Raw genomic sequence first — 226,796 nt, forward strand, 5'->3', positions numbered from 1 at the left:
CGTCACCCATTCCTTCTCCCCAGCGATGCTGCCTGTCCCGCTGAGATACTCCAGCATTTTGAGTCTATCTTCGCGGTAATTCATCAAATTGCATTCGGCAATTGTATCAGCTACTTGCTGAATTACTGCGTTCAGTAATTGTACCAGTTGTGCAATCGACGGTGGTGAAAAGTGAGCAAACAATGAAAAGGGGGCGTGGAAATAACACCAAAAAACGTAGAATTGGTTGATTTTTGTAGAGGAAGGAAGAAGCTGGCTGGACTAGTTAAACTCAGGTGAGTTGCTGTGGGTCTGATGGTTCTCATTTAAATTCTCCAGCAGTGGCCCCGGGATAATCTATGTATTTGACGCGTGATCTGTCAATCACCCAAGCGTCACTGCATTTGCAGGCGCCGGTGGTTCAACAACTCCTGCCTCCTAGGGCTTTGATAAAAGGGATCGCTGCCCCCAAACTACAGAACAGTTCATCGAAGGCCAAAAATAGTGGATCGTCTGTATGCCGTCTGTCAGTCGGAACAGAGGGTGGGAGAAAACGAGCTAACAATACCTTTTGCATTGCAATTCCACCGCACATGAAGTAGGATCAGGAGTTTGTGTGGAGCTTATTTTTTCCAGATTTGTTTGCTTCCAAGCTAGAAAGACGCTATGGGATATATTTATTTATTGATTTCTTTCATTCCGATCATATTAAAAAGCAAACTCCATGCATCCCGAACCGAAGGTAAATATTTACAAAAATATAGCTTTTTTTTTGTGAACAACGTGTATTAGGTTTAAACATGTAAACCAAAACACTTCCAGTAAATAATGTTTTATCCAGAAGACAATGGCAATCCTCTGACTAACTTAATGGTATAAATTCGGAGCAAATGCATGGAAATGCGATTTTGCAATAAAAGATACTCAGAAACTCGATACAGGTTCGGAAGTAACAACTGTTTTTTTCTTCCCCACAGATGTGCTTTTCGAGAGGTTTACGGATTATGGGCTGATAGTACCGTTTAGCACCGATGACCGGGGTCAGTACATTTCGCACATTGTATCGACGGTGTACGGCAAGCTTCGGTCTGGGCGACGCGTTACACGGAGCAGCCCACGGCAGAGCGGAGACCGGGAACTGTACTATAACGTCACCATTTTCGGGAAAGAATTGCATTTACGCTTGAAACACAACAGCAAGCTGGTTGCTCCCGGTGCAACGGTGGAATGGCAGGAGGATTTTGGGAACGTACTTACCGAACCAATCCATGGAGACTGCGTGTTTTCCGGGGATATTACTGACATGCCAGGAGCAACCGTGGCTCTAAGCAATTGCGATGGACTGGTGAGTGCGGAAAATAGCTGTACTAACTACTGTAATTAACACAATGTTGACGAGGGGAGTGTGATGATTATTAATGAGATGACCAATTGCACCCATTTGGGAAGTTCCAGCAAACATCACAGTAACAGAAGTGTACATTTGCAGAATGTAACAGAAGTGTTGTACATTGTGTCTGCAAGCAAATAATCTCACTGTGCCTGGTCACATGTGACAATAAAGTATTCCTATCCTCCACTCGCCTTCCCATTCTTGAATATTTCAGCCAATCGCGTACAAAAGGAACGTGAAAGTTTTCAATCGAGAGCTGGGATCATTTATTTTGCAAGTTACATATATAAGCGGGTTGTTGCATTTCTGTTTAGTTCACTGTTTAGTAATACTGACTAATTAATTTATTGCATCGTATGGGAGGCGCATTCCCAATCTCGTTGTACCCCTGTACAATGACAATAAAGATATATTGTATTGTACACATTCGCTTAATTTTGCAATGATAAAGTAAATTGGCTCACTTTCAATGGATTCTCAAACTGGTATGTTTAAACGATGTTAATTAATTTGTTACTTTGTGTTGTAAATTGTATGTCGGGCTACAGTAACACAATTCACCGAATATCGGCACCCTACGCCGGTACTAATACCAGCGTTCTTCCATGTTGAAGGTTTCAGTTTTTCCGCCCTTCCCTGTGTTGTTCTGATTGGTGAGATGTTAGGGTGATTTGAGATATTGACCTTTATCTCCTTTCCGGATTGGCTTCTACTTTATATGCAATTAGACCGAGGGAGAGCTCAAGAGGGCGTCGTTTCTGTTTTGGGGGTAAACAAATCATGGGGATAATGACTCTTTGGAAAATATTTATTTGTCAACGACGTTTATTCTCAATGTTTTGGATCCATTATTGCGGTGTCATGGATATTCCATTAACCAAATGCAGTAATAGACACCAAGTACTGGAGTAACTCAGCGGGTCAGTATTTCAGGAGAAAAAAAGATAGGTGACGTTTCGGGCAGGGGGCCCTTCTTCAGGCTGAAGTATAAATCAGCATTGGTATAAATCAGCATTTGTAGTTCTTTGTTTCTACCAAATGCAGTGAATTCGTGATTGGGCAGTGCGGTGTTATTCGTCGTTCTCCTCGTCATGGTTTTGTAGTGCCTAAGCCGTCGTTAATTTTGTTGAGTCGCGAGTCCTATTGGAACCATACAACTGGGGTGACGGCCTTGAAGGTTAGATTTTCAGTCCGTAAATTCACTGGAAAACGACAAGAATGAAGCACAAATCTACGTTGAGCGTTTAGTTTAATAGGATAATCTTGGGAACCTGTCAACATTTTGTCTGCAGCCTTCTGTGCTTTGGCAGATTAATTTGTACTCTATGTGCTTGAATGTTGTCCAACAATTACTCTGGTACCATGTTCCTGATTCCAACTACCCTGTGGATATAAATGTCCTTCCTTTCGATCTCTAAACCTCTCTCTCACAACCCACGTCCACTAGTTTTGAAAAACAACTGGTATGGCGAGTACAATGTACTCTGTGTATGTCTGTCGTAATTTTGTATTTGGGACTTAAATCAAAACTACACTGCGTTTTAACCACAGCATGCAGGAAATCGTAAATTATGGTAATGGCAGGGTAGTGAAGGAAGCAGAAGCCTGGGAAAATGTCTGTTCTGAATAGCATAATCTCCTGTGTATCTTCAACCAAATGAGTTATTGTAAGGGCAACTAAATACTATGCATGGTTACTCTGTATTACCTCTACTATGGAAATACAAGTTAAATTTGTTTTGTGTAATTAAAAACTGACTCCCAGCAAGATCTGTATATTCCATTCAACTTAATTTTTGTGTATATTCCATTCAACTTAATTTTCATGCCTTATTTTTCATATTCTGTCTTTAATTTTGGATGAATGTTTCCTAAAACAGATGTCAATACAGACTTGTGAGCTGGAAACAATCCCAAAATTAACATCAATATTTGAGTATACCTCTGGGCTAGATAATTCTGAAGACTTCCTCAGACTGAAGAAGAGTCTCAACCTGAAATGTCACTCATTCCTTCTCTCCAGAGATGCTGCCTGACCCGCTGAGTTACTCCAGCATTTTGTGTCTACCTTCGATTTAAGCCAGAATCTGCTGTTCTTTCATATTCATTTTACTTGAAATTGGTTTGTATGATAATCATAACATCCAGAAAAACAACCTAGCTCTTAAAACATATATAATGGTAAAGGTAGAGGAATCTTCCACTTTTTTTGCAAAGGCTAGTGTGCAGCAACACAGATAACTAGGAAAACTAACAGTACATTTTATTGCTTGAGGAAATCTATATGAAAGTAAGGTCATAGTTCAGCTCAATAGGGCATTGTTGAGCCCACATCTTGGATTCTTTGCCCTACAAGTGATAGGCAGTATTAGGCCGTTCGGTCCATCAAGTCTGCTCCGCCATTCAATTATGACCGATCTAACTTTCCCTCTCAACCCCATTCTCCTGCCTTTGCCCCATAACCCCTGACATCCAACATTATTGGCCATCTTATTTAAGAGAGGATATTAATGGATTGGAAATGGTTCAAAGAAAATTTGGAATGGATCGGTTGTCATGCTGAGAGCATACGGATACAGGCACTTCAATCCACAGCCCACATTGAGAATCAAGTGCCCATTTTTACACTAATCCCACCAAAGCTCATTCTCCACAAATTCCCATGATCTTCCCCTTCTTGACTTAGCAAAAACTATTTTCGGGCAGGGATGCATTTATTGAGACCTCGAGTGACTTGATTGAAAGATGCATGGACCTGATGTTTCCTTGTGGGAGATTCTAAAACCCGAGGTCACTATTTAAAAATAAGTGTAATCAGTTTAATACGTGGATGAAGCAGTTTTTTTCTGGAGTTGAATCTTTGGAAGTATTTCTCCTTAGCATAGTGGAAGCAGAGTTCTGAAGAAGGGTCTCGACCCGAAACATCACCCATTCCTTCTCTCCCGAGATGCTGCCTGACCTGCTGAGTTACTCCAGCATTTTGTGAATAAATACCTTCGATTTGTACCAGCATCTGCAGTTATTTTCTTATAGATAAATACTTGATATGAATGGAGGTGAATGGTTAACTGGAATGTGGAATTGTGGTACAATTGCCTTGTACAGGAACCAAATGACTGACTTCCTCTGGGCCTTCTTGCAATAAAGGTCAACATGCTCATTGACTTTCTAATTACTTGCTGCATCTCATTTTAACTTTCAGTCTTTTCCCGGAATGGCGGGACTGTCCTGTGTTGAAAGACTGGAGCGACTAGGCTTGTATACACTGGAATTTAGAAGGATGAGAGGAGATTTTATCGAAACGTAAAAGATTATTAAGGGGTTGGACACGTTAGAGGCAGGAAACATGTTCCCAATGTTGGGGGAGTCCAGAACAAGGGGCCACAGTTTAAGAATAAGGGGTAGGCCATTTGGAACTGAGATGAGGAAAAACTTTTCAGTCAGGGAGTTGTGAATCTGGAATTCTCTGCCTCAGAAGGCAGTGGAGGCCAATTCTCTGAATGCATTCAAGAGAGAGCTAGATAGAGCTCTTAAGGATAGCGGAGTCAGCGGGTATGGGGAGAAGGCAGGAACGGGGTACTGATTGAGAATGATCAGCCATGATCACATTGAATGGTGGTGCTGGCTCGAAGGGCCGAATGGCCTCCTCCTGCACCTATTGTCTATTTTCTTTTATATAATAGCTTCTTGGTCACATTAATGTTTATTTCTTGTGTAGGAAGGAACTGCAGATGCTGGTTTACACTGAAGATAGACACAAAATGCTGGAGTAACTCAGCGGGACAGGCAGCATCTCTGGAGAGAAGGAATGGGTGATATTTCTGGTTGAGACCCTTCTTCAGACTGAGTCGGGGAGAGGGAGTCTAGAGATATGGAGGGGTGAGCTGTGAAAACGACAGATCAAAGCAGACAATGCTAAAGAAATGTAGAATGGTTCATTGTTAGTTGAGGGGAAGGTCATGAGGAATATGAGTAGAATTAGGCCATTTGGCCCATCAAGTCTACTTTGTCATTCAATCATGGATGATCTATCTCTCCCAACCCCATTCTCCTGTCTTCTCCCCATAATCTCTGACACCCGTACTAATCAAGAATCTATTTATCTCTGCCTTAAAAATATCCATTGACTTAGCCTCCACCGCCTTCTGTGGCAAAGAATTCCACAGATTCACTGCCCTCTAACTAAATAAATTTCTCCTCATCTCCTTCCTGAAAGAACGTTCTTTAATTCTGAGGCTATGACCTCTAGTCCTAGATTCTCCAACTAGTGGAAACATCCACTCTATCCAAGCCTTTCACTATTCTGTATGTTTTAATGAGGTCCCCCCTCATTCTTCTAAACTCCAGTGAGTACAGGCCTGGTGCCGACAAACGCTCATCATAGGTTAACCTACACATTCCCGGGATCATTCATGTAAACCTTCTCTGGGCCCTCTCCAGAGCCAGCACATCCTTCCTCAGACATGGTGCCCAAAATTGCTCTCAATATTCCAAATGTGGCCTTACCAACGCTTTATAGAGCCTCAACATTATATCTCTGTTTTTGTATACAAGCCCTCTTGAAATAAATGTTAGCATTGCGTTTGCTTTCTTTAAGGTGACAAGGAGGTGTACAATCAGCAAAATTAATTAGAAAGACAGTGAAACTTGTTGGAGAACTTGGGTGGGGGAGGGACGGAGAGAAAGGGCAAGCAAGGGTTACTTGAAGTTAGAAAAATTAAAATTCATACTGTTGGGTTGAAAGCTGTCCAGGCAAAATATAAGGTGCTGTTCCTCCAATTTGTGTTGGGCCTCGCTCTGACAATGGAGGATGCCCAGGATAGAAAGGTCAGTATTGGAATGGGACAGGGAGTTAGTGTTCAGCCACCAGGAGATTATGTAGGCCTGGGCAGACTGAGCGGATGTGCTCAGCGAAACAATCGCTGAGCCTGCACTTGGTCTTGCTGATATATATAGGAGTCCACCCCCAGAGCAGCAGATGCAGCAGATTTCTTTCCTCAAAAATATATATTGTTTTTCTAGGCCTTCCACCTGAGTGAACTACGTCATTTTCCCATTTTTCTGCTCCATTTGTCAGTTTTGTTCTTGCTCACAGCCAGTTTATATCCCTTTGCAGAGATTCATTGCTTACTCTTGCACAACTTACTTTTCCATTTGGGTTTATATCGTCAGCCCACAAACTTTCTCCTTCCCTTTTCTGTGTAATTGCAATGCCACAATGCTATGTTCTTGGCTCTGGCAGCTGCATTCCCCAGGGAAATCATTTTCCTCCATTAATATTCAGAACTGAATACAGATTAGAAAGGATGAAGAGAGAAAAATTGCAGATTTTGGAAATCGGAAATATAAACAAGTAGTATAAGAAAATAACTACAAATCGAAGGTGTTTATTCACAAAATGCTGGAGTAACTCACCAGGTCAGGCAGCATCTCAGGAGAGAAGGAATGGGTGATGTTTCGGGTCGAGACCCTTCTTCAGACTGATGTCAGGGGGGCGGGACAAAGGAAGGATATAGGTGGAGACAGGAAGATAGAGGGAGATCTGGGAAGGGGGAGGGGAAGAGAGGGACAGAGGAACTATCTAAAGTTGGAGAAGTCGATGTTCATACCACTGGGCTGCAAGCTGCCCAGGCGAAATATGAGGTGCTGTTCCTCCAATTTCCGGTGGGCCTCACTATGGCACTGGAGGAGGCCCATGACAGAAACATCCCAGGTGAGGCAGCATCTATAGAAAGACCAAAAATATAATGTTTTAGATCAAGAATCCTGTCTACTTGCATTTGCCTGTCTCCCAGTCACACCATTATCTGCTTGCAATGTTTGAACTGAGGATGAAACCTGCTGAAATTCACTATCCATAAAACAGTCAACTGCACTGGTGGATAGCAGTGACATCAGCTATTGTTCACATTCCAGACCTCTTGTTTTGAGGTTTTCCGGTTCATGGACAATGTCCTTAAATTCTCATGCAACAGAGTATGTTCATTCAATGGATCTGAGGTCCCCGATTGCCTCTAATTACTATATTAAGTTGCTTAGCAAATTAGTGGAGCACAGATAAATTGAAGACTTTGAATAATACATGTAATTTATGTTTTTCTTATCAGGATTGAAGGTTTTTCATTTCTAAGTTCTTCTTTTAATTCAACCACTGTTTCCTGTATTTCCATAAACTCTTTGTCTATTTCCCACATTGCCTTTTAGATGCATTGTCAAGTCAAGTCAAGTCAAGTCAATTTTATTTGTATAGCACATTTAAAAACAACCCACGTTGACCAAAGTGCTGTACATTTGATTAGGTTCCAATAGAAAAAAAAATGAAAACATACAGTAGCACGCAAACAGTTCACAGCGCCTCCTCAATGAGCCTCAAACGCTAGGGAGTAGAAATATGTTTTGAGCCTGGACTTAAAGGAGTCGATGGAGGGGGCAGTTCTGATCGGGAGAGGGATGCTGTTCCACAGTCTAGGAGCTGCAACCGCAAAAGCGCGGTCACCCCTGAGTTTAAGCCTAGACCGCGGGATAGTGAATAGCCCCAAGTCGGCCGATCTGAGGGACCTGGAGTTAGAGAGGGGGGTTAGAAGATTTTTGATGTAGGGGGGGGAGTGTCCATTTAGGGCTTTATACGTGAATAGTTTATTGTGTCATTGTTTACTATGTTCCTTCTGTTTCCAGTCTCCTTTTACATTTATTTCACTCTAGCTTGTACTCCCAATCAAAATGATCAGAACTTTTATTTCTCTCACTGTATTACTAGATGGACATAGGTTTGGTTCCCTTCAATTACAAACAAGATACCCTATTTTCACAACCTTTTCACACAGAGGAAGATATGTTTATGGAATGAGCTGCCTGTTGACGTGGTAAAGGCAGATGCAATAACAATGTTTAAAAGCCATTTGGACAGGTTCATGTATAGGAAGGATTTAGAGAGGCATGGGTCAAAAGTGAGCAAATAGGACTAGCTTAGATGGGCATCTTGTTCAGTATAGACAAATTAGGCTGTAGGGCCTGTTTCTGCACTGTGTGTGACACTATGACCATTTTAAATGAATTATAAACTGCTCCAGGAGATGAATGGGTCATCCACATCTGCTTCTGTACCTTTTTTTTCTCTCTTGAATTGCATACATTTGAGATGAAATTCCATGAACTTAAAAGGTTGTTTTCCCTAGTAAGATTTAAAAAATGTAAATTAAAATCAGGAATAAGTGGTTTGTGGTTGGAATGGGAATGAGAAGTGAAAACTGGAATGGGAATGAGAAGTACATTGTTCAGAATACAAGGGAAGCAGTGTACATTCTGACAAGAAGAGATGAAAATATATAGAACTGTTGTTCATTGCTTTTCTACTAGATTGAAGTTGTTTCCACATTAATTTAGATTCCAAAGAGATTTGATCCTGAAATTGATTATGAATCCCAACTTTCTCCAACTAAGTTGCATGTAGATTCTAGGAATCTTTATCTTGCAAAGGAAACATCGCCATCATCCTGGAAGATAGAAGATAACTTGGGATACCTCTTGGAATTTGTTTTTTCCCAAACTGTTTGCTGACATGTGACTGCATAATCTGGTTTAAGCATTTATAACCTCCTATTTAAATTGTACATTGCCCCTTTAAATGGGTTTTGGGTTGGCTTTGGTTTGGCGTGTAGAAGTACGTCGGGAGAGTGAGGAAAGGGCTCATTTCTTGCATGGTCATGTGGCATGTCGTCAATCAAATTTAACTGCGATTTGAAAGATATAATAACAGGATCTTAAATTGATGTTGGGTTCATTTAGCTTTGGCTTTCCACCCATTTGAAAAAAGATCCCAGTTAAATATCTCCTTCCAAGTAATTTTTCAGCTCAGAGTAAACCGTCCTGCACCTTTTTGATAGTTCTGTTTCTTCATGCATTGTAATTTATACACAATAAAATATTTGCTATGACTGTCCTTTGCATATCTTTTTCTCTGCTAAAAGAAATTAGCAGAGAATTTTATTTTGATTTTAACTCCAATATTCTTGTGTGCTTATACTTCTAAACTAAAGTGTATACTCAATCTCTCCTATGTTTAACCCCACTTTTCCAACAACAGATCAAGTTAAACTTGCTGCCCTTTCGTGGTTGGAGGTATTTCCTTGTATAGTTAGAGATCAGGCAAGTGGCAATCTTTTCAGAAGCTTATGTAATTGGAGCAAGGCATTTCCATATAAATCGTTAGCCTCCATTGTGCTGCAATGAAACCAGCTGACCCTTGAGCTTGGAAATTAAGTTTGAGCTTGAGGGCTGAAAGCATCTTTGATGTACACGCTTCCCCAAGCCACATGAAGTGTTCTGATGTTTCACAAGACCGATTATTGTAGACAATAGTCTTGGCCACCCATCAATGATCTGAGAAACCTTGTAATTTTCTTTCCTCTGCTCTGTTTTATTGTACCTGATCATTCTGGACCTTGGTTCATTGCCTAAAGTCGATTCCACGCCACTCCTCTGGACATAACTTCAGAAGTTGGGGGGGGGGGGGCAACAAATTGACACTTGTGAGGTGCTTTGTGAGGTAGCCTCTAGTTTTACATCCTGCGTTTTCTTCCATGAGAACTCCTATAGATGAACCATTTAAGAATGTCAGATAGACTAATAAAGTAATTTCAAGCTTTTATTTCAGAAAAGGTGAAACCATGTGGCAGTATAGCGTACAGAAAACAAGTGAGGCTCTTCAGAAACATAACCTGCTCTTCTTTTACAGAAAAATAGAGAAAATATTTTTTGTTGTCTAAATATTTATCTTGTAATGTTCTTGTGGACATACAGTTGAGGTTGAATTTAGTTTGCAAAGGGAAGTTTTCATTCTCTACAATATTTGGAGGCTGCCTTTGAAACACGGACATGAAAGCTAGTAGATTCAGTCTGGGGAGGAGTCTGAAATCAACAGGCCATCTGGCAACAATGGCAATTGAATGAATAACTTGTATGTTTCAGCTTGTAGGTTAAAACTTATCAAAACAAACCAGTTTTCTTTATATTTCCTGTTCTTACTGGGAGGTGATTGATTAACTTCTTGCTATTCTCAGTAACGGGTATCCACTGCAAAAGTTGAGGGCTGTGTGAATTTTCAAATAATGGAGACTTCTTTAAGAATCTAATCTCTTAATTAACTGGATTGTTGGAAAAATAGTGAAAATTTACCACTGCTGATTCAAAATATCAGAAGTGACAAATTGGGTAATGTTATCTTGTGATTCATAAAAAGTTGCTAACAATGTTTAAATGTTATATTCACTAGGCTGGATTGATTCATGCAGATATTGGCGAGTTTTTCATTGAGCCACTGGAGAAAGGCCAGAGGGCACAGGAGGAGAAAGGTCGTGTTCATGTTGTGTATCGTAGATCATCTATCAAACAAACGGTATCAAAAGACCTCGATACTGAAGGTATTTAAAGGTGTAATGATTGAAAAAATTGTCATGTCTTAAAGTCATGATTAAAAGTAAATATCTTATTTCATAAATCCTTGGAATTTGAATGCTAACTTAACGCAATATAAATGTATGTTTTATAAGACGAATTTTATTAAATATTTGTATTCTGCATTATTTGCCTGTTTTATCCATCTGTACAGTGTTGTTATTATTGTGATAATCTGCTTTTTAAAATATTTTGTTTGAAGACCCTGTAATTTCTCTTCTAATTTAAAGAGGGTTTTGTGTTTTGTCAGATGGTAAATGACCAGGAAATCAACCATTTAAGCATTATGTGACTTGTTAAGCTAAAATAACTTGCTGATTTAATCTGTGTTAATCTATATTTCAATACAACATTTGTGGTATGTTGAGTTCTTGGAGAGAACGTCTGCTTTATTCGTATTTGAATGAGGAAAGAAAATTATAAGATGAGCTTTCTAGACTCTCACAAAGTCTCCTTTGCCTCCGAACCCATTCTCATCTAATTGCGCTTTAAATAGGATATTTGTGTATTTTAGAACCAAGTTGTATATAATAAGCTCGGAGGGAATAGTTGAGGCTGTTGTTCAGTGGAATTATAAGACTCTAAATAGTGTGTATTGCTAAACCAGGTGTTTCTATAAACTACACATTAAAGTCATGTAGCACTTCATTACTCAAGCTTAAAGCTATTTTCTTCAGATTAAACTCTGTCTGAGTCACCATTGTTTTCTTGTAGCCCATGAAAGTAAGATTGATTACACTAAGGACAATGTAGTTCTTGAGACTGTATGAGAAAAAATTGTCTTCTGCATGATTATTTATTGTCATGTACCCCAGGGTGTGACAAAATTCCTAGTTCACATGAAGCTCACAGTGCAAACAGTGTACATACAGTTGGTATAAATACAATGACCAATGCAAAACAGCAGAATGCTGCAAGGATGTAGTGCAAAATCAGAGGAGGGCAGAAGTACAAAACTGAATAACCGAATGAGGTTAAGTTAAGAATGGCAGCACCCCTGGGAATGGGGTGCGAAAGAAGTGATTGGTTCAAAAGCATGGTAGCAGTGGGGAAGAAGCTGTTCCTCGGTCTGGATGTCCTGGCTCTTCTCCCAAATAGTCGAAGAGAGAAACGGGAAAAGCTAAGGTGCAATGATCCTTGACGATACTTCTAGCATTTCTGATGCAACACACTGTGAAGATAAACTGGATGGAAGGAAGTGATGAGCATGTGATGCACTGCGCTGTGTTCAGCACACTCTATAGGTTCAGGCTGTCAAATTGAATTACTATTGGAAGCTCAGTGGTAGAGTTGCTGCCTTGTAGCACCAGAGACCCTTTTTCCATCCTGACTATTGGTGCTATCTGTATGGAGTTTGCCATTGTTATCCCTGTTATCCATGTGGGATTTTTCCAGGCACTCCGGTTTCCTCCCACACTCCAAAGGCGTGCAGGTTTGTAGGTGAATTAGCTTCTGTAAACTGGCCCTAGTGTGCAGGGTAGTGCCAGTGTACGAGGTGATTACTGGTGGGTATGGACTTGGTGGGCCGAAAGGCCTGTTTCCATGCTGTATCTCTAAAATCTAAAAAAAATATTTGGGGATACAAAATAATGACTATGACATTTACTCGCATAAGGAGAGAATGGCTGTTGTGGATAGGTGAGGCGATGAACTGTTGCAGATTAACACTTTTCGATGGAAACATAAAGACAAAGAAATGCAGTCGCTGGTTTATTAAAAAAAAAGACAGTGCTGGAGTGACTCGGTGCGTCTCTTAACAACATCCTTCCAGTAACTGCTGTACTATTTCAGTAACCCAGAGAGTTGTGAATTTGTGGAATTCCCTGCCTCAGAAGGCAGTGGAGGCTGATTCACTGGATGCATTCAAAAGAGAGTTAGATCGTGCTCTTAGGGCTGGAGGAATCAAGGGATATGGGGAGAAGGCAGGAACAGGATGATAAGCCATGATCGCATTGAATGGCGGTGCTGGCTCGAAGGGCCGAATGGCCTACTCCTGCACTTATTTTCTATGTTTCTACGTTTCTAACATTGTGCCCAGAACTAAACACAATACTCTAAATATGGCCTCATCAACGTCTTGTATAACTGCAATATGACCTCCCAACATCAACACTTGTAAGAAGACCTAGTATTAAAAGCTATTATAGGGCCAGAAATGGAAGTAGTGTGGATAGTAGTTTATTGGGCATAGAGCCAAGGCAGCAGAAAGTGGGCATGTGAGAAAGCTTGTTGGTAAGGATTCCAAGGGAAAGCGAAAGATGCTTGAGAAAGATGTACCCCAGAAACCTCACTTTCTTAAAAAAAACTATAGAGCACAAAGGATAGAATGGTTTAAGTCACCACAGATTGTGTGAATATTAAATCCATTATTGTACATTTGTACTCCCTGCTATCGTCTTGTTTGTGAATTTAATAGCGTTCCTCTAAGCACTGCTAAGAAGCAGTGAATCATAACATTATCCATTTGCTATTTAAATTATAGAAAATTATATCAAGCTGTATTCCACTCAACTGCCAAAATAGTCCATCAATCTACTCTGCTGTAGTGAAAGATGAATGCCAACTTTTTGAAATTATTTTGACGTATCTAATTTCTGACATTTGGTGCATCAAGAGACTTGATCACTAAAATGTTGGTTGACGCCTTTGAAGAGGATACAATTTGGGCTAAACCTTTAAACTGATGGTGTTACCCTGAAGGATTACTTATCTCTCAATGAACATTGCCAAATAATTGTCTCATTGTTATTGCCTTGCTATTCATGGCAGGCTCTGCATATCCTATATTACAATATCTATATCTCTATATATCTTATTACTTTAGATCAATGGTTTTGGAGGTCTTAAGATTGTAGAACGCAATGTCATTGCATGTCTCATTTTTGTATTTACTTATTAGAATTCTGTTCCAATTAACTGAGTAAAATTATGCAATAATCTGACATGTTCTTGAAGGGAACTTTAAATTATCTTAACCGATTATTAATAGATGCATTGTGAATTGTGTATATGAGTGTATAGATTCATAGAGTTACACAGCATTAAAAGTGACCCTCTGACCAATTTCTCCATGCCAACCAAGATGTCAATCTCCGGTAATCCAATTTCCCCATGTTTGACTTGTATCTCTTTAAACCTTTCCTATCCACACCTGAGTTGAGATACTTTCCATTGTCTATGTTGCACCTATACCCAAGGGCAACGGTATTTTCTGATCAATTAAATAATTAAAAATAGGTTTATTGCATCTACTGTAATTCATCTGAATCTTTCCACAGCCCCACTCCCTCATTTATATTGTAACGGTACACTCATTTTAAATAGTAGTTTCTGGAGGAAAAATTCCCAGCATTGAAATCCCGAGTGCTAACAGATTGGGGTTTAGTCCAATTCTGACCTTTGGTTCTAGGTCATGGTATCTCACAAAAATAATCTACTTTATTCATTCAAAACATTCAAAATTAATTTGGGCCATTGAGTATAAGAGTCAGCAAGCCATGGTGCAACTCGAAGACTTTGGTTAACAACTATAACAGCACTTTCTCCACTAACCTCAAGGCTGCGTGCTCACCCCACCCCCCTGTTCTACTTGCTCTATACCAATAATTGTGTAGCCAGGCACAGTTTCAATTCCATCTTTAAATTCACAAATGACACTACCACTGGACAAATTACAGATAACGATGGAGGGAGGTTGATCGTCTGACTGAATGGCTCCAGAACAACAACTTGCTTTCGACGTCAGTCAAACCAAGGATCTGCTTGTCGACATTAGAAATGGAAGTCCGAGGATCCTCAAACCGGCCTTTGCCGACAAGCCGGTGGTGGAGAGAGTCAACAACTTCAAGTTCCTGGGCGTGTACATCTCTACAGGAGACATTGCCTCAAAAAGTCAGCCAGCATCATCAAGGACCCATGCCACCCTGGCCATACTCTCATTTCACTCCTGCCATTGAGAAGGTACTGTAACATCCAGATTCATGAAAAAGTCCTTCCCAACAATCGTCAGGCTATTGAATGCTACGAATACCAACAAAACTCCGACCTACAAAATGCCTTGATTACACAAGAGACTCTGGGTTTTGTTTTTACACTTTTTTAATTTATTGAACTTTTTGTTATTTATTATTGTATCTACTGAGTACTATGTTTACAGACCTGTTGTCCTGCTGCAAGTAAAAATTGACTTATTGATATGCAGGGATTGGAGTTTGATCATGTCCAGGTAATTAGTTTATCTTAGTGTAGCTTTAAGGTGAGAGGGGCAACATTTGGGGGAAATTTGCAATCATTGTGGGCTGAAGGACCTGTTTCTGCGCCGTACTTTTCTATGCTCTCAGACCGCACCGGCTCCCCAGCTTCCAGACCACACCTGCCGCCGCCAACACCGGCAGGCGCAGCTTCCTCGGCCTCTTCCAGACCGCACCACTGCTGCTGCTGCCCCTGCCCCTCACCTGCTGCCCGTGGGACACAACCGTAACACTGTCGGTTCTTGCCTCTTCCCCGGCTGAGAGCAGGCCAGGGCCCTTAACTCGCCTGGATTCCAGGCTTAGTTCCAGACTGAGACTGAAGAAGGATTTTGATTCAAAAGGTCACCTATCCATGTTTTCCAGAGCTTTAGCCTGAGTCGCTGAATTACTCCAGTGCTTTGTGCCCATTTGTATATCAACCAGCATCTGCAGTTCTTTGATTCTACTAATACAATGATAATCCCTTACTCGGTTAGAGTGGACAATCGGCAATAATGGACGCCATTTCCACCCACTCCATCATCTGTTATAATGAGGGTTTACCATAGTTTACAAATTGAAAAGATGCCTGCAAACTAAACATATATTTGTATCAATGCAGTCAGATATCAAGAATGGAGTTGCTGTATGTAATTTTGTTGAGTTTGATTATTAAAGAAAAATTGATTCATAGTCTTATTCCATACTGAAACGCTTAGTTCATGAGAATTATGAGTTATAGCCTACATACAATAATATTGCTGACTTTCAATGAATGTCATGGGTATGTGCAAAGGACAAACAATTTGTTTGATTAACTGTGCCATTATTGATCGTGCAAGACGAAAAACTGAGTGCATTAAAGTTTAAAAAATCTATTATTAGGTAAAGCAATCATTCAGTATTCAAGAAACAGCTTAAATCAATGGTGCACAGTTGTTATCCACAGACAGGGCAAGATTAACATTTCATATCATGAGGCATTATCTTGTTGTATTTTCAAAAATATCATCTGTTCAAATAACCTGGCCCAAAAATTAATCCCAAAATCAGAGATGGTGTAGAATTGTACATAAAGGATGAAAAAAATAATGGTGAGAGCAAAAGTTGGCTCAGAAAATCTGGGTGAAGTCGCGGTCTGGATAGCTATGATGCACTAATGGGTGGAAACTTTCGTGGGAGCTGTCTTTCGCCTTTCAAATAATAGGAGTAATTTGATGTAGGAAGCATATAAAGTTGCCAGGAAAAAGGTAGTTTAGAATTTGCCAAAAATCAGCAGCAGCTTAATTTGAAAAGAAAGATGCTCTATTTTGCATGGATCATAAAAGCAAACTGTAAAAGCTTCCATGTGTTTGTAAATCAAGAGACTAATATTGGTCCCATACAATCAGTAAATGGAAAATTTGTAATTGAAATTAACGGGAATGGATATTAGTAGTAAAATAAAATCTGGAGAAAGTAATAAGACTGAAAGCTCATATATCCCTCTAGTGATAACGTGCATTCTGAGCAATTATGAGATGAACAAGTCTTCGAGCTTTCAGGAGAAGTTGATCAGACTAGGACTCTATTCCTTGGAGACCAAGAGGCTGAGAGATCACAAAGGATGGTGGGTGTATGGAACTAGCTGCCAGAGGAGGTAGTATGACACTAAGGCCTGAGTGTAATGGCAGTTTCTTTACCATCTGACAGTAATTGAATTAAGCATAAATGGCTCCTACACTGAGGATTTCAAAGTTCCTAAAGATTGGAGAGATGAATAATGGGGGATGATAAACCACTTGGCCTAACATCACAAGTAGGGAAATTGCTAGAATTTGTCATGAAGAATGTTATCAAAATGTAAGTAGACACAAAATGCTGGAGTAACTCAGCGGGTCAGAAGGTGAGAAGGAATGGGTGACGTTTCGGGTCGAGACCCTTTGTCAGACTGAATGAAAATGAAATCAAAATGGAACGTGCTCGAGGAGCTCCGAGTCAAGCAGTTTTTTAGAAGCAAAAGGATGGTTGACCTTTCAAGTTGACACTCTGCATTAGGACATTTTTTCTGCCCTCTGCCAGCTTAATGATGTATATTCTATTGGAAACCGCACAATATTCCAAGTGCAGCATCACCAACATCTTTTATAATTATGACATCATGGCCCACTCCTGAATGGAGCCTGACTGATGAAGGCAGTGTGCCAAAAAAAGCCTCCTTCGGCACCCTGTCTAGCTTTGACTCCAATTTCAGGGAAGTATGTACGCGCTCCTAGGCTTATCTGTTCTATGACACTACCCAGGGGCCTTTCGTTCACTGTGATAGTCCTACCCTGGTTTGAGAATCCAAAATACAACACCTCAATTATGTGAATTGAACGCTGCTCTGTCATTCCTTGGCACACTTGCAGAACTCGGGAAGATCACGTAATTTTTGACAACCACCTTCAGTGTCTACAATACCTCCTATTTGCAAATTTACTAAATATTCCATATATATTCCCATCTAAATAATTAACTTAAATGCTGAATAACATTGGTCTCAGCCCCATTTCCTGTGGCACAGCATTAGTCACAGGTCTCCAGTCTTTATCACCTTCTATCATCAAGCTATATATCTAATATCTAATTATTAATGTGTTATTATCTGTATATCTAATTATTAATATTGATTATTGTATATTTATTTGTTTTATTACATTAATGAACTTGAACCTGTGAAACTGCAGCAAGCAAGAATTTCATTGTTTCATTCCTGATGAATAGAACAATTACACACTCTTGACTCTTGGACGACTTGATTTGCTCCAACGTTCAGTATGATTGCGGCTGATTTCCCCTTTCCAATGCACCTTAATGCTCTTCGTGTCAAGAAATCTATCTGTTTCCTTTGTAAATGTATTCACCGCATTCGTCTCCACATGTGGCAGAAATCTTCAATAAATTGCTCAACTAGAGCATCTTCCTGTTTGATTTATACAGATTATATCCAGTATGTACTCAATTACCTAATTCTTCGTGGATCCTATGCAATCTAACCTTTTCGACTAGGCTACCAAACAAGACCTACTTGAAGTTGGTCATGATTACAGCATCAGTGAGGTCCTCTGGTAGATCCTCATGTTCTCCAAAGTAGGAAAAAAGTGCGGGTTTGTGAGTGAAGCTCTTCTCCCCCAACTGTTAGATGTTTTTTCAAGGATACCATTTGCTGTTGAGACCTTGTTCATTTTTGTGATGGCACATGGCTACTTTTGGTCACTTGCAGTTGTTGCAAAGCTGAGCCAGAGGGTTTGCTCTAGGCAAGAGCCAGAATGAGATTTGATTAAAATCAGGGCTGTAGTTCCAAGTGTTTTATCAATGGGCACAACAAATCTTTCTCTCTTGTCCTATCATCTCAATGATCAGGAGTTTTTGTTGAACCTCTCTGCCTTTAGCAGTCTAAAGAGCTGTTTTTTCCCCCCCTTGAGGCATGGAAATATATGCAATACATGCATATTGCATGTATTGCATATATGATAAATTAGTTACTGCATCTCAAGGACATTCTTATAAAGCTAACCTTTTGTTTTCTGGTAAAGAAGACTGTTTCACAGTTGTTTTCACAGTATTGTTTTCAAGAGAAAAAGATTAGTTAAGGCAAATGTTGCAGTCGGAAACAGGTGAATTGATCATAGGGAACAAGGAGATGGCAGACCAATTGAACAAATACTTTGGTTCTGTCTTCACTAAGGAAGACATAAACCGTCTGCCGGAAATAGCGGGGGACCGGGGGTCTAAAGAGATGGAGGAACTGAGGGAAATCCAGGTTAGTCGGGAAGTGGTGTTAGGTAAATTAAATGGATTAAAGACAGATAAATCCCCAGGACCAGATAGGCTGCATCCCAGAGTGCTTAAGGAAGTAGCCTCAGAAATAGTGGATGCATTAGTGATAATTTTTCAAAACTCTTTAGATTCTGGAGTAGTTCCTGAGGACTGGAGGGTAGCTAATGTAACCCCACTTTTTAAAAAGGGAGGGAGAGAGAAAACGGGGAATTATAGACCAGTTAGCCTAACATCGGTAGTGGGGAAAATGCTAGAGTCAGTTATTAAAAATGTGATAGCATTACATTTGGAAAGTGGTGAAATCATCGGACAAAGTCAGCATGGATTTACCAAAGGCAAATCATGTCTGACGAATCTTATAGAATTTTTTGAGGATGTAACTAGTAGAGTGGATAAGGGAGAACCAGTCGATGTGTTATATCTGGACTTTCAGAAGGCCTTCGACAAGGTCCCACATAGGAGATTGGTGTATAAACTTAAAGCACACGGTATTGAGGGTTCAGTGTTGAGGTGGATAGAAAATTGGTTGGCGGACAGGAAGCAAAGAGTAGGAATAAACGGGTCCTTTTCGGAATGGCAGGCAGTGACTCGTGGGGTACCGCAAGGCTCAGTGCTGGGACCCCAGTTATTTACAGTGTATATTAATGATTTGGACGAGGGAATTGAATGCAACATCTCTAAGTTTGCGGATGACACGAAGCTGGGTGGCAGTGTTAGCTGCGAGGAGGATGCTAGGAGGCTGCAGAGTGACTTGGATAGATTAGGCGAGTGGGCAAATGCATGGCAGATGCAATATAATGTGGATAAATGTGAGGTTATCCACTTTGGCGGCAAGAACAGGAAAGCAGAGTATTACCTGAATGGTGAACGATTAGGAGAAGGGGAGATGCAACGTGACCTGGGTGTCATGGTGCACCAGTCATTGAAAGCAAGCATGCAGGTGCAGCAGGCAGTGAAGAAAGCGAATGGTATGTTGGCATTCATAGCAAGAGGATTTGAGTTTAGGAGCAGGAAGGTTCTGCTGCAGTTGTACAGGGCCTTGGTGAGACCGCACCTGGAGCACTGTGTGCAGTTTTGGTCTCCTAACCTGAGGAAAGACGTTCTTGCCTTAGAGGGAGTACAGAGAAGGTTCACCAGATTGATCCCTGGGATGGCGGGACTTACATATGAGGAAAGACTAGATAGACTGGGCTTATACTCGCTGGAATTTAGAAGACTGAGGGGGGATCTTATAGAAACATATAAAATTCTTAAGGGGTTGGAGAGGCTAGATGCGGGAAGATTGTTCCCGATGTTGGGGGAGTCCAGAAACAGGGGTCACAGCTTAAGGATAAGGGGGAAGTCTTTTAGGACCGAGATGAGAAAACATTTCTTCACACAGAGAGTGGTGAGTCTGTGGAATTCTCTGCCACAGAAGGTAGTTGAGGCCAGTTCATTGGCTATATTTAAGAGGGAGTTAGATGTGGCCCTTTTTGCTAAAGGGGGTATGGAGAGAAGGCAGGTACAGGCAGGTACAGGCTACTGAGCTGAATGATCAGCCATGATCATATTGAATGGCGGTGCAGGCTCGAAGGGCCGAATGGCCTACTCCTGCGCCTATTTTCTATGTTTCTATGTGACTGTGGATATGTTTTTGCTACTGTGTTAAAGCCGTGCAGATGGGGGATAAGAGTGGATTAGATGGTCGTTGAACAGTCATTAATGCAGTCTTTGCCAGGGAATGTGGACATTCTTTCTGTCTTTAGATCTTAAAATGATGCAATCTAACGGATGCCAATTATAGGATCAGGATGTTTCCATGACATCTTGTGTTTGTCTCTTTCTGGCAAAGCAGGGAATTTGTTATGACAAGCCTTTTGTTTGCAAGAGGACTCCATTAGAGTTTGTTTTCCCTGCTGTTCCTTGTCAATCAAATACTGGCAGAGTATTGTGAAGTTTCCAACCCCAAAGAATCGGTTTATCTTCTTGGAACGCAGGCTAAGTTTGGGGCACGTATGCTTATGACCACATCATGTTGGTTCTCTGTCGGAGTGAACCATAAAAAAAAAAGGAACCGTATCAGTCATTTGGCTCTTAGCATCTGCAATCCCAAAGGAAGTTTATCAACTTTTTTGCTTCCACAGAATATTGAGGAAATTTGGTAGGTCGCTGAAAACTCTATTGGTCTTCAACAGGTGAACAGCAGAGAGAATACTGGCTGGTTGCATCGCGGCCTGGTTTGGTAACTCAACCACCTAAGAACGAAGGAGGCTGCAGAAAATAGAGGACATTACCCAGTCTAACACAGGTATTGACCTGCTCACTATCAAAAGGAAGTACAGGAAGCTCTGACTCAAAAAGACAGTTAACATCATCAAAGGCCCACACCACCCTGGCCATGCTCTCATCTCTGCTAGCATCGGGAAGACAGTACAGGAACCGAGAAACATGATCTCCAAGATCATGATCTTCTGTGAAGAAGATGACCACAGCTTCTTCCCTATGATCATCAGGATCTTGAACCACACTGCACAATCCAAAACCGGTTTAGGTTTATTATTGTCGCATGTACTGAGGTACAGTGAAAAGCTTTGTTTTGCAATCTATCCAATCAGATCAGATACTATATGTAAGTGCAATCAAGACAAACTCAAGTACAATAGAGTAGAGAAGAGACAGAGTGCAGAATATAGTTCTCAGCATTGTAGCGCATCAGTTCCCGAGACAAAGTGCAATGTCCACAGATGGGATAGAGGTGAATCGGGCAGTATCCTAGCTTATGGATAGTAACAGAAGGAAATAAGCTGTTCTTGAGAAACCACCTTCAGCAACAATCTACTACGGACTTGGTTACTCTACATACCTCGCCTATTAAACTGCAGCAATCAAGAATTTCATTGTTCTGTCCTGATTCAAATAACAATTAAACTCCTTTCACTCTTGGCCTTAACATGATTTGTTCCAGCATTCAACATCATTGTGGCTGTTTCTTAATCCTGATGCCATATTTCCCCGTTGTTCCCAATATCTGCCTATGTAAAAGTATCCAGAGAACTTCATAAACTCCTCAGTTTGAAAATAGATTAAAATCTCCTACTATTAACACTGTACTCCCAAGCAGAACTGTGTTATTCTTCTCAGGTGGACAAGGGGAAAGGTCCAAAGATCTGCTCAAAGCTTCTGTGAAATGTTTGCAGCAGCTTCCCATGGCCACTCATAATGGAAGACAAGAATTCCAAATGGTGTTGAGGACCTCAAATTCATTCATTGACGGCACCTAAGCCCAAGAATCACACTAGCCCCTTTCTGCCTCATCATGCACTTCTTGCTCGACTAGAATATGGTCGAATCTGTGGGTCCAGCATTGGCCCAGCGGCCAGCTCAGCGTCATGGAAATGAAATGGATTAGGTTATCCTTGAGTATAAGAAAATAACTGCAGATGCTGGTACTAATCGAAGGTATTTATTCACAAAATGCTGGAGTAACTCGGCAGGTTAGGCAGCATCTCGGGAGAGAAGGAATGGGTGAAGTTTCGGGTCGAGACCCTTCTTCAGACTGAAGTTATCCTTGAGCCTCGGACTGAGAATATAGCCCACATTTAACTGATGTCTTTGTATCGTCTGGCTGTTACCATCATTTAATTTTAATAAAATAACCAATTTATAGCATTCAAAACAAAATCAAGTCTGGTATAAGCCATATGTTTTTCATTTATTCCATGTTCTTTACTCACCCCCCTACCCTCCAAATCATTCCTTAAATTTAACTTGACACTGCCTCTCTAGGGGTGCTTTTCTAAGACCACTTTATTTCAGCATAACAAGTGAAATCTCCGACTCCCAACCAAGCAAATACTGTAATAGCTGGTCAAGCTGAATTGAAGTTCACCATGAACACATTATTAATGCGCTGTGAACCTTGGTTACTTGGATACTTGTACCCTAGCTGCAAAAGAAAAACAAAGTCGTATTTATCTTTAGTTTTTTTGCACTAAATGCATTTACTTTCGAGTATTTAAAAAAAAAACTGCGAACAATCATTGTTTGTTTTAGGACCGTGAATCCATCAGTTTAGGGTGTCTGGTGAAGAAATTCATGGTAATTATTTCACAGGAGGGGAGTTTCACTATAAATCCTACAGAAAACAACAGTGAGAATCAATCTACTTTCTGCATGTATTCTGTCTTAGTGAACCCATCAAAGGTTTCAAAGGTCTTTTATTGTCACATGTGCCAATTAAGGTACAGTGATAGGTGAATTACCATACAGCCATACGAAGAAAAAGCAACAGGACACACAACTACATAAAAGTTAACATAAACATCCACCACAGCGGATTCCCCACAATCCTAACTGATGGAAGACAAAAAGTCTCATCTTCCTCCTCTATTTCAAGGTAATGAAAAACAAAATCTAGCTATTCAAAGAGAATAATCATAAGATGCTCTTAAACTTTGTAGTTTACAGTGAATTTGGGCATTGAACAAGGTTAATTTACAAAGCTTTGCTTTTAATTCAATGGCACTTACCACAGTCGATTGCCATTTAATATGACATTGATTTGCAAATACTTTGATCGCTTGATATTAGAATTAGTAGCCTCCAAACAAAACATTTGTTAAATGCTGATTCCTAAAACAAACCACAATACCAATCTGGGAACCTATCAATGAATGTTTTAATATCAATAACCCACTTGCGTTTACTGGAGATTTACGTAATTTAACAGGACCTTGCATAAAATGATTAGAATTTAATAAAGAGTGCTTTTGTAAAATCCACTCTCAATTATTCTCCAAATTGAGCGTGTTTTTGCATTGCTTTTTGTGGTGGAGGGCTATTAAAATAATTTGTTATTATATGGGAAATTTAAATTGTTATCCACCTTCTCTTAAATGTAATTATTTGATGTCCAAATCATTATTACATGTCCATTTATTTTAACATATCACTTCAATGATGTATTCCACCCTTCCTTCATGCGACTTGCAGATTGTGACATGTGAACATATAACATAGAACAGTATAGTGTAGAAACAGGCCCTTCTGCTAACAATGTCTGTGCCGAACGTACTTCCAAGTTAAATTGCTGAGTGTGATATGTGGATGTTGCAGCGACATCAACCACATCTGATAAATGGAGGAGGATATTGTTCAGTCAAGCTCATGGTTGTGTCAGAGGTTCTGGGATAGATTCATGGAATAATGTAATTATATTAAGAGTGTATTAAGGAATTTAGAGAACAAGAATGAGTATATGGATTTATGTCATAGATAAACCATAATCTTATTGAAATGAGGGAGCACCCATCTGATGCTAAATAACCTCCTCTACCTATGTGGGCTGAAATACAGAAGCATACTTGAGAGGTGGTGTGGCTGATTTTTCTCTGTCTGTTTAATAGTTTTTGGGCTTTATGTAGTGAATCGTTTTAGTGAATCAGCCGGGTGCTGCCAAATCTACAGTAGCTTGGGCATGATTCATACTCTAATTAAATATGTCCATAGCTTAATACAGACCTCCCTAAGACAGTGATAAATGTGCCATTAAAGAATGCCTTGCACCTTTGTCTTCAGTTCTCCAATGGTGTTTCCAAGAAATTATCCAATGGGAGTAGCCTGGTTCTTCCCTCCACACAATCTTTCAGTGTGAATAGTACATGAAACTAACATTTATTTTCTTTTTGGGTAGTTTGGTACTTCTTTACTCTTTTGCTATCCTTGAGAAGTGATTTTGGTCTTGAAGGGAACATTGGAAACCGTTTTAGAGAATTTGTCAGGGAAGGCAGGTACCGAGCCATTTAAACCTGGGGATAGAGGACAAATTTTGCAGAGAACAATTTATGTGCTGTAAATAAATACAGCACTTCTCATGGATCATTTAAGTACACATATTAAAGACATTGCAATAAATCTGTCCTATTGAAACTTGATACCTTTTAATAGTATGAAATTATATTGCACAGGGCGGCACGGTAGCGCAGCGGTAGAGTTGCTGCTTTACAGCGAATGCAGCGCCGGAGACTCAGGTTCGATCCTGACTACGGGTGCTGCACTGTAAGGAGTTTGTACGTTCTCCCCGTGACCTGCGTGGGTTTTCTCCGAGATCTTCGGTTTCCTCCCACACTCCAAAGACGTACAGGTATGTAGGTTAATTGGCTGGGTAAATGTAAATGTAAAAATTGTCCCTAGTGGGTGTAGGATAGTGTTAATGTGTGGGGATCACTGGGCGGCACGGACTTGGAGGGCCGAAAAGGCCTGTTTCCGGCTGTATATATATGATATGATATGATATGATTAATTAGATTCTAAATAAAGTGTATTTTCCTCCAAGAGTATGTAGAATTCACATGGTGATGGACAATCACAATCACAATCACAATCAAACTTTATTAGCCAAGTATGTTTTGCAACATACGAGGAACTTCATTTGCCATACAGTCATAACAGTAAAAATCAACAGGACACACAAAGTACATTTTAACATGAACATCCACCACAATGACTTCTCCACATTCCTCACTGTGATGGAAGATGTAAAACAGTTCAATCTCTCCCTTCTTTGTCCTCCAGTGGTCGGGGGCTCTAACCTTCCGTTGATGGGATGATCTTGACTCCCTTAGCCGGCGGCGAGCCTTCCTCTTCGGGGCGATCAAGCTTCTTCATTGGGGAGCGGGGGGGAGGGGGATCTCAGCTCCCCCGCGCCGGCGATCTACCCCGGGTCGGGACCAGTCAAACCTTGTGCAGCGTTTGGAGCTCCCGACCGGTCTCAACCCGAGACTGTGAGCTCTGACGTTAAAGTCCGCAGGCTGCATTGGAGCCTCGATCCCAGGCAAGGGATCGCAGGCTCAGATGATAAGTCCACGCCCCCGCGGGGACTCAAGGTCAGTCCCAGGCAAGACCTCCAGCACCGTGATGTTAGGCCGCAGAGCGACCAGAGATACGATCCGGAAAACAATCGCATCTCCGGCAAGGGAAGAGATTGAAAAAAAGTTTCTCCCGACCCCCTCTCCCACCCCCCACATAAAACAAACCAGAGAACATTTACACAAACTTTTAAATCTTACCAAAAATAACAAAAAGAGTTTGAAAAGGACAGGCAGACTGTAGGCGAGGCAGCCATCGTGCGGTGCCCCCTGGTGTTTGTGATTTTGAGATACTTGGAATTCAGGAACTTTGGTGCACTAGTTATGTTACATTCACTTCTTACCATCTTATGGTAATTAATTCACTGGGAATGTAGTTACTATATGCAGTGCCCACAAACGTGCCTCAATTTATGTCAGGTCTGTTTTGACCCTTATTATATTTAAACTTCATAAATCTGGAGGAAAAAGAACAGTCAATAATGAAAAATATTGTGGCATTTTTGAACTACAAATTTTTAATAGACTGGGATCAATAGCATTGATATTGCATTAAATACATCAGTGCTAACATTTTTATGTATCAAAGTGCTCAGCATTGCTCCCTTCAGCAGAAAATGAGTGCATTTGATATTGACCAGAGTTAGGAATTCTGCTTTAGAAGTAAGTTGACTAATAGTTAAACAGTCAAAATTCATAGTTTATGGACACATGTGATGAGATTGGATCTAAAATATATTGCTTAACCTCCTTCTGATCGCACAACAACCACCGACAGCTGTTCTGATCTTCACAGAGCATCTGTTGTAAATGCAGAATGAAAGGTTCCTACGGTTGTGCTGAAAAGTACGGAAGTCATTATAGAACAGTGAGACAATGCCAAAAATGTGGTGAATTATGTAATGTTCGTTCCATTTGGTCATGCAACTCTCGAGATAGTTAACTGTTTGATCCATCAGCAGTATTTTTAGATTTTGCTTTAAATCTTTTCCTTTATACCAAATGAATCCGTCAATGGGCCTTATGAACTAGAAACATCAAGAGATATTGCGTCTTATTGTGGGGTTCCGTTTTTCTAGAAAACAGGGTGTATCGCGAGTTTCCGTAATACAAAGCTGCATCATCTGTGTATGCTGATTCTGAGGAAGGGTCACTTGACAATAGACAATAGGTGCAGGAGGAGGCCATTCGGCCCTTCGAGTCAGCACCGCCATTCAATGTGATCATGGCTGATCATTCTCAATCAGTACCCGGTTCCTGCCTTCTCCCCATACCCCCTGACTCCGCTATCCTTAAGAGCTCTATCTAGCTCTCTCTAGAATGCATCCAGAGAATTGGCCTCCACTGCCTTCTGAGGCAGAGAATTCCACAGATTCACAACTCTCTGACTGAAAAAGTTTTTCCTCATCTCAGTTCTAAATGGCCTACCCCTTATTCTTAAACTGTGGCCCCTTGTTCTGAACCCCCCCAACATTGGGAACATGTTTCCTGCCTCTAACGTGTCCAACCCCTTAATAATCTTATACGTTTCGATAAGATCTCCTCTCATCCTTCTAAATTCCAGTGTATACAAGCCTAGTCGCTCCAGTCTTTCTAGTCCTGACTAGAAATGTTGTCTATCCATTTCCCCCCACAAATGATGCTCCTCCCACTGAGCTCCTCCAGTAGTTTGCATCACAGCTGCAGATCCCGTTCTTCATGTATGAGTTTAGTTAGTTAACAAGAAGAAAACAAAGTGCCCGGTTTTGCCCCATTCTTGCCACTTTTTACCAGCTTTTGTCACTCTACTCCATCAGTCTGAAGAAGGGTTCTGACCTAAAAAGCTGTGAGTCCATTGGCCTGCACGCGTTGCATGACCCGCGAAGTTCCTCCAGCATTTTGTTTTCTACTCAAGATTTCAGCTTCTCTAGTCTCTTGCGTCGCATCCATAATAGTCCGTTGCTTTTGCCTAATATTTGAGCAGAGGGACAAATTTTAAATTTCTGAAGTACACAGGAGATCACATGAAAAATGGTGCTTATGTTGATAGCGAGAAGGTCAGATGAGGCTACAGAACGATATTGATCAACTGGTAAGCTGAGTTGTTAGATGGATCAAATAGCAGAGAAATATACATTTACATTAACTTTGCATAAAAAGTACAGCACAGAAACAGGACTTCAGCCTACATGACCTATACCAGACTTCAATAGACAATAGGTGCAGGAGGAGGCCATTCGGCCCTTCGAGCAAGCACCGCCATTCAATGTGATCATGGCTGATCATTTACACTCAGTAACCCGTTCCTGCCTTCTCCCCGTACCCCCTAACTTCGCTATCCTTAAGAGCTCTATCTCTTTTGAATGTATTCGGAGAATTGGCCTCCACTGCCTTCTCAGGCAGAGAATTCCACAGATTTACAACTCTCTGACTGAAAAAGTTTTTCCTCGCCTCCGTTCTAAATGGCCTACCCCTTATTCTTAAACTGTGGCCCCTGGTTCTGGACTCCCCCAACATTGGGAACATGTTCCCTGCCTCTAGCGTGTCCAATCCCTTAATAATCTTATATGTTTCAATAAGATCCCCTCTCATCCTTTTAAATTCCAGTGTATACAAGCCTAGTCGCTCCAGTCTTTCAACATATGACAGTCCCGCCATTCCGGGAATTAACCTAGTAAACCTACGCTGCACTCCCTCAATAGCAAGAATGTCCTTTCTCAAATTTGGAGACCAAACTGCACACAGTACTCCAGGTGCGGTCTCACTAGGGCCCTGTTCAACTGCAGAAGGACCTCTATGCTCCTATACTCAACTCCCCTTGTCATAAAGGCCAACATGTCATTAGCTTTCTTCACAGCCTGCTGTACATGAATGCTAACTTTAAGTGACTGATGAACAAGGACACCCAGATCTCTTTGTACTTCGCCATTTGCTAACTTGACACCATTCAGATAATACTCTGCCTTCCTGTTCTTACCATCAAAGTGGATAACCTCACATTTATCCACATTAAACTGCATCTGCCATGCATCTGCCCACTTACACAACCTGTCCAAGTCACCCTGCATCCTCATAGCATCCTCCTCACAGTTCACACTGCCACCCAGCTTTGTGTCATCCGCAAATTCGCTAATGTTATTTTTAATCCCTTCATCTAAGTCATTAATGTATATTGTAAATAGCTGCGGTCCCAACACCGAGCCTTGCGGTACCCCACTAGTCACTGCCTGCCATTCTGAAAAGGACCCATTTATCCCGACTCTTTGTTTCCTGTCTGCCAACCAATTTTCTATCCATGTCAGCACCCTACCTCCAATACCATGTGCTCTAATCTTGCCCACTAATCTCCTATGTGGGACCTTATCAAAGACTCTCTGAAAGTTCAGGTACACTACAACCATTGACTCTCCCTTGTCCATTTTCCTAGTTATATCCTCAAAGAATTCCAGGAGATTAGTCAAGCATGATATCCCCTTCGTAAATCCATGCTGACTCGGAACGAACCTGTTACTACTATCCAAATGCTCTGCAATTTCTTCTTTTATAATTGACTCCAGCATCTTCCCCACCTCTGATGTCAGGCTAACTGGTCTATAATTTCCCGTTTTCTCTCCCTCCTTTCTTAAAAAGTGGGATAACATTAGCTACCCTCCAATCTACAGGATCTGATCCTGAATCTATAGAACATTGGAAAATGATCACCAATGCGTCCACGATTTCTAGAGCCACTTCCTTAAGTACCCTGGGATGCAGACCATCAGGCCCTGGTGATTTATGAGCCTTCAGTCCCATCAGTCTACCCAACACCATTTCCTGGCTAATGTGAATGTCCTTCAGTTCCTCCATTACCTTAGGACCTCTGTCCACTAGTACATCTGGGAGATTGTTTGTGTCTTCCTTAGTGAAGACAGATCCAAAGTACTGGTTCAACTCGTCTGCCATTTCCTTGTTTCCCATAATAAATTCACCTGCTTCTGTCTTCAAGGGACCCACATTCATCTTAACTATTTTTCCTCTTCACATACCTAAAGAAGCTTTTACTATCCTCCTTTATATTCTTGGCTAGCTTACCTTCGTACCTCATCTTTTCTCCCCGTATTGCCTTTTTAGTTATCTTCTGTTGCTCTTTAAAAGAGTCCCAATCCTCTGGCTTCCCGTTCATCTTTGCTATGTTATACTTCTTCTCTTTTATTTTTATACTGTCCTTGACTTCCCTTGTCAGCCACTGTCGCCTCTTACTCCCCTTAGAATCTTTCTTCCTCTGTGAAATGAACTGATCCTGCACCTTCTGTATTATTCCCAGAAATACCTACCATTGTTGTTCCACCGTCTTCCCTGCTAGGGTCTCTTTCCAGTCAACTCTCGCCAGCTCCTCTCTCATGCCTCCATATTCCCCCGTGCTCAACTGCAATACTGAGACTTCCGATTTTCCCTTCTCCCTCTCAAATTATAGATTTAAACTTATCATATTATGATCACTACCTCCTAATGGCTCTTTAACCTTCAGTTCTCTTATCAAATCCGGTTCGTTACACAACACTAAATCCAGAATTGCCTTCTACCTGGTAGGTTCCAGTACAAGCTGCTCTAAGAATCCATCTCGGAGGCACTCCACAAACTCCCTTTCTTGGGGTCCATTGCCAAGCTGATTTTCCCAGTCTACCTGCATGTTGAAATCTCCCATAACCACTGTAGCATTACCTTTGCGACATGCCAATTTTAACTCTTGATTCAACGTGCTCCCTATATCCAGGCTACTGTTTGGGGGCCTGTAGATAACTCCCACTAGGGTCTTTTAACCCTTACAATTCCTCAGTTCTATCCACACTGACTCAACATCTCCTGATTCTATGTCTCCCCTTGCAAGGGACTGAATATCATTCCTTACCAACAGAGCGACTCCACCCCCTCTGCCCACCTGTCTGTCTTTTCGATAGGTCGTATACTCCTGAATATTCAGTTCCCAGCCCTGGTCCTCTTGCAGCCACGTCTCTGTAATTCCCATCACAACATCATACTTGCCAATATCTAACTGAGCCTCAAGCTCATCCACTTTATTTTTTATACACCACATAAGCCGCAGTATAATCCCCAAATCATGTTTATATTTATTTAGTAACCTCGGTGCAGTAGTTTGCAGTTGACATGAAAATTGCTGATATGGTTGATAATGAGGCGAAAAATCTTAGGTTTTGGAATGATATTGATCAGTTGCTACATTGGGTGCAGCAATGGCAGGTGGAATTGAATCTTGATAAGTGTGCTGTACTGTATTGTGGGAAATCTAATAAAGATTGGGCATACACTATGAATAACAGTCCCGAGGAAATATTGAAGAACAGAGGGACCTTTGTGTACAAGTTCATAGATCCGTAAAGGCCGCAGCACAGGTTGATACGTTAGTGAAAAAGACATATGGGATGATAGCCTTCATTAGCCAGGGCATAGAATATAAAAGCATGGAGGTCATGCTATAATTTCATAAAACCTTAGGCTAAGCTGAAGCATTATATGCATTTTTGACCACCATTCTATGGAAAGGATGCAAATGCTCTGGAGAAAATGCAGGGGACATTTACAGGATGTTGCCTGAGATGGAATGAGAGGAGACCAGGCTGGGTTTCTTTTTAATTGGAGTGGAGGAGGTTGAAGGGGAACCTAATAAAGGTGTACAAAATCTGGGGGTGTAGATAGGTGGATGGTCTGAAACGTTTCCTCAATACAGAGCAGCCTAAAACCAGAAGGTATGGGTTTAAGGCGAGCAGTAAGAGAATTTGAGGGAATCGTGAACATTATTTTTGCATAATGAATGGTTTCAATCTGGAGCCCACTGCCTGAGAAGTAGGAGTGGCAGGTATTCTTGCAATTTAAAAAAAAAGTATCTAGGTGAATATTTGAATTATAATGGCATAGAAGGCCACGGATCATTTACTGGTAAATGGAATAAGTGTAGATGGTTAATTGATGGTCAGCATGAATGTAGTTGTCGACTCCCGTGACTTTTCACAAGCACAATCAAAACTAAGTCTAGTCCATAGCTACTCTGTGTCGGGGCAGGTGAAATTGCAAATTAATTCTGTATTGATATTTTGCATATTTGTATCATTTCCACTGTATGTATTAATGATACATCTAAATTTATCAAGTTGTAATTACACCTACTTCCTAGCGTGATTTTATAGTACTCGCCTGAGCAGTAATGCGGAATTGTTCTGCGTCATTTTTAACTGTGCGTTTCATTACAGTGTGGATTTAAGAATGCATCTTGCATTATTAGAGATGATTAAAAGCTACCGTTTGTGTGCTATAAACATGACTTGCCATTTATCAATGACAGAATGTGAAACATGCCTTGCTGCAAGTTTAGATGGAGTGCTTAATTATCTGATGAGTTGGGAATGGATTGAGCACTTGGCAATCATCTGTCAATACAAATTCCTGATATAATAGAGGCTCGGTCATAGCCGAATCTGCAGAACATGGTATTTATAGCAGTCATTTATAGCAGTAATTCCCTGAGGTGGTGTTTGTTATTTCTAAAAACAACACCATTTGTGCTTGGTGTGACCCTAACCAGCGGTCTTTTCCACTTGATTCCCAATATTTTTTATTGATCCGATAATTTTGTTCCGAAAATGCTGCATTTAGATCAAGGGCAGGAACTCTCCAATTGTCTCAACAATTAAGTTGTTTTGTCCGTGTCAACATTTTTGACCGAGGCAACAATGAGAACAAGGTGACTGGTCATTTTGAAACCCAAATTGAGCGACCTTGCTGGAACAAGGCATCCTCACTGGAGTGCCGGAAGTTGGTCGTGGCCGAAGTTCGCCGACAGGAGACGTCTAGTAGGGGTGCCAAGGCTGTGTCGCAAGCTAAACAGGCCCAGTGGATGAGATGGGAGAGTGTGGAAAAGTGGAAGATCAGCTGGAAGGACATGTGGGAGATGGAGGCGAGCAGAATAAGTTGCACCATTCGGGCAACCTATGATGTCCTTCCCAGCCCCAAAAAATCTCAACCAATGGCTGGGCGAAGATCCATCATGCCCCCTGTGTTCAACACCAGCCACACTTGAGCACATCCTCACTGTGTGTAAAGTGAGCCTCTCCCAAGGACGAGACACCTCGGGACATAATCAAGTGCTCAAATGCCTGACAGCGACTCTGGAAAGCAGGAGAACAACCAACAAACCTCTGCCACCCAGAACAAACAAACCCAGTTATGCTAATTGCCTTTGTTCGGGAGGGGGAACAAAGGCAACGGAAAATTCCACCAAGGACCAGGTTTGGACAGCTGGAGGCAGCCCGGGATTGGCAGATGCTGGTGGATGTGGACCTACGGCTTACAGTTCCATCACCACTTGAGGCCTGATCTTGTCCTCTGGTCCAACTCTCAGCGCATGGTGTATTTTGTGGAGCTCACAGTCCCTTGGGAGGATGCTGTGCAGGAAGCCTTCGAAAGAAAGAAACTGCGATATACAGAGCTTGCAGCGGAGGCAGAACAGCGGGGCTGGAGAGCATAGATCTGCCCGGTAGAAGTTGGATGTCGGGGATTCGTGGCAACACCAACTGTAAGGCTGATGAAGGACCTGGGGATCAGCGGACAAGCCCTACGCCAGGCCATCAACGAAACATCACGGGTGGCAGAGCGGAGTAGCCTGTGGCTCTGGCTGAAGAGGAAGCCGGCTAGGCAGATGCAGAGGGGGGTGGTTCTGGGATGCCAGAACACACCGCTGAGCCTACTGGAGACGTCGTAGGGCCCAGTCAGCGAAACGTCGATGAAAGTAGGTGCCCACTTGATAACCCCAATGACGTGTCTGCCTAGCCTTTCTCAACATCTGAGGAGCATAGGTGAGTGCATAAGCCTCCCATCACCACTGGGAGCAAGTTGACATTTGGCACTTTAGATTTTAACATCACGTCCCATGTATTTGAAAACATTACTGAACAAGCTATTTTGACAAGTTAATGAAGAAGCTCACCATCGTTTTGTTTGACTTTTATCAAATACTAAACCGTGGACCCATTGGGCCCAAACCTGCATTGGTGCAGCACCTTGTCCTCTCCCCTCTCTCCTCAAACCCCCCCTCTCCCTTCTCCCCCACTCCCCCACTCCCTCCCTCCTCCCCTCCCCCTCCCCTCCTTTTAAACTTTAAAATGTGAATAGTTTTAAAAATATAATACCGATTTCAATGAAACTACTTGCATTATCACTAAAGTGACAATGGTGAGTAAGGTGGGCCTAAAATTGTCGCGCTATCGTGTACCGTTTTAGCCGAAGTTCAGTCACAAACAAGATAACAAACGAGAGTTTTAGTATGTTGCTGAGGTTGAAGAGAACACACCTATCCAATTTCATTCTAATTGTACATTTTAGTGGTGGCCTCATACAACTGAGTGGCTTACCAAGCTTTTCGATCAGTAGTCAAGATTGGTTAGTAGGACTAGATGTTACAATCCCTAAGGTTTGCACTACAATTGACTGGTGTTGTTCTTGGGGGTGACCACTAGGTAATGTTGTTACCATTCAGACACATCTTCAGTTGTGTACCTCAACGTCACTGGGTGTTTCGGCCTTTTGTCACAAGGCACCCTCAGTCGAGGCAGGCCCACCGCAGGGTGATCAGACCTGGGTGTGTGTCTTATGGTTAGCCTCAAGATGGTCACGTGGCAGCCCAGCCAGTATCTTTTCTTTTCAGCCACAGCCAGTGACTGCTCCGTTCGGCGGCATTTGCAAGTTCTTTGATTGCCCTCCTTTGGGCCTGCCCTCTGACTCCAACTTCCCTCAGGAGCCTTGCAGTGGAACTGGCTACATAGCCCCTGCACCCCACCTCCACTGGACGCACTCTTACACTCCAACCTCGCTCCTCTGCCTCTACTGCAAGGTTGGAATATCTCAGCCTTTTCCTTTCAAATGCTTCGTCCACAGCCTCCTCCCAGATTAGATGACTTCATGCCAGACTTGGGAGAATGGGAGATTTCATTCTCTGTAAAAGACATAAGTGAATTAGTGCATTTGTGTCATTTGAGAGAGTGCTGACCAGGCTCATTTCACCTTCCAAAAATAGGCCTGTAGCACTATAAATCATGACTAAATCAATTACTTTTGAAATGCGATGAGTATTTATTTCATGCTGTGGATTTCAAGATCCTCTTGGTGGAAAAAATGCTTGCAAATCTCCCCTCTGATCCTACTAGATATTTTAAATGTCTGTCCAATGGCTTTTGACCATAGGTGAAAAAGTCCTTCCCTTTTACTTTGTTTAGGCCTCTCATTCATTCATCCAAGCAAGTCGCCCTCAACTTTTTTTTTCCAAACAAAACAACTCTGACTTATTCAGTCTTTCCCAATCTTGGCATCATTCCCATAAATCTATTCTGCATCCTCACTGTTGTAATTGTATCTTTCCTCTATTGGAACCAGAATTATACACTATTTTAACTATGAATTTACTCTTGTGAAAGTATCCTTTCTTTTACGTAAAGGTAAGGCTCACTGATCAGATGATTTCTTCTCCATTAGGACATTGCAAGGTTAACTGCTTTTAATGCTTCTATAGGAAAAAATGTGCTAGTCATCTTATGGGCTAACCTATGCAGTATGGATGATTGAATGTGATTCTGCATTTAGTGAAATTAAAATCATCTGTCCTGCGGGTTTGTCTGACCATATTAATATTTTAAATAAGCAGCTGGGGCCATTTAATTGGTCTCTGGAGAAAGGTTTTGGCTGGATTCCCAGTACTGCAATGCCCCTGACTCACCATCAAATTTGAGGCAGGGAATGTGACTTCCTATTAAATAACAAAAAGAAAGAAAACACTGGAATTGCTCAACAAGTCAAACAGCATCTGTGAAGATGATTAACAATTTAGGTCATGAGGTTTCATCAGAACCAGGCAAATTAGGACACAAGCACATTTTAAATTACAGAGAAGGTTGAGGGGTGCAGGTAAGAAAGGGAATGCAATGGTGGACACCAACAGAGACTTATACAAATGGTGGTACACTCTGCAGAGAGAAGGCAACGAAAGCTTATTGATAGCATTTAACTTATGTGGAGGAAATGAATGAGGATAGAAGGAGAAAAAATGAACAATGCTGGAATTGTGAAAAACAGTGCATGACAGTTGCTGGAAATTTGGAATAGAAATATCCAGCAGGACAGGCAGCAACGGTGGAGAGGGAAAAAGTGTTATAGACCATTCATCAGATGTAGCAATATGCTTGTCAGAGGAAGAATCCAAACATGTATGAGAAGAGATTTATTCACAAAATGCTGGAGTAACTCAGCAGGTCAGGCAGCATCTCGGGAGAGAAGGAATGGGTGACGTTTCGGGTCGAGACCCTTCTTCAGACTGATGTCAGGGGGGCGGGACAAAGGAAGGGTATAGGTGGAGACAGGAAGATAGAGGGAGATCGGGGAAGGAGGAGGGGAAGGGAGGGACAGAGGAACTATCTAAAGTTGGAGAAGTCGATGTTCATGCCACTGGGCTGCAAACTGCCCAGGCGAAATATGAGGTGCTGTTCCTCCAATTTCCGGTGGGCCTCACTATGGCACTGGAGGAGGCCCATGACAGAAAGGTAAGACTGGGAATGGGAGGGGGAGTTGAAGAGATTGGGTCAACCAGGTCTATATCCACAAAAAGGATTCATATTTAGGATTGTGATAAAATATTTCTTCACTTAGAGATTGGTGAATATGAAATCCTCCCACGGAAGATGTTGTACACAAAGTCATTGAATTTGTCATTGACAGTGGTCATTGGCAAATCCACACCTGGCTCCTGAAGAGTGTTTCTGATCTGTCGGACAAGTGTTTGGGGATTTTTCTTTATTATAGAGAGAATTCTGCTGTCATTAGCTGTGGAGGCCTTCCTTGGCCTGCCAGTCCCTTTGCGATTAGTAAGCTCACCACTGCTCTCTTTCTTCTTAATGATGTTCCAAACAGTTGATTTTGGTAAGCCTAAGGTGTGGCTGATGTCTCTAACAGTTTCATTCTTGTTTCTCAGTCTCATAATGGCTTCTTTGACTTTCATTGGCACAACTTTGGTCCTCATGTTGATAAACAGCATAAAAGTTTTCAAAGGTGATGGAAAGACTGGAGGAAAGACGAGGTGCTGAGAGCTCTCTTGTACCTGCATGAAGGAGGCAATTAAACACACCTGAGCAATTACAAACACATGTGAAGCTATGTGTTCCAAACATTATGGTGTCCTGAAATGGGGGGACTGTATAAACACAGCTGTAATTTCTACATGGTGAAACCAAAATGTATAAAAATACCCTTTAATAAAATCTGACAATGTGCACTTTAACCACATGTGATTTTTTTTCTATTACAAATCTCAAATTGTGGAGTACAGAGGCAAATAAATAAATGATGGGTATTTCTCCCAAACATTATGGAGGGCACTGTACATGGTGCAAAAAATCACATAATTTTAAACTAGCACTACCAAATGAAGTGTCTTACTAACTTGACTGCGTTTTTTGAGGATGCATGTTTTTTGAGGAGGTTATGAAGGAGGTTGTTGAATACAGGCCAGTGGATATTGTACCCCTCATAGTAAGATAATCCAGAAGATTAAGATGTATGGGATTCATGATGGATTGAATTCAGAACTGGCTTATTTATAGAAGACAGAGAGTTGTGATGGAAGGAAGATATTCTAGCTGTAGGTCTGTGACCAACGGAGTTTTGCAGGGATCTGTGCTGGAACCTCTGCTGTTTGTTATATACAGTGCCCTCCATAATGTTTGGGACAAAGACCCATCATTTATATATTGCCTCTGTACTCCACAATTTTAGATTTGTAATAGAAAAAATCACATTGTCAGATTTTAATAAAGGCCATTTTTATACATTTTGGTTTTCACCACGTAGAAATTACAGCAGGAAGACCTCCACAGCTGATGACAGAAGAACTTTCTCTATAATAAAGAAAAATCCCCAAACACCTGTCCTGATCAGAAAAACTCTTCAGGAGTCAGGTGTAGACTTGTCAATGACCACTGTCCGCAGAAGACTTCATGAACAGAAATACAGAGGCTACACTGCAGGATGCAAGCCGCAAAAATGGCCAGGTTATAGTTTGCCAGGAAGTACTTAAAAGAGCAACCACAGTTCTGGAGCCTGGACATTCTACATAATTTACTCGCAATTAGTGTGGTAGTTTATTGCAAAAAGTACGTTTGGTTCTGTATTCTTGGCGGATATCAGCCTCGTGTTTTACTAACTTACCATATGAATGGTTCACATTTCTATCTGTGCAAGTCAAAGGCTGAGGTCGAATGGAGTTAACATTTTAAAAGGGCATGCTAGTGAATGATTGGATTTCCAGTTGATATTGGTTCTACTAAATATCATCCTGATCTCAAGCACTGTTTATGGGCCCTGCTGTTCAGCATGGGTAACTATCATGGAGAAAATGGAAAGATTGCATGCAAGGAAAATTGAAAAAAAAGCAGCATTAGAATGAGCGCAGAGAAGTTCACATATGTTCCTGATAAACACAAAATCGGTGATCACTGTTATAGGATGGGGGGAAAGTGCTGGTAGTATGCTATTAGTTATTGGGTAAAGAAAGTATATGACTGCTAACACTGGCACATGTTCTGGTGCTTGCACAACTGAATTGTTTGGTGTCATGTGAGCACATTGTTTCAAGTGGAAATTTAGAATAAACAGCTGCTGCAACGGTTGTCTGAAACAATTTATTCTGAACTTATTGGAAATGCCATTTTTATGAAGACAACGGTGAAGTCAATGGTATAAGGAATGCATTTTCACAACACTAAAGGTGTCCTATCACTGTGAATATCCATTCAATTTCCAGTCATCTCTGGCTGCTTTGTATGAAATATTCATTCTCCTAAAATCAGCTCAGTAAAATTTTCAGTGCATTGATTGAAGCCAAATCCTTTTGGATAGAGTGCTAGATTAAATTTGTCAGTCATTGATATGCACAGCTCACAGACAAGATGTGACGCAATTCATTCTGAAAACCATCCAGCTATTACAGCATGTGAAATTCACAGATTTACTTGCAGTGGCAAGCATTCAGTATTTTTTCAACAGAATTGTAAAATCTGCACTGTGAAAAGTAGCAGTATATAATTTTAAAGTTTTTTAATAAAAAACAAATCAGATATTTATCTGACCGCATTCATTAAGATTTTTAAAACGCCATCTTTCATTTTTTAGTACTGAGCTTTACGTTCATTACAAAGTTTCCAGATGTTTATGTTATTGATATATTTCCTTGGATGTCCATTAAATGCTTATAACTTACAGTGAGTATCAGAATATGAATTTTTTTCATGATCAAGCCTGTTATTGATTTAATGGACTGTTATAATCTGATTTATTTTTTTGTGTGAGACCATAGCATTTACCAAACCTATTTTAGGAGAATGAATGGTGATTGCATTGAATCATTGAAAATTCTTATTGGGCTTCACATTGTAGATAGATCGTATATTTTCCTTGGCTGGCATGTCTAGAACCAGTGCTCACAGCCTTAAATTAAGTGGTGATTTAAGATCAAGTATAAATGTCTTTAGTCAGATTAGCTGGTTTTTCAAATTCTCTACCCATGGAAAATGTCTCTGAGTATTTAGTTTAGTTTAGAGATACAGCGCAGAAACAGGCCCTTCGGCCCAACGAGTCCTCGCCGACCAGCGATCTCCGCACTCTTACACTATCCTACACACACTAGGGACAATTATACCAAGCCAATTAACCTACAAACCTGTATGTCTTTAAAGTGTGGGAGGAAACCGGAGAAAACCCACGCAGGTCACATAGAAACATAGAAAATAGATGCAGGAGTAGGCCATTCGGCCCTTCGAGCCTGCACCGACCGCCATTCAATATGATCATGGCTGATCATCCAACTCAGTATCCCATACCTGCCTTCTCTCCATACCCCCTGATCCCTTTAGCCACAAGGGCCACATCTAACTCCCTCTTAAATATAGCCAATGAACTGGCCTCAACTACCTTCTGTGGCAGAGAATTCCACAGATTCACCACTCTCTGTGTGAAAAAAAACGTTCTCATCTCGGTCCTAAAAGACTTCCCCCTTATCCTTAAACTGTGACCCCTTGTTCTGGACTTCCCCAACATCGGGAACAATCTTCCTGCATCTAGCCTGTCCAACCCCTTAAGAATTTTGTAAGTTTCTATAAGATCCCCCCTCAATCTTCTAAATTCCAGCGAGTACAAGCCAAGTCTATCCAGTCTTTCTTCATATGAAAGTCCTGCCATCCCAGGCGAGAATGAACAAACTCCGTACAGACAAGCAGCCGTAGTCAGGATCGAACCTGGGTCTCTGACACCTAAAGGCAGCAAATCTACCGCTGCACCTCCATGCCGCCCAAATATATTTAATTCAGATTTGTGATGAAACTGGTACTGAGGAAAAGGATCTTGTTGAATAACGGCACAAGAACAAGATGCTGAATGGCCCTCTACTTCCATTTCTTTCGTTCTGAAATAACATTTTAACATCCCTGAACCTAATAGGTAAAGGTTTCCCCAGATAAATAGGATATCATTTTATAAATTGTATTATCAGGGTGTTGGAGGGAATTTTGTGTTATACTTGTACCCTGAATCTGGCTTTACTTGGGGCCTAGCTCAGATACGAACAAACACAAAATAAAACGTCTCAGAGATCAATGGTGAATTTCTCGAACAAGTCGGTTTATTGAAGGCCTAAACAGTGCGCAATGGAAAATACTCCGAGAAAACCCAAAGTGTGGATGGTGAGTGGGGGAACCTGGGCCCTGACAATTATTTGGTGAGTACAACAAATGGGACCCCATCAAGTGGTCACTAAGCACTGCTCCCGATCTTCGGGGGCAAGGGAACTAGGTACCTGGAGAACAGGAAGGGAGCATGGGGGACCTAGACCCTGGAAGTGGACAGGGAGCATGGTGGCCTAACGAGAAGGAAGGCAGCATAGGTACTGGGGGTCCCAGAAAATGTTGAGTAGAAATTGCCAACATCATCTAGTGAGTCAGATGCCAAACCATCAGGATATCCAAGGGTTGGATGTTCAGATTTTATTCTTTCTCGGGTGGAAATAGCATTTAGCTTTCTCAGGGAAAAAATGACAGCTTTCTCAGGATTCATGTGCAATGTTACACTGCTTCTGGGATACCACTTTAGTAATGTCAAGTTTTATTTTTAATATTGCAGAATACATTTAAGAAGTCTCAAGGTTACCATCTATGATGCAGTTATGCTTTTCCTTCAAGCCACAGTAGGGAAAAGGCAAGTTTTACAGTTAACTTTGTGTTTCAATTTAGAATTACTGATGCAAAACTTCAGCTTTTTCTGCAGTATTTTTGGCAAAGCAAGTCAGAGCACTGATGGGTGAAAGGTTCAATGCTAAATTCTGTTGATTCTGGGAAAGCAGAAAATTCGCCTGAGGGATTTCCCCTTTTGTGGTTCTGAAATTCTGGAAATGATCAAGAATCGCTGCTTCTCCAGAGCTTTAGAAGACCCAGATTCATGATTGTTCAAAAGATACCTCTGGGCAGAATGAAAATGAAAGGCAATCTTGCAGCATTTGTGTATAAACCAGTTTGTTTAGCCTGAAAGTTTGTGAATCGATTGAATCGAGAGATAAGGCAAGTTACTCCATGAAGATTATTAAGATAGACTGTTAAGTCAGGAGGAAAGACGGATCTTTCCCTTCCCCAGTTATCCTTTCTCAGAGGAATCTTTTGCCATTAACATTTTTTGGATCTGTGTCAATGAATTACAGACTTTATCTCTGTTGCATGGTAAATCATATCTGCTTATTCAGCATCAATTTATTTGAAAATACTTCTGCAAGTTAAAGTATTTGAATCCATGAGATTTCATCTCTGTCGAGATGATGATATTTATTGCAAGTATAAATCAAAACTTTGGAAAAAAGATTTTGCTAGTGAATAAGACTGTAATAGTAGATGAGCTGCTCCTCTCAAACACCCAGAGAATGCTCAGGATATGTGAACATTGCAACGTTCCATTGTGTTCCATTGTCACTGACAGCACACCATCTGTCTAAACACAAATCAGTTTTTCCATTTCAAACTCAAAACCTCAATTTTATTCCGGTAATTGTTAAAACAAATGAGAATGAACCCGGAGATGACTGGATTAACATATGATGAACGGTTGACGGTTCTGGGCCTGTACTCGCTGGAGTTTAGGAAGGTGAGGGGGGGGGGGGGGGGATCTCATTGAAACCTACCGAATAATGAAATGACTGGATAGAGTGGATGTGGAGAGGATGTTTCCACCAGTGGGAGAGTCTCAGAGCAGAGGACACAGCCTTAGAATTAAAGGGCATACCTTTAGAAAGAAGATGAGCAGGAATTTCTTTAGCCAGAAGGTGGTGAATCTGTGGAATTCATTGCCACCAACTGTGGAGGAACTCAAGTCTTTGGGTATTTTAAAATCAGAAATTGATAGGTTCTTGATTCTTGATTGGCAGGAACGGGGTACTGATTCAGAATGATCAGCCATGATCACATTGAATGGCGGTGCTGGCTCGAAGGGCCGAATGGCCCTATTGTCTATTGATTCGTAAGGGGTCAACGGTTATGGGGAGAAGGCAGAGAAAAGGTTCAGAGGGAAAGGTAGATCATTCATGATTGAATAGTGGAACAGATTAATTCCGCTCCCATATCTTTGAACTTATGAACAAATCCTTGCGTATTCTTCCATGAGGTGAAGCCATTCTGTTGATTCTTTGTAAGCTGTGACAATCTTTTTGTTTAATGTTTGAAGCTTCAATTGAACACAGTGTTTTGCATGCAGCTAATGAGCAGTTTTACTTTAATCTATTTTGACAAAAAGTGAGCTACATATTTAATGGAAGCAACGTGTACCCCACCTCTGAGAGTTTCGGATTCTTTCTGCACATTTAGCAAGATGAAAAGACGGCACTGTAGCGCAGCGGTAGAGTTGCTGCTTTACAGCGAATGCAGCGCCGGAGACTCAGGTTCGATCCTGACTATGGGTGCTGCACTGTAAGGAGTTTGTACGTTCTCCCCGTGACCTGCGTGGGTTTTCTCCGAGATCTTCGGTTTCCTCCCACACTCCAAAGACGTACAGGTTTGTAGGTTAATTGGCTGGGTAAATGTAAAAATTGTCCCTAGTGGGTGTAGGATAGTGTTAATGTGCGGGGATCGCTGGGCGGCACGGACTTGGTGGGCCAAAAAGGCCTATTTCCGGCTGTATATATATGATATGATATGATATGTTGTTCTCGCAGGCAACTGTTGTCTAAGATGTGTACAGTTTATGTTTGGTGTTGCAACCTTTGTTAAAGTTGAATTATTTTTGGCACTGCAATTTTTCCATTATATATCAAACATTAATTCAACCCTCTTTCTCCAACAAAGCAGCATTTTTCTGTGCAAGTCTCTTGGAATTTCTTTTTTTTTTTTTTATATTTTTTATTTTTGAAAAGCATATGTACAAATAGAAATAAAAAAACACATTTGTTACAAAGTTCTTACATAGCTTCAATTTTTAAATTTTTGGAGAGAGAAAGTAAAAATAAAATTAAAAAAACTATAAACTTGGGGAGAGAGAGTAAAAGGGTTAAAAAAACCGGATCTAACAATAAAAATTAAAGGGAGTAGATCCGGGAGACAATAACCACAGTTGTACATCCAACCCCTAACTCAATTTTCAACTTTTAATTTAATTTTTTTATTTTAGTCCTGTGCCAAACACATTTACTTTTCTAAAAATTCAATAAATGGAGACCATATTTTTAAAAATAGCTCAGGTTTGTCGATTAAGGCAAACCTTATTTTTTCCAAATGCAGGGTCTCTGTAATTTCCGTAGTCCACATTTTAATTGTGGGGGTTATTGGTTTTTTCCAAAATTTAAGTATTAATTTTTTCGCAGTTATTAGACTGTAATCAAGAAAATGTACCTGACTTACTGTAAAATTTGTAGTATGTTCTGATAATCCTAATATAATTAATTTTGGGCCCATATCTAACTTTTTATTAATAACTTTAGAAACTATTTTAAAAATCTCCAACCAGAAGTTTTGCATTTTTATACAAGTTACGAAAATATGAGTTAAATTAGCTTCTTGAAATTGACATTTATCACAAATAGGAGAGATACTAGGAAAAATCCTATTTAATTTCGTCTTCGAATAATGTAATCTATGTATTATTTTAAATTGTATTAAGGAGTGTCTAGTATTCAATGAACATTGATGTATATGTTGTAAACTTTCATCCCATATATCTTGCATTATAAGTTGATTCAATTCGTCCTCCCATGCTCGTCTATAAGATTCTGATGACGGAATGTCAGTGTCAAGGAGAGTATTGTAAATAAAGGATATTAATTTATTTGAATTATAATGTCGATTCAGGCATACATCAAGTGTTTCTGGACCTCTAAACTTATATTCTTGCATGTGTGATTTTACATAATCTCTAAGTTGTAAATATCTAAAATAATTATTAACATGTAATCCGTACTTCTGCTGTAAATCCTGAAAAGAAAGAAAAGTTCCCTTATGATAAAGATCTCCCACCCTTTTAATTCCATAACTTTTCCATTGAGCAAAGCCTCTATCTAAGACAGACGGTTTAAAAGAAGGATTATTCGCAATAGGAAGGAAAACAGATAATTTACTCAATTTTAACGTAAGCTTTAATTGTTTCCAGGTACGGATAACACTGTGTATAATGGGATTACCTCCATATGTTTTTTTATTTAAATTTATTGGAGCTAAGAGGATCGCACCAATATCGAATGGTAAACAATCCTCTTTCTCCATCTTTAACCAATCCGGTTGTTGATCAGAATCATCCAACCAGCAGGTTATATTTTTAATATTAACCGCCCAATAATAAAATAAAAAGTTAGGTAAAGCAATTCCTCCATTAATTTTAGACTTACATAGATGTCTTTTATTTATTCTATGAGTCTTGTAGTCCCAAATAAAATTAGTAACAATTGAATCAATTTTAAAAAAAAACTTTTTTGGAAGATAGATCGGAATTGCTTGAAATAAGTATAGTAGTTGTGGAAGAAAGATCATCTTTATAGCATTACTACGACCAACTAATGATAGTTAGCTGCTTTATCACCACCATGAGTTTTTTGCTTTATTTATTTCACCGGCCCTTGAACTTTGATCCTGCTGCCTTCTGTTGCTCTCGTGTTTCTCTCGAGTTTGGAGTGTGCTCCTCAACCTTCGCTGGCTTTGGTGCTTGTGGTACCACTTTGTCATTTCTGGCACACCATCCAACATTGCCAACAACATTGTTGTCTCCTGTAAACTTTTTAAAGCACTCCTTTGATTGAATAATGGCGCTCACATGCTTGGAACACATACTGGCACTGTGGTGGGATGGATGTAACCATTGGTGTCTATGCTCAGTACATGGGTCATAAAATCAACAAGTTTACTGAAGTGATAAACTATCATGTGGCCAATTTGAGATATAATAATCTGAAGCAGATTACCGATATTCATAGATACGGGCTTCATCTTTGATACCTATTAATGTAATTAAACAACCACTTTACTAAGCAGGTAAATTTTAGCCTCTTAAATTTTGCCATCTAAATTAAATTATGAGAATGAGTAAGAATGTATAAAAGAGAGAAATCTTCCTTCCACAGTATATTTATGAAACAGCTGCGTGTGTCAAATCATTCGGTCTCAATTGACAACTATTTACAAAGATTACGAGCTGGCTAATTAATTTCAGTCAAAATATTATTGTGAATTTCAAACCTTTTCAATACTCCTAGTAAATTTATTTCAGAAATGTAGATTTAAAAAATCTCCCATTTATACTGGCATTTTGATTTAATGGATACTTGCAATCTTTTCATGTAAACGCTTCTTAGTTTATTAGATTCCTTCACTTGCAGAATTACCCTGTTAGTCCTTTTGTACCATTTTGTTATGATGCACGTGTTCTTGTTATTCTGCCATTCAACTGGAGATCAGCAACAATTTCTATTATGTTTTTATCAGAATTTATGAATGATTGAATTTTATTCCAAATACTCATCTGCAGGATATATTGTAGTTTTGAATGGAAATTTCCTTTTTTTTTTTCCTATTTATTACAAGTACTTATTTGCTAACTTTTGATTTGTTTCTAAGTCATTTCTATATTTAGATTTTTTTTAGATTTAGAGATACAGCGCAGAAACAGGCCCTTCGGCCCACCGAGTCCGCGCTGCCCAGTGACCCCTGCACACTAACACTATCCTACACCCACTAGGGACAATTTTTACATTTGCCCAGCCAATTAACCTACATACCTGAACGTCTTTGGAGTGTGGGAGGAAACCGAAGATCTCGGAGAAAACCCACGCAGGCCACAGGGAGAACGTACAAACTCCGTACAGACGGCGCCCATAGTCAGGATCGAACCTGAGTCTCCGGCGCTGCATTCGCTGTAAGGCAGCAACTCTACCACTGCGCCACCGTGCCGCACTAAGTACAGTCTACCCGGACAACTTTATAACTGATTTTGGTTATAGCAGACAGGGTACAGTAATCAGGCACCAGTGTCTCTTTAAGAGCAAAGACTGCACGTTACACTGTGGGAGGCCATTAAAATTGCCATGCAATGATAATTAAACAATGTAACAAACAGCCTTTAGCATTTTTAGCCTGCAGTAACAAAAGTACATTTAGCTGTTAAAAGGAACTTTGTATTTGAGAACAACTCATTGTTTCATCGAGTAACCGCTAAGTGCTTGGAGCGAATCCCTCACTCTGTTACCGACAATAATGGATACCATTTCCCCCCCTCCGCCCTTCCCCATCATGGTCCGTTATGACAAGGGTTATCTGTAATGAAAATTATTGCGTTATTTTGTATATTTTGAGCATATTACGCTTCACTATACGATGGTGCCCAATATGTGATCTTTCAGATATCTTACTTTCACCTGTACCATTCTTGGAGTGAAGCAAATAATATTTGTTTGTCTTTTAATTTGTTAGCTTCACTTATCAGGCTAGTAAATAGGAAAATAAAATCTATTTCTAATGTTACTGGAAGGAAGTTCTATCTATTCTAAAATTTAAGAGTTAAAATCCTTGCTCGATATCTCTGAATGCTGCAGACTGACTGAGGCAGTGAACATTGTATTGGAAACAATTATGCTAAAGCTAAAAATGCTCAGCAAATCAGGTACTATCTGTCAAGAGATAAATAGCTTCCAGATGCAGGGAAATGGAGGTAGGTCAGTGATGGAGTGAGAGATTGGGGATTTTAAATGAAGAAAAGCAAGCCAACAGAAGTCTCAAAGATATACAAGTAAAGAATGATAATCTGAAATTACCAAAGGAAATGGAATGGAAATTGTGCTAGGAATTAAAACTTCTGGAAATGTTTTTTTATCTAAAGTCTGTTCAACTCAATGATTAGTCACAAATCTCATTTACAATGGAGACCAAATATAAATTGAGAAAACAGAAAAAATAGCTGTTAACGTGTTCTGCCTGAATATTTCCAGCAATTATTCTTCATTTCAAATATGTGCCTTCTTAGTATTTTGCTTTCGTATCACATTGCCCCATGGTATCCACATGTGTGAGATTATCTTAAAGGTGTATAATCAATCAATTTATCAAAATTTGCAAGCATCAGTGTTACGTTTACTGTCCTTCCCAGTCTTACAAATAAAGTTATGCTTGCTTTATTTATCTATTCTTATCAACAAAACTGCTTCTGGCCCTTCACTTACATAGTTCGTGATGTATGTTTAGTTGCTTGGGTAAGAGTAATTTTAGGGCTGCATGTTACTGATTATAAATGATGTCATAAGCATTATAATCCTAAACAGCATAATCCAATCAATTTACTATTAATAATTATTAAGTTTGGTTTTGAATGTAAAGTAACTGTCTTTAGAATTCTGAAGTTTGGATTTAAATGAAATTCTGCTATATATTGCTGAGATGTGAGCAAACTGGGTACTATTTTTTAATACTGCTTATAAGATGTATTTTAGTATTTAAATATATCAATTAATTATTACAAAAGCAATGTTGATTTATTTTTCTTTTGTCTTGCTAAATTTATTTCCCCAAAGCCTTGAAATTTGGTATTGGTGATCTTGCAAACTCTTTAGACATCATTGAGGAGAACCTAACTCATCCAGCACGAAAACGAAGGCATGCAAAGAAAGATGACTACAACATTGAAGCTCTGATGGCAGTAGATGATTCAGTTGTTCGCTTCCATGGAAAACAGCATGTTCAGAACTATGTTCTGACGCTAATGAATATTGTAAGTGGCCTTATATACTATTTATTGTTTTTTATTCTTCCTTCATTAGTAACAGTTGAATTTCGTGTCACCCGTAAATCTGTAATTTGAAGAGTATACGTAACATTTATCATTTTCTGTATTCTCATTGAATCTGGAACTGTATAGTGGGATGATATCATGAACCTGTGTGGGTTTTCCACTCCAGGCTATTCTAGCACAGTCATTGATTAATGTAAATGGCATCGCACCTCCATAGTAATCAGCTGAACAGATTATGTGCATGTCTGTCCATTTCATTGAGTAATATTGAGAACGATGTGTTCAATAATATATATTTATTTAAAAATACCAAGATATTCATCAAATCTGCAAAGCACCAACAACCATTTTCATTGCAGTCCTGCTGATTGTAAATTCTGCAGCCCACAAGACATTAGCACTAGTGAATCAGGTTTGCACTTAAATAGGGTTTTCCTTCATACTTTGTGCCAATGTACCTTGCACAAAAGAAAACTGGTAACTCAGTGTGTTACTGGTAATTCAAGAAAGGCCAGGCATCTTGATGAACCAAATAGAATGTTAGCAGGATTGGGGCAAGGTTTGGATGCCAGCAAGTGCTGTGAATCTGAGGCCTGCATTCACTACGTGGCTAGGATTGTAAAGACTGCAAGCTTGGTGAGGATTGTAAAGACTGCAAGCTTGGTGATATGGCCGATAAGTGTGACATAATTGGTAAAGGAGAGATACAGGACATCCCCGGGTAACGAACAAGTTCTGTTTTTCCATACAATTTTGTCCCCATGTTAGAAAATACACGACTATCACTTGATATAATGACCATACCTCCATAGTATTGCAATGAATGTCATCAAAAGCACAGTAGACTGATGTGAATTAATCTTCTGGCCCAGCCTGTCATGAGGAAATTTGTTAAATGATTTACTGAAGTCCATTTAGAACGTTTTCCATTTAGAAAACATCCACATCATTTTCATTACATCTTCAAGTACATATTTCAAATTTGTGAGAGAGTACCTCCTCCACGGAAAGTCGCATTGACTATACTTCGTAAATTCATGCTTTTCCAAAAGCAAGTAAATCCGGTCCTTAAGAACGTTCTCCAATAATTTCTCTACCACTGATGTGAGCCTATAATTTTCTGCTTTGTTCCAGCTTTGTTCCAGCTGCCATTCTTAACTAAAGGATCAAGATTGGCTAATGTCCAGTCTTTTAGTGATTTTGGAATATTCCCAAAATAAGGTTTAGTATGGTCCAATTTGAGGGTTTATTTACATATTATTTTAAAAACCCTCCTGGACGCAGTTAATAAATTCTGCCCCATCTAAGCCCCTGACACTAAATTTCGAATCAGCAGCAGGTCTGGATACATTACACAAGATCCCCTTATTCAAACCATTATTAAAATGTAAGGTTGGCATCCCAAGTATTGTTTCTATCTAGAAATATTCAGCACTATAGTATTGCACTTTTTAACTGATTAGAAATATTGGATTTGTTATAGCTAATTACCAGTTGGAATCTGGGAAATTTGTGAAGTAAAATTAAGATTTGTACGTGCTCAAGCGAAAAGCAGTTTACACCTAATTACCTTCTGTTACCCTGTTAGAGATAACTTGGATTACCTCTTGGGTTACTTTTCATAGAATTATGTTTGACTTTAGTTCATTTTTTGTTATTGCATTCATTTTTTTAGAAAAAATGGTCTGTCGACAATAACCAGTTAATGTACACAATGGTTGAATCTTGAACTGTAAGAAGTTTTGTCTCACCTTTTTTCTAATTATTCATAGTCTTTGCAAAATTACCAGTATCTCCTAAAAATTGTCCCTCTGGCCTTTTCCTCTGTATTGCTCATTTTGCCATAATGATCAATAAACCTGTGTATGTGCCAATAATATTTAGTTTTATTGTTCCACTATCATCAACAGGTAACAGGATACAACTGGGTGATTGCTTGTCTAGTATTGTTAAGAATGGGCCAGATTGTTGTTTTGCCACTTCAGGTTCAAGACTGAAGGCATGCTATCCAGTCACTACTTATAAACACTGCAGCTTTCCTCTGAGTGCCACAATGTCTTTGTAATGTATGTTACTTTGGTGACCTGCTAAATTCTCAGCTTAGCTTCAAATCCTAAATTCTGTCCCATTTCCAGCTCTACAATATTTTCCTGCTGTTTCTGTTCCAATTCTAACCTGTGCCTATGGAAAATTTGAAGTGTTAACGATTCCAAATATAGAATAATTTTACTATTGGTTATTTTATGTGCCTTTCTTTACTCTGTTACATCAAATTTTCCAGTGAATGAGTCTCATGGTACACTAAATTTTGTATGTTTACTCATCCGTGAAGCACCTTGGAACTATTTACTGAAAATTGCTTCTATGTGCTGAGATTGATGGGGAGTGGAGCCGTTTGAGAATAATGCTGGATGGTGAAGTAAGCTGGCCTGTGTGAATGTAAAATGCCTTACAAATACTAAATTAATCTCCTGATCTTTCAGTTTAGTGTTTTTGTTCATTAGGCCCTGAAAAGTTTGTTCTTTAAAGTTAAAAGCTATTCAGTGCACAAGAATGCTCAAGAATATACAATTGTTGCAGTAATTTACGTTTTTAAAACTCCATAGAAAGATGGTAAACATGGATGGAATCTCCTGAAAAACACTACTACATCAAATTGGAGGGACCCAATTCAAGCATCTGATTTTTCAGTGGCAGCAATTAGCATAGAAAGATTAATGGTTAAAAAATGCCCAGAATTTGACATGGTGAAACATCCATAATGCTCTTGCATTATCTTATTAAATCTTTTCTGTGCAGTTTTCTAAAAGTGTGATCTAATGTAGGTTAGCAAAGGAAATTGGGTCTGAAAATTGCATTTTTAACCTCTTGGGTACAGCGTGTGTGGTGTGCTTTAAGATTGTAAAATAACATAATTAGGTTGCCCAATGCAACAGTGCCCTGTTTACATTCCAGCATACTAAGTCATTAATGTGTTTAAAATTGCACAGCTGCTCTCATTTAAGCTCACAGCTATGGACTTCACATCTAGCCCTTAGAGGGCCACTTGCAGAAATAAACCAGTGTTGTTCCAACTAAAGTGTGTTGCTTTCTCAAACATGGCTGCTGGAATAATGGGGGAAATAATAAGAAAAGGTTTCAAAGGTGGCCTGTATTAGAGCAGTGGAGAACAGTGTCCATTGAAGGGATTGCATCTGTATCAGACATCCACAGAGAACCTACAATGCTATATTCAAGTGTCCCTGGTATTTGATGCCTCTGTCAGCACTGTGTCAGCAGTGAGGCTGCAGAGTACTGAGGAGCAGCCTGACAAAGAATTCAACTCAAGTGTGATTGGCTTTTTAAAGAATGTCAGTAAAAGCTGGCTAGACCGAGTCAGCGAGGTGAGTTAGAAAATCATGCGGAAAAGCAAAATGTGGTAATGGCACTGTTGGTGGAATCATTGGGGCATATCTTGGGCTGAAAATACATTTCCAGAACTAACCAAAGTTCTGATGCAAAATGCTGCAGGAACTGGCCTGTTCTCAAGAAGTACCCATAACAAGAGGAGTTGAGTATAGGAGCAAAGAGGTTCTTCTGCAGTTGTACAGGGCCCTAATGAGGCCGCACCTGGAGTACTGTGTGCAGTTTTGGTCTCCAAATTTGAGGAAGGATATTCTTGCTATTGAGGGCGTGCAGCATAGGTTTACTAGGTTAATTCCCAGAATGGCGGGACTGTCGTATGTTGAAAGACTGGAACGACTAGGCTTGTATACACTGGAATTTAGAAGGATGAGAGGGGATCTTATTGAAACATATAAGATTATTAAGAGGTTGGACACGATAGAGGCAGGAAACATGTTCCCAATGTTGGGGGAGTCCAGAACCAGGGGCCACAGTTTAAGAATAAGGGGTAGGCCATTTAGAACGGAGATGAGGAAAAACTTTCAGTCAGAGAATTGTTAATCTGTGGAATTCTCTGCCTCAGAAGGCAGTGGAGGCCAATTCTCTGAAGGCATTCAAGAGAGAGCGAGATAGAGCTCTTAAGGATAGCGGAGTCAGGGGGTATGGGGAGAAGGCAGGAACGGGGTACTGATTGGGAATGATCAGCCATGATCACATTGAATGGCGGTGCTGGCTCGAAGGGCCGAATGGCCTACTCCTGCACCTATTGTCTATTGTCTACCCTGGATTCCACTATCAAAGGCTTTTGGACTTTTTTTACATCTCTGTTAGTTAGATATTTAAAATGTGTTTTATAAAAAAAACACAGAAAATGATAATAGAACTAGAAACTCAAGAAACTAAAATAATTCAAATTCTTATCTTGCGCTTCAGAAATTAATGTGGTTGCCATCTACATGCCAGGCTTCTCTTGCGTAAAATTGAGAGGCCAGATTCAAAGTGCATCCAACTTACTCACATTTTAAATCTTGCACACCGAGACTTGACCATCAAAGTTATTTAAACTTCAATTTTTGGCTGAGTGTGAAATAAACAGGGGTATTGACAACTAATGGCTAGGGTGTAATAAAAATGAACTGCAGATGCTGTTTATACCAAAGATAGACACAAAATGCTGGAGTAACTCAGTTGGTCAGGCAGCATCTCTGGAGAAAATGGGTAGGTGACGTTTCAAGTCTGGACCCTTCTTCGGACTGGACGGCACGGTGGCGCAGCGGTAGAGTTGCTGCCTTACAGCGAATGCAGCGCCGGAGACTCAGGTTCGATCCTGACTACGGGCGCCGTCTGTACGGAGTTTGTATGTTCTCCCGTGATCTGCGTGGGTTTTCTCCGAGATCTTCGGTTTCCTCCCACACTCCAGACGTACAGGTATGTAGGTTAATTGGCTGGTCAAATGTAAAAATTGTCCCTAGTGGGTGTAGGATAGTGTTAGTGTGCGGGGATCGCTGGGCGGCGCGGACCCGGTGGGCCGAAGGGCCTGTTTCTGCGCTGTATCTCTGAATCTGATTGTAGGGGGGAGTAACTGGAAGTAATGGTTTCGAAGTTCTCTATGAAACTCTGTGCAGTTAGTCAGCTCAATTTAGCACGTTAAAAAATTGGTATAATGTATCAATAATTGAACCCAAAGATTTTTCATGAACACCTAGATTGATTGGAAGTATTTAGAACTTTATTCTATTATCAGTTATCCGTTTTGCTGTGAGGGGTATATTATGGTGGAGAACTTTGAGATATAGAAAACAGTTCTTTGTTGCTAATGCTATCATCAGAAGCTGCATTCTAAAGAATAGCTAACTGTGTAAGTAGAATGGCCTGAATTTAGTTGTAAAAGCATTGATTTTGTCAGTCAGATGGCGATTGGGATAATGGTGCATTCTGTTTGCTTGTCTTTGGTCTCACTTTTATTGCAACAGTTAGAGAATACCATTTTAGATACTTAGCAAAAGAATTTGAAATGGAAAGAGAATAATTTGAAGATGTCAGATAATAGCATAGAAAACAGAAGGCAGGTGAATATTAAAATAAATGCCATATTCATTTTGTGTCACCAAAGAAATAAATCGATTAATTCAAGATTATTAAAGCATTTTAGGATTTTTGGAATCCATTCCAAAATTGTATTTTAACAAGAAGCCCCATTTAAATTAAAGGATTTAATGAAATGGCAAAATGTAAACTTATAGTGTGTTTTATTACTTTGGGGGATCAGGGAAAATATTACTAATAAGGTAAACTCTATACACGGCAGCTGTGTGAATGAGAATTAATGATGTAATAAACTATGAAAATGAAGTTGTGTGATTCATAAAATAAAAATCTCAGAGATTATGTTACAGTCTGAAATACATTTGTAGACCACTGAGTAATTTTACCACTTGAGTTAATTTTCATTTATACTGCCACTGTTATACTTGGAGGCTTGGATCAACAGTGAATGTGTTTTATTTTAAATTTTAATTATGAAAACAGCAGAATGCAGGTATGGAATGTGTTTCTGAATAAATAAACATGTTCAATGCACAGAACTTAGTTAAAATCATACCTTTGAGCCCTAGATTATTGAACATGCAGGGACGAGAGGGATGGATTTGAGATTTTTTTAAACACTGTTCACAAGGTATGGACATGCTGACAATGATGCCCACATTTATTGGCCATCCCTAAATGATGGGGCTGTTAAAAGTCTCACTACCCATAACACTGCCAATTTCCAAGTCATTAGTATACTAAGTTTAGGGGTAGCTAAGTAAACACAAGAAGGATAGAGGGCTATGCTGAAGCTTATGTGAGACACAAACTCTGATATGGGTCATTTTGGGCAAATGGCTTGTTTCTGTGCTGTACATTATTTCCAATTCTTTAGATTTTTTTTTGATTTAGAGATACAGCGCGGAAACAGGCCCGTCGGCCCACCGGGTCCGCGCCGCCCAGCGATCCCCGCACGCTAACACTATCCTACACCCACTAGGGACACTTTTTACATTTACCAAGCCAATTAACCTACATACCTGTACGTCTTTGGAGTGTGGGAGGAAACCGAAGATCTCGGAGAAAACCCACGCAGGTCACGGGGAGAACGTACAAACTCCGTACAGACGGCGCCCGTAGTCAGGATCGAACCTGAGTCTCTGGCGCTGCATTCGCTGTAAGGCAGCAACTCTACCACTGCGCCACCGCGGTAATGATTGTTAATGATTCTACTAAAATGGTGAAGAACAGAGTAACCTCTGAACAAAATCACTCCATTCTCCTCACCCGACTTGAAACCTCCTTTGACATCACCGGCACAGCCCTATCCTGGATCAAATCTTACCTCTCCGACAGGCACCAGTTCATCTCCATTAACAACTGTAAATCCCCCACCGCTCCCCTCCCCCAAGGTGTCCCCCAAGGCTCAGTCCTTGGCCCCCTCCTCTTCATCCTCTACCTGTTCCCCCTTGGTCAATTAATCCGCCGTCATGGTTTCAACTTCCACTGCTTCGCCGATGATATCCAGCTCCTCATCTCCACCAAGTCAATCTCCACCACCACACACTCTACACTGACAAACTGCATCATTGAAATAAAATCTTGGCTTCAATCAAATTTCCTCAAACTCAACTGCAACAAATCCGAAATCATCATCATTGGTCCAAAAATGCTCACCAAATCCACCCAAAACTTCATCCTCAATATTGATGGTCTCCCAGTATCCACCTCCCCTCACATCCAGAATCTTGGAATCATCTTTGATCAAACCCTCTCCTTCGACAAACACATCAAACACATCACCAAGACAGCCTTCTTCCACCTCAAAAACATCGCCCGTCTCCGTCCATCCCTCTCCTCCACAGCTGCAGAAACCCTCATCCACGCCTTCATCACCTCCCGTCTGGACTACTGCAACAGCCTCCTCTATGGCTCACCCTCAAAAATCATCAGTAAACTTCAATACATTCAAAACTCCGCTGCCCGTCTACTCACCCACTCCCCAATCCGTGACCATATCACCCCTGTCCTTTACAAGCTCCACTGGCTCCCCATCCCCCAGAAAATCCAGTACAAAATCCTCCTCATGACCTACAAAGCCCTCCATAACCTGGCCCCATCCTACCTGACTGACCTCCTCCACAGATACACTCCCATCTCCACCCTCCGTTCTGCTGCTGCCAACCTCCTGTCCCCCCCCATCCGGACCAAACTCAGATCCTGGGGGGACAGGGCTTTCTCCATCGCTGCTCCCACCCTATGGAACTCACTACCCCAAACCGTCAGAGACTGCTCCTCAATCACCACATTCAAAACATCACTGAAGTCTCACCTGTTCAGCACTGCCTTCAACCACTGACCGTCACCTCACCTTCTGTCTCCTTTTTCTGTTCGTTTACTTATTTATCTATTTATTTTCTTTATGTTCTAGTAATCCCTGTAAAGCGTATTTGAGTGTTTGAAAAGCGCTATATAAATGTAATGCATTATTATTATTATTATTATTATTGGTTTACCAAAATTATCAATTGTCCATTTTTAGGTGTACTGTTTGATAAGAGATTTCATTGATATTCATTATTTATAAATCTAATAACCAGTTGCCAGTGCCAGTTGCATGTCTTATTTTACATGCAGAGTTTACTTTTCCCATTTCATTACCTTTGGTGAAATCAAAAAGTATTGCTGTGGGATTAGAAACATTTTAAAGGTATAATTCATTTAAGTTTGGTATTTTATCAAACAAGGTGTTTTTTTGCTTATTTCCTTTAGTTATGGTCAAGGTTTCTTCACATTTACGCAGAATTTAAAAAAAAAAGTATTTTAAATCAATTTTAATTAAAATTGTACAAAAAAAATCCACATTACAGCTCCAAAATGTAGCATGTGAAGTGAAGGGATATAATTTATTGTAATTTCACCTATCTGTTCTGATAAATGATTAGGATTAAATTAATATAGGAAAATAACTGCAGATGCTGGTACAAATCGAAGGTATCACAAAATGCTGGAGTAACTCAGCAGGTCAGACTGAAGAAGGGTCTCGACCCGAAGGGTTTCGACCCGAAACGTCACCCATTCCTTCTCTCCAAGATGCTGCCTGACCTGCTGAGTTACTCCAGCATTTTGTGATACCTTCGATTTGTACCAGCATCTGCAGTTATTTTCCTATATTAATTGTCGGGATTAGATTATTTTTGTGGTGCCAACGCATCAATTAAATGACAGTTATTTCACATGAGATAAAAATAAGTAAAGAAATATTGCTATCTGACCTCTAGATCAATTTGCTGATAAATTCAACTTTTGCTACCCTTAATCTTAAAAATAGACACTGATGCAGAGGTGAATCGATCTCTTTTGAATTCATTCATTAATTAATTCATTCTCTTTACCCTCTTTAGTTCTTAAAAGTGCATTTGTTTAATATAAGGAATATACCTATTTAGGTTGGCAGTTTTGATTAACATGGTGTATTAGGTTTGTGCAGGGTAAATAATTAGGTACAATTGTTAAAAAAAATGTGTTGGGTTTCTAGTAAAGGTTTAGAACAGTTTGTGTTGTATTCAGCCAAATTCAATGCTTGGATGATTATTGCGTGCAGAGAGATCAAGATGTGCCTCATTTACAGTGGAGAATTACAATAGTCTATTTGCATTAAGTGGAAGTGCTTTGGTGTGGGATTTGCTCTGATTACTTTGGAGACCAAATTTGAATGTAAATGCTGACACAAAATTAATTGATCCAGTAAGCTCGTACTGTGGTGCCCAGAAGTCTCAATTACAGCTGATGAAAGGCTTCAAATCTGAACAATGGGGGTAATCAACTTTTTTAAAAATCTAAACGTTGAATAGTTATATTATATATTTAGTTACATATATTGTAGGAATAAACAATGCAATATGAGGAATTCTCTGTCACTCTTTCTTTAATACTTATCTATGAGAATAAGATCACCTCAGTAACAAGAAAAGTAATCTTATTTGATATTAGTCCTGAAAAACATATTCTACTTTGGCAAGGAGTAATTTGTAACAAAATGAAGGTGTATTAAACAAAAAAAATAATTAAAAAATGATAACAGCATAAATTTATCTTTGAGTGTTAAACTTTGTACCTGCAAAGGATAATGTTGATATGATGATTTAAGAACAGATTTGCAATATTTTGCATCACCCATTTCTCTTATAATCCTCTCTTTGGTCAAAGGAATGTATTTATTCCAATAAGAAATGTCCATGCTGTTGCCATTGATGAGATATTATAAATAGCATTTTTTTTTCCAGATATGTTTGAATTATGGAAAAAGCTCATTCAGTAACTGGTTGCAAGCTGTCTTAATTCTTCTTTCGTTAAAGGCTCCACCAGTTCCTGACACCTTAATCAGATTATTACATAAATCCTTCAAGTCAGATTTTGTAGCAAATGGTTTCAGCCTGTAACAGTTACCATTTGGCCCCAAAGATGGTTTGATTGTTGGTTAACTCGGTTAACCATTGCCTGGGATGGTAGAACCTGCTGCAGATAGATGTCTGATTAAGTCATGAAGAAAAATGCATAAGTAAACTTAAATCTCGATTGATTAAAATGACGTAAAATATTTTCTCAATTGAAAACTATTTATAACATATGCATCTTTCAACACCATTTTTCTGCAGTACATTCTCTAATCCACATTTGAATGGATTCATTCGATCGTTAAAGACGTGGCCTATTGGGTTATGGTGCTCATCATTCCAACCAAAGTGGAATACATGGACACCCCAGGTTCTGAATGACCTGATTTATGTAAATCTGACTAAATGCAAATTCTACCATACATTTTTTAACCATTTTTCAAGATTGTAATAATAATAAAATGTTTTGTGGTATTCATTAATAACTGATGCATTTGATGTATTTGATTATTTTAATTATGGATAATGTTAGGGTGATATTTGATTAAATGAAAGAATGACAGAAAATGTATGTAAAGTAATACCACATGGGTACCAATGGAAAATGGTGTTTCTAACATGGAGAAATTGGCCTATAAATAGTTCTCAAACCTGTATTTGTTTCGGGGGACTGTGCTTTAAGACTGCATTATGTACATCCCCACCAAAATCATTGCTGAGAATTACCCCCAAAAAGTGGTGGTTTCCACTAAGCTTCATTGTACCAATCTCAAAACTTGCCGTAGTTGGTATCTGCCACTAGTTTGAGCAAACTCTTGCTGAGGCCTGCATTTACATTACTCAGGAACAAATGGAAACACAGCTCTTTGACAAGCCATCTTCAAGAGAGAAAAAGATGTCCGTTACACTCAGAATATCCAAACTTTTAAAACCAGAAAAAAATTGCTGTTTGCTGGAGGGTCATGTAACTAGCTCCAGTTTAAAGTTAAATGGCATGCGTGTTCCAAAAAATCAATTTGGCTATGAGAATTGCCACCATCGTTTAAGTTTCTGTATGCTTTATACCATTCTTGAATGTCATCAATGTCATAAAGTTTGAATTATCCGTAGTGTATCTCAAACTCATCATGCAAAGATTTATTCAGCATTTTGCCATCAATAATGTAAGCCAACTCTTTTACTTAAGCAAACTTACATATATGCCAGCTGAAAATTCAAATTTCTGATGCAGAACACAATTCTCCAAAAACTAACCATTAGGAACCGTCGATGAGCCATTCGCTGCAATTGAACAATAGGCACTTGAACGTCCTGGAGGAGCAGAGAGAAAATTACGGTAGGTGTAGTAGGATAATCCTTTCTGAATATCCATAGCGAGAAAGCTTTTCATTGTGGAAAAACTAACTGCATCAGTTGTGGATTGAGTCAACTTTGTAGTCACTGGTGTATGGCCTGTTTAAGTGGCGTGGTGCGTACCAGACAGGAAGCTCAGTCTGGAATAGTCATCATCACAAATATAAATACCTACCTGCTGCCGAATGTCATGAATTTCAGTTATGCTTGTAGACAGAAACACAGGCTTTGGCTCCCAGCTACACATCAATCTCTAAATGGAGTAGCTGTTCCTGATATTTGTTTCTATTTAAAATAAGAAATGTATCTCCATCCTTAAAACAAATGTACTTGAAACAGTGAAAAGTAAAACTGGAGCTTTATATTGGTAAGAAAACTAAATGCTGAAAAATTGTAACAGAAAGGCAGGAAATGTGCATGGATCTGAATTTTATTTAAACTAATTCCCCTACTTCATTGTGCTACAAAACTTCATCAGTGCCTATTGTTCTGGCCCACAACTAACAACAACTAACATCACTGGAAAAGATTGCAGTAAAACTCGGATAATGTGGTATCCAGTTGTTCAGAACGCTCAACGGTTCAGCATATGGCTTGCTCATTAGTACACAGAGTCCTTGTTATCCTTAGACCTCCTCTCCACAGATTCACATAATCTCATCTTCCTGAAAGTGTGAAACAGATGTGTAGCCATCGTTTGGATTGGAAAAACTCTGGTTCTAGAACATGGGTAGGTGTGTGGATGGAGCTGTGATCCAGTGAGCAATCTGGTATCTGGAGTGCACATATATTTACCCTTCAGTAAACACAAGGTGCTGGAAAAACCCAACGGGACAGGCAGCATCTGTGGAGGAAATGTATTCACAAAATGCTGGAGTAACTCAGCAGGTCAGGAAATTGGAGGAACCGGAAATTGGAGGAACAGCACCTCATATTTCGCCTGGGCAGCTTGCAGCCCAATGGTATGAACATTGACTTCTCCAACTTATGATAATTCCTCTGTCCCTCTCTTCCCCTCCTCCTTCCCAGATCTCCCTCTATCTTCCTGTCTCCACCTATATCCTTCCTTTGTCCCGCCCCCCTGACATCAGTCTGAAGAAGGGTCTCGACCCAAAACGTCACCCATTCCTTCTCTCCTGAGATGCTGCCTGACCCTCCTCTCTGTGGAGGAAATGGACAGGCAATGATTCAGATCGGAACTCTTCTTCAGACCCTCCTTGAGTCTAATGAAGGTTCCCAACCCAAAATATTGCATGTGCTTTCCCTCCAGGGTGCTGCCTAACTTCCTGAGTTCCTTTGTGCTTTGTGTTTGAGCAAAGATTTGCAGTTGCTTGTGCCTGCATTTTCAGCTTGTTTGACAAACTAAAATTTGCGAGCTGAAACTCACCTGGTTCTGTTACCCATGCTCCTTTTTAAACTCACTAGTGCTCATTTTTCCACTCCCTTCAAACTCACTAGGTTCACTGGAAAATTTGCAATAGCTCTATTTACAAAAAAAGAAATAAAAGTGCTTTGGGGTGCATGAGTAACATCCAATAGTATGGGCACTCTGCTAGTCTGGCACCATCAAAATTCTGAAGGTGCTTGATCAGTTTAGGTTCAAGATACATTGTAGAAAGGGGCCCTTTGGCCCAACGAGTCTGTGCCGACCAGCGATCACCCGTGCACTAGTTCTATCCTATACACTAGGGACAATTTACAGAAGCCAATTAACCTACAAACCTGCACATCTTTGGAATGCGCTGGGAAACCGGAGCACCCGGAGAAAACCCACGCAATCACAGGGAGAACGTACAAACTACAGACAGCACCCGTAGTCAGTATCGAACCCAGGTCTCTGGCGCAGTAAGGCGGCAACTCTACCACTGTGCAGCCTTATCAACAAATTATGAACAAATGATATGATAGGATAGAACTTGATTTATCCCAGGAGGGAAATTGATCAACTTAGACTTTGCTAAGTGTAATCCTGCTGAATTTCCGCCATTTAAACTGTTTCAACAGTATTTAATTAGCTTTAAAACGTTTTGATCATATTAGGGGCTGTGAAAGGTAGTATACCAAAGCAAGTTTTATTTACTGTAGCAGAATGTAAACAATGGGAAAATTGGTAAAGAGCAAACTAAAAAATATCTTAATCCAATAACGGCAAAATGCACATGGGCATGTCAATTGTTGATCCTTTGAGGTTCACGAATGGCTTTTTCCCAGCACAATTCTGAAATTGCTCACAGATGACTGAGAGTTGTATTGCCTTCTCCATATAAGAAGCTGTTTATTTTTAAGTTCAAGGTTTTATTGGAAGGGATATTGCACTCTGGAGCATTGAGGATGGTTAGACTTGGAGGTAAGATCACAGCTGCAAAACGCAATCTAAACAATCTGGTGAAAAACAATTGCCGCTACATCAGGATGTATTGAAAATAAAGGAGATATACAAAATGAGGGCCAGAAAAATAATGTTGCATAGCATTTTCAAATTTAATTCTAAACTTAACCCTTCAGGTTAGAACGGGAGGTTATCTTTAATATTTGTCACATCCCATCACAATGTGCTGACTTTGAACATTAATAACTATGAAGGTATTTATTTCACAAAATGCTGGAGTAACTCAGCAGGTCAGGCAGCATCTAAGGAGAGAAGGAATGGGTGACGTTTCGGGTCGAGACCCTTCTTCAGACTGAAGAAGGATCTCAACTCGAAACGTCACCCATTCTTTCTCTCCTGAGATGCTGCCTGACCTGCTGAGTTACTCCAGCATTTTGTGAAATAAATACCTTCGATTTGTACCAGCATCTGCAGTTATTTTCTTACACTTAATAACTATGATGTCCTCTTTATAAATGTTAATTATATTTCAGTATGCCCATTTGAAATGCCTAAATTTGCTTAGGTTCTCAGTTTTTGTATTAGTGCATTCCACCACCACTAATTCAAAAGCGGAGCGATGGAATGCAGGCCCATTGGTTAAAAAGAAAAGCATTAGGGTTGTAAAAAGACTACATTGACATACAAACATCAATCCAGTTGTGGCACATGCAAAGCTCAGGTGACCTAGCCAATGATGATTTTACAGAAATACACAGTGCTGGTTGATGCACTTGACTGAAATGATGTATGATGTCCTGTCCTGTCCTGACCCCTGCTGGCAGCTCACCGACTCAAAACTGACGAACCAACTGCTCACAATGTACATATTTGTAAAACTGTGGAATTCCACAGTTTGAGAGGAGGCCATTTGGCTCATCATGCCAATGCCAGATCTTTGAAAGATTAGTTGATAGTCATATACACCAGGGTGCAATGAAATTTAATCTTCACATCAAGCTCACAGAGTAAACATTATATATGCAGTAATGATAAATACAAGAAAAATACAAACAGCAGAATGGTGCAAGATTGCAATGCAAAATTTGAGTAATGCAAAGGAGTATTGAAGTACAATGATAACTAAATAAGGTAATGCTAAGAGTAAGAGTACATGGCAGCATTTCTAGGAAAGGGGTTTTGAAAGAGATGATTAGTTCAGCTGCTGGATAGCAATGGGAGAAAAGTTATTCTTAAGCATGGACGCCCAAGCTGTCAAGCTCATATTTTCTCCAGATGGGAGAAAAGGAAATGGCCAAAGTGACAGGCATCCTTGATAATACTTCCAGCCTTCCCAATGCAAAGCACCGCAAAGAAGGACTGGATGGATGGAAAGAGCAAACCATGACAGACTTGACAGTGTTCACCACTCTCTGCAGGTTCATGCAATCAGGAGCTAAGCAGTTGCCACACCAGGCTGAAATGCAATCTGTCAGAATACTTTCCATTGTGCATCTGTAGAGGTTCAAGACAATCCGCATGGACATGCTGAATTATCTTGGATGCCTAAGAAAGTAAATGCGCTGACGCATTTTCTTGATTATCACGTCAGTGTGGAGGGACCAGGTTAGCTTCCTGGTGATATGGCTGCCTAAGAACTTGAAGCTATCGACCAACAGCTGTTGATGAAGCCAGGATCATGTTCACCCCCTCACTTTTTTTGGACAACAACCAGTGGTATTATTATCCAGACATCATGACATTACATTCTCGATCACTTACCTGCACTTTGTCATATTGTAGATCCGGCTGACAGCAGTGGTATCATCGGTGAATTTAAAAATTGAGTTGGCATTGCAATTGGCCACATATTCATCAGTGTACAACAGAACAAGGTACTGAGCACACAACCCTGGGGGCACCGATGTTGAAGGTCAGCGTAGCAGAAATGTTATGACCAATTGTAACTGACTAAGGTCTGCCGGTCAAGAAAGCCAATTGCAGATGGAGGCCCCAAAGACAAGATCCAGAAGTTTAAGGATGACCTTATTTGGAATTCTGGTGTTGATGACTATGCTGTAGTCAATGAACAGCATCCTGACATAAGCATTCTTATTGTCAAGGTGATCCTGGACTGAATATAATGCAAGAGTGATGGTATCCTCCATAGACCTATGTTTCTTGTATGTGAATTGCTGGGGTGTTGAGATTGCCTGGAAGATAGGTGCAAATGTGGGCCATTACCAATCTTTCAAAGCGTGTTCACGTGTTCAATGTTAGAACTTATTGGGTGGTACTTATTGAGAGGTCACTATTTTTGTTGAGCTCTCCATTTATACTACGTATGATCTAAGACATTTAAAATCTGAGTATGATCTAAGACATTTAAAATCTGAAAATCTCAATGAAGCGACTGCGTTTTATTTTCCTATTCCTTTGTTTCGGTATAGGTTTTCTAATTTTCAGGTCACATGCATTCTTTGTTTGAAGTCGATGATTCTATAACTGGAATTAAGTCCAAAAAAAAAAATTTGAATCATTAAATTCAATGAAACTATAATATTCTAGCTTTTGCACTTGATTTTTGTTATTTATTGCACAAACGTACTTGGACTGGACCCTGAGGGCATATGACAAGTCATTCTTAATTCTTGCGAGGTTTTGGCAATTAACATTTTCCCCACAGTATTGAACTTATTAATTATTTTGCAAGTTTTTTGGCAATGAAAATTGGTATAATTTTGAATTTGTTTTATGCTAATCCTTTTTTTTCTGGGAAGTTATTGGTAAAATCAAAAATTTAATAGATCATGATTGTTTGCTAAGTCACGAGAAAGCCAACTGTGAAAACATTTGATCATTAGCATTCAGAACCAGAACACATAAATAGCTCTTCAAATGTCAACTTTCACAGGGACCTAGAAAACTGGAGGAGCTTTTGGCTTGAATATCAAGTCTGAATTTCTTGCTGGCCAATGAAGTGCTTTGAAGTAACAGTTACAGGAAATAAGGAAATCATTACAAATCTGTGCATACACTTTTTTCATAATTTTCCTTGTTGTGGACTCACTTCCATATGTTTATTGCAATAATTAATTGTGAGCATGTTGAAAAATCAAATTGAATAAGACATCATGGAACAGCAATTGCTGCAAAGATGGCTTTTGGTGTGATTAAAATGAAATTACTCACTATTATTTGAGCTACCACTTCTTAGAAAATTTGGTGGCCATGGAACCTTGTATCTTCTAGTTATTTGTAACCGTGTGAAATAAAATTTAGAAAAGTTTTTAAAAAAGCATGGATGAAAAGAGAAGGAATTAAGGCAAAGTAAGAATTTAAAAAAAAAGAAAAAGTAGAGAACTTTGTAATTTAGTTGTTTGGTTTATGGTGCACTAACTCTGGAGAGTTTAATGGCAGGATTGAAATGTGAAACGTACATTTACATGTATATTTATTGATCAAAAACAAAATGGCCACTTGTCAAAGGATTAGGAAAGGTGGACCACCCAGTCATGGAACAGCTGGACAATGTCATTTTCGTGAACCATTTCTGCTAATGGTACTGTTAAGAAGGGTGTTACAGGATTTTGGTCCAAAAACAATACAATACAATACAATACAATATACCTTTATTGTCATTGTACAGGGGTACAACGAGATTGGGCATGTGCCTCCCATACGATGCAATAAATTAATTAGCTAGGAATTAAGGCAAAGGCAAAGTAAAGCAAAGAAGGCAAACTATGAAGCAATATACTTTATAATTCAGCATTGTGTGATTTGGAATGTAATAGCAGATGATACTGTTCCCATGTGCCTGTTCTGTGTGTTTTTCTAGATGATAAAGCTTGTGGATTGGAGAGGTCCTGTCGAAAAGGCCATGGCAATTGGCTGCTGTTCAGGATTAGAAAAGGGAATCAGTATTTAAGTTGTTGATCAAGCAGACTTTCTATTGGTCTGGATGATATTCAGTTCCTTGAATGTTGTAAGAACTTCTTATCCTAATTTCTAATTCCCTGATCCCACTGGTTCATTTTTACCTTGGGCATACAATCCCCCTAATACCTCCACTCCAGGTCAGGAGGAGGTTTGTCTTTTTGGATTACCTTTATTACTTGTCCATGGTTTGATTGTACTCATGGTTTGAGCGATTTGCCTGGATTGCGCACGAAGCAAAGTTTTTCAATGTACCTTAGCACACATGACAATAATAAACCAATAACAAACATTGGTTCAGTATGTTTAAGAATCTGCAACCAGAAGTATTTCAAATGCTAATAACTTGCATCATTGCAGTGATAGAAAGGATTGAAAACAATAGATAGGACTGGAATTAAACACAAAAAGTTGGAGTAACTCAGCGGGTCAGACAGCATCACTGGAGAAATGGAATAGGTGACGTTTCGGGTCGAGACCCTTCTTCAGACTGGAATGGTCTCTTGAGAATTAAAACAAAGTCTTAAAAATCCAATTAATTTCCTGCTGTATCTAAGCTTCTGGTCATTTTAACATCACTTTGGAACAAGTATAATGTGTAGAACTTTGATTTTGGTTTATGACTATTCTTTGGAACTATTATTAAGGTAATCTATGACCAGGTGCCCAACCAGGCCAAAAACCAGGTGGCACTCCAACTAGCGATGAAAGCATTGTCATAAATGTCAAATTTTTAATGAAAAATTATACCAAACCACACCTTCTTTTGGATGGGCACAAGATATTCCTTAGTACTGTATCAAGTAGTGAGTATTCAATCTAGTGTTATCCCTCAATCTAATGCTAGGAGATGGAGATGAGTCGGAAGCCTTTCCAGTGACAAACGGCGTGAAGCAAGGTTGCGTTCTTGCTCCTACACTCTTCAGCATGGTCTTCTCTGCCATGCTGACTGATGCCTACCGTGACTGCCAGGATGGAATACACATCAGGTACAGGACTGACAGCAGGCTGTTCAACCTCAGGCGCCTGCAAGCTGTTACAAAGGTGAAGGAGACCATCATCAGAGATTTCTTGTTTGCTTATGACTGCGCCCTCAATGCCAGCACAGAGCAGAAGATGCAGCATGAAATGGACTGCTTCTCACAGGCCTGTGACAACTTTGGTCTCTCCATTAGCACCAAAAAGTCTGAAGTTTTGTACCAGCCCGTGCCTGGAAAGCCCTACCAGGAACCACACCGTCACGGTGAAGGGGCAGAATCTACAGGCAGTCGACAGCTTTACCTATTTGGGTAGTACACTCTCGCGAGTGGTGAACATTGAGCTGAGGTCAACAACAGGATTGCCAAGGCCAGCGCTGCCTTTGGGTGACTCCGTGAGAATGTTTGGGAGCGGAGAGGACTCAGCCTTACCACCAAGCTGAAGGTCTACCGTGCAGTGGTACTCACCACTCTTCTCTATGCCAGTGAGACCTGGACTGTCTACAGCAGACATGCCAAACAGCTCAACCACTTTCACTTGAGCTGCCTACGCAGACTCCTTCACATCAGGTGGCAGGACAAAATTCCCGACACAGAGGTCTTGGAACGGGCCGGAATCCCCAGCGTCCACACCCTCCTACGGAAAGCCCAAGCCAGATGGGCAGGCCATGTCGTCAGAATGCCCGAGAGTCGACTGCCAAAACAGCTTCTGTATGGAGAACTGTGTCAGGGCAAGCGCTCAGTAGAAGGACAGAAGAAACGGTTTAAGGACTGTCTCAAAGTGTCCCTCAAAGACTTGGACATCAACCTCAGCACTTGGGAGTCTCTTGCTCTGGACCGTCCAACCTGGCGTAGCAAACTCACCACAGGAGCCCGTGCAGCAGAGAACAGACGCACTGCAGAGGCCCAGAGGAAACGCACCGCGCGCAAGGCCCGGGCTACCTCCACTTCCACTGCAGCAGCCATCCACTTGTGTCCTACGTGTGGGCGTGCCTTCCGAGCCCGGATTGGCCTCACCAGTCACTTCCGGACCCACAGTCACCAATCCTCCAACTGAAAGTGAAGTAATGGTCATCTTCGAACCCGAAGGACGAACAACAACAACATCCCTCAAGCAACATCTATTGTGCATCTGGGCATTATTACTTTTTCCAGGATCTCGCTGTCCAAATTACAAATGTGTTTTCTACTTTGTAACAGATGCTGGTTTGCAGAGATCCATTAAGATGATAGATGAAAGTAACAAGATTTAGTAGTACAAGTGTAACTTATTTAAGTGACATGAATTATTTGCTTGATCTTTTACACCAGTAAATTGCCATACTATCAACTCATGTGTTTCTGTGGATGTATCTGCACTGTTATATGCACTGTTATATGCAGCAGTAAATATCCACTCTGCTTAGATGGAGGGAAACGTTTAGAGAAAAATGGAAGTTGATGGATTTTGTTTTTGTGCATTTGAGAAGCGGCAATTTGGGAAAATACAATTCAGTAACCCAGAAACGTTCCTATTCACATGCAAAGTGAGGTAAATGAGTATTCCTGCTGTCTTGACTGGTCTAATTTGTTTCAAATAGTTAAAGTTTGCACATCTTTATCATTTATTGGGAACTGTTGCCAGCACAACAGGCTTCCTAGGGGACTGTTCACACAGAGCACAATAGATTCACCACGTGCATTCCTATTTTTATTTGAGTTGGAAGATTGCCCTATAATGGAGGGGTCTTGACCCCACACCACTACATTCAACTTCCTGCCATATTATTCAAAGTGGTGCCTGAAGCAGACAGCTGACAGTGCGTGAGTGTACCAGAACCCCAAGATCCTGCCTCCGAAAGTGAAGAAAGATGACCGATCTGAAAACTGCTGCCAAGGTATAGTTCCAGACTATTTTCTAAACAAGCTAGTAGCCAAATATATTTGCCACGAAGCAATTCCTCGCATTTAAAAAAAAACATGCTGTTTGAGTTTAGAGTTTAGAGACACAACGCGGAAACAGGCCCTTTCGACCCACCGGGTCTGCACTGACCATTGATCCCCTCACATTAACACCATCCTATATACACTAGGGACAATTTTTTTTACATTTACCAAGCCAATTAACCTACATACCTGTTCGTCTTTGGAGTGTGGGAGGAAACCGAAGATCTCGGAGAAAACCCACGCAGGTCACGGGGAGAACATACAAACTCCGTACAGACAGCACCTGCAGTCGGGATCAAACCCGGGTCTCCTGTGCTGCATTCGCTGTAAGGTAGCAACTCTACCGCTGCGCCACCGTGCCGCACCTTTGCATACATAAACCCCTTTGCATGCATACATACACCATGCCCACCGATTGCATACATAAATAACCAACATCAGCGTTTCAGATAGATGATAGTTACAGTGCTTCTATTACAACATTTATGATAAATTGAATCGACTCAGCGGTTTAAACCGTTGGCATTGGTATAAGTCTAATGAACAGCAACCCTAATCCCAAGTGCCATTCAATCTAATATCTCTTTATTCTCCTATTCAGTTTTAAATTCAGATAAGGACCTTGATAATACCCCCGGGAGGAGATGTATTACTACCCTCTTGCAACATGAGGAGATGGGGGTTTAGGATAAGGCAGGTGGTGTAGCTGCGCCAAACAGAGAATGTCCCCTCAATTAGTCATAGTGACAAGATGTGCATGGATTGCCTCATGGAGTGATAGAAAATTCATTGCCGTATATAAATTCACTTCAAAACAGACTCGCAAATTTGTTGTCTGCAAAGACTTGCTTTTGATAGTGCCGGGTGGAGCAGTGTGTTCCTATTGTTGCCTTGTATGCATCTTTGATCTCCACCCTAATGATCATGTGCTGCCAATTAACAGACTCATCACCACCTGTTGGTTAATCGCCAAGGATCCCCGACCATGTCTTTGTTTCTGTGCTTTTTCACCTGGGAACCCAGCCATTCCATCTTTTGGCTGGCAAGCAGGTGGAAACAGGAACAAAGAATCACAATTGCAGCCTCTTTTTTCAATTGAAAAGGATCTAAGTATCTCTGCGACCTTCCTGCCTCCTGCACACATGGAAAATGCTTTAACCTTATTCCCTTACATGAACATGATAATTTCTGGGGAAAAGGAGTTTAATTGGTGTCTTTTAATTTGTCCAACAAAAAAGACATTGTTGCCTGAGTAATCAATTGTTGATCCTTTAAAACTGATTTAGAACTACTTTGTTACTCAAAGTGTAAGAAAATAACTGCAGATGCTGGTACAAACCGAAGGTATTTATTTCACAAAATGCTGGAGTAACTCAGCAGGTCAGGCAGCATCTCAGGAGAGAAGGAATGGGTGACGTTTTGGGTTGAGACCCTTCTTTCAGACTGATGTCAGGGGGGCGGGACAAAGGAAGGATATAGGTGGAGACAGGAAGATAGAGGGAGAACTGGGAAGGGGGAGGGGAAGAGAGGGACAGAGGAACTATCTAAAGTTGGAGAAGTCAATGTTCATACTGCTGGGCTGCAAGCTGCCCTAGCGAAATATGAGGTGCTGTTCCTCCAAATTCCGGTGGGCCTCACTATGGCACTGGAGGAGGCCCATGACAGAAAGGTCAGAATGGGAGCGGGAGGGGGATTTGAAGTGCTCAGCCGCCGGGAGATCAGGTTGGTTAAGGCGGACTGAGCGAAGGTGTTGAGCGAAACGATCCCCGAGCTTGCGTTTGGTTTCGCCGATGTAAAGAAGTTGACATCTAGACCAGCGGATACAATAGATGAGGTTGGAGGAGGTGCAGGTGAACCTCTGTCTCACATGGAAAGACTGTTTGGGTCCTTAGATGGAGTTGAGGGGGGAGGTAAAGGGACAGGTGTTGCATCTCCTGCGGTTGCAGAGGAAAGTTCCCCGGGGATGGGGTGGTTTGGGTAGGAAGGGACGAGTGGACCAGGGAGTTACGGATGGAACGGTCTCTGCGGAACGCAGAAAGGGGAGGGGATGGGAAGATGTGGCAAGTAGTGGGGTCCCGTTGGCTGCCTGACCCGCTGAATTACTCCAGCATTTTGTATCTATGCAGTTCTTTGTTTCTACTACTCATAATCCCTCACTCAGTTATAGTGGACAATAGGCAATAATGGACACCCTTCCCTCTCCTGCGTGGTCCATTGTAACGAGGGTTTAGCAATCTTTCAGCCACTTTTCCACATGCCTGTAGCCAAAGGAGATTGGAAAATAGTCAAATCTTCATCTATTTCTCCCTTTTATAATAGGTCACCAACCTAAAGTACTCGCCCTCTTTTTCTCTCAGTTGATGTATGAATTCTGTACATATGTTTCATTTCTGTCTGTGGTACAATTTGCTCCAAGCGAATTGACTGACAATATAACTAAATAACACCATTGACAAAAGGAGTTATAAGTATGTGAACTAGCTCTTTATAATGCCACTTGCGAACACCTATTTATAAAATAGTCTATCTTTGCAATGCGTCCTGTAATTTCTGGAAGGTTCCTTGTATTATACCAAAAAAGCCTATGTACTGAGATGTATGACTGTTCCTGTATAAATAACTAGTTGACTGCAATTGAGACAAATGGCATGTTTCTATGTAAGGGGGGGCAAGATGATCACATGGGGTTTAGATAATGGATGGGGGAAGCTTTTTGCTGGTTTATAAATGCAGTCTACAAAAGGACCAATTAGTTTGTTTATATGCTAAAGACTCTATGTAACCTGGTGCTAAGCATCTATTAGAAATAAAAAGGGAGCATAAAAAGTCATTACTTTTGGGCCATTCTTAGTCACGTGTGTGACCAAAAATGTGAAAAATTGTGGAATACATCTCTTCTAAATCTGAAAGCATTACAGGTATATTGTTTTGTACTGTATATATGACTTATGTATGTCAAAGTTTATCAAGTGAAAATTTTATATGTTATGTTGACAATGTTTGTTTAGGGTCAGAGGTCAAATATGACAGGTCACGTGTGTGGCCTCACATGGACACCCATGACCAGTCATATTTGACCTCTGACTCTAAACAAAGATTGTCAGCGTAACATATAAAAATGTCACTTGATGAACTTCGACATATGTAAGTCATATATACAGTACAAAACAATATACCTGTAATGCTTTCAGAATCAGAAGAGATGTATTCCACAATTTTTCCCATTTTTGGTCACACACGTGACTAAGAATGGGCCTTTTACATTCGTAGATTTAACATAAATAATCTCCACTGGTCATTTAAAATTGGCGCTTTCCTCTTGAACTGTTCAGCTTTCTTGGTCCTTTGGCAAGAAATATATGGCATCATGTATCACAGCATGCGTGAAGAAAGATTTTACTCCCAGCTGGGACATCGGTCTATGAACTTGAAATTTTTATTGTTATAACTAAAATACTATCAAAAACAGCAGTTTATACAAGAAAAATAGAACATTTCGTCTTCTTGTCCTGTGACCTGCTCAACTAAAAGCAGAAAACTCAAATAACATGCAGGGAATTTTTTAAATTTTGTTTTCATCTGTTACCAAGCAACTGAATCATCCTATCACAACGAGAAAGCAGTGCTAAACTACTATCTACCTGTTTGGTGACCCTCGGACTTTCTTTGATCAGACTTTGCTGGCTTTACCTTCCATCGAACGTTTTTCCCTGTATCATACACTGTAAATGGCTTAATTGTAACGATGTATTTATTTCTGCTGACTGGAAAACACGCAACAAAAGCTCTTCACTGACAATAAACTAAACTAAAGAGTTACCAAAATTAATTCACAAAGTTGAAGATGGACACACTTAAATCATTTTTTTTTTCCAAAAGCTGAAAATATTTAAATATTTGAGGATGTAGCGACATTATTTGTGCTCATCTTACTAATGCCGATTATTTAAAAAGAATGTGGCATCTATAATTGATAACAACATCTGATTTGTTGAACTTGAGTATTTGTCCCCAACAGCTCTCACCAACTTCTACAGATGCGCCGTAGAAAGCATTTTATCAGGATTCATCACAGCATGATTTGGGAACAGCTCCATCCAAGACCACAAGAGATTGCAGAGAATTCTGGATGCAGCCCAGACCATCACACACACATCTCACAAAAAGTATACTTGCCTACTAAAGGATAAGTTACACACTGTCCCTAATTTTTTTGCTCCACACCTCAACTTCAGTCCTGTGGATATGAGAACAATTTAAAAGCATTCCTTGTTGGTATTGGTCAAGAGTACAGCCAGAATATTTGGCTATGGAAGATATCATACAAGCCTGACTCTATTCTTACCCAATGTTTATATGTATGCACTGAATAGTACCAGTTTGTGAAACGTAAGGACACAGAAATAAATGTCAACACCACACTGCTGGTCCAGTGTAGATTGGAAGAGGCTGTGGATTGAAGCTGGGAGAATGCCCCTCAGCAAAACCTATTCAGCAACCAAAATGTTAATGCATTTTCGGATTAATTTTAGAAATTCCATTTGCTGGGATTTGTGGCAGAGAATATCCCTAACTCCATCCTTTTCTTTCCAACGGTGCCTTAATTGAGGACACTTGTACAATTATTGGAATAAGCATTACAATAATGCTTTAATTAATTATGTAAATACAAATCCAGAAATAATGGATCTTTTTGGATAATTATTGAAATTTTGTTTTCTATCAAAAGTCACCTTGACGCGTTGTTAGTTGGGAAATTAGCGCTATGGCAATTATGTCTGAGGCTAAATGAGAACACATTCAAGAAATTGACATTTTAATTTTTACTGGTAAGAATCTTAATATGTAGATCTTTCTTCATTACAATATTAAATATCAATAACAATAGCAATCTAAGTGTGAACATTGAAAAAGGAAACTAACAATGGCAGGCTTTTTTTTTTTGTTGCCAATGGGCCCTATGGTACAGTGAAGAATCTTCTCCTTTACCAGAAATAAACTTTGATCAGAAGAGTGTTAAATTTCACCAGTGAGTTTGCACACAGTTTGGTGAAAGATTCTCAATCCAATATGAACATGTTTTTACATTTGGGGAAACTGGAATATTATTCTTAACTACAAGGTAAAAGCTGCCTTGGCAGATAATTCAATACTATTGAGTGCAGATTAGTAATGATTGAGTGCAGATTATCAAGTAATGAGAAATTGTAAAAAGCCTTCTCTTTTGATAGATGCAGTACAACTAAACGTGATTCATTTCTGGAGACTCCTCATTGCCAAGCGATTGATCCGTGCCTTGGTACCAGTCTGTGAATAAGACTTCTCAATGTTAGCTTTGTCCTTTGCTGATGTCAGAACTGGAATATTTATCTTTTCACAACAAGTCAGTTTGTTGTTCTATATCAGCAGCCTCTCACGTCTTTCTTCAGCTATTGAACCCCATCCAGTGTCAACACATTCATTCTGTGTGAAGCTGTTAAAGCACAAGAAGTGTTTTCACAGATTAAGGCAATATTTCTTTTGATTAAACAAGGTTACTATATGCATTGCGAAGGGAGAAAGGTTTCGCCATTCAGAGTTGAGGAAAGATTTGCTTTTTTTAATCTGACTGCTCAAGATGTTTGCTTAGCCAGTGGCTTAAACAAAATAGACTTTAAATTTAAGCTCTGAGGTCTGTCACCTTGAAGTGCAATAAAATTATCGCATTGCTTTTCATGTGAGGACAAGTAGTAAATGTATATCTATCATCTCTATCTCACAAAATGAAAGCCAAGCTAATATCTCAGAGCAATTTGCAATTTTCATGTTAATTGTGCACAGTTGTCATGTAACTGTTGAAGCACATGTTCCCACCCCATGGGTCGCATGGGGCTGCAGTAAATAGAATTGCTGCCTCAGAAATCCAGTAACCCTTACTCAATTCTGACCTTTGAGTTGTCGCTGGAATTTATATGTTCTCTCGGCATGGTGGCTCCGCGGTAGAGTTGCTTCCTTATAGTGCTTGCAGAGCCGGAGACCAGCATTCGATCCCGACTGCGGGTTCTGTCTGTACGGAGTTTGTACGTTCCCGAATGCGAACTCGACACCGGTGACTGGGTTTTCTCCAACACCTTCAGTTTCATCCCACACTCCAAAGACGTACCGGTTTGTAGGTTAATTGGCTTTGTATAAGTGTAAAAAATGGTCCCTTGTGTGTGTAGGATAGTGTTAATGTGCGGGGATCGCTGGTCAGTGTGGACTCGGTCGGCCGAAGGGCATGTTTCTGCATTCTATCTCTAAACTAAACTCTGACCATGTGCGTTTATGAGTATTCTGGTTTCTTCCCACATCCCAAAGGTGTGTGGATTCGTCAGTTAATTGACCATTTAAAATTATCCATTGTATGTAGATGAGTGATAGCGGAGTCAGGGGGTATGGGGAGAAGGCATGAACGGGGTACTGATTGAGAATGATCAGCCATGATCACATTGAATGGCGGTGCTGGTTTGAAGGGCCGAATGGCCTCCTCCTGCACCTATTGTCTATAATCTGGTTTGATTCACAAAAAGTTGGAGTAACTCAGCAGGTCAGGCAGCATCTCAGGAGAGAAGGAATGGGTGACGTTTCGGGTCGGGACCCTTCTTAAGAATCTGGTTTGAGATACATGTGGAAAATAAAACAGGTTTACTCTAGCAAATGAGTGCCAGATAGGTGTCATGGACAATGTGTCAAAGGGCCTGCATCACATTAATCTCTCACAATTGCTAATGCAAGCTATCAAATAAAACTGACTTTTAGTATCTATTTTATTACTGAATATCAAGTCCTTATTATGCCAAAATATAACATATTTGTTGCTGTAATGCCATCTACAAACTTACATATCAAATTGGCTTTAAATATCACCAGCAACCTGTCCTGGGCCAGCCATATTGAAGAAATTGCCAAGAAAACACACCAAAGCTTTTACTTTCTTAGAGGCTTAGGATGTTTGGCACATCCCCAACAACTCTCACCAACATCTACTGATGCGCTGTAGAAAGCATTTTATCGGGATGCATCACATCATGGTTTGGGAACAGCTCCATCCAAGACCACAAGTAATGCAGAGAATTGTGGATACAGCTCACAAACCAACCTCCCTTCCATTGACTATCTGCACTTCACGCTGCCTCGGCAAGGCAACCAGTATAATCAAGGATGAGTCTTGCCCCGGACATTCCCTCTTCTCCCCTCTACCATCAGGCAAGAGGTACAGAACTGTGAAAGTGCATACCTCCAGATTCAGGGACAATTTCTTCCCAGCTGTTATCAGGCAACTGAATCATCCCATCGCCAACTGGAGCGCAGTCCTGAACTACAATCTACCTCATTGAAGACCCTCAGACTATCGTTAATCGGACATTACTGGATTTATCTTGCACCAAACGTAATTCCCTTTATCATGTATCTGTACACTGAGGCTGGCTTGATTGTAATCATGTATAGTCTTTCCACTGACTGGATAAAATGCAGCAAAAAAAGGTCCTCACTGTATCTCGGCGATAATAAACTATGTTAGATGAGTGGGGCAGCAGGGCTGCTATGTTTATTTGATTGTGGTCTCATCCTTGAAAACTGTAATGCAGGGCTTTCATGTCCTGCAGAAGCTAGAGGAGAGGTGCCTAGGCAAGGCAGACATGAAGAACAATTCCAATGTTGGAGGGACCGAAGCCCTTGAATAAAATGTGTGTTAAGTTTGTACCACCAACAGTCTCAATGAAGCACATATGCTGGCACTAAGGAAACAGCTCTGTAACCCGAATTCAACATTCAGAGCAGGTACATGCATTTGAAACATAGAAAAGCAGGACATTCAAAACAATCTTGGCTGGTCCTTCAGCTTCTCATTCTTTTCCCATACTCCTTGTCATTTGTGTCCAGAAATCCATGTAACTCCTTGACGACTTGACCTGCACAGCTTTATAGACAATAGATGCAGGAGGAGGCCATTTGGCCCTTCGAGCCAGCACAGCCATTCAATGTGATCATGGCTGATCATTCTCAATCAGTACCCCGTTCCTGCCTTCTCCCCATACCCCCTGACTCCGCTATCTTTAAGAGCTCTATCTAGCTCTCTCTTGAATGCATTCAGAGAATTGGCCTCCACTGCCTTCTGAGGCAGAGAATTCCACAGATTCACAACTCTCTGACTGAAAACGTTTTTCCTCATCTCCGTTCTAAATGGCCTACCCCTTATTCTTAAACTGTGGCCCCTTGTTCTGGACTCCCCCAACATTGGGAACATGTTTCCTGCCTCTAACGTGTCCAACCCCTTAATAATCTTATATGTTTCGATAAGATCCCCTCTCATCCTTCTAAGTTCCAGTGTATACAAGCTTTCTATGGCAGATATTCTGAGTGAAGAAGTTTCCTCTGATCTCAGAGCTAAATGCCCTACTCTATATACTGAGACACCTCTGTTCCTCTGTCTGACGTGAAACATCACCTATCCTGGTTCTCCAGAGATGCTGCCTGACCTGTTGAGTTACTCCCACACTTTGTCCTTTTTTTTTGTAACCCAGCATCTGCAGTTCCTTGTTTCTCCAGAAGCACCTTTTTAATCTAGTTTTTCAGAATTGTGTCTGTTTGAATAAGATCTCCGCTCTTTGTTCTAGAACTAGTGAATACAGGCTAGTTGATCTAATCGAAGGTAGACACAAAATGCTGGAGTATCTCAGCGGGTCAGGCAGCATCTCTGGAAATAAGGAACGGATGACGTTTCGGGTCGAGACCCTTCTAATCTTGATCTAATCTTAATGACAATTACAACATCTAAATCGAGGAATGTCCGAGCAATTAATCTTGTGAGTCTTTAGCGCACCCCTTCTATGCAAATATATATATTTTTGTGGGTAAGGAGACCTAAGCTACAGCAGTACTGTACATTACGAATGTAGTAAGGCAACCTTTCCTTTGCACTCAAAACGTCTTGCAATGAAAAGCAAGCCATTTTCCTCCTTTACAGCCTGCTTGACCTGCGCCTTTGATTCTGACTGGTGCACAAGGATTTCGATATCCCCAGTCTGTCTCATGATTAACATTCTGCCTTTCTGTCTTACAAAAATTAATAAGGAGTTTATGATTTCTGACATTTCTTTCAAGCTCTAAGTCTGACTGGATGAGATGTCTAGCATTTCAATGTGCAGCACGTCTAAATTCTCATCTATGAACAGCTATCTTTGTCTGTATTAATCATCCAGCAGCTAATTTGTGTCGTTGCTGTTTGAGGAGCTGGCAAGCAAACATCCTTGGTCCTCTGCTATGATTTTAGCCTGACAGAACCAAAGAAACATTTGGTTTTAGCCATTACAATATGTGCACTTCCTGTATGTAGCCACGTCTATTTATCATTGTGGTCTTTCTTTCTGGCTAGATGAAGGAGAGTAATGTTGAGGAGGGACACTGTGTGGGAGGCATTTCCTCTGTGTTTGAAATGGTAAAGGAATTAACATGGTAATAGTGAAGCCACAATTATGTTAGCAGCCAGAGGAAGGCCAGTTTAATTTATATTACTTATTCTGAATCTCTTCCATTTAGCATTGTTATCATATTGCACAGTACAATGGAGCCTTGTCTTCCACAAAATCCTGTCTCAGCCGATGATGGAAATGGACTGATGCCATCTCAAAAGATAGATTGGTGGGGGAAATGCCAAGACTTTTGCACACAAAATGTTGGAGTAACTCAGCGGGACAGGCAGCAAACCTGCTTAGAAGGAATGGGTGATGTTTTGGGTCAAGACTCGAGACCCGAGTGTCTCGACCCGAAACATCACCTGTTCCTTCTATCCAGAGATGCTGCCTGCCCCGCTGAGTTATTCCAACATTTTGTGTCTGTCTTCGGTTTAAGCCAGCATCTGCAGTTCCTTCCTGCAGACTCTTACACATACAGGCTCTTTGCTCTGCAGGTTGGCAAGCAGTATCCTTCTGAAGTTGGCCAGTTTATTCAATACTAATGCTAGCAAAACTGTCATTTGCTTTGAAGGATGCTACCCGCAGTATATGTGTGCATCCTTCCTTCTCAGCCCTTCCAAATGGTGTTTACCATGAAGAAATACCAATTAATCAGCTGATGGAAAGCAAGAAGTAGTAATTTGCTCCAGTGCCTGGAATCTCCATGGAGTCTGGAGTCAATGTTACAGATAACCAGACCACTTCTTCCTGTCTATTCTTGCATGTCTTGTGGATCTGTCCAATGAATGGGATAAGATGTTTTCTATGATTATGATAGAGGAGCCTAGAATGATGGCATGAAAGTTATTATTTCATAGATATGATTATAAATCTGTTTGTTACTGAGTTTTGGGGAAACATTCCCAACCGCGGCATGTCCCCAGATATTTGTGTGCATGGTTGAATTGGCTGAATATATTGGCAAATGCTTTGTTCACATCAGTGATGGATGGCTTTAAATGAACTTGGTTTTGCAGGGTACATCAGAAGGCAGTTTAGTATCAACCACATTTTTGGGGATTGAATCATTTATAGAAGAGACCAAGAATGAGCAGCTTATTTTTTTGTCCTGAAGATGGGCTTTTGCAACAGTCCAGTGCTTTAATCGTGATCGTTTTTACAGCTGCTAGACTAGTTACATGGGTCTAGGTCATTGCAGTCCAAGGAGTTCACCATCGTTCATGGTGATTAGTTTCTCGCCCTCTTTAAGTTCATGTACTACAATTTTAATTTATTTGCCTCCAATAGTGACTGGGCAGTGTCTGTTAAAAGCAATCTGATTTTAACACTACAATGAATGTTTTAATTGCAAGTTCCAAGAACATAAATCAAGAAAACAATATAGGGACTGAAGATGGACATTGTTTCACCCGAAGGCATATTTCCAGTTCTCCGTAATTTCACTTATGAAGAGAATTGTATAAAATACTGTGTTAGAAAATGCAAAAACGTTTTTTTTTCGTGTATCCCCAAAACTCTTAAAGCCTAGAAATTGGATCCATTGGATCTCCTCTGTATGCACCTTCAATCATCGCCAAATAAAATCATTGTGAAACGGGTCTGGACAAAGATGTGGTAGTTGGAAACATTTGATGCAGCTTTCATTGGAAACTGCAGACATTCCTTTATAGTGCATAATTCCCGGTGTAAATCTACATTTTTTAATATGATTTATGATTTTTAATTGGTTAAAGAGAAAAATAATCAATTGGGAGCTGTAAGACAAAAGATGAAATGCATTCCTGACTCACCCAGCAGAAGTTTGTTTATATCTAATTTAATACCGTTTGTTTTTATTGTTTCAGGTTGATGAAATCTACCATGATGAATCGTTAGGTACCCACATCAACATAGTTTTGGTCAGGATGATTATGGTAGGCTACAGACAGGTGAGTCAGCGACATCTCAAAATATTAATCATTTATTTTTCTCAAGCAGTTACACAATGTTAATTGGATCCTAATGAGTTATAGAAGATTTAGCGCATCTCGTGGGAGCTGTGACTATAATGCGATTACCTATAATTCTAATTAGTGAATGACAAGAATTTTCTTCGTCAAAAGAATAGTAATGACTTACAATGTTCTATGACAATATAGAGACCTTGAATGTGATCGACATTTTCAGGGATGACTCTATGACCAATGTGGTGATCATCAAGTAACATGCTTATGATGGTGTAGACAGATTAGTTCCACTTGGCATCTTGTTCAGCATAGACATTGAGGCCTGTTGCTGCTCTGTACTGTTCTATATTAATTTGTCGCTTACTCCACCCATCTGACAATCACCATGCCCACACCTGTATCCACCTATCACTTGCCATACTTCACTCCACATCCACCTCTCTTTTGCTCCCTACTCCAGCAGTCCGGCCCAAAGCATCATGTGTCCATTCCCTTCTCAGATGCTGCCTAACCTGCTGAGTTCCTCCAGCAGTTTGTTCTTTTTATCTGGAACTCTGCGTTACAAGGGTGGTGGAGGCAGAAAGCCCCATCACATTGAGCAGGTACTTGGATGAGCACTTAAAAACTCATAACCTGTAGAGATGCAGTCCAAGAACTAGGTTATGAAAATGACCTAAATAATTCTGTATTGGCTGGTGTGGGTTTTAGACTGAATGACTGAATGACCATAAGTTGCCGTGACTCTGTGAAAAAGACAGATGAAGAGCCACCAAGTTTGAGATCTCTGCCTTTGAGCAAGCACATGTCAGAATCTCGTGAGTCGTGAATCCTGTGGAGAATTGATGGCAATCCCCTGCAATATCTGGGCTGCCTTCTCAAAGTAGTGGAGAGAGCTCCTCCATGTACTACAATTGAGCAAAGTCAGCACCTCTATTCATGCGCACCAATCTGGTGAGTATGCATGCCAACAGGTCCACATTAATCTTACAAATATTTTTTTGATCATTCCTAATTGCTAACATTTGAATTATCCTGTTTGCTGATCTGGGCAGAAGAAATTGACATGGTATATGCATTGGCATCAGTTAACTTTTTGCTTTTTGAATGATGAACTTTTGTCTGTGCCTGGTACAGCTCTTTTACGCCTGTACATGAATCAGCTGCCAAGACAAGCAAACAATTGTTACCATCTCCACATCAAAAATGCAAGAACTTCTGTGTCTCTTGTGTGTGAAGTAACAAACGGCGTTTGGTACTGTGCTGGAGAAAGAGGCCTTACGCTTTTTAACATTGTGTAAAATGTGCAATAGTAAAATCCTCCATTTTGTTCATGGTGTTTGTTGTAGTCTTGGTGCCAGTTCTATGGGGTCAATTGTTCACTCTTACAATTAATGTACAGTACTAAATGTTTGAGCTTAGCTATATATTTGGGAGATGCTATAAATCATTTGATCTGTATGGTGACAATCAAAGAAAATCAACATACTTGATAGTTAAGTGAAGGCACCTAATGGATCATGCACCAACTGATCATTGTGCTTGTCGGATAAGGGCTTAAACAGTCTCATTTAAGTAGCTCTATCACTTTGAAGACTAACCATTTTGGATTCAGGGAAGTTGGTGTCCATTTTTAGCTTGGGCAAGACAAAAAATGAACTGGGTCTTATCTTTATATAGTACATAAATTAATGCAGAAGACGACCAATATTTCTTTCCAGGTATCACAAATGCTGGAGTAACTCAACAGGTCAGGCAGCATCTAGGAGAGAGGGAATGGGTGACATTTTGGGTCGAGACCCTTCAAAATATATATATTTTCCAAAAACAATATTTTTTTCCAAGCAAGTTCTCAAGTTCAGGTGGCTTCTGACATTTGGAGAGCTTTCATAGATGAATATAAATTAATGTTCCCCATATTCTAATATCTGGTAATTCAGTGGAGGTAAATCAGATAAGTAGCATTAAAAATAATGTCGTATAAGATGCATTAAATAATCGATTAACAGCTCAATCTATAAATGTACTTGTGATTGTGATTGAGTCAATGTTCCAGGAATGTGCTGAATTGTCTGATCTTGGGCATTTCAGCCTTTAGAGGTATTTGTCTCTGTGTTCCTGAATTAGAGAGAGAATAGTCATTCAAATGTTTATACTCTTGATTTTCAACCACCACTTCTGAGAAAGTACACTTTGAGCAATGACAGCTGGCCATGGGCAAAAAAAGCGAATTAAATGAACCAAATTTTTCTTTTGATTTCAAAGGTTCAAAGATCTGTTTATTGTCATGTGTACCAATTATGGTACAGTGATATTCGATTTACCATGCAGCCATACTAAAAAAAAAGCAACAAGACACACAACTACATAAAAGTTAACATAAACATCCACCACAGCGGATTCCCCACATTCCTCACTGTGATGGAAGGCAATAAAGTCTAAACTTTTTCCTCTTTATTCTTCTGCGGTTGGGGCAGCCGAACCATTCGCAGTCAGGGCGATCGAAGTCCCGCGTCGCGGCAATCGAAGCCCCCGCGTCGGGGCAATCGAAGCTCCTGCGGTTGAAGCTCCTGCGGCTTGCAGCTCCCGAAGTCAGTCTCTAACCACGGACCGCGAGCTCCACGATGATAAAGTCCGCAGGCTCCCACGGTTGGAGCTCTGAGGTCGATCCCCGACAGGGATCGGCAGCTCCATGATGTTAAGTCCTGCAGGCTCCCGCGGTTGGAGCTCCCGAAGTCGGTCTCCAGCAGAGGCCGCCAGCTCCACGATGTTTGGCCGCAGTGCGAACGGAGATACGATATGGAAATAAAATCGCATCTCCATCGAGCTAATAGATTAAAAAAATCCCCCCCCACCCCCCCCCCCCCCCCCCCCCCCCCCACCCCCACATAAAACAAGCTAAAGAACACTAAAACATACATTTAACACATACTAAAAAACACCAAAGTAGGAAGGGACGAGACAGACTGTTGGCGAGGCGGTCATTGCCTCCGTTGGTTCAGTCTCTACAGGTGACCGCACGCCATAAGAAATTGCCCAAACTGGAATTCATTTTAAGATGTGAAGACATAAAAACGAAACAAGAGTTTACATCATACCAGTACTTCACCATACTTGTGCGTATGGCAATAGACTCAGACTTGACGCGAATCGTGTTTTTTACGAGCTTCCTTTTTAATAAGTTTGTTTTGTGCTGTTAGCTATACGTCATTTTTATTTTACAGTCGATCAGTTTAATAGAGCGTGGGAATCCATCTCGAAGTTTAGAACAAGTCTGTCGGTGGGCCCACACTCAACAGCGCTCTGACCCAGATCACACTGAGCATCATGATCATGCTATATTCCTTACCAGGCAAGATTTTGGTCCCGCAGGTATGCAAGGTACTGTATTGTTCTCGATCAGGTTTTGTGCAGTCCGAATTCTATAGCTGTAAGAGGTAACTTCTCTGGAATACAATTATTGATACAATTTAATATAAATAAAATGTGTTTATTACTTGCCAATTAACCACCTGTAGACATCTGTAGTGCTGGTGTGTCCTTAACCATACATGTTATTTTTGAATGATCCATTTTTAAAGAGCATAGTTATTTTTCCTTCTCGAAGGCTTGTTTCTTTCCACAGCATGTTCTTTGAAAATCCTGTGTGTTCCCCGACTGCCTGTTCACTCTTGACATTACATAAAGTTTCTTAGTGAATGAAATATAACTGCCAGAATGTCCAGACTGCTTATTTTCAGCTGGGCAATTGCCTGCATTTTTGTCTCTTTCCATGACAATTAGTAGAACTTGTCGCGTTTTGGTTTAGTATCTCAGTTTTCACATTTGCTTAATCAATTGTTAATGAATACAAGTAGTTCCTCGTTGTGTTTAATTGAATGCGAAAACTGGTGCATGATTTTCCTAGCTCCATGCTTATAGTTCTTAGCTTCTAAAACCGTAACATTCAAACCATGATTATTCCATCAAAGATATTTAAATGATATGCTGCTCCTGCATCTTATTGCACTATTGATCATGGCAATAAGCGCTGTTAATATGTAGTATAAGAAAATAACTGCAGATGCTGGTACAAATCGAAGGTATTTATTCACAAAATGCTGGAGTAACTCAGCAGGTCAGGCTGAAGAAGGGTCTCGACCCGAAATGTCACCCATTCCTTCTCTCCCGAGATGCTGCCTGACCTGCTGAGTTACTCCAGCATTTTGTGAATAAATACCTTCTGTTAATATGTACCTTGATTTGTCTATTTACCATTGGCTTGAACTTTCTGCAAAATCGCTTGTCTGTCGCTCAACTACTGAACCTTTTCTTCCCATTAGCATGTCCCCATACAGAAATTCAGGTCTTTGCTCCATGGTCTAAAATGCTTCTTGCAACCTCGATTAATGCTCTAAAGTGAACTGTAGTTTTCACCATTTAAGTGACAAATGCACTGCACCATTTTGCTATAACTGTTTAAATAAAAACTTAATACAGTTTTGCACAGAGCATTGGATATCACCAGACTATTGTGCAATATCCTGATTTTATCTTCTGTGATGGGAGAATTCATCAAAATAGAGATAATGTATTCAATGCAAATAGCTAAATATTAAGTTTTCCTGTGAGCAGTTATTTAAAACATCTTTGCTAACAATTCTTTCAGCATGCTATATTTTCAGAAAGGACAGATTTGCATGAGATTCACAAAACTAAATAAACTAAGATCCACACTTTCTAATAAAACAATTTCTTGCCTTCACATTGCATAGCTGGATAACTGCACACGACTTGATCGAGGAGAGTATATAAAATGTTGCTTTTCATTTTTAATGTAAACATATGTGCTGAAATGCTGTCTGTCTTGGTATCGCTGTTATCATTGTTATGCATTTGCTGGTGCTTGCAATCTCTGAAGGAAGGTGTGTATTTGCAGTTGGCCTTACAATACATTGTTTAAATAAGATGAGTCTAATGAGTTTGCCTGAATGGTGGTCTTCAAGAGATTGTTTGAAAATGCTTCTGAATGCCTCCATGACAAAAATTGAAAGTCATGCGAAGACCCTTGCTACTTGTACAAGAAAATGAGTTGTGAATCTGTGGAATTATCTGCCACAGAAGGCAGTGGAGGCCAATTTACTGAATATATTAGTTAGATATAGGTATTAAGGCTAACGGAATCAAGAGATATGGGGAGAAAGCAGGAACAGGGTACTGAGTTTGGATGATCAGCCATGATCATATTGAATGCTCGAAGGGCCAAATGGCCTACTCCTGCACCTATTTTTTCTATATTTCTATATATATTATGAAACATATCTTCACGTGACTTGTTTTTGCAGTAGCGTGATTTCCTGAGGAGGTCTTATGATAGTATTGGAATATTTTACAAAATTAACAAAGACAGTACTTGAGATGACCTTCAAGCATGTTATAATTTTAACAACGGCAGACGAGATAATTATTTGTGCCTTGGGGTAGCAATAGCATTAATGGTGGTCTGAACTTCACAGTCTATGTGCATTTTTTAAGTGCATTTCCTTAACTGAAGAAAGGTTTAAATAATATTAAAAGGTTGTTTAAATATAATTGTAACATTGTACTGATAACTTCATGCTGATATTTTATTATGGTAAACCTTTCAAATCTTTAGGAAATCTGAACATGTAGCTTCTGATTTCTTTTCACCCCAGTCCCTTTCATCAATCATTTTATTTTCATATCCTTCCGTGTATTCAAACTGGAATTATTAATAATGGTATTGAAACTGCTGGGGTAAATTTGCTCCAATTCTTCAACAAAGCTACAATTTTGTCCCTCTGTATTATTAAATATGGACATGAATATTTTTGAAATTCTTCACTTTAAAGCTGATGGTAGTTTTTAACTTACGGTGTTGGTGATCTTGAGCCTTGTTGCTGTATTTTGATTTAAATTCTCTGCATTAAGTTGCCAGTAAGCACCATATTCACTGTCAATGGCACAAGTATTTTAATCACTAAAGTTGTGTTGATTATATGAGTTTAGCAGTTTTGAGGAACAAATTGAAACAGTATGAATGAACCTGATTGAAATGTCCAAATTTAAAGGCACCTGCAAATCATTTTCTAATTCTGACCAATTAGAACGAGAAGAAGCATGAAAACCAAAGAATTAAACATACAAACAATTTTCCAATAAAACAAAGTACTGGAAAAGCTCAGCAGGTTAGGAAGCATTCTGTGGAAAGATAAACCAAGTTAACGGTTTAGGTCAATGACTAATTATCAAAAGACCACCTGACCTGCTGTTTGTTCCCAACACTTCCTGTTTTTATTTCAGATTTTCAACATCTGCATTTTTTAAAATTAAACATTTCCCCAAGCAGATCACTGGGTTAGGGCCCCAGTCATATAGTTAATGGCCAAATTGCTATGGATCCTGAAAAAATGGGGTTTTAATGATCAAATTGCCAAAAGCAAGTGTCCCATTGTCATCTTAATCTAAAATTTGAAAATCATGCATTATTATGCCATGAATACAACATTTAGAGAGATAATTTGTTCTAGATTTGAAATGTGAAGTAAACTGTTGGTCAGCACCTTCACTAGAATCAGATAAAGGAATTTGTTTTGAATGCTAAGTATTTGAATGATAACTTCATTAAGTTACTTCCAGGCTAGTTTCCATTTGTATGAAGAATAATTTAAAAATTGATCGGAGTTTATTCATGCTATGTGAATCTTTAATATTTCAGAACCTTGAATCTGGGACTGACAGTATTATCCAAACCTTTGCTCACCATTATTTTATTCAAACAACATTTATAACCTAAGCCTATTATTGTTCCTCGTGATATAAGCATGGAATAAAATTATTTCTTGAGTGTATAAACTATGGAAAAAAGATATTACTTCTGTGATATGTTGGCCTACATTTTATCTTTCTGAGCACTTACATGGCTACGGTATTTATAGGGTGTCGAGCGAGCATCAGTTTTAAGTATCTGTGAGATTAATTTCTGCAGTTTCAGTTTTCTCATAAGTTCTGTGCTCTGTGTTATGTTCAGGTTATGCTCCAGTGACAGGCATGTGCCATTCACTCCGAAGCTGTACCCTCAACCATGAAGATGGATTCTCTTCTGCATTTGTTGTCGCCCATGAAACTGGTCACGTGTAAGTATGCATTGCAGAAATACACCGGCACAGCCACCAGAGGGGCAAAACTCCACTAAACCTTTGAGTTGCAGAGCAGTCACTTATATAGGGGTGGTGGTTGAGGCAAATACAATAGTTCCATTTAAGAGACTTTTGGACAGGCGTATGGATATGGAGGGGTATGGATTTTGTGCAGGCAGATAAGAGTTGATCTCGGCATCATGTAGTATAAGAAAATAACTGCAGATGCTGGTACAAATCGAAGGTATTTATTCACAAAATGCTGGAGTAACTCAGCAGGTCGGGCAGCATCTCGGGAGAGAAGGAATGGGTGACGTTTCGGGTCTGAAGAAGGGTCTCGACCCGAAACGTCACCCATTCCTTCTCTCCCGAGATGCTGCCCGACCTGCTGAGTTACTCCAGCACTTTGTGAATAAATACCTTCGATCTCGGCATCATGTTCAGCACAGATACTGTGGGCCAAACAGCCTATTGCTGTGCTAAACTGTTCTATGTTCTAAACTGGGGTGTGGCAATTTAGTACATAGAATATGTTTAAATTGAACTAAATATATCTGCTTTATTACCACATTTTTCTTATAATGTACAACTATGTTGCAAACAGTGGGTTGGAACATTAAAATGGGACCGTATTGATACTAGCTAGAATAATTAAAACAAAAAACAATTTTTTTAAAATGCCTTTTATTAGCCAAAGTCAAATCTGCTTTCTCATCATCTTTTCTTTACCAGTAATAGTAGCAATCAAATCAATATGAGAACAAGTGCAGTTGGTTACTATATCAATACTTTTTTCCATAACTGACAAGCAGAAAGTCAGGATACATATAGCAATGCCATTATGATAAACATAAGCGCCAGAACACACACTTTTAGCTGGTGTTAGTCTTCCATCTTGTATGACTTGGCTTGAGGACACTTGATTTTCTTACTCTTGCCTCCCTCCCTCTCCCCCTAAGTCTCTTGCAAGTCTCTGCCTTTCAACTACTGATATGGCCAATGTGCCATTTTGTACCCTTCATAGACTTGAGTTTATCAATAACTAGGCTGTGTGTATTATAAATTGTAAAATACACTGTCCAAATTACTCTTATTTTAGTAATCCCTGCAATCATATTCATTCTTACAACTCACAGATGTTCTGCAATAATTAGTTTTTCTGAGGAGTTTTGTTTTATTTTAATTTAGGCGCACCAGGTTATTATTGATGGACATAACTAGAGAAATGACAGTGCAGTTTTACCTCATTGCCATAGTTTACGCACAAATATATCGGGATGTGAATCTAATGTTGAAAAAAACACTATGCTGCATCAAATAATTTCTGACCTTTGTATTTTGTAGGAGTTTGTAGGATTTTTATAATGAATCATTATGAAACAGTTGTTAATGACTGTTTTAAAGCAGGGCTGTGGAGTCGATACCCAAAACACCCGACTCCGACTCCGACTCCTTGATTTCTTGTGCATCCAACTCCGACTCCAGCAGCACCAAAATTGCTCCGACTCCGACTCCGATTCCACAGCCCTGTTTTAAAGTCTTCTAGTGCAAACGTAGTCTCGCTATCATGAGCACCAAATGCCGTAGACCATGTTGAAGGAGATGCCTCAGCCCGTCCATGTGACCATTTTGCAGAGCCCTTGCATTTTGTCTGCAAAGGCTATCTTGAGCTTCAAGTTGCACGTCACTTCAATTCACCAACTTGTCTGTCCTCTGCCTTCTCCACTGCAAAGTGAGACCAAATGCAAATCAGAAGAACAGACCTCTAATTCCACTTGGGTGGCTTATATCCTTTCATATAAATGTTGAATTTTCCCATTCCACTCCTGTGCCAATTTCCCACTTTCACCGTGAAAAAAGAGTGTCTCCCTTTTTTTTCTGGATGTATCACCCTCCCCCATCTGCCCATCCCCCGCATAGCTACCTATTTTGGATATTTTGTCTCTTTGTTCACCTTTTGTATACCCTCCCACCTACTGCCATATGTCCATAATCCCTCCCTTTTCTAGTTCTACCTGTCAGCCTTGTCCCTGTCCTTCCCTCTTCCACACTAAGCTCCATTTGTTTATCATTATCCTCCCATTATCCTGCCTCATCTGGTTCCACCTACCAGTCTCAGTCTCACCCCTCCCTCTCACTTCTATGATGGCTATCTTCCGTTTACACTCTGTTCTGACGCACGGTTTTGACCCAAAATGCCGACCAAGCCCTTTTCTGCACAGATGTTGCTTGACCCACTGCTGTTTTATTTTGCTCAATTTCCAACATCTGCAGTCCAGTTTAATGGGCAGTGACCACAATGATAGCAGTGAAAGAGCACCATCTATTGGAGCTAATCATAAAAGCTTCTGTTTATTGCTGTTAAATACCCAAGGACCACAATAGTTGACCATCCTCAAAGTTGTTCACTGTTCAATAGGCAATAGACAATAGACAATAGGTGCAGAAGTAGGCCATTCGACCCTTTAAGCCAGCACCGCCATTCAATGTGATCATGGCTGATCATTCTCAATCAGTACCCCGTTCCTGCCTTCTCCCCATACCCCCTGACTCCGCTATCCTTAAGAGCTCTATCTAGCTCTCTCTTTAATGCATTCAGGGAATTGGCCTCCACTGCCTTCTGAGGCAGAGAATTCCACAGGCTCACAACTCTCTGACTGAAAAAGTTTTTCCTCATCTCTGTTCTAAATGGCCTACCCCTTATTCTTAAACTGTGGCCCCTTGTTCTGGACTCCCCCAACATTGGGAACATGTTTCCTGCCTCTAACGTGTCCAACCCCTTAATAATCTTATACGTTTCGATAAGATCTCCTCTCATCCTTCTAAATTCCAGTGTATACAAGCCTAGTCGCTTGGTTAGGTCATGTCAGATCTACTATCTCGATTTAATTTATCTATGTTGATCCAGATCCTTGAATTCACTACTGTAAGATCATAATGATATGGTTGAAGTGTGGAGCATATTCAAAGGGCCACATGGCCTGCTCCTGCTTGTCTTTTCTCTTTTCTTCAATTCCTTGATCCACACTCAACAAAAAGCAGCTTATTTGTTTTGAAAATAAATCACAATACTGCGGTTATATATCAAGATTGAAGATGTTATGTAAGGAGGGATGTGGCCGTTGAGAGTCTGTTGATTGGAGTCGCGTTTCAAGTCCCAGCTGAGCAATTGTGCTCTTTAAATTCTGTTAAGAATCTGAAATTTTAAACAGAATTAAAATATAGTTCCAGTAATGGTGACAATTATGCTGCTGGATTGCAGTTTAAAATCCCTTCAGGTTCCCTCAGTCAGGGATAAAAATCATCTGCCCATAACAATTCTGATCTGTATATTGCTCTTAACCGCTCATGAAATAGCTGAGTAAGCAAGGACTGAATCGTTAATGTGTACCGATTAGTTCAAATCCAAACAAAAGCAGTTGAAGAATGTGATTTAAATTCATACAGTTGAAATTAAAAGACTGGGGATTATTGGATTGTTGTTAGAAAAATCACAGGTTTGCCTATGAGTCAGAGAACCTAACAACATGGAAACCTGCCCTTTGGTCACTAACCATTAACACTGAGCATCAAGCACTCAACTTCACATCTACCTTGTTAAACCCCTTAAGAATTTTGCTTGCTCAATAGAATGTCTCGTTCAAGAGCATGCTAGTCTGTTTAATCTCATCCAGCAAAGGTTCAGTCCGATGAACCTGAGCTTTACTCCTTCAAGCCCGAGTCATCCAGCATGGAAACAGGACATCTGATCCATCACGACCACACTGACCACTAGACACCCATCGGTATTAATTCCATATACCAACATTTGGCCTAAACTTTCTATGCCCAGGTAATTTAAGTGCTTGTCTAGACACCTCTTAGCATTCTGCTTGCCTTACCCTCTCAAGCGGTGTATTCCAGGTATTTGCCAATCTCTGGGCGAAAAAGATCCCTCTCAGATCCCTTCTAAATATTTTACCCCTACCAAAAATATATGTCCTGGTTTGCTCTACCTCTGATGTGAGTAATAGGTTCCTGCAGAGCAAGTATATCCTCCTTTGTGTTTGGAGATCAGATCGTTGCTTAACATCACAAATGGTGTCTTACAAGGGTGCTTTATAATTGGAGCAATTCAACGTTTACCTCAGGCATGCCACAGAGAGCCAAAGTTACTCAATTCAGTCCGTGCTTACTCAACTTTTTAATGAGCAGTTCAGAGTAATGTATAGATGAAAATTGGTATGGGCAGATGATTTTTCTCCCTTACTGAAGGACCCTAAGGGAGTTTGAAACTGCAATGGATGTGAATTTGCCGTGAAATCGTGAGGCTCTGGAAAATAATATTTAAATGGGGAGTGATGATTTTTCTATGAACATCAGCTTAAAATGGAAGAGAATTAGAAAGGCACATCAGCACAGGGCCAGGTAAAGTGTGTTGATTCAATAAGAAGGCTTGAAGGATGGGACAGGACGGACATTAGTGGTGAGATTGTCAGATTTTGCTCTTTTGTTTTCTGCAAGGGGAGCACTAAAATTGGCAGGCCGGACGTCTGAAAATTGCGTTTGTGTCTCAAAGTAATGAAATGTTTTAAACTTCAAACAGAATGTTGTAACAATGCTCGAGTGCATGTCCATTGCATTAAACAATTTGATTGTGTCTTTTTGATTAAGTGGATTTCTGAAATGACTAGCGCATGCTTGCAAACAGTTTAGGAATGGAACATGACGGCCAAGGTAATCGCTGTGCTGATGAGACAAGTATGGGCAGCATCATGGCACCTCTGGTACAGGCTGCGTTCCATCGCTATCACTGGTCTCGTTGCAGCAAACAAGAGCTCAACCGCTATATAACGTAGGTGATCAAATTGCTCAATCATCTGTCCGATTCCAAACATTTTAATGGAAATTTGCCAATTAAGCATAGTAATTAAAATGTTGAAAAATTCTGGATCAATGTTATATGTGGCAAGTAATGCCTATGAAAAATAATATAGTGGTTATGGCTGAGAATAGTTCCCCCCCCCGCACAGTCCGTTGAGTACTCAGATCTAGACCAGAGATATATCACTAATTCCTGGGTCACCCATTGTTCAGAAATGATAGAGTTGGATGCCAAACATATCTCTGTTTGGTAGCTTGCGAACTCCATGCTGAGCCAACAGCAGTGTTTGTCATTGTATACGGACTGTTCCAGCTGCTACGGTCAGGCAAACGCCCCCGCTGTCACGCTGTGAAAACGGAGAGGATGAGACGGGGTTTCTTCCCACAGGCCATCAGGACTGTTAACTATTATAACTCCAGGGACTAAATTTTCTTTTCTGTATTTATTTTAATTTATATGCTGTTATTGTAATTTTTTTTGCACAATCCGCAGGCATTGCCACTTTTATTTCACTGCACATCGTGTATGTGTATGTGACAAATAAACTTGACTTAACTTGATTTATACAGGGCATATCACGTTTCAATGAAATTCTGGTAATAAACATCTGTAAAAATGCTATTTGGACAGTATAGTCTTCCCAGTGCAGATTGGGACATGTACCAGATATGTGAACTAGTTTTCATCATTCTGTGGCAGCCCCTTACCTGCACTGCCTTGCCACCCCTTTCACCAACTTGCCCATCTCCACCCAGGCTCCTTACTCTGAAACTGCCGTACCACAGGTCCCAGTCACATAATCCCCCCCACTGAAATTCCATCAGTGACAGCACATGACATAAGAATTGGGCTCGGATTGGTAGAACAATGCAGCAGCACTAACTCTGCCACCACCATCTAACCACCCCAATGGTTAGGTTTTAGATTGTTTTAGCTCGGAGCAAGTACACACCTGATGGAATGAGTGACATCCTACAGTGTTAAATATTATTCTGTGTTTTACTAGAAATGTCCAAGTATAGATTAGTTCCTTGTTTGTAACATTTTCCTCGTGATTGTTGTCAGTTCCTATGATTGCCTACTGGATGATCCATTTGAACATAACTGGCCAACATTGCCAGAACTTCCAGGAATCAGTTACTCAATGGATGAGCAGTGCCGCTTTGATTTTGGAGTGGGCTACCAAATGTGTACAGCAGTAAGTGTCCCTTTGTTTCTTAGCTTAATTACACACCTCTCTGCCTTTCTTTCAAACCCATGTAAAACAAATAATAAAGGATTCAGAATCTTTTTCCTTGATGTTTTTTGACAATTTTTGATTTTTGTACCATACTGGTTTATTAAATCTGGTTTGATTTTTGTACCATACGGTTGTATTTACATCTGGTTTATTAAATCTTGTTTGGGTCTCAGTGGTCTACCTAATTTTTAATCCCGTCACAGGCTAGGTGGTATGAAGGCCTGAGAAAGGATCTGGACAGGAGTAACTAAACTGATCGCGGTTTTAAAATAACTTACTTGGCTCAATATCATTCGCAAAGTGGGTCTTCCTACTTCGGAAGAAAAGACTGGAGATTTGATTGGGATTTTAAATAATGTACGTGTCAGTCTGTGTCAACTTTGATTTGCATTAGTTAGAACAAAGGATGTGAGTTTAATTTATATAAGTTTGGTTAGGTTAGGTGAGCTAGGTTAGAGGTCAGGATGTTCTTCCTCTCACAGAGGATTATTGGCATCTAGAGTAAGTAGCTCAAACAATTGGTGCGGGTTCACTGCATGTGTTTAAAAAAGAGCTGAGCTGTCTGGGCTGAGGTGGTGTATACACGTATACAATATTTGGGGCTATGCTTTAAGGTAATGGTGACCTTATTGAACTTGTTTAGAATTAATTTTCAGAATTAGTTAAATATTTCCCAGATTCTCCCCCTAAACCTCCACCAAAAACATTGGCCCCAAATTGAATTTTGTTTTGTTATCTTTCCCAGGAGATTATATTGTTGGCGCTGTATAGAAGCTTTTTTTTTTGTTTCCGACACTTGCTTATAACGGCACTGTTTATTTGTGACTGGTGAACCAATCTGCCTTTTTCCTTCCATTATTTTCATGTTCATAAGTGATAGGAGCAGGATTAGGCCATTCGGCCCATCAAGTCTACGCCATTCAATCATGGCTGATCTATCTCTCCCTCCTAACCCCATTCTCCTGCCTTCTCCCCATAACCCCAGACACCTGAACTAATCAAGATTCTATCTATCTCTGCCTTAAAAATATCCATTGATTTGGCCTCCAAAGCCTTCTGCGGCAATGAAAGACATGGCAGATGCAGTTTAATGTGGATAAGTGTGAGGTTATCCACTTTGGTGGTAAGAATAGGAAGGCAGATTATTATCTGAATGATGTCAAGTTAGGAAAAGGGGACGTACAACTGGATCTGGGTGTCCTAGTGCATCAGTCACTGAAAGGAAGCATGCAGGTACAGCAGGCAGTGAAGAAAGCAAATGGAATGTTGGCCTTCATAACAAGAGGAGTTGAGTATAGGAGCAAAGAGGTCCTTCTGCAGTTGTACAGGGCCCTGGTGAGACCGCACCTGGAGTACTGTGTGCAGTTTTGGTCTCCAAATTTGAGGAAGGATATTCTTGCTATTGAGGGCGTGCAGCATAGATTTACTAGGTTAATTCCCGGAATGGCAGGACTGTCATATGTTGAAAGACTGGAGCGACTAGGCTTGTATACACTGGAATTTAGAAGGATGAGAGGGGATCTTATAGAAACATATAAGATTATTAAGGGGTTGGACACGTTAGAGGCAGGAAACATGTTCCCAATGTTGGGGGAGTCCAGATGCAGGAGCCACAGTTTAAGAATAAGGGTAGGCCATTTAGAACGGAGATGAGGAAAAACTTTTTCAGTCAGAGAGTTGTGAATCTGTGGAATTCTCTGCCTCAAAAGGCAGTGGAGGCCAATTCTCTGAATGCATTCAAGAGACAGCTAGATAGAGCTCTTAAAGATAGCGGAGTCAGGGGGTATGGGGAGAAGGCAGGAAAGGGGTACTGATTGAGAATGATCAGCCATGATCACATTGAATGGTGGTGCTGGCTCGAAGGGCCGAATGGCCTACTCCTGCACCTATTGTCTATTGTCTATAAGACCACAGATTCACCACCCTCTGTTGTCTGCACTATGATTAGCATCATTGAAGATATCACAGGCTTACATGTGCCATTTGTTTGACCTGATTGCAGTTTCGAAGCTTCGATCCCTGCAAGCAGTTGTGGTGCAGCCATCCTGATAATCCTTACTTCTGCAAAACTAAAAAAGGCCCTCCACTAGATGGGACAGAATGTTCTCCAGGAAAGGTAAGCCACCAATCTACTATCAACAAGAAATGGTGTGCTCTAAGATTGCTGTAAGTGCCGTTTGATAAGTTATCATGTTATTATATTCAACAATCAAATTATTTGGCAATCTTCCTATGCTTGAGGTGGTTAGTACTTATTAGCCCGTGTTTCTGTGTGAAAGAAGCATGGAGATGAAGAGAAAGTTGGATTTTTAATAAAGAAAAATGAAAATGTAAACTAGGTATTCACTTTGACATCAATTGAAATATGAAAGTTTATTGTCTTTTGTTTTGCTCAGGGCATGCTCGGAAGATATTTCTATGTGTAATAGATTAGGACAGGAACTGGGGTAGATTCCAGTAGCCCAAGGTCTTTGTGTCAAAGATAATTACAAGTAAAGTTTTTGAGGTTAAGAATAAGCATTCTGAAAGTATTTTCCACTAAACTTATGCCTGTCCTATCCAAAAGATACTGTTTGCCAGCCAAATGCAGGCTTCCAGTAAAGAGTTACAGCATAATGAGACTCAGGGGAATAGCAAGACCTGGATACCACTGAAGAAGAAAATATTCTATTCAACAAAGCCCTCTATAAAAGCTCCAATATTTAGCTTTAAACAAATGCTGTACCAAATTCTTAACTGTAGCTAACCTACGCTGCATCCTGTTCCCTGAATCCACTCTGTGATGTTCACCAGGCACAAGTACCGTGAGGTACAAGTACAATGAAAACTTTACTTGCAGCAGCATCACAGGCATACAGACACAACAAAACACAAACATATAAATCATACAAGACAATGAAAAGGAAAAAGGCTGCAAAAACAAAACATTGCTGCAAAAACACAATTAGAAAACAAGTCAATGGTAGTGCAAGAGGTGGTCCACAATGTTCCAACATTGAGATAGGATTAGGTTGTGGAGGTTGCTTCAAGATCCTGATGGTTGCAGGATAGTATCCATCCCTGAACCTGGTGGTGCAGGACCTCGTCCTTCTGTATCTCCTGCCAAATGGTACCAACAAAACGAGGGCGTGATCCAGATGGTGAGGATCCTTGCTGATGCATGTACCACCTGTAGGCAACACCTCGTTGATGTTTTCAATGGTGGCGATGGCTGTGCCTTTGATGGATTGGGCTGAGTCCACTGCTCTCTTCATCCTCCAATATGCCTGTGTTTTGGAATTGCCATAGCAGGCAATGATGCAACCAGTGAATTTGCCCAAGATATGATAAATTAGCAATGACATCCCACCCCTCTATCCGACAACTAATTTTAAGACAATTGTCTGAACTATGTGATACTCCACCAGGGTTACTGATTGGGTTTGATTTCCTCTCTGCCATATGATATCAGTAAAATCTAAGATGGCGTCCAACCCGGGTGACTCTTTGTGTTCTAGTCACGCAATCATTCATTGCAATCTTTCCACTCTTTTAAATTTTCTTACTTTAACAATGCTTACGTTATCCCCTTTATCATGTATCTGTACACCATGGATTGTAATCATGTATTGTCTTTCCTCTGACTGGTTAGCACGCAACAAAAGCTTTTCACTGTACCTCGGTACATGTGACAATAAACTAAACTCTAAAGTGATTTTGGATGCTTAGTTCCAGAGTTTCTGTCTGAAATTCAACAGTTCTCTTCACATGGTTCATTTATTCATTTAGTTCTTACATTTCCAGCATTTTAATTATTACCCTTCATTAACATATGAAAAAGAAGCATATTTTCAGTTTAAGAAAATAACTGCAGATGCTGGTACAAATCGAAGGTATTTATTCACAAAATGCTCGAGTAACTCAGCAGGTCAGGCAGCATCTCAGGAGAGAGGGAATGGGTGACGTTTCGGGTCGAGACCCTTCTTCAGACTGATGTCAGGGGGGCGGGACAAAGGAAGGGGGGCGGGACAAAGGGAGGTAGTTTGGTCCCCTGCACCTACTTGACCATTCGATAAGATGATGGCAGATCTTTTAAATTAGGTAGTTTTAAGATTTCTAATGATGAAAGGTATCAGCGATTCAGTTTTCTGAGTTACCAAGTATTTGATGAATCAAAGGTCATTTTATTAGATGCAAATAATAGTTTTACTTTGTATTCTCTTCTCCGTTGGCTCCATATGAAGAGGGTTAATAAGTCCAAACGCAGTTAATCCAAATCATGGAGAACTATTTTCAATCTGATATAAATGGATGGAAAATTATTAATACTACAATTTGGGAGTAATTTATAATCTACACCTATTTTAGTGACGGTAATATGTAGCCAGACAAAATAGGAACGATGAGGTAACTCCACTGGTGTGGTTTAAGGCTGTTTTCTGAGTAAATTTGTTTTCTATAGTTAGGAGTCATATCATCTCCTTCATCTCCATCTACTTGCCAATAAATATTCAATTTCTTAAATTGCATCCTGTTGCATTGCAATAGGGTTAATCCAAAATACTTATCAGCAAATTGTGAAGGTGATTAACCATTTCTACTTTCCAGTGGTGTTTCAAAGGTCACTGTATTTGGAAGAGTTCAGATCAGTTGTACAGTCAGGATGGAAACTGGAGTCCCTGGACAAAGTTTGGAACGTGCTCAAGGACTTGTGGTGGTGGAGTGCGCTTCCATAGTAGACAGTGCAGCAATCCTTTGTAAGTTTGTGACAGCTGTCACACTTGATTGCACGTTCAGCTCTTTCGCAGGCATGATTTACAATGTGGAACTATCTTAGCAGCGGTAGAGTTGCTGCCTTACAGCTCTTACAGCACCAGAGACACCGGCTCGATCCCGACTGTAGGTGCTGTCTGTACGGAGTTTGTACGTTCTCCCCGTGACCGTGTAGGTTTTCTCTGAGATCTTCAGTTTCCTCCAAAACTCCAAAGACGTACAGGTTTGTAGGTTAATTGGCTTGGTATAAATGTAAATTGTTCCTGGTGTGAGCAGGATATGGTTAATGTGTGAGAATCGCTGGTCGGTGTGGACTCGGTGGGCTGAAAGGCCTGTTTCCACACTGTATCTCTAAACTAAACTATACTAAAGCATGCGTTTTGACACGCTGTTAAGTGATGTCCATTCCACCCTGCAAATTTATATTCGAGACATTTATTAAGATCATCTTCCTCCACACTGTCAGCAAAATGATATTATTTTACCACATTTCTCAGAGCTGTCTCCGATTCATCTTATGCCTTAATGGACTTTGAAATTTAGTGACTGCACTCACCAAGATCCCACAAATCATCTCCGATGAAGCTGATTCAGAGAGCTACAGTATGTTGGGGATCTAACATATCTCTGAATCTGCTCCCCATTCTTCTTACAATGGTGAATCTCAATATCAATAATTTATTTGTCATTCAAACATATAAGTATACATTTGACCGAAATGTCATTCCTCACGGGGCTGAGGTACAAAGTGCATAGTGGTTGATATTGATGTAAGGTTCCAGTGCAGTACGTGTGTGTGTTTTAGGTGAGGTGGGTGTGTGCGTTGGGGGGCAGCAGGGTGTAATAATCTAAATACACATAAGGCAATACGATGGCCTCCATCTTGTACTGGGGCCATAGGACAAATATATTATTTTACATGTGTGTTCACAGGCGTCTTTGCATACCAATGTACTGAAAAGATTCTTGAATTCATTGTTTTCTGAATAAGGAAGGAGTGCTTTCGACTGAGATAATTTGATTAGGCGTTATGGCTGGTAAACGATAGGATATACTCCAATTGATAAGGGAGTTGTTTTTGAAAATAATAATACTTTTTCACCATAATTATCATAAGAACCATAATAAATACATTGAATTCCAGATTCACTACATTTTCTACCAATATACATTAAATTGTACATCTTTTCCCAACAAGAATAAGGAGTTCATTTTTAGTTATTAATTTTTAAAGTTAAAAAAAAATTAAATGCAGCGCAGTCAACATGCCTAGTCATATGTTCTTTACCCCTTCCCTCTAGCGTTGAAATCAACAGTTCTTACCACCATCGGTCTTCCCCAACTGATGGCAGGTTCTGGTCCAAAGAACTGTTTGTAATTTGAACAGTTTGCAAGGTGGAAATGTTTCTATGAAAGGAGTCACTACACTGCAAAAGATGTCTGTAGCCCGGCAGCAGCCAACAAATCAACCCCGCTGGTCTCCCAAAAGCTCGTTCATACGTGTGGGTTGTACATAAACCGGTCCTCCACACACTGGGGAGGGCACTGTCACTGAGGTACTGCCACATTTAATGCATTAGATAAAATGACTGGGTATGCGTATTTGGTCGGCACACCCGACATGGCATCTCAATAGACAATAGACAATAGGTGCAGGAGGAGGCCATTCGGCCCTTCGAGCCAGCACCGCCATTCAATGTGATCATGGCTGATCATTCTCAATCAGTACCCCGTTCCTGCCTTCTCCCCATACCCCCTGACTCCGCTATCCTTAAGAGCTCTATCTAGCTCTCTCTTGAGTGCGTTCAGAGAATTGGCCTCCACTGCCTTCTGAGGCAGAGAATTCCACAGATTCACAACTCTCTGACTGAAAAAGTTTTTCCTCATCTCAGTTCTAAATGGCCTACCCCTTATTCTTAAACTGTGGCTCCTTGTTCTGGACTCCCCCAACATTGGGAACATGTTTCCTGCCTCGAACGTGTCCAACCCCTTAATAATCTTATACGTTTCGATAAGATCTCCTCTCATCCTTCTAAATTCCAGTGTATACAAGCCTAGTCGCTCCAGTCTTTCAACATATGATAGCCCCGCCATCTCTCCTCCATGGATCCCTCCAATCCATCATACATCTTCTTTGCCATACTAAGTAGCTAGGTTGTTAATAAACATAGCACAAAAAGTAAGGAAATTTGTGTTTGGTAGATTATTTCTTTGTTGTAACAATGCTTCTTGGCAATAAATCTTATACTGTTGGAAAGCCTGTTTATTTCCCTTTTAAATGGTGCCACATTTGTAAGGAACATGCATTTGTGGGATGAGCAGCAGAGCTGAGTATGTGGGTTGCGCCCATGAAAAATCTGCCAAATCTTCTCTGCCAATGCCAAACAACTTATTCTGCCATTGACTCTTGTTCGATGTTGTTTGGTGGATTGGATGATTGAAGTCTGAAGAAACAAGACATATTGGCAATTTAACAATTTATTCATTTAATAAACAGGAGCCTCAGTAGCGTGTGGAAGAACCATACACAGCCACAACAGCCTGGCACCTCCTCCTCATGCTGGTCACCAGCCTGGTCACACACTGTTGTGGGATGGCATCCCATTCTACAACCAGCATTTGTCGCAAGTCAGCCAACGTGGTTGTGTTGGTCACTCTGGCACGAACAGCATGCCCAAGCTGATCCCACAAGTGTTCAATGGGGTTGAGGTCAGGACGGCTGGCAGGCCATTCCATCCTCTCCACTCCCAAATTCTGGAGGTAGTCTCTGAGAAACCCTGCTCTGTGGGGGCGAGCATTGTCATCTTGGAGGATAGAGTTCGGTCCCAGACTGTGGAGATATGGGATTGCCACTGGGTGCAGAATCTCATCTCGATATCTCTCTGCATTGAGATTGCCTCCAATGATGACAAGCCTCGTTTTTCCAGTGAGGGAGATGCCGCCCCACACCATCACACTGCCTCCACCAAAAGATGTTACTCTATCGGTGCAGCAATCAGCATAGCGTTCTCCGCGTCTTCTCCACACTTTGACCCTATGATCCAACTGCCGTAGGCAGAATCTGGACTCATCGCTGAACATAACGTTCCTCCACATGTTCAGGTTCCAGTGCACGTGTTGCCGACACCAGCGCAAACGGGCCTGACGGTGAAGGGCAGTCATGGCAGGCCTCCTGGCAGCCCTATGAGACCGGAGATCGGCTGCGTGCAGTCTGTTCCGAATTGTCTGGGCAGAGAGCCGTCGGCCATATTGTCCTGCAAACCTTGACTGCAAATCTGTAGAAGACAGCCTACGGTTCCTAAGTGCTGACAGGGTGAGGAAACGGTCTTCTTCGGGTGTCGTCTTCTTGGGACGCCCACTTCGCGGCCTGTCTCTGACATTCCCCGTTATATGGAACTTGGCCTTCACTTTGGAGATGGTACTAGGGCTCACTCCAAATAATGCCGCAACTTGGTTTTGCGGAACACCAGCTTGAAGTTGCCCTATCGCATGGGCCCTATCCAGATCAGTCAAACGTGGCATGCCGATTCTTGGAGCAGACGCCTACTGTAGCAGGGCCCATACTCACAGATGCTGCCAATCAGGTGCCAATCAGGCACCTGATTGTCAGCACCTGGGGGTACCAGAAGTTCAAAACAAGAGTCAATAGCAACAGCAGAATAAGCTGTTTGGCATTGGCAGAGAAGATTTGGCAGATTTTTCATGGGCGCAACCCACATACTCAGCTCTGCTGCTCATCCCACAAATGCATGTTCCTTACAAATGTGGCACCATTTAAAAGGGAAATAAACAGGCTTTCCAACGGTATAAGATTTATTGCCAAGAAGCATTGTTACAACAAAGAAATAATCTACCAAACACAAATGTCCTTACTTTTTGTGCTATGTTTAGTACAGCTTCAATTGTCAGTAATTGGAATATTACTGTGTTCTAAACTACTGAACTTTCAACATAGCTATCAAGAAAGCTTCACGAACTATCAAGGCTTATACCCTTTGTTCTAACGATTGCGAGATAAAATAATAAACTGTGGATGGCTCGATTGTAATCATGTATTGTCTTTCTGCTGATTGATTAGCACGCCGCAAAAGCTTATCGCTGTACCCATTGGTACATGCGACAATAAACTGAACTAAAAATCTTAAACTGAAGAATATGTATCCTGTCGCTGACTGCCGTTTACCATTCTGCAGCCCTGCCTATGGTGGCCGAGACTGCATTGGCCCTGCTTATGAGTATAAGATCTGCAATTCTGAAGATTGCTCCGGGGATTTTAAAGATTTTCGGGCTCAGCAGTGTCAACAAAGAAACTCATATTATCTTCACCAAAACGTTAAACATACCTGGCTCCCTTATGAGCATGAAAATGGTGAGTTGGTCCTTGATACTCTACTTAGTTACTGCTTTCACAAATATTGAACACTGGTATATTGATTTTTGTGGATGAACTATGACTTCATGGTGCTACTGATGAGCTAACGACTGCAATCATATCTAGCAAGTTCAAGGGCACCTTGTACACTCTGGCCACAGTAAAGTAAGTGGACAGAGAATCGACTAGCTCACACATCAACAACCAAAATTGCTGCTTTGATATAAGCTATACAGCAAGTATCTTGGTAAAACAGATTTCCGTGAATCATACTGTAAAATGTTAATGGTGTTGGAAAGGGTTATGAGATCATTGTTAGTTATATGGTCTCAGGACAAATGGCCTCCACTTTAATTTTTTTTTGGTCTACAGTTGTAAACAATTTGGACAAGTTATCCATCATGACTCTTCCATTTCTCCTGTCCTATTAAATAAAAGATAATTTCTCAGATACTGAGCAAGCAGCCCTTTCTCAAGGCTTTTCCTGCTGCAGGTTGACGCATATGTTTCTGGCTGACCAACATTTTAACTTCCCAGGCTTCATTCTGTCCAGTGCATCATCTGTAATGGTGATAACGTTGAGGATTTTAATGTGTGGCATCAACATTATTTTAATGTGTGTCGCCCCCTCAGATCACCATTCTATACTCTCTGACCAGTATTGCTGCCATTATAGCTTCAAATTGTGTTCTTCCAAAATGATAAAAGGAAATATACTTTTATTTCACAAAATGCTGGAGTAACTCAGCAGGTCAGGCAGCATCTCAGGAGAGAAGGAATGGGTGACGTTTCGGGTCTCGACGATAAACGTCACCCATTCCTTCTCTACTGAGATGCTGCCTGACCTGCTGAGTTACTCCAGCATTTTGTGAAATAAATACTTTCGATTTGTACCAGCATCTGCAGTTATTTTCTTACAAGGAAATATACTAATTGAAATTTTAAAATGTCTGGGAGTGAATAACGGATGAAACCAAACCTTTATGGTTTGGGTACTTCTAACCCTGTTGTGTTTTGTTTTCAGGGCTTTAATTTCCCCCTTTAGCCTGTATAAACTTCCACTATTTTTCTTTTCCTATCAACAAATGCTAGAGGCTCATAAATGTGAACTGATTTGCCAGTCCAAGGAAACAGGAGAGGTGGTGTTCATGAATCAGGTTGTACACGATGGCACCCGCTGCAGCTACAAGGATCCCTTCAATCTGTGCGCTCGAGGAGAATGTGTGGTGAGTGCTTTTCCCTGTTCCTTTTTCCTTCGCTCCTATGATTCTGAACTCATCCACTAGCTTATAGAATTCCCAATCTAAACTACCCCGACTTGAAATGATCCCTGGAATACAGCCATATCTTCGACCAAGCTTTTGATTACCATTCCTAACATCTCAATGTGGCACAATGATTTGCTGTTTCAAAGGAATTGTGCACATTTTTGATATCATGTGTTTATGAAGTAAAGGATTCATCGTGATCATTTTATTTTTAATTCTAATATCTACAATCTTGTTTTTAATTCTTATCTTTTTTGGTAAGGGATGAAAATTAACAATGTAGCACATTGTTTTCTTTTGAAGCTTGTAGGCTGTGACAAAGAAGTAGCATCTTTTAAGCTGGAAGATAAATGTGGTGTCTGTGGTGGCGATAATGCACATTGTCGAACTGTTAAAGGGACCATTGTCAAGACAACCAAACAAATCGGTAAGTTATGTACATGGGCATCATGTATAGTCCAGCAAAGTAGCCTGTTTTAAGAAACTTTTGTTCAAGTCTTTAAGTGCATTCATTATTTTCAATTAATATGTAGAGCCAATCTCTTTCCTGTGTTCCTTGCATATTTGTAGCGCCACACTACTCTTAAACTAAAAATATTGAATTTGGGAATATGGGCAATTTGGAAGCAATATTTCCAAACATGCAAGATAAATCTTTAGCAACTTCATAAACTTGGAAAAATCAGTCCACGATCTTTAGCTGATACTAAGATCTTTACATAACGTTACACATTGTGACAGGACAATGTATCCTCCCACATTCCAAAGACGTACAGGTTTGTAGGTTAATTGACTGGGTAAATGTAAAAATTGTCCCTAGTGTGTGTAGGATAGTGATAGTGTGCGGGGATCGCTGGGCGGCGCGGACTCGGTGGGCCGAATGGCCTGTTTCCGCGCTGTATCTCTAAATCTAAATCTAAAAGGACAGTGATGCTGCTGAAATATTAGAAGTCCTAAAGAATTTGTTCCTTCATTTTCCTTCAGTACACACTGCTTTACACTCACACCTTCAGAAAAGTTGCCAGTACGATTTGGTTTGATGCCTCATCTCTAATTCGCATCACACAAATATTGAATTTGTGCATTACTTTTAATGCAGTATTCATTTAAACTACTTGAATGTATGAATGAATGGGAGATGACAAGAGACATGGTCAAATAAATAGTTTGTGAAGAATCTTTTGATGTTGTAGAGATAATTAGTAGGCTGGAGGAATTTGGGAAGAGAATTCCACAGTATAGGGATGTCGGAATCTGCTAGCACTGGGAGGACAGATAGTTTGCAGGCATTCAATAGACAATAGACAATAGGTGCAGGAGTAGGCCATTCGGCCCTTCGAGCCAGCACCGCCATTCAATGTGATCATGGCTGATCATTCTCAATCAGTACCCCATTCCTGCCTTCTCCCCATACCCCCTGACTTCACTATCATTAAGAGCTCTATCTAGCTCTCTTGTAAGAAATTGTAAGAAATGCTGGAACATAGCTGGGATGTGGTTCATTTAGCCCCTCAACTTTTTTTTGTCTTCATCCGTTAAAATTATATTGGGCATGTGCTTCAATTCCATTTACTTGCTTGATATTCTTAGTCCTCTTAATCTTGGAAATTTCAATTGACTGGCCTATTGGTGAGTAATTTTCAAAATATTTCCCTTTGGTCAAAGGCTGCTTTACAATTTTGCTCTTAAACTGCTCAACTGTCATTTTATAGTCTTGGTTCTCCCACTGGACTTCATTTTAATCTCGGTGATAGGAAACCGTGAGATGAGGTAACCATAATTTTTTTTAAATAACCATGTGGAGAAGTTTGAATTATTAAAAGAGAATCAGCACCCATTTGTGAAAAACGAATTGACATTTTGGATGAGATAACTGATAAAATAATCAACGAAAACGCAGAAAATGTAATTTTCTTCAAGCAAAGTCGTCCCAATATTTGGAGAATACTTGGAACTTAGAGGTCAAATATGAAAGGTCTCTCCAAATGGATATTCTTTAAAAATTCTGGTTACCTTCCTAAAGATTCCCCACCACCAAAATTAAAATGGATTCTGGAGAACCAAGAATATAAAATGACATCATTAATCATACCTAATTAATCATCAAATAGCTGGATGCACAAGGAAACAAATAACAGGCATTAAACAGTTTCAGTTTGCATCTGACTTTTAAGTTAAATCAAGCTGCATTTATTGTCAGGATGTACAGGGCCTTGGTGAGACCCTGTGTGCAGTTTTGGTCTCCAAATTTGAGGAAGGACATTCTTGCTATTGAGGGAGTGCAGTTTAGGTTCACAAGGTTAATTCCCGGGATGGCGGGACTGTCACATGTTGAAAGAATGGAGCGACTGGGCTTGTATACACTGGAATTTAGAAGGATGAGAGGAGATCTTATTGAAACATATGAGCTTATTAAGGGATTGGACATGCTAGAGGCAGGAAACATGTTCCCGATGTTGGGGGAGTCCAGAACCAGGGGCCACCGTTTAAGAATAAGGGGTAGGCCATTTAGAATGGAGATGAGGAAAAACTTTTTCACCCAGAGAGTCGTGAATCTGTGGAATTCGCTGCCTCAGAAGGCAATGGAGGCCGATTCTCTGGATGCTTTCAAGAGTCAGATGGAGCTCTTAAAGATAGCGGAATCAGGGGATATGGGGAGAAGGCAGGAACGGGGTACTGATTGTAGATGATCAGCCATGATCACAGTGAATGGTGGTGCTGGCTCAAAGGGCCGAATGGCCTACTCCTGCACCTATTGTCTATTGTCAGGAAAGAACTGCAGATGCTGGTTTAAACTGAAGGTAGACACAAAATGCTGGAGTAACTCAGCGGGACAGGCAGCATCTCTGGAGAGACGGTTTGATGGAAGGTCTGAAGAAGGGTCTTGACCCGAAACGTCACCCATTCCATCTTTCCAGAGATGCTGCCTGTCCCGCTGAGTTACTCTAGCATTTTGTGTCTATCGTGTATTTATTGTCATCTCCACAAGCATAGTGAGAGACATATACAATGAAAATTTAACATTCCATAATCATCTAACAATTTGTTGTTATAATATTATTTTTAAATGATTTAAAACAGTACAGTTTAGCAATATATTGTAGCTTTTACAGCATACAAATGAAACAAGCAGAATAAATGAATTGTGATATTTCATATTCTTCAGGGATGTTCAAAATGTTTGAAATACCAGCTGGAGCGAGACAAATTCAAATAGAAGAAACAGAACCATCTACAAATCTAATTTGTAAGTTTTTCCCTGGATCTAGTAAATTATCAATATTTGAGTCTGTAAATTGTTTTTGCGTATCAGGTAAAGCTTGAAATAAACATCTGTGAAGATATGTGTGGGAAGGCACTGCAGATGCTGGTTTAGACTGAAGCTGGAGTAACTCAGCGGGTCAGACAGCATCTCTGGAGAAAAGGAATAGGTAATGTTTGGGGTCAAGACCCTTCATCAGACCTGAAAGTCTGAGGAAGGGTCTTGACCCGAAACATCACCTATTCCTTTTCACCACCAGCGAAGATATGTTAGCTTAGAAGGTAATTTGGTGGTATTCCACCAGAATTCATGGTAGCTGTCTCATTACCTATCAGTTAAACTGTCATTCTTTAATATTGTAAAATAAATTATATTAAGCAATTAATAGTTATTTCTTTTTAACAGCTGTGAAGATTCAAGGAACTGATAATTTCATCCTCAATGCCAAAGGTGAAAATTCAAAACCAAAGATATTTATCGAAATGGGTCTGGAATGGGAGTACTCGATAGAAAGTGACAAGGAAATACTTAAATCCAGTGGTCCACTACATGCCAGCATAATTATTTATGTAAGCAATGCAATATTAAGTTTGCAATTTAAAAAATATATACTTATTTCCTTCTCCCCTTTGAATGCTCTAACTCATTCTAATTTTTCTTATTTCAACCCAATAGCCAATTTATGCAATGAGCAGGAAAGCTAGTCAAAACTGGGGTTATTATCTAACTAGAAATTTATATAAAGTTTATTTCTTTGCCTTTACTTGGAAACACTAGAAACCTGCCCTCTTATGCACGGCATGAACCTTGCTTTATAACACCATTTTGCACACCTAATTCAAACTACGCCCTCCTTAACACTTCAGTGAAACAAATAAATTGCCTTGATCACCCATACTGGTCTATCACACCTAACCCCCCCAATCACATTCCTAACGCACTGAATTGGTTTCTCCTGACCCCCAATTTCTAACACAGCCATGTGATTCTCTGATTCCATGTCCCTACCTTCCCCATCCACCTTTAACCTGAAGACTAACAGCAAATCCCTGATTCACAGCTGCCAACCAAATTGTTCCCCAGCTCATGCCCTTCATTGTCAATGCCTGGCTTCATTCGTTGCCAATGTACCAAACCTGGACCAGGCTCCAGATGTACCCATTTTCCGTGAAGGAGGGTCCCGACATGAAACGTCACCGATCCATGTTCTTCAGGGAAACTGCCTAACCTGCTGAGTTACTCCAGAACTTTGTAAACCACTATCCTTATTTCTCCATTTTCCATGGTGTTAGCTGCATGGAGCAACATGTGAAGTTAAGACTGTAAAGCTGATGTACACAAGCCTGATACCTTAGGCCTCGGGTGCTTTTGATGTTTGAAACACAGGCCCACAACCAAAATGGTAGTTGGTAGACTGTTCTGTAAATGACCGACACAACCCAGAGAACACCAAGGAGATTCTTAGCCACTGTGTTGTGTATTTATTGAAGCTTGTTTAAATGGGAGAGGATTTCTCTTATTTCAGATTAACCCACAAGGTGAAGATGCTAAATCCAATTTGATGTACAAATATGTTATTCACGAAGATCTACTTCCTGTGATTGGCAACAACAACGTACTCCTGGAAGAGACTGAAAGTTACGAGTGGGCTTTAAAGAGTTGGTCCCAATGTTCGAAAGCCTGTGGAGGAGGTCAGTTATCAATGGCCTTTAACGTCACGATGCTGCATGTTCAATAATGTACTATATGTAATTCCACGTAACTGTGAACAGACGTGACTCGTTTAGGGTAACAGACCCCAATCATCTTACCGAGCAGGAGAAATGTTTGTTTTGAGTATAAACACTCCCCAGGTTACGCAAGGGTAATGAAATCTGGCCTTAACCCAAAGTTTCAGTAAGTCAGAAATTTTGTCAGCTGAGATTGCTGCCAACTAAGAATTGGTTGGTGAATTAGCCACAGATTAGTGCAGGTCTCAGTTAAATTTAGATATTAGCTTAGTTTAGAGATACAGCGCAGAAACAGGCCCTTCGGCCCACCGAGTCCACACCGACCAGCGATCCCTGCACACCAGCACAATCCTGCACACCAGCGACAATTGACAATCTTTACAGAAGCCGATTAACCTCCAAACCTGCTCGTCTTTGGAATGTGGGAGGAAATAGTTAGAATTAGTTCATTGGTACTGATCGATATCACAAATTCAACATGCGCCAGACCACAGAGTGTCAGACCAGAGAGTTCTGACGTGTACATGCAAGGAGACCTTGAGTTTCCCCTTGGCTAATGAATGCCATAGTTGCCTTTCTCATCATACTTGTATTAATTGAGATTTCTCAAAGCTGGTTTTTGTCCAAGATGAGCAGAATTGACCCCTGATATATGTATATGAAAATCAAATATCTGCAGAACCTGCAAATCTGAAACATAACCAAGTTTCAAGAAACACTCAGCAGTTAAGTGGCATCAGTGGAAAGGGAAACAATTAACGTTTCTGGTTGAAGACTTTTACTGAACTGGGGCAGAGAGAGTGGGGGACGGGTGATAGGAATATCTGTGATAGGGTCATTGTGGAGATGTAGAGTTTATCCAATTGATGAGTAATGGGGGTTGGTATGGAGAAAATGAACAAAAACTATAAAATGAGGGGGATTAGTGGGTGAGAAAGCAAATGTTTTGTGCTTTGAAAATATAGATCAAAAATGTGAATGCAGATCAGTGTGGAGATGTATTTTTAATTAAAATATTTAAAGAATAAAGAATAATTGTGCCTATGCAATTATTACTGATGCAAAAGCAGCTGTAAATGTGCCGTTCTAATCCAGTTCAAAAGGGTACTTGAATAGTTTTGTCCACCTTTACTCTGTACAGTACAAGTGAAAAAAACTCCACTACTACGAATAGATTTTTGCGAAACTCTATTGATTATTTTTCACTGCAAGATCACAGTAATATTGTAACAATATTTTCAGGCATTCAATATACAAAATATGGATGTAGACGAAAAAGTGACAGTAAAATGGTGCAACGGAATTTCTGTGATAACCACAAAAAACCGAAGCCTATCAGAAGACGTTGCAACGTTCATGAATGCACACAGCCATCGTAAGCATAATGATATTTTTTTCTTACTTGGAATTCACTTGAAGATTGAGAGCATAGTTTCAGATTCTGTAAATCTCACCATTCGAGGACAACAATACAAAATATTTGTTACGGAGTGTCGGAAAAAACCCTGCAGATGCTGGTTTAACCCGAAGGTAGACACAAAATGCTGGATGTTGGTTATTACTGTTAAACATTGCCATCTTTTTTTATATTTGTATCATTGCAGGTGGTCAATGGAGGAATGGGGATTTTGTAGTAAGACTTGTGGAAAAGTAGGATTCCAAGTAAGAATTGTACAATGTACTCAATACCTTAACGAGGGGGCCAATAGAACAGTGCACACCAAGTACTGTGTCGGGGATCGCCCTGACAGTCGGAGGCCATGTAATCGCACGCCATGTCCAGCGCTGTGGCGGACAGGAGCTTGGTCTCAGGTACACTAACCGCTAAACTTATTCTTCAAACTGCCAAATTGTCAAAATGGTTACCCTTGTGGTTCAATCAAAAGTTAGATTCCATATATATAAGACAACCATTGATAAGTGTAAGAATGAATTTGGTGGAGTAGTAAAATATAGAATTTGCCCAATATTCATTGCAAATCAAAAGAAGCATTATAGAAATGTAGGCAATTTACGGTAGATAGAGCAACATTATGCATGTTTCTGCACGTCTTAACACCCATTGGGAAATTCAAACTCCTGACATTTTGATGGAAATTGCGCTTGATTTCCAGTAGAAAATTACCCCGGCTGGCTTCAACACTTACGCAATGCACAGCATTTGTTTCTGCCGTGATTTACAAACTTCCAGGTCTGAAAATTACCTGTTTTTATTTACTCACAGATGACCAACACCTACCAAATTAATTCTTCTGAAACCAGTGCAAGCACTCAAATTCCATTCTCCATTCCCATCTAGAACTTCCTGCAGCCTCAAATATGACCTTTACAGATATATATTGACAGCTTTCCCTTGAAGTTCAATGTCATGGCCATTCTCAGCTTCCGAGCCTCCGGATCACTCTAATGTACTGTCTCTTATCTCTGCTACTCGTACTGGTTTCTGATTATAAATTAGGGTGCTCACCCATCATCTACTTCTCTTTCAGCCAACAGGACTGGGAACAGTGAGAGGAGTATGGGGATCGCAGGACTACGTGCATTAATTTAGTATTAATTTGCCCGTGACAATTTCTGCCAGTGGAGCTTGCCTGTAACTGTTTAGGGCGTTTTGCTTAAAGAACATGCCTCCAGTAGATATCATTCTCCATTCTGACTCCCTGGGACCACTGTCCAACCTCCCTCCCATTATTGTAACAGCCATTCATTAAATAGCATTGCTCCCTTGCAGCTGGAAGAATTCTGCTTGTCTGTCATTTTGAAGGTTACCTGTTATCTCTCCTGAGCAGGAGCCAACAGTTAAAGATCTTTCAATTGAGTAATAGCCACATGCAATGAAACGGCCACATTGTGTGGTGTTCACAGGGTAGCCCAACAATACTTGGCTTGTACTCGCTGGAATTTAGAAGATTGAGGGGGGATCTTATAGAAACTTACAAAATTCTTAAGGGGTTGGACAGGCGAGATGCAGGAAGATTGTTCCCGATGTTGGGGAAGTCCAGAACAAGGGGGTCACAGTTTAAGGATAAGGTCTTTTAGGACCGAGATGAGAAAGTTTTTTTTCATGCAGAGAGTGGTGAATCTGTGGAATTCTCTGCCACAGAAGGTAGTTGAGGCCAGTTCATTGGCTATATTTAAGAGGGAGTTAGATGTGGCCCTTGTGGCCAAAGGGATCAGAGGGTATGGAGAGAAGGCAGGTACGGGATACTGAGATGGATGATCAGCCATGATCATATTGAATGGTGGTGCAGGCTCAAAGGGCCGAATGGCCTACTCCTGCACCTATTTTCTATGTTTCTATGTTTCTAATACTGTTCTGGGAATGTCACAGTTAGGGTGACCACTGTGCTGTTTTAATATTAAAGCAACTTCTTAGGCTAATATCTTTCAGAGGAAGTTAGATAAGAATAGAAATATATGCTGATTAACTCAGATGGTACGAAACTTGTATACATTGGAGGGAAGACCGCTTTCCTGATTCCATGAAGTGCATCCTGTAATGGCAGTTTCTATACCATCTCGAAATCCCACTTCGATAGCCATTACTTCTCGGGGATGAAATGTAGTTATAGCTTATGCACACGTCGCACCCCGATATGACAAAAAATGAATCTTCCAAACTTCTTTTCTTCATTAATTGGTTTTATTAAAGTAGCACAAATCATAAAGTAATTCATCAGTTTCCGTACTTTATCAACTGTTTCTTCTTCAAACAATATCTAGAATTCTTGCAGTTATTACCGTATGATTCTTACAAATATAGATGATACAAGCGTATGGTACGAGCGCGTGGTAAAGAACTGTATGCTCACCATCCTCCAAGTCTAAACTGACCCACAACCTCTGTCGACACACTAGCCTCCTCCCATCTAGACACTCCCAATTACACATTAAGTCACACCCACAAGCAGGCAAAAAAGACATAAACTAGAAATATTAAAACATAGCCATAACACAATGACAATAACTGAATTAAGCATAAATGGCTCCTATACATCCTAAGTAGAGACATTTTAACACGTTCTTATACAACATTCATCGTATCTTGATCATCATATTTAGAGCATATTCCTGTTTCCAGAATATATTGTTGTTCTTACTCTGCCCTTAATTCTCGTGGCCCAGTGCTCTGTGACTTGTGGAGAAGGTTTCCAGCAACGGCAGGTGGTGTGCCGAGGGAGTGGTAACAGCATCAGCCATTGTGTGGGTGAAAAGCCAGAGAGTGTGCAAGCCTGCAAACTGGCGCAGTGCAATGGTAAGGACAGAGCCATGTCTAAGCTGGCCTTATTTCATTGTGTTCTCCATGTTATTAAAATTGAACATGTTCAGATTGTCCCACAGAAGACCATCAAAATTATGTGAAGCACATTTAGATAAACAGCCAACTTTACAATGTTGGTTTCCTATCAAATGCAGAGTTACATTTAAGTAGATTTTTGGTGCCAATGAATGAATGAATACGTTTATTGGCCAAGTATGTGCATATACAAGGAATGTGCCTTGGTGCTCCGATCACAAATGACAACACAAACGTACAGTTAACAATTAAGAATAAAGCATAACCACATCAAAATAATAAGGATACAACATTATGGTCTAAACATGTGGGTGAAAATAAACCAGAGCAAAAAAGAGACTACAGACTTTGGTTATTGAGTAGAACTACCACTTGTGGAAAAAAAGTTGTTTTTATGTCTGGCTGTGGCTGCTTTGACAGTCCAGAGTTGCCTTCCAGAGGGAAATGCTTCAAAGAGTTTGTGGCCAGGGTGAGAGGGGTCAGAGATGATCTTGCCCGCTCGCTTCCTGGCCCTTGCAGTGTACAGTTCGTCAATGGGGGGAAGGTTGCAGCCAACAACCTTCTCAGCTGTGCGAACGATGCGCTGCAGTCTCCGGATGTCGTGCTTGGTAGCTGAGCCAAACCAGACCATGATGGAGAAGGTGAGGATGGACTCAATGATAGCAGTATAGAATTGGACCATCATTGCCTGTGGCAGATTGTGTTTCCTCAGCTGCCACAGGAAGTACATCCACTAAAGTAAATAGGGGGTGCCGAGTAAATCATTCCATGGAAAAGGAATGAAGTGTGGAGACAACACAACATGCTTTCACTATTGTGTTTAGCACAACTGATGTGCTGGTTTAGTTTAACTTTATTTTCAGTATATACTGAGGTACAGTGAAAAGATTTGTTTTGCATCAACCTTACTAAACTGGCGAGAGAAGCAAGATTCAATGGGGTAGATGAGGTTAAGTAAATGAGCCTGGAAGGTGGAGGGATAAGTTTGAAAAGGAGAATCAAAGAGACTGAGGAAAAAAGAAACTATAATTTTTGGAAGTTCTAAATTATTCAAACTTTAATTCAAGGGTTCTAGGGCAGTAAGGCAGCAGAAGAAGATGTTAGAGTATAATAGTGGCCTTTTTAGTCAGCATACAGAAAGGACATCAAGCGGAGCGAATTTAATTCCTTTAGTGGATCTGAATGGTGCAAAAAGTGTCAGTGGGAGACTAGAATGAATCATAATTCAGTCGAGTTTAGCACAGTAATAGAAAAGAGAGAGGTTTATGACTGATACTGAAAGCACAACCCTGTAGAAAACCTGGATTATTACAGAAACTAGAGGTGAAATTAAAATGATGAGGGTAGAAAGGATTTCAAGAAAGGCTAATGGGGTAGACTGATGGAATAAATGATGAGAAAAGAAAAAGCATCCAAATTGATGCCAAAGTGCTGTGCAAAGTTTTAAATTAATACCTTTAAGAGAAGAGTATGCTGACGCAATGTGCACTAAGGAAGAAGAATGTGGGGTATAGGAAACGATAAACAGAAAGAGAGGACATGTTAAGGGATCTAGCATCTTTAAAAAGAAGTGATTTGCCAGGTCAGGAGGATAAATGCACTCCCGGCTCTTAAAAGAACAAAAGGAGGAAATAATGCAAGCTGAGATTATAGTTTTCCAATGCTCTTTGCTTCCAGCATGGTACGAGAAGAACGATGTGATGCACTTAAAAGGGGAGAGAGTGAGCGGCTGAGTAAATCACACATTGATCCGTCTGGCATCAATAATGGAAAATTGTTGGAGTACACTCTGGGGACACACATAAATCAATATTTAGAGAAGCACAGGTTAATCCAGGACCGCCAGCACAAATGTGTTACGAGGAAGTCATGTCTGACTCACTTGACTGAATTTTTTTAGGAGGCTAGAAGGAAGGTCGATGTGAGAAAACCATTTTTGATTTGCTTTTAAGCGCAGCCCTTGGCAGTTTCAGATGGAAGAAAGTAAAAGCTCTTGAGATTCGGAGGAACTGACATTGGATTAAAAGCTAGCTGAGAAAGTAAGAGGTGATGGCCAATAAGATATTTATTGATAGGAGGGCTGTATGTAATAGGGTTCTACAGACCCTTGCTTTTTTGTGTTCAAGGCAACTTGAGAACATTAGAAATAGAAGTGGGCCATCGTGCCATTTTCCAGCAGACACCGCTTTTCCCCTTAATGTCCAAATATCTATCAATTTGTGTTTTGAATGAACTCAGAGACTGAGGTTCAACAACTTTCCAAGGTGGTCATTTCTAAGTTCACCGCCTACTGCATGAAGAAATTTCCACTCATCTCAGGCATAAATAATTTACTCCTTATTCCAAAACTGTGTCCCTGTTCTCGACTCTGCCTCAAGGACAAACATTTTTCTTGCTTCTAAGTTCTTTGATCATTTTATGCATTTTATATGTTTATACATGGGAGCCACAATTGAGATGTTTGCCAATAATACCAAGATTGGTGTTGCGGTTGATGGTGAGAATGCAGGTTACAGAAGGATATCAGTGGACTGGTTTGGTGAAGGCAAACTGCAAGAGCACATTGGTAGTTCATTTAAGCAAAATAATTGCCACAGCCAATGATGGTCCAATTCTATACTGCTATCATTGAGTCCGTCTTCACCTTCTCCATCATGGTCTGGTTTGGCTCAGCCACCAAGCACGACATCTGGAGGCTGCAACGGATCGTTCGCACAGCTGAGAAGGTTGTTGGCTGCAACCCTCCCCCCATTGACGAACTGTACACTGCAAGGGCCAGGAAGCGAGCGAGCAAGATCATCTCTGACCCCTCTCACCCTGGCCACAAAATCTTTGAAGTACTTCCCTCTGGAAGGCGACTCCGGACTGTCAAAGCCTCCACAGCCAGACATAAAAACAGCTTTTTTCCACGAGCAGTAGCTCTACTCAATAACCAAAGTCTGTAGTCTCTTTTTTGCTCTGGTTTACTTTCACCCAAATGTTTAGACCATAATGTTGTATCCTTATTGTTTTGATGTGTTTATGCTTTATTCTTAATTGTTAACTGTATGTTTGTGTTGTCATTTGTGAGCGGAGCACAAAGGCACATTCCTTGTATATGCACATACTTGGCCAATAAACTTATTCATTCATTCATACACAATAAATGGCGAGTTACGAAGAAACATAGAAGGATCTTGGAGTGCACGTACACAAATCCTTCAAGGTAGCAGTACAAATAAATAAAATGTTTGAGAAAGTATGCATGATATTTATTTTTTTGGGCTGCAGAAGGGAACCTCCCAGGTTACAGCAGGGTTCCAATCTGGTGAACTATTTGTAACACCAGCAGTTTGGATGTCGGAAATGCGGCCGTGAGCAGAGTTCCCACGGGAGCACAAATGCCTGCAGCCCTCTAGCAGCTGGCAAATCCCCCCCCCCCCCCCCTCTTCCATGTGTGGTCTGTATCTGTGGTTTAAACATAAGACAAATGATCGTGAACAGGGAGGAAGGATATGATAGCGCTCGGGAAGTGCAACAAGATTTACAAACACATTATCAGTGCCTGAGATATAGAGTCTCAGAGTCTCTCTGAGGATCCTTCAGAGTCTTTCTGAGGATCCTTCAGTACTTCTACTCTGGGGCTGTAGAAAGCACCTTGTCCGGGAACATCACAATCTGGTTTGGGAACAGCTCTGCCCAGGACAGGAAGGCTCTGCGGAGAGTAGTACGTTCGGCTGAACGCACCATTGGAACTACACTCGCCCCCCTGCAGGACCTATACATCAGGAGGTGCAGATCCAGAGCCAGCAACATTATGGGGGACCCCTACCACCCCAACAACGGACTGTTCCAGCTGCTACGGTCAGGCAAACGCCTCCGCTGTCACGCTGTGAAAACAGAGAGGATGAGACGGAGTTTCTTCCCACAGGCCATCAGGACTGTTAACTCTCATATCACCAGGGACTAATTTAATTTACTGTATTAATTTATTTTTTGTGTTAAATTTTTTTTGTTGTAGTTTAGCACAATCCGCAGGTGTTGCCACTTTCATTTCACTGCACATCTTGTATATGTATGTGACAAATAAACTTGACTTGATAGTCATAAGGACAGATTGGCTGGATAAGGGATTTTTTGGAACAATAGAGAATGACAGTATCAATCATTGAAATGTAAATTATTAGAGGGCTTGTCAGAGTGCACAAATTGGATCTCGTTCCCCTGCATATAAGACAATAAATATAGCAGATAAGTTTAAATTCAATAGTTGAACAATTGGACAGAATTTGGAAGTGGTGGGTCTGGAGATGTCACAGTGAAGGGCAAGGATCTGGCAGCCACTGGCACAAGCCCTCACCACACTGGTAAATAGTACTCATTTGACCATAAAGAGCCTTGACTTGCCGATGAGCTGAAAAGTTAAATTAGCCTGGTTTGTTTTTGACCAACGTGACCACGCAGGGCCAAATTAATTGCATCTGTGCCAAAAATGTTTGATTCCATGAATTCCTGAGCACCTATTGGGAATTCTGGTGCAAGGATCAGTGATTATTGCCTATAATTGTTTGTACATTAACATCAATTGATAGAAGATTATAGAGTTTGATGGCCATTATGTCCAAATTCTCTGTATGAAATTTTTAAGGGGTGTTGTTCTGTCCCAGGTGTGTTAATTAAAAAGGAGAATTGGGTTTTTATGTATCTGCCTTTGTAAGTCAATGTGTAGAAAGGAACTGCAGGTGCCGGTTTACACCGAAGATAGACACAAAATGCTGGAGGAACTCAGTGGGACAGGCAGCATCTCTGGATAGAATAAATGGCCCTCTATCCAGAGATGCTGCCTATCCCGCTAAGTTACATTTTGTGTCTATCTTCTTTGTAAGTTTATGATTTTTTACTAGCATGATAGAAAGTAAAATAAAATATTAATTTTCTCAAAAATCTCTTTGCCCCTTTTAGGAAAGTCTTCTGTTTTCACTCCAAGCATGGAAACCACTGACCAAGTTACTCCAGGCAACCACTGGGTATCGCAGCTCCAACCTGAGAAACCTCTTCTTAAAATTGCAGCAAGTAAATCACACCTTACAGACATTCTTTGCACTAATGATGTTTACATATTGGGAGAGGTTTTAGCAAATAACACATCTAGATTTGCACTTTGGCCAACTAATCACAAGATCAGCTGCCTGTTTTTGACTAACAAAGATTTCAAGTCAGAATGTTTACTGTGAGCTGAATAGTGCCAATTCATAAAAGATCTGTGAATAAATGGATAAATGGAGCTGCAGATTGTGGTCGTAGCAATTCTGGATGTATTTGTGCATTTACGAAAAGGTAGGAGTAGGCCAATCAGCCCTTCAAGCCAGCACCGCCATTCAATGTGATCATGGCTGATCATTCTCAATCAGTACCCCGTTCCTGCATTCTCCCCATACCCCCTGACTCCACTATCCTTAAGAGCTCTATCTAGCTCTCTCTTGAATGCATTCAGAGAATTGGCCTCCACTGCCTTCTGAGGCAGAGAATTCCACAGATTCACAACTCTCTGACTGAAAAAGTTTTTCCTCATCTCCGTTCTAAATTTTGTGTCTATCTCGCATTTTGAGATTCACCCAACCCTAAATTTACCCTGCAATGGATTTTACTTACTGTGGAATGGAATTTAGACACTCCACATAGGATTATTCGTACTTTATAATACCACCAAAGGAATTAAAGGCACCTTTTAGAGTCACCATAGTGGTGCCCAGTGTAATACTGCCTCTGATGATGTGGAGGTGCCATCAATAATGACCGTGGCATACTTTCCTGCTCAGTGCTTCAAGAGGAGCTCGTATGAAGAAAGATTTAACGTGAAGCACATCGAACACTGAACGTACATTAATGTGCAATGTGATCCATGTGACTGGTTAAACTCCTGCAGCAATGGAAAGCAAACAGGATGGTCATTGACTCGATTTATTCTGTAGCAGGTTTATTTCCATTTGCTCAGTGCTGAAATCAACACTACTAAGCTATCAAATTTCCAGTTACTTTATAATTTCCTTATATGTTGCCACATTCTCAAATTCTATTGTTTTTAACTAGAAATGAACCATGCAATCATTTTTTCAACTATTTGCCTGGTCTCATAAATATAGATATGAATACAGCTCCAATTGAAGGCAGCATTATTATTTTCTACCAAACAAGTAAACCATTTTTTTGTAAAATAGAATTTCACAACCAGATAAAATGTAATTTCCTTTTAAAGAATCCTACTAACTTTGTTTTGATTCAATCTACAGAGGAGCCTTGTCTCGGTGATAAATCAATTTTCTGTCAGATGGAGGTTTTGGCCCGATACTGTTCTATTCCTGGATATCATAAGTTGTGCTGTGAATCCTGCGTAAAGAGGAGCCCAACATCACCACCTCCTTTTTCTCAGGTAACCTCAGAAACTGAAGATTCTAAGGGCACCATCCATTCCAGTCCCAGTCCAGAAATAATGGCCAAGCCGACCCCTCACAACCATCACGCGACATTCAGAGGGGTCACTGTGAAGGATGAGATTTTGCCAACGATTCTCACCTTGGGTGCCAACACCGATAGCAGTGATGGATTTTCAACCAAGGTTCTCGATGCAGAGTCTCAAGGAACTACCAAAAGTTTTGGTAGGCTAAATACTCTCACTTTTGCAAGTACATACAAGTTGCCTCCTGCTCAACAGGTAACAACACTACACACAGAGGTGGGCGGCTTTGACTCCACAACTCCTCGTCAGTCGTTTATAAATAGTGACAAGACTTTGCCTCATACGACTACCTGGAGTGATAGTTGGAGTTCAACAGATGTAATAAAACAGAGAAGGGATGATGGTGAATCAGAGGAAGACATGGCCAACAGAATCTCGTCCATCTCAACATAAAATTCCAATCAAACCCACTGCTTTGCATCTAAATGAACGCTGGTTTGCAATATTCTCTCGGTGTTACCATGTGGTGCCAATAAATTGACACTCATGCACACACTTGAAGGCAGCTTCAGCCAGTTTCAGTTTAAGCTGAAAGTGAAGGTGTCCTGGTATCTTTAAGAGTTTCATTACGCACATATTCAAGTTGGCAAATATTATACAGATATATTGTAAAAAAGGTAACAACCAAGTTCAACATCTGCAGGTACACAATTGGGTGTATTAAGTACAAAGGTACAACAATGACATGCATTTAAAACCTGCAGTGAACACGTTCATCAACAGATTAGTTCTGATGGCATTCTGAAAACATAAACGAATGATCTCGCCGAAAAGGAATAATCCTTATAATGCATGAAGCAATTGAAAAATTCTTGCAGGGATATTTTCAATACTGTTGTGATAATTAAATGATATATTTACATCCGTATTGTATATAATGTAAATGACAGCATCCCCAAAGTTAATGGATTTATAATATGCAAGTAAATGATCGCTGTTAGATTTAGCTGTTGCTTGTACAAATCTGCCATGGCACATCATTCATTACAGAGTACATGTATTAACATAACTGTTGCTTGTGTATAGTTCCTGTACATAAATGAATTAAGAGCTTTTAATTTTAATATTTATTGAATTGAAAAGAAATTTCAGTTTTGCGTTATTGAAAGAATTTATTAGTGTTGGCCTCCCTGCCTGCCCCTTTGTGTCATCATTGTTTGTGTTGAAGGAGGAGGCTAAAGCAGTGTAATATAATTTATGGAGCAACTGGATATTCCCAATACCAAATGTTTTTCCATATTACAGTCAATGCATTTTCAGTCGAAGAAGTAGAAGTGATTTTTTTTTTAAAGTCTCCACTCAAAGTTTTAGAGGTTTTAAAGTTGCTGTATGTAAAATCTTATACAGTCTTGTATCTGATCTAAACATTTAACCAATTGTGCAATGGCTGAACAAAACTGTGAAAGCATTACAGTCTATCATGAGCTTTTGAACAGTGTTTAAACTCCACATATATTATGGTACCTCATGGAAACAGTTTTTTGGAACTGCTTTGATGAAAACCAAACTAGCCCACAAACTGAATGTACTGTATGTAAACCCCCAAGATGTGGTGCTGTGCATGACTGACAACTTACCCTTAATTGTTTCAGTGTAAATGCAATTCATTGGGTTAGAAACATCTTTTTGCAATAGTGTTTTCTTCAGAAAGCAGCTGAGAACCGTTAAAAGAAACTCGGCACCTCGTGGGATGATTAATTCTTCTACTCGGTCCAAATATTTAAATCACAATTATATTGGTGAACATTGTATTTGGTTCGCAACTAACACAAAATATGCATAAACTTTAGGTTCTTTGCGTGCTCAAATCACTGTTTAGTTGACTGATAGATTGTGCTAAAATTGGTAATAAATGCTATTTCAATATCTTTGTTGGTCAAAAGTTTTATTGTAAATACTGTCTTCTATTTATAATGTACCAATTGAATTATCACATAATAATTTATGTTCCTTCCTTCCATTTCCATTGATTACAGGTATCACTGATAAAGTCAAGTCAAGTCAAGTCAATTTTATTTGTATAGCACATTTAAAAACAACCCACGTTGACCAAAGTGCTGTACATTTGAATTAGGTTCCAATAGAAAAAAAAATGAAAACATACAGTAGCACGCAAACAGTTCACAGCGCCTCCTCAATGAGCCTCAAACGCTAGGGAGTAGAAATATGTTTTGAGCCTGGACTTAAAGGAGTCGATGGAGGGGGCAGTTCTGATCGGGAGAGGGATGCTGTTCCACAGTCTAGGAGCTGCAACCGCAAAAGCGCGGTCACCCCTGAGTTTAAGCCTAGACCGTGGGATAGTGAATAGCCCCAAGTCGGCCGATCTGAGGGACCTGGAGTTAGAGAGGGGGGTTAGAAGATTTTTGATGTAGGGGGGGGAGTGTCCATTTAGGGCTTTATACGTGAATAGGAGGAGCTTGAAGTTGATTCTGTACCGTACAGGGAGCCAGTGGAGAGAGGCCAGAATCGGGGTGATGTGGTCCCTTTTACGGGTACCCGTCAGGAGTCTCGCTGCGGCGTTTTGGACCAGTTGCAGGCGGGACAGGGAAGATTGGCTGATCCCAGTGTATAGGGAGTTGCAGTAGTAGGCTGTAATGGATGTAGGCTGTAATGTTTGATATTTCGGATCATTGCAAAATATGTTCACTTACGGTAAAATTCCAATAATTTGCTATCAGTTTGTTCAGAAATCTAGATGGTTCAGCAACTGACTCTCTGCACCCTGATTCCTATGTTCCCTTTAGCACTTAGCAATCACACTTTCTGTGCTACCAGTTCCCATGCACCTTTTAGGATGGGTATTTGTTTATTATTAACATCACAAGGGGCCACAGTTTAAGAATAAGGGGTAGGCCATTTAGAACGGAGATGAGGAAGAACTTTTTCAGTCAGAGAGTGGTGAAGGTGTGGAATTCTCTGCCTCAGAAGGCAGTGGAGGCCAGTTCGTTGGATGCTTTCAAGAGAGAGCTGGATAGAGCTCTTAAGGATAGCGGAGTGAGGGGGTATGGAGAAAAGGCAGGAACGGGGTACTGATTGGGAGTGATCAGCCATGATCGCATTGAATGGCGGTGCTGGCTCGAAAGGCTGAATGGCCTACTCCTGCACCTATTGTCTATTGTCTATTATCACTTGTACCCAGATACAGTGAAAAACTTTTGAGAGTGTGGTATCGATTTAAATCGGATAATACTATAAACAATACAATCTAGCTGTACCCAAGTACAACAGGTAGAACAAAGAGAAAAATACCACAGTGCAGAATGTTGTTTTCAGCCATCGTGATGCCTGTTCCCCTTCTTCCTTGAAACTCACCATACCATGTTTCCCACATTCCCTGTAAACCTGTTGGATGAGATGGAAAATGTATTCTAATATTGTGAAATATCTAAAACAAAAGTGAATTAAAAGTTTATTGGAATAGTAAGTAATTGATGAAACCATCTGGAGTCCAGAGGGTGCAGACCTTTAAATTCCTAGGTATTTATTCACAAAATGCTGGAGTAACTCAGCAGGTCAGGCAGCATCTCAGGAGAGAAGGAATGGGTGACGTTTCGGGTCGAGACCCTTCTTCAGACTCCATCAGTCTGAAGAAGGGTCTCGACCCGAAACGTCACCCATTCCTTCTCTCCTGAGATGCTGCCTGACCTGCTGAGTTACTCCAGCATTTTGTGAATAAATACCTTCGATTTGTACCAGCATCTGCAGTTATTTTCTTATACTTTAAATTCCTAGGAGTCCTCATATCTGAGGACCTCTCCTGGTCGGCCAACGCCATTGCAACTGTCAAGAGAGCACAACAGAGACTCCACTTGCTGAGAGTGCTCAGTAGCCACAACACCAGGAAGGAGCTGCTGGTGGCCTTCTATCGGGCGACTGGCTATTGAGAGTCTACTGACATATTGCATGTCAGTGTGGTATGCCAGCTGCTCTGCTGCGAATAAGAAAACGCTCCAAAGAGTGGTAAACACAGCAGAGAATCACCGGCTGCCCACTGCCCTCTATAGAGGATATTGCCACCTCACGCCACCTCAGCAGAGCCGCTAACATCATTAAAGACTCCACACACCCCCGGTCACCACCTGTTTGAACCGTTGCCCTCTGGTAGGCGTTACAGGTCAGCCAAAACTTTTTCAGTCAGAGAGTTGTGAAATTCTCTGCCTCAGAAGGCAGTGGAGGCCAATTCTCTGAATGCATTAAAGAGAGAGCTAGATAGAGCTCTTAATGATAGCGGAGTCAGGGGGTATGGGAAGAAGGCAGGAATGGGGTACTGATTGAGAATGATCAGCCACATTGAATGGCGGTGCTGGCTCGAAGGGCCGAATGGTCTACTCCTGCACCTATTGTCTAAAACACGCACCTCCGGACTATGAGACAGTTTCTTCCCCAAAGCAATCCGCACACGCAATATGAAAAGCTACTGAGTGTTACTCATGCTGCACTCTTCCATGTAGCTACCTATCTTGCATTTTACCTTACTATCACCATTGTTTATTGATATATTGCAATATTGATTATTTATTTATCTTAAGCCCTAGTTAAATAACATTGTTTTTAAATTGTGTCCTGTGCTTTTATGTTAGTATATTATGCACCAATGGAGTGGCACTAATAATGTTGTTGTATGCAGTGCTTTCAATGACAAATAAAGGCATTCATTCATTCAAAATCTGCCAACCCTGCACCAGTATCGTACCGATTGTGCCAGTTTAACAGAATTTTACTGTATAACCAATACTTTTGTTCGCCACTAGGTTTGGATGCATTTAGCAATCATTAGTGGCTTTCAGTTTCATCTAATCTAAAGATAGGAGTTTTTAAAACATAATCCTAATAAGACTAATAAAAATCTGAAGAAGGGTTTCGACCTGAAAGGTCACCCATTCCCTCTCTCCAGAGATGCTGCCTGTCCTGCTGAGTTACTCCAGCTTTTTGTGTCTATCCTATTTTTCATTCTGTTTTAACACACGGTCCATTGATAAATAAGACGACCCAATGTCAGAATTCAAGCTATGATGAACCTCCTGATCTGACCCAGTGATTCTTGTCCCATTTTGAATTTAGCTGAATGTGACGACCTTCATTCTGATGGTCTTACCAATTTTTGTTGACGTTAGTTACCAGTTTCATCATAGCTTGAATTCTGACATTGGGCCATCGTATTTATCAATGGACCATGTGTTAAAACAGAATGAAAAATAGGATTATGTTTTAAAAATCAAAAACTGGTAAGATGCAACTAGATGAATTCTCAGTAGGCTTGAACCTTACTGAACTGGATGGAGTGCATCAGATATCCCCAGCCTGGGCCCTACCTGTTGGGAGAAATAAATCATAAATTTTATTTCACTAATGTTCAACTTATACTTTAGAAGTTTCCAGATTGCACCTCACTGTAAAAGCAAATCAACTGTGTCAAAACTAGACAGGGAGAAACTCCTATCTTTAGATTGTCTGCAGTTTTGGTCTCCTAATTTGAGGAAGGACATTCTTGCTATTGAGGGAGTGCAGCGTAGGTTCACCAGGTTAATTCCCGGGATGACGGATCTGACATATGGTGCAAGAATGGATCATATTCACTTAGAAGGATGGGAGGGGATCTTGTAGAAATACATAAAATTCTTAAGGGATTGGATAGGATGCAGGAAAAATGTTCCTGATTTTGGGGGAGTCCAGAACCAGGATTCACAGTTTAAGAATAAGGGGTAGGCCATTTAAGACTGAGATGAGGAAAAACGTTTTCACCCAGAGTTGTGAATCTGTGGAATGCTCTGCTGCAGAAGGCAGTAGAGGCCAATTCACTGGATGTTTTCAAGAGAGAGTTAGATATAGCTCTTGGGGTTAATGGAATCAAGGGACATGGGGGAAAAAGCAAGAATGGGGCACTGATTTTGGATGATCAGCCATGATCATATTGAATGGCGGTGCTGGCTCGAAGGGCTGAATGGCCTACTCCATCTATTTTCTGTTTCTATGTGAAATGCCCATTAATGCCTCAATATGACTGGGTCCATTCACTCCTTCCCTTAGCACATTAAAAACTCTAGTGCTTTCAATCTTCTCCCCATTCCAAGGAAGGGACCCTGACCCGAAATGTTAACTGATTTCTTTTTCCACAGATACTGCTTGAGAGGCTGAGATCTTCCAGGTTATTCTGTGTTTTTTTTTAACCTCAATTACTAAAACTGGCCAAGATGTCAATGCCCTTATTTTCTCTTCTCAGGGAGCTTGTCCATTTTAAAAGGATGCATTTTGACTGGCCACTTTCTTGGCACCACGATTAAGTGAAATATAATTTCAACAGCTCTCAGTGGATTTGACTGCTTTAAGACGTGATTTCTGCCAACAATTCTCTCCTTATTTGAGAAGGTGATGCTCCAATGACTGGTTTGACAGTTTTTTTGCAACAGGAATTGGATACCTCATTTATACGTGGAAAATTCATCACTCCCAGAATTTGTGCCAAAAATGGCCCACTTACAATTGATGTGCATCATACATAATAATTTTGAGTGCAGGCATTGAAAATTAAAATTGGTACTCATAATTGCTGGGTTACCTCCTTTGAACAAGGTCAGTTTGCATGATTTGTTTATGTCTTTGCTTGCATTGAGTTGGAAGAAAGATTATGATAATTGTTTCTCTATGGATTCCTTCTGCAAAGTCATTTATGTGGCCTTTGGCACTCCCTGATACAAGCCTGACATCTTTCTGGGCCTTAAATTAAAGTACCGGGAAATATATGCTCTAGGCTGGAAAGTTTGAACCGTTAAATGACACTAGCAAGATCACAATGACAATAATGTTAAATTTGAGGTTAATCAAAAGGAGAAAACAGCAGGAAGGTAGATATGTAGAAAGGAACTGCTGACACTGGCACATACCGAAGATAGACACAAAGTGCTGGAGTAACTGGACACAAAGTGCTGGAACTCAGCAGGTCAAGCAACATCTCTGGAGAAAAGGTATGGGTGATGTTTAAGGTTGGGACCCTTCTTCATACTGAAGAGGAAGGCAGATATCGTGGTTTTCGAGTCGGCATAAATTAGAGCATTAGGAATGAGATTATAAAGGATTTAAAACGAAGGCTGATAATTTAGATTTTTTTTTTTTTAGATTTAGATTCTACAGCGCGGAAACAGGCCCTTTCGGCCCACCAAGTCCGCGCCGCCCAGCGATCCCCGCACATTAACACTATCCTACACACACCAGGGACAATTTTTACATTTACCCAGTCAATTAACCTACAAACCTGCACGTCTTTGGAGTGTGGGAGGAAACCGAAGATCTCGGAGAAAACCCACGCAGGTCATGGGGAGAACGTACAAACTCCATACAGACGGCGCCCGTAGTCAGGATCGAACCTGAGTCTCCGGCGCTGCATTCGCTGTAAGGCAGCAACTCTACCGCTGCGCCACCATTACAGTAGTTGGAATGTAGAAGTCAGTTGAGAATGCATCAGAATATTTCAATGTAGAAAGGCTATAAAAATCAATTTGGAGGTGGATGTGAGCAGTCTTTAGTTATCAGCTCAGGTATGTTGTGATATTGCAGGGACTATTTTGTTGTGTCACAAGGACTACTTTGTTTGCCTGTGTAGTAATGTCTATATAAGAGAATGAGGTGATTAGGTGGCCACTCTGGTTCCAGATGGCCACGGAATAAACAGCCTGGATTTAAGCTCCAGAATGATAATCTTTTAAACACGTGTACTTGTGGTCCGTCCAGAGTCTCAACAAAGGTACAACAGATACCGGACCACAAAGTACAACAAGGTAGTGGTTGGAAACCTATCCAAAGGGATAAACTATCATCCAGGAGAAAATAATTGTATTTCATTGACTTTTCCATCACTGGTACACAGTAGTTACTGTTTTATTTCTAAAATGCAGCGTAGCAAGTCACCAAGGCAACTAAGTCCGCATCCCCCAAATCTAACCTCCACAAGGGCAAGGGCAGCAAGGTCTTTGGATGTTCTCCAGGTTTCCATGCAAGTCACTCCCTACAAAAGAGGGTTGTTGGACTACCACCACCATGCAGACTAGCAGTTAAAGCCGGCTCGCTAGCCAGCACTGTTTCAATATCAACCAAAGATTAGTAAAAATAAATCCCTTGCTAGTGAGGTTTTGTCCTGTATATATAAAATAATGCTTAAGAGACCAAAAAAAATGAGTTGACTGGAAGTCAACAAGCAATTAGTTCTAATAGGCTGTGGACAATCAGGGATGCTTACTAAGTCAATTTTCATTGCATTGCATTTCATTGCATCAGTAATAGACAATGCAGGAGTAGGCCATTCGGCCCTTCGAGCCAGCACCACCATTCAATGTGATCATGGCTGATAATTCTCAATCAGTACCCCGTTCCTGCCTTCTCCCCATACCCCCTGACTCTGCTATCCTTAAGAGCTCTATCTAGCTCTCTCTTGAAAGCATTCAGAGAATTGGCCTCCACTGCCTTCTGAGGCAGAGAATTCCACAGATTTACAACTCTCTGACTGAAAAGGTTTTTCCGCATCTCTGTTGTAAATGGCCTACCCCTTATTCTTAAACTGTGGCCCCTGGTTCTGGACTCCCCCAACATTGGGAACATGTTTCCTGCCTCTAACGTGTCCAACCCCTTAATAATCGTATATGTTACCTTCCAGGGAATTGTGGTTTGCAGTGTCTTGTTACTATAAATCTCAGTCAATATAGTTTTAAAAATCCATAACATTTTTAATATAGTTCAGCAAATAAAATTAAAAATACAAATACTATAAATTCATACAATTTACTGATAAATCTTTCAAGTAGTCAGAAATAAGTTAACATTATAATAAAAACAGCAGCAATTCACATCACCATTCCGAGATTTGTATCAGTTCTCAGTTTGCTGTAAGCTGTCAGAAGCTGCTTCCCTTGCATTTTCAGTGCTACTTCTTAACACCGTTACTGAAACAGTCTGATATTTTGGATGTGCTGTGGCATGGATGTGCGGACCATATTCTCGAATGAGTTTCACAAAGTATTTTCTTCCTCACTTTGCAAGCGTGCTCTTGAAATACTTTGGAATATATATATATAAACGATGTCTTTAGTATCCAATGTCAAAGCTGTGATTCAATGCCATGCAATTTCTTCGTTGCAACACATAGGTAACCAATCAGCCGTGAGGTGCGTTCTAGTGACTCCAGTTATATATTGTATTGCTTTTGTTCCTCAAGTTCAGCTGGATGTGGACAAGGGGCTGACAGAGAGCTGTGACCGTAAATGTTCTGCAAAGTCCACCTGAGCCTGCGATAGAGCTTGATTGATGAGGGCCTTCGGCAACCAACCCTGTAAACGGACAAGATTTAGATTGAGGAAGGAGTTCAGACTTTACATCAAGAATGTTGAAACAGCCATGTTAACTTAATAGTAGCAAAAAGAGTTTTTATTTTAATTTATAACAGTTGTAAAAGAAATGAAGTAGACTTGCATGAAATATATGCCTGTCACACAGGCCAGTCAGCTTAAACAGGCTCTGCAAGCTTTTAATGCGCCGTAGGAACCTCCTGCCTTTCCAAACCAAATTCTAACCATTTTCTTCCATGTGTGCTTGTACAGCTTTCATTTATATGCATCAATACTATTTGCCTCAACTCCCTGTGGTAATGAGTTCCACATTGAGCACTATACGGTGTTGTTAAATTGATTGTTACAAGCCATATTGATTGGGAAGATCCTAGAGGCTTTAGACCAGGTTGAGTTGATCTCAGATTTATAACTGGTGTCTGCCCTGAGTCACTGTAAATTGTGTAAAGTTGTGCTCTGGTTCTGTATTCAGTGAGCACAGCAATATGGGCGTTGCATGTGGCTTAGATAGAGTCAAACATATAGCATAGAAACAGGCCCTTCGGCCCAACAAGTCCATGCTAACAATCAAGCACTAATTCTATTTTAATCTCCCCATGTTCCCATTAACTCCTCCCAGATTTGACCGCTCATCTAAACACAATGGGTGGTGTACAATGGCCTTTTATCCTACTGAGATGTGGGAGGAAACTGGATTGCCTGGCAAAAACCCATAGGATGACAGGGAAAATGTGCAAACTTCACACAGACACCACTGGAGGTCAGGACCAGACCCTGCTGCTGTAGCTGTGAGGCAGGACCTTTTATAGCTGTGACTTGTGTTTGGGCATCATGATCAGGTTGTGATCTGAGAATGCCATGGGGTATTAAAACAGGGTGAAATATTTGAACAACTTTAATTGTGTAGCAGTTTACTCAACTATTGGCTGATTGAAAAATTGTGAATACAATTCTGCCTACTTTCCAACAAGCTGCTTGCAATGCCCCCCGGTCAGTGTGGTGTGTTTATTAAACAAAATTCAGGCTTTTAAATTATATTGAAAGATTAAAAGCCTGGGCGAGTGACAATATCTGGCAGCAGAAGCAATGAGAGACAAGAGAGAGAAAGACGGGGAGAGACATAAACCAACCTTAAGGTCCATGCTGAGCAGCCAAGTAATCTGAGTCTTTCTCTCATCGTTGCACGCAGGACGTAATATTATACAGGATGGCCCAGTTTCAGCTCTGTTGTAAGAAAACATATCTTAGAAATCCTCGTTGTCAACATGTTGAAATAGAGCTTGTGAATGACAACTTTCTGTGATAGGTCTGTACCTTACAAAGCCTTTCTGTGGCGGCATTCTCTTGGATTCTGTAGCAATTCCAGCCAAGTAACGACATGATCCTTCTTTCCGGCAGTGTCTCACACTAACAAAGTCTCTCTGCCCGATGATGTTCCCAGCGGTCTCTCCCATGATTTCATGAGTTACTATGGTTGCGTTACCAATCTTTTGGAGGACCTAAAAAATTGACATTAAGAAACATCCGTTAAAATTATTTTTCCAGGTAAGCAATGCTAAAGGCTAAATGATTTTGATTGCATAAACAGAAACAATTAACTTCCAATTAACTTACTTGGACGCCCCGAACACTTGGATTCCATGAGCTCATTTGATCTACTTTTTCATGAAGTTCAGAGTACACATGATCGACAGTTGCATCCAATACTGCTTCCAATTTGAAGACTTTCCCAGTCCCAGGTAGAACTTTGCTTACGACGTTATCACCATTCTCCTGTAAATAAAAGGTGTAACCGTTTCTTAATAGTTTTCATTCACAATTTCCTCCCCTCTAACCTCTCAACAACTGTGCAATGTTTTGTTTCCACATTCTATCGAATCTACAATTCTTTATCATGGAGCCAGTGTCAAATATTAGCAAATTAATCGGACCTGACCTCATCTGACATTTTCACACTTGAATGCATACAGCAAGTTAACGGAGTAATTTCAAGCGGCTTTTATCCATCATAGGACCAGTTTTATAAACACTTCCAATTGCCACAATAATACCTTGGACAAAGTGTTGAACCTAGCTCCTTTTTAAACAGTGCTTCTTAACTAAAGATGGATTTAACCTTAGAATGGTATTTGTAGTTCATTTTCCAAGGACTTATATTGGAACGAGCGCTTTTGCACACTAGTTATTTGAAAACTAAGACGAAACAACATGGTCTACCTTGAATCTCCTTAGAGACCTGGACAAGGTGGCGCATTGGTAGAGTTGCTGCCTTATAGCACCAGAGACTAGGGTTCAATCCTGACTACAAGTGCTGTCCGTACAGAGTTTGTACATTTGTACGTTCTCTCTGTGACCATGTGGGTTTTCTCCGGGTGCTCCCGTTTCCTCCCACAAATCCTCCTAGTAGGTAGGATGGTGCTAGTGTACCGGGATCGCTGGTTGGCACAGACTCGGTGGGCTGAAGGGCCTGTTTCTGCGATGTATTTCTGAACTAAACTAAAAACCCAGCAACTTATTTTAATATACAACTGATTCGGTTACTCTAGTGGTGTCAATAACTATCAGATTCCTCTTAATATTAATTTTCCGAAAATCCATCAATTGGAAGAAAATTACCATTTTGATTTCTGTTGTCCATCCAGCATCCTGTTGTAAAATATCCCGAGATTTTTGCAAAGCATCTTCCCCTTGTTTAATGTAGAATAATTCATCTGTGTTCAAAGTGCTATTTATTTTCAGCTTTTCGTCTTCTGCCCTGAAAGCTGTAATAAAACAAAATATTCCAAGAAAATGTGAATTTGCATGCTTTATTAATTGCCTTCCACAAGCATTACTTTCATTAAGTAATGACTAATATGAGAAACATTTCTTGAGTAGTTGTAGACAGACACAAGGTGCTGGTGTAACTCAACGGGTCAGGCAGCATCTCTGGAGAAAAATGATGGGCGGTGTTTTGGGTCGGGACCATTCTTTAGACCAAGTTCACACAGTACATACTCTGTAAATCTAAATATGGTTGTTTCTGGCTATTGAAGTGTAGAGGAAGGAACCTGATCTCGTCTTCATCTGAGTTTCATTTTCAGAGGAACAGGAGTAGGCCATTGAGTTCCTTGAGCTTTTCAGCTATTCAATTAAATATTCTCCAATGTTAAAACTATCTACTCACTTTGTTTCATTTAATACTCTTGCCAATTAAAAAAATATATCAATCTAGCAAATAGGAGTTATCAATATCTATCAGATCGTGTGATCTGGACAAATGTATCTCTTTCCTGGTCAAGGGATGCTGACAGCTGCCTCCCTGTTTGGAACCACTTTGGTTGTCACTCAGGCTATTCACATCCTTACTGTCAGAACTACTATAGGAGTTTTATCAATGGAAGCAGCACCAAAGTGTGGAATTATGCTTAATAGAAAACACAGTCTAGTATTAATACCTTAGCAATATTAAAACAGTATACTGAAATAGTTTCATACCTTCACAGAAGTTTTCTTTCTGGATTAGAGTATGAAAGATGCCTGGCAGAAATGTTTCTTCTGTTTTCATTCGTCTCAGTTCACGTGCTATTGCAACCACTGCGGTTTTCTTCAATCCTACACGGGAAACAAAATTAGAAACAGGTTATTAAAGTCTAAACACTTAAGTCTCGCTCAGTCACTTAACTGTGAAGTGCTGCTTTACAATGTCCATTGCTGAATTAAAATTATTTGGTGATTAATTTTTCTGGTGCAGAAAAGCAAACTGCAAACATATCGCAAGACTCTACCTGTCATGCTCTTGAAATGCTGATGTGAGATTCCACAGCATAATTTGAATGTTGCTGGTAACATGGTTTCCTGCTCTATTCTGAGCTTGTGCTTCATTTGTGCAGTGACTCTGCTTTTATACTTACTGCACGAAGGCCAGTTTCTCTGATAAGAATGTGTGGATAGATACTCACCAGCTGAATACAGCGTTCAAGGACGACAGGGGGAGCGATGAGTGCAACATTATCACGGGTCATTTTGTGATAGATTCCTGAGCAATAGAGAGTGCTCTGTAATGAAGAATTACTCACTGGTGGGCATAAAGCATTCATATTGTTTCATTATTAATGGAGAAAGCTGACTCTAAATTGTTCACCAGCCTACTCAAATGTTCTTGTTCATGGGCGGTTGTGCTACTTGTGTCCAAGCCTGGGAATAGATATCAGATGTGTTGGGAGCTTGTTGGTGGTCTGACCAAGGATTGCCAACTCTGGCTGGATGGTTCCCCAGACATTTCAAGAGATCTCGTTTTGCTTTCCACTATTTCACTTTTGAGTTTCCACCAAGGATTGCCTAAAGTCCCACTTCACAGAACGATGCCTGATTGGACGGTTAAATATTTCTTGTGTGCGATTCATTTTAAAATGTTGATCCATGACGTTTAAAATTTGAATTACCTTTTTCTAGTCTGCAATATATTTAGAACAAATGTTCAGAGTTACTGAAATGTTAATTATTACTCAGGGTAACTTGTTAGTTCAGGCACTGTAAATTTTTCCGAGAGGGTTTCCCAAAAGCTAAACTAAAACAACAAGATCAGGTATCTTTGGAATTTATTTATTCATGTGAAATACTTTATGTCACAAATATTTGGCTGTGTATGTTTTTTGATGTTGTTCACTAGGTTAATTCCCGGAATGGCGGGACTGTCGTATGTTGAAAGGCTATTGAAAGGCTGGAGCGATTGGGCTTGTATACACTGGAATTTAGAAGGATGAGGGGGGATCTTATTGAAACATATAAGATAATTAGGGGATTGGACATATTAGAGGCAGGAAACATGTTCTCAACGTTGGGGGAGTCCAGAACAAGGGGCCACAGTTTAAGAATAAGGGGTAGGCCATTTAGAACGGAGATGAGGAAGAACTTTTTCAGTCAGAGAGTGGTGAAGGTGTGGAATTCTCTGCCTCAGAAGGCAGTGGAGGCCAGTTCGTTGGATGCTTTCAAGAGAGAGCTGGATAGAGCTCTTAAGGATAGCGGAGTGAGGGGGTATGGGGAGAAGGCAGGAACGGGGTACTGATTGAGAGTGATCAGCCATGATCGCATTGAATGGCGGTGCTGGCTCGAAGGGCTGAATGGCCTACTCCTGCACCTATTGTCTATTGTCTATTGTCTATTGTCATCAGTAATATTTTGGACTAACCACTAGGTGGTGGTAGTTACTTTTATTCTGTCAGTATTTTATGCTGATCTGCTCTTTCAAACCAATTCATAAATCAATGATACCTTACAGTTCCTGTAACCTTCTCAAGGGACCATACAAGAACCCGATGAAACAAAATGAATTAAGAAAGTATTAATTTGGTTAACCAAAATCTGATCACTTTTCAGAATCTTGAGGTGTTCTTAAGTACTTCGCAGCTAAAGATGTATTGTAATAACGTGGGAGAATTTTAAGAATGGGAAGAGTTGTGAAGATGTTAATGCTTGATGCTTTAATGAAATTGTGTCTTATAATGAATGATGGAGAGATTAAGGTTGAGGGGCTACAAGAAGATGTACAAACTGTGTAGGCATCTTAGATTGTGAGGCTCGGGCAGATAACAGGAAGAGATGGGGATGGCCAGAAAGGGATTTGAGGGCTTGAGATGCTTGGAGGGTATCTACAACACACGATGCCTCAGAAAAGCCACCAGCATCCACAAAGACTCTTCACACCCCTGCAACAGTCTGTTCGAACTCCTTCCATCGGGCAGACGATACAAGGCCTTCTATGCCCGCACCTCCAGACTCAGGAACAGCTTCATCCCCAGGGCCATAGCTGCTATGAACCGGTCCTGCTGAGCCGGATGGCCACAACGCATAGATCAACTTGCACTTTACCCTGTCCAAAACTGTTACAACTGTTTCGTTTCGTTGGGTTGCTGCTGTCTAAATTACCTAAATTATTGCATCGTATGGGAGGCGCATTCCCAATCTCGTTGTACCCCTGGGTACAATGACAATAAAGATATATTGTATTATATTGTATTGTATTGTATTGATTATAAGGATGAGAATGTTATACTTTTTCAGGTTTTTGTTAATTGGGATGGACTGTAGGTTAAACAGTGCAAGATGCTGATGTTGATGTTGAAATGCTGATGTGAGATTCCACAGCATAATTTGAATGTTGCTGGTAACATGGTTTCCTGCTCTATTCTGAGCGTTAGGTGGAGGTGGACCAAAGGTGGACCAAAGAGAACAGTTTAGGAAACAGAAATTTCGATGAGCTAGTTTACTGAGAATGGAAACAGGCTAGTAGTTCTGGTAACACTCAGCAGATCTGGCAGGATTTCAGGTCTAGAATCCTTTGTCACAACTCTGGGATTCTGATATTTCCAGCATTATCGATTCTATTTCGTGCATCAGATTCAAAAGTAACAAAGAATTGAAGTTGTCACAAAATGCTGGAGTAACTCAGCAGGTCAGGCAGCATCTTGGAGAGAAGGAATGGGTGACGTTTCGGGTCGAGACCCTTCTTCAGACTGAAAGAATTGATGTGAATTTCAGCAGCAGGTGAGCCCATGGAGTGGCTCTGGATATTATGTAGCTTCTCTCCATATTCACATGTAGATGTGGTTGGAAAGTTCATCTCAATATCAAACAGGGCTCCAGAATCAAACGGCTGCCATGAAGGGGAATAAAGTTCATCGGTACTCAGCGATCCCTAATGCCTAAACCAATAAATTACAACAAACAATAGATTCACACTTTAAACAAATAGCTTGTTGTACCTGTAGGTGAATCAGCCTGAACAACCTGCTCAGTAGCTGCGAGTCCACCAGACTATTACACGACGACACTCCACTCAGTAATGGCTGCTGGCAACAAACTCAAAACCATAGTTCAGATTTTGTAAAATTAAAATGATGGTTAGGTTTAAAAGGATGAATGAATATTTCAAAGTGTTTGAATTAGACAATAGACAATAGACAATAGGTGCAGGAGTAGGCCATTCGGCCCTTCGAGTCAGCACCGCCATTCAATGTGATCATGGCTGATCATTCACAATCAGTACCCCGTTCCTGCCTTCTCCCCATACCCACTGACTCCACTATCTTTAAGAGCTCATAGAAATGGAATAAAACGTGAAGTATGAGGCTCAAGGGACTGAATGAGCCACTTGTGTTTCTATCTCTGGAGACTAGAGACGTTGTCATGATTTTAGTGGTGAAGTTTTGGACCAGTATCTAAAGACATGGACAATTCATGTTTCCTAAACATCCCCTCAGCCGATGGAAGGTGTACATTTAATTAATTAAACAAATCTGGCATAAAATGCGAGTATTGGAAAATACAACCATCAAACCACTGAAATGTCTTTAACAAATAAAAATATATGGTTCATTGATTATCTTTATGGGGGGAAATCTGCCCTTTTCTGGCCTAGCCTCTGTGACTCTAAACCACCTCTGTGTCTCTAAACTGATTCTCAGATTCTCAACTGCCCTCTGAAATCACCCAGGAAGTCTGCCTGTTCAGATTATTCAGGGGATCTTGTCGAAACATATAAGATTATTAAGGGGTTGGACACGTTAGTGGCAGGAAACATGTTCCCAATGTTGGGGGAGTCCAGAACAAGGGGCCACAGTTTAAGAATAAGGGGTAGGCCATTTAGAACTGAGATGAGGAAAAACGTTTTCAGTCAGAGAGTTGTGAATCTGTGGAATTCTCTGCCTCAGAAGGCAGTGGAGGCCAATTCTCTGAATGCATTCAAGAGAGAGCTAGATAGAGCTCTTAAGGATAGCGGAGTCAGGGGGGTATGGGGAGAAGGCAGGAACGGGGTACTGATTGAGAATGATCAGCCATGATCACTTTGAATGGTGGTGCTGGCTCGAAGGGCCGAATAGCCTACTCCTGCACCTATTGTCTATTGTCTATTATAATAAACACTGGCATTATTATAGAGAACATGCACAAATAAATAATAAAATATTAACTCGCAGAGCATTCAACGATTTTTCTCAGAATAAGTCGGTCCTGTGCTTGTTGGTATTAAATGTACATTTGTTTCTAAGTTTTCAGAAAATATTATGGACCTGTTGAAGGATCTCCATAATAGATTGGACTGACACATTTGCAGTGCAGGCATTAAATCCATTGATCCTCATCTCAGGTAATAGTTGATTATCTCTTTACAGAGATATAATATAGTTTCTATGAGAAAATGATGAATGGTGTGCTGCTCAATCTCTGTGACTCACCTTTAAATAAGTAAAATACATTAATTATAGGTATTTATTCACAAAATGCTGGAGTAACTCAGCAGGTCAGGCAGCATCTCAGGAGAGAAGGAATGGGTGACGTTTCGGGTCTTGACCCGAAACATCACCCATTCCTTCTTTCCTGAGATGCTGCCTGACCTGCTGAGTTACTCCAGCATTTTGTGAATAAATACCTTCAATTTGTACCAGCATCTGCAGTTATTTTCTTATACATTAATTATAGCTCATGTTATGATTGCACATTTATATATGATTCTTTATTTATTTGAAATCAGAAGATTTTGCAATCTCAAAATCCAGTGCTTCTCAGCCAGTGACATAGTGGGGTCACTGTTTTAACCTAGGAAATCACTCATTAATAGACAATATGTGCAGGTGTAGGCCATTCGGCCCCTCGAGCCAGCACTTTAAGCAGATGCAGATACAGCTATGAAAAGAATATGGGGCAGCAGAATTCGTTTTGGAATGTTGAGGGAAAGATTTCGAAGTTTAATCTCTATTCTGTAGATTGATATGACAGTTTGTTTTAACATGCTGAATGTAGCCTGAATTAATGTAATTGGAATGTTAAGGAAACAAGTCCCCGCTGAAAAGATTTCCAGAATGCCTTGAGAAATTCCACTTGCTTTCTTTCTGAATTACGATACATATTATTTTAAATATATTAAATTAAATTAAAATAAGATCCGGGCTGATGTACACTCACCCCTGGAACACCTGGAGAAGAAGGACATCAATGTCAGGCTCCTACTCAGAGGCATAAGAAAATAACTGCAGATGCTGGTACAAATCGATTTATTCACAAAATGCTGGAGTAACTCAGCAGGTCAGGCAGCATCTCGGGAGAGAAGGAATGGGTGACGTTTCGGGTCGAGACCCTTCTTCAGACTGATGTCGGGGGAGGCGATAGCTCTGATTCCAATACTATTATGCCAACCAAGCTCAGCCTCCAAACTCATGGAACTTGGAAACAGCATTCACCTCTGCAACTGGAGCCTTGACTTCCCGACCAACAGACCATAATCAGTGAGGATCGGTGACAAATCATCCTCCACGATAATCCTTAACATTGGTGCCCTCCACAAGGATGTGTTTTCAGCCCTCTTCTACACTCCTTACACTCTACACTGCCAAATGCCGATCCAAATGCCGCTGCCAAATGCCGATCCATGTGCTGCCAAATGCCAATCCAACTCAACTTACAAGTTCGCAGACGACATCACCGTAGTGGGCTGGATATCAAAAATAGGCGAGATGGAGAACAGGTTGGAAATTGAGACCCTCGTAGCTGGTGCCAAAACAATAACCTTTCCCAAGACAAAGTAGACCATGATTGACTTCAGGAGGCGAGGCAGTAAACACACACCCTGGTATATATGGTTGGTGCCGAAGCAGAGAAGGTTGATAGCTTCAAGTTCTTCAGAATGAATATCACCAGCAATTTGCCTTGGACCTGCCACATCGAAGATATGGCCAAGAAAGCAGACCTTCATCAAAAGGCTTAGGATGTTCGGCATGTCCCCAACAACCCTCACTAACTTCTACGGATGCGCCGAAGAAAACGTTTTATCGAAATGCATCACCGCGTGATTTGGGAACAGCTCCATCCAACTCCGCAAGAAATTGCAGAGATGTAGCCAAGAGCATCACACAAGCCAGCCTCCTTCCATGGACTCCAGACTCCATCACATTGCCTCAGCAAGGCCACCAGCATAATCAAGGACCAATTTCACCCTGGTCACTCCCTCATCTGCCCTCTACCATCACACAAGAGGTACAGAAGTTTGAAAACGTATACCTCTAAATTCAGGATACACACGAGATGTTGGAGTGACTCAGTGGGACAGGCAGCATCTCTGGAGAGAAGGAATGGGTGACGTATCAGGTCAAGACCCTTCTTCAGACCTTTCTGAAGAAGGGTCTTGACCAAAACATCACCCATTCCTTCTCTCCAGAGGTGCTGCCTGCCCCGCTGAGTTACTCCGACATTTTTTGTGTCTATCTTCAGTTTAAACCAGCAGCTGCAGTTTCTTACTACACATTTTCTCTAAATTCAGGGACAGTTTCTTCCCAGCTGTCATGAGTCAACTGAACTGTCTTCTTACCAGCTGGATTGCGGTCCTGACCTGCCATCGACCACGCTGTAGACCGTTGAACTATCTTTAATTGGACTTGATTGGAATTTATCTTTCACTAGATGTTACACCTTTTATACTGTATCTGTACATTGTGGACAGCTTGATTGTAATCATGTATAGTGTTATTGTTGACTGGGTAGTACACAACAAAAAGCTTTTGTTGTACCTCAGTACACGTGACAGTAATAAACTAAACTAAACTAAATATTAATCAGAGCATATAAATTCAGTTAATGACAAATTCAGTGAAAGAAAGGGGATCTTAGTTTATCAATGCATTATCTAGTCCAGGTTATCCAAGATTTTTACTACCATTGTGTGGTCACATTCACAATGAGAGACACCAGAGAAGACAGATTGCACACAGCAAATTCCCTCCAGTACGGGATGATGAAATAATGTTTTATATTTCATGGACTCAGGGATGAATGTCGGCCATCTTCAGCATCATTTCACATGTTATTCCATCGTGCTTTAAAAAAAAACCTTAAAGCATGTCCTAATTATGGAGAATGTGAGAGGAACTCAGGGGAAATAATTGAAAACTTGATTGACAATAGACAATAGACAATAGACAATAGGTGCAGGAGTAGGTCATTCAGCCCCTCGAGCCAGCACCGCCATTCAATGTGATCATGGCTGATCATTCTCAATCAGTACCCCGTTCCTGCTTTCTCCCCATACCCCCTGACTCCGCTATCCTTAAGAGCTCTATCTAGCTCTCTCTTGAATGTATTCAGAGAATTGGCCTCCACTGCCCTCTGAGGCAGAGAATTCCACAGATTCACAACTCTCTGACTGAAAAGGTTTTTCCTCATCTCTGTTCTAAATGACCTACCCCTTATTCTTAAACTGTGGCCCCTGGTTCTGGACTCCCCAACATTGGGAACATGTTTCTTGCCTCTAATGTGTCCAACCCCTTAATAATCTTATACGTTTCGATAAGATCCCCTCTCATCCTTCTAAATTCCAGTGTATACAAGCCTAGTCGCTCCAGTCTTTCAACAAGATTGGAGAGGTGAATTTTGAAATGTGTTATATTGGCAGAAAGATATCTTTTCTAGGTTTGCAAGAAGGAGTTACAAGGAATTGGGGATCATCTATCTGTAGATTGTGAAGGTGGGATGCACACCAGCTCTGAACAGGAGGAGGCCAGCCTTTGTAAGGCCTGACGACATTACAGATACAGGAGTGCAAGAGAAAATGAAGGGATTTTAGCTAACTACAAAGATTCTGGATTAATGAAGTGGGATTGAAAATCAAAATGAATCAATAAGGATGCAGGATTTTGTACAAGAGTCAGTGCAGGATTGATTGTGTATTCTGGACAAACTGGATTTTATGGAGTGTGAACAATGAAAGGGCAACTGAACATTGCCGTTAAAAATAGAAAACAAAGCACCAAGATGATGGGACTGAAAAGCGGGGAACCTGTTTGAGGTAAATTTTGCAGCACAGTGTGGAACCATGGGCTCCATCAGCAGAACACAGCATAGCATTTCCTCCACAAAATGCTGGAGTAACTCAGCAGGTCAGGCAGCATCTCAGGAGAGAAGGAATGGGTGACGTTTCGGGTCGAGACCCTTCTTCTGAAGAAGCGTCTCGACCCGAAACGTCACCCATTCCTTCTCTCCTGAGATGCTGCCTGACCTGCTGAGTTACTCCAGCATTTTGTGAAATAAATACCTTCGATTTGTACCAGCATCTGCAGTTATTTTCTTATAGCATTTCCTCAACTGTTCAGTGACAGGATGGGAGTCAGAAAGCATGGGTCTGGGAAACCCACTGACTCTGATCCAGCAAGGACATCTGCACACAGGAAGTTTCTGGCAAAGGTCACTGGGTTGCAATTCATGATGGCCTGGGTTAAGGGACATTCCTGGGAGCGCCAAGGCCAATTTATAATATTGGGACTGCTGCTTTGAACTAAACCAATGATTCGACATTAATGGCAGAATTAAATTTAGGACTGTCTGTAGGTTTTCTCCTGTACTAAGCAGCACCTTTATCAAGTTCAGTTCCTTTGGCCCCAACCTTAAACTCATCCCTGAGCTACGCATGTCCGCTGGATTTTTACATTGTTAACTAAACAATACACCAGACTTGTTTGTGCTAACTTTAGATGTTTTATATTTAAATGGTTTGTTTTAAAATATAATTGCATCATATAGTAAAAGTTTGCAGTCAAAATTAATAGTTAAACTGTTGTGTAGTCTCAACAATAGACTGTTTAGGAAATATACTTATGTAATCAGTGAAAATCTGATTAAGTGTAGAGGTTCCAATTCACATCGAAGAACAATGTTGCCCAGTTTTCTGTGACTCTTTACTGCGCTTAAGAAATTGACTCTAATGCCATCAATGCATGTAGACTATAAGTACCAACTACACTCATGTCTTGTGTTTCTTGCTGTATTTTAGGAAACTTATGACTGTTTCCGTATTTTATATGCTTTGAAATTTGTTTTAACAGTGACTAGATTGTGTTCTTGTATGAAACAGAAGAAGCAGTCAAAGTTGTAGCCTTCAAACTGAAGGAACTGTAGAGGCGGAGTGAGATACAATCTTAAAATTATTAGGCATACTGTTAGTTCAGAGCACATAGTGTGTAGACAACCGGAAATGTAAATTTCCTCTTAGAAGAACATACAATGAGTTAAGATAATATTTAGTTAAAGAGGGACACTGTTAATACTAATAATTTTGATGGTTGCACATTGTCACTCCTGATTATGTTACCAGACTGGCAAGTTAGAAATCCAGGCTAATGATCAATAGACAATAGGTGCAGGAGGAGGCCATTCAACCCTTTGAGCCAGCACCGCCATTCAATGTGATCATGGCTGATCATTCTCAATCAGTACTCCGTTCCTGCCTTCTCCCCATACCCCCCTGACTCCACTATCCTTAAGAGCTCTATCTAGCTCTCTCTTGAATGCATTCAGAGAATTGGCCTCCACTGCCTTCTGAGGCAGAGAATTCCACAGATTCACAACTCTCTGACTGAAAAAGTTTTCCTCATCTCAGTTCTAAATGGCCTACCCCTTATTCTTAAACTGTGGCCCCTTGTTCTGGACTCCCCCAACATTGGGAACATGTTTCCTGCCTCTAACGTGTCCAACCCCTTAATAATCTTAAACGTTTCGATAAGATCTCCTCTCATCCTTCTAAATCAAGTCAAAACATACATTTAAATCCACTCAGTAATTTGAAAACTTAAATTCTATATTTATTTTTGTCCAACTGGTTCACTCAGTGCTGGACCACTTGTATAATAGGAACAATATGTAGGGCTGTTTGTCATCGACTACAACTTGGCTTTCATTGCCATCATCTCTTCTAAATTCATCATTAGACTCAGGGAAGTTGGTCTCTACTCCTCTCTATGCCGATTTCCTTATCGGCAGAACGCAATCGGTACAGAGGTGTCAGGGGTTATGGGGAGAAGGCAGGAGAATGGGGTTGAGGAGGAGAGTAAGTTCAGCCATGATTGAATGGCGGAGTAGACTTGATGGGCCGAACGGCCTAATTCTGTTCCTATCACTTACGAGTTTATGAGATTAATAATATCTCCCCCTCACTGATCACCAGCACAGGGGCACCTCACGTCTGTGTGCTCTGTCCCCTGCTCCATCCGCACAAAGCTGTCGAAAGCCAACTGCAAGGCCACACTCGGCCTCAACACCATCTTTACATTTGTCAGTGATACCACTGCCATTTGAGGAACAATGGGCAACAATGAGGCATCGAGTACAGGAGGGAGAACGGTATTCTGGTTGCGAGGTGCCAGAACAACAAACTTGCTCTCAATGTTGGGATGGCAAAGAAGCTATTGATGACCAGGAAGGGAAAGCAGAGGGATCATGCATCATCATCAGCATGATGACATTGGTGGAGATAGTCAACAGCTTCAGATTCCTGACGGTACACATCTCTGATTATCTGTCCTGGGCCCAGCACATTGACGCCATCTCAAAGAAAAATCGTCATCGGCTCTACTTCTCAAATGTTTGTCGAAATTGAGCATGTTACCCATTACTCTTGACTTTTAGGTGCATGGTGAGGAGCACACTGACTGGTTGCATCATGGCCTAGTTCGGTAATTTGAACTTTCATAACATAATTGAGCATTCTAATGACCAAAATAGGCCTCAAGAAGGCAGAAATGATCATCAAAAGCTCACCCAACCCTGACTATGCTCGCTTCTCACTGCTACCATTGGGAAGAAGGTACAACAGCCTGAGTGAGAACTGTTACCTTGAGTTTCAAGATCAACTTCTCACCATCAGCCATTAGGTTCTTGAACCACAATGCGCAACCCTAACCACAACCCTATCTCAGAACCAAACTACCATGGACTTTGTACTGCTTTGGCATAATGCTCTATGACATAGTGCATAGTGCTCTATGCAGTTTTTTTTTTTTACTATAATGGTCTTGTTTATTTAGCATAACGCCGGCTTCGCTGCCCAGGCTGTGGGACACAGAGGAGAAGGGCAACCTTTGTCCTCCAAGGCTGTTCAGCTCCTCAACTTCCAACCACCCCTGTCCCACTGCTCACCCTGCTAACCCCCCCCCCCCCAACAGTTTTTGTACTACTGTACATGCCTTTGTAAATTGCCTCACGGGGACAAATAAAGTGTGTTTGAACTTTGAACTTGAACTTGAATAACATTTTAATTTATTGTATATTTATTTTTGTTGTTAATTCTGATGCGCTGGTAAAGCTGCAGCAAAGAAGAATTTCTTTTTTTTCTGATTTATAATTGCACCTGACAAATAAACCCTCTTGATCTCTTTATCTTGAAATAAACAAATCTAGATATAATAGATGATATCAAAAAAGTAATCGAAGCCATCAGATTAGTGGCTGATTGATGGGAATGGGATTTATTTGGCTTTGATCCCACAGCAGACTGCAAGACCAGGAAGAGTGACCACTTAGCTGTGTGTATTTTGGATGATATTAACTGCCTTCTTCATGCCTAATTTGATCATTCGTACACTCAATTATCTTCTATACCCACTATTTAACAAGGACACCTTGCATCGAGCCATAGCCACAAAACTGACGAGGATAGATTAAGTACAAAGAAGCTCAAAGCTATTCATCCATGAAGCAAACTTACCCAACAGAATTAACAAAATTGTGTGCCTCCACAATCTGTATCTCCATGGTTCAATGAATCCCATGTTATGTTCAAGTAAAGTGAGAAATGGAGATGTGGAACTTCGTTCCTGGAACACTACAAGCCAAGATCAAGATCAAGATCAATTTATTGTCACATGTACCAATTAAGGTACAGTGAAATTTGAGTTACCATACAGCCATACGAAGTAAAAGCAACAAGACACACAGCCACATAAAATAACATTTAACGTAAACATCCACCACAGCAGATTCCACATTCCTCACTGTGATGGAAGGTAATAAAGTTCAATCAGCTTCCTCTTTGTTCACCTGTTGTCGGGGCTGTTGAACCGTCCGCCGTCGTCACTGCCAACTGTCCGAGGCCCTCGCGTCGCGCCACAGAATCTTAAAAATGATTACAATACATTAAAATATAATTCATTCAAGAGAGCCCAGGCCCAGGCAATCCCATGAGTCTCACTCCTGTTCAGTTGCATGCTCTACAACGTTCCACATTTCCCTGCTATTAGCTGTGAAGCTCCTGACTGATTGTCTTTCCAAAATGCAACACTTCACACTTATCTGCATTAAATTCTATTCACCATTCCTCATTCCAGCTTGTCCAGCTGATCAAGAACCTGCTGTCATTTTTCATTGTTTCATAATTTGTTAATAATGCTGCATTAGTCCGTATACCGTTTACCTTATTAACCAGAAATGGATCACTTTCTGAGTCTCAAGTGTGGAATTAACACCCAAGGAGGAAAGGCATTCCTTAATCAAAGTGAGATTGTTCATCTTATTTCTCATTTGCTTCCTGACTCAAGGATTTGAAACCTTCTTGGCATTTTCTTTGGCCTGTTAGTCCCTTCCTCTGACAAACTAGAGTTAAAACTCTGTGGTAGATAAAGGTATTATCTGGAATAACCTGATAACAAGGCTTTGGAACATGAAGAAGGGAGAACAACAAGAATCAGTAGCGGGTCTTCACGATTAAAATTGAGAGGCTACATCTTTTTCAAAAAGATGCAGGTCAAACCAGTCCATGGAGCAGCCTCCCAGAGACATGGTTAATTCAGAACCAGCGTAATGACTAGACAGTTTAAACAAATAACGATTATTTCAAGGACGCGGCTGAGAGCATTTTAAAACCACTGTATTATAAGGTCATTCGCATGACTATTGTAAAGCAGGTATCTTGAAGACTTGGTTTGAATCCTGGATGATATTAAGTAGGTGTTGGGCAACATACACACCTGTGCTTCTTGAGTGCGGCCACATCTAGGGGTGGGACTGGTGTTGGCAGTCTTGATCCTGGGTTCTTAAAAACCTTTTGCTGAGGTGAATACTGATGGCCAACACATGATTGAATGGCGGATTAGACATGATGGGCCAAATGGCCTAATACTGTTCCTATCACTTATGAAAACAGCATTGCAATATGTAGGGAGGACATTCACACCATTTAGACACAAAAAGGTGGAGTAACTCAGCAGGACAGGCAGCATCTCTGGATAGAAGGAATGGGGGACGTTTTGGGTCGAGACCCTTCTTCAGACTCAGACCCTTCTCTCAGTCTGAAGAAGGGTCTCGACCTAAAACGTCACCCATTCCTTCTATCCAGAGATGCTGCCTGTCCTGCTGAGTTACTCCAGCATTTAGTGTCTATCAGCATTGCAATAAATCTTTACCTGAGAAAGAGAGAAAGCAGGAGGCATTTTTGCGAGAATAGGTGAGAATGGGGAGATGCACAAGATGAAAATCAAAGGGCAATAAAGACATTGCAATTTGCTAGCTGTTATAGAGTGTGTTTGCAGAACCACTGGTTGGACTACTCCTGATGGGGCCTCCAACACAAGTTCTGAACCTTTTCAGCAACAAACAGATTATGAAACTCAATTTGCATATTGGAATGAGGGCCTCTTTTAAAACAGGCAATTCCCCAGCCACCTAAGTGGAGGTTTAGTTTAGTTGAGAGATACAGCATGGAAACAGGCCGTAAGGCTGACCGAGTCCACACTGACCAGTGATCCTCATCCACCGACACTTATCCCACACACACTAGGAACAATTTACATTATTACCAAGCCAATTAACCTACAAACATGTACGTCCTTAGAGTGTGGGAGGAAACCGAAGATCGTGGAGAAAATCCATGGGGAGAACACACAAACTCGTTCCTGGAGCACTACAAGCCAAGATCAAGATCAAGATCAATTTCCTTAGTGAAAAAGTTGACGTTGCATCTCACAGCTCCAGGGATTCAGGTTCAATACCGACCTCGGGAGCTGTCTGAACTGGGTTTATGCATTCTAGTCAAGTATTGAAGGTCTTAGTGCAATATGAATGAGTGACCTATGTTTAAGAATCTGGATTACAGAAGATGTTTGAGGTAGATTTGAAATTGAAAAGGCAAGAAGTAATTTATAGGTGTGGTGTATAGGCCCCCTAATAGTATCAAACATTATAAAGGAAAACATAATATAAGCTTGTCAAAATATACAGCTGTAATCATTGGTGTTCTTAACGCACATTTAGAATGGGAAAATAAGATAGGCAAAACTAGCCTCGGTGAGCAAATCATGGAGTATTTTAGAGATGGGTTCTGAGAACAGCATGTTCTGGAGCCAGGGAACAGGCAATATTAGACCCGCCATTACAATGAGATACGGTTAATCCATGTCCTTGAAGTGAAGGCATCTCTGGGTAGCCATGATTACTATACCATTAGATCTTGTATTCATTCATTTCGTGATATAGAAAAAAGGGTCAAGACTGATATTTTAAAATTAAAAAGCACAATCAAGAGTGCACAATAATAGACCATACCAGTGAACGAGCAAACTAGGTTAAAGGGCATTCGGTCATGATGCAATGGTGTATATTTAAGGGGTTCATTTAGAATATCCAAAATGATACATCCCAATGAGGAAAATTTACTGCAAGGTGTGACCTCACCATCCATGTTAATATTGCACTCAAAAAGAAGGTAGACACAAAGTGCTGAAGTAACTCAGCGGGACAGGCAGCATCTCTGGAGAGAAGGAATGGGTGACGTTTTGGGTCGAGACCCTTCTTGAGAACTGAAATGTCACCCATGGCTTCTCTCCAGAGATACTGCCTGTTCGCTGAGTTACTCCAGCACTTTGTGTCTATCTTTGGGTTAAACCAGCATCTGCAGTTCCTTCCTATTCATTTTGTTTGCACTAGCAAGGTCTAGTTTGCACTTATACAGACTGGTTACCTAATAATAACTGATAATTTATTGTCCTATTTATAGATTTATTTGTTGTTATTGTGTTAATGTGCCTGTAATGCTGTAGCAAGTAAGAATTTCATTGTTCTGTTTCTGGTATACAGTATATGAAAGTAAATACTCTTGACTCTTCAAGGAAAAGTTAAAGATTGTTTCAAACTTACAACATAAAATTCTGAAAATATGGACGCTGGACCAAACGATTTGAAAGAACAAAAGATTAATGGGGAAGGAAAAATTTGAAATACAAAGATAGATGGTAAAAAATATTACAGATTTTAACAAAGAATTAACAGAATCTTACACAAAGGTTAATTCCTGGAATGGCGCGACTGTCGTATGTTGAAAGACTGAAGCGTCTGGGCTTGTATACTCTGGAATTTAGAAGGATGAGAGGGGATCTTATTGAAACATATAAGATTAGTAAGGGATTGGACATGCTACAGGCAGGAAACATGTTCCCGATGTTGGGGGAGTCCCGAACCTGGGGCCACAGTTTAAGAATAAGGGGTAGGCCATTTAGAATGGAAATGAGGAAAAACTTTTTCACTCAGAGAGCTGTGAAGCTGTGGAATTCTCTACCTCAGAAGGCAGTGGAGGCCAAATATCTGGATGCTTTCAAGAGAGAGTTAGAGCTCTTAATGATAGCGGAGTTAAGGGATATGGGGAGAAGACAGGAACGGGGTACTGATTGAGAATGATCAGCCATGATCACGGTGAATGGCGGTGCTGGCTCGAAGCCCGAATGGCCTACTCCTGCACCTATTGTCTATTGTCTATTGTCTATAAAATGAGCATGGGGAAATAATAGAGGAAAATAATATAATGCAGATGAATTAGATAGATACACTGCATCAGTATTCATTATTGGGAATACATAACATCCCAGAAATAACAACAGTTCAAGAATTGGAAGGGAGAAACTCTGGAAAATTACATCACCAGGGAAGTGGCACTAAGCAAGTTGTTGAAGCTGCTGACAAGTCTCCGAATCCTAATCCCGTTGTCGTGGCCATCCCTTGAGGTCAAGGATGATGGTCTACATTCCAAAGAACGAAGACGCCTGTGCGTATGTTTGTTTAACATGTACTTGATGTTGCAGTCCAAGAAACACACGGTCCTTCACAAACCAATCAACTAATTCCAGTGGCAAGGGAACCAAGACAATTGGAGCTGATAGACCTGTTGCAGGCTTCATCCGCCTTCACAGCCGTTGAGTTCAAGATAACTTTGTCCGCCTGGTCCGCTGTTGAGGTCTTGTAGGTTGGATGGTTCTTAGTCTGGACCCTCATCCTCGACCTTGGGTGGCCATGGGTGGCCCTACCAGAAGCTAGTGCTTTCGATGGCATCGCTCTCGGAATCATGGGGGCACGCAAGCTCTTCACCACAACAAGGTGAACGATATGAAGACTTGCTGGTTGGCAAATCTCCCAATCCTAATCCTAATCCTAATAGGTTTAATCTGAAAGGCTTAATTGAAGTGGTCAATACATGGTTGATGCATTGGTTTAAAATTTTCAAAATACACAACATTTGGTGATTTGGATTGAAAACCTCCCCAAAATTCTTCTAGATGTACAAGGCATTAGTGAGGCTGCATTTGGAGTGTTGTGTTCAATTTTAGTCAATGTCCAATGCTGTTAAGAGGAAAGGGTGCAGAAAATGTTTACGAGAACGAGAGCCTGAGCTATAGGGAGAGGTCAGGCAGGCTAGGACCTTATTGATGACTTGGATGAAGGGATTAAAAGTACCATTAGCAAATTTGCAGATGATACAAAGCTGGGTGGTAGTGTGAACTGTGAGGAAGATGCTATGAGGTTGCAGGGTGACTTGGACAGGTTGTGTGAGTGGGCGGATGCATGGCAGATGCAGTTTAATGTGGATAAGTGTGCGGTTATCCACTTTGGTGGTTAGAATAGGAAGGCAGAGTATTATCTGAATGGTGTCAAGTTAGGAAAAGGGGACGTACAACGAGATCTGGGTGTCCTAGTGCATCAGTCACTGAAAGGAAGCATGCAGGTACAGCAGGCAGTGAAGAAAGCAAATGGAATATTGGCCTTCATAACAAGAGGAATTGAGTATAGGAGCAAAGAGGTCCTTCTGCAGTTGTACAGGGCCCTAGTGAGACTGCACCTGGAGTACTGTGCGCAGTTTTGGTCTCCAAATTTGAGGAAGGATATTCTTGCTATTGAGGGCGTGCAGCGTAGGTTTACTAGGTTAATTCCTGGAATGGCGGGACTGTCATATGTTGAAAGACTGGTGCGACTAGGCTTGTATACACTGGAATTTAGAAGGACGAGAGAAGATCTTATCGAAACGTATAAGATTATTAAGGGGTTGGACACGTTAGAGGCAGGAAACATGTTCCCAATGTTGGGGGAGTCCAGAACAAGGGGCCACAGTTTAAGAATAAGGAGTAGGCCATTTAGAACGGAGATGAGGAAACACTTTTTCTCTCAGAGAGTTGTGAATCTGTGGAATTCTCTGCCTCAGAAGGGTTGAAGGGGGTATAGGGAGAAGGCAGGAACGGGGTACTGATTGAGCAAATAGGACATAGGTTTAAGATGAAGGAGGTAACGCTAAGACGAATCTAAGGGACAACTTTTTCATGCACATATTGGTGGGTATATATGATACGATAGAACTTTATTTATCCCAGAAGGGAAATTGGTCTGCCAACTGTCATAAAACACAACAAGATACGTGAAACATGAAATTTAAGTGATGAGTGGAAAGGCAGGATTTTGGATGTGCAGATTGGGGAAGGGGGGAGGGGAGTCTAATCCTATGACAGAAGGATCTCCTGTGGCCTTTGCTGCATCTTGGTGGAACCAGTCTGTTGCTGAAGGTGCTCCTCAGGTTGACCAGTGTGTCATGGAGAGGGTGAGCTATATTGCCCAGCATCCTCCCCTCCAAGACCACCTCCCATGAATCCAACTCTGCCCCCCGGGACAGAGCCAGCCTTCCCGATGAGCTTGTTAATTCCCCAGGGCAGTTCTTTAGCTGCTCCTTGTTTGATGGAGTTTGTGATTTCCCCACTGGCATCACATTTGGCTGTTTAGTTTAGTTTCGTATAGAGATACAGCGCAGAAACAGGCCCTTCGGCCCACCGAGTTCACACTGACCAGCGATCCCCGCACATTAACACTACCCCACAAACACCAGGGACAGTTTTACATTTATACCAAGCCAATTAACCTACAAACTTGTACGTCTTTGGAGTGTGGGAGGAAACCGAAGATCTTGGAGAAAACCCACACAGGTCAGGGGGAGAACGTACAAACTCCGTACAGACAGCACCCGTAGTCGGGATTGAACCCGGGTCTCTGGCGTTGTAAGGCAGCAACTCTGCTGCTACGCCACCGTGCCACCCTAAAATGTCTAAAATTCCTATTTTATTTGAGCAACCTGCTTATACTTAACTGGCAGGGAATGCTACAGAGCAGCACTGTGGTGACTAGGGGTGCTGTCTATACAGAGTTTGTACGTTCTTCCCGTGACCTGCGTGGGTTTGGGGGGAGTGGGGTGAGCTGCATTATTCGCGGTAGTATGTGGAACAAGTTACCAGAGGAGGCAGTTGAGGCAGGAACAGTAACAATGTTTAAAATACATTTGGACAAGGACATGGATAGGAAAGGTTTAAAGGGATATGGACCAAATGCACGCAAGTAGAGCTAGTGTAGATGGGGACCTGGCAGTGACATAGTGTGAATGGCGGTGCTGGCTCAAAGGGCCAAATGGCCTCCTCATGCACCTATTTTCTATGTTCCTATGACATCTTGGTCAGCATGGATATTGGGCCAAAGGCTTGTTTCTGTGCTCTATAACTTTATAATTCGTTAAATGCAAATCTCTTATTTAAAAAGAAGAAACATAAAGCAAGAAACTACAGCCCAATTAGCAGTACATCTATCGTAGAGAAAATGTTGGAAGCTTTTTTCAAAGGCATTATCATAGGCCATTGAAACAAGTCCAAGGTGATCAGACAAAGTCAGCTTGGCTTAGTGAAAAGGAAATGGTGTTTCTTTGAAGAAATGACGTGTGCTTTGCATAAAGAGGATTTGTTGAATTTCCAGAAGGCATTAGATAAGATGGCACATCAAAGGATTTGGTGGAAAATAAAAGCCCATGGTGTAGGAGTTAATATGGAAAGAAATTGGCTGATAAGAAATAGTGAGGAGGCATTGCTGGGTCTTTGTCTCAATGCTAAGGGCTGGACTATTGTGCCAGAGGCAGTCCCATTTGTCTACTTTTGGCCCATATATCTCTAAACCTTATGTGTCCATGTACTTGTCCAAGTGTTTATAAATGTTCATAGTAATTCCTCAACTGGCTTATATCCACCACCCTCTGAGTGGAAAAAGTTGCCCCTCAGAATTGTATTAAATCTTTCCCCTTCTACCATAAACCTACGTCCTCTAAGGGTTTTGATTCTGCATGCCTGGGTAAAATACTCTGTGCACTCACCTTATTTACTCACCTTATTTTATACAACTCTGTAAGATCACGGTGGTGCAGCGGTAGAGTTGCTGCCTTACAGCGAATGCAGCGCCGGAGACTCAGGTTCGATCCCGACTACAGGTGCTGTACTGTACGGAGTTTGTACGTTCTCCCCGTGACCTGCGTGGGTTTTCTCCGAGATCTTCGGTTTCCTCCCACACTCCAAAGACGTACAGGTTTGTAGGTTAATTGGCTGGGCAAATGTAAAAATTGTCCCTAGTGGGTGTAGGATAGTGTTAATGTGCGGGGATCGCTGGGCGGCGCGGACCCAGTGGGACGAAGGGCCTGTTTCTGCACTGTATCTCTAAATCTAAATCTAAAATCTAAATCATCCCTCAGCCTCCTGCACTCCATGGAATAAAGTCCTAATCTGCCCAACCTCTCTTCCTGTATCTCAACTCCTCACATCCTGACAACAACCTCATAGGTCTTCTCTGCACTCTTTCCAGCTTATTGACATCCTTCCTATAGAAGGTTGACCAAAACTGAACATTGTACCCCAAATATGGCTTCACCAACACCTTGTACAACTGTAACATAATGTCCAAATGTCTCTACTGAATATCCTGGCTGATGAAGGACAATATACCAAATGCCTTTTTGACCACTTTAATCTACCCGTGACACCACTTTCAAGTAACTTGGGCGGCACAGTGGCGCATCAGTGGAGTTGCTGCCTTACAGCGCTTGCAGCGCCAGAGACCCGGGTTCGATCCTGACTACCGATGCTGTCTGTACGGAGATTGTACATTCTCCCCGTGACCTGCGTGGGGTTTCTCCAAGTTCTTCAGTTTCCTTCCACACTCGAAAGACGTACAGGTTTTTAGGTTAATTGGCTTGTAAAAGTAAAAATTGTCCCTAGTGTGTGTGTGTAGGCTAGTGTTAATATGCGGGATATGTTATATGTTAATACCGGAAATTGGAGGAACAGCACCTCATATTTCGCCTGGGCAGTTTTGCAGCCCGGTGGTATGAACGTCGACCAGACCTCCCTGTTAATATGCGGGGATCGCTGGTCGGCGCGGACCCGGTGGGCTGAAGGGCCTGTTTCCGTGCGGTATCTTTTAACTAAACTAAACAATGTACCTGCAATCCTAGATTCCTCTGCTCTACAACGTTCCACATTTCCCTGCTATTAGCTGTGAAGCTCCTGACTGATTGTCTTTCCAAAATGCAACACTTCACTTATCTGCATTAAATTCTATTCGCCATTCCTCATTCCAGCTTGTCCAGCTAATCAAGAACCTGCTGTCATTTTTCATAGTTTCATAATTTGTTAATAATGCTGCATTAGTCCGTATACCGTTTATCCTTATTAACCAGAAATGGATCACTTTCTGAGTCTCAAGTGTGGAATTAACACCCAAGGAGGAAAGGCATTCCTTAATCAAAGTGAGATTGTTCATCTTATTTCTCATTTGCTTCCTGACTCAAGGATTTGAAACCTTCTTGGCATTTTCTTTGGCCCGTTAGTCCCTTCCTCTGACAAACTAGAGTTAAAACTCTGCCGTAGATAAAGGTATTATCTGGAATAACCTGATAACAAGGCTTTGGAACATGAAGAAGGGAGAACAACAAGAATCAGTAGCGGGTCTTCACGATTAAAATTGAGAGGCTACATCTTTTTCAAAGTGCTGCAGGTCAAACCAGTCCATGGAGCAGCCTGCCAGACACATGGTTAATTCAGAACCAGCGTAATGACTAGACAGTTTAAACAAATAACGATTATTTCAAGGACGCGGCTGAGAGCATTTTAAAACCACTGTATTATAAGGTCATTCGCATGACTATTGTAAAGCAGGTATCTTGGGGACTTGGTTTGAATCCTGGATGATATTCAGTGGGTGTTGGGCAACATACACACCTGTGCTTCTTGAGTGCGGCCACATCTAGGGGTGAGACTGGTGTTGGCAGTCTTGATCCTGTAAGGGGTTTCTGCGCCGAGCTTTCGCCCGACCTAAGGTCCCCGTGCCTTGCTCTGATCCCTTGACCAGGCCGCGCACACTGGTTCCCCGTGAGTGGTTCGACCCACTCACCCCTTACAGTTCTAGACACTGGACTTAGATGCAGGAGCGTTTATAGTGCAGAAAAATTCAACCAGACCAGATTTGAAGACCAGGGTTTAAATGGAAAAGGCTTTTATTGAGCGCTTGGGACTATTGTCCATGAATACTTATACAGTTCTATAAGACATATCTATAAGACACATACCGAATTACATGAATACTTTTGACTATGAATCATAAAACGCACAGTTCTACAAGACATATACATGAATACCTTTTACTCTGAATTCTAAAACGCACAGTTCTACAAGACATATACACGACTGTAAGATGGGGAACGTACGACACATCGCAAAATTGACCAACACATATTCCTTTACACACCCACGTTTATTCAAACCACCCTCCCCTCTACACTAAACTATGTCCAGGATATGCAGGATCGGGGTACATGCTCACCATGCGGCTATTACTGGGGTTACTGGCTGTTCGTGCTGCTTCTCCGCTGCTTTCCGTGAGGGTCGTGCTTGTCCCCTGAGTTTCTTCCTTCCATTTCTTGCGTTCCTTGCAGGTTTTCTTGCAGTATTTCTTCTCGAGTTGCGTGCCGGTTCCTCTCTCTTGCACTTCGCTTCTTCTTGCCTGTCTTTTCTTCCTCCTGCATCCGTTTGACTTGAGTTTAAAACCCAAAAGTCGTGGCCAGTTATACTATTCTGACCCGTCCTATCTTCCGCCAGATCTTGGGATCTCTTTGTTTAAAAGATATGTATTGAGTTTTCTCTCTGATCTGCGCTTATGTTCGGAGGTACCGGGGATGGCCAGACGGTGTTAATTGGTATTTCGTTGCGAGGTGATGGGTTTAACTGGTTTCCCATCACCTACCAGGTAGTTTTCTATGGGCTATTGTGCCCCCTTAACGAGATTAACTGTGTAGGTCGGCTTGGGGCATTGTGAGTATGCTGATGTCAGCGCCCCAGTGTCTGGACTCCGACCTGGTTTCGTAGGTTTCTGCATGGCCAATACCCATCCATTGTTCTGGCCGTGGCTTTGCAGAAACCTAGAGACTGGGCTGTAAGGTTTTTGCTTTTGTGGCTGGTCACGAGGTCCTGCGGCCATCTTAGGACCCACGGATTGTGACATCCCTTGGTAAACTGACCGCAGCCTTTCTCCGCTATCAGCCCCAGTCTCCCGTTTAAAATGTCCAAACTGCAGCTCTTTGGTTTGGTGTTGCTTTCAGAATGAGGGAAAACTTCTCAAATCTTACAATCCCGTGTTCTTAAAAACCTTTTGCTGAGGTGAATACTGATGGCCAACACATGGTTGAATGGCGGATAGACATGATGGGCCAAATGGCCTAATACTGTTCCTATCACTTATGAAAACAGCATTGCAATATGTAGGGAGGACATTCACACCATTTAGACACAAAAAGGTGGAGTAACTCAGCAGGACAGGCAGCATCTCTGGATAGAAGGAATGGGTGACGTTTTGGGTCGAGACCCTTCTTCAGACTCAGACCCTTCTCTCAGTCTGAAGAAGGGTCTCGACTTGGTCTCGAAACCAAACTTTCTGACCTTGGATTTTCCCAAACCATCTGCCAATGGATCAAGGACTTCCTGACCAACCGCCCCCAGGCCGTCAAAATAGGCCCTCACCTCTCCTCCACCATTACACTGAGCACCGGCTCACCACAGGGCTGTGTGTTGAGCCCCATCCTTTACTCCCTCTACACTCACGACTGCGCCCCCACCCATCCCACCAACACCATCATCAAGTTCGCGGATGACACGACTGTGGTTGGACTCATCTCAGGAGGAGATGAGACAGCCTATAGGGATGAAATCCAAAGGCTGGCAGCATGGTGTTCAGTGAACAATCTTGTCCTGAACTCCTCCAAAACAAAGGAACTTATAATTGACTTCAGAAAAACCAGTGTAGAATACGACCCACTCTACATCAATGGGGTCTGTGTGGAAAGGGTACCCGCTTTCAGGTTCCTGGGTACGCACATCGCAGAGGATCTTACCTGGTCTACCAACACCATCACCACAGTAAAGAAGGCACAGCAGAGACTCCACTTCCTGAGGATCCTCAGGAAAACCAACCTGCAGGAGAAGCTCATGATGTCCTTCTATTGCTGCTCCATCGAGAGTGTGCTGGCATACTGTATAACCACATGGTATGCCAGCTGCTCAGAAAAGGACAGGAAGGCCCTTCAGAGGGTCATCACAACGGCCCAGAAGATCATCGGCTGCTCACTGCCCTCCCTGGAGCACCTGTTCAGCCTACGCTGCCTCAGTAGAGCAGGCAAAATAATAAAAGATCCATCCCACCCCGGCCACCGTCTGTTTGTTCATCTGCCCTCTGGTCGACGTTTCAGGTCGATCAAATCCCGAACAAACAGACTTAAGAACAGTTTTTACCCCAGGGCCATACGAGAACTGAACACTACCTTTGCACTAGGCAACACCGTTAAAAAATCTTGTACTTAATATAATTGTATTTATTTGTTTTTGCATTTATTGCATATATGTTTGTACGCACCGTCAGGATTGGCTATTTTTTAATTTCGTTGTACTCGTTGCAATGACAATAAATGAATATTATTATTATTATTATTATTATTATTAAAACGTCACCCATTCCTTCTATCCAGAGATGCTGCCTGTCCTGCTGAGTTACTCCAGCATTTAGTGTCTATCAGCATTGCAATAGATCTTTACCTGAGAAAGAGAGAAAGCAGGAGGCATTTTTGCGAGAATAGGTGAGAATGGGGAGATGCACAAGATGAAAATCAAAGGGCAATAAAGACATTGCAATTTGCTAGCTGTTATAGAGTGTGTTTGCAGAACCACTGGTTGGACTACTCCTGACCCAATACTGATGGGGCCTCCAACACAAGTTCTGAACCTTTTCAGCAACAAACAGATTATGAAACTCAATTTGCATATTGGAATGAGGGCCTCTTCTAAAACAGGCAATTCCCCAGCCACCTAAGTGGAGGTTTAGTTTAGTTTAGAGATACAGCGTGGAAACAGGCCCTAAGTGCGACCGAGTCCACACTGACCAGTGATCCTCATCCACCGACACTTATCCCACACACACTAGGAACAATTTACATTTATACCAAGCCAATTAACCTACAAACATGTACGTCCTTGGAGTGTGGGAGGAAACCGAAGATCGTGGAGAAGATCCATGGGGAGAACACACAAACTCCATACAGAGAGCACCCGTAGTTGGGATCGAACCCGGGTCTCCGACGCTCTAAGGCGGTAGGTCTACCCCTGCACCACCCCTCTTTAACAAGGTCTTTAACAAAATGATGATAGTGAGAATGAGGCAGTAAGTACTGCAAATTCTGGGCTGCTATAGTTTCAAACTTGCTGAGCAGAATGATTTAAAACCAGCCTCAAATGTTTTAGGGGACATCTAAAAATTGGACCATCGTGCCACATAAAACAATCTTTCAGCTTTAACCTGATGACTCACACCGCATTGAGCATCCATTCATTTGGAGAATGTGCGTACAGTCAAAATTTTCTACTCAAGTTCATTTGGTGAAAACTAATTTGTCAAAATCTGGCAAATTAGTGTAGAAATCTATAGCACCAGAAAAGACAATGTGAACTACCCAATTGGTTCCACATCGCTGGTCATTTCTTCTTTTTAATACAGTATATAATTTGCTTTTGAACATTACTATTAAATCTGCTTCCACGCCACTTTCAGACAGCACTTTTCAGAAAACAGCAGGTGACAACACAAATGATTTGCCTTTACTATCCTGAACCTTTTGCCAATAGCATGGTTAAGTTGTGTCACCTGGAATTTTTTTACTGAGCTTCTGCAATGGAGATTAGTGATTTCCTTGGAGTTGCTAAAAGGCTAAAGTTAGTCAAGGTTAAGACTGAAGAATTGGCATAATCCATGGAAGTCCAAGGCCAGATATTCCTTTGAAACAAAGCATTACATGTGAACCAAATCAGTGGTTCACTGAGTTCCAACGATTTAGTTGACACAGAGTGTTGCACATTGTTAAAAAGCTTATAATCTCCTAGAACTTTGCCACAGTTGCTTGGTTTATTGGAATTTTATTGAATTTACTCTTGATTTTTCCTTCTCTCAAGTTCTAAACAACTACTTTTGTTTATTTTGCACAGGATGATGTAAATGCTCATCTACACTTCCCAACATACAATTATTCTGTTTTCTATAACCAGAGGTTAGTATTACTTTCTTAAGATTTGTTTGTAGTTTTCACTATCTCACGGTATTTATGACACATTGAAAATGTTCAATGGACAAAAACTAAGATTATATATTTCACCTTCTAACATCTGAGTAGTCATGCTATACAATGATGATGGAGCTGTTGATTAATCATAATAAATAATCTCTATTATTTAGTTTAGTTTACTTTATAGATATAGGGCGGAAACAGGCCCTTCGGCCCACTGAGTCCGCACCGACCAGCGTTCCCCGCACATTAACACTACCCTACATACATGAGGGACAATTTACACTTATGCCAAGGCAATTAACCTACAAACCTGTACGTCTTTGGAGTGTGGGGGAAAACCAAAGATCGCAGCGAACCCACGCAGGTCACGGGGAGAGCGTACAAACCCCGTACAGACGGCACCCGTCGTCGGAATTGAACCCGAGTCTCTGGCGCTGCAAGTTCTGTAAGGCAGCAACTCTACCGCTGCGCCACCGTGCCGCCCAAAATTAGTGTACATGATTTGACGGATTATTGAGAAACTTTAGGAAATGTAATTTCAAAGGCACTTATTCCTCCCAAGGATGCTTCAATTGCCATGTTGCACATTCACAGAGCTGTACAGCAAGGAAACAGGCCCTTCCGCCCACCTTGTCCAGGCTGACCAAGTTGGCATTTTGGACTGGGATACAGCACAGGAACAGGCCAATCAGCCAACAATGACTCTGCCAAACCTGATGCCATGTTAAACTAATCTCTCCTCCTCCACATCCATGTGTCTATCTAAAAACCTCCTGTGCCACTGTTGCATTTGCCTTCACCACCAACCCTGGCAGTGGGTTCCAGACACACCACTCTCTGTAAAGAAAACTTTCATTGCATATCTCCCTTAAATGGTGGCCCTCGTGCCTTCGACATTTCCAACCTGGGGGAAAAAATGTTGATTATCTACACTACCTATTGGTTCTCATCTATATACTAAAACTCTCGTTTGTTATTTTGTTTGTGACTGAACTTCAGCCGAAACGGTACATGATGGCGCGACAATTTTAGGCCCACCTCACTCACCATTGTCACTTTAGTGATAATGCAAGTAGTTTCATTGAAATCGGTGTTATATTTCTAAAGTTATTCACATTTTTAAGTTTAAAAGGAGGGGAGGGGGAGGGGAGGAGGGAAGGAGGGGGGAAGGGGGGGAGTGGGGGAGAAGGGAGAGGGGAGGGGGGGAGGACAGGGTGCAGCACCAATGCAGGAGAGGTTTGGGCCCAACGGGTCCACTTGGTGCCTGCCACTGTATGTTTCTTTTTTTTTTCCTAATCAGATGTGCAGCACTTTGGTCAACATGGGTTGTTTTTAAATGTGCTATACAAATAAAATTGACTTGACTTGACTTGACTAGTAATTTTATAAACTTCTATCAGGCCTCCACTCATCTAATGCTCTAGAGAAAACAATCCTCTTTTGTCCAAATCTCCTTATAGTTAATACCTTCTAATCGGGCACCAGGTAAATCTCTCCTTTACCCTCTCCAAAGCATCCACATCCTTCCTATAATTTTAGTGGAGACTTACAGCGCGGAAACAGGCCCTTTCGGCTCACCGGGTCCGCGCCGAACAGCGATCCCCGCACATTAACACTATCCTTTATCCACTAGCGACAATTTCTTTTACACTTCCCAAGCCAATTTACCTGCAAACCTGAAGAAGGGTCTCGACTCGAAACGTCGCCCATTCCTTCTCTCCTGAGACGCTGCCTGACCTGCTGAGTTACTCCAGCATTTTGTGAAATAAATACTTTCGATTTGTACCAGCATCTGCATTTATTTTCTTACACTACCTGCAAACCTGCACGTCTTTTGAGTGTGGGAGGAAACCGAAGATCTTTGAGAAAACCCATGCAGGTCATGGGGAGAATGTACAAACTCCGCACAGACAGCACCCGTAGTCGGGATCGAACCCGGGTCTCCGGCGCTGCCAGACTGCACACAATACCCTAATGTCCCATCCTCAACCAGCTTCTCGGCGACCTCATCAAAAAGCTCAGATTTGTGAGGCGTGATTTCCTATGAGGGCCATGAACTGAATATTAACCAGAAGGACATCAAGGCATTTTCTGAACATTGTCAACCTGTAGTGTACATGTTATATCAGAGAAATAAAATGCTTCTTGATTGAGTCAACACTGATGCAATTGGATCTCAAGTGGTCTCCTATCCCAAGGGAAAGCAGTGCTTTGGAGGAGAGGCCGGTGGGGGAAGAGGGAATAGGCCAAGCAATGACATCTCCAGGAAACTTCCCACCAAGTGTTGCTATCTCTATAAGTAATTCAAAGTTTTCAAAGAGTGAATAAAAGAGAGCCAATTCACAAAGACAGATATTAATTCAATGAAACATGTCACAATCAGAATAACTGCATATAGTTCTTGCTGTCATCCAATTGATTATAGGCTTAAAATAAATACATTTACATAGAGTTTTCCCCAATGAAACATTCTCCAATTCTTTGATCCCTGCATTTTTATTGCTAGGGATGGTCTGGGAGAGGATGTTGACATAGGTTTGCTCATCCCTCCAATAGATTGGGAGGGTTTTCCAGAGACAACGTTGACTCTCGTTGGCTCAGTAGGGTTGGAGACACTGAAGGGGCCACCATGAGTTCTGCACTGGGTTTGAGGCTGGCTTTAATACTCTTTTTTCAATTGACCAAAGGCAGTGGTGATTTTTATCATCAATCTATGCCTTCGCAGAGAAAGAAGCTTCCGAAATACAAGAAGTGTTCGGTGAGGTCCAGGGTCATCACTTCAATCTTCATAATCAGAAGATAATGTATCACAGATGGGGAGTGGGCAGGTCGGCTTTGTGGAAAACTTGTGGATAAGGCCCACGCTCCTGCAGGCTTCACTGAATGCATCAACAATGCCCTGGAGCATGGCCACAGTCTATTATGTTTAGCTTGCCATATCATTTGCATGCCTGGCACCGGACTCCCAAAACAGACATTCCATTCTGAGGATAGACACAAAATGCTGGAATAACTCTGCAGGTCAGGCAGCGTCTCTGAAGAAAAGGAATAGGTGACGTTTCGGGTCGAGACCCTTCTCTAAGCTGGTCTTTTTCTCCAGAGATGCTGCCTGTCCTGCTGAGTTACTCCAGCATTTTGGGACTACCTTCGGTGTAAACCAGCATCTGGAGTTCCTTCTCACACGTTCTATTCTGAGCCCGGTATTGAGTGGAAACTAACAAGTAGAGAGAGAAAACAGATTCAAAGATGCTCTCAAAGCTTTGTTGAAGCAGGGCAACAACCCCACCTAGTCACCTCAAAATGGTGAAGTCAGGGTTGGGATGGTATTGAGTGCCATTAGACTATGCATTAAGAGCACATAGAAGTTTTCTGTAGATAGTGGAAGGAACATATTGCTGAACAAGCTGCCCGCACACCCTGTCCGGCACCTCCTCCTGTCTGTGAAAGGCTTCATGAGCCCCTCAAGAACACACAGTCAGAGAAGAGAGTAATCTTCAAACCCGAGCCACTGCCGAAGAAGATTCTGTTAATTGTCTATATATATTTATGTTGAATCTACTGAGTACTCTGTTCTTTATCGTTGCAAATTAGTGTATTCAATGGTGATTAGTGGCCTTTAGTAAATGTTACATAAGCAACTGCAGATGTTGTAATCTTGAGCAAAGCACTAAGTGCTGGATGGAACTCAGCAGGTCAAGCAGCACCTGTGGTGGAAGTGGACAGACGATATTTTGGGTTGTGACCCTTCTACAGACTGAATCTGAAGAAGTGTCCAGACCCAAAACATTGTCTATCCATTTCCTCCACAGATGCTCCCTGACCTGCTAAGTTCCTCTAGCACTTAGTGTAGTGCTTGAGGAAATGTTTGACGATTTACATTTTATCAACAGCAAAGGGAATTAAGTGAATAAGCATCTAGCAAATTAGTTGTCCTTCTCACATAAAGATAGGAAATACTGAAAATCCTCAGCAGTTTTGGCACACAAAATAAATGGTGATCAATGTCTTTCATCTTATAGAAACTTACAAAATTCTTAAGGGGTTGGATGCAGGAAGATTGTTCCCGATGTTGGGGAAGTCCAGAACCAGGGGTCACAGCTTAAGGATAAAGGGGAAGTCTTTTAGGACCGAGATGAGAAAACATTTCTTCACACAGAGAGTGGTGAGTCTGTGGAATTCTCTGCCACAGAAGGTAGTTGAGGCCAGTTCATTGGCTATATTTAAGAGGGAGTTAGATGTGGCCCTTGTGGCTAAAGGGATCAGGGGGTATGGAGAGAAGGCAGGTACAGGTTACTGAGCTGGATGATCAGCCATGATCATATTGAATGCTCGAAGGGCCGAATGGCCTACTCCTGCACCTATTTTCTATGTTTCTATGTTTCTATGTCAAGCAGCATCTGTGGTGGAAGTGGACAGACGACATTTTGGGTTGTGACCCTTCTACAGACTGAATCTGAAGAAGTGTCCAGACCCAAAACATCGTCTGTCCATTTCCTCCACAGATGCTGCCTGACCTGCTAAGTTCCTCTAGCACTTAGTGTAGTGCTTTAGGAAATGTTTGACGATTTACATTTTATCAACAGCAAAGGAAATTAAGTGAATAAGCATCTAGCAAATCAGTTGTCCTTCTCACATCAAGATAGGAAATACTGAAAATCCTCAGCAGTTTTGGCACACAAAATAAATGGTGTTTCATCAGAACTGTAGTTACATTTTGCAAAGAAAAGGGGAAGGGAAATGTCTGTCACGAGGCGTAAAGGAGGAGAGACTGAGTGTTATGCATACCTAGAAAAGACAAGTAAAATCTCTAGTTTATAACGAAAGGTTTTTCTTACTTTGCCCATTTCCAATGATGGACCATTGAACCGTTAACTTTGTTTCTCCCTCCGTAGAGGTTACTTCACCTGCACAGTGTTTCCAGTATTTTCTGGTGACTTTGAAAACAACAGCGATACCCACACTTTCTCTGTGCGTACTCGAGTTGTCCAGTTCTGATGAAACGTCAAGAGCCTCAATTGTTAACTTCTCTAGCTGTAGTTGCTGTCTTACCTTCAACAACGCGGCTGGCGTGCCCAGGTGCTCCCTGTAGAGGTTGGTTGCAGAGGGTTTGTAGCCAAGTCAACAAACAGATTCCTGAAGGGAATGGGAGTTCGAAGACAGGCCTTCCTGCAAGCCATCAGGAAGCTGTTAGAGGCTGCCGAGCGAAGCAGCAACTGGCTGTGGCTGAAGGACTCCAACTGGGCTGCAAAATGACCAGCATGAGGGGTAAAAACGGAGGGGAGCGCACCTGGGACGCCAGGTATCGCTGTTGAGCCCTCTGGAGGTGTCGTGGGCCTATCAACGAAACATCAAGGAAAGAGGGTGCTCACCTGATGACCCCAATTAAGTCTTTACCCCGACCCCCACTCAAGATATTAAGAAGGTGCCAATTATAGTAGGGATTGTAATATCAAGTCCTATAAGCTCAACTAGGTAATCTCAGCATTGTATTTTATTTCTGATTTCCAGCAACTGTTGTGTTTTAGAAACATAGAAAATAGGTGCAGGAGTAGGCCATTCAGCCCTTCGAGCCTGCACCGCCATTCAATATGATCATGGCTGATCATCCAGCTCAGTAACCTGTACCTGCCTTCTCTCCATACCCCCTGATCCCTTTAGCCACAAGGGCCACATCTAACTCCCTCTTAAATATAGCCAATAAACTGGCCTCAATTACCTTCTGTGGCAGAGAATTCCACAGACTCACCACTCTCTGTGTGAAGAAATGTTTTCTCATCTCGGTCCTAAAAGACTTCCCCCTTATCCTTAAGCTGTGACCCCTGGTTCTGGACTTCCCCAACATCGGGAACAATCTTCCCGCATCTAGCCTCTCCAACCCCTTAAGAATTTTATATGTTTCTATAAGATCCCCCCTCAGTCTTCTAAATTCCAGCGAGTATAAGCCTCCTGCCATCCCAGGGATCAATCTGGTTTTATGCCTCACCAATCCAGTCTCATTCGTCTTCCATTAATACCCCATCCATATCAGCTGCAGCCAACAAGCCCTCACAGCCTCCGAGAAGCCCCATTACCATCTGTATCGTTCTGTTATTTGTTGCTCTCCACAGTCCCTATTTCCCTCTATCAAAACTTCCCACTCCAATCCCATCCCACGTCTCAGCAACTTAAAACGTGCTTGTTTTCTATCTCATGCTCTCTCTACAACTGTCCTGCAGACTTTTACTAGAACTTTTCTTTTAGAGTACAGTTATATTGAACTGCTGTGAGCAAAGCACAAGCTTTTTTAAATTCTGCTACGGGTTCAGCATCTCGAACGTAATAGGTTTTATCTAAATCAAAAATAAAAGTGACTGTTTCACAACTAATGGATGAAAGCCAATGAAACAATAGGTTTTGTTTATTTTAAATAAAAACTTAATTCCAAGTCAAAAGTGTGAGGCCAATAAACCGGTGTTTGGGGGATGTGAGATTTGGGAGAGCTGAATAATTTTATCTCTGTTTTCAGTTAAATGACACCTTATTTGCTTTGAAATACCACTGCAACTTCAACAACCTCTTAATTGCTCAAAATAAAAAGGCAGCTAAATTAAACCCCGTTGCTCTGACCTTGCAATTGACGAACATACACACGGGAGGTGGATTCAACAGATAAGATGATTAAAATAAGAAAAAAAAATTGGGTAAAAGGCAACAAAAAAAAATGGAAGCATAGGTCAGGGATTGGGAGGCCAAATTATGTGAAATGCTGTATTCCTGATTTGAAAGATTAGCCAACATGTAATAATGCCGTTTTGGCAAGTGTCTATTAACATGACAGGATAGTGAACTTTGATTTGGACGGTGTTTGTCGTCAATGTCCCAGTACACTTGCTGATTTTCATATTTGCATTTTCCTTTTAAATTACAACATCAACATTATTAATGATTATCACATCCAGAGGTGAATTGCTTAAGAACCTGCCAGAGGACAGTGATGCTGAGAGCAAGGAGGTTGTTAATCATCGAGCCATGTCAAAGTGGGCTTTACAGAATGGTAAAGGTATGGGGTGGAAGTAATGCAGCGTGTCAGAGGAAATTGTTAACCCAGCTAATCTTGCTCTTTGATTTGGGCATTCAGCAGCATATCAGTTCAGCGCCCAATTTAAAGCCTACAGTTGCTCTGAGAACATTTTTTTACACATTTCAGAATTGGCTTGATGCAGAGGCAATTCTGCTCCCTGAAAAGTCCTTGTTCTCTTCTTCCTCTTGGAAAACACGACATGCTCTTGCAATGATTTGTAGATCGTAACCTTCTCTCTGAAAACAAGGCAATTTAAGACTCAGCTTCAAAAGAACTGTACTATGGAACAATTTTCAAAATAATACATATTTCAACATATTATTTCCAAATGAGTCAACTCCATAAAAAGTTAAATGACTTTGATGTTAAACAATCTTTAAATCCACAAGGAGCAATCATTCATAGTTGAGCATGCACACTATGTCAAAAGGTTACTAATAAGGATAGCGGAGTCAGGGTGTATGGGGAGAAGGCAGGAACGGGGTACTGATTGAGAATGATCAGCCATGATCACATTGAATGGCGGTGCTGGCTCGAAGGGCTGAATGGCCTCCTCCTGCACCTATTGTCCATTGTCTAAATTCAAGTTTCATTCCAGATTCGTAGACGTAACTCAGAATATTTCAGTATTGTACAGTGGGAACCTCACTAACAGATTTGCTGTATTTCACTTCTGGTGCCCATCTGTATGCTCAGCTGATCAACAAGGATTGAACACCATGAGTTCTCTGTATGTGTCGGTCAACATCAACAATACCATTTCAAATTCGAACAGTAATTCATCTCGTTCACTGTTAGTGGGGGCTTATTAGTATGAGCTAAACAGTTGCTATATTTTGTTGCTTGTAACAGTGCTCACAACTTCAAAATAATTCATTGTATTGTATGTGTTTCAAAAAATCCTGAAAATAGGGAAAGTGGGGAATGAAAATATTTTTTACAAAGGACAACAAAACAGCAACTATTATCCAAAGGACGCAGTCTACAAATTGCTGTACAGACAATATGCAGCATAATCCATACTACACAAATAATAAATTGGTATCCCAAATTCAGGTTGGTGTTTTGTGCATGCAATAATTTTGTGGTTTCCATCCAAATTCCTAATACTTTTAAATTTCAAGTGTCATTTCATACACTGCAATAATTAATGTAATTAACATTTGTTTTGGTTTTATAATCCCTTATGTATTCATAAAACGTTATTGCCTCAAAATTCTAGGGTACCCTAATGAATGTTCTAGATGGGTGCAGCAAAAGGACAGTGTTGAAATGCTGAGGCAAGGCTGAAGAAAAGGTCCAAATAGGCATATTTTGTGCCTAAGCATTTCCACAATGGTGGCAAAATGGAATATCAGAAAAGGAACGACTTAGTTACGGAAGGGTCTCGACCCGAAACATCTCGTATTCCTTTTCTCCAGAGGTGCTGTCTGATCCACTGAGTTACTCCAGCTTTTTGCATCTGTCTTAGTTACAGATTATTAGGACCCCGGTCATAGCTGGCAATGGAACAAGCTGTATAGCAGAAACGAAGGAGTAGAAATTATACGCAGGATAATTTATTAAGGAGAATACTGAAGGAAAAGTTACCTGGATTGGAATGGTCCATTCAACAATTGTAGACAAATCAGAATTGGGGAATCTAAAAATCTAACGGAACTGACAAAGTCCAAAGCACCTGTCACCGCGGAATTGCATTTCACTCCTGCTTGACCAAAAATCGTGTCCACCTTGATGACAGAATTAATAACCAGTGCCCCTCTGCAGATCAATGGAAACATACCACAGTTAAACATGACAATATTTAAGCGACTGATCAAACAATAGATAGGTATTTAACAACGCTTTCAGGTTAATTGATCATCTTTCCATTTTGGATCAGGGAAATCAGAATCGGGTGGCGCAGCGGTAGAGTTGCTGCCTTGCAGCGTCCGAGACCCGGGTTCGATCCCGACTGCGGGTGCTGTCTGTACGGAGTTTGTACGTTCTCCCCGTGACCACTTGGGTTTTCCCCCAGATCTTCGGTGTCCGCCCACACCCCAAAGACGTCCAGGGTTGTAGGTTAATTGGTTTCGGTATACTTGGTATGTCCCTGGTGTGTGTAGGCTTGTGCGAATGTGTGGGGATCGCTGGTCAGTGCGGACTCAGTGGGCCGAAGGGCCTTTTTCCGCGCTGTATCTCTAACCTAAGCTAAACTAAATGTCACAAATCTTAAAGGTATTAAATTCCAAGCATTTTACATACCAATTTCCTCATCGCTGAACACATCCAGAGTATATTACCAGATTTATTAAGAATAAAGACTAATACGACAGTGGATAACAAAGACTGAACTGCCCCCATCCCTCCATGATATCATGCAAAGTCTCTTGATGCAAACCTGTGAAGTCTCCGCTTTTCATTTTCCTTTAATTTCCCCTCTAAATTAATTTCTTCCACGGTGCTCATATACTTTTACTGAACTGAATGCAAAAAAGGAATTTCACTGCACCTCTGTGCATGTGGCAATAAAGTACCAATGAACCATTTAATTTACAAGAGTAAATAGTAGGCAGAAAAACAAAGTATAGAGTAATAGACTTGAACAGCATGGAAACGGCCTTCGACCCAATGACCATGTTGACCTAGATGGCGATTTGAGCTGAGACGATCTCATTAGCCTGCCTTTGTCCCACATCCCTCTAAAGTTTCCTTCCCTTGTCTAAATATCTTTTAAAACTTGGAATTGTATCTGTCTCTGCAGCTTTGTCCAGCAGCTAATTCCATGGACTCACTACCCCATGTGTAAGAAAGTTGCTCCTCGGGTCCTTTTGCAAATCTTTACAGCCTCTCCTTACATATATGCCCTCTAGTTTTATTCGCCCCTACCCTGGGATAAAGACTCTGACCATCCTCTTTGCAAAGTTTAATTTTATTGCAAATTGACCTTCTGCCTACAATTCCTTCTAGGAGAAGCTGGCTTGTTGTTGGGTTTGCTGGCGAAATGGCAACCATCTGCAGTCTCCACCTGGTGGCTACTCAGCATGCACGAGCCTTCATTGTGATTCCTTGGATCATTGACTGAGAGAGGGAAAAACACACCAGAGGCAATGAAAACTGGTGACCTCATGAAGGGTACGCTATCCCCTTGGCTAACTTCCAATGAATGCAAACATTTCAAGCTTGCCATTTGTTTGCCAACAACATAAAAATAGGGGAAAGGACATGTTTCAATGAGGGTATTGTGACTCTGCAATTAGAGATAGATTGAATGATTGGGCAGACATTTGACAAATGAAGTTTAATGTGGGAAAGAGATATGGAGAAAATAAAAAATGTCCACAAGAGAGATAAACTTTCATTGAAAGTAAAGCAAGAAACAAAAGAATCAAAGAAGAAAAGATGGACAACAGTACAGAAAGGGCATAGAGAGACCGATTTATTCACAAAATGCTGGAGTAACTCAGCAGGTCAGGCAGCATCTCGGGAGAGAAGGAATGGGTGACGTTTCGGGTCGAGACCCTTCTTCAGACTGAATGTATCGGCATAGAGAGACCGACAGATAAAGAATGGGAGAATGTGAGAGAGGGAAAATCAAATGAAGAAAGGGATGAATGGAAGAGAGTGTACAAGTGGGAAAGAGAGAGAAAGATTTAGGATAAAACTTGGACGAGCTAGACTTTAGCAAGGTGAGAGAGATAATCAGAAGGAGGATAAAGTTGAGAGATATGATGTAAGAAGAGAGCAATAGAAAGGAAGAAATGCTGAAGCATGGGATTAACGGAGGCAGCAAGGTTTGGAAGGTACAATCAGTTTGACTGGACAGAGGAGTGGATGAGTGAGAAAACAATCAGAAAAGCACAGAGAGAAGCCAAGAAATGCGGAATGAAAGAATGAAAGATGAGAATGTGGCGGGAGGCAGACTGATAACGTATAAGATTATTAAGGGGTTGGACACGTTAGAGGCAGGAAACATGTTCCCAATGTTGGGGGAGTCCAGAACCAGGGGGAGTCCAGAACCAGGGGCCACAGTTTAAGAATAAGGGGTAGGCCATTTAGAACTGAGATGAGGAAAAACTTTTTCAGTCAGAAAGTTGTGAATCTGTGGAATTCTCTGCCTCAGAAGGCAGTGGAGGCCAATTCTCTGAATGCATTCAAGAGAGAGCTAGATAGAGCTCTTAAGGATAGCGGAGTCAGGGGGTATGGGGAGAAGGCAGGAACGGGGTACTGATTGAGAATGATCAGCCATGATCACATTGAATGGCGGTGCTGGCTCGAAGGGCCGAATATCCTCCTCCTGCACCTATTGTCCATTGTCTATTGATAGAGGAAGATAAATTAAAAGAGGGGTCGGCACAGAATTAGGTGAAGTAAAATATAGAGTGTGAAATAAAAGGACAAAGTACAAGAGCAAGTTGTAAATAATACATAAAGTTACTGCAGCAGTGGAGCAGAGGCAGAGGCCATCAAGGCTACGCTTGGCTTGGCCGACCTTGCAACACCGCCAGGACAATAGCCCATCATGGTCAGGTCAAGGTCCCTTCACTTCCAACAACTGGGGCTTGAAAATGGTGCCAAACTGGCGACTCTGTGTACTGTCTCGGTGTACGACTGCTGTGCACTTGTACTGTATCTGAGATCCTTTTCTAATATGCTTATGGATAGTGATGCTTGCACTGAACTGTATACAAAAATGAATTTCACCGTGCCTCGGTTTAAGGTGAAGGGGAAAAGATTTAATAGGAATCTGAGGGGTAACATTTTTACCCAAAGGGTGGTGGGTGTATGGAGCAAGCTGCCAGAGGAGGTAGTTGAGGCTGGGACATTTAAGAAACAGTTAGACAGGTACATTGATAGGACAGAGTTGGAGGGATATGGACCAAATGCAGGCAGGTGGGACTAGTGTAGCTGGGACTAGTGTGGCTGGAACATGTTGGCCGGTGCGGGCAACTTGGGCTGAAGAGCCTGTTTCCATGCTGTAAGACTCTACGTGACAAATAAGTACCATAGTGTGGTCCTCAGGATTTTGTGCCAAAGTGCCTCCTACTTGAAAAATAGTGAAGATTGTTGCACTAGAGTACCACGGCTTAATTATATGTTTGCTCTCAGTTTGATGGAAATCCATGAATTTGTATAACTTGGTACAGCTGAGCAACTTATAATCATAGAAGGACAAAAATGGCTGGAGTAACTCAGCACAACAGGCACCATTGCCGGAGAACACGATCAGGTCTCTCTATGCCCTTTCTGTACTGTTGTCCATCTTTTCTTCTCTGATTCTTTTGTTTCTTGCTTTACTTTCAATGAAAGTTTGTCTCTCTTGTGGACATTTTTTATTTTCTCCATGTCTCTTTCCCACATTAAACTTCATTTGTCAAATGTCTGCCCCGTGACCTGCGTGGGTTTTCTCCGAGATCTTCGGTTTCCTCCCACACTCCAAAGCCATACAGGTTTGTCGGTTAATTGTCTTAGTGTATGTGTAAAATTGTCCCTAAAATTGTAGGATGATGTTGATATGCAGGGATCGCTGGTCGGTGCGGACTCGGTGGGCAGAAGGGCCTGTTTCCTTGCTGTATCTTCACCATGATCAGGCCAGGAACCTTCTTCAGAATCTGACCCGAGATGTCACCTATCCATGTTCTCTAGAGATGCTACCTGGTCCGCTAAGTTACCCCAGCACTTTGTGCAAACCAGCATATGGTTTCTTGTTTCTGCAATGTGTAATCATGCTGATTTTCCAAGAAATGTAAGCACTGAAATTAGTGAAAGGAAGACCAGGGAATTCAGATATGTACCGCGTGATTTATGAATCATTTAGTGAGCTCCGTTTAGGAAAAAAGAAACTCAATGATCATATATTGACTTCCATACCTGCTTCTGATGTTGGTTTTACATTTTTGAGTCCATAAGCTGAGCTCAATAATGCCAGAAACATCAATTCCAAGCCCCCCTTGGAATTCAGCATTTGCTATAAGGCCAGACTGCAACATGAATGCCTGCAGGAGAAAGGAAATTGAATGATCTGTAACTGTGAAAAAATAATGTGTTCGATCTGTGTTAAGTGCAGTGGAAATGTTTTAATCCATTATGTGAATGTTGTTTCAATATTCCAAGTCTAACTTTAAAGGGAACTGATATTTTATTTTCAAACTGTTTAGTTTCACGCTTGGCACCCATATTTTAATTTCTCAGTTTTAATAAAGTTTCGGAACCCTCAGCTATTTTTATTTTTCACCTAATTTTGGGGGTTGTAGGATTTTCTGGGAAGACCAGGTGGCACAGCGGTAGAGTCGCTGCCTTTACAGCGCTTACAGCCCCAGAGACCCAGGGTCGATCCTGACTACCGGTGCTGTCTGTACGGAGTTTGTACGTTCACCCCGTGACCTGCGTGGGTCTTCTCCGAGATCTTCGGTTTCCTCCCGCACTCCAAAGCCATACAGGTTTGTAGGTTAATTGTCTTAGTGTATGTGTAAAATTGTCCCTAGTGTGTGTAGGATGATGTTGATGTGCAGGGATCGCTGGTCGGTGCGGACTCGGTGGGCAGAAGGGCCTGTTTCCTTGCTGTATCTTTAAACTAAAAACTACTACACCAGCATTTATTAATCATTCATTAATGCCGTTGAACAGTTTTATGAATATCTGCAGTTCTCTTGAAGTTATTCCCATACTGCTGCTGGATAGGGTATTCCTGGCTTCTATCTAACCATTCGCCAACCATGAAGGAATAGTCATGCAGTATTTTTAAGGCATGTTGGCGTGCAGCTTGGTGACAATCTGCAGGTGGTGGTGTCTGCTGCTCTTGTCCTGCTTGGTGGTGGAGATCAAGGTTTAGCAGATGTGGTTGGGATAGTGTGGATGAGTGAATGCAATGCATGTTGTACACGATGCTGTAGTCTGCAGCCATGATGCACCGCTGGTGGAAGAATCAAATGTTTAAAGTAGAATACCAATCAAGTGGAAGGCCTTGACCTGGCAGTGTCAAAACTTTGTTGATTCTGTATACTGATTGGGAGGGAATTTGCACTTTTTTCTGTGAATAGGACGTACACTATGTGCCTTCAAAGATTTAAAAATTCTAAGTTACATGGTGCACAATCTGTAACATCATTATGTTTATAATTGCTCTCTCCACATGCATGACCTACTGATTACATTTACATTACAAACTACTGCTATTTTTTTTTAAAATACACCCCAAAAATTTTTTTAACCAATGCTGTGTGCTTACTGGATATCCTACAGACTACCCAGAATTCTCTTATTTTGTTTTTGTTTCTCAATTAATTAAATAAAACCCTCAAATTTATAAAGGAAATAGCAAAGCACTGATCGGGTGTGAAACCAGATTAATAGAAAATGTATGTTACATGAGTTCTCAATAATCAATTTTTTGTAACACCAAAATATATGTTGTGTTTGAGTTCAGTACCTGTAGATGGTCAACAAGCAAGATGGATCCTTTTATTATACTCGTAGGCTCTTCAGTGACCGACCAGAGCTTTTCCATTAGATCACTGTATCCTTGGAAAAATACAGTTGGAGGGAACTGGACATCAAAGAGAATCACTGACATACTGGCCGTGATTTCATCATCATCATCGTCCGTTGCAGAGCTTTCTTTGAAGAAGGAGTCGAGACCTTGTGCTTCAATGGATACCTATTCCAGATGTGAAGAGGTATGTACAATAAACAGTCACGCCAATATAATTGGTAAGTGTGCCATGTCAAGTCAAAACAAAATCTCCTGAGATCACATTGTTAATTTCATGGGTTACTGAATTGATATTAAGACTTGGAGCTCTGCTTGATATTTTTCTCTCCTCCCCCAGCAGCAATGGGGTTAATTTTAGCATTGCACCTGCTGCCTGATATAGTTAATATCATAACCTGAACACTCCTAGTTTAAATCTAATGATTGGGTAGACCTGAGAGGCAGGAGGAGAGTATAAATATATGGTTATTGACTCTATTATTTTATTTTGTGACATGTGCATTAGAACTATTGGATAAATGTAAAATGAGGTTAATGCAGGATTAGCGCAAGGAATGGTTAATAATTGGTGCACACTCAACGATTTAAGAACCTATGTGTAGGAAGGAACTGCAGATGCTGGTTTAACCCAAAGAGGGACACAAAATGCTGGAGTAACTCAGCGGAACAAGCAGCATCTCCGGAGAGAAGGAATGGGTGACGTTTCGGGTCGAGACATTCTTCAGACTCTTCTTCATAGGTTTATGAACCTATTTGTGCTGCAAGTCTCTGGCTCTCTAACAATGATTTGATAAGAGATTTGCTTGTGTTAAGCAGCAATGCAAGCAACATGAAATCCTATGGCAGAGAACCTAGCAATGTATTAGGTCATGGCAAAAGTGCACAATACTAACAAACAGTACACCTTCACAAAAGTAAATATACTGAAAGCCATTTATTCACAAAGTGCTGGAGTAACTCAGCAGGTCGGGCAGCATCTCGGGACAGAAGGAATGGGTGACGTTTCGGGTCGCGACCCTTCTTCAGATGGGTCTGAAGAAGGGTCTCGACCCAAAACGTCACCCATTCCTTCTCTCCCGAGATGCTGCCCGACCTGCTGAGTTACTCCAGCACTTTGTGAATAAATACCTTCAATTTGTACCAGCATCTGCAGTTATTTTCTTATACTGAAAGCCATCTTTGAACCGCTCAAAAAACAAAATAAGTGTTAGATCATGATGATAGTAAAATGTTAGGACATGGGGTGTTATCAGATGCTTCAAGTAAGATAATATTTTGAGGCTGAGAAACAGAATTGTAGAGCAAAGTAGCAAACTGATCAGCGAAATTGGACCAGGTATAGATGTCCTGGAGGAAAACACGAGCCGAGTTGTTTTAGAATAATGCAACTGTTCATATATCGCCAAAAATATATATATATATATATAGATCAGAGGTTTAGCATGAAAGTGCCAATTCAAAGTAGATTTAGAGATACAGCGCGGAAACAGGCCATTCGGCCCACCGGGTCCGTGCCGCCCAGCGATCCCCGCACATTAACACTATCCTACACCCTAGGGACAATTTTTACATTTGCCCGGCCAATTAACCTATATACCTGTACGTCTTTGGAGTGTGGTAGGAAACCGAATATCTCGGAGAAAACCCACGCAGGTCACTGGGAGAACGTACAAACTTCGTACAGACGGCGCCCGTAGTCAGGATCGAACCTGAGTCTCCGGCACTGCATTCGCTGTAAGGCAGCAACTCTACCGCTGCGCCACTGTGCCGCGGTTCTAGAAAGCAACTGTATCACTCCAAGCATCCACACTTATACAACCTGTACCCTATTGTGCACTACTTACAAAGACATACATTCTCTATCCTACTATGCAGACACCCACCCATGCACAATCTTTAGCTGATGATACAAAGACAACCACACACAATCTTTTCTCTACTATACAAAGACATATCTGTGCCCACAAACGCAACGTCTATCCTACTATACAAAGAAAGGCACATACACACTTAGTCTCCGCCATCTACAAAGACAGGCACACAATCTCTACTCAACTGTAGAAAGACACTCAATCTCCACCCTATTCTACAAATGACACATACACATATATACAATTACACCACAATGGAAAGACAGACAGAGACACCCACATACACAATCTCTATCAAACAATATAGACACACCCATGTATGTAATTTCTAGCCTATACTTAGAAACGCATACACGCAACTGTCTGCGAGCCAACAATTTTTTCATGTACTCAGGAGCTCCAATTTATACTGGTAAACGGCTCCCTGGAAATGTTCACAATTGCTACTCCAGATAAAATTGTTTCTACAATATGTACAACAGAGAACATCTGTAAGATTAGATCTAATTTCTAGGCAAATACATAAAACTCAATTTTCTGTAAGCAGAATAGTATCAGGGCAGCACAGTGGAAATGTGGTAGAGTTGCTGCCTTACAGCGCCAGAGACCCGGGTTCCATCCTGACCATGGGTGTTGTCTGTACGGAGTTTGTACGTTCTCCCCGCATGATAGATCTGCCATTAATGATTTGGCTGTAAGATCCTTCTCCTTGAGTGGGAGGTAGAACAATGTTCTATCATGAATCATGTAAGTATCATGATCTAGAATCATGTAAATATCTGTCACATGATTCATATGTGCAATTTGATTTAAAATCTAGAACTTATCCGTAATTAATTTGTCTGGGCCTGAAATTGTTCCACGATTGTTATTCTTTGTTCCACAAAAGTAAAACATTTCCTTCTCATTACAGAAATTTCTAAGTGTTAATAATTTTCCTAAATTGAATATCAGCAAATAGATTGCACATTTAATAAATAGCTGGTCAGTTCGATTCAAAGCCAAGCGGTCTAGAAAACGTGAACAAACCTGGGTTGCATGAAGCTGATTTCCCTGAGTAAGTATGAAGAAGTCTGTGAGACTCTTCTGTAATATTCCAGTGTCTCCAAAGAGTAAATCCATATTGTAAGAGGATATGGCATCTGTGGTAACTTAGAAAGAAACTAAATTGGAACATATTTTCTTAAATAAAATTTAAACCATAATGGTTCAATATTCACATAATTTTTAATGATCTAAATGTGTAGCAAAAGATAATGGATGTAATTAAGCTCCTATTACCTGCTAAGTACCCCGAAGAGGAAGATGAACACCCAAATCTGGACATATGATTGTAATTACATATCAGTCGATCTCTCAGGAGCTCTCTTATTACTTTGCTACAAAAAATAGAAAATAAGGTTTTGTGGGGAGAAAATGTTTTTTTTTTTTAGAAGTTCACCATCATTATCAGACAACATATTAAAAATAAAAAAAACATGTACTATTTTCTCTTAGGTATAAATTAAATTCTTCCGTAATCAATTCCGTAATCAATTCTCAAGATTTTTTTTAATTGCTTTTTCAAATAGCAGGAGAGTTGAGGTAAGGATAGACAAGTACGAAGTGGTGTAAGTTTTATGTTAATAAAATCTCACATAAACCAGGCTTAAGGGCGGCACAGTGGCGTAGCAGTAGAGCTGCTGCCTTAGACCCAGGTTAGATCTTGACCACGGGTGCTGTTTGTACGGAGTTTGTACATTCTCCCTGTGACCGCGCGGGTTTTCTCCGGGTGCTCCGGTTTCCTCCCATACTCCAAAGACGTAGAGGTTTGTAGGTTAATTGGCTTCGGTAAAATTGTAAATTGTCCCTAGTGTGTAGGATAGTGTACGGGGTGATTGCTGGTTGGCGCGGATTCAGTGGGCTGAAGGGCCTGTTTCCGCACTGTATCTCTAAAGTCTAAACCAGTTGGGCCAAATGACCTCCATTTACTTTACATATTTGCTATGATTCTCCACACAGCAACCCTGCTCTCACCTTGCTTGATGGTGCTCTGAGTGTCGGATATTCTGCAGCTTTGCCACTGTATACGTCGATAGTTCTGATTCCATTTCTCTCATAGACAGTACAATATTTTTCAATTCCATTGGTGAAAGTTGGTTATTGAGGATCACATCCAGTGCAGCCATTCGTACAGCAGTCCCATACCGATCCCTGCTTTGGTGAAAAATTCTGTTCATCTGTTTCTTCACCTAATTATGAAAAATAAGTTATTATTGAATAGACACAGGTCATCAATAATATATTGTTACCAATTTATACAACTTAACTTCCAGTGCTCACTAAATTGATGTTGCTTTCAGTTCTTCACTTATACATTCATCCCTCTTTAAAGTGGCACATTAATTCAGAATACGATGTCCCAGCCATGTTCATGTCTCTTATTTAATAGACAATAGACAATAGGTGCAGGAGGAGGCCATTCGGCCCTTCGAGCCAGCACCGCCATTCAATGTGATCATGGCTGATCATTCTCAATCAGTACCCCGTTCCTGCCTTCTCCCCATACCTCCTGACTCTGCTATCCTTAAGAGCTCTATCTAGTTCTCTCTTGAATGCATTCAGAGAATTGGCCTCCACTGCCTTCTGAGGCAGAGAATTCCACAGATTCACAACTCTCTGACTGAAAAAGTTTTTCCTCATCTCAGTTCTAAATGGCCTACCCCTTATTCTTAAACTGTGGCCCCTTGTTCTAGACTCCCCCAACATTGGGAACATGTTTCCTGCCTCTAACGTGTCCAACCCGTTAATAATCTTATACATTTCGATAAGATCTTCATAATGATTTGCTCCATTGTTAACCTTTTTAAAATGCTTGAAAAAGACTGGCTTTAGCATGGCTGGTTGATTTGTCATGTGATTTTAAAATCTGATAACCAAGTTTGAGATGTGTATAAGCAGGAAATGGGTTGATTTAATTTTACAGACATAAATGAAGGGGTTCATACTACAAATGGGAGTCCTTACTAGAAATTCCAAACACCTGCAATACAAATTTCAGCCTGGTGATAATAATGATTTTAACGTTGTAGTGCACACCAGTGCTAATAAATAATATATCGTCCGTGCAGCACGACTTATACCTCCCTGTTGATGTGGACTTCTGTGCACAGATCTTTATAGCTGATATGTCTTATTAATGGTGGACATCAGGTTTGAATGGGCATAAACGGCACGGTAGCGCAGCGGTAGAGTTGCTGCTTTACAGCGAATGCAGCGCCGGAGACTCAGGTTCGATCCTGACTACGGGCGCTGCACTGTAAGGAGTTTGTACGTTCTCCCCGTGACCTACGTGGGTTTTCTCCGAGATCTTCGGTCTCCTCCCACACTCCAAAGACGTACAGGTATGTAGGTTAATTGGCTGGGTAAATGTAAAAATTGTCCCTAGTGGGTGTAGGATAGTGTTAATGTACGGGGATCGCTGGGCGGCACGGACTTGGAGGGCCGAAAAGGCCTGTTTCCGGCTGTATATATATGATATGATATGAAAACTAGGAATAGCCCAGACCTGACCCAACCATAGCTGTTCCATACCAGGCGTGAGCCAGTGTTTTCCTACCCCAACCTAATCTAACCTGACCATCGTCTCTCTGCATGCCTGCCTGCCCCTTAATACTGTCCTTTCCCTTCATTTTTCCAACTCAACATTGTCTACTTTTATCTACCTGCCAGCCTCTTTTTTCCCTCATCTTTCTCACTTATTCCCAGATTGCATGGTCTGAATTTTTCATGAGCAAATACAGCTGACCTAAACACGAAGCCAACACAGTGGGACCCTTTCAACCTTGTCCCAGGTAGTCACTGTATTATGTCCCACCTGAGAGGTTTGCTTTGTGCAAAGGTGCACATGGAAAGAGCTGCATGATTGCCCTATTCTGGGGGATAGGCAAGGTTTAGTTGGGGCCCTTGTTGCTGCTGTTCCTTGCGGTTGTAAGCCCTTGTAAGCCCTTGTAACCAAAGCTTCGTGTGAGTGTGAGGTTGAGATATTGAGGGAGGGAATTCTTGTGCTGAGATAGCTAAAGGCATGATTAACAAGACCAGTAAAGGCAATAGTCTTTTGAATATTTAACACCTTTGTGCATTTTAAATATGTTAATCTTCAAATCTTATGATCTGATTATTTTTTAATTAGTTGAACTAGGCATTAAAAAACACCAACTGGAAAATGTCAGTGAATATTTCAACTTCTATGTATGACATGTGGTTTGTTACCACTTTTTTTAATGAAAATCTTTTTAGAAATTACTAGACCAAGTGGACCCGTTGGGCCCAAACCCACTCCCTCCCTCCCTCCCTCCCTCCCTCCCTCCCTCCCTCCCTCCCTCCCTCCCTCCCTCCCTCCCTCCCTCCCTCCCTCCCTCCCTCCCTCCCTCCCTCCCTCCCTCCCTCCCTCCCTCCCTCCCTCCCTCCCTCCCTCCCTCCCTCCCTCCCTCCCTCCCTCCCTCCCTCCCTCCCTCCCTCCCTCCCTCCCTCCCTCCCTCCCTCCCTCCCTCCCTCCCTCCCTCCCTCTCCCTCTCCCTCTCCCTCTCCCCTTCCCCCTTCCCCCCAATCCATCCCCCTCAACCCCCCTTATCCACTCTCTCCTCCAACCCCCTCCCTCCCTCCCCCCTCCCTCCCTAGGAGATAGATTTAAACTTTAAAATGTGAATGACTTTAAAAATATAACACAGATTTCAATGAAACTTCTTCCGTTAGCACCAAAGGGACGACGGTGAGTAAGGTGGGCCTAAAACTGTCACGCTATCATGTACCGTTTTGTCTGTAGTTCAGGAACAAACAAACAAACGAGAGTTTTAGTATATAGATAACAACCCAATACACCAATACATCAAGTTGTTGGACTAGCAACCTTGAGACCTGGAACACAAATCCATAGATACAGGCTCAATTCCCATCATGGCACTTTAGAATCTGAATAAAGCATGTCTAATCAATAACCTCATGGCTAGACATATCGTTTACTCTTGTAATACAATCAAACCAAAGGATTAGTCCAAATTCAATGTCCTGTAGGGTATGCCATGAGACGCAGCAGATTGACCTAAAAACGAGCTGCCAACCTGGTTTACATCCACAATAAACACCAGAATCAGCAAGCAATATAATTCTGCTATCCTACAGACATTTGATCAGATCACATCTCTGCCGTCTCGTCATGTCCAACTACAAAGGATGATTAACAATTAAACGACTAATGGGAAAAGATTCTGAGAACAGTCCCAAGCTAAACAATGTCAGGACTAAAACCAAGTCTGGGTCATTTGATTGGTACTCCATCTACTACCTTAAGCATTAATTTCCTCCATTATCACTGCCCAGTGGCTACAGTATGTTATCTACAAAATGCGTTGCAATTACTCACCCAGGATTGTCCAACAGTTAGATAGAGCTCTTAAGGATAGCGGAGTCAGGGGGTATGGGGAGAGGGCATGAACGGGGTACTGATTGTGGATGATCAGCCATGATCACATTGAATGGCGGTGCTGGCTCGAAGGGCCGAATGGCCTACTCCTGCACCTATTGTGTATTGTCTATTGTCTATAACATGGCCTTCCAAACCCCCAACCCCCACCACACTGAAGGCAAGGCAGCAAGAGCACGTGTCAATACTTGCAAGTTCTCCCCTCCCTCCCACCTGTCTGAGGGCACGTACCATCCGATTCAGACATGTGTTGTCATTGCTGGTTCCAAATTCTAAAGCTCCCTATCCAACAGTATTGTGGAGGTACTTTCACTCGAGGGATTAGAACTTCGGGAAGGTAACCAAGTTATGGATGGTAAGGCAATCCAATGCAGTAAGCTGTAGAATGAAGCATGTTGTTGTACTTGTAACCTCACCACTGCTTCTATATTTGGTCAGGGGCTCACAGAACGTGTGGACCAGAAGTGCCCACTAATTAGCGAAAAACCAAGTATATATTTTTTACCTCTTGAGTGATATAGACACTTGGGAATCTCTGTAGAGCAGCCACAGCGATAGACGTCACAGAGTTTGTTTGGCCCTGGGTGTATTGCAACAAGACTGGGATCGTTTCTGGAAGCCGTGCATTCTTAAGTGCGAGGAGGTACATCTTCACGTCGGCCTCATCTTTAGCTGCATTCAGTCCCTCCAGAATCACTTTCTTGGCAATTTCAACTTCCTGGAACAGCAATAATTATAGGGAAGAGTGAAAGCATGTTCTGGGACCAGTGTGGTGTTTTGTCTAACTTTATAACCCTGTTATTCCATTTCCTCGCCTGCCTTAATGTTGGTCATTATAAAAATGGTGTCCAAGAGGCTTAGATCAGGACCATGATGGTCCACTCTCAATGATCTTGCCTGGTGTCCACTCTTTCTCTGTGACAATTGTCTGAGATGGGGCAACATAATGAAGCATTTAACCAAGGTGTGAAGACCTGATTCTTATACTTTTCTGCAGGAGGTTTTAGATTTTTAGATTTTAGATTTTTTTTGTTTTTAATTTAGATTTTTTTTGTTACTTGCCTAAAATAGTTGGGAAATTGTGACTTAGTTTTGTGGACGTTAATACTACATTTTCCCAATCTGGAAGTGGTTTAGACAAGAAAAATACGAGGAAAAATTACTACCATTGATTATATTGAATATTCAAACACAGTTTAAGATCAATTTCTATAACCTATTTACAGAAGTTATAAGTTTCCGGTTTAATTTCTTATAGAGACAGCGCAGAAACAAGCCCTTCAGCCCACTGAGTCCGTGCTGACCAGCGATCCCCGGACACTAACACTATCCTACGCACACTAGGGACAATTGACAATTTTTACTGAAGCCAATTAACTTACAAATCTGTACGTATTTGGAGTGTGGGAGGAAATCGGAGATCCTGGAGAAAACCCACGCAGGTCACGGGAAGAATGTACAAACTCTGTACAGACAGCACCCATAGTCACCACAGTGCTGCTCTGTAGCGTTCCCTGCCAGTTAAGTATAAGCAGGTTGCTCAAAGAAAATGTAGGAATTTTAGACATTTTAAGGCTGCACAATGGCGTAGCAGCAGAGTTGCTGCCTCACAGCGCCAGAGACCCGGGTTCAATCCCGACTACGGGTGCTGTCTGTATGGAGTTTGTACGTTCTCCCCCTGACCTGTGTAGGTTTTCTCCAAGATCTTCAGTTCCCTCCCACACTCCAAAGACGTACAAGTTTGTAGGTTAATTGGCTTGGTATAAATGTAAAACTGTCCCTGGTGTTTGTGTGGTAGTGTTAATGTGCGGGGATCGCTGGTCAGTGCGAACTTGGTGGGTCGAAGGGCCTGTTTCTGCGCTGTATCTCTAAACGAAACTAAACTAAACAGCCAAATGTGATGCCAGTGGGGAAATGACAAACTCCATCAAACAAGGAGCAGCTAAAGAACTGCCCTGGGGAATTAACAAGCTCATCGGGAAGGCTGGCTCTGTCCCGGGGGGCAGAGTTGGATTCATGGGAGGTGGTCTTGGAGGGAAGGATGCTGGGCAATATAGCTCACCCCCTCCATGACACACTGGTCAACCTGAGGAGCACCTTCAGCAACAGACTGGTTCCACCAAGATGCAGGACAGAACGCCACAGGAGATCCTTCATCCCTGTGGCTATCAAACTGTACAACTCCTCCCCCTTCTGTCGTGGGGTGGACTGAGACTGATAATGACCCCCCTCCCCACTCCCCAATTATTGCACATCCCCAATCCTTTCCACTCGTCACTTTAATTTCATGTTTTATGTATTTTGTGCTTAATGACCGTCGGCAGATCAATTTCCCTCATGGGATAAATAAAGTTCTATCGTATCGTATTGTATCGTGCTAAGGGATGGCTACATGAATCAGCTGCCGCCTCGTGCTTCCACCAACCTATGATGAAATCCAGGTTAAGTCTGATCCCAAATTGAAAATCAAAAGAACTGCAGCAACTGGCAATCTGAAATAAAAACTGAAAATGCAAGTCAAGAGCTTGTGACGAAAGAAAAACCACAGTTAAAGATTTAGGTCCACGACCATTCACCGAAGAAACCACAGAAAGACTCTTTGGAAACAAAATAAATATACCATCTCTTTTGCCTGACCTGCTGAGTTACTCCAGCATTTTGTGAATAATACCATCTCTTTTGACTGGTCACAATTGATGGGCTGTAAGGGTTAAACATGGAGAAAAAAAATTCACAGAACCTTCTCAATGATGGAAATATGCAGAGGCCAAGTGCAGAGTGGAGGAATGCACAGTTAGAATAGCCCACTTCTGCTGCTTAAGCGTCTGTCCCATCAGGAAAAAGCTATAGAAATGTGAAAACGCACACCTCCAGATTCACGGACAGTTTCTTCCCAGCTGCTTTCAGGCAACTGAATCATCCTACCACAACCAGAGAGCAGTCCTGAACTACTATCTTACCTCATTGGTGGCCCTCGGACTATCCTTGATAGGACGTTGCTGGCTTTACCTTGCACTAAAAGTTATTCCCTTATCATGCATCTGTACACTGTAAGTGGCTTGATTGTAATCATTTATTGCAGCCAACGCCAAGGCCCTGTGGGGGAGGACCACAGTCTAGGGTCCTTCCGCTGCTGGACATGAGGGGCAGGGTGTGGTTGAGAGAGACGCCCCTCCAAATAAGGGTTTCTGTGTAAATCTCTGTGTAAATTTGGAAATGAGTACCTGTATTGAACGTGTAACCTCCGGAAATGTCGGATGGGGTTGTTGAAAAGAAGATGTTTTGTAAATATTTATTACTTGAATAAAGTCTTTTTTGATATATAAAAAGAAAATTATTGTCTTTCTGTAGACTGGAGAGAGCGCAACAAAAGCTTTTCACTGTACCCTCTGCACATGTGACAATAAGCACCTATGGCAGAGTGTGGAGATTCTGCATAGAACTGATTAGCCACCTCATAACTGACAGAACTGGAAAGACAGACCTCCAGTTGTCTAAACGTTAATCTCAGAAATTTCCATTTGTCTTTTACGATACGATACGAAAGAACTTTAATTATCCCAGGAGGGAATTTAATCTGCCAACAGTCATAAAACACAAGGTACATGAAGCATGAAATCAAAGTGACGAATGGAAAGGATTGGGGAGGGGGGTGTTGGGGGGGGGGGGTTAGGAGGGGTGTTAGTTTACCTCATGACAGAAGGGCGGAGGAGTTGTACAGTTTGATAGCCACAGAGAAGGATCTCCTGTGGCGTTCTATACTGTATCTTGGTGGAACCAGTCTGTTGCTGAAGGTGCTCCTCAGGTTGACCAGTGTGTCATGGAGGGGGTGAGCTGTATTGTCGCAAGATGCTCTGCAGTTTTAGGAGCATCCTCCCCTCCAAGACCACCTCCCATGGATCCAACTCTGCCCCCAGGGATGGAGCCAGCCTTCCTGATGAGCTTGTTACTCCTGTTTTATGCTTACCTCCAGCTTAGCTGCACTCAGCTCAACAGCAAAATTGGAAGCAAATCAACTTCTGCTGCACAATTAAAGAGGTTATTATTCTACTTGTATTTGCCAAGAGATATAGTCTTAATTACTTACTTAATGTATTACAAAATGCTGGAGTAACTCAGCGGGTCAGGATGCATCTCAGGAGAGAAGGAATGGGTGACGTTTCAGGTCGAGACCAGTCTGAAGAAGGGTCTCGACGCGAAACGTCACCCATTCCTTCTCTCCTGAGATGCTGCCTGACTCACTGAGTTACTCCAGCATTTTGTGAAACCTTCGATCAGTACCAGCATCTGCAGTTATTTTCCGACACTACTTAATGTATTAAGTTTAATGTGAATTATTGACCTGCATCTTAGTACATTAATGGGGTAAACATATCAAAGTTACTAACCTGGAGTTTACACAGGTTTCTCAGACACATTTTGCCAACCACTGCTCCAATCACTGAAACGGTGGTTTCTTCTACTTCTCTGCTCGCAATCCTACTTTGAAGCTTTGCCTTTAAGGGAAACACATCAGTTAGATACAAAATTACAATGCTTGCCAGCGGCACGGTGGCGCAGTGGTAGAGTTGCCGCCTTACAGCACCAGAGACCCAGGTTCGATCCTGACTTCGGGTCTTTGGCTGTATGGAGTTTGTACGTTCTCCCCGTGATCTGTCTGGGATTTCCCCGGGAGTACCGGTTTCCTCCCACACTCCAAAGACATATAGGTTTGCAGGTTTGTAAATTGTTTCTAGTGTGTGATGAATAGTGTTAATGTGTGGGGATCACTGGTCGGCGCGGACTAGGTGGGCCAAAGGGCCTGTTTCTGCGCTGTAACTCTACACTAAACTCAGTTTAAATAAAGCAGGTTTTGAGCAGGTCTGTATGGAGCTTGTCTTGGTTCTCCAATTTCAACTTCAACTGAGAACAACCCTTGGTTTTCCAAAAACAAAGTCTCTGATCATTCGCTCGTCTTTCTCTGCTATCTGCAATCTCAATAAGTAAATTAATGTCATGCTTTTGGATTTAAGCACTAAGTGTTCATTTAAATTGAAAACTGCTTATCAGCAAGTATTTGATTAATTGATAAAGTTCATAACTCCAAGGTCTCGGTACAGAAGTATTATAGAGAAAGAGGTTAGTGCAGTAATTGGGCCACATTCATTAAACACTACAAATATTCTGCATTCTCTAATCGTTTCCTCAAATACATTTCTGTTTTTCATCATCCACGATTAGTAACATCCCTCACATATTGAAACCTTGATCTCTGGAATTTCCATTTGCTTCTTAACCTCCAACTCAGCTTTATACACTGTTAACTCAGTAAACAATCCACCCTTCAACACCCATTTTGCCCAAAATGGATGTGCGTGTAACATCTTACTTAAGGGACATAAGACTGGTAATACAGAGGCAACATTCAAGTCTCATCAAGAAAGCCACAGAATTTAAATGTATTTAAGGAATAAAATTAAAAGCTATTATCAGTAATATAAACTATAAAAATATTGATTATGACAAAATTTTTGTTTACAAATATCATTCATAAAGTTTTCTTACCATTGAAATTAAATTCATTGTTTGTTACTGACCATATTCCAAAACGAGTATTAGACCCAATAAAATGATAAGAAAAAGCCTATTGCTGTACAATGACCCATTGAGCCTGATGGCTTAGTGCTTTTCTATGTGACAAATCGGCAAGAAAGGGCATATGCAGTACATTATACATTGAAAATATTTCCATTCAGAATTTATGCATCTAAATTCGAGAAGGCAGGAACGGGGTATTGATTGAGAATGATCAGCCATGAACACATTGAATGGCGGTGCTGGCTCGAAGGGCCGAATGGCCTCCTCCTGCATCTATTGTCTATTGTCTACAGACCATAAATATAAAAAGATCACTCATAAATCCAAATGGAAATTCAAAAGAAACTTCTTCACCTGCTAAGTTTTTGAAAGTGAGATACTTGCCATCACATGCAATTGAGGCAAATAGCATAATGCATTCTCAGGGAAGCTGATTAGATGGGAAACACTATGAAGGAGTTGATGGTGGGGTTATTGATGACTGCAAGGAGCCTCATCAACTACATTGCTTTGCACCGAGATCAAATGAAGGCCCCAGTAAATTAATAAAGCACTTTGGCCTTTAAATATTGTCCACTTCAGAAAGCTTTACCAGTGCTCCATGGCAAAATAGCAGGCCTTTTTTTTTTACTATTGAAACATTTAGGATTTAGTGTATATAAGTGTATATAATGGTAACTGTATCTTTAAGAACTGGGTACCAGAATGGCGTGATTTGTGTGATGTGATATATTAATTATCTTATCAGTCTCATGAATATGTGCAAGTGTGCGCAGTGTACTTTTGTAAAATATAAAAGACCCACACTGGCAACAGCCTGTACTGAAAACCTATGCTTTGTTTTCTACCTACTTTACTGCCGTAATATCTTACAATTGAAACATTAGATTTTACCCCTGCGGCAAAAAATTATTTAAACACATTTATCTCGTATTGTGGGAATGGGATTTAATTCCGTGACGCATACGTACGTACCAACAATGTGTTCAAAAGCTCTTTAGATGGGTAGGAAGAGAAGGCAGCAGCGTACAAGAATGTCTTCACTTGAGAACTTTGTTTCTCTTTGGTGAAATCCAGATATTCTGAGAGTGCGCTCAAGGCTGATTCGGTCTGTGCTGCTGTGGCTGAATCGATCAGGAAGGAGCTGGAATATATCACAGGCAGTAAGAAGCCTTCCAATTTTGGAAATGTAGCCACCAGGCACAAATGGACTGACATTATAATATAATAATAATAAACATTTATTTTTTATAGCGCTTTTCCAAATGCTCAAAGACGCTTTACAAAAACAGTCAAGACATAAAAACAAACAGACAAACTATCCTGATGGAGAAGCGGCGAACAAATAGCGCCAGCGTCCTCTCACGTCAGGGTCCGGCAGTAAACAATAAAGAACACAAGACACACAATTACAATTTTTAACACAAACAGCCATCACAGTGATTGCTCCAGGCACACCCTCACTGTGATGGAAGGCAAAGAAAAGTCTTATCTCCTCCTCATTCTTCTCCCGTGGTGCCACGAGGCGATCGAGGCTCCCGACTTTTGAAGCCCCCACCGGGCGATGGAAAGTCCCAGGGCCGAGCCGAGCAGGCCGATGAAGGTCCTGAGCCCCCACCGGGCGATGGAAAGTGCCGCGGCCAGGCCACGCAGGGCGATGAGGGGCCTGCGAGCGGGTCAATCAAACCTCGCGCTTCGGGGTGGTCGAAGCTGCTACGGCTGGAGCTCCCGAAAGCCGGTCGCCAGCCAGGGACCTGCGAACACCCGATGTTGCGGTCTGCAGGGCCCACGGCCGAAGCCTCCGAGATGGTAAGTCCAGGCCCTGCGACCGGAGTCTTCAAGGTCGATCCCAGCTGGAGGCCGCCAACTCCACGGTGTTAGGCCGTAGCACGAATGGAGACACAACACGGTAAAGGTCGCATCTCCGTTGAGGAGGAGATTGGGGAAAAAAGGTTTCCCCCACCACCCCCCCCACATATACAGAGTTAAAAATAAATCAAAAGAAACATTTAAACGATAACAAAGACAAAAACAAAAAAAAGACAGAGAGACTGCCGGTGAGCCACAGCTGCAGAACACAGCCACGCCCTGAACATGAATCTGAATTCATGTAGAGGGTAGTGGCTATACGGAACGAGCTGCCCGAAGTAGTATTTGAGGCAGGTACAGTAACAACATTTCAGATACATTGGGACAGGTACATGGATAGGAAAGGTTTAGAGGAATACAGGCCAAACACAGGCAAATAGGACTAGCTTAGATAGGGCAATTTGGTCGACATGGATGAGTTGGGCCCAAGGACATGTTTCTGTGCTCTATGACTCTGACTCCGTATGAAACACTTCATCCTTTAGTATCCTAGCTGAACTTCCTCTTGTAACTAGAAAGAGTCATTTTTCCAACACCCCGATTTACATTGAGGCTCATGAGAGAATGGGAGAATGATTTCAGATCGGGATGGCACAGTGGCGCAGCAGCACAGTTGCTGCCTTACAGCGCCAGAGACCCAGGTTCGATCCTGACTACGGGTGCTTGTCTGTATGGAGTTTGTACGTGCTCCCCGTGACCTGCATGGGTTTTCTCCGGTATCCTCCGACACTTCAAAGACCCACAGGTTTGTAAGCTAATTGGCTTGGTATAATTGTAAATTGTCCCTTGTGTGTGTAGGATAACGTTAGTGTGCGGGGATCGCTGGTCGGCGCGGACTTGGTGGGCTGAAGGGCCTGTTTCCACGCTTTATCTCTAAACTAAACTCAACTAAACTAAAATGGGTTTCATCTGTCAAGAAGGAATTTTAGACTCTGAAACAAATGGACATTTATTGTAGCAAAAGGAAAAAGTGCGTTACTCACATCTCATTGTCAGCTGCCTTCTTCAGAAAATTTAGGATCTCTATCTTCTTTGCCTCTCTCAGTAGTTGAACAAAAGCGAGGAATACTTTGGCTGCAGATATTTTAGAAAGATCTTGCAGATTGTTTTTCTTATTGAGACTTTTCAAGTAGTCATTTGCCTAAAAGAAAAATAAAGCAACTTTTCATTCTGGATTCCACCCAAAGCTTCATAGCAGTTCAACTGAAGGAATCTAGAAATATTCAACAAAGGAAAAGGAAGCTTCTATATTAATGTGTAATCAATGCAATAAGTGATAGCCCTTGAACTACAGAATGGTTGATGAAAAGGTGATAATCTTGAGTGCGGTGAGTAAGCTAGATAAAAGATAAAACGACAGAGTAAAAATGTTAGAATTATTGAATAGGTCAATGGGGAAATATGAAGGTCAATCAGCATTTAGTGAAATAAAAATATAGTTTTTCAGGTGCATTCATTGGGATAGCGCACAGGTACACAATGTAATAATCTATCTACTATTGTCCTCGTTCCTGTTGGCTGATATCTATATTTTACATCGTATTTATATCATATTTTAAATAATTTGGGGGTTTGAGTTTTCAAAGCTGAATTATGGAAAGTAATCTTAAAAACTGGAACTGATATATGGCTGATATCCTTTGTTCCAACGGATTTTAAATTACTTTTTAACAAAAAATATATCAATCTTGGCTTTATAATTAACAATTAAAAATGTAACAGCCATCTTACAGTAGTTATTTTGTAACATAATTTCTAAAAGATCTAGCTGCAACCTATAGTCCTCAACAATAGAAATAGCTTTTCTTTCAGAACGAGTCAACCTGCTAGATTCTAAAGAATATCATTTTGGTCTCCTAATTTGAGGAAGGTCATTATTGCTATTGAGGGAGTACAGCGTAGGTTCAATAGACAATAGACAATAGGTGCAGGAGTAGGCCATTCGACCCTTCGAGCCAGCACCACCATTCAATGTGATCATTGCTGATCATTCTCAATCAGTACCCCGTTCCTGCCTTCTCCCCATACCCCCTGACTCCGCTATCCTTAAGAGCGCTATCTAGTTCACCAGGTTAATTCCCAGGATGGCCGGACTGACATATGATGACAGAACGGGTCGACTGGGCTTGTATTCATTGGAATTTAGAAGGATGAGAGGGGATCTTATAGAAACATATAAAATTCTGAATGGATTGGACAGGCTAGATGCAGGAAAAATGTTCCCCATGTTGGGGGAGTCCAGAACCAGGGGTTGCAGTTTAAGAATAAGGGGTAGGTCATTTAGGACGGAGATGAGGAAAAATGTCTTCAACCAGAGAGCTGTGCATCTGTGGAATTCTCTGCCACAGAAGGCAACGGAGGCCAATTCACTGGATGTTTTATAGAGAGTGTTCAATTTAACTCTTAGAGCTAAAGGAATCAAGGGATATGGGGAAAAAAGCAGGAACCGGGTACTGATTTTAGATGATCAGCCATGATCATATTGAATGGCGGTGCTGGCTCGAAGGGCCGAAAGGCCTACTCCTGTACCTATTTTTCCATGTTTCTAATCCTTGTTTACATAATCACTTTCTCATTTAGCACAGAATCTTGTAAATCCATACTGCACACTCTCCAAGGCTAATATATTTCTCGCAAAACATGTTACCTAGATTTAAAAAATAAGAATCTCTAGGATAGAGTGTCATGTTCAAGGCCAATATTTATTGGCAATCTCTAAATGGTGATGAGCCGCAACGTTTTACTGCTGAAATCTTTCTGATGAAGGGTCTCCCTCAGTGTTTTTGAGCAGGGAGCTCCAGTATTTACTGGGAATCATTGAAGGAGAATTAATATATTTCCAAATAAGGGAATGGGCGACCTGCATAAAACACTTTTAGGTGAGTGTCATTTTGATGTGCCGAGAGAGTTTGTCCTTCTGGTTGGTGGAGTTCATGGGTTTTGTAAATGGAGTCAAATTTACCTCAATGATGGCAGTAAAGTGTTCTGTTGTGTTTTTCAAAAATATTCATCTTTGGGATCTGCATTTATTGCCCATCCCGTGTTACCCTTGAGAAGGAGGCAAAGTATGGCATTGTTGAACTGCAGCAGCCTGACTGGAAAAGGTACTACCATAGTGCTGTTGGGCCAAGAATCCAGTACAAAATCCTCCTCATGACCTACAAAGCCCTCCATAACCTGGCCCCATCCTACCTGACTGACCTCCTCCACAGGCACACTCCCACCTGCACCCTCCGTTCTGCTGCTGCCAATCTCCTATCCCCCCACATCCGGACCAAACTCAGATCCTGGGGGGACAGGGCTTTCTCCATCGCTGCTCCCACCCTATGGAACTCACTCCCTCACACCGTCAGAGACTCCTCCACACTCACCACATTCAAAACATCACTGAAGTCTCACCTGTTCGGTACTGCCTTCAACCACTGAAGGTCACCCCACCTTCTGTCTCCTTTCTCTGTTTGTTTACTTATTTATCTATTTATTCACTTCCCTATGTTCTCTAAATCCCTGTAAAGCGTCTTTGAGTATATGAAAAGCGCTATATAAATGTAATGTATTATTATTATTATTAAGAAACAATTGAATTTGGACCAAATAAACATGATGAATCAGTGATACATTTCCAAGGTAGGATTAAGTACAACTGGAATGGTATTCTGCTGGTAGGGTTGCCAACTTTCTCATTCCCATATAAGGGACAAAAGGTGACATCACTGCCCCCGCGCCCCACGTGACCTCACCCAGCCAGCGGCCATGTGCTCCCGCTCCACCAATGGCGGCCGCCTGGGTCGGGAGGTGGGTTGCTACGCTGTAGGCCCAGGCCTACACTGTCCGGGCCTACAGCGGCCCCCAGGCCTACAGTGTCCTGGCCTACAGCGTCCCCCGGGCCTAATACGGGACAAGGGCGGACTCGTGTGGGACAACCGATTTAGCCCAATACACGGGATGTCCCGGCTAATATGTGACAGTTGGCAACCCTACCTGCTGATGATGCACTTGCAACCCATCTCTTTCTAGGTGGGAGAGTTCAGTTTAGTTTATTGTCACGTGTACCAAGGTAAAGTGAAACGCTTTTGTTGTGCTATCCAGTCAGCAGAAAGACAATACATGATTACAATTGAGCCATTACAGTGTACAGATACATGATAAAGGAATAACGTTTAGTTCCAGGTTAAGCCAGCAAAGACCCATCAAGGATAGTCCGAGGGTCACCAATGAGGTAGACAGTAGTTCAGGACTGCTCTCTGGTTGTGGTGGGATGATTCAGTTGCCTGATAACAGTCACTGAATCTGGAGGTGTTCACTTTCACACTTCTATACCTTTTGCCTGATGGGAGAGGGGAGAAGAGGGAGTGACCAGGATTGCAACTCATCCTTGATTATGCTGCTGGCCTTGTTGAGGCAGCGTGAGGTATGAATGGAGTCAATAGATGGGAGGTTGGTTTGTGTGATGGTCTGGGCAGTGTCCACAATTCGCTGCAAATTCTTGCGGCCTTGAATGGAGCTGTTCTCAAACCAAGCTGTGATGCATCCTGATAAAATGCTTTCAATGGTGCATCTGTAGAGATTGTTGAGAGTCGTAGGGGACATGCTGAACTTCCTCAGCCTTCTAAGGAAGCAGAAGCGTTTGAGTTTGAGAATTTAGCGGGTACTGTTGGAATAGTCTGAGCAAGTATTAGCAATGCATTTTATACATCATATGCATTGCAGCCACTCTGTAGGTAATGAATGTTAAGAGTACTGATGGGTGACAATCAGATGGACTGCTTTGGCCTGGAAAGTTGCTGGCACTGCACACATTTATGCAAGTGGAGAGTGTTCCATTGTACTCATGGGATGTGCCTTGTAAATGGTAGAAAGGGATGTCACAGTATACCCAGCAAGTTCTGATACAAACTGAAAATCGAGTTAGCTGAAATGATTGAATATATGTGGCTTGCTTTATCTGAATTTTATTATTAGTAAATGTATTTTGTAATGTTAATGTCTGTAACCTATTTTTCCCTGCTGAGCTGCTCGATTGGCTGGACATTTCCTCCAGCTCTGATCTGCATTTCACAGCTTTTACGTCACTTGGTTTGTTCTGTCCATCCTTCGTTAAACTATCGAAGAGATGACTTCATGTGTAGTTAGTAGACCAATGGCAACCCTGGTCTCAATTTATCAGAAATACTCCTTTCGACCTGTTCATTCCTCCCCCACCTTCTCTGCTATTTAAAACAAACTTGATTTCTCTCTTTTCCTATTCCATATAAGTTTGTCCTGAAATCCAAAATACATGCCCAAGATGTGCAGGAGGAATCTGTCAGTAATGGTGTTCCTTTGTTAATGCTGTTATTGCTCTTTTTTTAACAATTTAATATATTGTATTGAAATGGAGAGAAATCCTATCCTATGACATTGAGTCATAATTCAACAATATTTTTGAATTCAGATTTGTGATAATGTCTGTTGAATCGTATAATCAATCAGCCAAGTCTCCAGCTTTGCCTCCTAAAAGGGTAAAGTTTTCTCTACAAAATATGAAATAAACCAGGCTGTAGTTACATCCCAATGCAAGCACATAATTAACAGCCGTTTCAAAAATTGAATTGAAAATCATCCCAGAACTTCAAAAGTGTGAAAAAACCACCAAACAAGGTTCCAACATAATACTCCCACATGTAAAATGAAGATATCCACAGCATTAACTTTCCAAGTTGCAGATATGAAATAACAGCTCAGAAATTCATCTGTGAAGTTCAACCTACATCAAAGGGTTGTCGTGTCCCACAGAAAAATTGCGCAGTGCCCAAGGCCCAAGGTATTCTGTACTACTGAGTTACTAAAACAATTGCCTTTTGATTCCTCTTACCAAAGTGCATGACCTCAATTTCCATACATTTAGGGCGTCACGGTTGTGCAGAGGTAGTTGCTGCCTTACAGCGCCAGAGACTCGGGTTCAATCCCAACTATGGGTGCTGTCTGCATGGACTTTGTACACTCTCCCCGTGTCCACTGGAGGGATGTTCTCTGTGTAGCTCCCACTATTGTTTGCAAGAAAGCTCTCTGTAATAAGCCCAGTCTACGACTACCTGCACTTTGTGCATGTCCGCAACAATAGCAAATTCCCATTTAGCCTTCTCCTGCGGACTGAAAAAAATTAATTACATCTTCTGCCCATGAATTTAGAGGTTGCATGCCTTCCTCGTGTAGCAGTGAACAGAAAAACCGTGAGACGTGACAAAGATCAATGACAGCGGTTTGGAAGCTGTGACTGCCATAGACCTTGACTTTAACTGAGAGCAGTTAAGTTAAATGTGTACGGCTGCATGAGAGATTACAAGAGGTTCATGTTCATAAGTGATAGGAGCAGAATTAGGCCATTCGGCCCATCAAGTCTACTCCGCCATTCAATCATGGCTGATCTAACAACTCTTCCTCCTAACCCCATTCTCCTGCCTTCTCTCCTTAACCCTTGATATCCATAGTTACAGATCTCAATGAGTGCCATTGTGGTGACGCATAACATCAGAGATTTTTAGCAATGAACATGTTCCTCTAAACTCTAAGTTAAAAAGGACTTGTGCGATGAGCACTTCTCTGTACCTTCCACTAGGTTCCTCCAGCTGACTCATTACCTCCAATGCATATAACCTATCGCCAAGCACTCCAGCAAAAGACATGTAACTAAATCTAAACAAAAATTCCAGCAAAATTTAATTACTCTTATATTCAGCCTTCTTGCAGAATGATGTTATAAAATATTCTTAAATGCATGGACATGCTGTTTAGATGTATGTTGTGATTCTAATATTGCAGTTAAGGAGTGTGTCTGGTTTGGTACAACGTAAAAAGAAATATTCTGTACTGGGTGCTTTGAAAAATCAAAGCTATAGGTTCAGCTTGGTATATAAATCTTCTTTTTGATATAGAAACTCAGTATGAATTCATGCATGTATAAGGAAAATACAGAAATGCTAATCTTCACTTTCATCCTTCCTTGCTTGCTGTGCCTCTTTGCTAAGTTTCTGAACAATTTTTGGTCAGAAATGTAATCTGTTGAAAATGTACTCTCCATTTGCAAAGTGTATGGGTTTGTGGTCATCTGTGCAGTGTTCCTTTGCCACGAACGAAATTGTGTCATTTATTTTAAAAGTGGGTTAACACCAAATCGTAATAGCCTTGGTCTTTCCACACTGGCCTTGGATTCGTGCCAATGGTTTTGCCTTTGAGGTGAAACTGCGGTAAGAGATTGATGTCATGATTGAGAAGTGTTACAATCGCGTTTGTGCTCCTTGCCATCTGAGCTAACGTTCTGACTTTCAAGTAGCCTGGATATATCTATATACTAATACTCTCGTTTGTTTGTTTGTTTGTTACAGCCAAAACGATACATGATAGCGTGACAGTTTTAGGCCCACCTTACTCACCGTCGTCCCTTTGGTGCTAATGGAAGAAGTTTCATTGAAATCGGTTATATTTTAAAAGTTATTCATTTTAATCTATCTCCTAGGGAGGGAAGGGGGAGGGAGGGAGGGGGTGGAGGGGGGGGGAGGAGGGAGGATAAGGGGGGTTGAGGGGGATGGAGTGGGGGAGGGGAAGGGAGGGAGGGGGAGTGGGGGAGGGCGGGAGGGGGGAGGAGGAAGGGAAAGTGGGGTTGAGGGGAGGGGAGGAGGGAGGGGGGGAGTGGAGGAGGGAGGGGAAGGGGGTGGGGGAGGGGTGAGGCGAGGAGGGAGGGGAGGGAGGAGGGAGGGAGGTGGGGGGCAGGGGAGGGGGAGAGGAGGGGGGGGAGAGGGGAGAGGGGAGAGGGGAGTGGGGGAGGAGAGGGTGCTGCACCAACGCAGGAGAGGTTTGGGCCCAAGGAGTCCACTTGGTCTCTGCCTCAATCTCAATTTAATCTCACTGCCTTCTACTCTACTATTTACTTTCATCCCCAGCCAGCTGTCAAGCATCTATTGATTCACTTATTGACATATTTCCCCCTCTGTGACACACACTGGTCAACCTGAGGAGCACCTTCAGCAACAGACTGGTCTCACCAAGATGCAGCACAGAACGCCACAGGAGATCCTTCTTCCCTGTGGCTGTCAAACGGTACAACTCCTCCCCCTTCTGTCGTGAGGTAGACAGACTCCCCCCTCCCGACCCCCCCCCCCCCCCCCATTTTTCTACATCCCTCATCCTGGATATTTCCACTCAATAATTTACTTTCTTGTTTGTGCAATATTACATATGTGCTGTGCAATAACTGGTCACTTAAATTGCATTATTATTAGGATGCATATGACATTTTCAGTGCCTTATAACTGTACCTTTTGACTGGCGGCAGACCAATTTCCCTCGGGGATAAATAAAGGTGTATCATATCGTATTGTATCGTATAGTACATGCTTCTAGTGCCATGTGAGAACAATTGTGCATTTTTTCCAAGTGGTCTCTTGACTACCCTGCTCCCCTACCCCCTCCAAAACCGTGCCATAGTCGTTGCTCTACATTGGATGAGATTGCCCACTGAGTTTAAAGTTCTTTAAACATTTAAACATTTTTGTTCTCAAATTCCCCAAAAGATTATACTTCCTATTTTCTCCAGTGTTTCTCACTTTCTCCTGCATTGACCCTGCATGGAACCATCCCTGCCTCTTACACACCCACTTTCCATATCAGACCACCCATTGCCATCTGTGTCATAAGATGGTTAGACATAGACATAGAAAATAGGTGCAGGAGTAGGCCATTCGGCCCTTCGAGCCTGCACCGCCATTCAATATGATCATGGCTGATCATTCAGCTCAGTAGCCTGTACCTGCCTTCTCTCCATACCCCCTGATCCCTTTAGCAAAAAGGGCCACATCTAACTCCCTCTTAAATATAGCCAATGAACTGGCCTCAACTACCTTCTGTGGCAGAGAATTCCACAGACTCACCACTCTCTGTGTGAAGAAATGTTTTCTCATCTCGGTCCTAAAAGACTTCCCCCTTATCCTTAAGCTGTGACCCCTGGTTCTGGACTCCCCCAACATCGGGAACAATCTTCCCGCATCTAGCCTCTCCAACCCCTTAAGAATTTTATATGTTTCTATAAGATCCCCCCTCAGTCTTCTAAATTCCAGCGAGTACAAGCCCAGTCTATCCAGTCTTTCCTCATATGTAAGTCCCGCCATCCCAGGGATCAATCTGGTGAACCTTCTCTGTACTCCCTCTAAGGCTAGAATGTCCTTCCTCAGGTTAGGAGACCAAAACTGCACACAATACTCCAGGTGCGATCTCACCAAGGCCCTGTACAACTGCAGCAGAACCTCCCTGCTCCTAAACTCAAATCCTCTTGCTATGAATGCCAACATACCATTCGCTTTCTTCACTGCCTGCTGCACCTGCATGCTTGCTTTCAATGACTGGTGCACCATGACACCCAGGTCACGTTGCATCTCCCCTTCTCCCAACCGGTCACCATTCAGGTAATACTCTGCTTTCCTGTTCTTGCCGCCAAAGTGGATAACCTCACATTTATCCACATTATATTGCATCTGCCATGCATTTGCCCACTCGCCTAATCTATCTAAGTCACTCTGCAGCCTCCTAGCATCCTCCTCGCAGCTAACACTGCCACCCAGCTTCGTGTCATCCGCAAACTTAGAGATGTTGCATTCAATTCCCTCGTCCAAATCATTAATATACACTGTAAATAACTGGGGTCCCAGCACTGAGCCTTGCGGTACCCCACTAGTCACTGCCTGCCATTCCGAAAAGGACCCGTTTATTCCTACTCTTTGCTTCCTGTCCGCCAACCAGTTTTCTATCCACCTCAACACTGAACCCTCAATACCGTGTGCTTTAAGTTTGTACACCAATCTCCTATGTGGGACCTTGTCGAAGGCCTTCTGAAAGTCCAGATATAACACATCGACTGGTTCTCCCTTATCCACTCTACTAGTTACATCCTCGAAAAATTCTATAAGATTCGTCAGACATGATTTGCCTTTGGTAAATCCATGCTGACTTTGTCCGATGATATCACCACTTTCCAAATGTAATGCTATCACATCTTTAATAACTGACTCTAGCATTTTCCCCACCACCGATGTTAGGCTAACTGGTCTATAATTCCCCATTTTCTCTCTCCCTCCCTTTTTAAAAAGTGGGGTTACATTAGCTACCCTCCAGTCCTCAGGAACTACTCCAGAATCTAAAGAGTTTTGAAAAATTATCACTAATGCATCCACTATTTCTGAGGCTACTTCCTTAAGCACTCTGGGATGCAACCTATCTGGCCCTGGGGATTTATCTGCCTTTAATCCATTTAATTTACCTAACACTACTTCCCGACTAACCTGGATTTCCCTCAGTTCCTCCATCTCATTAGACCCCCGGTCCCCCGCTATTTCCGGCAGACGGTTTATGTCTTCCTTAGTGAAGACAGAACCAAAGTATTTGTTCAATTGGTCTGCCATCTCCTTGTTCCCTATGATCAATTCACCTGTTTCCGACTGCAAGGGACCTACATTTGCCTTAACTAATCTTTTCCTCTTGACATATCTATAAAAGCTTTTGCAGTCTGTTTTTATGTTCCTTGCCAGTTTTCCCTCATAATCTATTTTCCCTTTCCTAATTAAGCCCTTTGTCCTCCTCTGCTGGACTCTGAATTTCTCCCAGTCCTCTGGTATGCTACTTTTTCTGGCTAATCTGTATGCTTCATCTTTTGTTTTAATACTATCCTTGATTTCCCTTGTTAGCCACGGATGCACTACCTTTCCTGGTTTGTTCTTTTGCCAAATTGGGATGAACACTTGTTGTAGTTCATCCATGCGACCTTTAAATGCCTTCCATTGCATGTCCACCGTCAACCCTTTCAGCATCAATCGCCAGTCTATCTTGGACAATTCACACCTCATACCCTCAAAGTTACCTTTCTTTAAGTTCAGAACACTTGTTTCTGTATCGACTTTGTCACTCTCCATCCTAATGAAGAACTCTACCATATTATGATCACTCTTGCCCAAGGGGCCTCGCACAACAAGACTGCTAACTAACCCTTCCTCATTACTCAATACCCAGTCTAGAATGGCTTGTTCTCTCGTTGGTTCCTCGACATGTTGGTTTAGAAAACGATCTCTCAAACATTCCAAGAAATCCTCTTCCTCAGCACCCCTGCCAGTTTGGTTCACCCAATCTATATGTAGATTGAAGTCACCCATTATAACTGCTGCGCCTTTAGTGCATGCATTTCTAATTTCCTGCTTGATGCCATCCCCAACCTCTCTACTGCTGTTAGGTGGCCTGTACACAACTCCCACTAGCGTTTTCTGCCCCTTAGTGTTTCGTAGCTCTACCCATATCGATTCCACTTCCTCCAAGCTAATGTCCTTCCTTTCCACTGCTTTAATCTCCTCTCTAACCAGTAACGCTACCCCACCTCCTTTTCCTTTCTGTCTATCCCGCCTGAATATAGAATATCCCTGGATGTTGAGCTCCCAGCCTTGGTCATCCTGGAGCCATGTCTCCGTAATCCCAACTATATCATAATCATTAATAACTATCTCCACATTTAATTCATCCACCTTATTACGTATACTCCTTGCATTGAGACACAAAGCCTTCAGGCTTGTTTTTACAACTCTCTTACCCCTTGTACGATTATGTTGAAAAGTGGCCCTTTTTGATTTTTGCCCTGGATTTGTCTGCCTGCCACTTTTACTTTTCACCTTGCTACCTGTTGCTTCTACCCTCATTTTACACCCCTCTGTCTCTCTGCTCCAGCTCCCATCCCCCTGCCACATTAGTTTAAATCCTCCCCGACAGCACTAGCAAACACTCCCCCTAGGACATTGGTTCCATTCCAGCTCAGGTGCAGACCGTCCTGTTTGTACTGGTCCCACCTCTCCCAGAACTGGTTCCAATGTCCTAAAAATTTGAATCCCTCCCCCTTGCACCATTGATCTGGAATTACAATCTGGAATTTCCTTCCTAAATCTCTCGTATGTCATTTCTTACAATCTACTTCTTTAACCAAACAATAATGTTGCTGTCAAGCACATTGGGATATTTTGCAGCTTAGAAATGCAATAAAAATATAAGCTGTGGGGGAACACATCTTGGTACAAAAAGAATATTTGCAGCTTGCAAAGTACTCTTGTGAAAATAAACTGCAAGCAAAATTAGTATGAAGGAACTGCAGACACTGGTTTAAAATGAAGATGGACAACAAAAAAGCTGGAGTAACTCAACGGGTCAGACAGCATCTCTGGAGAAAAGGAATCGGTGACCTTTGAGGTCAGGGTCTCGACCTGAAACATCACCTATTCCTTTTCTCCAGAGATGCTGGCTGACCAACAAAATTATTATAATGGGCCTCTTCTGCTTTGAGCTTTCTTCTGGGAAAGCACAAATAAGAAGACATCACATTTTCAGCAGCACTCCACTTAAAATCGCTGAGTGTGCCAGTTATGTAAACGTTTGCATGTTAGTAAAGGTTTTAGGGGTGTTTCATCTTCACCTTCAATCTATTATAATTTTTACTGAGGAGGGAATAGGATATTTAAGCCAACAACGCATTTTGAATTGATTCATTAAGTTGGTCACACAATTCCATGAATCATAATAATTTAACCAGGAGTTCAAATTAAGGCAAATAAATTATTTGTGGTTAATGGGACATGGAAGGATGTGCTTGCATTTATTTTACATCTTTCATCTCCTTGGGAAATGGAATTCCATTATCTCTTCCTTGGCAGGAGCCCATGGATTTTTTTGTTGCCAAATATCTAATACTGGGAGAGATTTCAAGACTGTAAATGTTCAAGGATATTAGAAGGCATGAAATACAAAAGTATATATTTTTAAGTTTCCTTCCTCAATTGTAGTCTTGAAGTTAATATCTGGTACTTGTAATAATTATTTAATTTAGGTTGTGGCTATGAGTTGCAGCTTGATTATCGAATATTAGTTAATTTGCATTGCATTTCTACAACTTCTAAGCATATGACCTTGTCTGATATGATTGCCAAGAGATATTTTCCCATTGTACACTGCAGAAATGTTTATAGTTAAGTGATGGCAATGTACTTTTGCTTCCTCTGATCACTTCCTCTGTCGCTAAATAAAATATTAAAAAATAATAACCGGATTTTACCTTAATTTCACCACTTAGCACTACCCCTCAATTTCAGTTAATCGGTACATGGTTTTTGTCTATTACAATAAGTGGCAGGAGTTCATTTTGGCCTGTTGGTGACTCCACAAGGGATTCATCAAGAGTACACAGGGATATTGTGAGGAGGTTAAATCAGATGAAAGATACATTTTGTTTAAAGGTTCATCAGAACAAAGAGAGGTTTACCAAAAAAAGTTATTTTAAAAATGCTCTCATATACTACTTCCCCCACAGCTTATATAACTCTAGCACAGGCCGCAATCAAACTCTCAAACTCTCAAACCCTAAACTCTCTACTTCTCCTTCCTCTTTTAAGATCCCCCTTTAAATGTATCGTTTTGACCAAGCTCTCGTCACCCTGTTTAAATACATGTTTGTGTAATTCCATATTAATTGATTACATTCGTATGAAGCACCATGGCATGTTTTAACATTGATTTACTGTCCTAGTTTTAATTGATCTACTGTTCTAACTTTAATTAATCTGCTGTCCTAATTTTAATTACTCTAGCACAGGCCTTTATCAAACCGTTCCAACCCTAAACTCTTTACTTCTTCCTCTTTTAAGATACGCCTTTAAATTTATCTTTTTGAACAAGCTCTTGGAACCCTTTATTAATACATGTTTGTGTAATTCCATATTAGTTGATTACATTCGTATGAAGCTCCATTGGATGTTTTAACCTAGATATAAACTGTTATTGGAATATGATACAGCACATGAAGACATCTCATATAACATACAATGAACATATTTTGAAACATTACCGAGCCAGATAGTGCACCAGATCTGCTCACCCAATCTGTGATATTAATACACACTGTCATACTCACAGGTGTACAGTTCTTGCAGGGTATCTTCTCCAGAACTCCAGTCATGGATAAGGGTGTGAAGATCCCAAGATTTTGCAGTGTTTCCCAAAGACTTTCCCCGTAGAATGCTTTGGGTTGTAATTCTGAAGTCAAATAGTCAAGCTGCTGCCTAGTGTGAGAAATAGTTGCTTCACTCAGTTGAATCGAATAACTGCGAACTCCACCATTTCAGACATGAAATACAACAAACTTGAAAAAATTCAGCATCAAAAAATAAACAAGATGCCATTAGATTTAAACAGAAAAATTGATTAAATAGAGTAAATGCAAAATTAGTGATGCGTGCAGTCTTGATAAATTTGACGCATCTCCAATGACTCTTACTAATTTCTACAAATGCACTGTAGAAAGTATCTCATGAGAGAACATCACAATTTGGTTTGGTAACACTCTGCCCAAGACGCAAGGAATTGCACAGTTGTGAACGTAGCCCAGTCCATCACACAGACCAGTTTCCCACGACGCCCCATCTAAAATACATGCTACCTCAGAAAATTATCCAACATAAACAAGGACCACTCATACCCTGGTAACTCTCTCTTCTCCTCTCTGCCACCAGGCAGTAGATATAAAAACGGGAAAGCTTGTACCACCAGATTCAAGAACATTTTCCTCCCCTCTGTTAGCAGAATCTTGAATGTTACGGATGTATTTCCCAATCTTCCAATCAACCATGTTGCAGCCCTTTCACTTTTTTTAATCTGCACTTTCTCTGTAGCTGCGACATTATGTTCTACACTCTGTTTATCTTCTGTTTTGTACTTCCTGAAGCACTCATATATGGTATGATTTGGCTGGATAACATGCAAAACAAAGTTTTCCACTACATCGTGATGCATGTGGCAATATTAATAAACCATACCAAAACCACCATAATTTCTGTCATCTCTAAAAGGGATTCTACAATCTGACATATGCTCCCCTTCCTTCCTTTATTAGCACTTTTAGTTACCTGTTCCCTCATAACCCTCAGTCTGAAGAAGGGTCTCGACCCGAAACGTCACCCATTCCTTCTCTCCCGAGATGCTGCCTGACCCGCTGAGTTACTCCAGCATTTTGTGAATAAATACCTTTGATTTGTACCAGCATCTGCAGTTATTTTCTTATATAACCCTTTGCATCTTGTTCTTGCATCTCCATGAACCAAATCCCTTCTCATGCCACCTCACCACAAAACCACAGGAGATGCAACTCCTGCTCATGAGTCCATAAGTGATAGGAGTAGAATTAGGCCATTCGGCCCATTAAGTTTACTCCACCATTCAATTATCTATCTCCACCTATCTCCACCTATCTCGCCCTCCTAACCCTATTCTCCTCTGACACATGTACTAATCAAGATCCTTTGATCTTTTACCTCTACCCACCAGTCAGTAACATGGCCATTGTCAATTCACATACACTCCTTCCAATGAAGTGCATTGCATTCAGCGTTCACAGTGTGGTCTCTTCTACCTTCAAGAAACCAAGTGCAGACTGGGTGACATATTTACAGGACATTTATGTTCAATCCGAGCTTCCAGTTGCCCATCACATTAAATCTCTGCCCCATTCCCACTCTATGTTTGACCTCCGCCATTGCTCCTATGATGCCCAACATAAGCTCAGGAAACACATTTCATTTTCCCACCCTTGTAATTCTTCCCTGGTGAAAATTGGTGCAGTAGGCCGTTCGGCCCTTTGAGCCAGCACCGCCATTTAATATGATCATGGCTGATCATCCAGGAGATGCAACAGTACCCCGTTCCTGCTTTCTCCCCATATCCCTCGATTCAGTTAACCCGAAGAGCTATATCTAACTCTCTCTTGAATACATCGAAGTTTTGAAAGAGAGTGTTTCATTATTTCATTGAAACATTGTAATACTGCACTTGATCTTACTCTGTAATAATGTCGTAGAATCAAACCTGAAGGAAACGGGGTAGTTTGTCTCACTTCAACAGTGGTGCTCGAGCTATTTGATGACTAGGTTTAGAAATATACTGGGTTATATGCTTACTATTGGGATTCTAAATCATGTTTATGGTGGGTGAGCAATGGTTAAAAATAGTGCTGAATGGTAGAAACTGTATTCTGCATGAAAGTATATGCAGATGTATCTGTGTGTTATGTCATAAAAATGCTGCTTTAAATCTACAAGGAGAAGGTTATCTAACTTTGTTAATATTATTATTAAATCTGGGGGGGGTGTCGAGGGCAGAAGATGAGCCTTTTTTGCTTGAGCTTACATTGTGTGTGTATACATGTGTGTGTATGTGTCTCTATAATAAAAAGTATACACTGATATACATCTCTGTCAAAACAATGCAAAGATAAAGGGGCAGAAATACATGTTTATACAGTAAGTCTTTGCTGAACTAAAAGCATTGGCCAAGGTGTTCGAAGATTAGGAGAAAACTCTCCTAATCTTTGAACAGTGTCCTCAAATCTTTTACATCTATCCAGAAAAATGCAGCCCTTGACAACGAAAGAGAGCAATTCTATGCATTCTATATTCATTTATAATAAAAAACTTAAAATTTGGCAAACCTTGAGCTGATTTTGGCTCCAATTGTTGTTTGAAGATTGAGTTTGAATATATGACCCTCCTCGATGACAGCTGCTTTGATAACACCATTCTCCACGGAGTAAAGACCTTTGCATGTGGGTTGCCACTGAACTCCAAGAACCTTGAATGAAAGGTCAACATTTTTATCAAACATCTGTTTTAACATGGGTGAATGAAGGATTTTTAAACCTGAAACGCACATCGTATTGCAATATCCAACAGTATTTGTTTGGCATTGAAACAACTTAGTTGGGAGAATCTTTTGGTACAATCAACTAGATAAAGAGGATTCACCTCTCATACCTGGGTTCAAATGGGGTCAAGATCAATGACCTGTTTGCACTCTCAAACACGTGTATTTTGGGTGGCGGGGCCTGAAATAGGCCGAGGGATTTTCTCCGCCCGGCGGGGGCTTCAATGTCGGGAGCCACCACCGCCCCAACGTGCAGCGGCAGCGTTTTCACCCACCCCGAATCGCGGGGCTTGGGTCGGCCCGCTGCAGACCTTTCACCGTCCGGCACGGCCTGGAACGTGGCAACTTCAACAGCCTGACCGCGGGAGAAGACGGCAGGGGAAGAGAAAAGACATTCTGGCCTTCCATCACCGTGAGGAGGTGACCGGAGGAGACTCACTGTGATGGATGTTTCTTTTTTTTTTTTTTTGTATTGGTTGTGATTGTGTGTGAAATTGTTCCTTTTTATTGCTCTATTGCTGGACTGTGGGTGAACTTTCATTTCACTGCACATCTTGTATGTGTGTGACAAATATAAACTTGACTTGACTTGACTTGACAAGGATGAGACCAAACTAAATTACAATGGTAATCTTACTCAGAAAGGCTATTCTGCAGCTGCTATGGAAATTGAAACAATTTAGTTTCGTTTGGTTTAGAGATATAGGGTGGAAAGAGGCCCTTCGGCCCACTGTGTTCACGCCAACCAGCGATCCCCGCACACTAACTCTATCCTCCAAACACTAGGGACAATTTACAATTTTGCCAAGCCAATTAACCTGCAAACCTAAACGTCTTTGAAGTGTGGGAGGAAACCGGAGCACCTGGGGAAAACCCACACAGGTAAAAGGGAGAACGTACAGACTCCGTACAGTCAACACCTGCAGTCAGGATCTAACCCAGATCCCTGGCGCTGTGAGGCAGCAGCTTTATGGCTACGCCACCGTGTCACTCTGACAGCGGAGGTGCTGCGTTCAGCTGCAATTTCGGTCAGATATGCAAGATTCTTCAGTCAGCATCTGCTTATCCTGTGCCAAATCTGGACATGCTGAGTGGGTGTGCTGGTTCTATGAGAAAGGGCTACAATCTGTGGTTAACAAAGGAGGTCAAAGATAACGTTGAATTGAAAAGTAGGGCATATACAGTGGCAAGGACAGTGGTAGGCCAGATACGGCAGCAAAAGATTAAAAGCTCATAAGAAGTGTGAAATTTGATTTTGAAAGAAAGATTGTGTGTAATATCAAAAACAAACAGAGATGAGGCCAGCTAAGGTAGGTGTGATCCCTCTAGAAAATGAGGTAAATTAATAACAGGATCCAAAGAAATTACAGATATTTAAAAACTATTTTTGTATCAGTATTCACCATGGAGAATACTGTAGATATCCCTGAGGTAACTGATATGTTAATTTCAAATAATACGGAGGAACTTGTAAAAATCCCTCCACCAATTTTTTTTTGTGTTCTTGTGAAATTGTTACATAATAATAATAATAATATATTCCTTTATTCGCCCCACACTGGGGAAATTTACAGTGTTACAGCAGCAAAGTGGATAGCAGGAGAGCAAGAGATCATTCATTATAAATAAAGATATATAAATTGTCATCAGTTTCCTGTGTGCTCTTAGCTGTTATTGTTGACTCATCTGCTGGGAGCAGTGCTGGTTGTGCAGTCGCACAGCAGCGGGAAGGAAGGACCTCCTATATCTCTCCTTCATGCACTTGGGGTGAAGGAGTCTGTCACTGAAGGAGCTACTCAGTGCAGTGACAGTGTCCTGCATGGGGTGGGAGTCGTTGTCCAGCAGCGATGTTAGCTTTGCCATCATCCTCCTCTCTCCCACCACCTGCACTGAGTCGAGGGAGCAACCCAGGACAGAGCTGGCCTTCCTGACCAGCTTGTCGAGTCTCTTCCCTTCCGCCGCTGAGATGCTGCTGCTCCAGCAGACTGCTCCATAGAAAATGGCTGATGCAACCACCGTGTTGTAGAAGGTCCTTAGGAGTGCCCCCTGCACTCCAAAGGACCTGAATCTCCTTAGCAGATAAAGTCTTCACTGGCCTTTTCTGTATAGCACATCGGTGTTTTCAGTCCAGTCCAGTTTATTGTTGAGGTAGTTATAAGAATCCACCCTCTCGATGTCCATTCCCTGGATGTTCACCGGTGTCGGGGGGACCTGGCTGCGCCTGCGGAAATCTACCACCATCTCCCTGGTTTTCCCTGCGTTGATTCGGAGGCAGATCCACTGACACCAGTCCACAAACTCCTTGATCAGTTCTCTGTACGCCCTGTCCTCGTCGCCTGTGATGAGGCCGACGATGGCAGAGTCGTCAGAGAACTTCTGTAGATAGGAGTCTGCAGAGCTGTGCCTGAAGTCTGCAGTGAACAAGAATGGCACTGTTCCCTGCGGAACCCCAGTGCTGCAGACCACGCTGTCCGAGACCATAGAACATTTTGCATATGTTTTCTGATGCATGACAAACCCTAAATGATCTAAGGGAGAAGTTTTTGTTGAAGCTCTTGTCCGTATCCAAGAGCACTATCATGCAAGTCGAGAACAATGAAGTTGGAAGATGACAACAAGATTAAATCTTAGTTTAGAATTCCAATATAACGTTTCTAGCCCCGCACATTTCAAAATATGCTTGGCAGATATCACGAGAGCTAATGTTAAAAATAATGAGGTGAAGAGAATAAGCTGCAGAATTTGGTCCTCAAATTCTCCTTTCAAGTCTGATATAATGTGAAGGATCTTGAGTACTTGAAAAATACATTATTACAATTGTCAAAAAATTGTCAGAATGTGGAAGTTATTGAGGCATTGCCTTGCTCATGCTCTAATCCTCTAACGCGGAAACAGGCCCTTCGGCCCACCGAGTCCGCACTGACCAGCGATCCCCGCACTTGAACTCAATCCTACACACACATCAGGGACGATTTTTTCCATATACCAAACCAATTAACCTACAAACCCGTACGTCTTTGGAGCGTGGGGGCAAACCGAAGATCTCGGAGAAAACCCACGCGGTCACTGGGAGAAGGTACAAACTCCGTACAGACAGCGGCACCCATGGCCGGGACTGAACTGGGGTCTCGCGTGCTGCAAGCACTGTAAGGCATCAGCTCTACCACTGCGTAGAGTGCTGCTACAACTTTACAAATAGTTTAAAATGACTTGCACTGGGTTAAAAGTAATCTCGGGATAGCGCTGCCCCATTCCAATACAAAGTTGTGCAAACTACGTTGTTCCTTCGAGGTCTTCATAGTAAATGTAGAAATGCTAGAACCATTCATTCATGACTACAGAATGGTAATTCTGCACCACATGAATATTCAGTGATTAAGTAGTATTCCCTATGCTCGAGTGATAGCTGTAAAGCATCTGGATGGCCTTGGAATTTAGATAGCCATGTCCTTCCTCTCCAAAGAATGAATTGGAAATAAAGTTTTTCTGATAGTGTAAATAAGTTTCTATCGAGAAATTCTTCTGCATGAGATATAGTCATACCTCAGCTATCGAGCTACAGGTGGCTCTTTATAATATATAGCTTGTGGCTCTTCGGGACTGCTAATTTCTGTATTAGAATACGAAGGATTACTCTCTATGGGAACAGAAGACAGCTGCTTGGCACAGATGAAGATAGACGCAAAATGTTGGAGTAACTCAGCGGGACAGGCAGCATTTCTGGAGAGAAGGAATGGGTGACGTTTCGGGTCCCTCCTTTCTGAAAGTGCTGTGTTCTGGACAGCTGCACTGTTCTATGTTCTATGTATAGAGTGTTTAGTCTCTTTATAAACTGAAAGGCTAATGTAATGCATGCAATTGTAAGGTGTAGGGAAAAACATGGTGATGAGATTATGGGATGAATAGCTTGTGCTACGATAGATGTGGAACTGTCAGAATAGGTCAAGGGACCTTCTTGCTGAACAATTCTAAGTACGGAGAGAGAGTGGACCATGAGTGCACCTAATGAGTGCACTAGTTCAACCCCAAAATGTATTCAATGGATTTATCCTGCAGATGCCGTGTTATATGCCAAGAGCTATACTTTCTTTCAAACTAATTCTATATATTTTTTCCAAAGTGAGAAACATAATTAACATGTCAGAGGCTTGCTTATAGGGGAAACAATAATTTTCTAAAGATAGGTAAGTATTCTTCTTTTAACACAACAAGTTTTTTTGAGATCAGGGATGGAATGGCCGGAGGGAAATTCACCGGTAACCTTCTAATCGGGAATAGAAGAGAAATAGTTTCCCAGGGTTATGGGATGGTGCGGTAAACTAGATAGCTCTTCCAAAAAAAAGTCAGCACAACAGAGGAAAGGTTATAAGTGGGTTATCTACAAGGTTTCGCACTAAAGTTTCTCGAGGATAAACACTCATGACAATTGGAATATTGCAGGAAATTTGTTACAGAGCTAAGGAATGTAACTTTATGTTTTATACCCTTAATGAAATCTTATTTAAATGAGAGGTGCATCTTATGATGGTATTAGTATTGGAGATGGGGGAGAAATGCTATTTGACTGGAAAGCAAGAAACAACTTAATTAGTTAAAGTGTGTAGTTGTTGGCTTTAACCGAAGGTAGGCACAAAAAGCTGGAGGAACTCAGCAGGTCAGGAAGCACCTCTGGAGAAAGGGAATCAATCGTTGATGTTTCGAATCGAAACCCTTCTTCAGACTGAGAGTCAGGGGAAAAGGACACAAGAGATATAGACGGTGATTTAGAGAGATATAGAACAAATGAATGAAAGATATGCAAAAGAAACTTTTGTGTCTATAATTAGATAAAGTGTGTTTATTCTGAAACTCGCATGATATGGTGATGATGAGAATATCGAGAAATCAATCTACCTACAGTGAGATCATGGAAAGCTGCTTGGAAAAGGGTCTTCCGTAATAAAACTTCCAAGCATATGTTCAGCTCGTTATTAACAACCTGATATTTCAAGCCCGTTTTGCATTAAGGTAATTGCAGTCTTTGTTACAAACAGCAGGTGGAGTTCTGAATACAAAAATATAATTTGGCAATTTAATTTTCAAGGATGTAGCAAATAATTTGCATGCATCATTTGACCTTGAGGCTGCAAGGTCCATATGGGGTGAATTTGCTCCTGAATATTCAATTTCAGTGGTGCAAAGTAAAATAAAACCCAATTGCTCTTGTAAATTAGTGCAGTACAAAATATGTAGAACAGTTGAATACCAATACTGTCAATTGTTTTTCACATGCAACTATAATGTTTTGAATGTCCAATTAGGAATTAATGTTGTTTAATAGCAGGTAGCCACAGAAGGACTTAGAAAGAAACAATTGGAGAGGCCCGCAGTATGTGGGCACTTTCTGGTAACACTTCAAGAGCTGAGTGTGGGAGTGAGCATGAGAGTGTGAGACAGTATGAGAGTGTGGACGTGAGTGTGTGAGTGTGTGGGCGTGAGTGTGTAAGAGTGGGCGTGAGTTAGTGTGCAAGTATGGGCGTGAGTGTGAGAAGGCGTGAGAGTGTGGACGTGAGTTTGTGAGAGTGTGGACGTGAGTGAGATGGCGTGAGAGTGTGGATGTGAGAATGAGAGTGAGGGAGTATGAGAGTGTGGGCGTGAGTGTGAGAGAGTGGGCGTGAGTGTGAGAGAGTGGGCGTGAGTGTGAGGGGGAGTGAGAGCGTGGATGTGAGTGTGTGAAAGCGAGCGTGTGGACGTGAGTGTGAGAGAGTATGAGAGTGTGGGCGTGAGTGTAAGAGTGGGCGTGAGTGAGTGTGAGTGGACGTGAGTGTGAGAGGGCGTGAGAGTGGATGTGAGAGTGTAGGTGTGAGTGTGGGAGAGTGAGAGTGTAGGTGTGAGTGTGAGAGTGAGTGTGCGGACATGAGTGTAAGAGTGAAAGCGTGGGCGTGAGTGTGAAAGTGAGTGAGGTGTGGGCGTGAGTGTGAGAGAGTGTAAGAGTGTGAGTGTGCATGTAGATGCTGGAAAGAACATGTTCAAGTTAATTTACATACACCCAAAAAGTCAAATGGTCAGTTATTGCAACTTTGTTAGTGGATAATTTGACGGTTGACCAGAATGCACAGAGCAGTTGTGATAATGGAGGCAAGAAGTCAAGAGAAGGAATTTGACCCCCTTTCTAACTGATTGAAATCAAAATGAAATAGAAACCTGATCTGCGTAGTGGTGGCACAGTACACTGACGTTCGTTGTGGCACTAAACTGAGGTTCGTAGCAGACAAGGTGTGTAAAAAGTGACTAATGCAATTAAACCTTTCCTGGCTCCCTCCACTCCATTATCTTCTGTTCCCCGCCCATTAGGTTTTCTACAATCTCACAGACCTGTGATGTTCGTGTTAAGAATTTCTGCTGGACAGGTGGCTTTTGTTTTTCCAAAGCTGAGAACTAAGCATTCCTATCAGCCAGGAAATATTAAGAACATAGAAATGTTAAGATGGTTTCTGGAGATAAGAATTTTGTACCGTGTGTTCCTTTCCTCTTCCAAAAGAACGTTGCAGTTTTAGAACTCTTTAAAAATACTTTGTAAAATGTAAGTGAAACGATAACACTCTCAACATGTTCTCAACCACTCATGCTGGTGGGCTAGTGATATCATCAGCAATGTGTACTTACATATATAGCAGTGGGACTTCCACTTATATCATATCATCATATCATATATCTACAGCCGGAAACAGGCCTTTTCGGCCCTCCAAGTCCGTGCCGCCCAGTGATCCCCGTACATTAACACTATCCTACACCCACTAGGGACAATTTTTACATTTACCCAGCCAATTAACCTACATACCTGTACGTCTTTGGAGTGTGGGAGGAAACCGAAGATCTCGGAGAAAACCCACGCAGGTCACGGGGAGAACGTACAAACTCCTTACAGTGCAGCACCCGTAGTCAGGATCGAACCTGAGTCTCCGGCGCTGCATTCGCTGTAAAGCAGCAACTCTACCGCTGCGCTACCGTGCCGCCCAGCAAGAAGGAACTGCAGATGCTGGTTTAAACCGAAGATAGACACAAAATGCTGGAGTAACTCAGCGGGACAGGCAGCATCTCTGGAGAGAAGAAATGGGTGATGTTTCGGGTCGAGACACTGAGATACTCCAGAATTTTGTGTCTATAGTACAGAACAGGCCCTTCGGCCCACAATGTCTGTACTGAATGTTGTTGAAATATTGGGGGAAATGATGATGAGAAAGCGAGAGAGAAATTAGACTTTGCATTCAGTCTTGCCTAGTCGTGGCGGCACGGTGGCGCAGCGGTAGAGTTGCTGCCTTACAGCGAATGCAGCGCCGGAGACTCAGGTTCGATCCTAACTACGGGCGCCGTCTGTACGGAGTTTGTATGTTCTCCCCGTGACCTGCGTGGATTTTCTCCGAGATCTTCGGTTTCCTCCCACACTCCAAAGACGTACAGGTATGTAGGTTAATTGGCTGGGCAAATGTAAAAATTGTCCCTAGTGGGTGTAGGATTGTGTTGGTGTGCGGGGATCGCTGGGCGGCGCGGACCCGGTGGGCCGAAGGGCCTGTTTCTACGCTGTATCTCTAAATCTAAATCTATCATGAAAAACTTTCTTTCCAATAGGAAGAAAAGAAATAGGAGACATTTCTTAAAGAACACATAATATATTTCTGGAAAATGGTGCATTTCTATGTATATGCGTCTTCATAGAATATTTCAAAGTTAAGAGAGGCAGCTTACTTAAGTAGGTAAAAAAGCCCCATCACAGGGTAAATCAGAAGTCAACATCAAATGTAATGATGTTTCTCATTCTAGATCTTCTTTGTATATTAACTGTGTATGCAAGATCCAAATGATCACCTGAATAATAAGATTGATCAAAATTTGACCTCTTCTTGGAGCAGCAGGGAGTAGCTGTGGACGGGTATTTATTTATAAAGAACCATTTAACTTGAACCATTGAATGTTTTGCTGACAAGAAACCGAATGAGAATGTGAATCGTGATGAAACTTCCTGAGAATGTCCACAAGCTGAATGAATGAGTAACAAAATGGCAAGTGGAGTACAATATAGAAAGGTTTGAAATTATCTACTTTGGTAGAAAGTGCAGAAACATTTTCAGTAATGAAAACGTTTGTGCATTCTCCCCATGACCTGCGTGGGTTTTCTCCGGATGCTCCGGTTTCCTCCACCCCTCCAAAGACGTACAGGTCTGTAGCTTATTGTAGGGAAATAAAACTGCAGATGCTGGTTAAAATCGAATGTAGACACAAAATGCTGGAGTAACTCAGCGGGTCAGGCAGCATCTCGGGAGAGAAGAAATGGGTGACGTTTCGGGTCGAGACCCTTCTTCAGACTGATGTCAAAGGAGAGGGCGGGACAAAGATAGGATGTAGTCGGAGACAGGAAGAATGGTGGGAGAACTGGGAAGGGGGAGGGGATAAAGAGGGGAAGCAGGGACTACCTGAAGTGGGAGAAGGTCTGGAGGTTAATTGGCTTGGTATAATTGTAAACTGTCCCTAGTGTGTGTAGGATAGTGTTAATGTGCGGGGATCGCTGGTCGGTGCGAACTTGGTGGGCCGAAGGGCCTGTTTCCGTGCTGTATCTCTAAACTGAACTAAAAGTAAACGTAACATACTTGATTGGATGCATCAAAGCCGAATTCTGATTTTCCACAACTACGGAGGTCTTTGATCTTGATCACCTGGTTATTCTCCATTTCATAGGTGACTCTGCAGTTGCCGGACACATCAACCTGAGGAAGAGAAAAAAATACCCCTTTTTTATCTTCTCACTGAATCTGCTTCCACTATCCATTGATGTCGTGCATGCAGGATCACAACACATTGTATAAAATAGATTTTCCTCATCATGCCTCTAATTCTTCATGAAATCACCATAAAACTGTATCCCCTGCTTACCGTCCTCTGACACTGGAACAGTTTCTCATTACTCACTATAATAACATTTTAAGATTTGAACACCAATGTCCATTAATGGCCGCTCGACCTTCTCCGCTAAAGGAGAATGACCTCTGTTTCCCCCCCATTCTCCATGAATCTGATGCCTTTCAAATCTACGAGGAAAAATGCAATTGAAGACAATATTAGTAGCTATTATGGATACACAAGGAACCGCAGATGCTGGTTTACAAAAAAAAACCCCACAAAGTGCTGGAATAACACAGGGGAACAAACGTGGAGATTTGTAGGTTAATTGGCTTCTGTAAATTGCCCCTAACGTGTTGGATGTGAAAGTGGGATAACATGGAAGTAGTGTATGGCTGATCAGTGGTCAGTATGGACCCGGTGGGCTGGAGGGCCTGTTTCTACGCTGTATCTCTAAACTAAACAAAACTCAACTAAATCTTTGAAGGAGATAGGAGGTGATTAGGCCGGGATCCATTTTTGGACTAATTGCAGTAGGGGGGACAAAGCTGGAGAAGAGTTGGGACAGGACAAAGCATGGCAAGTGGTGGATGGGTACAGGCTAGGGGGATTTGCAAGTTTGGCATGTCCCCAACAATCCTCACCAACGTCTACAGATGCTTTTTATCAGGATGCATCACAGCTTGGTTTGAGGACAGCTCCTTCCAAGACCGCACAAAACAGCGACCATTACACGAACCAACTTCCTTTACATTGAGTCCATCAGTCTGAAGAAGGGTCTCGACCCGAAAGTCACCCATTCCTTCTCTCCAGAGATGCTGCCTGACCCGCTGAGTTACTCCAGCATTTTGTGGCTACTTTTGATTTAAACTAGCATCTGCAGTTTTCTTTCCTTTACATTGACTCTATCCACACTTCAGGCTGCCTCGCAAGGCCGCCAGCATAATCAAGGATCAATCTTGCCCAGTCACTCTCTCTTCTCCCCTCTCCCATCAGGCAAGTGGTGCAGAAGTTTGAAAACGCATACCTGCAGATTCAGGGACAGATTCTTCCCAGTTGTTATCGGACAACTGAACAGTCCTCTCATTAATTAGAGTGCAATTCTGACCTCCCATCTATCTCATTGGAGATATTTGAACTATTTTTAATTGGACTAGATATAACTGCAATGTTATATCTTGCACTAGAGATATAGAGCGATACAGCGTGGAAACAGGTCCTTCGGCCCAACTTGCCCACACCGGCCAACATGTACCAGCTACACTAGACCCGCCAACCCGCGTTTGGTCCATATCCCGCCAAATCTGTCCTATCCATGCTGGAGTAACTCAGCGGGACAGGCAGCATCTCCAAAGAGAAGAAATGGGTGACGTTTCGGGTCGAGACCCTTCTTCAGACCTGAAGTGTAACCCATTCCTGAGATGCTGCCTGTCCCGCTGAGTCTACTCCAGCATTTTGTATCTATCTTCATTGTAAACCAGCATCTGCAGTTCCTCCCTACACATGCTTGTCATGGTAAATTATTGAATCATTGGATTTTTGAATAGAAATTTGGCAGATTGCAAGTAGCAGCAGAACTGGCTGTGTGGTGTGGTGAGCACTCAATAGTGGTATTAGTATTGCATTCATCTGCCTAACATAGTCGTAGTGGACTAAATGGCACATTGCATAGTAAACCCGACTGACTTTGGGGCATAAACTAGAAAATGTAATCTTTATTTTGACAGCATGACGCAACCACCATTTTGAAAATGATGCAGCCCCTTTCATGTATTTTCATGTACATAGGGAAAGTATCTGAGGATGCCGAACATGCCAGTTGAGTCATAGAGAATATCTAATCAAGTTCACTGTAACACCCACATACTGCCTAAGTTCATCAGACCATAGATTCATTTATTCACTCTACAATGGCCTTCAGTATTTGCTCCAAACACCTGGTGTGTAATTCGACACATGTGGCTTAACACATCAGAGGGCATTAACGTAACCACAGTTGGAATAATAAGATTGATGCCTCATAAAGAGTGATTTCAATGCCAGGCAGGAAACTTTTCAGCTGATTTTTAGTGTAGTTTAAGTTAGAGATACAGTGGGGAAACAGGCCCTTTGGCCCACCGAGTCTATGCCGACCAGCGATCCCCGCACTTTAACACTAATCTACACACACACACTAGGGACAATTTTACACATACTCCAAGCCAATTCACCTACAAACCTGTATATCTTTGGAGTGTAGGACAAAACCGAAGATCTCGGAGAAAACCCACGCGGTCACTGGGAGAACGTACAAACTCCGTACAGACAGCACCCGTAGTCAGGATCGAACCCGGGTCTCCGGCGCTGCAAGTCCTGTAAGGCAGCAACTCTAACACTGCACCACCCTGCCACCTGGTCTTCCCAGAAATTACTGCAACCCCAAAAATTAGGTAAAAAATAAAAATAGCTGAGGGTTCCAAAACTTTATTAAAACTGAGAAATTAAAATATGGAGTGCAGAAAGATAAGATTAAACTTACATCCTCTTGTTCTTGATTTTTCTACTCTGGGTAAAAGACTCATCCTATCTATCCCCCTTTTGATCTTATAGAGGTGTATAGATTACAAGAGGCGTATAAGATCATAATAATAATAATGATAATAATAATATATTCCTTTATTTGTCCCACACTGGGCAAATTTGCAGTGTTACAGCAGCAAAGTGGATAGCAAAGAGACATTCATTATATAAATAAAAATTAAGATAAGGATAATTGTCATCATTTACTATGTTTTTTTTACTGTTACTCTTGATTGGTTTGTTGACTGGTCTGTTGACTGGTCTGCTGGGAGCAGTGCTGGTTGTGCAGTCTCACAGCAGCAGGAAGGAAGGACCTCCAATATCTCTCCTTCACACACTTGGGGTGAAGGAGTCTGTCACTGAAGGAGCTCCTCAGTGCAGTGACAGTGTCCTGCATGGGGTGGGAGTCGTTGTCCAGCAGCGATGTTATCTTTGCCATCATCCTCCTCTCTCCCACCGCCTGCACTGAGTCGAGGGGGCAACCCAGGACAGAGCTGGCCTTCCTGACCAGCTTGTCACGAGGGGGATGGATAGGATGTCTTTTACCCAAAGTGGAAATATCAAGAACAAGAGGATGTAAGTTTAATGAGAGATGGGAAAGATTTAATAGGAACCTGAGGGACTACTTTTTCACACAGGTGAGTGTATGGAATGATCTGCCAGAGTAGGTAGTTGAGGCAGGTACTATAACAACATTTAAAAGACATTTGGGCAGGTACATGGATAGGAAAGGCTTGAAGGGACATGGACGGGCCAAACATGAGCAGGTGGGCCAATTGTGGATGGGGCCACTTGGTCGGCAAAGGCCAGTTGGGTTGAATGGCCTGTTTCGTACTGTATAAGACCATGACATTGTGGGAAGCTTGGAAAAAATTGCAGTAGCCCTGGCAGAGATATTTGCATTCTGTTTTAGCGGTACCGGAAGACTAAGGGTAGCTGATGTTGTGTCTTTGTTTAAGAAATAGAGTTGCCAATTATCCCGTATTAGCCGGGACATCCCGTATATTGTGCTTAATTGCTTTGTCCCATACAGGACCGCCCTTGTCCCGTATTAGGCCTAGGGGGGCGCTGTAGGCCCGGACACTGTAGGCCCGGATACCGTAGGCCCGGACACGTTGGCTCAGGGCCCGCTGTAGGTTCGGACAGTGTAGGCCAGGGCGCCGCCTAACGGAGGTTGAGTCGCAACCCGCCTCCTGGCCCGGGCGGCCGCTATTGGTGGAGCTGGAGCACTTGGCCGCTGGCTGGGTGAGGTCACCTTTTGTCCCTTATTTGGGAGTGAGGAAGTTGGCAACCCTATTAAGAAGGGTTGCTAGGACAAGCTAGTGAACTACAGGACAATGAGCCTAACGTCAGTAGTGGGACTGTTAATGGAGGTGATTATGAGGGACAGGATGTAACAGCATATTGAAGGACAAGAACTAATTAGGGATACCCAGCATGGCTTTGTGCATGGGCAATAATGCCTCATGAATTTGATCAATTATTTGAAGAGGTAAAGAAGAGGATTGATACGTCTCAGTTATCCTCTGTTGATCCGTGCTTATTGCTTCTCAATGTATCCAAAATATTTCAGACACTTTTAAATCTTAGTCACTGTTGCTGTATGGCAGCCGCCATTTTGTTCATGGTATGATTCCATAATTAAAGGGCATTAGAAGAAAACTATGGAAAGAAAGTGAAATTATTTAACTGAAATGAGTAGATTACCTCCGTGATTGTCCCAGAACTCTGCTGTAATTGGAAAAGACTAACCAGACCTCTTTTTAGGTTCAGAGGTAATCCTCTTTCTTCAGCAGAACCATACAGAGCCTCTATCTGAAAGAAATATAAAATAAATTATTCCTAAAAGCATCCAAGTTTTACTTGGGCAGTTTTTGTTTGGCAAATACAAAATTACAATTAAAAATGCTTCACAAATTGACAGTATCTTTAACCTCCATCAAATATGACTACTTAAAAAAGATAGACTACGAATTTACCTCCTAGTTTAAATTTAAATAACACCACAATTTCAACCTGACAAAATCCATCATCATTCAGTAAACCCTTGTTATAATGGACCACAGGGCGAGGAATGGTGTCTGTTGTTGTCGATTGTCCATAATAGACAACAGACAATAGACGCAGGAGTAGGCCATTCGGCCCCTCGAGCCAGCACCGCCATTCAATGTGATCATGGCTGATCATTCTCAATCAGTATCCTGTTCCTGCTTTCTCCCCATACCCCCTGACTCCGCTATCCTTAAGAGCTCTATCTAGCTCTCTCTTGAATGCACTCAGAGAATTGGCCTCCACTGCCTTCTGAGGCAGAGAATTCCACAGATTCACAACTCTCTGACTGAAAAAGTTTTTCCTCATCTCCGTTTTAAATGGCACTATAACCGAGAACAGTTATAGTATCATTGTATAAGTAGTAGAAACAAATAACTGCAGTTGCTGGTTAATGCCCAAAAGGACACAAAATGCTGGAGTAACTCAGCAGGTCAGGCAGCATCCCTGGAGAACATAGATAGGTGAGGTCTCGGGTCGAGACCCTTTGTCAGACTCTCGGTCTGAAACAGGGCCCGTGGACTTTAACATCGTGAAGCCCGCGGTCTCTGGAAAGAAGAGGCCGAATCGGGAGCTCCACACTGCGGAGAGTGTTTCACTGCGGAGAGTGTCCCGACGCGGGGAGTTTCGATCATCCCGGCGCGAGGGCTGAAACAGGGATGCATGCCTATCACTGAGGTTTTCCAACACCAGTCAACAATGTTGCTGAAGGAATTACCTTTCCTGAATTCCAGTGGAAGATGACGGGTTTCTTTAGAGCTACCATTATTGTCGGCCCCAGGAAACTCTCAGAATCAGTGTTTTTCAAGATGTTTCGATTCTCATTTTGTTCAGAAACGTTCAGCAGTTTTACTTCTTCTATCTGTATAGGAGAAGAAGACACATTTCAATATGAAATATAGCATTAACAATAGCCTTGTAAACACCCATTCTCAGTGTCATTGACGAATGTGCTGCAGATTCTTAAAATTGTAGACCGCATTACAATTGAGAAAGGCGCTAATCAGCATTTCCACTTACAGTGGTTAGGTTTAAGGTGAAGGGGAAAAGATTTAATAGGAATGTGAGAGGTAACGTTTTTACACATAGGGTGGTGGGTGTGTGGGACAAGCCGACAGAGGAGATAGTTGAGGCAGGGATTGTCCCAACTTTTAAGAAACAGTTAGACAGATACATGGATAGGACAGGTTTGGAGGAATATGGACAAAACATGGGCAGGTAGGACTAATGTAGCTGGGACATGTTGGCCGGCGTGGGCAAGGTGAGCCAAAGGGCCTGTTTCCACACTCTATCACTCTGGGACTATAATGGTTTAAGATTGTTGGGCAAGGATATAAATAAGCCAACAGGACTTTCAAACTAGCAATAGCATTAATATAATTATTTAATATCACTTCATATTTCTGCTTTAGTTTAGTTTCAGTTTAGTTTAGTTTAGAGATACAGCGCGTTATGGCGAGTCCGAAAACTTGTTGGTTGTAGAAGAAGTTTATTGCAGCCGCAATATTCGAATACAGAGTTAAACAACAAGGTAAAGGACAACCATCAAAAACTTACTGTCTTCTTCGAAGACTTCGCCGAACTGCTATTTCGGGCGCCAAAAGCGCACATGACATCGCTGGCCAATCAGCGATGTCGCTCCCTGGACCAATCCCCATGGTCGCGTTCACACGTGACCTCGCTGGCCAATCCGAGGGTTCGACGACCTGGACCATTCTCTATGGTCGCTACATGACCCCCCCCAGAACCCGAGGTGCGGAACCTAGCAGGGAGCCGGATTTCGCGACCATAACGAGTACGGAGAGGGACAGCCTGAACCACAGGAGCCGGGGGTTCCGGACTTGGCGGAACAGCCGGAACGGGAGGTCCTGGAGGAACTACCGGAACGGGGGGTCCTGGAGGAACTGTCGGAACGGGGGGTCCTGGAGGAACTGTCGGAACGGGGGGTCCTGGACTGAGCGGAACTAACGGAGGTCGGCCTCTCCTAGGGGTTTGACCGACCAGGACTGGTTGATCCGGATCCAAATGTGCAGGTTTGAGCCGGGACACCGAGACGAGCTCACTCTTGCCGCACATGTCTAAGGTGAAGGTAGCCGTTCCCTTACGCAAAACCCGGAACGGCCCTTGATAGACCCTCTGCAACGGGGCACGATGGGCATCTTTTCGCAGAAAAACAAACTCACAGTCCTTCAGGGAAGGCGGTTCATGTACCATGGGACACCCATGACGTGAAGTTGGAACTGGGGCCAGGGAGCCCACCCGTTCCCGGAGAGATGCTAACACCGATGGGACTGTAGGCAGCTGGTCTGAAAGGTCCGGAAACAAATCTCCGGGTACTTGAAGTGTCGAGCCATATACTAGCTCCGCGGACGACGCACCGAGATCTAGCTTAGGAGCAGTCCGGATGCCCAAAAGAACCCAAGGGAGCTGGTCTACCCAATCCGGGCCTTCAAGCCTTGCACTGAGGGATGCCTTAAGTTGACGGTGGAACCTTTCCACGAGTCCATTTGCCTGGGGGTGATATGCAGTAGTGGGTTGTAACTTGGAACCGTACAGCTCTGCGAGCGCGGCCCAGAGGGACGAAGTGAACTGTGGCCCTCTGTCAGTGGTAATAACTGCCGGGACCCCGAAACGAGCTACCCAATGAAGGGCCAAAGTCCTAGCACAAGACGCTGACGAAATATCAGACAATGGGAAAGCCTCTGGCCACCGGGTGAACCGATCCACCACCGTGAGGAGGTGGGTGTAGCCCCGGGAGGAAGGCAAAGGCCCGACCAAATCCACGTGGATGTGGAAAAAACGAACTGCTGGGACCTCGAAATCCTGTACGGGGGGCTGGACGTGGCGCTGGACTTTAGCGGTCTGACAGGGAACGCAGGAACGTGCCCAACCCGCTACCTGTTTCCGTAGGCCATGCCAGACAAACCTCGCTGCTACCAAGGCAGAGGTGGAGCGGATGGACGGGTGCGCCAGCCCATGAATGGCATCGAAAACCCGGCGCTGAAGGGAGGGCGGTACTACCGGCCTGGGACGGGGAAGAGAAACATCGCACCAGACTTTTGTGCCTTCCGACCCACAAGCTACCTGGGCCAACTTCAATCCCGAAGTGGTGGACCGGTATGCCGAAACGGTATCCGCTAGAAGCTGTGCCTCCGCAAGCTCCTGGGGATCCACTTCGCAGTCCACCGCCGAAATAGGGGGAAAAGCGGGTCTAGACAGGGCGTCAGCAACGGCATTAAGCTTACCCGCGACATGACGGACATCGGTGGTAAATTCGGAGATAGCAGTCAGGTGCCGCTGCTGGCGGGCCGACCATGGGTCGAACAATTTCAAAAAAGCAAATGTTAATGGTTTGTGGTCCGTAAAGGCCACAAATGGGCGGCCCTCGAGGAAGTACCTGAAATGACGAACAGCTAAATAGAGAGCCAGAAGCTCTCGGTCAAATGCGCTATACTTCAGCTCGGCCGAATTTAGTTGCCGGCTGAAAAACGCTAAAGGCTGCCAACGGCCACCGACCTGCTGCTCCAGAACCCCGCCCACCGCCACGTCAGAGGCGTCAACCGTCAGGGCCGTGGGGGCGGAGGGGCTCGGATGGACCAACATGGTGGCGTCTGCCAAGGCTGCCTTAGCTGCTGTAAAAGCCGACTCTGCGGTCGGGGACCATATCAACTCTACCGGATTCCCTGCAAGGCATTGGAAAAGTGGGCGCATGACTCGCGCAGCTGCCGGAACGAACCTATGGTAGAAATTAACCATGCCTACGAACTCCTGTAGCCCTTTTACTGTGGTGGGCCTGGGAAATGCCCGGATAGCCTCCACCTTCTCGGGCAAAGGGGAGGCGCCGGCAGGGGTAATTCTGTGCCCTAGAAAATCAAGAGCAGGAAGGCCGAATTGACATTTGGAGGGTTGGATAATGAGCCCGTGGTCTTGGAGCCGCTGGAACACGGTCCGCAAGTGGGCCTGGTGTTCCTGCACTGAGGGGCTGGCGACCAGGATGTCGTCTAAATAAATAAACAAAAAGGGTAAACCCCGGCCCACGCGGTCCATCAGTCGTTGGAAAGCCTGTGCCGCGTTCTTTAAACCGAAAGGCATACGCAACCATTCAAACAACCCGAACGGAGTAATCGTTGCAGTTTTCTGTATGTCCTCCGGTCGCACCGGGATCTGGTGGTATCCTCGCACCAAATCGATTTTGGAAAACACCACCGCTCCTTCCAGCCCAGATGAAAAGTCCTGTAGGTGCGGTATGGGGTAGCGATCAGCCGTGGTGACAGCATTGAGACGCCGATAATCGCCACATGGTCTCCACCCCCCAGATGCCTTGGAGACCATATGTAACGGCGAGGCCCACGGGCTGTCAGACTGACGGACAATTCCCATTTCCTCCATCTTCCTGAACTCCGCCCGTGCCACCACCAGTTTGTCTGGCGGTAGTCTCCTGGCCCGAGCGAAAACGGGAGGGCCTTCAGTGCGGATGTGATGGACCACGCCGTGCTTGGCCGAAGGCGTGTCAAAACGTTGAATGAGCAACTCTGGAAACTCTGCCAGAATCTCAGCATACGAGTCGGGGGCCGCGACGACGGCCTGGACAGTAGGGCTGGGCGAGGAGGCGATTGTCGGAGCGACGTGCTCATCTTCGGCGGAGGGTCGGAGGTCGTTACCGCGGACATCAGGGACCAGTGAAAAAGCCCAGAGAAAATCTGCGCCCAGGATCGCTTGTTTGACGTCGGCTATGATGAATGGCCATTCGTACGTGCGGAGGCCTAACACAAGGGACATCTTCCGTATACCGAAAGTGCGAATTGGGCTGCCATTAACCGCGATGAGGGTGGGACCTGTCTTACCCGATCTGGTTTCGAGGTCGGTCGGCGGCACTATACTGACGATGGCTCCCGTGTCCACCAAACATTCTGTGTCCGTGAATCGATCATGGACATAGAGGCGCCGGTTCTGGCCAATCGTAACTGCGCCTATGTACGATCGGCCGAGGCATTTCCCGCGAAGGTACAAGGCAAGCGGCAGTTGCGGGATTCGCTACCCCATCGTAGGTGATAATAGCACCAGCCGCGCTTGTGCGGATCTTTTTGGCGGGCTTTCGGAGAATTGGCGGGAGACGTGGCGCCATCTTGCCGTCGCTGTGGCATGGTCACTGATGTCGAGACCTTGTTGATCGAACCGCTTGCCTTGTTTTTTGCCGCTATGAGCGCGTCCGCTTTCGCTGCATATGCTTCGGGGTCCTTAAAAGAACAATCCGTGAGCAGCAGTCGGACATCCTCAGGAAGTCTCTCGCGGAATGCCTGTTCGAACATAGGGCAATCCGTATGCTCACCGGCTAGCATCATCATTTCGGACATGAGGACGGAAGGCAGTTGGTCTCCAAGATCCGGTAGGTGCAGAAGACTTGCCGCACCACCATGCTTATTAAACCCGAAGATTCGCAGTAATACTTTCTTCATGGCCTCGTACTTGCTTTCCGCAGGTGGATTCACGATGAACCGCATCACGCGCTTGGTTGTGTCCGGCGATAGAGCGCTGACGAGGTAGTAGTACATCGTGGATTCGTCCGATATCTTCTTTATATGAAATTGAGCTTCGGTGTGGATAAACCAAGCTTGCGGTGCGTGCGTCCAAAACAACGGAAGGTGAACGCTTGCCGCGCTTAACTCCGGTGTGCCCGGCGCGGTCATCGTCAACGAGGCGTCGGGTTCCTGCTTAGTCGGTGATCGTCCAGATCACGTCGGGGTCACCAATATGGCGAGTCCGAAAACTTGTTGGTTGTAGAAGAAGTTTATTGCAGCCGCAATATTCGAATACAGAGTTAAACAACAAGGTAAAGGACAACCATCAAAAACTTACTGTCTTCTTCGAAGACTTCGCCGAACTGCTATTTCGGGCGCCAAAAGCGCACATGACATCGCTGGCCAATCAGCGATGTCGCTCCCTGGACCAATCCCCATGGTCGCGTTCACACGTGACCTCGCTGGCCAATCCGAGGGTTCGACGACCTGGACCATTCTCTATGGTCGCTACAGTGTAAACAATAGACAATAGACAATGGGTGCAGGAGTAGGCCATTCGGCCCTTCGAGCCAGCACCGCCATTCAATGTGATCATGGCTGATCATTCTCCATCAGTACCCCGTTCCTGCCTTCTCCCCATACCCCCTGACTCCGCTATCCTTAAGACCTCTATCTAGCTCCCTCTTGAATGCATCAGAGAATTGGCCTCCACTGTCTTCTGAGGCAGAGAATTCGACAGATTCACGACTCTCTGACTGAAAACGTTTTTCCTCATCTCCATTCTAAATGGCCTACCCCTTATTCTTAAACTGTGGCCCCTTGTTCTGGACTCCCCCAACATTGGGAAGATGTTTTCTGCCTCTAACGTGTCTAACCCCTTAATAATCTTAAATGTTTCGATAAGATCCCCTCTCATCCTTCTAAATTCCTTCTAAGTTTCTCATCCTTCTAAAACAGGCCTTTCAGCCCACCGAGTCCACACTGACCAGCGATCCCCGCACATTAACACTATCCTACACACACTAGGGACAATTTACATTTACACCATATTAATTCGCCCACAAACATGTACGTCTTTGGAGTGTGGGAGGAAACCGAAGATCTCGGAGAAAACCCACGCAGGTCACGGGGAGAACGTACAAACTCTGTGCAGACGGCACTCGTAGTCAGGATCGAACCCGGGTCTCTGGTGCTGTAAGCGCTGTAAGGCAGCAACTCTACCGCTGCGCCACCCCTCTGCAAACTAACAGCACAGAATAAAGTAATTTACTTACTTGCAATTGAATTAGCTTCTCATGCGGGCTGCTGCTGTTCTCCCAAACCACATTAAGTTGAGTTACAGCTTCAATCCTGAATCCTGACGTTGGCAATGAGTCTGGACTGAACAAAGTCTCCAGTAACAAATCCACGACGTATTTGTACCTGTACAGTGCATCCGATGCAAGATTGACAGTTTCTCCTGATGGTAGAATAAATAAATAAATCATTAAAGCTTATCTCATCAAGCATTTGCTGCAATCATTTTTTACATATCAAATTTCTTTGATATTTTGAAAAAAAAATGTTCCCCCCTCCAAGCCAAGTGTGCTACCTGTTTAAAAATATGAGGGGATTTGTACATCTAAATCACGATTAATTCGCTTGGGTTAGCTTTGAATTTTATGGAAATCTTTTTCTCTCTCTAATCCTAAAGTAGATTACTTTAATGTATATGACGATATCAAACTAATTAATTCGTTTTGGTTTTTTTTTACACAATAGGTGCAGGAGGAGGCCATTCGGCCCTTCGAGCCAGCACCACCATTCAATGTGATCATGGCTGATCATTCTCAATCAGTACCCCGTTCCTGCTTTCTCCCCAAACCCCCTGACTCCGCTATCCTTAAGAGCTCTATCTAGCTCTCTCTTGAATGCATTCAGAGAATTGGCCTCCACTGCCTTCTGAGGCAGTGAATTCCACAGATTTACAACTTTCTGACTGAATTTTTTTTTCCTCATCTCCGTTCTAAATTCAATAGACTTTCTTACCAGCGTCAGTGAAAGGCTCCAAGCTGAATGAAATCAATAACATTTTAACTATAGCATATTGGTTATTTAAAATTATTTGTTTCTTGGGATATGAGCATCTTTGGTAAGTATCATTTAATTGAGAAGGTGCTTTTGAATCATCTTCTTGGTTCATTGCACTCCTTATGATGATGGTAGACCCACAATGGTGTTGGATAGGGAGTTCTTGAAATTAGACCCAGCAGTAATGAAAGATCAGAGTCTTGAGTCAGCATGATGTGCCTCTTGAAGAGGAATATGTAAGTGGTGTATCCATACACCTGCTTTCTTTGTCCTTTCCAGTAGGCAGAGGTCATGGGGTTAGGAGGTGATGTTGCAATAGCCTAGGAAAGTAACTGCAGTGCATATTGTAGATGGTACACATTATAGCCCCTGTGTGCTGGCAGTGGAGGGGATGAGTATTTAGCATGGTGGACAGGATGGCAGTCATCAAACAGGTGGACGTGTTATAGACAATAGATGCAGGAGTAGGCCATTCGAGCCAGCATCGCCATTCACCGTGATCATGGCTGATCATGCACAATTGGCCTTCCATCACAGTGAGGAGAGGACTGGAGGAGACTTACTGTGATGGATGTTTCTTTTTTTGTGTGTTTTTGGGGTTGTGTAATTTGCCTATTTTAATGCTTTATTGTGTAATCTGCCTATTTTAATGCTTTTATTGTTGGACTGTGGATGACAAATAAAGCTATCTTGAATCTTGAATCTCTTGAATTAGTAACCCGTTCCTGCCTTCTCTCCATATCCCCTGACTCCGCTATCATTAAGAGCTCTATCTAACTCTCTCTTGAAAGCATCCAGAGAATTGGCCTCCACTGCCTTCTGAGGCAGAGAATTCCACAGCTTCACAACTCTCTGAGTGAAAAAGTTCTTCCTCATCTCCGTTCTAAATGGCCTACCCCTTATTGTTAAACTGTGGCCCCTGGTTCTGGACTACCCCAACATCGGGAACATGTTTCCTGCCTCTAGCGTGTCCAATCCCTGAATAATCTTATGTTTCAATAAGATCCCTTCTCATCCTTCTAAATTCCAGATTTCAATGAAACTGATTTCAATGAAACTTCTTCCATTAGCACCAAAGGCACGACGGTGAGTAAGGTGGGCCTAAAATTGTCGTGCTATCGTGTACCGTTTTGGCTGTAGTTCAGGAACAAACAAACAAATGAGAGTTTTAGTACAAAGATGGTCTAAAAATTCAAGTGGATCCAAACAGGGGCACTAGATGGTGCAATTAGTTAGTTAGTTAGCTTAGTTTATTGTCACATGTACCAAGGTTTTGTGAAAAGCTTTTGTTGCGTGCTTACTAGTCAGTGGAAAGACAATATATGATTACAATCGAGCCATCCACAGTATGCAGATACTTGATAAAGGGAATAAACGAAATAATGTTTAGTGCAAGATAAAGCCAGTGAGGTCCGATCAAAGATAGTCTGAGGGTCTCCAATGAGGATGATAGTCGTTCAGGACTGCTCTCTATTTGTGGTAGGATTGTTCAGTAGCTGTTGGAAATAAATATTAGTGTCCTGGCAAACATTTTGGTAATTGGCTACATGTGACAATCTGACCAATGTCTCATCACCCAGTGGTTTTTCAAATCCTTTCCTTCAGATTGTAAAGTCTAAAAATTGGATTGGAGAAACTTAATTTGTGCTCAACTTGTAAACATGTCAAGACAGTGACAAGAGGCCGTGAGCATGTTCTCCAGTAGTTGCATACGTTTCCTGGTT

At 41.7% G+C, this 226,796-nt stretch overlaps 3 protein-coding genes across 6 annotated transcripts in view; 1 reads left to right on the forward strand and 2 right to left on the reverse strand.

Annotated features, from left to right (window-relative positions):
• The first annotated feature begins 473 nt into the window (after positions 1-473).
• adamts14 (ADAM metallopeptidase with thrombospondin type 1 motif, 14) lies at positions 474-121,325 on the forward strand. Of its 3 annotated transcripts, none has more exons than XM_078428534.1 (22): positions 474-721; positions 957-1,324; positions 10,644-10,791; positions 47,785-47,981; positions 79,593-79,676; positions 82,916-83,072; positions 86,722-86,827; positions 91,521-91,664; positions 92,760-92,892; positions 94,937-95,050; positions 97,522-97,670; positions 101,880-102,055; positions 103,151-103,284; positions 103,630-103,753; positions 106,493-106,573; positions 106,994-107,157; positions 108,114-108,279; positions 109,561-109,693; positions 109,923-110,130; positions 112,444-112,573; positions 117,557-117,667; positions 118,885-121,325. In XM_078428534.1, the coding sequence occupies exons 1-22, from the start codon at positions 646-648 to the stop codon at positions 119,502-119,504; spliced, it is 3,723 nt and encodes a 1,240-aa protein (XP_078284660.1). In that variant the 5' UTR covers positions 474-645; the 3' UTR covers positions 119,505-121,325. The 3 variants fall into 3 exon arrangements, with proteins under 3 accessions (XP_078284660.1, XP_078284662.1, XP_078284663.1); XM_078428536.1 differs by having other exon boundaries at positions 82,916-83,063; XM_078428537.1 differs by lacking the exons at positions 474-721; positions 957-1,324 and adding an exon at positions 2,173-2,292.
• Positions 121,326-128,314: 6,989 nt separating this feature from the next.
• On the reverse strand, positions 128,315-132,274 carry LOC144610049 (steroidogenic acute regulatory protein-like). Its single transcript, XM_078428538.1, has 7 exons — positions 132,211-132,274; positions 131,921-132,037; positions 131,060-131,205; positions 130,058-130,216; positions 129,758-129,942; positions 129,574-129,667; positions 128,315-128,425 (listed from the first exon to the last, which is right to left on the reverse strand). Exons 1-7 carry the CDS (start codon positions 132,272-132,274, stop codon positions 128,315-128,317), a joined length of 876 nt encoding a protein of 291 aa, XP_078284664.1.
• A 32,044-nt stretch (positions 132,275-164,318) lies between these two features.
• LOC144610111 (microsomal triglyceride transfer protein-like) overlaps positions 164,319-226,796 on the reverse strand; it is a 64,570-nt gene continuing 2,092 nt past the window's right edge. Inside the window, exons 2-18 of one of the 2 annotated variants that reach the window (XM_078428672.1) lie at positions 224,277-224,461; positions 218,202-218,345; positions 217,142-217,249; positions 212,626-212,742; positions 203,790-203,929; positions 201,222-201,369; positions 188,242-188,399; positions 186,365-186,533; positions 184,201-184,308; positions 180,318-180,530; positions 176,368-176,582; positions 175,633-175,730; positions 175,381-175,502; positions 172,418-172,645; positions 170,860-170,984; positions 166,688-166,770; positions 164,319-165,245 (exon numbers count right to left, since the gene is read on the reverse strand). In XM_078428672.1, the coding sequence (XP_078284798.1) occupies positions 165,091-165,245; positions 166,688-166,770; positions 170,860-170,984; positions 172,418-172,645; positions 175,381-175,502; positions 175,633-175,730; positions 176,368-176,582; positions 180,318-180,530; positions 184,201-184,308; positions 186,365-186,533; positions 188,242-188,399; positions 201,222-201,369; positions 203,790-203,929; positions 212,626-212,742; positions 217,142-217,249; positions 218,202-218,345; positions 224,277-224,461 (2,516 nt within the window). In that variant the 3' untranslated portion in view covers positions 164,319-165,090. Of the gene's footprint in view, positions 165,246-166,599; positions 166,771-170,859; positions 170,985-172,417; positions 172,646-175,380; positions 175,503-175,632; positions 175,731-176,367; positions 176,583-180,317; positions 180,531-184,200; positions 184,309-186,364; positions 186,534-188,241; positions 188,400-201,221; positions 201,370-203,789; positions 203,930-212,625; positions 212,743-217,141; positions 217,250-218,201; positions 218,346-224,276; positions 224,462-226,796 lie in introns of both variants that reach the window. The other variant, XM_078428671.1, reaches the window with a different exon arrangement.

The sequence above is a fragment of the Rhinoraja longicauda genome, chromosome 35 (genome assembly GCF_053455715.1).
Source record: "Rhinoraja longicauda isolate Sanriku21f chromosome 35, sRhiLon1.1, whole genome shotgun sequence".
Taxonomy (NCBI): domain Eukaryota; kingdom Metazoa; phylum Chordata; class Chondrichthyes; order Rajiformes; family Arhynchobatidae; genus Rhinoraja; species Rhinoraja longicauda.

What these genes read in the sequence shown, in the direction of transcription:
- adamts14 (XM_078428534.1), top strand. Translation starts at nt 646, where the DNA reads ATGGGATATATTTATTTATTGATTTCTTTCATTCCGATCATATTAAAA. An exon ending in TAAGCAATTGCGATGGACTG is followed by an intron (nt 1,325 to 10,643) that starts GTGAGTGCGGAA and finishes TATATTCACTAG; the next exon opens with GCTGGATTGATTCATGCAGA. An exon ending in AGACAGTGCAGCAATCCTTT is followed by an intron (nt 97,671 to 101,879) that starts GTAAGTTTGTGA and finishes ACCATTCTGCAG; the next exon opens with CCCTGCCTATGGTGGCCGAG.
- LOC144610049 (XM_078428538.1), bottom strand. Translation starts at nt 132,274, where the DNA reads ATGTTACCAGCAACATTCAAATTATGCTGTGGAATCTCACATCAGCAT. An exon ending in GCATTTCAAGAGCATGACAG is followed by an intron (nt 132,038 to 132,210) that starts GTAGAGTCTTGC and finishes TTTCCCGTGTAG; the next exon opens with GATTGAAGAAAACCGCAGTG. An exon ending in CAAGTGTTCGGGGCGTCCAA is followed by an intron (nt 129,943 to 130,057) that starts GTAAGTTAATTG and finishes TCAATTTTTTAG; the next exon opens with GTCCTCCAAAAGATTGGTAA.